General features: G+C 50.3%; 4 protein-coding genes across 6 annotated transcripts; 3 read left to right on the top strand and 1 right to left on the bottom strand.

Moving 5' to 3' along the window:
- The first annotated feature begins 56,770 nt into the window (after positions 1-56,770).
- On the top strand, positions 56,771-205,182 carry KSR1 (kinase suppressor of ras 1). Of its 3 annotated transcripts, none has more exons than XM_090257385.1 (20): positions 56,771-57,200; positions 137,329-137,469; positions 162,198-162,345; positions 166,211-166,670; positions 168,777-168,781; positions 171,281-171,341; positions 174,548-174,631; positions 176,175-176,236; positions 176,333-176,439; positions 179,516-179,684; positions 181,819-181,860; positions 184,311-184,365; positions 185,147-185,195; positions 185,884-186,263; positions 188,843-188,939; positions 192,451-192,584; positions 193,276-193,407; positions 194,588-194,723; positions 199,425-199,558; positions 204,151-205,182. In XM_090257385.1, the coding sequence occupies exons 1-20, from the start codon at positions 56,973-56,975 to the stop codon at positions 204,227-204,229; spliced, it is 2,703 nt and encodes a 900-aa protein (XP_090113511.1). In that variant the 5' UTR covers positions 56,771-56,972; the 3' UTR covers positions 204,230-205,182. The 3 variants fall into 3 exon arrangements, with proteins under 3 accessions (XP_090113511.1, XP_090113510.1, XP_090113508.1); XM_090257384.1 differs by lacking the exon at positions 168,777-168,781 and adding an exon at positions 202,155-202,235 and having other exon boundaries at positions 166,211-166,672; positions 171,260-171,341; XM_090257382.1 differs by lacking the exons at positions 56,771-57,200; positions 137,329-137,469; positions 162,198-162,345; ... (1 more) ...; positions 168,777-168,781; positions 181,819-181,860 and having other exon boundaries at positions 170,969-171,341.
- An 18,656-nt stretch (positions 205,183-223,838) lies between these two features.
- Positions 223,839-224,074, top strand: LOC149997990 (large ribosomal subunit protein eL39-like). The gene has a single exon (XM_090291208.1). It carries the CDS (start codon positions 223,919-223,921, stop codon positions 224,072-224,074), a length of 156 nt encoding a protein of 51 aa, XP_090147334.1. The 5' UTR covers positions 223,839-223,918.
- A 459-nt stretch (positions 224,075-224,533) lies between these two features.
- LGALS9 (galectin 9) lies at positions 224,534-238,190 on the top strand. Its single transcript, XM_090290752.1, has 11 exons — positions 224,534-224,646; positions 227,158-227,249; positions 229,589-229,790; positions 230,559-230,669; positions 231,860-231,955; positions 233,581-233,616; positions 234,170-234,220; positions 234,815-234,856; positions 235,316-235,404; positions 235,540-235,702; positions 237,426-238,190. Exons 1-11 carry the CDS (start codon positions 224,617-224,619, stop codon positions 237,570-237,572), a joined length of 1,059 nt encoding a protein of 352 aa, XP_090146878.1. The 5' UTR covers positions 224,534-224,616; the 3' UTR covers positions 237,573-238,190.
- Positions 238,191-239,541: 1,351 nt separating this feature from the next.
- Positions 239,542-270,330, bottom strand: NOS2 (nitric oxide synthase 2). The gene is made up of 26 exons (XM_090291275.1): positions 270,204-270,330; positions 268,002-268,086; positions 267,096-267,218; positions 265,924-266,072; positions 261,892-262,054; positions 260,961-261,052; positions 259,617-259,758; positions 259,385-259,524; positions 258,838-259,012; positions 258,647-258,748; positions 255,342-255,536; positions 254,226-254,308; positions 253,756-253,900; positions 252,761-252,865; positions 251,740-251,789; positions 251,193-251,367; positions 250,299-250,431; positions 249,347-249,425; positions 248,423-248,604; positions 246,247-246,410; positions 244,915-245,122; positions 243,274-243,361; positions 242,365-242,486; positions 241,906-242,054; positions 240,741-240,935; positions 239,542-240,154 (listed from the first exon to the last, which is right to left on the bottom strand). The coding sequence occupies exons 1-26, from the start codon at positions 270,308-270,310 to the stop codon at positions 240,038-240,040; spliced, it is 3,468 nt and encodes a 1,155-aa protein (XP_090147401.1). The 5' UTR covers positions 270,311-270,330; the 3' UTR covers positions 239,542-240,037.
- Positions 270,331-283,809: the final 13,479 nt, after the last annotated feature.

Here is a 283,809-nt window from a genome sequence, read left to right as displayed (position 1 = left end):
GCCGGTGGTTTTCCCACAGACCCACAGGTGTTGATTGTATTCTCCTCGCCGCCCCACCCCCATCTGAGCATTTCCGGTCCAAAGTCAGCAGACAAGGTGCCGCAGGTTTTGATCCTTGGTGGGCTCTGAAAAGTGGTGACCTCTGGAATCAGCAGGAGCCGAGGGCAGCTCTGGCTCCCCCCTGGGAAGCAAGTGGGGTGTGCAGGGCTTGGGAGGCCCTCCGGTTCCCAGCGCTGCCCCCCTTCCCCAGCCCGGAGCTGACTGGCTGTGTCAGAGGTGCCCTTCACCCCGACCTGCACTCCCTGGCTCCTCTGCATACAGTGCCGGCACCTCTGGACCCAGCCCTCAACTCTTTGCTTCCCTCTAGGTCTCAGGGAGGCAGGAAAACTCACTCCAGTCCAGGCATTTCGGATGTTCCCAAGACCCAGAGCCGTGTAAGGGGGCGTTCCTTTAGACACAGAGGAGGAGTAACGTGAAGGCCACGCTGTGAGCTGGGGCTCAGACCCCCCTGCCCTACCTCGGACCGATTCATTGCTTCCTACACTGCCCACATAATGAAGGCAAGGTGCTCTGCCCAGCGTCTGACATATTGAACGGACTCAATAAATGGTGGTTATTATTATTACTCAGCATGTTACTTAAGCTATGGGTGCCTCAGTTTCCTCATTTGTAGCTTGGGTGTAGTTATAGCATACCTCAGAGAGTTATTGTGAGGCGTAAGTGAGCTCATACATGGAAGATACGGATGATAAACACCCAATAGCCTTCTAGGACCTGGGCTCCATGAAGGCAGGGATCCTGTCCACCGTCTTTCCTTGTGCACTAAGGTATGTCCCGTGCTGAGAACACTGTCTGGTATAAAGTAGGAGCCCAATACATACTTGTTGAAATGAATAAATGGTAGCTATTATTGTCGCCTAGGCTGACTTTACTGTAGAATTTAGGCCTGTCAGAGCAGACCTGGAGGATGAAAGGGAAGATTCCTTTTTAAAAAAAAAAAAATTATTTATTTTTAGAGAGAGGGGAAGGGAGGAAGAGAGAAAGAGAGGGAGAGAAACATCAATGGGTGGTTGCCTCTCACATACCCCCAACTGGGGACCTGGCCTGCACTCTAGGCATGTGCCCTGACTGGGAATTGAACCAGTGATCCCTTTGGTTTGCAGGCTGGTGCTCAATCCACTGAACCACACCAGCCAGGGCTGAAGGGGAAGATTCTTGAGGGTCTATTTGTACAAGTGATAGAGGGCTTCCTGGGAGGGATTTATGGTAAGGAAGGAGAGTTGAAAAACAGGGCGAGGAGAAGAGAGTGGGTCTGCATAGAGTGTCTTTGGTGCTCACACTTGAGTCCCAGGAACACTGCACAAAAGGAGTGGACAATTTCATGAATGTGCCAAGAAGGGGCATTGCAGTTGATCGGTGGTGGCTTTATGGCAATGCAGTGGCTTCACACCTGTTAAGGACACTGCGGATTTGGTGGGGGATGTTTTGATCAGCATTTTTAATGGGAGTGGTTGAGTCCTGGGAAGCACACCCCCGAAGGCAGAGCACCTGCGACATGCCTGCCGGCACTCCATGGAAAGTCTACACACACTGCTGGGACAAAGCCAGAAAAAGCTGGTTGCTGTTATGTGTGGCCCTGTTTCTATCAATGCACTGGTGTGCACCTGAAGGGCTTGGGTGACACAGCTGGGGAGGGTGTCATGGCTGCCTTAGTGGGGAGTGCGTTTGCTGTCCCTGAAAGTACCAAACAGGGGCTGGATTACCAATCTGGGGAAGTACCATAATGGGAGTTCACCAAAGGGTGGGTTAGATGGGTCTCAAGGTTGCTGCTCTGAAGCAGAAATAACAAGACACAGGGCATCTCTGAGACCACCCATTCCTGGCCCTGCTTCCATAATGCCCTGGGAGCAGAGGCTCATGGGAAGTGGAGCTTGTTTCTGAGCATTCTGGAGACTTGTTTCTGGCTTCTCTGCACTTCCTTTTGAGGGGCATGATAGCTTTGATCTAACCCCGCCCTCCCACCTGGTGGCCTAGCTGCCCCTTGATGGTACAGTGAATTGTAGTGGAAGGAACCTCGTAGGTTCTAGAGTCAAGCAGCTGTGGGTTCAAATGCCACCTCCAATACTTCCTCACTCAGCAAATCCTCTTACTCCTCTGAACCTGAACTTCTTCAGCTATAAAATGAGAATGAAAATATCTACTTTTCAGAATTGTTGCAAGAGGACATGTATATTATAGCTGGCACAGAATAGGAGCTTAACATCCATTCTCTCTGACTTGCTTCAGCCCCGGGGGTCAGGCTGAGGAGAGACATGAGCATTCATGAAAGGAATTTGAATGTTGAAATGGTTAGGTGGCATCTTATGCGACTCCCCTAAATTCTCCAGTCCCGGTTAATTCACCTTTAATATAAAGAAAGGGGGGAAGGGATCCTCAAGTACCTGCCTGCAGGTCCTGTAGACTTTCCTAGATGTGGAAGAACTTTATAAACCAGGAATGCCGGAGGTCACATCTTCACATTAGCTCTCCAAACTAATTGAGTCTTTCCATCCCTTGCAGCTTGGCCCCGCCTGGATTTCTAGCATGCCAGCAGCAGTGGGAGGATGCGGGTTATGGAATCTTGTGAAACTCAGAACCCCAGCTCCCTCATGCTTGCTTTGTGTCATTGGGCAAGTCTCTGAGTCACAGTTTGCTAAGCCACTCTGTAGGTCCACTTATATGCAAGGTGTTTGCGTTTACACAGTAGGTGCTTAATAAACGGTCGTTAATATTTTTCAAGTGCTTAGAGGGATGCCTGGCACATAGGAAGTGCTACATAAATGTTTAGTAAGTAACTATAAATGTAGATAGATTAAAACAAACATATGGACATAGATGCATAAATAGATATAGAGAAAGCAGCTAGAGTGAGCTCCTTCCTTCCTACACCTCCCAGCCTTCCCCTGAAAACTCTTTGGCCTGCCTCTGCCTCTCGGTTCTGGTCCTAACTTCCTCTGGCCATGACAGTGAAGTCAAGGTTTGAGGGCTATAAAAGATGGCTCTTATGCACAGAGAAGTTGAAGATATTGAAAGAGATGACCTCTGAATTTTGTTCTAACTCAAACTGCCCACCCAACTATTATCACTGGAGACACCTCCTTTGTGATAACTTCTTTTAAGAGTCTTAGTCACATAAACTCTTATTTGTATTCTGCCAACAGCCCCGGAAGAGGTGGCAGGGATAAAAATTAGCCACTTGATTTCACAAAGGGAACTGGAAGGACAGGGAAAGTGCTGGGCCTTCCCTGTCCGAGCCCCACTCAGCTGGTCTTGAGCCATGAGGTCACATCACAGTAACCACCACTATTTACTGGATTGTCCTTGTGTGCCCCGGGCTCATGCATCTTATCTCGCATCAGTGATCACATTAAGTTAGCACTGAATTCCCATTTTACAGCAGAAAACTGAGGTCAATGACTGGAAGTGAAGTGACTCAAGGCCACATGGCCAGTAACTGCCAAATGGGGATTCCAGATGCAGGTCTGAGGACACCAAAGCCCCTGAGTGCCTTCCCCACCCTTCTGAGCATTAAAAATGCTCAGTTATCTATTTCCGGGTGACAAATTATGCCCAAACCTAGTAGGTTTCATTTATTAGCTCACACAGTTTCTGTGGGTCAGGAATCTGGTAGAGCCTAGCTGGGTGGTCGTGGCTCATGGTCTGTCATGAGGTTGTAGTCAAGGTGTCAGCCAGGCCTGCCATCAATTGAGGGCTTGACAGGCTGGAGGACCTAATTCTAAGATGGGTCACATTCACATGGCTATTGAAAGGAGGCCTCAATTCCTTGCCACGTGAACCTCCCCACTGGGCTGCTTGAGCATCCCCATGGCATGTCAACTGATTTCTCCCAGAGCAAGTGGTTCAAAAGAAGGCAAGGAAGAGGCCATGGTTTGATGATCACAAACCCTATTTCTGCAATCCCTTTTTTGTTACATAGTTCATCTCTGTGTGAATCCCCGGAAGTGAGGATCATTGGGGACATCTGGATGCTGGCTACCATGAGGGATATCAGGTTGCTGCTGGGATTAAGGGGCTCCAGGGAGCTTTATCAGGGTGTCCTGCCTTCCCAACTAGCTGAGAGCTCTTCAGATTCAGGGACAGATTCTCACATCCTGACTTTTTCCCATAGTCCCCAGCTCCATACTGACTCAGCGTCTTCACGGAAATCCAAGAGGCATCTCAAACTAACACGCCCAGCACTGCACTTCTGAATTTCCCCCGGACTTTCTCCTCTCAAACAGTTTTCCATCTCAGAAGTGGCAGCTCCATCCTTCCAGTTCCTCGGCCCCAAACTTTGATACCATCATTGCTCTTCTCTTCATCTCAGCTGCTCTGTCAGATCCATCAGCAAATCCTGGTATGTATCTGAGACCCACCTGCTTCTCACCACCTCTGCTGCTGCACCCTGGTCTGAGCCCCATTTTCTCTGCCTGGGTCCCCATGATTGCGTCCTGCTGGGTCCCCATCCTGCTCCTGCCCTGCAGAGTCTGTTCCCACCTGGCAGCCAGAGAGATTCTGTTAAAAGCCAGAGATATCTTGTTAAAAGCAGGCAACACCTCTGCTTAAACCCTTACAATGGCTCCCACTGACTCCAAGAAAAAGCCAGTCTCCACAGTGGCCTGCGAGGCCCTGTACCATCTGGCCCCCAGCTCCCCCACCCTCATGCCCTCAGTGACCTAATTCTTTCCCTCTGCCCCTCACCCACCAGCCCTCCTCCACACTCCAGGCTCGCTCCACCTATATCACTTCTGCTGTCCCCTCCCTCTGGAGCCTCTTCTCTCAAAAACATCTAGGACTTACTACCTCACATCTTTAGGCTTTATCGCAAACATCACCTTCTCACCTCCTTACTAAACTCGGCAACTCTCACACCTCCTGCACACCCTGGCTTATCTTCTATTGCATTTCCCATTTCCCATCGAGAACATGACTTACTAGTTTATTTGTTCACTGTTTCCCCCTCTGGAATGTAAACTCAACGAGAGCTGGGGTTGTTGACTGTTTTGTTCACTCCTGTGTCCCCAGAGCCTAGAGTGGTGGCTGGCAATACTCAGAAATTCTCCTTGAATGACTAGCAGATCCTCAAAAGCAGTTTTTGAAAGAATAAATAAAGGGTGATGATGGATAATGTATACTTAGCAGCTGTGTGGCATTAAATGAGTCACCTCTCCTCTCTAAGCCTAGGTTCTACATGACTAGGCATCCTCAAGGATACAGTTGTTAGACCAGGCTCGTGCTATTTGTGGTCCTAGCTCGGTGGCTCTGCCACTTGCCATGTGAGGCCTTGGACAGGCCACCAGTCTTCCCAGAGAGGAAAGTGCCTTGTCCTGAATGCTTCAAGTCTTTCTGTCCTGGTCAAGGGACAACTGTGCATCCTAAGCCCTTGGCTTCTGGGATTTTCCGGAACCTGGATCAGGATCTGTTTTGTCTGCTGGTAGTTTTCCACACTGAAAAACCAGTGCCTCTGAGTTCTGCCCCTGAGAGTCAGGGGAAGCTGGGGTCACTCTGTCAAGAGAGGAAGGAACTCGGAGGACCCTTCACCTTGTGTGACTGCAGCCCTTGAGCGACAACCTTGTCACCCACACAGTGAATTACAGAAATCATTCTTTCTATCTAGAGACACCTTGGAGATAAGCTTGTCTGGAGGCTGCAAACTGTCAGCCAAACAGTGGATGGAACTCAGGGACCGGATAGTCCTGTTTGGCCCACAGCACGTTTTGAAAGCCGAATCTGAATGCCTGTGAACAGTTTGGGGAAGTCAAGGCCCACAGAGCCCGCCACTCCCTACTGCCCTGCACCCAGCCAGATTCGAATATCTGCCCTGTTTGCCTGGACCCCTGAGTGGGCCATCTGTGTGCTTCGCAGGTGGTACTCTGGGCGAAGCTGACTCCTTGGGAAGTCATTTGTCTGCTGCTACCAGGATCATTTGGGATTTCCAACTCGCCAGCAGTTAAAAACACAATAGCCTGTGTCATCTAAAAACATGGAGTCATCCCTAGACCCCTTTGCTGTGGTTCTTGATCTATCCCCTTATTTTTTAAATAAGTTTAAATATTTTTTTATTTATTAATTTTAGCAAGAGAGAGAAAGGGAGAGAGAGAGAAAAAGAGAGAGTGAGAGACAAAGAGAGAGAAATATTAATTTGTTGTTCCACTTATTTATGCATTCATTGGTTGATTCTTTTTTTTTTTTAATGGTAACTACTATGCTATATGTATTTTACCACAATTTTTAATCTTTTTTATTTTTTAATCATTTATTTGTTTGTTTGTTTATTCTATTTTTAGAGAGAGGGGAAAGGAGAAAGAGGGAGAGAAACATCACTGTGTAGTTGCCTCTCACTCGTGCCCCCAACTGGGGACCTGACGTGCAACCTAGTCATGTGCCCTGACTGGGAATTGAACCAGTGACACTTGGCTCGCTGGCCGACACTCAATCCACTGAGCCACAGCAGCCAGGGCCTCATTGGTTGATTCTTATATGTGCCCTGACAGGGATTGAATGGCATATTGGAACAATGCTCTAACCAACTGAGCTACCCGGCCAGTGTAGTTCACCCCCTAATCATGTCCTTTTAGCTGTAAGGTGGGGGGGAGCCAGCCTGGCTGTTCCCCCTGTCAAGAACATTCTCTCTCCCCAGCCTGCCTCATCAGCTCCTGCTTAAGGCCCCTGGTCTTGCATCACCTCCCTTGAGAAGCCTGCCCCGACTGCCCTTCCCTGGTCCCCAGTCAGGCTGATTGGCCATGTTGTTGCCTGGACGGATGCCTGTCAAGGCTCCTTGCCCTCTAGATTGCACTGACTGCTTTGTGGATCTGCTTCCCGCACTGGCCTGTGCGCTTCTTGAGGCCGGGGCTGCACATTCCTTAGTTTTGTGTCCCTAGGGCCTGGCTGATGTGGGCACTCCATGAATGAGTCTTGTAAGTGTAATAGAAGCATGAATGAATAAAGGAAAGGAGGAAGGAGAGAAAAAAGGAAGGAAGAGATTCGGTAATTAATTTGCTCTTTGTCTTCCACACATTCGCCTGTCAGGGTCCTGCCATTGTAAGTGCCCACTGCTGTCTGCTGGGAGGGGTCACCCCTCCCAAAGAGGAGCCCTGGGCCTGGACCGGCTGTGTGTGACACTCATCTCACCTGACCCGTGACTGCAGCATCATACCCAGTTGCTGCTGCTGCTGCTGTTGTAAATTTTATGATATAACATACATGGCAAAAAATGCAAATAATCAGTGCACAGTTGGGTGGCTTTTCAACACACCCATGTAAGTACCAGATCAAGAAAGAGAATGTCAACAGTGTCCCTTGTGGTCTCTTCCAGTCACTACTTCCCCCAAGGGTGACCATTATTCTGGCTCCTACTTTGTATAATTATGACAATATACTCTTCTGAGTCTGGCTTCTTTTACTTAATACCATGTTTATGCACCCTCATTGCTGTATAACATTTCATGGTACAAATATGCCACAATTAATATATTCCTTCTGCTATTGATGGACATTTGGGTTGTTTCCAGTTTGGGGCTATTCAGACTAGTGCTTGCTATCACGAGCGTTCTTGCACACATCTTGGGGAGCACGTGTGCACCTTCATGCTGGGTACTACCTGGGTATAAAATAGCTAGGTCATAGGCAAAGTGTATGCTCTGTTTTAGTAAAGACTTGCCTTTTCCCAAAGCGACTGTGATAATTTTCACTCCCATCAGCATGCAGGGTATGAGAATTTCAGTTGCTCCACATTCTCACCAATGCTTAGCGTTATCTTTCTTCATCCAGATATTTTGGTGGGTGGGTTTTTTCGTTTTGATCTTATATTCCACATCATTGGCAGTTTGCTCGAGCTCCCTCCATGCAGGTGTATTCTGGAGAACCAGCTTCTCTGGTCCTCGACTCTTGCTTTGTAGTTTAATCTACAGCTCATTTCTACTCCTGCAGATCTATAAGAGGCCCCTTAGCTGTGGTCAACAACTCCCTTCCATGAGGGGTGCTTCACCATCAGATGAAAGCACCCCACAAATTGTAAACCACTAAGGATGAGGATGGGAAGAAGAGGCCTATGGAAGTTTTCTTTTTTCAAAGATTTTATTTATTTCTAGAGAGAGGGGAAGGGAGACAGAAAGAGAGACAGAAACATTGATGTGAGAAAGGAATGTCAATCATTTGCCTCTCATATGCACCCCAGTCTGGGACCAAACCCACAACCCAGGCATGTGCCCTGACCAGGAATTGAACTCTCAACCCTTCCCTTGGCAGGACGATGCCCAACCAACTAAGCCACTCTGATCGGGGCTGGAAGCTTTTCTTCAAAGCCTGCACAGGCTCGTCCCATGACCGCAGCTTACTTCGTTGGCCCCCTGTGGACCCTTTCCAAGTGTTATCATACTCAAAACAATGAATAAGTATAACAGTTAATTAAATGTAAGAGTTACAACTATAAAACTCTTAGAAGAAAACATGGGATAAATCTTCATGACCTTGGATTTGGCCATTATTAGACATGACACCAAAAACACAAGCAATCAAAGAAAAAAAAATAGATAAACTAGACTTCATCAAAACCAAAAACTTTTGTGCTTCAAAGAATATTATCAAGGGAGTGGAAAGACAACTCACAGAATGGGAGAAAATATCTGTAAATAATTTACTTGATAAGAGTCTTGTATCCATAATATATTTTTTAAAAAGCCCTTAGAACTCAATAATAAAAAGACAAATAGCCCCAAAATGGGAAATAAATCTGCATAGACATTTCTCCAAATAGCCAAAAAGTACATAAAAAGATTCTCAACACCATTAGTCATTAGGGAAATGCAAATCAAAACCACAATGAGCTACCCCTTCACACCCACTAGGATGGCTACAATGGCAAAGACAGATAATCATAAGTGTTGATAAGGACGTGAAGGAATTGGAACACTTGTATACTGCTAATGGGTTGTAAAACGGTGCTACCACTTTGGGAAACAGTTTCTCAAAAAGTTAAACACAGAGTTGCCATTTGATCCAGCAATTCCACACCTAGGTTTAGACTCAAGAGAAATGGAAGCATATGTTCATACAGAAACTTGAACATGAATGTTCCCAGCATCATTATTCAGAAGAGCCAAAAGCTGGAGACATCTCAAATATCCATTGACTGATGAGAAGAAAAGCAAAATGAAGTATATCCATAAATGGAATATTATTTGTCCACATGAAATACTGAAACATGCCTCCCAACTCCCCTGCTCCTTCTATTTTACTCCTTCTTCCTTCCTCCTTACCTTCCAGCACCCTCCATGGAGGCCCAGCTCTCCTGCTTAACCCTAAAACCCATGAGTTATATGGGCCAAGCCAGAGCTTTTATCAGCAGTGAAAGGAGGAGAAGACCACGAGTGGCCATCCTTGCTTTCCCTGTCTACATTATTCTTAGGAAATAGCCACATGGTTCTCCCAGCTGCCCTTAACTCTTCCCTTTTCCTCTTTCCCAACATCCTTCCTATCACAATTTTCCCTATTTTCTTTTTTGTGTTGTTTCCAAGCAACCCTGGAAACAGCCTACCTCTCTCCATCCCTCTGCTTCTTCTTGGGTTCAGGCCACTAGGATCTCTCCTTGGACCACTGCCACACCTTTTGTGTACAGCCCCCCCAACCTATCGGTCTCAGTCCATTAGAGCTGATGTAACAAAAATACCATAGACTGGATGGCTTAAATAACAGACATTTATTTCTCCTAGTTCTATAGCCAAGGAAGTCCAAAATCAAGGTGCTGGCCAATTCAGTGTCTGGTGAGGCCCACTTCCTGGTTCATAGAAGGCACCTTCTTGCTGTGTCCTCACGTGGTGAAAAGGTCCAGGCAGTTTTCTGGAGTTTCTTGTAGAAGGCCACTAATCCCATTCATGAGGGCTGCACCCTCATGGCCTAATCACCTCCTAAAGGCCTCACCTCCTAATACCATCATACCGGAGTTAGGATTTCAACATATGACTTCAGGATGGAACACAAATATTTGATCTATAACGCTGTTCTTTACACTTCTGCCAAGGAGAGTGTTCCAGCAGTGCAAGTCTGCATGCTGTGCCCCAGCTTGCAGCCCTGCGGTGCCTTCCCTCTGCTCGAAACCTGTATCCAGAGTCTTCAGCATGAATTGTGAAAGCCTCGTCCCCCATCCTTCGAGCCAGGCTGGCCTATGTTCCTCAAATATCTCCTTGCTTTGGCCAAGGCTGTTTCCTCCTCCTTGAGCACTCTCCCACCCCAGCCCCCAGCTGACACTTCCTTGGAGAAGCTGTGTCATGTCCCCTAAGTCAGGGTCAGTTGCTCCTGTTCTGTCCCCACAGCTCCCACATTCATCTCATTGGGAACCTTACCATACATGACCTATAATTGCTGAGACTCCAGGAGGGCAGTTTCCATGTGTCACTGTGTTCATCACTAGACTTCTACCGTCCCACACTGGAACATACTAGGCGGTCAATAGATATTGCTAACTTAATTATTTTGTTATTTGGGGGAGCCAGGGAGGGGATTATTGACTCATTGTCTAACTTTAGGAGAAGGGCAATATGGAACAAGAATAGATGATAGGATTAACTTTGCTGGGATAATATGAGCTAACACTTATTGGAACTCTTACAACCTTTAGGGGCATTTAAACACATTCATTCATTCCACAAACCTTCAAGCATCTGCTGTGGGTCGGTTAGTAAGAACACACTTGTGGATAAGACAGTGCTTATCCTCAAAAAGCTCATAATATAAAGATCATATTTTGTTGAGTCCTACAGTAACCTGCTGAAGTAGGTTTACTAATCTGGGTTGATTAGGACATTTTTGTTTCAAATGACACAGGACTCAACTCACACAGGCTTGAGCAAAAAAAGGGCGGAAACGTCAACAGGGTGGATCTGGCTTTAGGCATGACTGGGTTCTAGATTCAACAATGTCTCCCAGACCAGACTGCCCTGCCTCTTGGTTCTTTCTCCTTGGCGTTGGCACTGTGCTGTCTCCCCAGCAGCCCTAGGTCCTCCTCGCCGAGTTCCATGTGGCTGCGGGTTCACATCCTTATAGCGTTGAGGCCAGTGGGAGAGCAAAAACATCTTTTCTGAGAGCTCCTGCAAAAGCCCAGCTGTCTGCCCTGATGACTAGCTCTGGTCACTGAGCTATCCCTGAGCCTCTTACTCTATCAAAGGAGAACAATGTCCCAGTGTTGAAGATCCCACCAAATGATCCATGTTCCATCCAAATATGCCACCTAAGTGGGGTGTGGGGCCTTCCCAGATCTCATGGATTGAGAGTGGGGGAAGGGCGGACCATCTCAGTAAAAATCAAGGGTGTTGTAAGAAGGGGGAGTAGAAGCCAGAGGAGCAGACAACAAAGTTTCCAGTCTGTCTGCTTTAGAGATAGGGACATAAGGCACATAGAGGGAAAGGTTAAGTGACACCCAAGGCCACACTGCTGGCGCCTGGCAGAGCTGACTTGAATCCCAGTCTGCCTGACATCAAGCAGCACTTTTCACAAGACCCTCCTGCCCCGGGGATAGCCTTAGGCCCAGGAAGGAGCCTGGAATCCCCACTCAGAGGCCTTCTTTTAAATGACAAAGTGTTGAGCTGTCCTTTCTGGGAACTGGGGTTTGGTCGGTGGCTCAGGAAAAGGAAAGTGTTGCATTCTCTGCCCTGGGAGTCTTCCTCTATCATTTTTCTTCTAAGAAGAATTTGTCTCTCTGCCAGCCATTCCAGCCCTTGCCAAGGATCCTTCAGCTCCTGACTGAGTCGCTGCGTTACAGATGAGGTCAATAGGGAGGCAGCTGGGATCCAGACTGTCTTGCAGGGCAGTGCTGTGACCCACCCAGGCTTCACTGCAAATGCTCTGAGTAGGCCCCAAAGCTACTGGCCTCTCCGCCTGGGATCCCTTCTCTGCCTGCATTGCCAGCCCTCCTGCCAGCTGGAGGGCAGATGGTACAGCCAGGAAAGCACAAGACTGTCTGGTGACTGAGCATAATCCAGGCTCCTGTCTGGAGCTCTGTCCCTGTGCCTGGGACAGCCAGGCCTTCTCCATGGGGACCTGCCTGGGCCTCCACCATACCCCGAGCATGAACAGTCCATTACCTGTGTACCATACCATTCTTATTCAGTTTCTTCCTGCTGAATTAATTTCTACCACTTTTGATGCTGGTGTGTGTATGTGTGTGTGTGTGTGTGGGGGGGGGGTCGTTAAATTGTATCTCCCAAAGAGATATGTCCAAATCCTAACCCCTGGTACCTGTGAATGTGACTTTATTTGAAAATAAGATATTTACTAATATAATCAAGTTAAGATGAGATTTTGCTGATTAGGTTGGATCTTAAATCCAGAGACTGGTATTCTTGAGAGAAGAAGGAATTTTAGTTGTAGAGACACAGACACATAAGGAGAAGGCCAAATGAAGATGGTGGCAGAGGTTGGAGAGATGCATCCATAAGCCAAGGAATGCAAAGGATTGCCAACAACCACCAGAAACTAAGAAGAGGCAAGGAGGGATCTTCCTCCAGGGCTTTCAGAGAGAGCAGGGCCCTGACAACACCCTCATTTTAGACTTCTAGCCTCTGGGACTCTTAAGAGAATAAATTTCTGTTATTTTAAACCACCCAGTTTCTTGTAATTTGTTATATAGCCTTAGGAAATAATATAAGGGTAGAGAGAGAAAGTTAACAAAGGGGTCTGGTAGAATGGAACCTCAGAAAGACCTAGACAATCACAGGTTCAGATACGTGGTTGTCCACTTTGCTGTGTGAACTTGGGTAGGTTATTAAACCTCTCTGTACCTTGATTTCTTTTTTTTTTTAAGTATATTTTATTGATTATGTTGTTACAGTAGTTCCAACTTTTTTCCCCTTTGCTCCCCTCTGCCCAGCACTTCCCTTCCCCCAGTAATCCCACCCCCTTTAGTTAATGTCCAAGGGTCATGCACATAAGTACTTTGGCTTCAACCTTTCCTATATTATTCTTAACTTCCCCCTGTCTATTTTGTACCAACCAATTATGCTTCTTAATCTCTGCACCATTTCCCCATTTCGCCCCCTTCCCCCTCCCAGCTGATAACCCTCCAAATGATCTCCATACCTATGATTCTGTTCCTATTCTGGTTTGCTTAGTTGGACTTTGTTTTTATGTTTTAGATTCAGTTGTTGATAGTTGTGAGTTTGTTGTCACTTTAATGTTCATAGTTTTGATCTTCTTTTTCTTAAATAAGTCAATTTAACATTTCATATAATAATGGCTTGGTGATGATGAACTCTTTTAGCTTCACCTTGTCTGGGAAGCATTTTATCTGCCCTTCCATTCTAAATGATAGCTTTGCTGGATAGAGTAGTCTTGATTGTAGGTCCTTGCTTTTCATCACTTTGAATACTTCTTGCCAGTCCCTTTTTGCCTACAAAGTTTCTTTTGAGAAATCAACTGATAGTCTTATAGGCACCCTTTTGTAGGTAACTCTCTGCTTTTCTCTTGCTGCTTTTAAGATTCTCTCTTTACCTTGAACCTTTAGCATTTTAATTATGATGCGTCTTGATGTGTTCCTCTTTGGGTCTAGCTTCTTTGGGACTCTCTGTGCTTCCTGGACTTATATGTCTATTTTCTCCCCCAACTTTGGGAAGTTTTCCTTCATTATTTTTTCACATAAGCTTTCAATTTCTTGCTCTTCCTCTTCTCCTTCTGGCACCCCTATGATTCAGATGTTGGCACGTTTAAAGTTGTCCCAGAGGTTCCTAAGCCTCTCCTCATTTTTCTCAATTCTTGTTTCCTCATTCTGTACTGGTTGACTGTTTATTTCTTCTTTATGTTCCAAATCATTGATTTGAACCCCGGTTTCCTTCCCTTCACCATTGGTTTTGTGTAGATTTTCCTTTGTTTCACTTAGCATAGCCTTCACTTCTTCCCTTATGCATCTGCCATACTCAAGCATATCTATCAAGCCTGTGCACATCTTTATCACCAGTGTTTTGAACTCTACATATGTTAGGTTGGCTATCTCCTTGTCGCTTAGTTCTCCAACTGGATCCTTGATCCGTTCCCCCTTTTGGGCCATACTTCTCTGTCTCCTCATCTTGATTGGCTTCTGTGTTTATTTGCTTTTGTGTCTTAGATAGAGCTGTCACTTCTGTTATGTTGTAAGGGGTGGAGGCTTAGGTATTCGTCAATACAGGGCGACCTGTTTCATCACGTTGTGGCGCTGTATGTGGGAGAGGGGTCTGAGAGGTACAATGCTGCTTGCTCAGCACTTGCCTTTTTTTCAGGCACTTCTCCCACTTCCGTATAGGACTGGCACCTCTCTAGCTGTTGCCCTGGCCATTGTTCCCACAGTGTGTGGGTGGGTCTGCGGACGTTCTAGGACCGTGGGGGCCTCTTAAAGAAGCGGACTCTGCTGAGAGACAGGCAGTTTCTTCCTCCACCCCAACCCCCACTGGTTTTCACAGTCAGAAGCAATGAGGCTTTATTTTCCCCGGCACTGGGATCATGAGCTTTGTGGTCTGGTCTGGTGCTGGGAGCGCTCCCCAGGTGTCCCTCCCTACTTTTTAAAACATGTGGCTGGGCTTTCTGCAGGCCTGCTGCTGCCACCACCACACCACGTCCTCTCCACCCTGGCTCTGCCTCTCCTACCTGTCTGGATGAGTATTTCTTCTTTATACCTTTGTTTGCTGAACTTCCATGCAGCTCGATTTTCTGGAACTTCTGGTTGTCTCTAGTTCTGAGGTAGTTGTATTCCTTCTTAGTTGTGGAGGGAGACCCAGCATGTCTGTCTAGGCCTCCATCTTTGCCAAAGTCTGTACCTTGATTTCTATATAATGGTTGTCTGTAAATTTTAGGAAGTGCTAGGGTCCTTGGCCAGAAGAAGAGAAGACTGGGCTGGGGGGTTAGGGCCAGGGAAGAGGAATATCATCTTTAAACACTTGAAGGCTGTTAGAGGACAAAATACTCTATTTTGTGTGACAAGAGCCTCAGGATGAAGTGAAACAGGAAGAACAGGCCTGAATCAGGAAAGAAATTTCTGTCAAGGAGACCTGCCCAGTAGCAGCAGGGGTTGCTGGTAGAGGGAATGAGCTCCCTGCGACTAGAGGAGACCATGAAGAGGCTGAAGAACTGACTGAGAAAGTCACCCATCGCCCAGAGTAACTCATTTCTTCCCCATCTCAAATTTATTTATTATTTAAAATTTTATTTTTAAATTAAATTTATTGGGGTGGCGTTGGTTCATAAAATTAAATAGGTTTCAGGGGTACAGTTCTATAATACATCATATATATATTGTATTGTGTGTTCACCACCCCACATCAAGTCTTTCCATCACCATTTTTTCCCCCTTTAACTTCTCCTACCTCCTCCTGCCCCCTTTCCCTCTGGTGATCACCATGCTGTTGTCTGTCTAATGGTTGTTTGGGGGTTTTTTTGCTTAATTTCTTCACCTTTTTCACTCAGCCCCCTTCTGCCTCCCCTCTGACAGCTGTCAGTCTGTTCTCTGTTTCTGTGATTCTGTTTCTATTTTGTTTGTTAGTTTATTTTGTTCATTAGAGTCCACATGTAGAGTAACCCTTTCTGTGACAGCCAGGATCTAACCCTAAGCTGCTGACTTCGAAGCCCATTCTCTTAACGATGAGTCTCAGCTTTCTTAGCTGTTAAATGGGTGGAGACATAGTGAAAATGCAATGTTTGAGGTACTTTCTAGCTCTGAAGTTTTTTGTTTTTTGTTTTTCTCATGGTTTAGCACCCTCTAGTCTTTTTCCACAGGTCAGGGGAAAGTTAGTTATTTGGAATCCAGACAAAGTTCCCTAAAGAAAAAGTCTGTATCGGGCTTTTCTGGCCTCTCTTGGAAACTCATAGCCCATTAGAGGCTTGAATCAAAGCCCCAGCTGCCCCAGCTCTAAACCCTTGGGGACTCCCTGGGTGGGGGCCATCAGAGTGGCAGAACCACCAATATGCCCCACCTACTCCCCTTCCTGTGTCCTCTGTCATAAGGTTACCAACTATCCCAGTTTGCTAGGGACTGAGGGGTTTACTAGGCTGAAACCAGGAGAGTCCTTGGCACACTGGGCCAAGCTGGTCACCCTACTTGGTGATGAGCCTACTGCAGGGTCCCCAGCTGGGTCTGCAGGCAGAAGCCAAAGGAACCACTTTTCCCACTGACTCTATGAGACACAGGGACCCATAGAGCCTTGCTTTAGGGCCTGGGAGTGAGGACGAGGCTCCGGGACTCTCCAGTTTAGTGCCCTCCTCTCTTAGCACTGCTGTTCTTGTCCCTTGAAGACCTGAGCCTGGTCAGCTAACATGGGGTGGTGTCTAGAGCTGATGTGTGGGAGGGAGGCTGCTTCAGGCTGCCTGGCTGGAAGCACGGAAGGAGACTGAGGACTTGGCTGGTGTTGTATATCAAAACCAACTCCTTGTAAAGAATCTGCCCTTTCTGGGAGGCTGATTAGGCTAAGAGGATGGGGCAGGCTGGAAAAGAGGAAAGGCAGAAGGATCTGAAAGTGAGAAGGGACCTCCTACATTATAGGAAGAGCTAGACTGCACCCCAGACGTCATTTGAATGGATAGAATGTCCTCCATTCTGACTGGCCAATATCAGCCCACTCCCCCTGGACTGAGTGTGAAGCTGCACTGCCTCCTCTTCCACAGCCTTGTTCAAGGGTCCAGCAGCCACCTCAGTATCTCCATCACACTAGAGCTCTCTGGGGCATGGCTGCGTCATCCTCATGTACAGATGAGGAAGCCTCCTTCCCTGCTTTCTTGGAATTTATTCAAATATTTTTTAGAATTCCACTTCTGCTGGAATTTTAGTGGTCTCTCCAGAGATTACAATATATATTTCCTATGGACTGAATGTTTGTGTCCTCCCCGCGCCCCCCAATTTATATGTTGAAACCCTAAGCCCCGAAGGTGAAGGTATTAGGAGATGGGGCCTTTAGGAGGTGATTGGGTCATGAATGGGATTGGTGCCCTTATAAAAGAGCCTCCAGAGGGATCCCTAGTCCCTTCTCCCACATGAGATTGCAGATAGAAGGCACCACCTATGAACCAGAAAGCAGGTCCTCACTGACACTCAACCTGCCAACACCTTGATCTTGGGCTTCCAGCCTCCAGAACTGTGAGAAATCCACTTATGTTGTTTATAAGCTGCCCAGTCTTGTATTTTGTTGCAGCAGCCAAAAAGGACTAAGCCCATATCCTTACTTTTTCACAATTTGCTTAGAGTTAACGCTGCAGCATTTCACACTGGCGGCTATTTACCATCATCATCATTTGCCACCCTCCTGTCCTTCATGCTGGAATTGTCGTGTGTATATATTACATCTGCATATCTATTTAAATAAATAAAGAGGAAAAATTATCTCATACAGTACCCAAGTGTTTACCATTTCTAACATTCTTTGTTCCTTCTGAAGATTCAGATTGTCACCTTGCTGTTTCCCTTCAGCCTGAAGGACTTCCTTTGGCATGTCTTATATACAGGTCTGCAGGTGATGAATTCTTTACGTTTTCTGTTTCTGATAATGTCTTTATTTCACCTTCGTTCTTGAAGGATATTTTCACTGGATATAGAATTCCACACAGAATTTGTTCATCACTTTAAAGATGTGGTTCCATTGTCTTCTGATCGCCCAGTTTTGGATTCAGCAGTCAGTCAAACACTTGGTGCTGTGTGTGTGTAGCGGGTTTTTGTTATATTCTTTTATTATCCTTTTAATGTCCATGTGGTCAGTATCGATGACTCCTTTTTCATTTCTGATATTAGTACTCTTATGAGAACTCTTTTTTTCTTTGTTAGCCTGGCTAGAGTTTTATCACTTTTATTGATGTTTTCAAAGAACAAGCTTTGGGTTTCATTTATTTTTTTCTATTTATTTCCTGGTTTCAGTTTCATCGTTTTTCTGCTCTAATTTCTATTATTTCTTTTCTTCAGCTTACTCTAGGCTTATATTGCTCTTCTTTCCCTAGTTTGCTTAGGTGGAAACTTAAATAACTGATTTTAGATCTTTCTTTTTTGTTAATATAGTCATTCAATACTATAAATTTCCTTCCAAGCATTACTATTGCTGCATCTAACAATTTTTTTTCCATTTTTAAAATGTAATCTTTATTGTATTTTTTCCATTACCAATTAGTCCCCTTATGCCCCCCTCCCCCCAACAAATTTTGATAATTTGTATTTTCATTTTCATATTATTCAAAATATTTTAAATTTTCTCCTGAGATTTCTTTGACCTATGTGTTATTTAGAAGTATGTTGCTTAATCTCCAAATGCTTTGGAATTTTTCATCTCTCTGTTATTGACTTCTACTTTAATTTCAGTGTGGTCTGAAAACATACCTCTAGAGGGACAGGATTATAGCCTGACATTGTGCATTTTATGTTGTGAGGGCGCTGGATTCTGTTAGAGTCTCAAACTGTGTTCATTTTTTTGTTTTATTAGGCAATTATCTTAAACTCTGCTCTTGGATGGCAGCCCAAATCTCAGTTCTGTTTTTTTTTCTGTTGTTGTTTGTTTTATGTGCTTTTAGCTGAAGTCGTTTCCATGCATGTGAGTTCAGGGATCAGTCAGAGATTGGAAAGGAGTCTCCATATAGGGTCTGGGGCTCCCCCTGCCCTGTCTCTCCTTTCTGCCCCCTTGCCACCCTTTCCTGTTGATGTGGTTGATATGAATTTTGTCCTCTGCTTCTTCAGCCAGAAAGACCGCAGCTCTCCTATCTGTGCTGTGCTGACTGTGGCTTGCTCTCAAGATCGAAGCCATAAAAAATAGGTCACTTCCCCCATGCTGTTCCCTTTTTTCCAAGTGCTGCCCCTCATCCAGAGTCTACTTGCCTTCGTTCACTCTCCATTGCCTTAAGGGGTGGGTGTGTGTGTGTGTGTGTGTGTTTTGTCTATGGTAACTTCAGTAGAATCATTTGGTAATACTGGAGGAGAAACCCCCCAAAACAAGGCATAGAGAAGTAACATGCCCAGTGCATGCCCACCCAGCTAGCAAACTGAAGACTTGGTGTTCAAACCCAGGCCTAACCAGCTGCAGCCCCTGCATGTGCTTTTTATTACATTGATCTGTCTTCCACCCCTATTTACTAACCAAGACTCTCAGAACTTCTTATTGTTTAGGTGGGGCCTTCCAGAATCTTCCCTTTGCATAAAACCCGCCCAAATTTACAAAGGGATTTTTTTATTGCCTTTTTTTTTTTTTTTTGGTCTCTACAATTTTTTGTCCTGAGACAGAATGGTATCAAAGTGCATCAGCTTTGAAGTTAGAGATATCTGTGTCCTAATCTTGCCTCTGACATGTTACAACCTCCACAAGTCATTTCAGTTTCCTCATCCATAAAAGGTGGGGAAACAATGGGTATTGATCTCAAAAGGTTTTGGTGAGGTTTAAATGACACACCTCATGTAAAGGTCAAAGCACAGTGCCCGAAGTACAGGAAGCTCTCCTAAATGAGACTGGCTGGGGTTTTTCTTACCCTGAGGTAAGGGTGGCCACTGTGGGATGCTCCACGAGGTATTTCTCCTTAGAAAGATGGTACACAGGGGCCTGAGCCCAGGACACTGCTGATATCCCTGGTTGGGAGGGCTTCTGTCATTTCAGCCTGAATGGTGTAAGAGCCTAGAGTCGGGTGCGTGGGTCCATGTTTGTGGGAAAATACAGAAAGTCCAGAGGGATTCAGCTCCCACCTGAGGTCCACAGCAGAGTTGGGAGATCAGGCCAGCTCCCCAGCTCTGCTTCCTAAATCAGTGGTATTGTGACATCTCTTCCTCCATCCCCAGTCCCCTCACAGGCTGAGCCTGGTGAGCAGGGGTGCAGGTGACGCTCTCAGCCAGTGGGAGTCCAGGGGGCCCACGCAGAGGGGATGTGAGCACTGCCACAAAAGAAAGGGCCGAGAAAGAGGCTTCTGTTTTATTCTTCTCCAGCGGGCTGGAACAGTGACTGGAAGAAACACAAAGAGAGGCAGGGAAGTCACTGAAGAAAGAAGGAGAGGAGTGGAGGGTGGGAATGGAGGCTGGTGAGTGGGAGTGGGGAGGGAGGAAGAAATGAGTGGCTGCTGCCTGGACGGAGGCGGAACGGGTCTGGCTTGGGCCTGGACGCAGGCCAGCAGGCAGCAGCAGCCAGCCCCTCCTGGGGAGCTGGCACTGCATCCCCGCATTCCCGCATTCCCGCATTGCGACAGGAAGAGAAAGCAGAGAAATGTGTGGGCTGGGAGGGTGAGTCCCTGCCCAACCCACCTTACCTTGCCAAGGACATGTCCATGCATACAGCTCTGACCATGTTGTGCCCTTTTACCCATCAAACTTGTTTAACTTTCAGAAAACTGCCTAGGCTGCGTTAGGGTGTCTTTTTTATAGATGGGGAGCAAGAGGCATAAAGAGGTTAAATGAGAAGCCTGCGGCCACCCAGCTTGTAGGTAGCAGCGCTGGGATGCTCCATTCCCTACGCCAACCAGCTGCCTCTAGCATCCCAAGCGGAGGCTTGGCCAGGGGTGAAAATGGATGGGGACGGCAGACCAGGGCCTTCTCACTCATGTTCCTCTGCCCACACCTGGCCGACTCTCCCTGAAGGCCATCCTCTCTCAGCACTGATTCATCTATCCATTCCCTCCTGAGCATTCTAAGCTGTGTGTTAGACCCTAGGGAGACTACACTGAACAAGCTAGACAGAGTCCTTCCCTGCCAGAGCTCACAGGCTAGTGGAGTCACCAAGGAGACTCAGAATGATTTGGAGTAAATTTTAAATCCAGTTCCCCCACCCTCAAGTTTTACACACACACACACACACACACACACACACACACACACACTCCACCTGTCCTTTGATTGTAATGAATAACATAACCTACTTTATTTAGCCCTTAGCCTGGGCCAAGCATCTCTCCCAGACCACCCAGCCACAAGGGGACGGACGCTGTAAGGGGGGGGGGGGCAGGAGTTCTCAGGCTGTCTCTCTAGCCCCACTAGTGATGGCAGTCACCCAGCTCTGTTCAGCAGGACCTTCATGGGTTTCCAGGCTCTCCAACTGAGCTTCATGCTGGCCTCTTGTGTCACCATTTTCTCCCCTCCTACTCCAGCCCTGTGGGAATGACCTATCTGCCACGTCTAAGCCACTTCGAACTCGTGTCTCTCCAAAGCTGGCCCTCAGCTCTCAGTTTTCTCCTCTGAGTCTGCAGAGTTCCTCACATAAATTCACTCTCCCCGGTCCAGCTGCCCTCCCCATGGGCTGAGTTTCTGTGGTCACTCAGGCGCAGACTGGGGCTGCTGGTGCCCGTGCTTAATAGACAAGCTTCAAATGAGACACTTTAGGTTGGGAGTCCCCAGCAAGGCTCTCTTCCTCAAGTTGATCCCATTTTTAATAGCAAATGCTGGAAAAAGCCTGTGGAGCAATGGATTCAGATCTTTGGCTTTGGGTGGTCCGGGGATGGGTGTTTGGGGGAAGGTGAAAGGAATATGGACCTAGCACTTGCGTGTATGCCAGGCACTGTGCTGCGGGAGCTCCTCAAACTCTTTCTCAGTCCTGATAGTGACCCTGGCAGTGGGACTATCTTCCATATGTTATAGGGTACGAAACAGAGGCTCAGAGAGGTTAAGTAACTTGTCCAAGGGCACACAGCCAGGCAGCAGCAGATCTGGGATCCCAGCATCTGTGCTCCTGCCTTTTCACTACATGGCTGTGGTCCTTCCACTCCCCTCTCTGGCACTGCAGACAGCACAGTGCCTGTGTGCCCTTCCTCGCCCTTCCATCACTATATCCCCCCAAGCTATTGGATGTTGCTCCTCCACTTCCCAGCAGGCAGTCAGGGTCACCTCCTCTCTTAATGAAAAGAGAAGCACAGCACCTCAGGGCCACAAACAGGCCAGGATCCCAGAGCCCGCCTGACGCCAAAACAGATTTATTGGGATAAATGAAATGATCTCTCATTGAACCATGTTGTCCAAGCTACGGAGATGCTGGGTGGTGACCAAAGGGAGCCAGGGGAAGAGAAGGAAAGCCAAAGAAGACAGTTTGAAAAATAAAATGCTCTGATGGGCGCCAGGGACCTCTGGGGCTGCTCACGTGATGGGAAGCCAGATTTCGCACTGCCCATTCAGCCCAGCCCTGGCGGCTCTAAGCCTGGGTTATAAATAGCTGGGAATATAAATGCTGGGCAGAAAGAGCAGAGTCCAGCTTGCTCTTGGGCCAAGAAACATGGAGTGGGGTGGAGGGTTGTGAGGGGACAGTGGCTGGTCTGGAATAAGACTTGCGGTTTGAAAGAAAGATCTGTTTCTTCCAGCAGCAGCCATGGGACCAATCTGGGTCCTGAGTTGCCCTAGGGTGGAGGCCTCCACAGGGCCCTGGGATTTATAGGCACCCTGCCCTGGGAACCAAAGGTGTTTAACTCTATCCTACATGACCACGAACACTTCGCTAGGTTCAGGATGCTCTGAGGTCTGTGCTGATGGGGAGAAAACTCATATGCATTGAGCACCTGCATATCATGATGCCATCACTGAAATAAATGCATTAATAGCAACCACTTCTTGAGTAGATGCTACACCAGGAAGCGTGTTAAGCACTTTACGCATTACTGTGTTCTGATTGATGTCAACTAACATGACAACAGTAACTGCAATTTCTTGAGCCCCTTTTATGATCACAGATAACCATCAGCACCAGCCGGCTGTCGCTCTTGACCCCTTCCAGCTGCCGTGTTCAGCATTTGTCCAGTTGAACTCAATCCTTACGTTTACCTTGCGAGGTAAGTATTCTTATTCACATTTTGCGGATGAGGAGACTGAAGCACACAGAGAATAAATGACTTGCCCAAAGTCACATAGTTTGTAACTGCCAGATGGAGATTTGAATTCAGGTCTCTGACTTCAAAGCCTTAGGTCTTCCCACTGCACATTCTTTCCAGATGAGCAGATGCTGAAAAATGCTTCTTGGATGAAAGCATGAATGAATGAATTAGCCAAGGAACATGTGTTTGTAGAAGGTGATGAGTGGGATTTCCAAGCCCTGAGAGGTTAAATAGGTTGTTCAAGGTCACAGAGCCAGACAGCAGCAAAGTAGTAAGGAGTCCTGGTTCTGGTCTCACTGCCAGCTTCCCTCACAAACCTTCTTGCTACTTGGAGCAGAAGCAGCTTCTTTTTGGCCACCGTTTTGCCCTTACTCACACCTAGGATAACAGTGGATTCTGATTTCCAGGCCGCCTCATTTCCTACCCTTCAGGGAGCCTGGCGAGAAGCCCAGGCCTGGGCCCTGCCCCTCCCCCAAGCCAGCAACCAGGGCGACTGGCCAGCCAGTCACGGGAGAGTCATGTTATTATCTCTCCCTTTTCTTGAGGTCTTTCCAGCTGGAGTGCCTGCTGGGTGGGTGGTGTCCCCTGGATTCTGAAAACTGGCTGGGCATCACCTCCCCACCCAAGCCTTCTGGGAAATCTGCCATTGAGGGTCTGTGCTGTGGTGTGGGCACAGCCAGCTTTGTGGCCTTGGGCAAACAAAAGGCCCTTCTCCAGGTTTTGGTTTTAATTCATCCCCAAATGGGGGAACTTGGCAGGGTGGCCTTCTGGGTCTCGCTCTGCTTCCTGGGCTTGTCCTAGATGGTCCTGCTGGGAACCATCTGCAGTTGACCCTCACCACCAACCCCACCTCTTGCTTGGAAGGGGAGGGCCCAGTGAAGGCATTGGGGCCTCCTTCCAGGTTCCCTGAAGTGGGGGAAATGAGTCGGCAAGGAAATGAGGATTTGCTGTTAATCCAAGCATGAGTAAGGGCAAACCAGTTGCCAAAAGAGGTTGCGTCTGCACCGAGTGAAGGGAGCCAGCACTGAGACCAGAGACAGGACTCCTGACCCTCTGCTGCCACTCTTGCTCCTGTCCCACATCTTCATCCTGTGATCTGACTTCCCTCAAGGAACAGACCCCTCTTGCTCTTTTCTTTAACTTTTCCACAGAATGTCTACATGCCCTGCTTTCTCTTCCTCATCATTTACCCCTTCACCTCTTGCAGTAGAGTCTCTGCCCCTGCTCTCCTGTCCCCTTTCTCAGGTTTCCTCCCCTATGCCAGCTCTGTGACGTCACCCTTCTGACCACGCCATTATTGTAAAAGCCCGCCCTCTTGTCTTCCTCTGATCTCACTGGCCACATTCTCTCCATTCCTTCCCCTGAACTCACTCTTATATACAAGTGTTCTCCAAGATCGTGTTGTAAACTTTCCTTCCCTGCTCATCCCACCATCCCCAAGGCTCTCATTCTCTGCCACGTCTTCACTATGACTCCTGAGGCTCTGCATTCGGCCCAGATCTCTCTTCTGAACCCTGGAACAATAAAGACTCCCATTCCCTGCATTTTTTTCAGGGTGGCCCACAGGCCCTCAGACTCAGGATGTCACAGCCTGAACTCATCCTCTTCCCCACCAAACCTGATTGCTTTCTGAAGACATGGCCATCCACCTGCTTGCTAAGGCAGAATCGTGAGATGCATTAGCTCCTTTCTCTGTGCGCCCCTGGCTTCCCAGCCCCCTCATCCACTCCATTCTCATCTGTCTTCCAAGCCTCTTCTACTGCATAAATAGCCCTCTGCTCCAGCTCCTCGTTACCTCCTCAGTTCAGGCCCGTATTTCCTCTCGCCAGATCCTTTCTCCACGCAGCGGCCTGAGTGACTCCTCTCAGCACAAACGGATCATGACACTCCCCTGCTCCAAATCCCCATGGCTCCCCTTGGCTCCCCATGGCTCCCCACGGCTCTCGGGCACGGGCATGGCACCGTGCAAACTCCTCAGCCTGGCTTACTCTTTCCCACCTAGTCTATCTTCAAAGTTTTAAAAAATAGTTTCATGGAGGTATAATTTATATATAATCAAATTCACCCATTTTAGGTATCAGTTTGGCAAGTTTTGGTAATTGCATATGGATCTAGTGCCATTGTCATCATCCTAGATGTTTCCTGGATCCCCTTGGCTGTCACTCTCCCAGCCTCCGGCCACCACTCATTGGAATTGTGTTACTACCACTTTGTCTGTCCCAGAGCTGCATAGAAACAGAATCATACAGTTTGTAGCCTTTCGGGTCTGACTTATTTCACTGAGTATAATGAAATTCGTACATATTGTCGTATATTTGTACAACAGTACATATTCGTACATTTTATTCTTTTCATTGCTGAGTAGGATTCCTTTCTGTGAATATATTACAATTGTTTATTCACTTATTGGTGGACATCTGAGTTGTTTACAGTTTCTGGCTAATATGGATAATGATGCTCTGACCATTACTGTGTTAGTTTTTGTATGACGTATGTTTGAATTTCTCTTGGGTAAATACCTAGGAGTGTAATTGCTGGATCATATGGTGAGTGTGTGTTTAACTTTACAAAATACTGTTGTTACACTGTTTTCCAAAGTGGCTACGGTATTTTGCATTCCCATTAACAACATAGGAATGCTCCAGTTGCTCTACATCCTCTCGAACTTTTAGTATTGTCAGTTGTTTACACTTCAGCCATTCTAATGGGTTGCAGTAGTATTTCATTTCCTGACGACTACTGATGTTACTTAGGTGCCTTTTCATATGCTTATTGGCCATTAATGTATCTTCTTTTGTGAGTGCCTGTTAACATTTTTTGCCCATTTCTTTGAATTCTTCTTGTTCTACTTTTTTTCATTTAAAAAATTCTAACAGTTTTTTTTTAATATGGTGAATACAGCTCTTTGTCAGATATGTCTTGCAAACACTTTTCCCCCAGTCTGTAAGCTTAGTTGTTTTTAAACTTCGGATTATGACTCATTAATGGGTTATGAAATGAGTTTAATGGATCAGTACCAATATATATATATATTTTGAGCAAAGTAGACTAGAAGAATCTGTTATAGGAGACATTGCACACTGTGAAGCTAAGCATTGCTTCACACACTTTCAGTTGTGTGTGTGTAACACTGAGTCATGAATCAAGATGTATTACTTCCCACAGTCATAGTGTTTGAAAGCCTCCGCTCCAGCCTCATAGGTGCTCAAATTATGTGTGTTTAATGACTAAAGAAGCAAATGAATAGACTGGCTGAGGCTTGGCAAGTTCTCCCAATCTGCTAGATTTCTCAGGATTTGCGTCATTTCCAGCTCATCCAACAGTCCCTCCGGGGGCAGCAGGAGGGGGCTGGAACCCCTTTTATAGACCACTTCCTTTCACTTGAGACCCCATGTTGGAAGTTTTTCTTCAACCACAACCCTGTTTTTCTACGTGTGCACCTTGACACACAAATTCCTGGGATTCTCTGTGTGAGGGATTGGGAGGGAATTCTAGATTGAGAAAAGATAAAACACTTGACTTTGTGATAGGACCCCTCAGAGCTTTAATGTGCTAAGGGACATTGTGAATCTCCAAGAGGGAGATAAAGCTGGCAGTGCTTCCTAAATTTATTTGAACACAAAACCTTTCCTTAATTGTAATAGCCAGGAGGTGGATATAACTCAATTGTCCATCAACTGATACACATCAAAATGTGGTATATCCAAATAATGGAATATTATTTGGCCATAAAAAGGAACGAAGTACTGACACATGCTACTGGAGAATACAGTTTGCAAAGTGTAGGCTAAGTGAAAGAAGCCAAACAAGAAGTACCACACATTGTATGATTCCATTTATTCAACATATGACACATCTAGAATAGGCAAATCCATGGGGACAGAAAGTAGAATAGTTGTTGCCTAGGGCTGGGGAGATGGGGCATTAGAGGGTGATAGCTGAAGGGAACAGTTTCTTTTAGAAATGATAAAAATTGTCTAAAATAGGCTGTGATAGTTGCACAATTCTGTGAACATACTAAAAACCATTGAATCATACATGTTAAATGTGTGGATTGTGTGGTATGTGAATTATATCTCAATAAAGCTGTTACAACACACACACACACACACACACACACACACACACATGCCTTTCTTCAAGGCGCTTTTTGAAGGGCAGGTGTTCTGAAGAACTTGGGAAATAAAGATCTAAGCCAGGTCAGCTGGGTCTCCCTGGGGGCCTGGAGGATAAAGGTCACCTGTAGATCCTGAACTTTCCCCAAGTGTGGTCGGTCGGCATGGTTTTCTTTGCTAAGAGAGCGAGAGCCAGAGTCAGTGAACGGCCTGTACACTTACATTTCCTCCTGAGGGCACAGAGACAGAGCCGGAGCTGGGCAGGTGCGTAGCAGGGTTTTCTACCCCTTTATAATCTGGGCAGAGGACAGGCCCCTTGGTGCTCGCACCAGCCTCACCTGGGAGCCAGCAGGCAGTGCCATGCCTGTCCCATAGACGCCCTCTGTACTGGTAAGGGAGCAGGCCCAAAATAGCGCAAGTCGGGACACCAGTTGGGAAAGCAGATGGGAAAGTCTGGGGCTTGGGAAGGAGCAGATGTGGGTTTTGTTCCCAGTTCTGCTGCCTTTCTCTGTAACCTTGGGTGCAGAGTTCTCTCTGGGCCTCGGCTTTCCTACTTTGGAAAAGAAGAAATGAATTTCTGCTCTTCGGTCTCAGTAAGGCTTCTGAAGGAAGCCGTGACAAAGACAGTTAAAGTTGGAAGAGACTTTGTGCCTGAATCTGCTCTCTACTCTCCCCACCAAGCAGAACTGCTTGAAGACTTCTACTGCCAGGGAGCTCACTACCTTACACTTCATTGCTCAACAGCTGTGGGTGTGGCTGTGAGAAGCCCTTCCTTATATTGAATTGACTTCTGCAAGTCTTTCCCTTAGTCTTAGTTCTCTCCTGAGGGCATCATGGAACGTGACTAATGCCTCTACTATGATGCCCAGCAGAGCCCCCCTCATTGGGCCCTCCCTAGGTGCCAGGAGGCCACACCCCACTCAGAGCAAGGTTGCATGTTCCTGCCTTGTTCAGGGCCAAGGTTCTGCACCATTCCTGTGCCTTACCCACCTGGCCTGGGCCATCTGTCCCAGACTCCCTTCACTTCTTAGACCTGCTTCTGTATGATGCCCGGGCTGCTCGCTCTCCCAGCTGCAACTTCTACTTGCTGCTCAGAGGAATACTCTTCCTGACCTTTGCAAGGAACCCCCAGCACCCACCTGGGCTCAGGAGGCCCTGCCCCACCCCACTGAGCTGTGGCTGGCTGTCCTGAGGAATCGGTCCAGCCTTGGCAGAGGGGCTCTGACAAACTGCAGAGCCCACCAACTCTTTGGAGATAATAACTTTGCCCACCTGTCTCAGTGTTCCCCTTCAGGGCAAACCCCAAGTCTATCACCCCCTTCAAATAGCCCACCTCTCCAGGAGTGTGATGCCTTGATATGACCACAGGTTTTCAGCACAGCCTGACCAGGGCCAGGCAGGCAAGAGGGGATTACTTGTCTCTCCTTCTAAGAAGCCACCCTGTGTTAATGCCCAAATGTGTAAGGTCACAGAGAGGGAAAGCCATCTAGGAATGCCACCCTCCTCAGGTGGGTTGGGGTACCCTCGTAGCACCTCTGGCTCCCTCGTTGTGTGCCCTGAGAGTTGTGACCTCACAAGTCCTCCCCCTTGCTCTGCAGTGCCCTGCCCTCTTTCCCAGGCCCTTTTTTTTTTCCTTTTCTGTGCGAAGACAGGTTAGGTCCTGCCACTAACGAGCTTCTCTGGGTCTTTAGGGCAGCCAGACGCCCGGGCCATCCTCACCCTTGCATGGGATGTCTCTGCTGTGTTGGGAGTCTCAGCCCACCACCGTGCCTTGTCTGGCTGGCTAAAGGAGCCACATCCCGCATACGGCTCTGTCGCGGTGAGTCATGGCGCCACGGCATGTTTATTAGGATGGCAGAGCTCATTTTGCCAACTTTGGAACCATGGGAGCTGGCTAAGTTTAGAACAAGCCTTGAGCAGGAGGACGCTGTGTTCCTTTTCTTTCTGGCAAAATATAAGGCTTGAGCTATTCTTTTTATCTTTATTCTCCCAGACAACTCCTAAGCTTCATTTACCACTAGACCTGTCTTCTTCCAACACAAACTTGTCTGTAATTAAGGGAGAAACACCCCCGATCATCTAAAGGTTGGAAAACTTCAGAGAATTTGAATGTTTTAAGGAATATAACAAAGGCTCTGAAAAACAGGGTGCTCGTATTCTTACAGCAAATGTCCTTAACTCAGCTTCTGTGAGTGGGCTTCAAGAAATGCAGGACCCTCCTAAAGTTTTGTGTGAATGTGCTTCTCCTTGGGGAAGAGATCCACAGCTTTTCTCAGGTTGCCAGAGGGGTGTGTGACCCATGCTATAAGTGACAAAGCTCAGATTTAGCGAAAGATGACTACCTTGCACTTGCATGGCAGAGTCCTCCCAGTTTTGGGGTTTCCATGATTAGATATTAGAGGACCTCTCAGGATCTGAACTGGGAATGAAACCCCCCAGAACCTGGATCAGGTCGGACTTGCTGAAACAGCACTTCTGAGAGGATCCTCCCAGATCCAGGGGAGGCGGAGAGAGAGGGGTCTGGAGCATTTGATCCAGAGGGTACTTATCAGAGGCACTTGAGGAGCAGGTCAGATGCCTGAGGGAGAGGGATTCAGTGTGAACCGGGAGTCAGAGGCCAGCTGGCGTGAACTACAAGTTAAATCAGACACAGAGATGGGTCCAGTATTAGTACTCACCTTCTTTTATTCTTCTTGCAGTGATATGCCATCTTCCATCCTGGAAAATTTGTGTGTTAGACTTATATGGCATGTTTGTTCTGTTGGCTGGCTTCAGTCAACTGACTTCCTCCCTGCCCCTAATCTCATTGTGAGATTGGGGGAGGGGAGTCTACCTGGCTGGTATCCATTAGTGGTCAGCAAATTAGTCCCTGTGCTAATACCTCTGCCTTCCATTGTAGTCTGGCATTTAAATGATGGCTGCTGCCTGCAGTAAGGGCCATTTGGGATCAAAAGACCCAGACTCAACATTGAGCTCTGCCACTTGCAGGGTGTGCTTGGGAAAGTTGCTAGACCATTCAAAATTTATTTTCCTAACTTAAAAATGAGCACGCTGCTAAATCCATGCCTACACATCCTAGGGAAAGGTTTGGAAAAAAGAAGAACTCACATTTATTGACTACTGTGTCAGGCCTTTTGTTTATAATCATTATCCTTTTTAGAGTTTACAATCTCTAAAAACCTTCCAGGGTCGCTGTGAGAGCCCACCAAGACCAAATACTCAACAAATGCCTAGTGAACACTTTATTCTGGGTGCTGGAGATACAGTGAACAAAACAAAGTCCCTGCCTTGTGGAGCTAACAGTCTAGTAGAGGAGACAGACAATAAGCAAACACGTGTGTCCAGAGTCAGGGGGTGATGAGGGCAATGAAAAATAAAGCAGAGAGGAGAGAGAGAGAAAGGAGGGACAACTTGTGTGCTATTCTCTGATAGGGTGACATTTAAGTGGAGAACTGAGGACGTGAAGGAGCAGTCAGATTCTGGGAGAAGGGAATTCCAGACAGAGAGAACAGCAGGTTCACAGGCCCTGTGATGGGGACATGTCTGGCTTGTTTAAGGAATAGCGAGTGGTCAGTGGGTCTGGAGCTGAGGGACCCAGGCGAGGAACAGTAGCTAGGAGAGAACTTGGTGAGAAAGTAGACACCCAGCTAAGGACTTTGATTTTAAAAATGTACTGCGAATAGTTAAGTACTATGCACAATAGCTGTGTCTCTCCCTTCATCTGTCTTTCAGAACTTGGGAGTCTAAAATATTTTTTAAATCATATTCTTTTTTCTACAGAGATATACTTTCCATACAGTAAAACACTACAGATATTTAAAGTACCATCCAATGTAACCACCATGCGAATCAAGATACAGAACCTGTCCATCACCCTAGAAAGTTGCCAGAAGCAGCCATTGTACTGATGTCTATCACTAGTGATTAACTTTCTCTGTTCTTGAATGTCCTATCAATGAAGTGGAATCATACAGTGTGTACTCTTGTGTAAGGCTTCTTTCTTGCAGCTAATGGGCTTTGGAGATTCATCCATGTTGTCACATATATCTGTAATTCATTACTTTTTATTGTTGGGTAGTATTCCATCTACCCAACACTTGGATATATAAAGGATATAAAGTTGTAACTCATTGTGATCCTTGGACAAGCTGGGAGGACTGAGATGGTCTCACCAGCAGAAGGAAATGTGGAGACCTATGATTAAGACACCCTGAGGTCCACTGACTGTGCAAATGGCCTCAGTGCTGGTCAGCCATCTGGCCACAGACCAGCCTCCCTCAGGGATCGAGGTGGCTATCAGTATTTCAGTACCCTAGCGAACACTGGAACCAGCCTCTTTGAATATAAAGCTTCCATATTAAGATTAGTTTCTTAAAATAGATTACCAAGAAGTGGAATTACTGAGTCAAAGGTTATATGCTTTCAAATGATTGACTTATTTTCTAAAAGCTAATAATAGAGTGTAACATAAATGCAGTAGACAGCTGTTACTTTTTTTGGTCTGTCTTGAGTCCTCTCCTTAAGGAAACTGCTGTTTTTCAGCCCTTCTGATCCTGGTGGGCTGTCACTCCAGCTGCCTACACAGGCTCTCTGCGCCAGGAGTGGGCCCACCACCCAAACTGGCCAACCAGAGAGCCTCAAGCCTTTGGACGCAGCCATTGGTCTACAGTAGATATGTGATATAAGCTGGGCCTATCGCAATCCTTTTTGGGGTGTATAAAACATTTGGGGTAGAAAGGACTTTAGATTTACAGAAAAGTTGCAATATGAAGAGAAGTGTACAATACAAAGAACTTTTTTCCCCTGAACCGTTTAAGAATAAGTTGACGACATGCTGCCCTATCGCTGTGTATTTCCTACAACTAAGGACTTTCTACTACATCAACTATCAAAATCAGGAAATTATTGCTGATACGTTACTACCATCAAATCCTCAGATCCCATTCAAGTGTCACCGGCTGTCCCAATTATATCCTTTATAGCGAAAGAATCAGCTCAGAATCACACATGGCATTTACTTGTCATGACCCTTTCGTCTCCTTCAGTCTGGAACAGGTCCTCGATCTTTCCTCAGCTATCATGACGTTGACCCCTGTGAAGATTACCAGCCAGTTGTTTTGCAGAATGTCCCTCAGTTTGGGTTTGTCCGATGTTTCCTTATGATTAGATGCGGGTTATGCATCTTTGGCAGGGAGATTGCAGAAGTGCAGCTGTGTGCTTTTCATGCCATCTTATCAGGTAATGCAGCTTTGATGTGTCCCATTACTGGTAATGTTCACTTTGTCACTTGATTGCGATCGTGTTGGCCAGGCTTCTCCACTGTGAGGGTTCTACTTTCTTCCAGTTTGCAATTAACAGGTATTTTGAGGGGATTTACTTTGAGACAATGTAAATATCTCATTTTTCATCAAAAATCAATTTGTGGCCCTGGCTGGTGTGGCTCAGTGGATGGAATGCCAGCCTGCGAACCCAAAGGTTGCTGGTTTGATTCCCAGTCAGGGCACATGCCTGGGTTGTGGGCCAGGTCCCCAGTTGGGAGCATGTGAGAGGCAACCAATCAATGTTTCTCTTCCACTCTCCCTTCCTTCCCATTTCTCTAAAGATAAATAAATAAAATCTTAAAAAAAGAAAAGAAAAGAAATCAATTTGTTTGTTTAGTTCTTTATATCACTGTGGACTAATTGCTTCCTACTTTATGCAGTGGGCTATTATCTTTACTTTCATTATTTATTTTGATGTCCAAATTGCCCCACACTTGGCTAATGGAAGCTCCTCCATGCAGCTCTGTATCTTTTGATCTGTCCCTCTAAATCTTTAAGTGTTTCCTCTCTTCCTTTCTTTTTTTCCCCATCACCATTTATCCCCCTTATCTTCCTAGCATTTTGATTTAATAAGATGTTTTCAGTTCACCTTCTACTTCTCCAGAATCAGCCTTGGAATCAGTCATTTTCCCTATGGAGTTCTATTTACATTTAGTGCAGAGTGAAAAGTCAAGATCCATGCCCAGGTGTGCTCTCTAGGATTGGGGGACACTCTCTATTTCTCTGTATTAAACATCGTGAGTTTACATCTTTTTGGAAGTTTTATCAAACTCTGAAATGGAGGGTCTCTCTCTTGAATTACAGCTTCTAAGTCTACGTAAACCTGGAGCTACTGGAAGCCTGAGTAAATCTTGTTGGGGAATGAAGTCAGGTGGAAGTGAGTGGGTTTGAAAAGTAGAGAGACGTAGGGTCCCATGACACTATTAGATCTAGCCATCCTTGAACTTCTTGAATTTCTTGGGTACATGAGTCAATGTTTCTTTTTTTGTCTAAAGTTAATATGAATCAGATCCCTTGCTATACTAACTAACTTATGAGTGACTAATCTGTGTCTTTATGTTATGGGATCTAGGCTCCAGCTTGTAAACCCTGTTCCCCTCCATTACTGGGGGGAGAGAGATGTTACCTATCCATCAGTGCTGGAGGCTGTTAAGGCGCAATTATCTGGCTCCCTACAGTCTCCTTCTGCTCCACACAGACCTCTCTTACTTCGCTGCTAGTCTCCCCTGAAATGAGGCTGCAGTGGCCTTGAGAAGGAGGCAGTGTGGGGAAGGCCGTCAGCTCCTCTGTGGGCCTGTCCCAAGCATGGGCACCGGTTGCCCTTTACTGTCCCACAGCAAAATTTAGGTTGTAGTGGTGAACACAGTGTTACTGAAGGCTTGACAATAGCAGGAGAGAATTGTGCTGTTGGAGAAACAAACTTAAACTTGGAAGCTAATGATAGCTGCTCCTGGGAAACCTGGCCCAGGTGCCTGCCTAGCCCTACTGTTAGCCTCTTTCACTCTTGGGTATCTGCCCTTTTTCTCTTCCCCAGAGAGAGGTGCAACCTCTAACCTCTCTGCTTTGCATCTTTATTCTCTGCCCGCAGATTTGCCTTTTTCTAGGATGACTGGTTGAGGGACTGGCTGGTTGCTAATGAGGCAGGATAATAAGAGACTAGGAAAATTTCTTGGCAGATGGAATGGGGAACTGAGACAAGATAATTAAACAAGGCCTAACAATTTGACCAATTTATAGCCAGCTAGTGAATTGCAAGACCTTATCTTCCCTAACCAAGGACACTTGAGAGCAAATGGCCTATACCTCTCCTCCCTAACCAGAGAATCTATAAATCATATTGGTCAGAGATAGGTAACAAAGACCCAATTAGTGCCATTTGTGCCAGCCAAAAAACCAAGGACGAATAAAGTCAGGGGGACAAAAAAACCTAAAACCTTTAGATAAAAGTAAAGCAGTGAAGCTGACCAGAGAATGATAAATAAAATATATATTAAAAATAAAAAAGATAAAGGAAGCCAATGTGGGCATGACCTTGCCTTTTCTTGGGCATGAGCTTTTTACTTTTTTTCTTCTAAACTCTAAGGGTCCCCACAAGACTTGCAACCAGAGGAGTAGTGGGCAGCTGCCCCAGGCTGACCCCCTGACCTGTTTCCAAGGCCTCTTTACTCTGACTTTCTAGTGAGCTAACAGCAGCGCCCCCTTGGCTCATTTCTTTCCTATAAGGTTTCTAGGGAGCCAAAGCAGCCCACCTAGGCTCTCCTGTTGCTTCTTCTACCCTAAGACCTTCCTCGTTTCACTGTCCCAGCCTTAATAAACACACTCCCAAAATCACCTGGACTGATGCTGTGAAGACTTTCCTGCACGAAGTCAAAACCCACATACTACCGGTCTGAGGCAGACCCGCTTCAAGGCCAGTCCCTTTCCAGTGACACTTCAAGAAATAAAACTCCACTCCCGAGACAAGCTAGGAGAATTCAGGCGTCTTCAACCATACATGAGCAAGGCCTGAGGATTTCCTTCTCCTTCTAGAATAACACCAGGGGCCTCAGCGCTCCTTCCCTAGTCCCGACGGCTTCCATCACCAACAGGAGATGAAGATGGGCTTCTGCATCTTGCCTGTGAATACGGGGTGATCCCCCGGGGACTCCCCTGGGCAAAAATCACTCCCCTGAACACACACACACACACTCACACTTACACATGCATACACAGTTTTCTCCCAAGAACAAATAATTTTCTAAGCAGTGCAGTCCATATCTATATACCAGACAAGGTGGGGGTTAGGATCTTGTCCCTAAAGATAACACCACTGAGCACAGTTCCCATCTGTGCATGTTCAAGGCAGCCCTTTCTGGCCGTCCTGGGCCACTCCAGAATAAGATCCGGTCTAACCCCTGGTCTGCTAAGGTCTATAAAAGAGGAGCTTGTGCCCCAAAAAGGCTAATTTAAGACTTTTCCTTTCCCTACACAGAGAAAAAGGAAGCTTTGAAGTCAGTATTTATTTCTTCCCTAAAAAAATGTTTCAAAAGTCTCAAATAAATGTTTTCAACACTGCTCAAGGGTAAAGTTACTGGGCTTCAGGCCCCCTTCCCCTCTTTCCCTTCTAGGGATCTCTGCAAGAAGAAAGTTGTCCCCAAGCCCAGCCCCACTTGGGGGGAAGGCAGGGGAGTAGGGGAGACTACCCTCCCCTCCAGATCAAATTCTCTGCGTGCTGTTTTCCTATTATACCCACTTCTGTGCCAGGCTAAATGAAGGACTATGCTGATTCTCGAATGTCAATGGAGGCTCAGAGCGAGGTAACCTAGGGTCGTACAGGGACAGGCTGAGCCAGGACCCAACAGGCAGCTTGCTCACCCCAGAGGCTGGAGCTCTTGCATCGAAACAGCAGCCTTTTCCACACAACTGCTCTCCAGAGTCTGCATGTCAGCTCACTCACCCAGCCCACAGCTCCCTCACTATTGCCCAGAAGAAAGCTTCCCCTTGTCTACCCTTAGTCTCTCTTGCTGTCCCTCTTGCTTTGTTCCCCTTGCCCCAAGCAGACACACACACTCCTCTGGCAATCTCAGGCACTCCTGACCACAGCATCTCTCAGCTCCATTCTCCTTACGCAAGCACCGCATCCCCAAAGGCGGGAGTTTCACATAAAGCCTTTACTCCAAGCCTCCCACTGCTATCACTTTCTGCTTCTCTCTACCTCCATTCTACTCCCACCCCCACCTCAGTCCTCATTGGCCCTGATCTGGTTGCTGCCACACACCCACCCTCTGTGTGGCTTTCTCCATGTCAGCAATTATACATCCTTCACCATCTGATGTTTTCAATCTTATTTATGTAAGTCAGAAAATTCAACCCATTCTATTTGCTCTGTGCTAGGTTCCCAGAGGGCCCGCCGTGAGCGTGTCCTGCAGAGGTGATGGCTTCTGTCGGTCAGGACAATGGCAAGAGTGCAAGTTCTCAGGCCTGAAAATGTGCCCTGAATCCTGCCTTGGCCTCTTCCCAACTCGGTGGCTTGGAGGGAATTTCTGACCCTCTCTGAGTATCAGTTTCCTCATCTCTCACTCCATTCTCACTGGACTTTTGTGATGATTCACTGGGATCAATGTTTCATTCATTCCAAAACTATGTCTTTACTGAGTGAGTGATAAGCACTAAGTACCAAGCGTTGCCACTCTACCTTCAGTTTAGTAACCTACACTCACACAGGTAAGGCACCCGGTGTGACATGTGCTGGGTACTCGGTAAATGTGGGTCCCCCCTTCCTCTCCAGAATGGGAAAGATCTCTTTGTATTGACTTCACTGGAAAATTTCCCATTTCTCTACTGTTTCCCAGGAACAAATAGTCTCTGGTGTGGTTCTGCAAATTAGCACATTCCTCTGCAGATGGCAGGCCTCGTCAGTGAACTACAGCACAGGCACCAAGTCACACGGCAGGGTGGTGGGTGGGTGATGAGCGGATTGCCAAATGGAGTTGGAAGGCTCTGTTTTCCCTCACCTCCCTGTCCCCTTTCATCCTCCTGGACAGTCCCAGGCCCTGCTGAGGTCCCAGGGCACTTCTCGTCTCCATCCTGGTGTGCCTACCTTTCTCTAGCTTACACCTGCTCAGGTAAAAAGGAGAACTGACTAACTTGTGTCTCTGGGGTGCCCCAGGGCTATTCAGGCATGGCTGGATCCGAGGCTCAGTCAAGGATTTTGGGACACTCTTCATCTCGTGTCTCTTTTCTGTTTCTCTTTCTCTGTTGGTCTGAGTCCACAGCTGACCTTCTCCATGTGGCAAGAAAGCTGTCCCATGGCAGCCCCAATTCTGGTTCTTATTCACTTAGCACCGCCATAGGAAATACCGTCCTTCCCTGTAGATTTAGCACAAAAATCCAGGGAAGGCCTCCGATCGGCCCTGCCTGATCACAGGCCTGTTGCAGAACTAGTAGCCGTGGAGGCAGGAATGACTGCTCTCACAGGGCGTGTGTCTACCTTTGGCAGCATGAGCTCACCAGAACCTCGCAAAATGAGTTTTCTGCGAGAAAGAGGGATGTGTTGCCACCAAGGGTAGGGCTGCAAGACAATAAAAAATAAAATAAGAGCAAGTATTGCCCTGCCTTCCAAAGCCAGTACTGTACCCACAGCTCTGACTACAGCGCCCGCACCTCTTGTTCAGAGAAGCTGCAGGGAGAAAAGAAGCATGGTTGTTGGGGTCAACAAGATCTGGGTATAAACTGAAGTTCTGTCCCCAGAGTTATGGGTGCAGAACTGTGTGACACTAATCAAATTTCCTAATCCATCAGAAACTCAGTTTACTCATCTGTAAAATGGGGATAACAGTTCCTTCCTCACAGACTTTCGGATTTAAACAAGCCAACCAGCCAGCCCAATGCCTGACATGGAGGAGATCCTTCATCTATCTCTGATCTCCTTGCCTTTGGTTCCTGACCTCCAGCTTGGCTTCCGGGTCCCACCTCCTGGGCCCAGACCAGGTCTGTGCATACTTGGGGGCCCACCTGCTCCTCCCTCCTGGACAGAATTCACAGACAGGCCCATTCTAATGAAGTGGCAGAAGGTCTCATCAGGAGATGCTGCTTGTGATTTTGTGTTTGTCTGCTGTTTCCACCCTGATAATAAATGTGCAGGTTATACACTGTCACAGAACAAATAGAAGCTTGACATATGGGCCTCTATTTATGTGCCCAGTTCCTTCTCTGCTTCTGTGAAGCCCTGCATCCCAGGAAACAGAGACAGGTATGGCCCAGAAGTTACTGGGGTGCTATTCTAAGGCCTACAGCTGGGGCACCCAGAGATCTGGGGTCCTGGCTCATCTCCTGCCTGCTTCAGTGAGTGAGAGAATAACTAGCCTCCGCCAAGGAGTCAGGCCTCAGCACCTCTCATCTGCAGCACCTCCCAGGGGTGGCTGATCTGCCAATGAGGAAGAATTGAGGGAGCATCCAGAGAACATCTGCTCTCTCAGAGAGCTTCTCATTTCTTTGAAGGCGGTCACTGCTGAGGAAAACAGCCTGTGTGGAAGGTTCTGTTCCTTCCAGTGACTGTTTATGGGCACAGAGTTCACTGCATGCCAGGCCTGTACCAGGTACCTGGGATACCAGATGAATGAGGCTAGGTCCCTGCCCTTAAGGTCGGAGATGACCAAACAGATGCCTACAGTGTCCTATGATCAGTGCTGTGAGGTATATAAGGTTCTGAGAAAAGGTCCAGAAAAGATCGAGGCGGAAGCAGTGTCAACAGCAGCAACAATGGCCATCTGCCTTCACCTGTAACAAGTGTGGCAGGGATTGTCACTCCCGAGTCGGACTGCACAGCCATTCTCGGCGGTGCAGATAGACTCTCAAGAAGCTACGCCATCATCTCTCGAGACGGACGGCTGCCGACGACGACGACGACGAGAGGACAGAGGAGGAGCCTAACTCTGCCTGGGGAAGCAGGGAAGACTCCTAGGAAGAGGCGACTCTGCAGCTAAGTTCCGAAGGATCAGTAGGAGTTAACCAGGCTGAGTCGGGAGGAGAAAAGGGACACAGGCAGATAACTTGGTTGAGCCCCAGAGAGCCTGGTAGAATCGGGGAACTGAAAGGTGTTATGGAAAACTCTAGGGAACGAAAGCAGCTCTGGGGCTTTGCTCTTTGCTTAGCTGGCCAGGGATAGCAAAGTCTTCCTATGGAGGCACCAGGCTTTCCTGAGCCATCACATCCCTCCTCCAGCCTGGGGCCTGCTGATCTCTCACCCTTCTTAAATCTAGGCTGGAAGCGTTTGGTCACTATGCACAATTCAGCACTCGGACAAGGAGGGAGGGGAAGGGAGAGACTTAGAACAATTACTGTCTGACCTGGGTCTGGAGCCCAGGGCTCCTGGCTCACAGCCCAGGAATCTCAAAGAAAATGATAAGTGATTTTTGAAGGCTCATTCTTTAAGAAGCAAGCTACAGTTATGCAGAGTAAAGCATCTGGGTGATGTCAGTAATTGACAAAACTGGGAGGAGGGATTGTAGGTATTCTTCCTTTTCTCACTAAATTTGTACTTTGTGAGTTCTGTGTAATTGGCAGTTACTGCTTTTGTGATTAGAAACAGTAAAAGCATTGGAAAAACTCTGTAGTAAGAAGAGGAAAATCAAACCACATCTATAGTAAAACCCTAGCTTTTAATAAAAATGTGGAGGAAAAAGATGGAAAAGAAATACACTAAAATATTAATAGTAGTTGTCTCTGAGGTCCGGGGTTATTAGGAGACTTGCCTTTCCTGCCTTTCTAATGTATGTATGTTGATATGCAGATCTGAACGTATTATGTGAACCTGTTCATCGAATAGTCTCCTGAGTGGCCTCCTCGCTTCCTCCCCTGCACCGAATTGTGGCTTCCCATGGCACATGCTAGAGATACCTTGTTGCCCCTGGAAAAAGCCCCCATTCCCTGTGCCTAGTTAACTCTTGCTCACCCATCAGTACTCAAAGTCCACCCCCATTCTTTAGAGGCTTCTGGAGTGGTCGCTGCAGAGTCACCCCCAGCAGTGCCCTTCAGGAGCTGCTGGGAGGGCTGGTGGCTGACACTCACAGAGGAGTCTCTCTCCAGGAAACAAGCCTGCGGGCAGCCGACATCCATTGCTGAGTGCTTTGGAGGAGAAGAGGCATGGGCAGTGGGGGCCCAACCCCCCGGCCTTCATTCAGAGCGACTCTTGAGGGTCATCTCCACTCCAGAGCCTGCTGTGGACTTTGGCTGAGACCTGTGCTGCTACTGCAATGCAGGGTTCTCTCTCCGCCCAGTCCTGCCGCCTTCACTCTCCCACAGGTGCTGATCCTGGGAGCGCGTCCCAGGAAACGTCTCTAACCAGTGACGCTGCCCTTGACCTTCCAGGTTAGGGTAGGTGCCTTGATTATGTGCTCTCCAGGAGCACAAGTCTCCTTTATAAGTGTCACCTCCATTTGTGTTATCTGGCTGATGCCTGTCTCCTCTGATCACTGTAAGAGTCCCAAGCATTCCATCCTACTAGCACATGGTTTAGAAATATTTGTTGAGTGGACTACTGTATTAGTCATCAAATCTAAACCCTTAGGAGGCCATCAGCTTTACTGAGGACTGCAGAATGCCTCATTCATTTATTCATTCATTCAATAAATATTTACTAAGAGAAACCGGATCCCTATCTCTTAGCACCAAACGAATTCCAGATGGTCCCAAGATGTTTACATGTAAGAAAATAAAACCAATAATGTTCTAGAAAAAAAGATGAGTGAGTTTTAGAGAATAATTTTGGAATATTGAAGGCCTTTATAAGCACAATACACAAAATTTGAAAAAAAAGAGGTTACTACACACGATCACATAAAATTCTAAACCTTTATAAGACTAACATAAAGATAAAAACAAATCAAAAAGGATGTTTATACCAGCTAGACAAGACAGGAGGCTAATTCTTCTAATACACCAAGAACGTTTACAAATCAAAAGGAAAAAAAGCGCACAGAAAAATGGACAATGAATATAAAGAACGATAAGAAACCTTATTTATATTCTAAGAAATGCAAATTAAAACAATAATACAGTATAATCTTTCTATCAGAATTGACCAAGTTAAATTGACTGACATTATCCAGTCTTGGCAAGAATGTGAGTAAATAGCCTTGGCTGGGTAGCTCAGTTCGTTAGAGCATTGTCCCTATACGCCAAGGTTGTGGGTTTGATCCCCGGTCAGGGCACATACAAGAATCAACTAATCAATGCATAACTAAGTAGAACAACAAATCGAGGTTTCTCTCTAATTCTCTGTCTCTCCCTCTCCCTTCTTCTCTTTCTCCCTAAAATTAATAAATAAAAATTTAAAAAAGGAGTATGGGTAAACAAGAATTTCATTCTCATTTATCAGCAAAAACTGTCATGAGCTCTTTGGAAAGCAGTTTGGCACTATCTAATAAATGAAAAGCATTCCCCTTTTCTGACCTCACAACCCCATTTCTAGAAATACACTAAGTGATCACGGCAAGGCCACAGGTGTTCAGAGCGATTGGTTAGGGGAGCATGTTTGGCTTTCAGTACTTGATCCTAAATTGGAAAAAGGGGCAAACATTAGGGAAGCTGTCAGTCATTGATCAAGTCCTGGCCTGTTTGGGACCAGTTGCTGCAGGGCTTGTGGTTTGGCTGCCTGGGCTGGTTGCTGCAGGTTGTGGGTCAGAGCTCTGTTTTTCTAGGTGGCCTGGCCATGGTCTGTTACTATATTCAGTCTCTGAAAACGACCATCTCCTCCCTCCCGGTACACTTCTGTAGCCTTCCAGCTGCTCCCCTGCTTCTACTCTTGCTCTCGGGGCTCTGCTTTGCCTCTGAATCCACGCTGGCCTCTGTGGGCCGCGCTGTAGGAGAGCTCCTCCAACCTCCCACAGCCCTCCTCCTGTGGCCACCCGCGGCCCTCAGAGTAACAGCCAGTTTCCTGCGTGTCCTGTCTCCTGGCTTCCTGAGAAGTCCCCACATGTCCGGTTCGTCCCTGGCTCAGCGGGTCTGTGTGCTGTGCCTGCACGCTCCTGCCCCTGCATCCCCATGTGGTGGCTCTTCATCATCCAAGGCTCAGATCAGATGCCACCTAAGTCCACCAAATCATTGTGTATTCTCTTCTCCAAAGCACTCCTCACTCTTAGTCCTAAATAATAAAGCCGAGTGCTTTTTATTGTTTCCTTGTTTATTGCCTGCCTTGCCCCCCTGGCATGTCATCTCCACGAGGGCAGGGACAATGTCTGTCCCTTTTTGCAGAGGCCGCAGCCCTCGTGCTGAGATGGGAACCTGCCAAATCTTGTGTGTGTGTTTAAGTCTAGCTAACAGGACTTGCTAATGCCTTGAATGTGGGGAGAAGAAAGAGAAGAATCAAGAATGACTTGAATGTTTTTGGCTGAGCAAGTGACAAGATGATGTTGCCATGGCGTGAGATGGGGGAAAATAGTGGGAGCAGCCAGCTGAGCGTGTGGTATCAGGAGCTCCGTTCTGGACACACGGAGTCTGAGTTTGTCTGTTAGAACTCCACATGGAGCTGTGGAGAGGCAGGAGGGGCCTGAAGCTCAGGGGCAAGGTCAGCTTATAGATGAGCTGGCTGGGTGAACCCAAAGAGAAGTTGGGACTGAGGCCTGCCCCAGGCCTCTGCAGTTAGAGATTGGACAGTGAGGGAGACCCAGCAAGGAAAGCGAGAAGGAGTAGCCAGTGAGGTGCAGTTAATCTTCCTAAAGTTCAGTTTCCCTGTCGTCACCAGCGATTAGGGGTTAACAGCACTTCTCTCATTGGGTGGTTGTGAGGATCCTGGACTATGCATTAAAAGTGCTCAGAACGGTGCCTTGCATAGAGCAAGCGCTCAGTGTCTGTTAGCTAAAGATAAGTGCTTTATCTCTGACCCTTCTAATGAATTGCTAAGCCTTACCTGCTGGTCCTAGCTGGGAGGTGAGAGCTTGTAGGGGAGGGTAGGAGCCCGTCTTGGCCAGGCTGTCCGGGCGCCTTGCACCCAGGGCTGGCTGAGGTGCATCGCCAACCCAGCAGGTTTGTGCAACAGACTTGGCACCCAAAGAGAAGGCCTAGACACCCTTAAGGACAGGGCCTGGCTGAAGACAGTGATTAAAGAGGGTGAGCGTTTCAAGTTCTTGCAATTGTGCTATTAAACAGAAAGGTGACCTCATTTTATATGCGTGAGCCTTGACGCTCTCTTAGATGCCCAGGGCACAGGGAACAGATGTGGGTTTGCTACATTTCAGCCTCCATGAAATGGGGACAATAGTTGCAGATATGTAAATAATTGTAAGAACTAATATCTTCAGTAGCTCCCTCTCCGCCTAAGCCCCTAACCACCCACCTACTACACCCTAGTCCCACCTAGGGGAAGAAGAATGTCAGTAGAAGATGACAATGAACTATTCTCAAATGGTGGCATTTCAGGGACCACACTTATCTGGGTGGGTGGAGGCGGCCAACGGAAAACCTTCCAAGTGTATGTCTTCTGCCCAGGAATAGGTCAGTTCTGTCTCTATTTTCTATAAAACAAGTCCTCCCAGGATACTAAACCCAGCTCGTTTAATTCAACAATGAATCACAAACCTTTTGGAGCACTGTGCTCTGAGTAAAGGTCCCCCGGATTGTACACAGTCCAGTTCCAGAGGCAGAGAGAAAAGAAAGTGTTTTGAGGCAGGGAGGTCCTAAGATCCTGGGGGCAAGCACTGAGGATGATGGCAGCTTGGAAGAAGTGAGCTAGACCAGCCTGGAGGTGAGGGAGGGCTTCCAGGAAGAGGTGGGCCTCTGAGCCCTGAGCGGTGAGTTGGATGTCGTGAGTAAAAGATGAGTGGGTGGTTTCCAGGCAAAGGGTAATTTGGAGGTCATTTGGCTTGTGATTTGATAGGTCCAAGGATTTAAGCTACATTTCTGGTTATTCCCTGAAAGTGGAGCTGACCCTCGACCATCACTTAATTTCTCTGGCTTTAAACCCCTGGAGCTACCAACCACATCTAGAAGATGTGGAGTCTGGGCAAGCTAATAGAGGTAAAAGGGCTTGGGAGTTAAGGTAAATGATGGGACAACAGTAGTGCAATTCATTATCATTAATTATGTTACTTGTATAGGAAGTATCCCTTGGCACTCAGATCCTACGAATTTTTGAACCTGGGATCAGATGTGTTGTGTGCTGAATGACCTAGAGGCAGGCAACACAGCAAAGGCATTGGAAAGTGAAGAATTCGGCTTCAATGAATTAACCTAGAACCATGCAATCAGAAAATCTAGAAAGGAGCTGTTTTCATTTTAGCATACATGCAGATTTTGTGTTTTATTGTTTTTTATTTTGGCTCATATTTGTGGGAGTGGGCACTACAATTTTTTCAATGCTTTGACCTTGGAAAGGTTATTACATATCTTTAATTTCTAGTCACTTCCATCCTTTTCCAAATGACTTGTCAGAAACAGCTTCCAGCCCTCAACTCAACTCCCTAATCCACATTCACCACTCCCTTTTGCAGGCTGTGATCCCTGGCTGGTTTGGCTCAGTGGATTGAGTGTCGGCCTGCGAGCTAAGTGTCGCTGGTTCGATCTTCCAGTCAGGGCACATCAGAGAAGGAAAACTCTGACTCCAAAAAACCTCCGCTGCCTTGCGGCATACCTCTTCAGGGGAAAGGCTAAGGGAGTAAACCCCAACAGAAAATCCGGAGCCGGAGTCCCTAAGGCGGTTTGACGTTGTAGTCAACACCGGCAACTCCTGCGGCGCACCTGAAGCCAAGCTGTATTGACTCCGTCTTTCCCTTGGACCCTTCAGCTGCGAAGAGAGGGGGGGTCTGCTGCATGGGCAACAGCAGACCCTCCATATCACCCTGCCCAGGCTCTGTAGCTTCAGCTTCACTGGAGAGGACACTCCAGCGTCATCGTAAGATGTCGATTCAACGTGGGAGGAGACAGATACCGTGTCACTCCCGAGTCGGACTGCACAGCCATTCTCGGCGGTGCAGATAGACTCTTAAGAAGCTACACCATCGTCTCTCGAGACGGACGGGCATGGGCAATAGCAGACCCTCCATATCACCCTGCCCAGGCTCTGTAGCTTCAGCTTCACTGGAGAGGACACTCCAGCGTCATCACAAGATGTCGATTCAACACAGGAGGAGACAGATACTGTGTCACTCCCGAGTTGGACTGCACAGCCATTCTCGGCGGTGCAGATAGACTCTTAAGAAGCTACACCATCGTCTCTCGAGACGGACGGCTGCCGACGATCATCGGGAAGCTTTGGGAATTGGAAAATTGTATCATAGCCATGGACATGATGTGTGCTGTTACAGTGTGGCTACATGTGCCAGGCTCCTAGGCTGAGGGCTTTATACGCCTTGTTCATGTCATCCCTATGATAGCAATTATACAGGAGAACCTCGAGGCCCAGAGAGATAAAGCGACTTGGTTAAGATTACGCTGTGAACAAGGGCGAGAAATGGAAATGAAACCCAGGTCTGCCTCAGTCCACAGTGCTGGCCCTTGACTATCCCTCAGGCTGTCCTGTGGCTAGAACCAGAGAGGGCAAAGACATGATCTCATTCTGAATCTTCACTTTACAAAATTGTATGATAATAATATGGGACCTCATCTACTTCCAAATTTGTATTGCCAGATTCTCTGCTTAGATTACTTTTACATATACATGTATTATATGTGAGTATAAATTTAATAGGAAAGGCAGTTTGTTTCAAAAGACCCAGTAGAATAGTTAAGTGCTTGTCAGGAAATTCCATCCTGCAAAAGCAAAACAGTGTTCTTAAATTGTTGACTTTATCTTGCAATGTGACATTTGCAAAGTTCCCGACCATGCATTCATCAACTATTTAACACCTACTATGTATCATACTAGGGATTCAGGAATGGGCAAGACTGCTGAAGAACAAATCCCTGGATAAACAAACAAGGAAACAAACCCATAAGCCAATCAGGTTGACAAATCGTGATAAAGAAGCAAATAAGGCAGTGTGACATAATGACAAGGGGCTGCTCTAGAGAGTTTGGCTAGGGAAAGCCCTTTCTGGGGAGGTGGCATTTGAGCTGAGAGCTGAAGGATGAGAAGAAGGCACCATGCATCTGGTCAACCAGAGAGTGGCACAGAGGTGACAGTCCCCATAGGGAAGGGGAAGAGGCTATTAACTGAGCTCTGCAGCAAGCCACTTAGGGGATGAGGGGCCAGCAAGAAAGACCAAGAAATAGCAGTCAGAGAGGAGAAGGAAAAGTAAGGAATTAGGGGCAAGGAAGCCAAGAGAGCTGTTTCAAGAAGGACGGTGTGGCAACTGTTCTCAGATTTGGGAACATGGAGGCCACTGCTGAATTTGAAAATAATTTCAATGGCAAGGTTGTCAAGCTGTATGATGAAGACTAAAGCTAGACTAGCAGAGTGGAGAAAGCATGAGAAGTGAAGAGGTTGAGTACAGACCACTCTTCCAAGACGGTTTGCTATGAAGTTTAGCAGGGAAACGGGGTAGAAGCTGAAAGGGCATTTGGGGCTAAGAGAAAGCATGCTGACCATTCTCCCATCCGAGCTGTGTTCGTGTTCCGCTCGGGGGCCCTGGGAGGGGGAGCCTTTTGTACTGCATCGCCTGGACTCTCCTGCTACAGTGCTCCCAGATGGGTTTAGCCAAAGGGAGGCAACGCTGTGGGCTGGAAGAAAGAGGTCAGGTGTTCTTCCCGCTCCTGCGCCGCTGCTTCCATGCTTTTCTCTAGCAGGAGCTGCGTCCCCTGCGCCTGCGAGTCCTTCTGGGCTGCCCCCTCCTCCGTGGCTCTCAGGACACTCTTCCTTCCCCTGACCCTTTCAGCACTGGGAGTTACTATTCCCACCCAGCACAGCTTGTCTCTGGGTGTTCAACATCCTTGTTTGTTTCCTTAATTTGTAAGTAGCCCCTTCTTTGAGGTCAGCTGAATCATCTGAGTGACCTCTGTTTCCTGCCAGGGCCCTAACTTATTCAGAAACGTGCTTTTCCCTCCTTCCCTTCCTCCCTCCCTCCGTTCCTTCCTGCCTTCCTTCCTTCCTTCCTCCTTCCTCCCCACTCCTTCTTTCTTTCATGGAAATACTAGAACATGTTTGTGTACAAATGAGAATAATAGGGCAGAAAGGAGAAAATAATGATGCAGAGCTGAGTGGAAGCCTCAAGGCTGCTGGAGGGGAGAGTCCAAGCAGAAGGTGGTTGGCCTAAGGCTGAAACAGAATGCCTCTTCTTGGGTTCTAGGAGGAGAGGCAGAAAGCATGGACATACAACAGGAGGGCTGATGGATCTGGTCTAATGACTTCCAGTTTCTCAGTGAAGGGTGAGGAGTGCAGGGTAGTTTGTAGAGATGGAAGAAAGTATAAAATAGCCATCTTTGAGAACAGGAAAATGAGCTTTCTAGGAAAGGCTGGTAGGCTTGCCAGGCATGAGGAGTGCCAATTTGAGGTTTGTGGTCATGAATTTAAAGAACAACCCACCAGCAGGGCTGTGTGCTTTTCTCCAGCATCATTCAGCTGCTAAGACGCAGGCCTGGAGAAGCTGAGGGACTGGGTTTTATGAAGGCCGGGCCTCAGCCTGGTTCCTACGATGGGGAAAGGGGCAGGTTTATTGAGGGGGTTAGCTGTGGAGTAATGGTTGCGGTGCAGTGTGGAATCTACACGGGATAAGGAGCAAGGGAAGGCCCTGAGCTCATGACAGTGGAAAAAGTGGTAATGACAATGGATGGGAGGTTTTTTGTTTTGTTTTGTTTTTTTATTTTGTTTTTCTATTACAGTTGTCCCATCTTTCCCCCATTGCTCTCCCCTGCCATGCCCACAGTCAATCCCCCCTCTCCCATAGTCAATCCCCACCCTGTAGTCCATGCCCATGGGTCATTTATACTAGTTCCTTGACTAGACTCCTTCCTCTTCTTTCCTCCTTCTCCCCTTCCCCACTCCCCTCTGATCACTGTCAGTCTGTTCCTTGTTTCCATGGCTCTGGTTCTATTTTTGCTTGTTTGTTGGTTTTGTCCATTAAGTTCCTGTATTAGTTGAGATCATATGATTAGTTTTTTTTCACCACCTGGCTTATTTCACTAAGCATAATACTCTCCAGTTTCATCCATGTAGTCGCACACGGTAGGAGTTCCTTCTTTCTGCTGTGTAGTATTCCATTTTGTAAATGTACCAGTTTTTTGATCCACTCATCCACTGATGGGCACTTAGGCTGTTTCCAGTGTTTGGCTATTGTAAATAGCGCTGCAACGAACATAGGGTGCATAGTTTCTTCTGAACTGGTGTTTCGGGGTTCTTCAGGTATAATCCTAACAGTGGAATCGCTGGATCAAAAGGCAGTTCCATTTTTAGTTTTTTGAGAAATTTCCATACTGTTTTCCACAGTTAATGATATTAGCTCTTCCCATCCATGAACATGCTATATGCTTCCATTTATTTGTATCTTCCTTAATTTCTTTCTTCAGTGTTCTGTAGTTTTCCAAGTATAGGTCTTTTACCTCCTTGATTCAGTTTATTCCTAAAGTACTTTACTTTTCTTGTTGCTATAAAAAATGGGATATTTTTTCTAGTTTCTATCTCTGATAGTTCATTGTTGGTGTACAGAAATGCCTTCAATATCTGAAGTTGACTTTGTACCCTGCTCTTTTGCCAAATTCACTTATTAGGTCAAGTAGTTTTTTGTGGAATCTATAGGGTTTTCTATGTATGCTATCATGTCAGCTGCAAATAATGACAGTTTTACTTCCTCTTTTCCAATCTGGATGACTTTTATTTCTCTTTCTTGTCTGATCGTGTGGCTAGAACTTCCAAAACTGTGTTGAACGGAAGTGAAGAGAGTGGACATCCTTGTCTTATTCCTGATCTTAGGGGAAAAGCTTTCAGTTTTTTTCCATTGAGTATGATGTTGGCTGTGTATATGGCCTTTATTATGTTGAGGTATGCTCCATCTATTCCCAATTTGCTGAGTATTTTTATCATAAATGGGTGTTGTACTTTATGAAATGCTTTTTCAGCGTCTTGATATGTGAAATGCTTTTTCAGCATCTTGATATGATCATGTGGTTTTTGTCTTTCATTTGCTTATATGCTGTATTACATTTATTGATTTAAATATATTATACCATCCTTGTATCCCTGGGATGAATCCTACTTGATTGTGGTGTATGATCTTTCTAATGTATTTCTGGATCTGGTTTGCCAATATATTTTGTTGAGGATTTTAGCATTTATGTTCATCAGCAATATTGGCCTGTAGTTTTCTTCCTTTGTTGTGTCTTGACCTGATTTTGGAATTAGGATAATACTGGCTTCATAGAAATAACTTGGGGGGTCTTCCCTCTTCTTGGATTTTTTGGAATAGTTTGAGAAGGATAAGAGTTAGCTCTTGCCTAAATGTTCAGTAAAATTTGCCTGTGAAGCCATCTGGTCCAGGGCTTTTGTGTGCCAAGAATTTTTTGATTACTTCTTCAATTTCACTAGTTGTTATCGATTTATTCAGGCTTTCTGCTTCTTCTTGATTCAGTTTGGGAAGATTATGTTTCCAGAAATTTGTCCATTTTACCCAGATTGTCAAATTTCTTGTCATATAGTTGTTCATAATAATTTCTTACAATCCTTTGTATTTCTGTGGTATTGGTTGTGAATTCTCCTCTTTGGTTTCTGATTTTATTTATTTAGGTCCTCTCTCTTTTTATCTTGATGAGTCTGGTTAAAGGTTTGTCGATTTTGTTTATCTTTTCAAAGAACGAGTTCCTGGTTTTGTTTTGAATTTCATGTCTGATAGCCTGCTTGCCTCTATTTCATTTAGCACCCTTTCTGGGGATTCCTCCTTTCTTTTTGATTGGGGGTTATGTCTTTGTCTCCCTGTTTTTTTTGTGTGACTCTTCTTGTTTGTTTCTGCTTCTCAGATTGATCTGCTTTGACTTCCTCTCTTTGTGTTATGAACTTCTGTGGTAGGAGACCTGTGGGATTCAGTGGTGTAGTCTCCTTGGTCTCCTAAACCTGATGCTCTTGGGATGCCCTTTATGCTGTTTATTTGGGCTGTCTGGTTATACTTGGGTTTTGGTGGTGTTGTGTTGCTCTTTGGTGGGTCCTTCCCTCCAGCTAGCTGACTGAGAGTCACTCCTCCCACCATGTCTTGTATACTGTTGTAGATGTACACTTTCTTTACTTCCTGGATCTGCCCCTGGTACCGTCAGATTGTGTCCCAGTCTGGGCCGAGGCAGCCTGTTTGAAACTCCCAGAGATCTGCTGTCTTTGTCTCCTTTAGTTGTTAATCCATTCAATATGTGATCAGCCAAGGGCAGGGCAGATTAATTCCTGCAGGTGGGTCTATTGCTTCTGCTCAGGCTGATGCCACTTGGAGGGGAGTGGTCTGCCTGCAGTATGGGGGATGAGTCAGCACTGGGATCTGGTCAGCTGCTCCCTCAGTTCTCTCCTCAAAGCCACTGCCCCAAACTCTCCTTAAGCGTCTCTAGACCAATCTGCCCTCCCTCTGCTGGAGCCCAGGGTAAATGGGTGCCAATGTATTTTCACATGTGGTCCCTTTAAGAATGCTGTGTGCCTCCAGCTGTCTCAGGCTGGCAAAACACCTTGTGGCTTTTTGCTTTTCACAGCTGGATGCTATTTTACTCTTGGCTCTGTTGCTGTAGGCTGGGAAGCCCAGCTGGGAGTTTAGACCCCACCTTCTCAGGGGGACCCCCAGCTGCTAAGGTGTTTCTCCATCCCTTCAGCTGCCCCCCCCTCCCCGTGGGAGCCCAGCCAGCCCTCCTGTGTCTCTGCACTTCCTACCAGTCACACTGTGATGAAGCAGCCTTTTCTGTCTCTTCGTGGTTATAAGGCTTCTCTCCAGCTAGTGTTCAGTTGGTCATTCAAGATGATTTTTCCATAATGAAGTTGTAATTATAGATTGGTCCTGGGAGAAGGTTAGTGTAGCTTCCACTACTCCATCTTGGATCTCCAGATGAGAGGTTCTGATGAAGATTTTTATACTCCTTTTTACAGGTGAGGAAATATAAGCTCAGAGAGGTGAAAACTTTTCCCTGATCATATAGAGTCTATGTGAGTCCAAGAAGCATAGGGGTGGAGAGGAATATGGAGCCCACAGCGAAAAAGTTGAAGTGATTGGGAGATTGGTACAAGAAACCATAAATGGGGGAGCACAGGGTGTACCCTGATGGCTTCAGAAGGGCAAGGACTTGAAAGTGGGGGATAAATTGTTAGAAGAGGTAACTGGGAGGAGAGAGTACCCATATCACCTCCTGGCCTTCCCTGGATCGATTTCTCCCTGAATCTCCCAGAGAAGTTCTCTCCTACTGGGTTACCTGAAAAATCCCATGACCAGATGGGTGTCTTCAATTTTAGCTCAAGAAGGCCATTTTTCAACTTAGCTCCTTCCTGCAACCTGACCCAGAGCTAGTTCTGACCACACTGCACAGGTGGTGGTGATGTGTCTTCTAGAACAAACAGCTAAGCCACACAAGGGTCAGAATCCTTTGAGAGAGACCCTGGTTTCTTTGCCTGTACAATGCAGTCCATCATTTGTTTATTGAAATATGTGTTAAACTCTGTTGTGTTCAGGCCTGTTTTATTTCCTTCATCCCACTCAGCCACCCTGGAGGGAGAGATTACTATAACGATGAGGAAATTCAATCTCAGAGAGGTGAAAACATTTCCTAGATTTTACAGAGTTTATGTAGGTAGGGAAACAGGCAGGGAGAAAACCACACACCTGTGATGTGTGCCAAGTTCTCTGGGGCTGTGGAAGCTATAAAGACTGATTCTGTTGTGGGTGGGGCATGGGGCCACATGACCCAGATCTATGGGATGAGTAGAAGTGTGTGTGAGGAGACGGAGAGGAAGCAGGGCAGGAGGAAATGACAGCCTGAGCTAAGGTATGGTGACATGATACCCACGGTGCGACCCAAGACAGTTGAGTAAAGGCAGTGGGGACCAACAGTGAGGCAGGCTTCCTAATCTTGTCTATAGTCCTGGGGTTCATGGATACCTATAAGGGGGCCCACAAACCCCCTGAGGTTGTATCACAGTTGTGAGTGTCTATATTCTTCTTTTCTGGAGAGGCACTGTTTGTTTTCATCAGAGTTTTAAACTGGGACATGGACTCATAAAAGCCTTGAGTAGCAAAGGAGCTTGGAGAGGTTGGCGGGGCCCGGGAATGAAGGACCTCGTAGACTTCATTCAGGAATTCACACAGCACTCTGGGGTCAACGGGGAACCCAAGGGGTTTTCTAGCTGGTGAGCAACATGAGAAGGGTCTTAGGAAGATGACACAAGTTACTGTGAGCTCAAATCAAAGTCTTTTGTAAACTATAAAGTGAGGTACCATTTACTGCTCTATTCTCAGTCTAGCACATATTGGGGACCCAGTTAAGCACATAATGGGGGCTCAGTAAATATTTGCTGAATGAATGAGCACAGGTGTATGTAGTAATAATAGAATGCATCTCTCCAGGGCCACTCCCCACATTTCCTGGACAAGTGGACTGAAGGTGAAATCCCAGGAACCAAAGCTTCCCCTGCACTGTCCTAGGTTGTGAGAGAAACCGGCAGAGTCCTGAGATGATGCTGGGGGTGGAGCTGGGAATGCTGGGACAGTGACTGTAGCACCTGAGGGTATTGCCACACCTCATGGCCGGTAGGGCTCCTCCCACAGTGCTCTGCTTTATCTTTGGAGGACCAGAGGCAATAAGGCCAGGATGGCTAAAATCATTTCATCCCTCCTCCCACTTTTCACCCATTGGCTTCTCCTGTTGACTCTGTTTCCATCCCCCTTTTCTCCATTGCCTCCTTGCCCTCCCTACTCCTGCTCCTACTCCTCGCCTTGGCCACATCAGCAGTCTTAAAACCCAGGCCTCTGTTTCTGCCCTATCTCTCTTTACCATCTACTCTCCACATGGTGGCCAGAGGGATCTTTTAAAAACACTTCCCTGGCAAGGAGTGTAGCTTTCTTTCCATGTACTTAGAGAGCTATGCTTCTGAAGCGTTAACATACATTCAAGTCATAAGAGGATCTTGCTAAAATCCAAGATTCAGTTAATCTGGGATGAGGTGAGAGACGCTGCATTTCTAACAAGCTTCCAGGACACGTAGTAATCTTGGACTTAGACAAAAAAATTCAAACTTCTTGCCCATGTCCTACTTTATCTGGCCCTTGCCCAGCAATCCCATGTTATCTCCAACCCCTGTTCTCTCTCATCACACTGAAGCCATGCTGGCTTTGATTTGGTTCCTGGAGTCTGCCAAGTTGTTACTGCCTCAGGGCCCTTGCACGTGGTGTTCCCGTTGCCTAGAATGCCCCTTCTTGGGAGCTCCACATGGCTTGCTCCTTTTCTTTATTTAGATCTTAGTTCAATGATCGGGCAGAGAGTACTTCTCTGACCACTTCATTTAATGAAGTACCTTATCTCCAGGGAATTTGCTGTTACTTTGTGCTTTCCCCACTGCATAGCTCTTACCATTCTCTGAATTTATTTTGGTACGGTATTTGTTGACTTCTTCACTTTGTGTCTCCAGTCTCCTGTGTGTTCCACATGAATAAAGACCTGGTCTCCTTCACTCTGGGCCTGTCCCAGAGTCTGGCACATAGTAGGGATGCTTTTCGTGTTTGAGAAGCATGAAACATGAACACAAACATGCTTCCTTGCATGGCTACTGTGGTGTTGAGATCCATGCAGGAGAGTCCACACTAGGGAAACTTAGAGTGACAACACTGCACGTATCTGAGCCAGAGGCGGGGAAGGAGGGCAGGGAAAAACTTTCTGTACTGAGAGAGCCACAGAAAGCCTCAAGGACCTGGAGCTGAAGTTGAACCTGAGCATCAGCACATAACAGATGAATTCATCTAACTAGAAGAAACTCACTCTGGAAGGGGCGGGAGGAGGACAGTAACTAATATTAGTTAAATGGGTTAAGTAAAGTATTCAGACCAGTGCCTGGCACATGGTAGGTTTTTATCAAATAAATAGAAAGAAATGTGTCGAACTCTTACTTTGTGACTGTCATTTTGCATAATCACCTCCGTTCATCCTCAGACATATAATCTCCATCCTGCAAATGAGGAGAGGGACTATGAGATGAGAAGACTTGCCCAAGGTCAGACAGCAATTCAGGGACAGAGCTGAGAACCCCACTCCCTGAAACAGCTCTGCTGAGGGTTGCAAGCGCTGCACTTCCTGTCCCCCTTCCCCACTTTATGCTCTGCCACAGCACCTGTTACCACCCAATATCCTGTGCCTTCTACTCACTACCTGTCTTCTCGTATGCATTCCTGGTTTTGTTCGCCGCTGCTTTCTCAGAGGCCAGCACACAGAGGCCTACCACATAACTAGACACTTCATAAATACTTACTGAATGTCAGAAGGATGAATGAGGCGGTTATTTAAAAACCTTTGCTTTCTGCATCTCTAAGAGGCAGTTCTGCAAAGGGGTGTGGCTGACAGGACACCCACACCCAGTCAAGAGGGCCTGAGCATCTGAGACGGACCAGGAGGGAAAGCTGCGGCTTACTGAGTGCTTTCAACGACTCAGAAGTAGGACTGCAGGAGAGCAGCCCAGGAGCTGAGGTTTGTCCAGTTTCCAGCATGATACCATTGCCATGGTGGCATGGTAGGTGTGGATGTCACAGGCTGGCAGTTGTCCTCTCAGGATATGGCTTCCCACATCAAGTGGCCCTGGGGGAAAATGTGTTGACCAGGCCCCTACAGCAATTACAAGCTTGATGTAAACGCATAAATAGGCACTTAAGCAGGAACTCTCTCGTGAATTGAGTTAGAATGAGTCAGTCACTCAAGCCTGGCAGCTCTGGCTACTGATCACCGGGCAGGCTGCACTATGGACCTACCTACCTGACCTTCCTCTGTGCCAAGGCTTCTTAAAGTTCAGCCTCTGGACCGGCAGCATCAGCGTCACTTGAGAACTTGGAACACAAATTCACCAGCCTTGTCCTCAATTACTGAATGGGAAGTTCTGTGGTTGGGGTCTGCAGTGTGTGTTAAGGTGTCTTCCAGGAGATTTTGATCCACTGTCAAGGCTGAGAACCACTGTCAAGCAGTTCCTCTTTTAGGGCAGTTGTTACTCTGCTCCATGGGGGTGGGGGATAAGGAAGAGTCAGGGTTGGGGGGCTTAATAGATACAGCACAGAGGGTCCAGTAACAAATTGATGATTGGACTAGTGATTCTTAGTGGGGAGGGTCAGGAAGGAATTGGAGAGGAAGACCCTTGTGTTTCAGAAAAGCTCTAGAGGAGGAGTTAGTTTGCAAAAGCACATTTTAAAGTTATCATGGATTTATTTTTCAGATCTAATATTTATTTTAACATTTCGAATGACATCAAATGAAGGTGTAATAAAAACTGTCTGCCAGTACTGATTATATGTATAGTTTAGGGGGAACTATAATGCTGGAACCCTACCTCCTGTCTGATCCTCATTCTCAGAAAAGAAAAACACACACAAAAAAAAACAAAACAAAAACCTGAGAGACAGAAACTATTAAGCTGGCCCAAGAGAAACAGACATTTGGCATGCCTGAAGAACTTGGGACATGGTTGTACAACTTTATGGAGCCCTGTGCTGTGTGCCATGTACTGTCTTTGGCTCTCTGAGGCGGGTACAAAGATAATTTAGCCAGCCATTTGGGCAGCCAAGGAGCTTACAAGAGAAAATAATTCAGAGAAGAGAGATTTCCTCTGGTTGGCAAATGTTGGAAGTATGGATGTGTGGGAGCGTTGATCAGTGTCTTGGCTTTTCAGTTCAGCCAGATAAATAGAGCACATGTGAATTGGCAGGTGGGAGGGGTGGGGTTAATGATGGGATAGGGTTTGAATGCTGGAGGCAGGAAAGGCTACTAGTCCAGGAGCAGTACTGTGCCCATGCCCACTGCTCAGGTCTGGGGCCATGTTCAGGAGATCTAGGTTGGACAGTAACAATTGCTAACATTTATCCAGTGACTGCCTGTGGCAGCAGTCAACCTAGGTGCTGTGCATATATGAACTCATTCTTTTTTTAAAAAGAAATTTAAAATTTTTTTTATTAATTATTAGAGAGAGGGGAAGGGAGAGAGAAAAGAGAAGGAGAGAAACATCGATAGGTTGCCTTTCCCACGTGCCCCAACGGGGACCAGGCCCGCAACCCAGGCATGTGCCCTGACTGGGAATCCAACCTGCGTCCCCTTGCTTTGCGAGGGAGGCCATGTTCAACCAATGGAACCATGCCAGTCAGGGCTTAACTCATTCTTCATGTGAACCCTATAAAATAAGAACTGTTATCGCCCCAGTTTTACTGATGGGGAAACTCAGACTCTCGGAGATGTGCTCACTTTGCGCATAATCACACAGCTAGGCTCACTAGAGCCTGAATTTGAAACCAGGCATTGGCTCTAGAGTGCTCCCAAGTGCAGGACGAATTAGCGTGCCGCCCCAAGTGTCTGGGCTGGCTGGCTGTTTGGGTGGCAGAGGGATGGGACACTTAACTTAGTGGGTGAAAAGGGTCCAGAAGAAAGCCCTTCCGTCTGTATCCACGCCTGAGCATTTATTTCCTTTGGTACAGACAATCGGGAGTTCAGTGCTTTGCGAACCTGCTACAGCACAAGCACTTTAGGCCCCTTCCCACTAGATGGCGGCCCCTAAAACCCACATAGAAATTCTGGAACGGCCCCTGTCCCCATCTTCGAGGGTCTGGCTGCCACTGAGGAACGGCAGGATGCAAACCCTCCTCTGTTCCAAAGGGGACCCGACCCCTGCTCCGCCCCATCCGGGGGTCGCGGGAAGCCCCTAGGCTGGAGGCGGGCATGGGGGACAGGGATGGGCGGGGAGACGAGGCTCCCAGGCTCTGGGCGCCGGGGGAGGAGTCAGCGTGGAGCAGCCACTCCCGGGACACCGCGGCGGTCACTCCCGCACCGCCTGCATCCACCGAAGCGGAGAAGGCCAGGACTGCCGGGCGCTAGGCGTAGGGAGCGGGCGAGGGCTCCGAAGACAAGGGCCAGGAGGCAGGTGCGCGACTCAGACTACAAGTCCCAGCATGCCCAGCTGCCCTGACCCGGCCCCTGCTGCCACTTAAAGGCTCTGGGAGCCGCAGCCGTCGGGTCGCCGCGGCTTTCGCTTTGCTGCGGCGGCTGGGCGGGCGGGAGCGGCGCGTTCGGTTGCCAGTTCTACTCGCGTCCGCTCTCCAGCAGCACCGAGGGGCGTTCTTCGTGCGGCCCTCCCGGCTTGGGAATTCCCTTCCGAGCCCGTGCTCCCGGGCTCCCCGCCTTGGCCACCCCGCGGCACCGATGCCGAGGCATGGATAGAGCGGCACGGCGTGCGGCGGCGATGGGAGAGAAGGAAGGCAGCGGTGGGGGGGCCGCGGCGGCCGCGGAGGGGGGCGCCGGAGCTGCAGCAAGCCGGGCGTTGCAGCAGTGCGGGCAGCTCCAGAAGCTCATCGATATCTCCATTGGCAGCCTGCGCGGGCTGCGCACGAAGTGCGCGGTGTCCAACGACCTCACCCAGCAGGAGATCCGGACCCTGGAGGTAAAGCGGCATAGCGCGGAGGGTCAGGGAACCCGGCTGGGCCCGAGGGTGCAGGGGTAGGCGGCCTGGGGAGCGGCCTCTGATACCCCCCCTCCATGGTCCTGTCCACTCCTTTCTTAGTTGCATCCTTGAGCCCGGGTCGCCCTGTTTGAAGCTTCCTCTCCCTCCTCGGTTCAGTGATGTGGCAGGTTGAGGACCCGCGACCAGCCCCTCACGTTAGGCGGGCTTTGCGGGGCGGGGAGGAGAGGAAACTGGGATGTAGGCTCCGGGAGCGGTGGGCGGGGTGGGCTGCTCTCCGACATCCCCTGCCTCCTCACCTCCGCCTCCAACCCCGTTTCCAGCTTGTCTGGCCGCAGGACTCATGCTCCCACTGAGTCACACGCTGGACTTTTCCCTGTGTGACTGAGCCGAGCAGCCGTGGGCCGGGGTGACTGGGGCAGGGGGAGGTCCCCTGAAGTGTGAGAAGAGGCCCATCGTTCTCTGCTTTCGCCTCATGCCCCAGACACTGTCTTGTCCCTTCCTTTCCTTTCCTCCAGGTTCTTGCCGCTTTTCAAAGTGATTGCTGAAACTGCATTTTTGCTCTTCAGGCATTTGGTGCTTTCCTTTGGCACCGCCACAGCGTTTCACTGCTCAAAATGTAATTGCCCACCGGCTCCCCTCAAACACTGGATTTTGGTTTAGGAAGGATTATGCTGTGGAACTAGCCTTTGGTGCGAAGATGACACTATTTAAGGGCTTCTGATGGAGACAGCCTCCAGTGTAAAGGAGAAGTAAGATACACCTGCCCTCCTCTCTCAAATTATAGCTGGGAAGTCAGTATTAAAAGGATTTGGAAGAAGCCAAAAGGGCTGGGTTCTCAGAAGTCCGGGGAGTGCCCCCCGCCCCCTACACAATAGAGGGAAACTAGTGTATTCCCACCTTGCTTTTGCCCAGAGGCTGGGAAGGCTGTGGAATCCAGAGACAAGTTAATTGCTATCTCTGACTTGAAGAAGGGGCCCCACCTTGCAGTGCCGCATCTGGCCTTCTGCAGATCTGGAGATGTTTTGTTTTTTATTAGAATCTTAATTTCTCATCCAACCCCTCCCCCTCCTCCTCCCTCCACTTATTGCTTATTGCGTCTGCCAACTGTCACAGGGCCAGCGGTGATTTGTTGTAATTATTACAAGACCCAATCCTCTCTGACACCGTAAACCTGAATCCCTGTTTGATCCAAAATGCTTGGGGGGGACGTCTCTCCTTCAGTTTTATTTTCTTAAAAGCTGTAAAGCCGGGAACATTGGAAGCATCCAATCAGAGTCAGCTATTATTATTTTCGTTACAGTTGCTATAGCAGTACTGACCAGGGCTTTGCTTAAAAACAAGCCAACCAACAATACCCCGCACAACTGCCCCTTCTGCAGACACGCTGCTGTTTCCCAGGTGGCGAGAGGTACTGGTTTCTTGAACACAGCCAGCCAAGTGTGTTTTTGCCCAGCAAAGTTCAGTTTTTAAACCGACACAGTAGGGGGCCTATGTGACTTAGTTCTGGGCGGGGAGGGGTCCTTGTCCAGCAGCGTGTGTCTGGTTGAACTGCCGTGTTGTTGGGCCGAGAGAACACGGTTCTCTGTGTTGGCCTCTTTCAGATTTTCCTCATGTTGCTCTGAAGTGCTCCTGGTTCACAAAGTGGATACAGGAGAATGATCTGCTGTTTGTTCTCTGGAAATGGCACTTTGCCCTCTTGGTACCTTGACTTCCAGAGTCCCCTGGTTAACTTCCAGTTAACCAAGGTGTGGCATCATGACACCACAGAGCGTCTAGCTGTTTGTATCTCTCTGAGCTTCTTTATTGGATGATCAAACTAAGCGGCCAGAAACCCTTCCTAAAGCCTGAAAAGGATTTGCTGGGTAAATGGAACCAGTACCCAGCCCCCTGTCCCCTCCATTGTCTTGTGGATTCAGGTCCACCCTACTTTATGGAAAGGCGGACTTCAGTTGTTTTGGGGGATGGGAATTTAGACCCCAGGAGCTAGTTTGCTTGAATCACTTCACGCCAGAGGCCTCAGCCTCCTCACCTGAAGAGGGAGGCTGGAGTGGGTCTCTGCGGACTTCTGTGGTTTAGTGAAGGGGCCCCAGTTGGGTTGAATCAGTGTTTGTTATACATACCCCTGTTTAAGAACATCCCTGTTTAATAAACAAAAGACCAAACTCATAGATACAGACAACAGAATGGTGGTTACCAGAGAGGAAGGAATGGACAAAGAGGGTAAAGCAGGTCAAATTCAGGGTGACACTCAGGTAGTGAACACATAATAGAATATACAGATATTGTACTATGAAGTTGTACATCTGAAATTTATGGTACTAGCCAATAAATGCTACCCTAATAAATTTAATTTTTAAAAAAGACTAACAAGAAAAAATTAAAAAAAACTATTCCCTGCTTAAGAATGGTTCCAAAGTCCAGATTTACTAAACTGATAAAATAGGGGGGAAGTTTACTATTCTAAGGACCCTGATGAGGAGGCAATGTAGCAAATGGAAAAACCCGTGGCTTTGATTTTGCACCCAGGTTCTGTCTGTGTGACCTTGGGCAATTCCCAAGACTTCTGAATCTCAAGCTTCCCCATCTGCCCAACGGGGATGAGCCTGCTTAACCCTGCCGTGTTGTTGTGAATCTGTAAGTTCACCTTCTCCCTATTAAGAGATTCTGCTTGTAAACTCCCTACTAAGAGATTCTGCTTGTAAACTTTTCCCAGTGTGCGTCCAATGGCATTCGTACCACAGGTCACCTTTAGAGGAGGCTGCTTCTATAGCTGCCTCTTACTTCCGAGAGGTGGGTGACACAGACGAGGAAACCATCCCAGTAGCATGTGGTGAGGTCAGATGGGACAGCGATGGTATCTGCTCTGTTCTGCAGTCTCCTCTCACATTCCAGGGCAGGGCCTCCAGAGACAGGACTTGCAACACTGGATTGCTGGCTTTTGAAGGATTGACCACAGGGCTTGGCTTGTGCAACCACGCCAGACTTCTCCCAGAATCTTAAGGAACCCGAGCTCACTCCGACCCTTATTAGATAAGTGCTCAGCGGGAGAACCAGCATGTGAGGTGTCCCTGGAAGCCCCTGATGCCGTCCCAGCCACTAGAGCCTGAAATTGCAGGTTGTGACAGTGTGTGGGGTCAGCGGGTCTGGCTGACTCTGACGACCTGCTCCACGTAGTGGTCCAGTTTGGATCCAAAAGAGTGGAAGGAGCCAAGGTTTAATTTTTGCCTCCTACCTGCCAGCCCGTGTGCTGGACCCTCCTTAGTCTGATGAGATTTCCCGGAAATGCACCAATGTTTATCACATGCACAGCTTTTCTCTACATGGGAAGGGGAAGGAGATAAAATCTGAACCCAGAGTCTGAATCTGTAAACAGACTGCTTCACCCCAGCATGGTGCCCCATTTCCATCAGAGCCTCCTAGGGCGTCTGAGAAACCCACTGAGGCAGGATAGAATGCTCTCATTCCCCAGAGGCACATGCATGGGACACCGAGCTGGCTCGCAGTGAGGCCTGGAGCCGCACACTCGTTCATGCCCTCACGTACTCATCCTGTTCAGGCTGAGTCTGTTGGGCACTGGGGAGACGGTGGCGCCTCACAAAGATTCGTGGTTTGCAGACACCGCAACTTGGCCCTTTCCTGCCAGCCTGCTAGTACTTCCCAGAGACAGGCCTTGCCACACTGAGTCTCCCCTCCTTGTGCTTTTCTGGAGGAAAATCCCTCCTAAAAAATGCTGACCTGGAGAAAGGGTCCCCGAAGAACTTCTACCATGGGCCTTGCTGGGAAGGGGACATTGGGGAGCTGGCTACTTCCTGGACAAGTGGCCAGGAGGCACCTGAGGGGCCCTGCTGCTACTGGGAATATCAGGGAGGCTTGACCTTCACTCAGCCTCACTGTGGCTGAGGTCCGAACCCTGCTGTGTGGGGACCTGAGCTCTTCCGGTAGCCCCCTCTCCTGCTCCCTGGATCATCTGGGTGGCGGAACTGCTGGGAAGAGAAAGGGGTGCCACCCCTCACAGATCAGGTCGCTGGGGAGGTCATGGAAATGTATTCACGTGACACACCTTCTGTTATAACTGCTGAGCTCCTGGCAACAGCCACCCTGGCAAGGATTCTGAGGTAGGGAGGATGCTCTCTATGTCTTTGGGGACACTTTCAACCTCATGGGGGAGCCAGGTAGGCAAACAGTGGCAACTCTAGTACCCTGGATTGCTAAGAGTGCTTAGGAAGTGGAAAAGTGATGGATGATTGGCCAGTCTGACCTCTTGGTTTTATGGGAAATATTCCCAGTCCTGGTGGTGACTTGTCCCAAGTCACAGGTACCTGGCAGAACTGAGAATGAAACCTGGCTTTCCCCACCCAGCCACTGCCTCCAGTATGGCCTTTCTCTGCTTCTGCTCCATCACCATAGTTCCAACTGCTTACTGGAGGTTTTAGCTCCTGCAGTCCCTGAAGGAATGCAGAACTGGGGTACTGTCCTGCTGGGGTCAGCTTTCGCCTTGACAACACTTTCCTTGATGAAAGTTGCCACTAGTGTACCTTGGAGGTGGCTGGGAGAGGGACCTGCAATTTCCCTGAAACTGGGGAGGGCTGGATGGTACTGGAGCGAGGTGTTATCACGTCTGCATCCCAGGCTAGTGTGAATGCCTCCTTCTCCTCTGGGTTGGCTTAAAATCTGGGAAAGCTGTATTCTCTACCACAAGTATGCTGGCCCTGCCTCCAGGCTGTGGTCTGGAGAAGGACTGCAGAGGCCCTGGTCCTTGGTGGCAGTGTCTGCCATGGCGGGGACGGCCAAGTCTCTGTAAGCAGTGCTTTTTAACAAGGACATCCTTTCAGAATAGGCTGGTTGGAATCTTCTCACATTCAGTTCAGAGGGAAAGCTGCGCAGGTGCCTTTGGGGTTATGGGAATGACGTTTGTGCATAGTAAAGGCAGGTGAGGGACAAGAGACATTCCCGGTCACTAGGCTCTTGGCATATGTTGCCCCATCTGACACTCATAAGAAGACTATGAAGTTTTATCCCCGTTTTGCAGATCAGGATGTTGTGGCTCAGAGGATTTAAGAGACTGAGTTGGTAGGTGGTTGAACCTGGGCTGTTGCCTGGTCTTCAGACCTCATGTCCTAAACTTCCCAATTACCTTCAGAAACGATGGTGGGGGATTTTCGTCAGGGTCATAGCTGCTGAGCCCGAGGATGTGGCCAGTAATGAAGAGAGCCTGCCCAGGAGCACTTGGCTGAATTCCAGATGACAGGACCTACTGGTGGCTGCCCCAGGCTGTGCAGCCTCTGAGCTCAGGCCTGGGGCTGCTTCCCTAAAGTGCAGCCCAGCACTCTCTACAGGACGGGTCTCTGTCAGCAAAGTGATGCAATCACCTCGGTGTCCGGCTCATTCTGAGAAGTGAGAAGCTGCCTGGAGATCAAGTTACTCATAATTTTTTTAATGGATACCTACCTTATTCTTTTTGAATAATTCCTCTAGTTAACAGTATATTCTTTAACTTTCTGCTCTTATTAAACGATTATAAAATACATATAATGATATGTGTTCACTGCGAAAAAGAAAATACAGAGGAATAAAAGAAAATAAAATCACCCATAATGCTACCTCTCTGAGTTAATCTTTTTTTACGATAGCTAATATTTAATATGTTCTTGAGAAATAACTATGTAACATTAAACTAGGTTTGCAAAATATGTATATCATGGGCACATCGTTACTCCAATTTTTATTTTAAATGGGAAGACATATTTATCGACTGATTGACATAATGCAACAGCATAAAGTTCTTCAGTCATTGTAGGTCTGGGAATTTAATCCAGGTGTTCCCATTCTCAATCCATTGTTTAAAAAGCCAAAATAAAGGCTTTTTTCTCTCTCATGTCACAGTCCAGTTTCGGTCAGGCAGCTGTCCTAGTGGCTGTCCCCCAAACAGAGACTCAGAGATGGGGACTCCTATGTGTGGCTCTGCCATCTGGAGTCCTTCATTATCAACTGGTATAACCCTCACGCAGTAAAGATTTTAAACTTGCTCCAAAAAAGGTCTGACCTTTGTCTTAGGTTTCTGGGAGGTAATCTCTACACCTTTGGAAAGTCAGGCCTGAGAGGAATGTCTTTGTTTTTCAGAGTTAATTCTTACTAACATTTTGTATGTATTCTTCCAGTGTTTTTATCCTCTGCATTTGCATACAAATGTGTGTGCTTACCATGTACATTGCCTTACACATGTCTTCTGTCTACATCAATGTGCCTAGATCGCAGCATCACTGTTCATGGCTGCCTTGTGTAGTCACACCACACACTTCTTGGAACCAGTTCTCCATTGTCAGCCATTCAGACTGTCGCGAGTGCTGCAGTGAGTGCATTCCTAGAAGTGGAATTTGCTGGGTCAAAGTGTGTGACCACATTTAACATCAGTCCTATTCTTTAAAATCTTTAGGGCCTACGATGTTCCCACCTCCCCATCGGGAATGTCAGAATTTATAAAATGACAGCCTCTCTGCCTTTACCCTTTTGCCACTGCATCTGTGACCACCCTGGGTCAAGGAGCGTACACAGGAGACAGGACATGGCCCTGTGGCTGAGGTGCTGGGTTATGTATCAAGGACTGTGGGTTCTAGTTTTGTGGCTGCCTGCAGCAAAGGGGGGCCCCTGGGTTGACCAATTAAGAGAAGGTCCTTTCCTTGCTCCAAGATGGTGGGTTAAAGGCGGGTAGATGTCAGGCCGTCTTAGTCCAGGGACTGGTCCCCTCTGGGCAATGCACAGCCAAATGAGGAGGGCTTCATCACTTGAGGCTCAAGAAAGACACCTCACTGAACTGTAGCCTAGGTTTCATCACCAACTGTAAATATTGATCAGAGAGCTGTTTGGGGTGCCTTGGCTTAGGGGTTGATTTAAAAGAGTCCTAGGGTCCTAAGAGGGCTGCAAAGGATATTGGGATTTCCATCTGGTCCAGCCCTCTCTGCTGGTGAGGAAACTAAAAGCCGAAGGGGAAGCGACTTACTCGGAATACATACATATCAGGGAATAGCTTCAACAAAGAGTGGAGAAGAGACCAGTGGTTCATAAGTCAGACCTGCAACAAGCAGCACCCGCTGTTCTGCCCTCCTGTGTTGTGGGGGGAGAACCTTGGCCTCAAGGAGTTCCCTGCAAGAGGAAGCAAAAGGTTTGCTTACCTGGCTCCGTGTCAACGCCTTAGGGACCCTGTGGACTGGAGACCAATGCGGGGTGACTTGCGGGCGGGGTTTTATTGAAAGTCAGTCTGCTCAGTGGGCAGGCTGAGCCTGAATGGACTCTCTGGGTCCTTGAACCAAACCTCGCTTTCAAGGGCTTCTCATCCCAGGGACTTGGGTGGGTGAACTCTTATTCCTTTAGGACCCAGTGTTTTATTTTAAATTTGTACAGGTGTTGCATTCTGTACCACGATGCGTTTTTGTTGGTTTTAATGTGAAGATAATGTTATAAATAGCTCACTATTGCTTCTAGAAGATACAGCCTTTTAAACTGGTGTCTTTGTGTTCATCAGGGCTTTCTTCTCTATTCCAGAGACCAGGTGGAGATGCATGGTGTCCTCTGGGATTAAAAATACCTTGTCATTTATTCCCAGGTGTGACTGTTTCTCATCTGCATTGAAAAAGTCCTAATTCAGACTGCTGCCACTTTGAATTAAAACCTATATTTATTTATCTGTACTTATTGTCCTGGTCTTGGTGGATGGCAGTGTGTTTTAACTGGGTGGATTGCCCTTAAATGTCACGGAGCTGAAGTCATCCTGTTTGTTTGCTGTTTTTCTTCCCTCTTTCATTTTTCCACCTTCAGAATAATGGCAAGAATGAAATAAGACTTGTGTTTAAAACTAAAAAAAGAAAAGGGGAAAGAAAGCATAATGCAGGTTGTGGAATAGCCCAGCTATGGCTAGGAAAAAGAACTTTCCACACAGCATGTATTATAGACTTGAGTCTGCGACATTGATCAGGGGAGTTTTGCTTTATGCAAAGCCGATGAGACAGGCTGCTTATAGGGTGGTGGGGCTTTCTTTGGCAAGGCCCCTGGTGGTTTTGAGCCCCAATGGAGCCACGTAATTTGGGTTTGGTTTTGATGTGGATTAGCAGGACCAACTTCACTCAGGGTGCAGTCTTGCCAGAAAAAAAAAAGTTATGTGTCCTATTTTAAAAAGTAACCTGAGTGTTCTCATGCAGTAGGCACTATCCTGAGGATCCCCTGCCCCCCAAACTGGGACCCTTGAAAGGGCTTAATGCCGCCTTTCCCGTACCATCCTCAGCAAGACGCTGTTGTGAAAGAGGGCTTCGAGGAGCTGAGAAGGTGCTACACCAGCCACCTCCCGCCTGGGGATTCCTGAAGGTGAAGATTGGTGTTTTAAAGGCTCTGAGAAGTCCTGCGCAAGCGTTCCCAGACCCGTTTGTCCAAGGGATCCTTTTCCCACCTGAACACAGTTGGGAAAACATCGCATTAAGCCACGAAGAGGGAAAGAGACGAGACATTGTAAGCTTAGTTTCAGCTACTGTTATTTTGTGGTTCTGAGGTCCCATCTGAGGTTCCAGTTTGAATTGGGTGGGCTGAGAAGAGGCTGGTGGCCCCGTACACTTACCCATCAGTTCAAGGTTTCCTTGAGGGAGGTACTTTACAAAGGGAGGCACAAGTGTGCCCTAGCTGGTAAAGACACATGCCACGTAATCCTTCCAACAAGGTGAGGAGTACGTGCCCGAGACGTCTCTGTGCCCGTGGTCCTTGTGTCCTAGTCAGCCTGGTGCCAAGGGCATGCTCACTCAGGGTCGGCCAGGAACCTCATGACCCTGATGGTGGGTAGAAAACCATCCAAGAGAAATGCAGATATCTATGGGTGTGTTTGAGCCTGGGGCTGCCTAGGGTAGGGGAAGGGCTGGGCTGCAGACAAGGAATGCTTTTTAATACAAAAAAGGAAATGCTGGCTCAGAATGGAAAGGAAAGGAAGCAGCTTCCTGTTACTGGTGCTGGGTTTTTGAAAGGAGGAGCTCTCTCTAGCCCCTGGGCCTGGGGAGGACTGGGCTGCCTGGGGCCACTCTGGGTGCCCTGGATAGATGGATGTGTGCTCCCAGTCACTGCCTGAGGTCTCAGAAATAGGATGCTGGTCCCAATTCTTTTCATTTTCTCCAGATAACTGATCAAATGGACCTGTGGTTTCCAAAATGAATAGTTATGCATATTACAAAATGTATATGTCATAATAACTCACTTTTGCTTTTACTGCAAGCTTACTCCATGCCTGGCCCCCTTGTTAGGAGTTTGTGTGGTGTTTACTCCTCATAACAGCCTTGTGTTAAGGGTCCATTGTTATCCCCACTTTACAGTGAGAGAAACTGAGGAGCAGAGAGGTTAAGTGACTTGCCCAGAGTCACACAGTTAAGGGGAGACTAACTTGTGACTTGAACCTAGGCAGTCCTGCTTGACTTGCATTTGCAAACTCTTCTCCCAGCTGGAAAATCTGTTAGCATCGAATAATTTTTTAAGATTGGTGGCCTTTGTCTGGCTCCAGAAGGCAGACCCTTAGCCTGGGCTGGGCCCTGGTGATTCTTAGGTGAGATGCCTAGGTCTGAGTTTACATTATTATTATTTTTAAATGTAGAAATGTTTCATCATGTACAAAAGCAGAGAGAATGGTTCCATGGAGCCCTTCGTACTGACCCCCTAGCTTCAGCAATGACCAACTCTGGCCCGTCTTGGGTCATCTGTGGCGTTTTTACTCTGAGTAAGCCTGGTTTTGAGAAAGGTTACAGGGAGGCAGAGTGACCTGGGAGGTCTTCTGGTCCCGCCCCCTGCCTCCAGGCGGAACTGTGAGGAACTGTCTACCCCTTTCCCCATGAATGACTGTTGCAGTTTCCCCCTGAAGCTTACTTGGGCTTCTGACAGCCTGTGCATTCTGTAAGCTGAATGTCCTGCTGCACCTGAAACTTGTTCTGGGATGGCAGAGTCAAGGAGTGGTGCATGACCTTCCTTATTCCCACAGCCCGGCCTGAGGCTGATGCACCGTTTTGGTGGAGGCAGGCCAGCAGACCCCACGGAGTCACGCTCTGACAGTCCCGATTTCTAGCCTGTTCTTCTCTGTGGCTCCACCATCTCTTCTACCTTTTCTTGTTGCTTTATTCACATGTCATGAGATGAGTGTAATTCAGCCACCATTTACTGAGCGCCACTGTATGTGCCCCGGGAGAAGAGTCGATGAGTACGGGCAGACCCTGTTCTCCAGGAGCTCCCTGCAGACCCTCGTCTCGGCAGTCCCAGCCTTGAAATGGGACCCAGCACCCGCTAAGGGGCTTCCTTGCCTTTTGTGGTTCTTCTCATGGCTCTGCTCCATCCTTCCCGAAGCCTGGTCTGGCTGACCATTCTGCCTCATTTCTCTGTGGACTCTCACCCCAGCAAAGGTAGTTTTCTTTGTTGTTTTTGTTTGTTTTATTTTGCTTTTTCCTGTGTTCTTCCAAGTCAGTCTCGCGGCTGTGCCACTTTTTGCTAGCTGCATCCAATCTCAGAATTTGGCTTCCCAAACACAATTACGATGTCATTACAGGAAAGGACAGTGTTGGGCTCTGAGTAGGCTGTTGAGGGCTGCAGTGAGGACCACAGGGTGTGCGCAGGCTCTGGGTGGAGAAGGTCGCATTCACGTCTTGAGTCTGTTCCTTGCTAGCTCTGTGACCTTGGGCAAGAGTCTCAGCTTTCTGAACCTCAGTTTCCTTGTTAGTTAAACAGGGATAAGAATGGTTTATTTTAGACTCTTGTGAGGAATTGCTGAGATACACAACATGTGCTCGACAATGCCTGGGAACTCACTGTGTTTTTTAACCTCTAACTGAGCGTTAATTCTAAAAACACTTGTCCATGTTTCTCTGTTACCTTCCTTTGGACCATTTTAATTGCTGCACGGTACTCTGTCCCGTGGTGTGCCGTAATTTGCCAGAGCATTTCCTTGGTACTGGACATTTCGGTTGTTTCCAGATTTCTGCTGTTATAAACAACGTGACTAGAATCATCTTTGCACAGCCGTCTCTTTATTTTTATTCCTATTCTGAATTCATTTCCTTGGGATAATTCCCCAGGATGAAATTACTGGGTCAAAGAGCATGGGTATTTTTTGTGACGGTAGTTGCTGATCTACTCTCCATTTCACACTTTTTGAATGATAGCTGTCTTAAAAATTGTACTCCTGGGTCAATTATCTCATATTTTCTTTGCAATCTATTTTGGCCTCTGTGCCTTTCATCTCTCACCCCCTTTTTTGGCCTTGTTCAATCATTTCCCATCTTTTTTTTTTTTTTAAACAGCTTTATTAAGATATAATTGCCAAATAAAATGATAAGATAGTCAAAGTGTGCAAATTATTCCCCAGCTCGAATTTGCTATTTGCTCATCTCCCCCTTCCATTCCTTCAGTGACTATTTATTGTCTCCTGTGTGCCAGGCACTGTTTTGGGCACTGGAAAAAAAGCAGTGAAGAGGACAGAGTGGTCCCTGTAATGGAAAGAGAAAGATGAAAAACAAACCGACAGACAGAAAAGTGGCCCGAGGAAAAGAAAGCTGCACGTGGGTTAGAGTGAGGGCGTGGGAAGAAGGGTGCTTCGTTAGAGCGGGTGGTGAGGAAACCTCCTTCCCAGAGGAGGTGACATTTGAACTGTCTTAAAGGGAGAGAGGGCAGCAGCCTTGTGCAAACCTAGATGACGAGGATGCTGTGCAGAGGGACCAGCGTGTGTAAGAGCCCTGAGGCAGGAACGAACCTGGTGTGTTCAAGGACCAGAAAGGGGAAAGAGGACGTGGTGGGCCGTGAGGACTGCGGTGGGCCATGGGGTCAGGGACGCTGGTGGGGACTAGGGGCTGTTTCCCTAAAATTGGACCATGTTAAAGAATTAAAGCACAAATTCAACAAGTAGCTGTTGCCCCCCAGTGCTGGGCCAGGCACTGTTCTGGGAGAGAAGGGTGGGTGAGCACGTCAGCTTTGCGGGGGAGTTGGTGGGTGAGGGAGCCGGTAGAAGGTGCCGGTGAGGTGTGAATGAGAGCCCATCGTGGCGCACAGCTGACTCATCTCGACACCCTGAGTTGGGCGAGAACTCGGGAAATGTTTCTTGATTTGCACCGAGTTGTGTTCTATGCTGCCAGCTTTCACCATGTTAACTGCAACTCAGTTCTTTCCTGTAAGGCCTGGCAGTCCACCCTGCCCGGCGAGGGTACCCTGGGCCTCTGCCAGGGAACTGAGGTTGCCAGCTCAGAAGTGGGGCTGCTGATACCAGGTATGAGTGTCTAGGCACCACTTATGGGAAATAAGACTGAGAAATAGATATGGGAAACCCCCTTCTTACTGAGCTGCTCCACCCTGCCCTAATCTTTCCTAAATGGGGACTCTAATCTGTGACTCTTGTTGGGAACGAGACTTGGGGACATTGTGCTTTTCATCAATTTCTTCTCTTAGGATGAGGCAAAGAGGGGGTCTGAGGTGTGAGCATATGCTTCAAGATACTCAACTTTGGGGCAGTCTAGGATATGTTCACCTAGTGAGCTGTGGCCCATGGCAGGCAGTTCCGGAAAAGGGCCGGGAAGGCACTGGCTACCATTTTGCTTGGAGTAGGCTGGGTGACCCATGAGCTCCAGGGTGTCCTGATGCCGTTGAGCTGGGGCAATGACTTCTTAGGCAGGGAAGACCAGATTCTAGGAACTGTAATCACTTGGGCTCCCATGCCCTCCTCCCTCAGTTACGGCTGACCTGAGAGAGACCTGCCCAGTTCTAACATATTGAACCTCTTATAAGAGATTTCTTCATTGTCTCCTCTGTGGAGGAGGGAATAAGTCCCAAAGTCACAGTAATCGGTGGATCTGGGTTTCAAATCCAGAATGATCTAAATTCACATTTTTGTTCATTTCATTGCACCCCTCAGAGATCCGCAAGACCTCGGGTCTTTTATGGGCAGAGAGAGGTCAGGAAAGGATCCGGTAACGCTCGGCATTTTGGCAGAAATAATGCTGTGTGGAAAAGGGTCTGAAAAATCTCCCCCTTTTTACTCCACTTGAATGGGGTTACCTCAAAGATGTAAGCAGGATGAGGTGACCAAAGGATTGGAATCCAGACTAGCAGGTGACCATTTGCAGAAGAAAGGAGGTGAAGTGGGAGGATGGCTCAGTGGACGGCTCATCGCAGAGGAGGAAGACAGGGAGAGAAGCGTCTTTAGTGGGTGGGGGGGAACTGGGGAGGGGGTTGTCAGTTCAGCAAAGGCTTTTATCTGATTCCATCTCAAATAACTTGGCTTCTGTTTCAAAGCGCTCTGGTTAGGAAGGAGACAACTTGTAGGCCAGGTTGTATTTTAAATATTGGTGTTGAATCTTAGGAGAAAGAAGGTGGCAAGTCACTGGGGAGATTCCCCTTGGTGGCTCTGACTCACCCTGCCTGGCCCAGGGGACTGAACAGAGCAAGGAAGAATCAATCCATCAGCGAATGGAAACTTGTCTTTTTGGGGGACAGGAAACTTTATGTGTGGTTGGCCTGGTGGTTTATGAGGAGAGGTGAGCATTTGAAACCAAGTGCTGGGCCAGTCTTGCAAGTGCATTTTGACAATTGTGAGTTTTAGGAAGTAGTTTTAAAAAAAAGAAAAAAGAACAAAAGAAACCAAAGTCGAAGACATCGTTACTCACAATACCTGTGTGCAGACAGCCATGCGGGCTGATTTGCCATGTGACAAATGGAAACTGGCTCATTTGCACCCGTTCATTCTGCACCCTCCCCCACCTCTGGCCCCTAACCAGAGGGGCTTTGGACTATTCTTAGAAAAAGACTTAGGTGGCCTCAAGTGACCAGACCTTCTCTCGCGCATCTGACAGCTTAAACTAAACTTCCTCTCTGGCCCTGTTTGGTTTAAGCCGTTTCCTGGTTTGGCAGGATTTCTTTTGTAGCACCCAGCTTGTCAAAGCCCCAATTCCACTTGTCACAGCAGACTGGCCCGTCACCCTGTGGCTGCCACACTAGGCCGTGCTTGTGTTCTGAAAGTCGAATTTGCTGTTCCCCAGGGGAGGTGGAACAGAAGCGGATTTCCAGGCTTGGTCCACTGCCTAGGCTCCCTGCTCCTGCCTCCTCTTCCCCATTTTGATCGCGGGTTGGACCCCTGGCCTTGTTTTGGAAAGCTCTGTGGGTTCAGGGGCTGCTTCTATATTTTGATGGAAGGCCAAGAGGGTGAGCAGACCTGACCCCGCAGTAGGCAAGAGTGCAGATTCTGGTGCTTGAGGGTGTGCACACTTTCCCCGCTTCCTGGATAAACTGTGTGTCTTTGGGCAGATGGCTTCACCTGTCTGAGTAACAGTTTCCTCATCTGTGAAATGGGGATTTTAATAGGATTGTTCATAGTATATGAGATGAGCCTGGTAAAACACAATGCCTGACATAGAGAAAGAATTGTTTTATATGTTAATACTATTTGTTTTTTTTTTTCACAAGTATTTAATCAGCAGCCACAATGGGTTGGGTATTCTCTATGGGTTGGGCAATCTTTTAACATTGGGGAAATAATAGTGAACAAAATGGGCAAAAACGTCAGTTTTGTGGAACTTAGGTTTTGGTGTTAGGAGGAGACATTCAGACAGTAAACGAAGAGGTGAAGTATTTTGTTTAATAGTGACTGTGCTGTGGGAAAAATAAGAGCAGGGGAGCACCAGCAGTGAGGAGTGGTATAATATTAAATGAGGGGTCAGGACAACTTTGCGGAGAAGGTAATATTTGAGTCAAGACCCTCAAAAGGGTGGAGGCGAGCTTTGGAAGCTGAGGACCAGCAAGTGCAGAGAGAGGCCTAAGGGTGTGAACCTGGGCTGTTGGAAACCCTCTGAGAGGCTGGAGTGCAGGGGCTGAGGGAGGCCAAGAGGTGCTTCAGGCGAAGCCCTTCAGGAGACGCAGCCCGCAGATGCCACCTGCGTGCTCAGGACCCCCCTGAGCCTGAAGCCTTGGAGCGAGGAGGAGAGCGTGATGAGAGCAGAAAGCTGTGAGAAGCAGGAGGGCTGTGGGGGCCCCTCAGCAGTCCCAACCTCCGTCCTATAGAGCCCCAAATGGATTTTGAAACTTAACCCTCATTTGTTATTAAAACATGGAATTTGGGGGGTTGGTACAGCCACTGACCTGCTACTAAAAGCCCCATTGCTGATTTATAGAATGTGCACTTGGGAGTGAGTCCTGTTTCTGACCCCCTGGAGGGGCGGGCGGCGGAGCCTGGCTGGGACAAGCTGGGACTCTCCACCCACTGAGGGCGCCATGTGGGCAAGCTGCTTTCATTCACTGCAGGCGTGTTTCTTGAGCCCCTGCCAGAGTGGGTCCTGCCTGTGCCCTGCTAGTGTTCCTCATCTCTAACACCAGGACAAGAGCTGCTCTTCGACTCTGTCCAGTCTTCCAGGGTGCTTATCCTAAGGCAGGCATTTGGTAGAAAAGTAAAGCAAAATGTATGAGGATATTTGCATTATCTGTAACACAGGAAGAAAACGGAAACACAGTCGACATCCATTGGCGAGAGAATGGGTTGTTAGTATTGTACGTGGTGGGTAGTTATGCACACAGCTGTTCATTGTGAAGATCAGGTAAAAACATGCCCATATTTATGATATTACATAAAGTGAAAATATATTAAGTGCAAATTGCATGTAAATATGTAAAATATGTCTGCAGATGGAAAACACTAGAAGAGAAATGAGCTGTGTGTGTTGGGAATAGTTTTTGGAAAAATTCCTTTATTGTTATTATTTTCATTCATTCATTTATTAAAGTAATGAATACTCAAGTGCCTGACAGACTGGAGGCCCTGAGCCGGTGTGGACCTGACCAGAGACCCCTGTCCCCCGGAGGCCACACTGATTGCTCAGCCCTGGGCCCTTCTCTGCGCTCAAGGATCCAAGGCTCACACTGGGGTCTGTTGCAAAACTCTGCTCTTCTGGAATGAATATGAGACTTGGCCCCGTAGCTTTACCCACAGCTTTCGGGCCTTATTGAGCCAGAGTTATAATTGGCTGAGAAGCAGGGAAGTTTCCAGAGCCGCGACCCCTCCTGAGGGTACTACTATTTCTAGCAAGCAGTCCTGTGGGAGTAGAGCCTGTTTGGCACCCAGAGGGTTCCCCAAATCTTGGCTGCCAGACTTGAGCAACCCTGGGGCTCCCAGTCAGTGCGTCGGGTCCCAGCCAGCCTGCCAAGGGAGTACCCCTGTCCTTCTGGCCTCCAGGTCCTTTGCATGAGGGGCCGTCCCAGAAAGGAGAGCCGCTACTCTGGGCTCCGTCTCCTAGGTGCCAAACACTCACAGGGCAAGCATGGCCCGTGACGCTGCCCCAGGAAGCTGGGGTTGGCTCAGAAACACTCATGGGGAAATGTTGGACAACCGCTTACGACTCTTGCTGCCCGTACTGTGATAAACGTCCTGTGAGTACTGGGCAGTGGTGGCGGTGAGGAGGACATTTATGACTAGAGCAAACATTTCTGTCTTTTTTTAATTTTTAAAAATTGTTATTGAATTTATTAGGGTGACACTGGTTAATAAAATTATATAGGTTTCAGGGGTATAATTCTATAATCCATCATCTGTATATCGTATTGTGTGTTCACCACCCCAAGTCAAGAATCCTTCCATTACCATTTATCCCCCTTTACCCTCTTCTACCTAACCCCAGCCTCCTTGCCCTCTGGTAATCACCATACTGTTTGTTGTCTATGTCTGTGACTTTTTTCTTCTTCTTCTTCTTAATCCCGTCACCTTTTTCACTCAGCCACTTAACCCTCCTCTTCTCTGACAGTTGTCAGTCTGTTCTCTGTATCTATGAGTCTGTTCTATTTATTTGCTAGTTTATTTTATTCATTTGATTCCACATATAAGTGAAATCATATGGTACTTGTCTTTCTCTGACTGGCTTATTTCATTAAGCATAATATTCTCCAGGTCCATCCATGCTGTTGCAAAAAGTAAGATTTTCTTCTTTTTTATAGTCAAGTAGTATTCCATCATGTAAATGTACCACAGCTTTTTTATCCACTCGTCTGCTGATGGGCATTTGGGCTGCTTCCAGATCATGGCTATTGTAACTAATGCTGCAAAGAACCTGACTAGACACTTCTCCAGAGAGGACACACAGATGGCCAGTAGACACATGAAAAGATGCTCAACCTCACTAATTACCAGAGAGATGCAAATTAAAACCACAATGGGATATCACCTCACACCTGTCAGAATGGCCATCATCAATAAATCATCAAACACCAAGTGCTGGCGAGGATGTGGAGAAAAGGGAATCCCCAGTGTACTGTCGGTGGGAATGCAGACTGGTGCAGCCACTATGGAAAACGGTATGGAGGTACCTCAAAAAATTAAAATGGAACCGCCTTATGACCCAGTAATTCCACTTCTGGGAATTACATTTGAAAAAACCCGGAACACTAATTTGAAAGAATATATGCAGCCCGAGAGCAAACATTTCTTGCGTGCTCCCTGTTCCGGGCTCTCGGGTAGCTTGGAGAGTACCGTACCCCACCCATCCTTCCAGCTGCCCTGGGAAGTGGGTATAGTTCTCGCCTCCATTGGGTAGGAGGTAACTGAGGCCCAGAGAGGCGGGTTAGCCTCCCGATGCCACAGTGATGGTGACAGAGCTGAGACTCAGCTTGGGGTCTGGCAGATGACAGAACTCACGCCTTTGCAGTTTCTGAGTGATAGCGTGCTCAGTCACAGGTGCCAGATCTGGCCTCACAGAGCAAAGGGTACCAGTGGCCCCCTCGCTTCCCTCCCAGGATGCCATTGCTTCTCCTCTTGGCAGGCCCTCTACCTGCCACGTCAAATGCCGACTGGAGCCCTTAAGCTCTAAAGGAAGGATTTCCTGTCCCTTTAAGGACAATTACTATGCGTGACCCCTTTACCCAGAAGTTTCAGGGCCTAGTCCAGCGCTTGGCACGTGCGGTAGTTGCTGAGTAATTAATGAGGTCATGTTGTAATCAGGGCTCAATTAACCTCTTGACATTTCTAGAGAAACCATGTGAATGGATGGAAAAGGCCAGGAGTGGAGAAGGTGGCCTCTGGGATCGACAGCCTGGGTTCAAATCGCGCCTCTGCTGTTGACTGTTTCTAACCTTGGTCAGGGTAATTTACTTTCCTGGGCATGTGTCCTCCTCTCTGAAATGGGCATAATCCTGGTACCGCCCCCGTGAGGGCTGCTGTGAGGATTCAGTGAGTAAACATGCAAAGCTGGCGGAACAGAGCTTTGCACTTGACAGAAGTGAGCTGTCGTTTCTGCTGTTGTTATTGTCACATAGAAGGGTAAGTAGAGCTTGACTTCTAGGGATACTCCACAACTCCCAGGTTCGGGGTCTTATCCTGTCCGTGGCTGCAGAGTCCAGATTGAATGCCACCAACACCCCTGACCTTCCTCCACCCTCGTCACGGAGCTCTGTTGGTAGCGCAGAGTGGGGGCTTATCTTCCCAGGAAGAGCAGGTGCATTTGGAAGCTGGACAGTTTGGGGGCAGAGGCAGGCCTGGGACCTAGCTCTGCCGCTCTGTGACCCTGGACACTCCCCTTGCCTTCAGGAGCCCGTTTCCTAACGTGGGCTCTGAGGCCAATCCTAGCTACTTCATGGGGTCATTCCTGGGGAGGATGGGATCGATGCCATAAGACACAGGGCGTCGCAGGCACTCAGCAGATATTCCTCCCGCATCCTAGAAGGCAGGGGCTGCTCTCATGGACAGGCGGCCCCCAGAGCCTGTATCAGGGAGGGACGATGCTTGGGTGGCTGGCTTCCCTTTCTGGCAGCAGCACCTGAAGCTGAGCTGACCTCGCCTCCCGCACCTCCCTCTCTTTGCTCTTCCTTTTGTTCATTCTGAGGCAGGTGCTGCGGGCTAAGGAAGGTGTCTCTCTTGATGCAGGTGACAGAGATGGGCAACTCTGGGCCATGCTGGAGATCTCCAGCTTCGCTTGCTCAGACCCCACCCTCTTGCCCTCAAGCACTTCCAAAGGCTTCTCATTAAAAGCGGTCTCCCTAGATCTCTGCTGGGGGACTTCTTCTGCTGAGTCCCCAGGGGGATGGGGTGGGTTCTGGTTGCAGGGAGGAAGGATGAGAGCAGCAGGTGCGTAGAGAATCGCAACCTTAGCTGGGCATGAGAATCCCTGACCGATAGGTGTGCAGCTGAACTGCATAGGCTCGGACTGATGGTTGGGGTGACTGCTGACATTAGTGGTGACTCGTGCTGCTGGGCTCTGGGGTCAGAGGACATTCTCTGCAGGATGCCAGCCATGCTGGCAGGTGGGGAGATGGGTATCATACCAGCCATGTTGGCAATGTGTGTGTGTGTGCTTGGTTGGGGTGCGGAGGTGGGTGTCCTGGAGAAGAACCCAGAGCATGTGATCCTCTCAGCCTGTGTGTGTTTGTGTGTGCACGCACACGTGTGTGCATGCGTGCATCAACTCTGGATGTTTAGGATGTTGGTGAAGTTCCAGGGAAGATGAAATGATGACAGTTGTTTTACAGATGTAAGTCAGCTCATGCCAGCCCTCTGCTGAGAGCCCTCCAGTGACTCCCAGCCCGCTTGGTGTCAAAGCCAAAGTCAAGGCCATGGTTTCTCCCCTGCTGGTTCTCACACTGCCCTGGCCCCACTGGCCTTCTTCCCGTTCTTTGAACATACCAGGCAGGTCCAATGTTCCCGCCTTGGAGCCTTCTTCCCTCCGAATGCTCTTCCCCCAAGTGTCCCCGGGGCCTGCTCCCACTCCTGCCTGAGTGAGGTCTTCTCTGACTACTGCAGGTGCAAGGGGACCCCCCCCCCCCCCGCTGTCTGTCCCCTGCTCAGCTTCATCCCCCCCCCCCCCCCACTGTCTGCCATTGCCTCGCCCTGTGTGGCTTACTTGTTGATTGCCATCTCCCTTCACTGCAATGCAAGTTCCAGAAGGGGAGGGATTTTTGTCTGTTTTAGTCACTGATGCATCCTCAACATCTAAATAGAATAGATTCTTCAGTAACTTTCAAATGATTGAAAGAGGAAAGTAAGTTATAAAGAAAACTGCCAAAAAATAAAAATAAAAGGAAAGTGTCAACGCCTAGTGTAGTCTGGCTGTCTGATCCCAGTGAGACCCATTGAGTAATTTTCCAAGTGTAGAAAATTAAAGCCATTGTAACACCAGTGCAGACTCCAGTGGATCTGGGCAAGAAACATTTCTTAGTAGTGTGTGTGTGTGTGTGTGTGTGTGTTTTCTTCTTTTGTCTGTCAGGATAATGCTGGGTGTGTCCCAGACTTCTGTGGTTAAGGTTGTAATAACCCTCTGATGTCAATTTACAAAACCCAAACAACCTTGGACTGAAACAGCTTATCACTTCTTTAGCTATTGTTGCTGTCTTTATTTACATCTCTTGACCTTTTTATTTTTTATTTTTTGGAGGCAGGGAGAGGGGGTCAAATGTACCAGAGACATTGAATTGAATGAATCCTTGATCAAAGTCCTTTCGATTAGACACTCAGTTTTTGGTTAAAAAAAACATTTTTTCTTAAACTAGAAATTCCTTTTGGGCCTCTCATGAGTTGTGTGTTAAGCAGACTGCTGTGAGTTGTCTCTTGGACCATTGAGTTGGTGGGCTGGAGACCTGGTTCCATGTGACTGGCTCGGTGACGCAGCGGCCTTGAGCCTCAGTTTCCTTATCTGTGCAGTTGAGGGACCTGGACTGGCTGATTACCTCTTGAGATCCCTTTCAACTCTAATTCTGTCTCTCATGGGCCAAACTAACAGAGCTCATAATTTAAGTTCATAGTACGTATGTACCTTATTTTAGCCAATAAAGGCGTCTACACTTTGTGTGTAAGATACGTTATGTGCTGCGGCCCCGCAAACCTGGACCAGCCTTATGCTTTCCTGTGGGTGTGCTAGGGGCCTGTGGAGCCTTCACCCCGCTGCTGTGCTCCCTGGTTGGACAGTGTGATGTCCCAAGGTCACAGTACTTGCGTAGTGGGTTCCTGTCATCCCACCCTAACTCTTCTATGTGGCTGTTTAGCTTCAGAGTCCTGCCTTCATCAAAACTGTCAATTTTATCCCCAAACTTTGAATCTGATGACTTCTGACTTTGGAGTTGATTGGGTTTGATCCGAGGGCTAGCATGCTAGCTGTGTGCATTGACTGAATCCCTTATGCTGACCCTCAGTTTTCTCACCCAGCAGAAGGAGTCAGGAGTTACTCTCAGAATAGTTTTGAGGGTTAAATGTGACAGTGCATGCAAACTGCTGAGCAAAAAGCATGAATGTTGTTGATGGTGATGATGCTAAGGAATTGTCATGTTGGGGTAAAGATCATTTCCAAAAGCTGACAAGAGATAATGGAAGCTTGGGAAATCTGTAATCTATAAAACAAACCTTTGACTGTAAAAGGTCTGGAATTCACTGTGTTAATGCTAGGTGGCTGTAAAGCAGATCACAAGTCAGATGGGATTCAAAGGAAACCTGGGAAAAGCCAGTGTTCAGTTGGGTAAGTGGTGCCTCGAGGTATATGTGGCTAAGGGGCAGGCAGACACTTGGTACCTCTGGCCCTTCAGCCCGCTGTGGGACTGCAGGAGCAGGTCCTGCTGTCAGACACCAGCAAGGAGAAGGAAGGCCCAGCTCTCAGGCGCTGTGGCCTAGAGTGGGCTGGGCACTTCCTTCTGGGCTGGTCGCTCAATGCTGCAGGCATGAGGAACCCGTTACTTAGGTTCTTAAGCTGCAAGTTTAATAACATTGAGTGTGGGCTCTTGGGTTTTGGATTAAGGACCAAGCAGGGTCTAAAAAGAATTTGGCTCCAAGGATGATAATTGCAACATTATTTATACTGACAAAGAATTGCAAATAACCGAAATATCCAATATCCTAAACTTATAACCTTGGGCTATTGCATAAGGAAGATCACAGCACATTTAGATCTATTGGCCTTTAAAAAACAGCAAAAACGTGCTGTGAGGAATTGCTGCTTAAAGAAGTGTTCACAATGTACCATTAACAGAAAAAATGAGTTAAACAGTATGACTCCAATTAATTATTAAGAGTGAAATACATGGAGGAAAAAGAGGAAGCTATGCATGTGCTTGTTAATCGTAGGTGGCGTATCCCTAAATAGTGGGATAATAACTTATTTTTTTCTTGGTGCTTTTTTTTTTCTTTCTCAATTTTTCTTCAGCAAACATGCATTTCTCATGTATGGGGGAAAATCATGTGATAAATATAAAAATATTTTGGATGGATTTTTATGTACTTTGAAATATAACAAACATTTGTCATGGTTTTGTTTTTGGTTTTTTTTGTTTTGTTTTTTGCTCACTGTAAAGGTTTAACCTCCTGGATACCCAGACTTTGTCCCCAACTTAATGTGAATATCTGCCCATATGATGTGGCTGGAGTCTACAGATCAAAAAATAGATTTTTTAAAATGTGTGAACTAGAAGCTTGAGAATGATAAGGGATAACTCACAGAGTAACTCATTGACGGGTTCTTTGAAGTGAAATTATGTGTTCTTAAAAATAATCTAAAACCAGGAAAGAGAACGTTAGATCCTATCAGCTCAGTTATGAGTGCTTTTCCTCTGCGACATTTTTGTCTGTTCTCTACAGAACTCTTCTTGAAAAGGCTGAGATGCACTGAAAGGGCTGTGATGAGCTGCCCAAACCCCTACAGAGGTCTGTCTCCCATGGCCTGAGTGATGGCTGCTGTCACAAATCCTATCCCTCAAGGGCTTGTGGGTCTGGACCTAAAGGTGGGTTCCTGGGGATTCTGTGCATCTGTCCAAGCACTGAGCTTTACTGCTACAAAGCTCTTTAAAATGTTACCAAATTAAGCCATGGCGAGGTGGCTCAGTTGGTTGGAGCATAGTCCTGTATCTCAAAAGGTGTGGGCTCCATTGTGATCAGGGCACTTACGTAAGTTGCAGGTTCAATCCCCAGTTGGGGAGTGTACAGAAGACAACTGATTGATGTTTCTCTCTCTCCCCCTTCCTCTCTCTAAAAATCAACAAATATATTCTTGGGTGAGGATTAAAAAAATTGTTACCAAATCAAGTAGCCTTTCGTTGACAAATAGACGGACACTTGCTCCTTAGCATTTGGTGGGGGGCCACCCCTCATGCCTGTGGGACAGGAGGGCCACCTTTTCAGTTGGCGCTGTGCCTGCCTCTCTAGCCTGCTGTCCAGCTATCTGTCCCCACCCCTTGAACCTTCGTGCACAGCCACACTGAACTGTCTCCCTGTGGCCTCGCTGTTCATGCCTTCAAGCCTCCTCCCTCTGGCGTGCATGGAATTCCTCCCGTCTCACCGGATGGCCCCCTCATCTGTTTCCGTTCTCTTTCCTGCCCTATCTTTCCCCAGCAGGAATGTGCTGGGCCCCGACCCTGAGCATCTCATTTTTTGAGACTTCCCCTGCTTGTGTTCCTTTGTGGCCCCCTGTCCTGTGACTGCTGGAAACTTCTCTCCTGCCTTCCCTCGCTGCATGGGCAGCCAGACCTCTGGGGTCCAGACTCGGGCTTGCAAGCCTGTCAGGAAAGAAATTCTGATCATATGTTTCCAACATGGGTATTTTCACTTCTGAGTTATCTCCACGTACTGCTGTGCTGTTACAGCATGTCCATTATCATAATACATCTACAAAAATAGGCACTTGAAGGGATGAGATAAGGAAAGTTCTCCTTCTCTTCACACAGCATCCCTGAGGGCCTCTGGACCGCAATTCCTAGGCTGAGAACTCCTTGAGGGGTGTTGGGGGTTGTGTGTCCCTTGCATCCTCAGTGCCTGGTACCCATGAGGCGACTTTGCTTTCTGGAGGGAAGTTAGTCTTTGGGTGAGAAGCCTTTGCTGGGAAGCAGACAGTGCAAGGGGTGTGGGCATTCTAATGGCCTTGGTCAGGCCCAGAGTTGGAGGTCCCTGTAGGGAGCCACACCTGAGGAGGGTTCTGTCCTATTTACAAATTCCAGAGGGTGATAATAACAATCCTCGTGCTTTTCACTTACTTGGTAGATGTTTATTGTAGCACCTAATGTACGCCAGACACCGCAGCAGGTGTTGGGGGTACAGAGGACATCACCCCGCGGAGCCCTGCCCCCAGAAGAAATTGACCAGTAGATGTACAATTCCTGTCCAGCACGATGGGGAGGTACCTGAGGAGCGTGGGGGATCTGTGAGTGAGGGGTGGGGATCAGGGACACCTTACAGAGGAGACGGTGCTCCCTCTGACCCTTGAACCTTGCCAGCTGGAAGAGCATGGAAGACATTCCAGGCAGAGGGCGGGCTCTGGGAGCTGCCTGCTGTTGACGGCCTCAGCGGTGTACCGGAGTGGTGTCTCTCCTCTATAAACATGTTCCGCCTTCTCAAGATCTTTGAAGAAGTTGATGTGACTTGAGTTCCTTTAACAATACTCCCCTACCGGTGGGGTTAGGGATTGACCCCCACCTTTAGAGATGTTGAGACATCCCAGGGAGGTGTAGGTGGTTTCCCAAAGAGGGTTGGTTAGAGCCTAGGTTGGAACCCCCTCCCTATCCCTTGGGCCCACCCTGCCTGCCTGCTGGAGGGGTTGGCTTGTCCTTCCCAAAAGGGTGCATGGGGAGAGGGATCACCACTGGCTTGGGCCGTTGCAGAGCTGGCTCTCTGTCAGTGGAGGGGCGTGTGCCTGGTCCCCTCTCACAGGAATCCTGCTCACCCAGGCTGTCACCTGGACTTGGTGTCAGCATGTGGGGCACCAGGCCCTCGGTCTGGAGCTGAGGCACCAAGGGCAATGTCATGGATGGGTCCTGGGCTCTTGATTTCTTTGGAACTCCTAGGGAAGTGCTCCCTCTTTGGAGTCTGGGAGGGAGCGGGAAGCAACAGGCCTGGCTGGCCCCTTTCAGGCAGAGTAGACTTAGAGGAAGCCCTGCCTCCTGCTAGAGGAAGAGCTCCTGTGGATGGACTGTGTCCCACGCAGTGGGTGGGAATGGGCTTTGGAGCCAGACATACCTCAGTTTGCCACTCGCTAGCTCTCTTACTGTGGCCAAATTACTTACCTCGATGCCTTGACTTGCTCCTCTCTAAAATGGGGTAACAACAGACTCCCCACAGGACTGCTGCGAGGGCTAAATGAGGAACTGTGTGCAAAGAGCTTAGCAGCGTGTCTGGTACATATTATGCTATACAGTAAGCGTTCTTCAAATGTTAGCTGTTCTAATTACCTTCCATGCTCCCAGTGTGCCTGGCTCTCAGTGGTGTGCTGTTTGTTGGAAACACTGTATGAACTCAGATTTGTTAGCATTTGTTAAATAAGGAAGTATTAAAATTTGGATTGAGTTGTTTCTGGCCTCCAGTAAATGAAGCAGGCATGGTAGATTTTTACTGCAGGGAAAAACATCCAGTTTTCTTAACTCCCCCTGGCTCTGAGGTTTTATGATTCTTCTGCACAACCCATAAGGATTTCTTCAAGGTAAACACACTGACAAGGGTGGTATTTTACAGCCAGAGTCTGGTTTGGCTCCTGGTGCCCACCCGCTGGCATGTGTCTGGGATCTATGGCTGTTGAGCTGGTAGGTCTGGCACTTGGAAGCTGGCATGAAGACATCAGGGTCAGTGCTTGTCCCCCCAGAGGTGGTTATGACTGAGAAGTGGTCAGAATGTGGAACTCCTCCAGCAGTTCTCCGCGTGGTGGTTTTTCGGGAAGATGCCTGCTGAGGACCCAGGAGTGGCCCCGGGGCTGACAGTGCCTGGAGTGTTGGGATGGGAGATGGGAGCCCTGAGGCCTGCCCGCCTGCCCGTCTTTGTGCCCATAGCCTGGAGGCAGCAGCCCAGGGGCAATAGGGGTAGGGAAGCTCCGGAACTGGGGGCTCCAATGTCGACTGTGCCCTCTAGCTCTTACTGTGGGACTTGTGGGCCCTTGCCCGGATTCTCTCTGCTTTGTCTGTGACTGAGGTGGCGTAGAGGCTGCAGGAAGGGTTGGCCAGGCCAGGTAGGTGGTCCTTGTGTTTGAGCAGCCTGGGTGCCCCTGGTGGGGATATTGGGGGTGAGAGGCCACTGGCCAGCTCCTGGAGACTTAGTTTCTCTTTCTGAGGCTGCCACTCATTCTCTGTGTGACAGTGGACAGGACACTTAGATGCTCTGAGCTGAAGCTTCTTCAGCTGTAAAATGGGGAAACTGGCCCCCGGGTACTTTCCCGACCTCTGATGCTGAAACACCCTGGAGAATTGCCAGTGACTGTGTTTTTTCTTTTTCTTTTTTTTTTGATAGGCAATTCATACATGTGGTAAAATATATTGAAAGGTTATAAAAGGATATACATAGAGTCAAAGTAAACCTACTTCATACCTCACCCCACTGCCCCTAGTTTCCCTTCTCAGAGGCATTCACTTTGAAGTTTCTAGAGATTTTTCCGTGCACATGCACTCATAAGTGTATACACACGTCCCCACTTTTACAAATTTTAAATTGTCATGTATCACACATCCACAAGCATGTACGAAATGTATGTATAGTGTAAAGAATGATAAACTGAACACCTGTGTACCCTCTATTCAGATTGAGAAAGAATATTCTCAGTGTCTTCGGTGGAAATCATCCCATTCACTCAAATGACCATGCACTTATGCTTTTCTATACTTTAGGAAAAAACTTACTGTATCTGGGAATTTGGCTCACATCAGTACGTATAACGCTGTCTTGTTCTTTTTAATGGCGGTGTCCTGTTTCCTCTGTGGATGTGTCATTATTTTATTCTACCAATCTCCTCTTGCTGGATATTTAGGGTGTTTCCAGTCTTTGGCCATTAGCAACAATGCTGCAGTAATTTTTCTGGCTGCCAGGAACTGACATTAATCAAAATATGCTGTAAGAGGTTCTAATGCATCAGTCTCCCTGACCTGTCCGTCAGTTCCTGACCACCATGGAAACACAGCAGGGAAGCTCTGTATGGCTCTGGTCTGCTGACACAGGAATGTCCATGCCATTGTCCTTGCACCTTCTTGGAGCCAGCATTGTCTGTCTGATGCCACTCTTGCCCGGAAGCCCCCCAGGGCCGGGTCTCTGGGAGAGTGTGGGGTCCCCTGTTGGGCATCCGCCATGGGTGCAGGAGAAGTGCGCTGGTGGGAACTCAGGTGCAGGCTTCATTCCAAGTAGAAAAGTTCCTTTTCTTTTGATTATGCAATGTCCCTGTGAGGGGCCTGGGTCTGCTCTTCTGCTTTACTTGGTCTTCTGCAGATAGGAGTGAGGCAGGGGGGCTGGTTTGGGGGTTGAAGCCCAGGCCATTTGTGTTTTTGAGACAGTCCTCCTCACTTTCTCTTCATCTGCCTCTTCCTGGTTTCCTCTCTCTCCCTATTTGTTCTTTTTTTGTTTTCTCTTTCTTCATCCCCACACCCACCCTTTTGGATTAAAATTCCTGGAAAGCTGGCTGGTTCCTTCATCCACACGTGCTAAAGTCATAGCTGTTCTTTCCTTCCTCTCCCATTTCTGAATGGGGACAATTCCCAGCATAAAAACTGCGGGTGGTAGGCACAGAGGTCAGAAGTCAGTGAATTGGGGCCTTTTGCTTCTTCTTTATTCTGTTGAGCATATCTTTAGGCTCTGGTCTCTTTACTTCCTCCTCCTGCAGGGTGTGAAATGGTGAGGGCAGACCTGTCCAGGAGGCGGTCGTGAAGGGTCAGCAATAGGGGTCATGGCCATTGGGTATGGGAGGCGAGGGACTGGGAGTTGGCAGGGTCTTCAAGAAGCAGAGGTGCCTTCTCAAAGCGATAGTGTTCTCTTGGTTTGTTGATCTGAGAGGTGATGACCCAAAAGCTTGCCTAATAAGGTTAGTTGGTTCAAAGAGGCCGATAGGCCTAGATCTGGAGACATTTTTACCTCTGTGGGTCTGTGTGGGTCTCTGTGCTCAGTCTGCTCACTCACTGGAAGGTACTAAAGTGCAGAGCAAGTGTGTGGATCCAGAATTGGGTCAGTTACGTCTCTCCAGGTTCCACGTCTTCAGCATTGGAGAGACCTTACAAAATCACTTTTCTGAGCCTCAGTTCCCGCATCTGTAAAAGGGGGCTGTTGAAGCATTAAATGCGGTTATCCTTATAAAGTATTAATTAAGCACATAGCAAATGCCACATAAAATGTTAGCAGTTATTAATATCTTTAGGTGATTCTCAAACATTGCAGGCAAAGCAAGCCTCCTCTCCTTCCCTGGTACAATCTTCCATGGAAAGCCAGGATATAGAGGAGCTGAAATTGAAGCAGTGCTGGCTGGAGGGGGGATGGGATGGGGTGGGGTGGGTGTGGGAGAACATGAGTGGCAGAGGCCCAGGGGTCTTTCGGCTGAGTCCCTGAGCCTCTTTCCTATAGTCCAGCAGTTGACAACTCTTAGACACAATTGAGTTGTCCACATTGGTACTGCCTTTTTGGATGTTACTTTGATAGGACGTATTAAAACTGAAAGTATATATTTCTTAGGATTCAGCAACCCAACTCCTGGGACTCTGACACCTATAGAAACCATAGCCTATATAAATATAGGTGTATGCTCAAGGTTGTTCCTCGTAGCGTTGTGTATAGAAGTGTTCACTGGTGAGGGAAAGAGAATCAAGTATGAAATACTATATGACTGTAAAATACTATATGACAAGGTATATTAAGTGTAAAAAAGTCAGATGCAGAGTGAATGATATATATGGTATACTCCTACTTTTAAAGAGCGTGTGTGTATATACCTCCATGTATAGACACAGATGCACAGAGCACCCCATTGCTTGCTAGTTTGTCAGGTATGGACCAAACTGTTCACGGGACACAACTTTTGGGGGATGGATGGGAAGCCGGCCTTTCTTAGTTTACGGAGTTCTTCCCTGGCCGAAAAAGAGGAGCACTTTGGGTAAGTTTGCTTCCTAGTTGGTGTTTTCCCCCAAATTAAAAAGAGGGAGATCATCTTAAAGGTAAGAAAACAGCTCCACAGCAGGTGGTGGACTTGCCCAGGGTCCCACCAGGTTCTTGCGGGAGCCGGCTCTGGGTGCAGCTCTGATGTTCCTAAAGCCAGCCTGCTAAACGGAGGCCCCCTGCTCTGCCTTGCTTTTCCCCTCTGCAGGCTGGCTCTGTGGGCTGCGTTCCTGATCCACTCTGCTCGCCATCTGTTGAGGAAGCAGTTGGTAGGCTCTTAGTGGTGCCTCCCCCCATATCCAATTTAACAGGCCACGCTTCTCTTAATAGGCCTCACTTATTGCTACGGGATCACCCTTTAATTATTTACAAGGGTCAGCCACCTGATGAAACTCTGCTGCTGGAGACAGCCGGTACTGACAAGCAGATTAGCTGTACGTGGGGAGGAGAGAAGGGACCAGGAGGGTGCCTGCAACAGTTAAGAGTGGGTGGCCTTGAAACAGAAAAGCATGGAGCATCTAGGAAGGTAATTTTAAACACTGATAATAATTTCGAGGCTGTGGTTCCTGGCCGAACCAAGCTGAAGATAGACAGTCTGCCTGGCACATGTAGGCAGGCTTTTCTTCCCTGTCAGTCTGGGGAGAGTGGGGTCTGCTTAGCTCACCCTTGCATCACTTTGAAATCTGTTCAGAATACATCTGCTTCCGCCCGCCAGTGGCTTCTTCTTCTGGGAACTGCTGGGCAACTGACCATTGGTTCTTCAGTCAGTAGACCTGACCCAGATGCCAGCTCTGTCTCTGACCCCTCATGTGACCTTGGACAAGCCACTTTCTTTTCCTGGGGCTAACACTCCTAAATCTGGGGATCAGATGAGGCCAGTCCTGTGGTCTGTCATAGTTCTAGAACATTCTGTGGTAATATGCCCATATGTGCTGTTAGGAGGGAGAGGATCATGAGCTAGACAGAATCTCAGATGTAGAGGCTCCATTCCTTCGTGCTTGCTGGCTGGCGGACCTGGATGTGCCTCCTGACCTGTCGTCTGCATGAAGACTGGCCTGGAATTGGGAGGAGGTGGGATGCATTTTGAGCCTGGGTTCCCCAGCTGTAAAAGGGGCTAAAGGTACTTGCCTTGCAGGATGATGTGGATTTGTGGAAATCTAGTTAAATTCCTGGGACATTGTAGGTGCTTATTAAAGGGTATCACACTTAATACTTGACATTTTCAACCATGCTCTTTGTCTTGGCTGGAAAATATATTCCATGTAGAAAGGGAAATGGGCAGTATCTTGCTTTGTAGATGCCACTTCATAAAAGGTGTGGGCCCGGGGACTCGCTGGCCTTTCCCAAAGCAGGTGTGTTCCTTCCTCATTGTGATTATGGGTAACATTCATGGGGTATTTACTATATGTGATGCACATGATGACTCTGATCTGAATCTTTGTAAAACCCCATAAAGTAATAGGGACTCTTGCCCCCATTTTATAAATTAAGGAATTGAGGCTCTGGGAAGTCATGTGACATGCCCAAGGGCACATAGTCAATGATGAAAATGGGATGGAGCTACATCTTTGAGGTCTTAGCGTCCTTGTCCTTAGCCATTATGTGTGCTTTCAGAATGGGGAGGGAGAGAGAGTGGGTCATTAGGGGACCAAAACAGCTCCTGGACAGTCGACAGGAAATCATGCCCTTGAATTCCTGACTATGGTAGATTTTCTAAGTCACAGACATTAACAATGAGCTCCATACAGAGTTTAGGGTTTGTTAGGCCCTGTGAGTGGTGGAGCCCCACGGCCCACATGGGCCAGATGATTCAGTTTTGTCTTGTTTATTGCAAGTGACCTTGAATTACCTAAAACCCAGGGAAATGTGTTCTTAATTTGCCTTGTTAACAACGCTAATTTCCCCCCTCTAACTCAGATTTAAATAACCCTTCCTTCTGCGTTGTCATGTGCTTGAAAAGAAGCATCATAAAAAATCCCAACCCTAAACTCCCTGTAATTACGGGGTATAGTAGAGAGGGAGGAGCACTGAATAGGAAATAATGGGACCATCAGAGCATTCTAAGTGGCACTGGTTATATTCAGTAGCAGGGTTGAAGACTCTGGCTGTTGCTGAGAAAGTTAAAAGCAAAACAGCCTCTGCTTCAGCCAAGAAGGTTGGCTGCTGAGTTTATTCCCTTTAATTTGGGGCACCTGAGGTTTCCATTCTGTGGTCAGATTGGCTCGATCCTCACCACCTCTTCCTCTGCCTGGCCAGAGAGAAACTGGGGGCCCCTGAGGGGGTTTGGTGGCAAGGCAGCTGCCACCAGTGTTGGCCTTTGATGTCTGCCAGGGTTTGGAACAGAGGCCCGGAAACACTTGTGGGTCACTGTGAACTGGAAACAGGCCTCCTTCTCCCCCTCCCCTTCTGACAGCAGGGAGAAAAGTACAAAGAGCTTCCCGGAACAAGAGAGGGATGTTTTTCAAGGTTCTTTAAAAAAGATGTGAACTTCAAGAGTGAAATTGCCATGGGGTTTTGCGCAGGAAGTATGTGGGATAATTCCCGGGGAGGCGGGTATGTGTGGGGATGAGAAACGTAGGAAGTGCATCTTGCCTAGCAGGTGAGCATGTTGGGCCTTCAGAAGGGAAGGAGGAAAGGCAACAGCAGGTGGCAGTAACTGGGAGGCTCACCTCTGAGGGAGGCTCCCTAGAGTGCATTTATCCCAGATGGTAAAGCAAGTGAAAGGGATGCATTCACCTGCCTGGGGTCACCTGCCTGTGCAGTGCCTTCACTGGACCTGAGAATGGAGTCCCTACCCTGCCACCAGTCCAGCCTGCCTCGACTCTACAGGGTTAATGTTCTTGGGAGACTGACATTTTGGATTCCAGAGACAGGAATGAACAGATCTTTTCATTTACATTTAAAAGCAGTAAAGAGCAGGAAGGAGACTTCTGGCATTTGCACCATTTAAAAACCAACCTGATAAAAAATCTTGAGGGAGCTGTTTCCCGATTGGGCAGGCAGCCCTCTCTGAGTCGATGTCCTCATAATAGAGGCTGTTTCTCTGAGAATGCCATTGGGCAGCGCCCATTCCAAGTCTTCCAGGAAGCTGATTTTGGACCCTGGCCGCTGACTCAGTGTGGCCTGCTGGGTGCCTCCCACCCCTGGGAGGCGGCCCTGGCAGTGTCTCTGGGCCCAGCCCATGAGCAGGTGCCCAGGTGATCCTGCTCTATTCCACAGCCTGCTGGAGAGACAGAGGGAAGGGGCTCCGGGCAGCACAGGTATGAGATAGGGCAGCTGGTAAGTGGGGTGGCTGGGTGGGGGGAGCCAGGGAGGGCTTCCTGGGGCGGTGGCCTCAGGTGTTCGTAGTGGGTGTGGTGAGTTCTGCTCGGAGTGGGAGGCCAGCTGGGGTTGCTTTCTGGCTGTTGCCTTTATTTATTGGGCAGAGAAAGAAGTTGGAAAAGTTGAGCTTGGTTTTGGAGACAGTGTCTGTTGGAAGCTTAGTCTTTGCAAGGCAGAAGCATGTAGGCTTTTGAGAAGAACGTGTACCTTAGAGGCCAAGGGGGTGGGGGTGAGGGCGTATTCAGGAGCCTCTGGCTCTGAGCAGAACTCACACCCTTCCCTTCCCTTCCTCCCAGATCTCTCAGGCCCCTGACCTTGTTCAGTGTCTTGGTTGGTAGAAAAGCAGTTTATATGTGGTTAATGATGAAAGTTAATGATTAAGTCTTTGCGTGACTGTGTGCTTCTATACCTTAAGAAGGGACCAAGGAACGCCTCACAGAGCGGGCAGGGCACAGTGGACAGCCTGGACCAGGAGTTGGAGAATGTGGGGTCTGGTGTCGGCCTGATAATGACTTAGGCCTAGTTCCTCCATCTCCCTGGGACACAGCCCCGCATCTGTCCGCAAGGGTGGAGATGGGCAATGAGAGGGGAGGCTTGGCGATCATTTCTAATGTCCTTTCCAGCTCTGAAATCTTATTAACAATGTTGTCCAGTATGACTGTCTTCACCAGGTAACACATGACTGCCAAGTGGGTATTTTAGTCACTGTGATTTCAGCATAACAGGGCCAGTTCTCACAGAGGGTTCACTGCTTCATCAATCATGCAGTCCTGGCGGAATCTGAGTTGATAGCAGTCTACAGGTGGTTCGGTTTTCTTAGCACTGTCTGTCACTGATCAGGCACAGACATTTTCTTCAAAGTCTACAACGCCCCCCCCCCCCTTTTTTAGGTGGGATCATATTTGCCCATGATGGTTGGAAACTTTTGTTTCCCAGTGTTGTCCCGAAGAGCACAGAGGGAACAGTTTGGAAAATGCATCCTTTTTTGGGATGGGATATCGTCGTCGGCGGCAGCCGTCCATCTCGAGAGACGATGGTGTAGCTTCTTAAGAGTCTATCTGCACCGCCGAGAATGGCTGTGCAGTCCGACTCGGGAGTGACACGGTATCTGTCTCCTCCCGTGTTGAATCGACATCTTACGATGACGCTGGAGTGTCCTCTCCAGTGAAGCTGAAGCTACAGAGCCTGGGCAGGGTGATATGGAGGGTCTGCTGTTGCCCATGCAGCAGACCCCCCCTCTCTTCGCAGCTGAAGGGTCCAAGGGAAAGACGGAGTCAATACAGCTTGGCTTCAGGTGCGCCGCAGGAGTTGCCGGTGTTGACTACAACGTCAAACCGCCTTAGGGACTCCGCCTTAGGGATGGGATAACATTGCCTGTAAGCCTAATTTGTGGCTGGGTCTTATGTGGGCAGATCGTAAATGTTTCTGGAAACTTCTGGGCTCTTCGCACTGCTCTGTGAGGAGCTCCAGGCTCTGGCTTGTTGAGACCTCATGGGTCAGAGGTCAGGCTTGGCATTTCAAATCCACACTTAGCCAAGCTCCTAGGCTAGGCCTGCCGCTCCCTCTGTCAGGGCGATGGAAGCAATATGGTTCCTGGTAAGAGACTGAGGCTCAGGACTGTGTTTTATGTTTGCCTGAGGGGATGCCTCTTCTCCAACCACCTAACTATGACCAGAAAGAGCCAAGATGCTCTTTTGTTTGTCTTCAGTTTTGTGTAATAAATAACATGGGGAGAAGGATGCATATGAGAGATCATTCTAGTTCATGAAACCAATTCCTCCCGCAATTGGAAGCCCTGAAACCCATCAGTCAGTTAGAAAAACCCGGATAATTTGCTGCCTTTTTTCTCTCTTTCTTCTGGCCTTGCGACTGATTCTGCCTGAGTTTAAGTCTTTGAAGTCTGTCCTAGCCACATTCCTGGTCCTCTTTCCTCACCTCCCTGGACACAGGGGAGGCCATGACGTGGCGCAGGTGCTGCGCAGCTGGGCCTTTTGGCTGAAAGGGCCCAAGAACCAAAATCTGGGCTGGGCACCTCATGGGTGCCATGGTAACCAGCAAGCGAGGCCTGGGAGACCTCAGGTTAATGATTAAGCCCTTCATGTCGTTTTGAATGAGTCAGTGGCCCTTAGGACTCAACCCACAGCTGAACTTGGATGCCTTTTACCTCTGTTAGTCTTTGGGACAGAGTGAAGATGGAAAATGTCCTCGAGGGTTACAGCAGGGCTAGCCGTGTGCAGGCTGGGAACCTGGCTGGCAGTGCAGCTGGTGGATTTGCTTGTAGCTGCAGATGCCCTGTCATCTCGGCAAGCGGGCGAGGACACGGGACCAGGCCACCCAGGCTGCTCTGAAGTCCAGCTTTTGTTTTAGATACTTTTAAAAGCCCATTTTTGTCTTTCATTTTTATGTAAACAGGAAGCATCAGATCCTAAATGATCACTATTTTGGAGGGGGACAGCAGTAAGTGGTCTTTTCTTCCCTCCCATAAGGTCAGCAGATGAGCAGATACTGATTTGGTCTTCGGTTCTTGCAGCCGCACCTTCATTTTTGTATGGGGACAGCAGACATTCATCCGTGACTTGCCGTGTGCATTATTAATAATCCCATTTACCCCTTAACATCTCTATGAGGAGGAAGGACCATCAGTCCCCCCCCCCCCCCCGCAAAGACGCTGAAGCAGGGTCAGGGGCGGTGGTTGTGTAAGTAAGGTTGGGCATTGTGCTGCTCTGGCTGGTGGGGGTGATATGTCCTCTTACCACCTCGGGCCCAGCAATTTTAGTGTCTTTCATGTCTCAGCATTGCTGTCTTTTCTAGTAAACTCAGCTAAGGATGAAGTGCCAGGTAGGTGCCCCAGACGATTTCAGGTGACCAAGTGTGGCATTAATGATCTTAAAGCCCATAATGAAGAACTGTCTCCTTACAACCCCCTTCCAGTCCTTCAGTGGCCTCTAGGAGAGGGTCTGAATCCCATCTCCTTTTTAGAAAGCAAGGAGCAGGGTCAGGAGGAAACCGGCCTCGGGATCCCAGGCTTCCATAGGCAGCAGGGTCTGCTAGAGTTAATAACGCTTTGTTTCAATTATGCTTGTTTTTATGGAAATCTTTTTTCTTTGGCACAGATAATGATGTCCTCTTAATGGCACTAATATTAAGTTACTTTTTTAAAAAGTGAGTAAGTTTTAAGAAAAATATTAAATAATAGCACTGGTGGCATATACCAAAAGTGAACAACCACTGTTTGAGAAACTGTGCCTGGCGATAGCCACATGTACGCCCCAGGGACGCTCAGCAAGTGACCGGAGGGAAATGCCTCTTTCTGGAAGGTCTGGCAGAGTCGACATGTGCATATGCATGTAAGACTGTCACGGTGGCAGTTTCTTTCCAGGACAGGCAGACGTGTTCATACAGGTTCTGCTGCAAAGATGGGGAGTATGCCTATGTGTGTGTGCACGTGTGTGTGCACGTGTGTATGTGCACGTGTGTGTGCTGTTTTCTCCTCAGCGGTGCAGTAGCTCCCCCCTTATCTGTGGGGCTATGTTCTAAGACCCCCGGCAGATGCCGAAGCCATGGACCGTGCCAAACCCCCTATATCATGCTTTTTCCTGTACATTCATATCAAAATGATGAAGTTTAACACATAGATTAGACACAGTAAGAGATTAACAACAATTATAATAATATACAGGTGGGGCAAAAGTAGGTTTACTGTTGTGAGTATGCGAAACACAGTTTATTCCTATGTTATTATTTATTAATGATTCTCTTGTTTTCCACATGAACAACTATAAACCTACTTTTGCCCCACCCTGTATTGTCATAAACGTTAGGTGAATGTAGTCTTTCTCAAAATATCTTATTGTTACTGTACTGACCCTTCTGGCGGTGCTGTGAGCTGGTGCAGGGTCTACGCGAGGAGATGAGAGGAGCTGAGTGATGTAAGGGATGGTTGGAGGTTTCATCACGTTGCTCCGAGTAGCCTGCCTTTTATTTATGAGTTATTTATTTAATATTTCTGGACTGAGGTTGACTGGGGGTAACAAACTACAGCTAAGGGAGGGCTTCCGGGGTAGCACGTTGCCCTTGTGGACACCTGGCTCTGCTGACACCCAGCGTGGTGTGACAGTTCTGTTTGGGCCATTTCAACCACAGAGAAGCAGCCCAGCTGATGGGCCAAATCCCTTTTTTAAATTGTGCCTGATGTCCTGCTTTCCAGACAAGCCAGTGGCTCTCAGACTTTAGTCATTACCTTAATCATCAGGAGACAAAAGGTTCAGGACAGGTCCTACCCCACGCCGTGGGGCCTCTGTGTGCCCCAGCTGGTCCCGATAGATACCAGTGCCTGAGCTCATGATCTAGCTAACCGGTCCCAGAGTCACCTGGAGACCTAGTGTAGATTCTGAGGCCTGGACCTCACTCAGGGAAGCTGAACCAGAGTCTGTGTGGGTGGGGCCTGCTACTGGGATCTTTATTTCTATTTTTAACTTTAATTTAATTTTTAAATAAATTTAAAAATATATTTATTGGTTTTAGAGAGAGAGGAAGAGAGGCAGAGAGAAATATCACTGTGAGAGCGAAATATCGATAGTTGCCTCTCATATACGCCCCTACCAGGGGTTAAACCTGCAACCTAAGTGTGTGCCCTGACTGGGGATTGAATCCCCAATGCTTTGGTGTACTGGCCATTGCTCCAACCAACTGAGCCACACTAGCCAGGGCTCTCATTGGGATTTTTAAAATGCTTCCCAGATGCGTCTATTGCGCAGGCTGGTGGTGACCCACTGAATAAATAAGCAAAGGGACAGATAAGCAAAGGGACTCATGAGGCATTGAAAGAAGTTAATGTGGCATCAGAGGAAGCCCACAGACCTGAGTTTAGGTTTTAGAGAACATCTACGGAAAAAAAAAAAAAAGAGGCAAGTGACTTGGGGTGAGTGGGAGAGCGGCACCAACTTGTTAGAACCAGGTCGGTAGGTTAACAGCTTCCAAAAATGCTAAGGGCGTCAGGAGGGCTCTTGAGGATTTGTTCGGAGCTATAAGAACAGGGGTGATAAACATGGTTCTGCCCAGGCCATGTAGTGGGAGCCGCGGCAGGAGGAAGGAAGCAGGATGACAGCTCACATGGCCTCTGTTTCTGTTAGGACCTTGAGCAGCAAGGATAACCCAACCAGGAGCACAGTAAGTGGGGCTGAGGTGGCCAGAGGGCACCCAGTGCCTTAAGTGAGGCTCCCCCGTCGCGCCCACAGCACTGACTTCCTGGGCACCGGTCACTCCGTCGTTGCTGGTCAGTTTGTGGAGCTGCAAAGGGAAAGAGAGCCAGGCTCCTGAACACTAGAAGGGGCAGAGGCTGTCTCTGCTTTTAAGAAGTTACGAAAAAGTGAGTTCCAGAAACCATAGTCTGGTGAGCTTGGGCTCCATTTCCAGGAAGCTTCTAGAAACATTCCTAAGCCCCTGTTTTGTGAGCAGGTTTGGAGCCCAGTCCGGGTCAAGGCGATGCACACTGTCTTTTTACAGAATGAGGCGCACCGAGCTGGGCTTTCCTGTTCAGGTGGGCAGCTGACTGCCAAATCAGGGAGCACCTGAGGCCTTGCGGCGAAGCGCTCGCCACGTCTTCTCCAGGCACTGCAGGGTGCAGCCGGGTCTGGCTCCCGTGGACACTCAGTGCGGCTGTGAAAATCCTCATGGGAAGATACAGAGACAGGGACTGGGTGGGATACAGCCAGGTGGCTTCAGAGTGACTTCATTAGATATCCTTAAAGCAGAGGGAGCCCTGAAATGGGATGCAGAAGGGGGTCTGGCGAGCCTTCCTACTTGGAAGTGGGGCAAAGAGGATTTGATGGTGTGGCAAGTACACCGTTCATTAAGTGACCTGTTAATTGAGGGTAGTCTGGAGGATTGGCAGAGATCGAGGGGCTAAAGGCGATTGCCATGCCTGTACCACATGGACCCCGACCCTCATCCTGTTCATGGGTTTGTGTCAGTCAGGAGAAGTGCACGTTTGGCCTTTCCCATTCTGCACCTTTGCAGTTCTTAGATAAAGACATGTTTCCTGAAGGCCCAACGCAGGGAGCACTGGACCAGGATGGGCGCCCATCGATCTTATGGAGTGTGGGGTCAGTGGGCTGACTGCACTAGGGAGATTTCCAGTAACACCAGGGATGTAAAGCTTTGCACTTGGACAGAAGACTCCTAGAAGTGACACCCTCGAAGCCCACACTTTAAGTATTAGAGTCAGAAGTGGCCCTGATGATCTTAGAGATGATGCACGTTGCGACTGGAGAGGTGAAGTGACACTCCCAAGCCCACCCAGCCAGTAAGTGGCAGCTGTGTAAGTACACATGGATGGAACAGGCTAGGTCTGACCATGTGCAGAAGACTCGGATGTCACTTGTAGTTGGTGACGGTGTGGCCGCCAGCAAAGCAAAGGCATGGGGCCACGTCAGTGGAGGTTTGGTGTCAGACATCATGTGGGCTCCTTCCACCCGGATCAGCCAGGCCTCCCCTGGATGTTCATGTTCTGTTCTGGGTACCATATTTTATTTTTAACTTATTTGGTTAAATTAGAAACTGATATGTTAAAAAGAATATTTTAAAGTTCTAAAAGAAGCATAAAAACAAATGAAAGTTGAGGAAAAATTGGCGGCTAGACTTTGGAAGGGACGTTGACAAACTTGGGGGTGATTCTGGTACAGAGGTGTAACAAACGGGAAGGGAAGGCCTGTGGAGGGCAGGTGGCTATCTCTGTTTTCAGGCATCTAGAGGTCTTGGAGAAAAAGCCTCCTCAAAAGAGGCTGCCAAGTCCTGGCTCTAACCCTGCCAGGGCTGGCACAGCTCCTTCACATATGTTAACCCCTAGTCCTTGGCTCATCATTACTGGGATATGGACGTCCAGTATGAAAAATTCAAGCCAAGGGGTGGCAAGTTATGTAATAAAAGTAGCTGACATTTTTTTTAACACTTCCTACATGTCAGGCATTATGCTAAGTTTACACTTGTCTGAGCTCCACTGTGCAGAACTCAAACCAAAGTCTGTGTAAGTCTTTGACAGTAACAGTTGCTGACATTTATCGAGCCCTTTCTATTATGTTAAGCTTCTCTTGTGCATTATCTCATTTAATCCTCATTGCAGCCCCACAAGGCATCATTTAGGTTTGTTCTGGCTGCTTTGGAGGCAGGACATTGACTAAGCCTATAAATTAAGTCATTATCATCAGGAGTTATCGTAATTTTCATCACAACGATCACTGAGCACTTCCTCCGTGCCAGGCATTTATAAACACTTTGCTTGCATTGTCATTAATTTTCATAATAACTCGATGGAGATATAGGGATTATTATCCCTATTGCAAGGTAGAGGAATTGAGGATCTAGAGGGCACATTTTATGCAAATTACTAACAGGTGTCCCAGGGTGCCAGGTTCGGGTTCGGTGAGGCTCGTGTGGGCTGGACTCCTGCCACCACACTGCCTCCTGAACTGAGGCCTCAGTGCAAGGCTCAGACTGCATGGTTGTGGGTGTTGGCCCCTGAGATACGCGAGGCCAAGGAACTTGTCAGAGCCACTCAGTGAGGAAATGGCAGAGCTGCATTCCAAGCTAGCTCTGCTGATTCTGGAGCTGGTCTCCTAACCAGCACTGGGCAGAGAGAACTGTGCACTCCTCAGAGCCTTCCAGTGTGGACTGGACCGTCCTGGGGTTGTCCTTGGAAGTATCCCTTGGGACATGGTGGCTGTCTGTCAGGGCCTGTGATCCAAGTGAGGTATCTTTTAAAAACTTAACATCTTAATATCTGACATTTTCTTCTCCACGTTCCCTTCCTTTCCTTTGGCTAATTTAAAATCAAGTCTCTTGCCCCTTCTGTCTCCCTCTGGTCCTGGGTGAAAAGGCACTTCATTCTCAGGAGTCTGGGGTGTGGCTCCTGGGAGGGGTGCAGCCGGCCTCAGCTTTCCACAGCCTCACAGATGGTCCTCGTAGCGAGCAGGTGACCGTGTCACTGGTCAGGAGCCTTTCTCTGGCCAGACACTTATTTGTCATCTTGCTGTGCTTGCCCGCACTTGAGCATCACCACATTCTACCTCTACCGTCTGGCGAAATAGTGACACAGATGTTGTTTGACTTTAGGGGCTGGAGTGCAATGGCAGAAATTCTGCAGCAGCCTCCTAGCCTTGGACTCCTGCAGGGGGGCGGGGCAGGGATGACCTTGGGCCCAGTGAATGGCTCTGCTGGTCTTTCAGGAAGGGATCTGTGCTGTGTCCATGTCCTTTCCCACGCAGCTCTGAGAGCGATAGTAACAGAGCGAGTCTTTACTACTCATAGGCAACCTCATTTCAGGCTACCTGTGCCAGGCCCCATGCTGAGCTTTATGAGCATTGGCTGGTTTAATCTTTACAACAACCCTTTGAAGTGGGTACAGTGATTATTTCTATATTGCAACCGAGAAAACTGTCTCTTAAAGTAGTTCTGAGTAGGATAGCTTGAGGGAGGAGGATGCTGTTATTTTCTCTTTAATATATATTATGCTCCTTAAGTCTAAAGTAGAGGTTCTCAGCTGGGGCCCATTTTGTCTTCCAGGCAAAATTTGGCAATGTCTGGAGACTTTTTAAAATATTTTATTTATTTATTTTTACAGAGAAGGGAAGGGAGGGAGAAAGAGGAGGAGAGAGACATCCACGTGCAAGAGAAATACCAGTTGTTTGCCTCTCGCACACCCCCAACTGGGGACCTGGCCTGCAGCCCATGCACGTGCCCTGACTGGGAATCAAACCAGCAATCTTTTGTTCGCAGGCCGGCACTCAATCCACTGAGCCACACCAGCCAGGACACTAGAGACATTTTTGGTTGTCAATTTGGGGAAGGATTCACTACATCTTGTGGGTAGAGGCTAAGTATCCTACAAGGCACAGGACAGCCCCTCGCAACAAAGAATTATCCATCCCAAGTGCCAGTAGTGAGAGGTTGAAAAACTCTGATCTGAAGAGAATAAGAAAAAATACTGAACTTTTCACCCAATTTGATACTACTAATTTCTGCTCAAACCCTGCTTGGGGTCTTTGGTCTAGTTCATCATCTATTTCTGGTTCTACTACTGAACACATGGTAGGATTGCACTTTCCTACCTTCTTCAGGTTAGGTGGACATGTGACTTTTGCTGGCCAGTGAACTGTGAGCAGGACATAACGTGACACCTGGAGGTAAAAATCTCCAGGGGTTCAGGTGCAATTTTCCACATTCTTTCCGCCTCCCTGTGATCATCACCATCAGTGCTTCTGGATGATCCCGTGTGAGGGAGTCCAGGGTAGAGCTCCTGGTCAACTCACAGGGCCTGCAGTGTGAATAAGAAATAACCTTTGTTATATAAACCACTGAGATTTCAGGCTGCTTGTTACCATGGCATAGCCTATCTGATCTTCATGGATGTATTCTAAAGAGAACAAAAACGACAAGTTAGGATTTGGATTAGGCACGTGGTACGTGTTCTTGTATCCATCTGAATACTTCCAATAAAAGCTCAAGCATCCAATGTTTATGTGTAGATTGCTTACTCTAGAGAAGCTTTTGTGCTCAGCCTTGTGGGAGGTTTAAAGGTGCTTGCAGATTGCTTCATAGAAGAAAAGGAACGGAGTTTAGAAGGTCTGTCAGGCTCATCTAGACCTTTCTGAGATCTGAAGAAATGAAGTGACTTACCCAGCCATCTGCGAGTCCCCCATGAGGATCCAGAAACCCCACTCAGACAGCAGCTCTGGGAGATCCTGCTTACCCAGCCCTGAGAATGGGTTTAAGTCAGTTACTGGTCTGTGAATGTTTCAAGAGCAAAGTCCACCTTTACCTGCCTAGGGCCCCATGCAGCATCTGGCACAATGATGTTTGTTGAGTGAATTGGAGCCAGCAGACAGGCTAGATAGTGAGCAGTGCTGCTATAATGGGGTGCAGCTGGAGGGCCTTGAGGGAAAAGGTGACCTGAGGTGGCCTGCAGGAACACCAGACAGAGCCTGCTTTCAGGGTGGAGGCCAAGCAGATTGGGGCTTAGGCATGGAGGAGGGAGTGACTGGGCATTTCTCTCTCTCCTCTGGGTTTCAGATGTGCAGGAAGCACCCCAATCTCAGGGTCTCCATGAAGAAGCAGTGTTGTAAGGTGGGGTGTCCTCCTTTAGCCAACCCTGGAGAGGGCCTCTGGTCTCCCAGGTCTGTCTGAACGGGCACTGCCTCACCGGGGCAGCACGTGCCCTGGGAGGGGGTGTCACTGCACAGGAATCACTCTGAAGGCTCATTAACTGATGCCCATCTCCTTGGAGGCCTGAAGAAGGATCATTTAGTGCCAGGAGCAGGCTTGCCTGTGGGCTTGTCCATCAGACTCCTCTGGTCGCTGGCCAGAGGAGTCAGTCCTTCTGCCTCCTGCAGCCCCGGCTTGCTTGTTCTAGGTGCTCCTACTTTCAGTGGCTGATCCTGAGTTGTGTGGGCTCCACAGTGCAGTCCACTCACCCCACAACATTGCCTTTCCCACAGTGTGTGCCAGTCTGCAGGTGCACAGGTGAGCTTCCTGTAAGCCTGCCCCTCCCCCTTCTACTGCCCTCATTAATCCAGGAGGGATTGTTTCTTAATCCAAGAAGGTGCCAACAGCTTTCCACCTCAGCTGGGTGATTCACACCGATTCAGGCAGCACAGGTTTTGTTGTTATTAGTGTGAGAAGACAGGCTCAGCTCTGCTTTGGAGCCAGACTGCCCAGTTTGAATCTCAGCCTCTCCATTCCCTAGCTGTGTGATCTTGAGCAAATTATTAATATGCCCGTGACTCAGTTGCCTTATTAGTAAAATGGGAGGGATTATATTGCCTACCTCAAAAGGGTTGTTGTGTGGTTTAAATGAACCAGTATTTTAGTATTAGCAAAATGCTTTCCACAGTGCCAGGACATCATAAACATATTAGTTGTTAATCTTTTTGATGCTGTCTGTCCCACTTTGTGCCAAGTATTGGTGTCACCAAAGGGTTGCCATCAGCCATGCCTCCACCCAGTTCTTTGATGTGTTTTCAGTCTCACTGGAAGCACCATGCAAGCATAGTTCAAGTCTCAGCCCCACCTGCTGTGTGGGATGTGGGACTCTGGGGGTGACCAGGACAGCTCTGTACATGCCTGGTGTTCTTAGTATGTCATCTCTCATTTTCTCTCTTCCCAGAAGATAGCTCCCTTTAAAAAGTGATGCCTTGTGCCCTGGCTGGTGTGACTCAGTGGACGGAGCAGCAGCCTGTGAACCAAAAGGTTGTCGGTTCAGTTCCCAGTCAGGGCACATGCCTGGGTTGAGGGCCAGGTCCCTGGTTGTGGGTATTCGAGAGGCAACCAATTGATGTTTCTCTCGCACATCAATGTTTTTCTCCCTCTCTTTCTCCCTCCCTTCCCCTCTCTGTAAAAATAAATAAATAAAATCTTTAAAAAAAACCTGATGCGTTGCATAAACAGTATAATAATGTTTAAAAAAGAGTTGGCTTACTGCCACGACCTAACCCAAACTGTATTTTCAAATCTCCATGCTTCTTCCTTGTCCCTATCTACAGGCAGATAGGTATCTAATAATACATATTGTGATTAAAGAGCAAAGGCACTTTTTGACAATGTTAATACACACCAGAAGGCTGTAGAATAGTAATAATTTGGTGTCTGGTGGGCTTTTACTCAGTGTGGCTTTGACCCTTCCTGGCTGGGCCATCTTAGGCAAGTTAATTTGATTAGGGGAGCCTTGCTTTCTCCCTCTGGTAAGGGACTAATACTGTTCTAACTCACGACTCTGCAATAATGAAAACTAGTAGTACAGGTAAAAATTCTCTTTGTGTGGTTGTTTAACAATCATACCTTTTATGAGAAAAGCCATGCATGTTCATTGTAGAGTTTTTTTGGTTTGTTTTAAGATTTTATTTATTTCTGGATAGAGGGGAAGGGAGGGGGAAACACAGGGAGAGAAACATCCATGTGTGGTTGCCTATTGCACACCCCCAACTGGGGACCTGACCTGCAGCCCAGGCACCTGCCCTGACTGGGAATTGAACGGGTGGCCCTTTGGTTCACAGGCTGGCGCTCAGTCCACTGAGCGACACCAGTCAGGGCCATTGTAGAGTTTTTAATGGCTCCCTGATACTCAGTTGTATGGCTGTGGCCAGATTTATCCAACCTGTCTGCGGGGCTGGACGTTTTGGTTATTTTTCCCTCTTGATCATCTCTGGAGGGAGTGGCCCTGGGAACTGGCAGCTGGGAGCCCCAGTAGGCAAACCTTCCCTTCGCAGTTGGTAACTTGGTGTTCTTAGGGGCTTATCCTGCCAAGACGCTGCCTGGAGCCCTGCTGAGGGTCCGCCTTTATCTTCTGTCTGACCCCGCCCCCCACGCTGCAACCACAGACCCCAAGCTGGGTTCTTCTCTTCCTGGGTCTGAGTGTTGGTTCAGCTCCCTGGGGGACAGTGCTTGGGGTTCTGCAGGTGTTGTGGAAAGCCCCCAGCCCTGCCCAAGCCTGAGGAAGAAGGAGGGGAAAACTTCTTCATAGCCAGACAAACAGGTATTTCCTGTCAAATCCCCAGCTGTCAGAGAAATCAGCCCCCTTGGTAATTCAGAAGAAGGAGCCCCACCCATGCCATTCCCCACTTTCCAGGGCCAGAAGTTCCCGGGATTTAATGAAAAGAGGGCAGCTGCACTGTGCCTGAGAACTTTCTACCTTAATGGAGACCCTCATTCAGCTCTTTCCCATATGGTAGCCGCGTAGGGCTGCTGACCCCTAAAGACGTGGCTAGTTCCAACTGGGATGTGTTCTAACTAAAAACAGGCAGCAGACTTGGGAGCCAACATGAACAAAACCATGTACAATATCTCAATAGTTTTTAATATTGGCTTTGTATATTTTATAACATGCTGAAGGGATATTTTGGATATGTTTAGTTAAATAAAATATATCACTGAAATTGGTAGCATCTGTCTCTATTAATGTGGCTACTAGGAAATATAGAATTTCCTAAGGGGCTTGCATTGTACTTTTGTTGGACAGGACTGTTCTAGAATGTGGACTGGCTGCTGCTCTCTTGCCCCCATGAGGGCTGACTTGGCTGGGAGAGGAGAGAAGTGAAACGCGCTTGGGCACTGGTCCTCCCCCCATGTGCCCCAGTGCCTCCTGCTCCCCTGCCTGCCGACTGAGTGAAGAAGGAGCAGGTGCCCCGGGCGGAGTGGCCACTGTGGCAGGTACATGGTAATACCTCTGGGGTCTTGGGGACAGGAAGTCAGGTCCTGTCTCGTGGAGCGGAGTGACTGGCTTTGGGTGGGCTTTGGCGGGGATGAGGTACATGGCTCAAGGCTCTCATGCTGTCATGAGCCCTGACTGGAATCCTGGCTCTGGGCAGTGAGAACAGTGGCTGCCATTGGTTGGGTGCCTGTGACGTGCCGAGCCTTGTGCTGGGCATTTCATCATCCCACTGAGTCCTCCCCCTGGCCGGGAGGTGCCATGATGCCCATTTTGCAGATGAGGAGCTCTGAGAGCCAAAGTAGTAACATACTTGCCAGGAGTCCTGCCCTTTGGTAAGTGCCAGAGCTTACAGTGAGCCCCCTCCCCCCACCTGACTCCACATCACACTCTTTGCCCCACCCCACTCCTCTGGACCCAGTCCCTCTTTTCCCTCTGACCCTCAGTTTCCTGATGTAAACAATGGAGGTGAAGGAGGAGCAGGGGTAGGAGGCAGGCTTGAGGGTCAGGGCGACTGTCCTGGGGAGAGGGCACATGTGCTTGTCTCCACTGGACACTTCTTTCCTGTGTTAACTAAGTTTTGGCCTGAATTTTGAAATGATCCATCACAGAACCCAGGTGCTCAGAGGGTGGCCCGCCCATGCTCACACCCCAGCAGGTTTCCTGCAGAGCGAGGGAGAGCCCAGGTTTCTGCATTTCGGACATAACCCTGCTCTCTAGGCCTACTGCCTTTTAAACGCTGAATAAATATTGGTTAGAGGCCAGAATCTCTGTTAGGTGTGTGTTGGGGGAGGAGGGGTGAAACCCAGACTTGGCCTCAATCCCTTTTTCCAGGGCCCAATGGTGGGCAGATTTGGCTCTCAGGTAATGGGGTCCCCACATAACCCTAGCATGGGGCCTGCAAAGGCCAGCACCCCCTGCCCCCTTCCTCTTGGCACGCAAGGAATAGGGTAGCCTCTGTCCACACCAGTCCACCCGGGACACTTCCTTTCTGCTTGTTACACCCCGACCTGACATAACCTTTGGGGTTTCCCTTTTTCCACGGGCTTCCGATCCTCTCTCCTGAGCTCCGGGAGTCGTGGCGGAACCGACAGTCTGGGAGAACCATTCCTGACTAGCCTGCGAAGGCGGCACGGTTGCCCCGCGCCACTGCGCTCCTTGGCTCAGTGACCTCGTGTGTCCTACTTCACTCTGGGCCTCAGTGTCCTCATCTGTGAGAGGGGAATGTTGGTAACACTAAAGCACACCTTAGAGAGTTGTAAGGATCCAATGAGAAGAACTTTGGTAAAACACAGGGCACCAGTGTGGGGTCATTTTGTGTAGTTTTGTGGAATCTTTCAGACAAGATGGAATTGGAAGGAATCTAAGAGCTGGAGAACTCTTGAGTTGAATGGCCTTAGCTCAAGGTAATTATGCAGCGTAACCTCCCAAGCCTCAGTGCCCTTGTCTGAAAAATGGGCTTGTTGAGAAGATTTGAACAGGCTGCGTGTGTCTGGCGTGTGCACAGTAGGTGCTCAGTTGCCTCTTTTTCTGATCACTCGGGCAGTGGTACAATCTGCTTGGCGAAGGCTGTCAAGAGAATGCTTGTCTGACTTCTTTTTAATGTGTACAAATACCATTTCCTGGCTCAATTCTTTGCAGCGAATGAGTTTTCATTCTCCTTCGAGCATCCCATCGTCACCCGCCCCCACCCCTGCACACTTCTGGACCAGTGTTATCTCAGTATTGACAGCTGGTCTGCCCCAGTAATAACTCGCGGCACTTCATGTCCCTGCAACTCACGTCTGTCCTGAGAGCAGGTAGGACAGCCATCATCCCCATCTTGGATATTAGAAGGTGGGGGGTGAGCAGACCTTGGGAAAACAATTTAGAAACTCTGAAAAGCCTTGCCAACAGCTTCTTTGCTGGTCACTTCTTTCTTAGAGGAAAAGAGACAAAGGTGCAACAGATATTTTAGTTAATTTTGCTCGTGCAGAACGGTTGGTTCTGAAGAGGTGGACCTAAAGCATGGGGTGGGGACAGCTGGCTGTGGCTGGAAACCGGCCATTGGTAAACCCCTGGCTGCCTACGGGGAGCTGCCTGTTGTGTGCCAATACCATTGTGATGACTCAGAGCCAGGAACGGGCTCTGTTCTTCTTTCTCTCCCAGTCCGAGGGCTTGAGGATTCTGGGGAGGTGGCAGGTGAGCACCTGGGGACAGCTTTGCTGCTGGTAGGAATTCAGGGGTGCCAGGGACTGCAAACTGCCTATGTAGCCATCAGTGGGCGGGGGGCAGCAGTGGGCACTTGGGGACTGCACTCAGAAAGGAAGGGCAGCAGCCTGCCCTCTGGAGCTGGCCAACTCCTTTCATGAGGGGCCTGTGGAGGGTAGGGCACAGTTTCCTGCAGGACCCCTGAGGCTCCTGGGCCAGCAGGCTTTGGCTGTGCTCAAAGTATCTCTGTAGGCAGACGTTGCAATTTAAAAACAGCTTGGTCAGCCATGGAAGCTTAGGAGAAGGAAGGGGTCCTGAGTCAAATTTTGGCCATGCCCAACCAAGCAAGGTCGCCCAGGGGAGGGGGCAGACACCTAGCCATTAGACTCCTGTGCCTTCCATCACTGTGGTTAGCTGCAAGCATCCCGTTTTTTGTTTTTTGTTTTTTGTTTTACTTGATGCCACCAAACATGGCAATTCTCAAACTAGGTGCTAGATAAGGATAAGCTCACCTGAGACATCTGTGGAAGTGTAAGCCTGCTTACCAGGGGAGAATACACCGATAAATGCAAACTTCCTAGGCTAGTAGAACTGGAGATGGCAATTGCTCACCGTAAAATAATAAGGCGGCTTTGTTCAGTGTTAGCCGTCTCGTGTGCGTTCAGTTCGCTTGGGCCCACGCTCAGGGCTGGGAGGGGGCCAGACTCAACCCCTGCCTCCTTCCTGAGGTCCTGGCCACTGACTGGGCTCTAGCCTTTGCTCTGATGATGCAGCAAAATGTCTGTCTCCTTCTCTAGTGCTTCCTCAGCTTCTCTCTTGGGTATCCATCACTAATCTATGGAATAAATATGTATGTCCAGAACAGTTTCCTTCCTTCGAGGATCTTACAGTTATGGTTTGGGGAGATAGAGAGGAATATACTTGAGACATCCAGGCGGAGAGTTTCTGACCACAGGCGTGAGCACCCCTCCCCCTCTGAGGCCTGAGGGCTGGGTCCTACAGACAGCATTCCTTTTTCCTTTTTTATTTTTAACTGTTTGTAGCACTGCAAAAATGTAACAGAGGTTCAGAAAAGTACTCAAAATATCAATGTAAAGCTTGATGAATTTTCACGAAGTGAACACCCTTGTAACCACTTGCTAAATCTAGAAATGGCCCCTGGCAACACCCAGAAGCTGCCCTGGCCATAACTCCTTCCCTTCCTACCAAAAGTAACTCTGGCCTGACTCACGGTAGTCACCTCCTTGCTTCTTAAAACAATGATCGCACCGCAACTGCTCATGCTTAAGCGCTGCAATTTATTTTGCCTGTTTTTTGAACTTTCTGTAAGGAGAATCATACTTCATGTTTTCTTAGGTGTCTGGCTTCTTTTGCTCAACATTGGGAAACCCATGCATCTTTGTTGCACAGAGTTGCTGTTTATTCACCTCCATTGCTGTGCGTTAACTCCATCGAATGATTAGCACCCAGTTTTGTGTCCATTCTCCTGTTGATGGCCATTTGGTTTGTTTACAGTTTGGGCATGTTAAGAATGCTGCTGTGATTACCATTAGACATGTGTCTTGGTAAGCCTGCGTGTGTGCGTGTGCACGTGACCCTATGCTTTCTGTTGGGGAACATGGCGGTGGAATCACGGCATCTCGTTCTGTCTTCACGGGGGCCTTGTTAGCATGCAGGGCGGGTTGACTTAGCTCAGCAGCTGTGGGAAGCTTGCTCAGCGTCCTGCCTCTGTATCCTTTGGGTCGTCTCTGAGCGTCCACTGGGACCACATCCCCTTTCCAGGAGTGGGAATTAGAGCCCTAAAGCTTGCGCATGGGTGAGCCTGGAGGGGGCGTATGTGAGTGCTTCATAGCGGGCTGGTCAGGAGGGCGTCCGGGCCCTGTGGACGCACAGCCTGCTCGTCACAGCCCTCCAGGTGGACCTGACTGCTCAGCCCCTTTAACCTTTGGTGTCTGCCGGCAACATTTTCTCCTGAGCAGCTTGGTCTCCCTTTGAGCATATTGAGTAGACGATGGTCAGCAAGGCTGAGGCTTCAGTCAAGTCTCCTGGCCGCTGTGCTGTTTGCGGTGCAGCTAAGCTCTTAATGTGTTTTCATAATCAAAGCAGAAAGGTCCCATTGTGGCACTAATGCCCTTGCCATAAAGCGCTTTTTGTTTCTTCACAAAATTCCAAGTTGCAAAAGCAAGTCAGCTTAGCAAAGACACAATACCAATTAATGGCCATTTGCCACTGGCAGCAGCTAGGCAGCCTCCTCTTAAATAATGGTTGGCCAGTCTGTGTTTTACTGCAGCACCCCAAAGCACGGAAACACTATTTAGGGTAACACTAAGATATTGGGAGTCATTTTCATCACCCAGGAATTATAATCTGATATTAATGTGTCAGAACTCATTTGGCTCCACGTTTAGAAAATCCAAATGACACTGGGTTAAACAAATAAGGCACTTATTTCTGCATAAAAGAAGAAATCCCAAGGCGGGCAGCCCTGGGACTGTGTGCTGACTCCTGTAGTTTTGCTCCGTCATCCTCAGTGAATGACCGTTTTCCCTCATACTCTCAAAATGGCTGCTGTATCTTTAGCCCTCACATCTGCATTCCAGGCAGGAAGAAGGCAAGGGAAGCTGGCTTTTCCCAACTGACTCTTGTCCATTTTAATGAGGGAAACTAACTTCTTAGAAACTATGTTAGTTTTCCCCTTCCATTTCATTGGCTAGACTAGGTCACGTGGCAACCACTGGTTATTGTTGCAAAGGAGCCTTGGAGTTGATCACGTTACTGAGAACAAAATTAGGAACAGCCCAAGTTCAGGAAGAAGGGGAGAATGGACAGGGGAGGCGGCTAACAGCGGGCACCAGAACTTACTAGACAGCGTAGGGAACAAGTCATTTCACATAAAGTGAATTTCCTTGGTAGCAAACTTACTTCTGAGAGCATGAAAATGTGTTTTAATCATTTTAAATGGTTCAGGAAGGCACATGCGTTTTCTTTGAAACGATGTAATGAGACCATTTTTTTCCACTGTGGAAAAGTACACTTTTTGAATCTTGGGTCTGCTTTGTAGTTTTTTCCAATTCTTCCATTATTGCTGTCACATCTTGTGGACTAGCTGAAGCTGGTTCTCAAATAACATTCAATTCAAAGTTGTTTTGTTACAACGTTGACGGATGCCATAGGAACTTAACTCTTTCTGTTAAATTTATTGGAATGATCTAATTCTTGTTGTATCACTTAGCCTGTGGTAAAATCAGTGTAGTTACACATCCTTTTGCTTAAAGTTGCAGAACCTGTCAACGGTAGTGAGGGCTTCTGTACTATGGTTCTTCTCACTTCAGGTTTCCTGCTTTCTCTCTTCTATGAGTGGGAGGCACCAGGTAACCAGATGTCATAGTGCACCTGGGTGGAGGGAGGAGGTGCGGGGCAAGAGCGTGATGGACTGAGGTTAGTTAGAGCCTTTATAAGTAGGCTGTGGAGTCTGTTTTATCAGCTTAGAAGCATTTGATTTCTTCTGGCCTACTAGATAAGAGAATTAATTATTACACTTAAAAAAAAAAAAAAAACAACCCCACAAGAGTAGTTTCCAATCATACCCTTCAATCAAGGTGATATTGGACAATTTTTTTTTTTAATTACAATTTATATTCACTATTATTCTGTATCCGTTTCAGGTGCACCAGAGTGTTTAGACAATCATGTACTTTACAGAGTGTTCCCCCCACATTTCAAGAACTCACCTGGCCCCATACATAGTCACCACGACCCCATTGACTGTGTCCCCTATGCTGTAATTTACATCCCTGTGACTCTTGTGTGACTACCAATTTGTACTGCTTAATCCCATCACCTTTTCCACCCAGTCCCCCAGTGACCAGTTGGTTTTAGGTAGCTGACTTAAGGCTTATTTTCCTATCACCACTCAAAATAACTCCCTCCTTGCCTCACCTGTCCCTGAGAATGTAAAGCCCTATTTTAAAAATACAACAGCTATAAAACCTGGCTTTGTCTAATTAAGATCAATCACATCTAGGCAGTAACCAAAGTAGAAAATCAGGAAAAGGTAGCTGTGTGACTTTGGGATAGTTACCTAATCTCTCTGTGTCTATTTCCTCATCCGTAAAAGGGAGATAATAATAATTGCCTTGGAGTCATTATAAGAAATAAATGAGCATGAGTTATAAAATGGAATAGTGCCTTCCACATGGTAAATGCTCAATAAAACTATTATTATTAATGTTATCATTATTATCATAGATGGCAATGTGTTCATTATAGAGTTGGGAAACCCTGGGAAAGTGTTTGGAAAGACACCTGAGTTATATTTACCTGATGACGGAGATAAATCTATTGTTGGGACAATACTGAAGAACCAAGAACAAATGTCTTAATGCATCTTTGCCCTTGTTCCCTTCCTTACGACAGAGCAGAGTGGAATTCCTCCCTCCCTCCCTCCCTCCCTTCCCTCCTCCCTTCCTGCCTTCCTTCCTTCTAATAATAATTTTTACATCTGATTGTAAAACTAACATATGTTTACTGTAGAAAATTTGAGAAACAAAAGCATAAAATAAAATTTTAAATCACTCTTAAAAACATAGACATATATGTGTATATATATGTACACAGGGAGGGAGAGGTGGGGGGAGAACAAACTTTAAAAAGGTGGGTCCATCCTGTGCGTCCTGCGCTATAAACTGCTTCCCCTTCATGGCACAGTAAGTCACGAGTGGCCTCACTTGTTAAGTACAGCTATATAGTGTTCCATGCAGTGGATTTGTACCTGGGGTTGTAAGAGACCTTGGAGAATTGAAGACTGACTGTCTTTCCTAGGTCATCATCGGGAAAACTCCCCTGGTCACTTCCATATTGTAAAACCTGCTTTTGCCCAGCTGACGGACTGACTGCCTTGCAGTTGGGTCCCTGTGTTCCATAATTGTGGGTGTTGTAAGCTAGGATCATGAGCAGATTTGGGGGCCTGGAATGATTTCAAATACAGGCGGAGTGCAATTAAGGAAGAAGAACCACTGTAAGCTAAAACAGTCAAATAGTTCAAGCTATTTATTCTTTGAGTCATTATTAAGGGCCTACTATGTGCCGCCACATCAGGCTGGATGTTCTTGATATAGAAGCAAATAAGACAGGACCTGGGACCTAAAGGAGCTTCTGTTCTTAGACACAGTCACAGTCTCTGGGTAAAGACTTAGAAAAGTAGTTGGCGAGCAAGTCATTAGGGATGCTCTCCCCAAAGGGAGCCCCAAGGAGGGGGGTGTCAGTCTCCCCTAGGGAGCAGGAAGGTGGAGGGTGGGGGCTTGTCTAGAAGCCAAAGGCTTTGCCAGGGGAAGGTGTTCCTGGCGCAGGAGGCTGGTGAGCAGGGCGCTGGAGCTGTGAACCAGCTCGCGTGGGTTACGTTAGCAGAGCAGCTAGATGAAGCAATAGCTACACCTTTTCATCTCTCAAAGCATTTAATACCGGGCGGGGAAGCTGCACTTGTGAAATTTGGCATGAACTTCACTATTCTCCAAGCGAAAAGAAAAGGCCGAAGGTACTTAGTTTGAAAGCACCTGAATGTTTTCTTTCTGTACTTTCTCTGGGAAGTGTAGGTCTCCCCCGAGAACAACAGAAAAGTAGTTTCTAGTAAGTCTGGTGTTCACAGTCTGCTCGTCCATCCACCTATCCCTCATCTGAGTGCCTGCGGTACTAGGTTGGGGCCCCAGCTCTGGTGGGGCCCTCAACGATGTGTCGAGGAGGTGGACATTACGTTAGTAAACGATGTTCTGTGGGCAAGTGCAGGCCGGATCAAGAATTCTGTCAGCAAGAGTGGGGGAAGCTTAAGACTGTGATGCTCAAAGGGAAGAAGTGTATGAGGACCCCCTTCTCTCCCCTCCACCCCCAGGCGGTCATAGTAGAGCTGGGAAAGGTCCACCCAGTTGTGCTGCAGTGGCAGGAAGACTGGAAAGAGCCTTCAAGGGAACAGACATTCCCTGGGGCCTGCACTGCGGGACACTGTGCACAACACGGGTGTCACGCACCCCGTGCCGTGTGTGAGAGCAGGAAGCTATTGCACAGGTGTTGGCGGATTTGTCCGGGTCACATTGTCTGGAAGTAGCTGAGCCATACTTACCTGATGACAGAAGTAAAGCTGCTGTTGGCATTTACTCCAGGCTTACTTGACCCTGAATCCTGGGGCTGCAGAACTCACTTCTGGGCCTTGAAAGCTGCTGGGGAGTAGGGGGCGGGGGGAGGGGAGTGATGCCTGACTAGAAGCCTCCCCGGATGATGGCTTGTGGTCAGCAAATGGAAACCCTTCCTGTCTGTGGTTCCTGTGCAGAGGGGCAGCCCTGATGACTTGGAAAGAGGTTTTTGTTTAATCAAAGCAGTAAATTACCCAGATAGACCCCCGCCCCATAATAATCCCCAATAGCTCCACACCCCTCAGGTGCGGGAGTCTGGGAGCTGCGGCCCTTTTCTGTGCCCTGGTTTCCCACTGTCCAAGTGCAGGTCCCGGCCTGCCCTAGGGCTCAAGTGCTGGGCAGTGCTGGGGTTAAATCAGTTACTCTCACAGGGCTTCTAGAGGCAGGAGGGCAGGAAATCCCTTCAACGTTTAGTCCAGCAGCACTGTGCCCCACTCCCATTTTACAGTTGAGGAAACTGAGGCTCACTGAACCCCAGGCATTGGGCTGTTGTGGTGTGAGCACGATTTCCCCTCTGACTTCCTGGTGGAGGCAGGTTTGACGCGAGAGCATGTACCGGGGATGATGACGTTTAGTCTGTGCCACACTGAAAATCACAGGGCTGCAGCTGTCCCCGGAGCGAGACCTCCTTCTGCACGGCCTTGCCTGAGACACCTGGCTATGGTGAGAACCGAGGTTCCTGCCCTGTGGTGCTAAACTGAACTCATTAAACACAGAAGCAGGAGGGCTACTGAGCTTTCTGATTGTTTCACCCGTAGACTGGGTGAGGCCTGGGGCAGCGGTGAGGGACTCAGAATCGGGACCAAGGGGACTTCTGTGGCACAGGCTTTGAGGCAGGGCTCCACCACCTTGGGAGAAGCTTTTCCCCATCCGGAAATGGGATAGAAACACTGAATCTCTCTGGGCTGCTGGGAGGTAGAAGGCAGAGTGAGGTCTCTGTCATGGCAGCGATGGTGCTTTGCTGATGGGAGAAGGGAATGAATGAGCCCAACAGCTGACGTCAGGCCCATGGCCCAACTCTTTTTTTCTAATTATTTCATTTCACCCCTCACACCTCCTCCGAGGCAGGGGGCTCTCTTCCCATTTACAGGCGTGCAGATCAGGTTCTAGAAGCCACCGGACATGCTCAAGTTCACAAAGCAAGTTTGACTCCCAAGTTCTTCCCACCTCACCAGGGCAAAATTTCCATTTTTACCAAAGGTGGCCTTCCATAAGCTGCAGCGAAGGGATTTATGTCACCCCCTGGGAAGCATTCCTAGATCCAGGTGGTGTCTGTACCCGGTTCCAGGGCAGGCAGCAGCCGAATGCAGTAGGTACATACCATCCTTTAATGGTTCCTGTGCCTACGGATGGGGGAGAATTAAGTTTTCGTCATCCCTGAACATTAACTTTGGAAAGCTTAAACCTCTGAATGTGTGGCCAACAGTGTGATCAGAAACTCAATGAGTTCATTTTTGGAAGGGCTTTGGACTGTGCCTGGCACATACCAAGTGCTGTGCCCACTAAGAGTTCGATAAAATGAATGTAAATAAATAAATAAGTAAAATGCTAATAGCACCTCCACTGGCCCTAAAGTCGCCTTGTCTCAGCCGGCTTTTCCATGCAGAGCGTGGACAATGGAGCTTTGTTCCTCGCCCCTTTGTCCGAAAGGGGCCTCTCCATGGCTGACTCACAGGCAGGAGGCCAGGCTGTGCCACCCAAGTTTCCCAGGCCCCGGCTCTCTCCCACTCCTGCTGTTTTGCACCCAGGATCCTCTGGGGGGAAGGTGACCTGTGCCCCCCTGTTAGTGACGGGAGGGAGTGCTACCTTCACCCTGTAGGTACCCATTTCTCCTAATGGAGAAAGGAGAGGGAGCCTCCCCTGGGAGGGGGCACCCAGCTGGCTGAGACAGGTAGAGAGGGAGAGCTTTGGATACGGTGTGATTCCCCGCTTGCCTGTCGTCTTCACTGGGCTCTCAGAGGATTCGGCCTTAAATCATTCCATCCCCCTGAAAGGAGGACCGGCACTTAGGGGCTGTGTGGCCTCTGCTTCCTGACTTGGGCACGTTCCGGGTCAGTCTGTGAAATGGACGCCTGGCCGTCAAGCCCTGGGAATATTGTTTACAACAGTGGCTCTTAACTCACTGTGCACATTTGAATCGCCTGTAGTGCTTGTAAAACACACTGCTGTTGGGGGCATAGCCTCCCGCAGGTATCTCCAGTGGGGGGGGTCTTAGCCTGGGCACCTCGCCCCCTTCCTGTGTTCCCTCCCAGTGACTGACACACAGTGAGGGTCGAGAACGTCGGTTAGAAAGCTGGAGCTGGGAGGACTGTTCCGTGGTGCTCGTCCCACCCTTCCCTTTGCCCACGAGAGGGATGACGGGTTTCAGCAGATGATACTCCGGTAGGGACAGATCAGATTAAACCAGATCCCTCTTGTGGAACTCAGGGGTTTCCCCCTTAACACCAGCTGCTGCCTTGTTATTCCTCATGCTCCTGGCTGAGGGAAAGGAAGGCATGCGTTTGGGTTATGATGTTGGTAACAAAATGTCTACTCCTCACCCATGCTGGTAGGGAGACCAGGCTTAGCGACCCTTCATCTGGGAGGACTTGCCGGAAGCTCCCAGTTAGTGTTTAAACTTTCTGTTCCCCGTGTTCCCTTTATCTTGCACATTATTTACCATTACATCTTTTCATGCAGCATCACAATTATTTATTTTCTAGGTTGAGTTCCCTGGGGCAGGTTCTGGGTTATAGCCATTGTTATGAATTAGTGCCTGGACAGAGCAGGCGTTCAGTAAACATTCGTGTGTGGGGAGTGGGGGTGTGGTAGGGGGGTAGATACCTGTCCAAGAGCATTCTGTTGCCCTTCTGAGCCGCTGGGTTAAGTGGGTTAAGGCAGCCACCCTCTGCCTTTGAGGCAAGTCCAGATGAAAAGTTCATGGCCAGGCAGAATCAGAGTATCAGGGAAAACAGGACTGGCAAGGGGCTATGTACTCGATTTTGAGAGGACTTGCTTACCTAAAAATAAACAACCACAACTCCTCCTGTGCAACCCAACCCCCCCTTCTACACCCCCCCCCCCCCCGCCAGCTCCTTTCCAGTGTGCATGTCACAGCTGGAATCTGGCTTGTGTTTGGAAATAAACAAGTTGGCCCCTCTCTCTGCCTGGGACTTTCCTTTATCAGGAGACATTCACAAGCCACCACCCAAGATGAGATGTTTCTTTCCAGTAGCCAGTGGACTCTGGGGAAAAGAGAGAGGGCTTGTGGTGGGACAGACACTGATTAATTGTCCCCTGCTGTCTTCATGGTAGTATTTGGGGAGGACTTGATATGAAGGATTAGAATGTGGATGCAGAGGACTTTTTTTCCTCAAAAACTGTGGGAGAGAAAGGAGTTCGTGTCCGTCTTCATGGAGATGTGATATGGGGAGGACCAACTGTGAATGTTGGTGGCCCAGCTAGATTGCTTTCTGCAGCATGGCCCATCCTCACGTGGTAGCCAGGCAGCCCTCTGGGGAGAGAAGCGCAGGCTGGAGGTCTTCCTCTGTTTCTGCTGTAGCTCATTCAGAGTAAGATGGGAGAGATAATATGAAAGAATGTATGAGAGGATGCCCTGCCATCATCACGTCAGGTAGGAACAGTGGTTCAGAGACAAGCAGGGCCTGGCTGGGGGAAGGGCCCCTCCCCCACACAGGGCCCGGGGCAGTGTGAACTGGTAGGGCTACTCTCCTGACAAGTTGACCATATCTGGTAAAGTTAGGGATGTACATGCCCTGTAGCCAGAAATTTCATTTCTGTTATCTATACTAGGAAACTTCCCAACAGGCGCGGAGGGAGCAGATAGGAATGTGCATTCATTGTCACATTTTTTATTATGAAAAGCTGCGAGCAACCTAAATGCCTATCGGCAGGGAAATATATCAATAAGTGATGGTATATTTACGTAATGTAGAACTAGTCAGAGGTTAAATCTAATGTACGTGAATTAGCCTGGCTACATTTAAGAAAAAGATTGGTAGAAAGTCAAGTTGCAGAATATGTCTAAGTAATGATAACCGTTTCTGTAAGTTAAAACAATCAAACCAGTGTAGCAAAAGTACAAGATCCTAGACGGGAAAGTTGCCCACCAGCTAGCTCACCGTAGTGGCTGCCCGTGGCGGGGGGGGGCAGTAAAAGGCTCTGGGAGGATTATTAGGTTATTTTAACCTTATTTATAATGTTTCAATTTTTAAAAATTAAAAATGTCTGAAGCAAATGTTATAAAATGTTATTTGATAATTGGTGGATGTTTGATCATTTTATTTTAAAAATGAGAGACATGTTCCTGTTATTTAGTTGCTTATAATGGGGAAAATTGGCAAATAAACAACCAGGGGGCCCCAGATATAATGTTATATATTGACCAAGACAAGGAATGTAAGAGGAGATTGTTTTAGATGAAATATTAATTAAAATTAAGTTGGGCTTCATTTACAACATCAACAAAGTAAAATAACAGTGACTCAAACAAGTTTCTTTTTCTTACACATGAAAGAAGTCTGGAGGTAAGTAGCCCAGGGTTGGTGCAGTGGGTTCACAGATTCCCATGGAAGATTTCTTCCAGTTTAATCCCTCTGCCATGCCTGGGCCTCATGTTCTAAGATAGCTGCTATAGCTCCAGCTATCACATCAATCCAGGCAGTAGAGGATGAAAGGCTGAAGGAAGGATGTGTTCTTTAAATATTCTTTCTGAAGTTACCACGTGACACTTCCACTTCCATGTCATTGGCCAGATGTCAGGCATACAGCTACGCCTAGCTGCAAGGGAGGATGGAAGTGGGTCGACTCTGAAACATCAGCATTCTGTTAGGAAGAACGGAGATTGGGGAGTGGGAAACAACCAGACAATGAGAGCTGAGAGAGAATAAGGATGGCTCGGACCGTCTGGGTGTGCGGTACCTCTGGGCCAGGCAGGCAGGCCATTCATCTGGGGTTTAGGTAGGTGGGTCGGGAGCTTGTGAGAGGGGTGGGGTTCAGCGTTTGTGGTTTAGGAGGCATCCATGTACAGGTGGCAGTGGGGGTGCTGGGGAGAAGGCAGCTGAGGACCGCTGGGAAGCCAGGGGCAGGCACGTGTGGCAGGAGGAGAGACTCCTGTGTTGTTGCCCACAGGGGGTCAAGCAGGGTGAGTAGAGACAGGAAGACTGAGTCTCAGGACTTCTGCAAGAGCAGTTTCAGTGACATGGAGAGACAGAGACAGATGGAGGGGTAAGTAAAGAATTGAGCAGCTGAGAGAATGTTTCAGACCTTTGGGCCTGAAGGGAATGAGAAACGAGGTGGCAGGAAAGTGTTTTCTTAAGGCCGGAAAGACTTGAATGAGAATTTGGAGGCTGAAGGACAGTTAAACCTCGTGCCCTAACCCCCAGCTGCCTTCAGAGGGAGGGAGGTGAACATGGGAGGTGATGAGTTCCCAGTGGGAGGGAGGAGAGGCAAGTGGAGGGAGTTCAGGTTGGTGGTCAGTGGAACATGAAGTCAGGGAGACCCAGGAACTGGGAAAGAGCAAGCAGTCAGGTAGGAGCAAGGAAAAACTGCTAAGCCATAGGAAGGTTAAGATCCAAAACTTTTAATGGCCTCAAACCAGCTCACGTTCTGTTTTCTCCAGTAGCCATTACAGAAGCTGAGAAAGATCAGTTACCCAGGATCAGGAGGCACCTGCTGGGTGTCAGGAATAGGCAAGGGGCTGGTGTCCCTGGGTGCGGGGCAGGGGTGATGGTGTGGAGTTCAGGCAAGGTTACATTATATTTGGCGCACACTGTCCTAAATGGCAGAGAAAGATGGAACACATTTTAGGCATAAGGTGTACCTCATCTTATTGCACTTCACAGATGTCGCGTTTGTTACAAATTGAAGGCAAGAGCCTCCACCAGCGAAAGAGATGAGGATTCACTTTGTTGCAGTGGTGTGGAATCGAACCCTCGGTATCTCTGAGGCATGCTTGTATTCCCATTAAAAATAATGAAAATGCTAAAAAGCCTTGATCCATGCAGTTTAAATGTCAGAGCACGTTCCCACCATTGCTGAAGATCTCAGCGTCCTAGACACACAACTGGTGCTCTCAGTCAGCCAAGCCAGTGCCTCTGCACCTTGGCTTGCATTAATTTGCAGGCCACTTACTGAATATTAAACTATACTCACTTGTTACTTGGGAGCCAGGTGGGCGGGGTTCCAATCTCAGCTCTGCCTCTTATTAGCTGCGTGGTTTTGGATGGGACAGCGGACAGTCATGCAGGCTGTGCACTGCACGGGGGCTGAGAGGATGCTGAAAGCCAGACTGTCCCCCTTTGCCAGGCATGTGCCCTGTGTGTGACAGTGCTGTGCTCCCCAGAGGAAGGGGCACCCTCTTCCAAGAACTTGCACGAAGGCAGGCGTGGACTAGTTCTGGCCCTGACCTCGGGCAAGTTACTTAACCTCTCTGTGCACGTTTCTTCTGTTGCAAGGACAAGTGAGTTACCACATGTAAAGTTCTCGGAACTGTGCCTGGCACATGGTAAGCACCATAAATAAGGATTAGCTGTGGAGATTATATATATATTTGTGGAGTGAGCGGAATCTCTTTATCTGAAGGCTTATCTTGGCTGGGTTTACCAAAGCCTGGCATTTGAGAAGGTTTGGGGCTCTCGACGGCTTACAGTTTGGTCACGGAGCTTACACTTCTTTCCAAAGGATTCTTTCCAAATATTAAGCTTTTCCAGGTTACAGCTGCTTATTTTTAAGGCAGCTAACTCAGGCATTTCTGGTGCTTTCTTCATCTGAAAGAGGTGATTGGGGTGACTGGGGCCAAGGACACCCCAGGTAGGCTGGTAAGACTTGTTCAGAGTTGTGCGTAAATTCTCTGTACATGTCAGGCTGGAGAAGTGTGAGTGGGTCCCAGGGAGAATGAGAGCAGCACTCTTCAACCCAGGACTGTTTCCGTGGGAGGTGGGGCCTCATTCCTACGGCCCAGCACGCAGGTCTGCTTAGGCCCTGGAACCCGACTCGTAACCACTTCCTCATTTCAGACACAAATCAGACGGCCTGAGAAGCATGAGAACCACATTAACATTTTGGGCCATGACCAAATGCTTCATCTGGTCAGCATCATCTTTAGAAAAGAAATTTTTGTATTTTCTTGATTTTAGGACAGATATCTTTTCACAGTTTAATTATTTCTGATATCGAGATGCATCCATCCATACATTGACTTTAATATAATACTTGTTTTTTCCCCCAAAATGCTCTTTTTATATTATTTACATTATACTATTATTATCTTTTAAATGAGTATGTCTGCCTCGCTCATGTACATTCAGAATGGATTTGGTTTTCTTATTCAGAGAAAGGGCTCTAACTTTATTAAACTTGACAGAGAGAGAGGGAGAGGGGGAGGGGAAGAGAGAGAGATTGAGATTGAAGAGTCGAAGAGAGAACAAATGGGGACTCCAGGCCATTGTCTAAGGCAGCAGTTCTCAACCTGTGGTTGCAACCCCTTTGGGGGTCGAATGACCCTTTCATAGGGGTCGCCTAAGACCATCGGAAAACACACATATAATTACATATTGTTTTTGTGATTAATCACTATGCTTTAATTATGTTCAATTTGTAACAATGAAAATACATCCTGCATATCAGATATTTACATTACAATTCATAACAGTAGCAAAATTACAGTTATGAAGTAGCAACAAAAATAATTTTATTGTTGGGGGTCACCACAACATGAGGAACTGTATTAAAGAGTTGCAGCATTAGGAAGGTTGAGAACCACTGGTCTAAGTTAACACAGTCTTTGAAGGAACTGGAAGCTCCAGAATGGTTCAGTAATTTGTTAAAGGTCCCACAGCTAGAAAATAATGGACCTAGGATTTGAACCCAGCTCTGTCTGATTCTAATTGGCTCTTTCTGCTCCACAGACAGTCCTGTACTTCTTTACTTCTAACTTCTGCTGTTTTCTAAGTTAGTGATGACCCTTTCTCCTCCCATTGAAATCCCACCTATTATTCTTTCATTTTAATAACATTTTGTGATTTAATAAAGGACACATGTCTTTTGTAGAAGATACAAAAAAGTAAAAACATCAAAATAAGAACCTATATTTTCAGTGTTTAAATTTTGATTATTTATTTTCTATAAAATATAAATTGACCTCAGTAAAGCTGAAAAAAGAAAAATACTGCTTTTATAAAGAAGGATACATTGGGCTTATACTGTAAACGTAGTTACCTTGAGTTGTTAACTTGCCATACTCTTATAGCCATTGCTCATGTCATTAAATATTCTGTGAAGATGGGATTTCTTTTTTTACTGGCTGCATAGTCTTCTGCTACATAAACACACCAGCGTTTAGTTACCCACTTCCCCATGGATGGCTATTTTAAGTTACACTTTCGAGAATAGCCTTATTATGCTCACGCTTGTTTCTTTAGGAAATATTCCTAGAAGTGGAATCTTTGGCTCAAAGGGGCGCCACTTTGTAAAGCTGCGGGCCCCGGTGTCGCAGTTCCCCACTGGCCTCCAAGAGGCTGTACCGCCCACACACACCCCTGCAGCCACAGCAGAGACCACTTGGAATGGCTTTACCAGCATCGCCAAAGCCCCATTTGTTTTTGTTTTGCATTTCCTTGCTCATTATTAAGGGGAGGTTTGTTATGATTGCTTACATCTGTCGCTTTCCTTTGATATAAGTGTGTGTACTTCCTCGGCCTGTTTTCCTGATCCTTTTATGGACACTTACTCATTCTTCACGACCCAATTCAAAGTTCCTCTTCGCTATGAGCCCTTTCTTGCTACCTGTTGTTTCTCTGAAGCTGGAAGTTATTTTTATTTTCACCTCTGAATTCTTAAAGCAGCTTGTCAGATACCCCTTTGCCTTGGAACTTGATAGCCTCTACTATAATCTAGTCTTTAGGGTGGGAAACAGGACTTACTCATTTCTGTATTCACTGTAGGGCATGGCACAAGGCTGGGTGACTAGTATGTCCTTACTCTTCGTATATGGATGAATGGATGGATACAGACAGTTGTAAAAAAAAAAAATCATCGGCAAAATGAATCTAATGCCATCTTATCAAATAGTTTTCTTTCTTGCCTCCTCTTCCTTTCTGAATCAGGGAGGATTTGCTCCGCCCAGGATCCAGTGGGGCAGGTCGGGTTGCCAGCCACACCAGGCTTTGTGGGAAGGCTGGGCATGGTGGCCCCAGCAGGGCTCCACGTCACATGGGACTTCCATATTGGCCACCCACCCAGACTTTTCTCCCCTTGCTGGAAGAGAATCCCCTCCACGCTCCCTTTCCCTCTTGACAACTTAAAATGTATTATTATTACTAATCGCCTTATAAAATCAGTACATGGTAGTTATGGAGCATTTGGAAAACAGAAACATAGGAGGAAGACCATGATGACCTATAGCTTTCCCACTCCCACTCAGCTCACTGTGGCTGACATTTCTGCCATATTTTCCTTTAGTTGTATTTTCTAGGCAAAAATATTTCAAGTTTTCTCCTCCACAGAGTAGCATGCAGTGCTTTTGTCCTGCCTTTGTCCCACAATAGAATAACACAGAAAATTTCTCCATGTTTTTGTAAACTCGTTCAATGGATTTATAATATTTTATGTGGTTTCACCATAACCTAGGCAGTCCTGATTTTATTGTCGTGTCTTGGGCCTGTTTTCACTGTGTCCCTCCTACGAACTGGGATGGACCCGACTGTGCACAGTGTTTCCTTGTCATTTCTTCAGCAGCAGCCCTGGGCCAACTGACCCGTATCAGCCCTTCCCCCACCCCCATTCCCCAGCCTCTCAGGCTGGTGCCCCAGTTGTCTTTGGTTTGTGTTTCTCAGTATCTGTGTGTAGCAACATATTGAGTAATGGCTTCCTTTTTCAGGAAGAAAACTCAAGTGCTGGAGCCTCAAGGAGGCCACACAAAGAGTGCATTATCATACCCCTGGGGTTTGGGGGGCCCTGGGTCTGCAGGGCCTGCCTCTCCTTTTACGCCCAGGGTTGCAGAGAATGCAGGGGAGAGGAGGCCACAAGTCCTGGGACCTGGCAAAGCTGCCCTCCTCGACCGTAAGCTCTGTTCACGCTCTCCAAGTCCCCATAGGAGTTTATAGTGAACACCTGGGCCCATTTTCTAGCTGGCCCTAGGCTTGGACCTGGCAAGGCAGATCTGCTCCCTGCGTGCCCTGGGCATCCTATGGGGGCTGCTGGGTGGGGAACAGTCCTGGCTTCGACTTCAGCCCCGCTCCTCTAAGGAGCTGGTCGGGGCATGCTGCTGAGCTCCTCCAGCTAACTGTCCCCACTGAAGAACTGCAGTTACGAAGGCAGCGTGGCCCAACAGTCCAGGGCTTGTGCTGTGGAGCAACACTGCCTGGGTTCACATCCTGCCTCTGACAGTTACTTTATCTCTGTCTCACTTTCATCCCCACGTGGGGACAATAATAACACCTACCTCTTCTGATGAGCAAGTGAGCATTTCTAAACTTCAAGTAGTTCCTGATTCGCTAAATAAAAAAAATGGAATCAGAGGCTCAGCTAAGTTTCTTGCTCATGTAGCAGGTTGAACCCAGGCCTCCTGCCATCCGGCATGAGAGGAAGAGCCCCGGGCAGGAGCTAGGAGTCTGTCCTGACACTGCCTTCTGACTCTGTGACTTTGACTAAGGCACTGCCCCGCCCTGGGCCTTAGCTTCCTCCGTTGTTTCTGCAGGTTATTCATTGTATGTGTGAGATGACCTTGAAGGCCTTCCTCATTTAGAACATTCTGGGATTTTGTGACTTAAAGGTATTTCTGATATCTCAAGAAGGGTCCAGTTTTGCCAGTAGCCCCGCCTGGTTGGCATGGTCCTCAGTCAGGCTGACTGCAAAGACTGGCAGCCAGCAGTCCAGAGCCCTTCCGGGTTTGCAGGATTGCCTCTGCGCAGGTGAGCCCTCCTCCACCTGGGGGCTGAATTAGAGTATCTGGGTCACCTAGGTTCGAGGGAGAGCCAGCGCCTTGGGAATGTGAGACGTGTGCTCTCCTGTTTGCGGAGCGGGGCCGAGGTGCGGGCAGCCAGCGCCTCTGCTCCATGGGCCACAGTGCGCCCTGGCCCGCAGAACTCGCCGCTTGCCCTGAGGTCTCTCTGGGTCTTATGCAAGCGCCTACACGTACCTCTGCTTGGAGCTGTTATATCAGAAATCTAAGTACTTGGAGCTCATGCGATCAGGGAACCAGCAGTAGGCTCTTGCTCTGGTTCTTTCTGCAAACAGGTAGGATGGAGTAGAGTGTGGCCAGCAGCCCCTGCTGAGGAGAGCACTGTGTGCCGAGGAAGGAGGCTGAGGCTGGTGGGTTCCCTCTGGGTTCGTTCCTCTGGTCCCTCAGGTCTTCCGGCAGATGGCAGAGCCTCGCACGGGTTTACGTGCTGTGTCAGCGATGTTTTCATTCGCACAGTGGGACGGGTCCTTGTCTGAATGGTGGGTTTGGGGTGGGGTGTCGGTCAAGCCTAGTGCCTTGTGTGGGGAGGTGCCGTGTGGGTCGGACCGTCCTGGGCTGAAGTTGGCTCTGGCATGTACCAGCCAGGTAGGTGACCTTGTGCTGTCTGCTGAAAGCATCTTGGCCCTCCTTTGTAAATAAGGGTCCCCATACCAAGATTCCCAGCACTGGCCTGGATCACAGTGGGTGTCCCAACCGTCTCAGTCACACAGGGAGGCAATATAGCCCGTGGTTGGAGCATGAATTCAGCAGGTGAACCACCTGCATTCAGTCCTCACGCTGCCACTAAGTAGCTGGGGGATGTGGAACTACTGCTTGTCCTCAGTTTACCTCTCTGTAAAATGGAAATAGTATTAGGGCCTTTCTCACAGATTTGTTACGAGGATTAAGTGATTTCATATATGTAAAACACTTAACGCAGTGCCTGACACTCAGTGAATACCTTGTCAGTGTGAGCTGTTATCTGCTTCCCTCAGTAAGTTGCGACGAGTTCATTCCTTGGGAGGTTAGAAGCGCACCTGTTCTGTTTATTTTGAAATGGTGCCCCTCTCTGTTCAGCCAGAACTTGTCCAGGGTGGCAGGTGTGTGCTCATTCTTGCATGTTTGTTGGGTGTCTGTCTGCCTGTCTGTCTGTCTTTCCGCTGTGTCACTCCTGTCACAGGCCTAGGGAACAGCTCCCGTGACAGCCTGTGTGCCGGGCCTGGAGCCCAACCCTGCAGACTCCTGAGCCTGCTTCCTCAGGTTGCATGCATCTTAATAGCTGTCTTGTTTGCCTCTTTTGCTCAGTCCACTGGCAGGGGTTCCTGCTGCACAGTCTGGCTTTGTGTGTTGACCTGCTCTTGACCTCCCAGGCATAAAACAAGGTTTAAAAAGGCCATTCTCTGAGGTGAGTGTGTTCTTGCCTGGCCTCATCTACATTTGCCCCTTTTCAGGGAACACAGCATGGGATTTGCCATGTACATGGTCTCATTCAGAAAGAATCTGAAAGCAATAAACAAGTCAGAATTTTAACTGCTTTCAAAGATGGCAAGATAACCGGAATTTTCATGACAAAGATGGCTAATGCTGTGATTGCCAATCAGTGCTAAACACTTTACATCTCCCTCCCATGAAGGTAGTACTCGCCCCACCCCCACAACCCCATATACAGATAAGAACACTGAGGCATATAAAGGTTAACTTAATCCAAAAGGCAACTTGGACAGCAGTAGAGCTGGGATTTGAACCCAAGTCTTTTGGGCTCTAGGCCCATCTCTTCCCCTACCGCCTCTGGCTGGCATTCCTAGAATAGTTCAACAGTGACATTCTGTTATCTGAGCCTCTCTCATTCTCCATAATTATAGTTTTGATGATGTGAGCCCAATATAGCTGTATAAACTGAGGCGCCCCAGACTTAGGGGGAGAAATTCCAGTCTTTTGGCCTTTGCATGTTGGAGAGGGTGGTCCTGCTTTTCTCTCCCAGAGCTGACGTCCCCTCAAACTCAGTGCGACTTCATTCCTAACCCCATATTTCCTTCCCTTCCTCTGCCCAGCTAAAATGGTCCCTTAAAAAGAGAGCTTTCGCCTTGGCTGGTGTGGCTCAGTGGATTGAGCGCCAGCCTGTGAACAGAAAGGTCACTCACTGGTACAATTCCCAGTCAGGGCACACGCCTGGGTTGCATCCCAGGTTGGAGACATGTGAAAGGCAACTGATCGATGTATCTCTTGCACATTGTTGCTTCTTTCCCCCTCTTTCTACCTCCCTTCCCCTCTCTCTAAAAGTAAAGAAATAAAGAAATCTTAAAAAAAAAAAAAAAAGCTTTCAAGATTTTATAATGAAGCAGGTCATGGGTCGTAAAGAGGCATGGCTGTCCTGTGCAGCTGCCCCCCAGTGGGGTCCCCAGCTGGGCATGACCCCAGTGGGACTCAGTGTTTCAAGAATGCTGGGTTTTAATCTAGTGACTTAGAATTATGCTGTCCACTCCTGGGGCTGGGGTACCAGGAGGACCGCGCACACCCAGAGTTGCTTGTTTCTCTAAGCTGGTTGTCGTCCTCGTTCCACGGGGAGCCTGCAGACATGTCAACAGATCAATAAGCAGCATCTGCATTCGGACACGCACCTTTTGGTGTCTCCCTGTCAGCTGTCAGCGCCCTGGCCTTTCCCACGATTAAGGCCACAGAGAAGGGAGGTGGCTGCAAAGATTTGCTGGGCGCCTAGCACGCCAGCTGCTGGACATGTGTTATATCATTCTGTGTTCACAGTGATCTTCTGAGGCTGATCTTTCCCCCTCATTTACAACAGAGGAAATAAAGGCTCAGAGACATCCTGTCAGTTGCCCACAGTTCCTTAGCTTGTAGGAAATTGGGGTGAGATTTAAACTTGGATCTTTCTGACTCTTAATTCCCATGATCTTCCTGATTGAGATATAGGGAGTGCTAGCGCTCTCTCTCTCTCTCTCTCTCTCTCTCTCTCTCTCTCTCTCTCTCTCTCTCTTTCTCTCTCTGCCTGGGCCTGGGGTAGCATGTTTCCTGTACATATGGGTGGGAGAGGGCTGGACAGAACTGCAGCCCACACTGACTGACGAAGGCTCACTTGGGTCTGACCACTCTGGCAAATGCTGTCTTTCTCCAGCCCTCACCTCTGGGGGCTGCTAGGAAGAGCTGACGATGGAACTACTGGAACCGTGGCTTTTGCTTTGGCAGGTGCAGGATTCCCCTTTGCCTGGGGAAGAAAAGGGGTGGAGCTCAGCAGTGGGGAGACACCTGAGCTAGTTAGTTGCCTGTGGGCTGAGGTGCCTTTGCCCAGTTGGACCTTCAGCTGAGGGCTTTTGTCAGCAGACCCTCTCTGCCATGAAGCATCAAGTTTTAGTAAAGACAAATGGTCTCTGCCCTGTTGGCTCATTTGCAGGAGAAACCCAGCTCTTAGCTTCCTGCATTCCAGGGTGCTGGTATGTCAGAAATTCCCTGGACAAGCAAGCAGGGAAGTCTTGTCTTTATAGTAAAAATGCTAATAAAACATCTCTAGAATCTGCTCCTTCCTTTCCACCCACACTGCCACTAAGTAAATTACCTTTTGTTCTCATCATTTGCTGAATTGCAGCAGCTTCTTAATTGATTTTCCTGTCCCTGGATTCTCTACACCCACTTCAATCTGTCCTCCACATGGTTTCCAGAATGATGATTGTTCAAAAATGCAAATCTGATCATGTTTCTTCCTTTGCTTCCCTCCTTATTCTTGTAAGATTGAGCGCAGATGCCATAGTGTGGCCTCCCAAAGCCTTCTAGAACTTCCCAGGACCTGCATGAGCTGGCCCTCCCCCCTGACTGACTGCTCTATCTTCCCTGTTCCCTCTAGCTCCCATCTCGTTCTTATACCCTGGGAAAAAAGGTTCTTTTGTGACTGATCATTAATCACTCTGTGTCCCCCACCTGGAGCCTCTCACCCTCTGTCTGTGTGCCACACCCCATACCTCACCCCAACCCACCAAACCCCTTTCAGGGATTACCTCATCTTTGCTGCCTTCCTAGGATCTCAGCCACCGCACCCCACAGTTAGACCCAGTCCCCTTGGATCCCACAGCGAGTTACACAAACCCCTGTTGAGGCTCTGAGGTGGCAGGCTCCACGTGGCATCACCATTCTGGGCCGGAGGGTGGAGGAGCCCCATTCCCAGGTCTGACGCCTGGCTGGGACGGCAGGCAGCGAGGCTGCTCTTCCTCTCCGTGGTCTGTCCATCAGCGCAGTCAGGGCTCCGTGAGAATCTTCCACTGCCCTGTGGTCAAAGCAGCCACAGTCCAGCCCAGACTTAAAGTGAGAGGAACTAGGCCTTACACTGAGGAGTATGAAATTCTTGGTGGCCGTTTTATTTTTTCCTAAGATTTTATTTTTAGAGGGAAAGTGGGGGAAGAAAGAGAGGGAGAGAAACCTTGGTGTGCAAGAGAAACATCAATTGGCTGCCTCTTGCATGCCCCCAGGTGGGGGCCTGGCCCACAACCCAGGCATGTGCCCTGACTGGGAATTGAACCAGCAACCTTGCAGTTCTCAGGATGACGTCCAACCCACTGAGCCACACCAGTCAGGGCTTGCTGGCCATCTTTAATCACTGTGTGGACCTACACTTGTGTCACAGCCTCAAATGATCCTGTTACTGGCACCTAGGGAAGAGCAGCCCTCACCACCCACTGCCAGGAACAGGGCTCTGCACCCGTTCTTCTTCTCTAGGAATGTGAGATGCTACACATCCCGCTTCCCCCTACCCCCACTGTGTGCCGCCCTGGGGACTGGCCATTGTGTGTCTTCTTAGGAGTAGGGTTGCAGCTGGGGTTGGATTCCCAAGCACTCAGTATCAGCTACATCAGGTAGGTGTAAGAACAACAAGGATCCCATTCTGTCCACCTCCCTAGTCAGGTTCAATGTCCAGCTGTGCTTTAGGTCCTGTATAATGGATGTGAAGAGGCCATTGGGTATTACCCATGTAGCAGAGTACACTAGGTTCCTTTTTCAGGTGTATGTGTCTCTAAGCCTCAGTCTCCTCATTTGTACAGTGAGATTAGTAATAGTACCTATCAGAGAATGTATTACATGAGACAGTGCACATAAAATACACAGCACGGTGCCTGGCACATAGGAATATCCAATTAAAAAACAAACAGTACACAGTTATGGTACACACAGTCCTGGAATACAAAAATTACTTCAAAGTGGGTCATAGGCCTAAACAAAAAAAGATAAAACTATAGAACTTCTAGAACATAGGAGAACATCTTTGTGAATGTGGGCCTGGCAAAGATTTCTTAGCTAGGAAATAAAAAGCACAAAGCAAAAAAAGAAAAAAATGGATAAATTGAACTTCACACAAAAGTAGCTGCTCTCAGGCATTTGGAAGGACACTTGAAGGAATGCTTTTGGATGGCGCATGGCCCCAAGAACAATCTTTTTCTTTTTGAAGGTTCTTTGGAGGCCCTTGGCCTTGGAAACATTAGCCTTCGAAAGTTTAGAAGGTTTGAAACAGTGCCGGCTTAATCAATGTTAGCAGAGAGGACTGCTGTCCGCTGCAGGTAACAGAAAATGTAACTTCAACAACTAAGCCATTGTGTTTCTCCTGCAATGGGATGTTTGGAGTTAAGCAACTCACATGTTGCTTTAGCAGCCGAACAGGGCTGGCGTCTCTGCGGGTCTCTCTGGACAGCTCTTGGCAATTCTAATCTTCGAAGCTGGAGGGGGCCAGTGGGCTTCGAAGAGAAGAGACTGTCTGTCTTGTGGGGAAAGCAAACTCTTTCCCAGCTCTTCCAGTGGACACATCCTTGTGCTCTGTTGGCCTGGTGAACATAAGATGGGCATGTGGAGTTAAGTGTTTGACTTCGGACAGAGGCTTTGTCATTTAAGGATCTGATTTGGGGGTGACACCACACACGTGGCTCCTGACACCCGCTGTCCCTCAGTTTCCCAGCAGGAGCACTGAGCATGGGGCTGTTGGCGATGCTTGGAGGGTGGCCATACCTGCTCCCTGTCTTTGCCTCCCATAGTCCTCTGGTCAAGTCTCTCTGCAAACACATCTGTCCCCCACTTGTGTGAGTTCCCTAAGCTTATGCACCAGGTTGCTTGTGGCCATTTGGCAGTGCCCAGCATGGTTTGAAGTTTACCAACCAGCTGTTAAATAAATGATTATTATTATTTATTAATAGAGGTTCTCCTTCCTTTCCCTGCGCAATCCCTTCAGACCCAGGGCCGACGGAGATGAGAGGGTGTCTTGCTTTCTCATGATGTAGTCCACTTTGTCCCCGCAGCCCCAATGACTGCTAGTTCTAAAAAAATCACATGGGGTATCAGGGGCTTAAGTATTGAATCGAGGCAAGAAACACAACTGGAAAGGCAGCCCTGAGTTAGTTCATTCACCGACTTTTCAAGGTCAAGATGGCTTTCTGAAGAGCACTTTTATTTCACTCAACCTTGGTTCTCGAGGTGTAGCTGTCTAAGGATATTTCAGTCAGGGAAATGCCTTCCTCTTGAAACCTTTCCTGTTGAGCCTCACGAACTCAGTGGAGCCTGAGATAGGATCCAGGTGAGGCTGAAAAAACTTGATTCCTTGGCTGTCCACCCTGGCCCAGCTCAAGCTCCATCTGTCCCGGGAAGCCTCGTGCGTGCTTCTAAGGCCCGTCGGTCTCTCCTGGCCCTGCCTTCTCGTGCTCAGCACCAGAGCAGTGAGGACGGGTGCAGGTAACTGATCGGCGTGCTGGCTGCGTGGAGGAAGCTAACTGACTGGGCAGTGCTTTGGGCAGGCTCTCCTGCACCCACTGCTCTGCTGGCCCCGACAGGCCCTGACTGACCCTCTTTTGTCTCCACCTGGGTTTGAACCTCTCATCTGCAGCGGCCTGTGGTCAGGCTCAGAGTCGGCAGCCCCCATGGAGCCAGGGGAGGGCGGGAAGGCTGAGTTCCCAGCTGTGGCCCTCCCACCCCAGCCTCCTTGGGCACGGCTCCACTTGTGGTCTGGGGCAGACTTGTTTGTTTGTGTTTGAAGTTTCCCGACTCCAAGTTTGACGTCAGGGCAGGGTTGCTGAGGGGAGGCTTGGCGGGGAGATCGCCTCTGCACAAATGCACATGTCTGGCAGCTTCCCCAGGAGAGCCCGGACGCAGGACGGAGACAGACGGGAGAAGGGTGGTTGGTTGCAAAATGCCCAGCTTGGGGATTGAGGTCACTTTCTCCTCTCCTTGCCCCACATTCCTGGGTGCCCTTACTTGCTCTGCCCCTTTCCCTCTGATGGCAGCCCCACTGGCACCCTCCTCTGCAGGGCTTGGCAGTGCCAGGGGCAGAGGGCTGGGCATGGTTTGGGCCTGTGTGTGGCGCTGTTGGCTACATCATGCCCTCCAGATGCCTCCTAGCTGTCTCAGAAGTCATTTTGCAGTGGGTTGGCTGTGGCAGCCACACCAGGCTGCCTAGCTGCCTAGCTTTGCGGAGGACGTAGGAGAAGTAGGGGACAGTCCTGAGGCTAGGGTAGCTTCAGGGACATCGAGGGAAGGTTGGGGTAAGTCATGAGAGCGTTGGGGACTTCCAAAAGTTTGGGACGGGGTAGACAGGGACCTGACACTAGCAAAGACTGCTGTGCACATCATTGTAAGAGTCCACTGCTGCCCACCTGAGAGGAGGGAGTCAGGGTCTCCTAGGTGTTGGTTACCTGGAGACCGCTCCAAAAATTGCACCTGCTGGCTGGAGGACTGAGTAAACCAAGGGGAAGGGGATGGAAGTGGGGAGGGGCCATCTAGCTGCCTCACGTCATTGCAAGCATGGTGGGACCTCCTTGAAAGGGGCCGCCCCAGGTACCAGGCAGGATGGTGGCTAGTTTTAGTGAATTTAGAGCTGGTTTGGAGCCAGGGATCGGGTATAGCCCAGAGGGTAGGTTTTTGCAAATAAGGACCAGAGGCATTGGCCCCCGAAGTGACCGGACATTTTTGGAGGGTGTAGGGCAGTCTGCAGCCTTCATGCAGAGGATTCACTGCCTGGAATAGTCTGGGTGTTGCTGGATTTGGGGCTTTGGGCCACAAGAGGGGTAGCCCCTGCCCACTGCCATCCTGCCTGTGCTGGTCAGGACAGGTTAGAGGAGGAACTCAGGGGTGAATAGCAGGAGTCATCCGGGGGAGATGGTATGGTCCACAGCACAGGGCATTGGGTTGAGTCATGAGTCCCTTCATGACGTGAGAAACTTACAGCTCGCGGTGCCTCGGTTTCCTCACCTGTAAGATGGGACAATAAGACACACCTGTAAGCGTCACGGGCTCAGCACGTGCGGTTTGCCTGTTTGTGAGTGACCTTAAGTGACGAGCTGTACTTGCTGTTGTGCTGAGGCTGTACTCAGAACTGTGTGTTACTGTCAGCCGCGTGGACGGGCATCTGTTAGCCGGGGAGCGAGCCAGACAGGCTGCCCAGCACTTACATCTCAGCGTAGCTCTGTTCCCTCCACTGGATGCTGAGTGCGCAGGACTTCCCATCAAGAGTCTGGAAGGGTCTATGATGTTTTCAGTTCCATGTAACTGTTTTGTGGGGAGAAAGACACACTCAGGGATATGGCCAGCTTTTGTGGGGGTGTGAAGTTGGGATGTTACTCTTGTGCTGTCAGGGATCTACTGTAATTTCCACCTCCTGGAATCTCCATTGAGAATCCAGGAAAAGATGAGAAGGTGCTGCTTAAGTGGACGAGGCCATCATGACTGTTAGGGTTGATCAGTGAGTGTGGACCTGGTTTTCATAATTGAAAGGTCCTGCTGCTGTACATGAGAATCTAGTATGCATCTCTGCCTGTGCCTGGGTTGCCCATCTTCATTTCAATATCTGTCATAACTGTCCCCGTAGACTGAACTGCCCGCCCTGCTTGAGACATCAAGACTTGGGATACTGAGAAGAGGAACGATCTGCTTAGGGTCCTGCAGCAGCCAACATCTGAGTCAGGGTTAAGGTGATAGACGTCATGGCATCTGGCCACTGCCAGAGCCCGGATCATGGATTTGGGGGTCACCCCCACAAAGAGCCTCCTTATCCCGGGCACTGCAGTTATAGAGTGCAGCAGGCTTTGTTTGCAGTCAGTTGTCTGGAAAGACCTGTTCTCTGCAAAGGCGTAGAAACCTGGAAGAGACACAATGATGCCAACAGCACTGGCTGCAAGTCCTCTCCCTGCATCAGGGCCATGCTTGTGGGCTGAGCAGGACCAATGCTAAGAAAATCCAGTTTAGTGAGCACTTCATGTATTCTGGACATTGGATGAAGTGCTTTACGTATATGAATCTCACAGGAAACTTTCAGCTATGGAGTGTAGGTTATTTTCTTCACTTTACAGACAAGGAAACTAAGATAAAGTATACTGGTCACTGCCACTCAGCTGGTAAGTGATAGCACCAGGGGAAGAGCTCAGGTCAGCTGGCTGCCAAGCCTGTGTCTCCACTCGAGGTGGTAGAACAGTTAACTAATGGTAGGCACAGCCCCCAGCCAGTCAGAACAGGTGCTGATGGCAAATAGGAGGCATGGGCACACCTGTGCACCAGGTGGAATGTCTGCCTGGTTGTTACCACTGCACCGCCTGGCCACTCTGGCACAATGACTGGCTCCTGTCCAGCCACCCTGGGGAGCCTGCGAGAGGCTTCTGCTAGGATGACCATTTCAGCCAGTGTCGCCCTCTCCCCCCTGGGGGTAGGGCAGCTACCACTCCAGCACACTGGCTGCCTCCAAGGCCTTCAGTTCTGGGGCTGCAGAGGAGCCTCGTGTCCCAGATCTGCCAGGCTTGTGGGTCTCCTGTGGCAGCTGTGATGCGCTCTGAAGAGTGAATCTGGGATCTGGAGGTGCCAGCTACAGGCCGGTGGGCTCAGTCCCCAGGTAAAGGAAGGACGGTGAGGGGAGAGCCTTCCCCAGGAGAGGCTGCGGCCCCTGCACTTGGCAGCTTTAAGCAGAGCAGACGTGAAAGGCCTCTCGTGTTTCCGCGTTCTTTGCAGTTTAGGGAGCTGCTTCCTTTTCCTGCGGAAGCTTCTCTCTTTCTGTGGTGTGTGCTTTGGAAAATCTGGCAGGTGTCTGCTCTTCAGGGATGTCCGAGTGGCCTCACCTCCTGTTTGGGAGGCCTGTTCGGGAGTCACGCTGGAGTAACTCAAGGTGGCAGAGTGCATCTGAGGTTGATCAGGATGCCAGATGAGGGGTGCGGGTGCTCATCCTGGCAGGTGGCCTTCTTGGAGTCGATGCAGCTCCCCCACTCCTGCCATGGCCTCTGGTGCTGAGGTGGAGGTGTGGGCACATTGAGAAGAGGGAGGACTCAGGTTCCCTGGAGTCAACCAGTGATTGGGCCTTGGCTTTCATGACTTTAAAATTAATGCACCTAACCTGTGAGTTCTACCAGCCTCGTCCTAAAGGCCAACACTGGCTTTTGGGGTTGTCTTTAGCTCCGCCTCTGAAATGGGCATGACTCCACCCACATTTTCCCTATTGCCCAAGGAGGATGTCACCCACTGCAGCTACCACTGAGTGGGTGCACATCTTATATCCATATTACCTCATTGTAAATCTCCACAACAGCCCTTTGAAGCAGATCACCCCCTTTTAAAGATGGGGAAACTGAGGCCAAGGTTAAGTGTCCTGCTGAGGTGGTGTGGTGGCGAGGGGCTTTGAGGCCAGATTCGTCTGTCTCGAGAGCCAGAGTTCTTTCTCACAGATTTGTGCTTCCTCTTGGACATGGCTGGGTAACCAACAGTAACGTAGTAGGACCTGTATGTATTTTTTTTTTTCTTGTTCCAAGCATTTTATATTAGTTACTTTGGCCCCAACTTCTATAAAATGATACCCTTTTTTTATAGGTGGTGAAATTGAAGCTGAACTAAGGGGGATTTCCCCAAGATCCTTGATCTAAATGTCAGAGCTGGGACCAGAGCCTAGATCTTTTAGCCTGGGAGACTCAGTGTGCACCTGCTGCGCCCTGTGTAGCACACGCCGTGGTTTGTGGGCTGACTAGACGCCCCTCTGTTCTTTCTGTGGACCAGGCTGAGTGTCAGGGTGGGGGTGGGGCACACACTCATGAAGCAAAAGAATTTTGGGATGGGGTGACACTCCTTAGTTCCAGTCCAGAGTCCTCCTCTGTGGCCAGAGTGCTAATGACTGTTTCCTCTCCTGCTGCTGGTTCCATCGCTGAAACCCCAGGTGCTTTTCTATTCCGGAAAATTTATAGCTTGCGGTTTTGTGGTTAAGAGAAAATGACTGTACCCATGAAAGGCCCCCTTGCAGGCCCCTGGGCTGAGCTGGCAGGCCCCACTGTGGTTTCTCTGGGAAAGTAGCCCCTGGGTGCTTCTGTGACAGTGACTAACTTTCCAAAAAGTGAGCGCAGCCTTATTTTGCTCAGATGTGACCTGTACCCCTGGCGCCCCCATCCTTTGTGAACGAGAACAACTCTGCTCCTTTAGCAGAACCCACATCTGCAGGTGTTGTTTCTTCTTCATGAGCTCTGGGACAGAGTAGCCAGCAGGACCCCGACCTGCCAGCCAGTGGGTCACAGCACTCTGCCCGCCAGGCTTATAGGTTAACTGGGGGCAGTGAGGAATCATTTCAAGTTCTACACAGTCCTACCCACAGGCCCGCTCTAGCATCCTAGCAGGGGACCTCACAGCCTTTCAACAAAGAAACTGCTTGCTCCTCTTCTGGGGTACTTGCTCTGGTTTTTGAGACTCTCAGGCTCCTGAGTCATCACTTGCCCCCTTGGCATTTGTTTTCCATTATCATTTTGGTCAATGTGTGTGCCTGTCCGGGCTACAAAAATGTATTGTGTGTTCATTTATTTATTCAGCAAAGGTTTTACAATAGCAAACCAGGTGCTAGCCTGGTTTCTGGCGACCCAGGAGCGAGAACACAGACCAGGCACCTGGCCTCATGGAGTTGGTGGTCTAAAGAAGGAAGCAGACTAGTAAATATTAGACCTGTAGCTGATGCAGGAGAGGGCAGGGGGTGCAGGAACAGGGTTGAAATGTCTGGGAAGGCCTCCTGGAGGAATGGATATCCAAGCTGAGCTGCGGAGACTGAGGGGTCACTGGGAGGAAGCTTCCTGGCAGAGGGCCTTGTGGCTGAAAAGGGCTGGACGTGCTGGAGGGGACTGAACTAACAAAAGCCCCCATGCTGGCTCATTGCTGAGGCTGATGGACTGATCTTGATCTTGACCTTTGATCGCCAGAGTCTTCTGTAGAATCGATGTTATTCATCATCTCCCAGGGGTATGGCCCTGGAAACTCTCATGCAAGTGACGATGGCCTTTACTGCTGCTGCTGTTAGTGCCAGCAGCCTGACCTCTTCAGTTCATGTGGAAAAGAAAGGCTTTGACTTGGCACAGTTATGTGATTTATTGCCCTGCCTTTGGTCAGCTCTTTGAAGCTGTAGTGTGAGAGCAGCTTGGAGTGGAGGGAAGGACTGGCTGGGAGACACACTTTAACGTGGGGATAAGGCCAAAGTGTTTCCTTGCCTCCTCCCGCCCTTAGGATTTTTGAGCATGTGTTATGTAGTAGTAGGCATGTGGGGACAGCCACAACGAGGTAGACATGGTCCCTGCCCTGTTGTATCATTGTAGAGATACTAATCTAGTCATTGGAGGGATTTCATATTACAGTTCAATCCCCCCAGTAGACCATGAATGAACTGGACATTATCATTCCTGTTGTACAGGTGAGAGAAGCGAGGCTCAGAAATTAATGAACTTCCCTGAAGTCACACAACTTGTCAATGGCAGAACCTAGATCTGAACACAGATTCTGTTAAACTACAAAGCCTGCTCTGTGTCTGCTGCCCTGGGAGCTCATGTCTTTTGGGGGAAACCATGTCAGAAGCTCGGCTGTGATGGGGCTGCCATGGAGACTCAGACAGCACACTTGGAAGGGAAGACAGGAGCTCTGATCAGGCCTGGGAAGTCTTGCCCAGGCCTAGGACACTGGCTGGAGGATGGAGGGACTTCTGGCTAGAGCAGACAGTGTGAGCAGAGGCCCAGGGGGTAGGAGAGCGTAGGAAATATTGACTGTCTGGTGAATATTTCCTAGGTGAGTGTGCACCTGGAGGGCCCAGAGTGGAGAGGATCCTGGGAAAGAAGGATGGGGCTCTGATGTTGGAATTGGCCTCTGGTCATTCTGGGAGGGATGGACCAGAGTGACCTGAGCTTGGATGAAGGGCAGGAGTGCCTCTGCTTAGCCCTTTAGGATACAAGAGGCATCTGTGTCTTCGTGTTTGTGAGCTTCATGCTCTGAAGACGTTCCCAGGGTCTTAGGTTCCGTAACAGGCCAGCAAATACAGTTCTCATGAGGCACCCTGGGAGGTACTAGCCTCAGCAGGGAGCGTTCCGTTAGCGATGTCTGCTCCAAGGTGTCGGGCCTCCATAGGGAATGCCTGATTAGTAATGTCTGTGCTGGGTACCCGAGGGGCATGTCATGTAGGCGCGCTGTGGGCTTGCCTCTGTCTGGGTTTCACTAAACACAGAAACTGTACAACTCAGTGGAATTATTTTTGTTCTGACTCAGTGTTCCCTCTCTAGCAATTGTCCTCACTTGCCACCAAGACCTCTGAAGATAGCAGGACTTTGCAGAGCTCAGGGCCACATGAGGGGGCCAGTGTCCCTAGTCTAGCAGATCGTGAGCCTGGGCCCAGACAAGTTTCTGGGGAAGATTTCAGAGAGGCTACTACTGCAGAGCAGTGGTTTTGCTTTGCTCTTCACATCCCTCAGCCACAGAGTTCTTGACCTGGAATGTCGAGAGGATTTCGGGGTTCATAAATTTGGAAAGGAAAATTGCTACCCTTATTTTCATTAACCTTGCCTGAAATTTAGTATGTTGTTCAGTTTGAATGTAGGCAACAAGTGACAGTTGTCTCAGCAAATATGTGTGACTCGGCCCCTGGTAGAAATCACAGCTGTTTTCCCATCACGTTTCAGCGGTGGAGCCGCCTGAGAAAGCTCAACCCGAGAGTTAGGATGGCTCCGAGACCCACGGCTGGACACCTTTTACTACTTTAATACAGAAGCTTTAGTACCCTACCACAATTTAAAGTAATATTTTGATGAATGTATTTATGTGCAATTGACTTCCTTTATTATCCTAAGCATTTTGTTTTATGCACTTAATAGCATTATTCTTAGAGATACGGACCTCCCCAGACTGCCAAAGGGGTCCATGGTTCAAAAATGGGCAAGAACTCCTCTTTGGAAATTGGGGGCCTTCCTAGGTACTTGAAATTTTAAATTATGATTATCATTAATTATTTTTTCAGTATTGTGACTGTGCTGTTTAGAGAAATCCGCTGAGCTAGGTACAGATGAAAGATACAGGAAGGTATTAACAATGGCAAACCGCTTTGAGGGGTAGAGGGCCTGGGAGGTGGCTCAAATGGCAGGTTTCTGCACAAGACTTTGAAGGTGCTGCTTGTCTTCTGGGGAAGCTTGAAAGTCACCCACATGAGGCCATTAGAATCTGGTCAGCATCTCGTAGCTCTCACAGGGTCCCAGGGTCACTTGACCGCAGCTGAGCAGGACTCTGGCCCCCTTCGATTGTGCGCTCATGTCCATCTATTGGAGTTCTTGCCCCTTCTTTTAAATCAGCCCTGGGCTGTGCCCCCTGCCTCCCTCAGTACAGTGTGGGCCACCCAGATGGAGCCTGGTGTTTGTCAAAGAGACCGTCCTCAGGCTGGGATTATTTAAATTTATTTTATTTGAAATTTTAGCCTCTGGAAAGCTGTGGGCACTCTTCCCCTGGAAAATGCACAGACTTACATGTCTGAAATATGCATACCTTTCAGGGTGAGAGTCCTGAAAGCCTGTGTATAGACCCAAGTTGCAGCCCCTTGCTAATACTGCCACAGCCCACAGGCATGGCCAGCACGCGTGGGCCAGGCACGCACTGAGTGTGTTATTTTTTCTCAACTTCCCTGAGATGGAGGTTCTATTATTACCCTCATTTTCTGGAGGAAGAAACTGAGGCTTTTCTGGGGGAATGGCCGTTAAGTAAATTGTCTAAGGTCACAGGGCTAGGGTGTGCCTGAGTCCCCAGACCCCAAACCAGGCCATCTGCCTCTAGACTGGATGCACCCTCAGTGGAAGGTTACTCATTGTCCTCAAACCCCAATGTCTTCCATATCATTAACTACTGACCCGCTCCCCCAGTCCAACCTCCCCCACTCCAGTGGGAAGTCCACCTCTGGTCTGACCAGCGCTACCCATTACTCCCTGAGGATCATGGTCCCTGGGGCTGAGGCAGTGTCAGCCATCCTTGGGGGGGGGGAGTAGGGGGTTATGGGTGGTTCTCCAGGTTTCCTGCTGGCTTTCCCAGACTCCTCTCCTCTCTTCCCTCCCCTCCTTTCTGCTGCAGCAAAGGGGAGTGCAGCAGGCTCCTGTTTGCCAGAGCTTCCTTACAGCGTGCTCCAGGTGGCCACATGATTGTGCCCTGAATGAACCAACTTTTCTTTTCTGGGCTTCTCGTAGGCGAAGCTGGTCCGGTACATTTGCAAGCAACTGCAGTGCAAGCTGAGCGTGGCTCCTGGTGAGAGGACTTCAGAGCTCAACAGCTACCCTCGCTTCAGTGACTGGCTGTACACCTTCAATGTGAGGCCAGAGGTGGTGCAGGTACGCGGCCGTGGGGGCTGGGGTTGGGCTGGTGTATGGGGCGGGTCAAACAAAGGGACCACACACAAATCCAAGGACAGCTCCACGGTGGCTACAACAGAGAGGCAATGCTGTCTACTCTCAGGAAGGGGATGTGGGGGGTCAGCAGCAGCAGGAGGGGCCCAGCGTAAATGTGGCTCCAGTACGGGTCCCAGAGCCAGACAGCCTGACCACACTGGTGGCTTATTGGTTCACCATAGGGACAGCAGCCAGCATTTCGGGAAACACTGACCACGCGACAGACATTGTATTAAACGCTTTGTAGAGATAACCTCAATTAATCTTCACAACACCCTGTGAAGGAGTTACTAACATGATTGCCATTTTATACAGTATTCCCTCACTTATCGCAGGTATTACGTTCTAGGGCCCCCCCCCCATAGGTGAAAATCCGCGAAGTAGGAACCTTACATTTGTTTTAGTATTTATATATATTTTAAGGCTTTATAAACCCTTCCCACACACTTATAAACCGTTACCAGTCCCTTATTAATCTTTCCCACTTCCTTATTAACCTTTTCCACACTTTTATAAACACTACTTATGTTCTTAAACATATTCTACACTCTTAAACCTACGTAACTTTAACAACATACGTATATAATACCGCAAAATCCCATGATATAGCGAAAAATCTGCAATAAATAAATATAATATTTTTAAAAATCCTGCGATACAGCGAGGCTGTGATAAGTGAACCGTGATATAGAGAGGGACTTTGTACCTGAAAAAATTAAGGCACAGAATGGTTAAATTACTTGTTTAAACTTATACCGCTATTAAGTGATAGCTTGGGATTTGGAAATAACAAGGGTCTGAATTTAACTTTCTCTTATAACTGCTGTAGTAGAGACTGTTCTCCCTCCTTTGTTCCTTCTTCCCGTCCATCCAGCCAAGCCACCCACCCCGCCACTAACCAACCAGTCAGCCGGTATGCATGGGGGGCGTGCCCTGTGCCAGGTGTTGGGTACAGACAGCTCTTGTGGGGGGTAATAAATCAGTGCTTGGCAGGTGCAGTTCACCCAGTCAAGTCTTAAATCTCTTACTTCTAAAATTAAAAAGATTGACTCTTGTTATTGTTTTAAAAGTAATATGAATTCATTGTATATAGACAACTTTAGAAAACAGAAAGAGGAAGGAAAAATCCTGTTCATATTTTCACCTCTCAGATAAAGTCTATGATTATTAAGATCTTGATATTTCTTTCTACTTTTTTTTTTCTGTTATTTAAATCTTTAAAAAATTTCTAATGGCTTAGACCTGTGCAGTCTAGTGAAGTAGTTACTAGCCAGTATGGCTGTTATAACTGGCATGGAGCAAGCCCACACTGAGATGTGCTATGATTTAAAGGTGTGCTGAGTTCTTAAGACTTCGTACAGAAAAAAGAAAGTAAAAGATTTAATAACTTTTTATATTTAGTATATGTTGATGACACTGTTTTGGATATATGAAGTTAAAATGTTCTTAAAATTAATTTTTACTTTTTAAAATGCAGCTATGCAAAAATTAGAATTTAAGTACATGGCTTGAATTATATTTCTATTGGGCAGCCATCCTGGAGAACTATTTTTATGTTTTGCTCTTATTTGATTTGCTAATCAGGATGTTTTCCCTGTATTTTCATACTTTGCTGCTCCCTCTTTTTTTAAGTGGCTGTATAGCATTTGATTGAGTGTATGTGATATAGTTTACCAGGTAGGGGTTAATTCTAGTTGTTGGTTATTATATATAACACAGTGGTTAATATTATTTATGAGACTATTTGTATATTTAGGAATTTTACCTAGGAGAGATTCCAGGACAGGAAGTGACGTGAATGTGAATGGCTCCTGTCACAGGGCAGGGTCGGGGGGGAGAGGGTGAGGATGAGTGGGGGTCCACAGGGAACCTCTCAGCACTTATAGGCTCCTGGCCCTGGCCCTAGCGGCCCTCACATTTGTGGTATACGCCGGCCTTTAAGAAGCCGGCAGAAAGGAGTTGGCTGATATGAAGGTTGAGGGAAACTGTTTTGTGAGGTAGAGTTTCCGTGAGCATCATTAAGCTCCGTGCACACAGGCACATAATATGTATGCAGTAGTCCCGCTCTATATCGCGGTTCCCTTATTGCGGACTCATTGTATCGTGGGATTTTAAAAAATATTATATTTGATTATTTATCGCAGATTTTTCGCTATATTGCGGGATTTTGCGGTATTGTATGCGTATGTTGTTAAAGTTACGTAGGTTTAAGAGTGTAGAATAAATGTAAGGTTCCTGCTTCATGGGGAGGTCTGGAACGTAATACCCAGGAGAAGTGAGGGAATACTGTAATGAGCCTCATCTCTCCATGTCCTCACCCACCGGCCTGCCTAATAGTTTTCTGCCATATGGGAAGGAGATCTGAACATGTAGTGGTTCATCCATGATGGCAGATTTTAAATCATGGACTTGGAGACTATGAAGAATTCGAATGGTCCCTTTAGCCCCCAGTGTAACCTCAGCATCTACCCCTCCCCTCCTTAAGAGTCCAGAAGTAGCTTCTCTCACTCACATCTGTCACTTACTGTTGAGGAGACTGGGGCCCGACAGGGACAGTGACTTCACCAGCATCTCATCAGCATCAACCCTGCTTGACGGATGAGGACCACTGTGTTCAGAGACGTCACGGGGCTCTACATGGGTCCCAGAGCTAGTAGCAGGGACAGTTCAGACCTGGCCCTGCTGGACTCCAGACCGTGCCTTCTAACTTCCTTTCCTGGGCCTAAGACATCTTTGGCAGATGACGCAGCTCTTTGAAAGATTTCCCTTGGAGCTCCAGAGATATGAAGTGTGCAGGAGACTCAGGTGTGCTCAGGGTAGAAGCTGATACCATGGAGGACAGCCGCAGGGGCAGCCGGGACAGGGTCTTCCAGCCAGTCTCAGAGGCGTAGCAGATACTGAGCCAGGTGATGTGTCAGAACTGGGTGGTAAATGGGGGACAAGCTCATTTGTATGCAGGGGTCAGGCAGGCAGCAGAGCCCAAAAGCCGACGTGGTTTGAGTGCTAGGATGCTACCTGACATGGAGGAAGGGGGCAGGGTCTGAGCAGAGAGCTCTGTGGGGATGGGGAGGAGTTGGGGTGAGACAGCAGGCATGTCTCCGGCTGTCCAGTGGCCTCTCCAGTGACTTGGAGTTCATGAGGCAGCTCTGAAACTACCATGTTTCCCACAGAGCTCTTGTTTTTCCCCTTCCATACATGCAGGCACGTTTTCTTCCCGCCGGTCTTCCCATCTCAGAAAATGGTGTGTTATCTACCCAGTTGCCACAAGGCCAGGAGGCCACCCCTGCTCCCTCCCTTGCCCTTACTCACACATGTGGTCCCGCGGTGAGCCCCATGGGCTGTGCCCAAGGCCTGTCCAGCTCTCTGTCTCTAGCGCTGTGGTCCAGGTCACCAGCCCCTTTGGCCCCAGGCTCCTGCTGCAGCCCCTTAGCTGTCTCCCTGCTTTATCGTGTACCCCCTTCATTCCATTCCCCATAAAGCAATCAGAGTGCCCACTAAGAAACATAAACTGGGTTACACCATTTTCCAGTGCTCCCATTTCTTTCCAAGTAAATGCCAGATGCCTCACATGCTTTGGCCTCTGCTCATCTCTCTCTGCCCTCTCATCTCGCTCACCATCCCGTTAGCTCTCTCTGGTCCGACCTTTGCACTTGCTCTTCGTCTCCCTGGAGTCCATTTCCTTGGCTGAGACTATGGACCTCATTCTAGTGTCACCTCCTCCGTGCAGTCTTCCCTGATGATCTGATCTAAGGCTCACTCCCACCCTTTGTTCTCCGCCAGTGCACCTTGGCTGATTTTCTTAATGACACTGAACACTTTGTGGAGTTTATCTAACTTATCTGTTCCATTTGGTCTGCCTACCCTCCCACTGGAATACAAGCTCCGTGAGACAGGGATCTACCTTCTCTGGATTGTTTGCCACAAAACCCCCATTAATAACTTGGCCTGATATGGCCATTGCTTGTTTGAGATGGAGGAAGGGCGGGGAGAGGAAGGATGACTCTCATTATGACATGGTGGATGTTCCCAGGAGTCAAGGGTTTGGGCCTGAGTGGGTGATGACGCAGGTAACTCTAAGGCCCAGCTTTTGAAGTCCTGTAAGAAAGGCCACTGGAGGGACCATAGCCCCGAAGATCCACCTTCCCTCCTGTGCCCGGCTGCTCCTGAGCCAGCCTCTGGCCGGGGCTTCAGGCAGTCTGGGGCGGGCCAGTGCCACAAGGAGTCCTGGGGCCTCTCTGACCTTATCGATGTCCCTTTTTCATTGAGGGGTCTTGTTTCCAGGAGTCCAGCCAGGCCTCGCTGGGAGGCCTCTGTCGTCTGGTCATTGGCAGCCCCGTGACTGCAGTGGGCTTCTGGCACCCCAGGAGCCTCTGTGTGCCTGCCAGGCAACCTGTAGGAGCACATCCTGTGTGTTGTGCTATATCCATGACATGCATGGTTCCACCCAGTTGTCCCCACACCACTGGGAGCAAGTCCCACAGCCGAGGAAGCCAGGGCCCCGCGGGGTGTACTGACTGGCCCGGGACCTCAGAGCTGGGAGGAGCAGAGCTGGGCTTCCTCCGTACCTGGTTCTTCACGTCCTGCCCTGCAGCCCTTCTCTCTCCTTCCTCGGGAATGCCTGGTGCTTGTCCTGGCCCTGGGAACCGGGCCAAACTCTTTAATCTCCCTGAGCCTCAGTTCCCTTATCTGTAAGATGGGAGAAGGGTATGTGCTGCTTGCTGGCTTGCCGAGGCAGTTGTTGGGTCAAGTGCTTAGCACCGTGGCGTTTGCTAGGGTGCAGGAGGGAAAATTAAGGCAATTTCCCCTCCTCTCTTCCTCAGCTGCTGTTACTCCCTGGTGAGAGCACTGGAGGCTTACACATGGGGCAGTTCTGCATAGGCACTGGGGGCGTGGGCAGAGAGGGAGTGATCAGAAGGCTGGGAACAGAGCTGGCCAGCGGCAACCACCTGAAGCAAGAGGCAGAGGGAGCTGGCCCAGGCTTACGACAGGGTGGCGCATAGGACTGGCTGGAGCTGGGCCCAGCGCCTGCCTCCCACCCCCTGTGGTCCCCAAGGGCCACATTAGGGCCTCCTCACCATCCTTACCAGTAGGGGGCGGTGGCTGTCTTAGGGTGCCAGGGTGGTGGGCAACAAGCGGCTTTCCGCCTGGATTTTAAGAACCACAAGGAATCATTTCCTGGACATCACACCATTTTTCCCAGGCAGACTCTGCGGACACTTTCTAAACACTGCTCTCCGTCTTTCCCTCATATCTCACCTTGGTTCTTGCCTGGGCCAGGTATTCTGAAGGGCGGAAGAAGGGCAGTTTCCTTTAGCGATCCCAGCCCCTGCGAACCAGGGAGTGGGGATGGGCTGCCTTTGCTCCGTTCTGCTCCTCGTTTGTGTTTCTCCTTGCACACGTCCGGGAGCACAGCCATGGGTCCAGAGTTAGGGGGCTCCCTAGCCACAGGCCTCAAGGTCCCTCAGGGTGTGGCTCTGTTCTGTTCTCTTTTCTAAATCAGCTGGTTGTTTGGACTGACTGGCAATCACCCCACCCCAGTCACCCTACACCCCGATGGGTCCTGAGTGCTTTCCGTAGAAATCGGTTCCGGCCGTCAAAGGCAGGTACAAATTTCAGAAAGCAAAGTTCTAAACAGCATAAAAACCCATGCCCTTCCAAAGTTGACCTCAGAGGTAGACTCCTTGGACTTATAAACAGCAGTCAAAACCATTATTTCTTAAATAATGAGTTTGTTTCGGGAAAATTTTAGGTTTATAGAAAGTTTGCAGAGATAGTACAGAGTTCCCCTTATAAACCCTTCCCCTACACCCACTTTCCCCATCATTAACATCTTACATTACCAGGGTACATTTGTCAAAACTGAGAATACAACTGAGATTTTAGGGTTTAGTTAATAGTAACTAAACCCTAAAATCTATTTGTGGGGGGATTTTCCAGTTTCTCCATGAATGTCCTCTTTCTGTTCTAGGATCCAATCTAGGTTGCTACACTGTTTTTACTTAAATGTAAATTTGTTTTCCTTTTTTGTTACAGTTGCTAAAATGGGATCATAGAACATAAAGCATTCTGTAGGTTTTAGTCTTAGTCTCATCTCTGTGTTAGTCCATACAAATCCATCTCATTCTTCTTCAACAGTAGCCTAGTAAGAGGTAAGATTTCTTCACACTCTTCTAGGGAGGACTTGGTCTGAGGAGTGCCCACCTGCACATGTAGAGACATGTATACAAGGCATTGGCCTGTGCCCAGCTCACAGCTCCTGGCCTGTGGGGAGCCTTCAGCAAGTATTTGCTGGGTGAAGGAGTGACCGAAAGTCTGCATGGAATGGAGCCTGGAGGTGCCAGACTTTAAAACAGGGTCTCTTATCCATCCGTCCTTCTTCTGACTTTGTGTTTGGGGGAAGGTGTCCAAATCCATGAAGTCTGACCATTTTCCTTTGCTGAGAGCAGTCAGTGCTGCAGGGCCAAGAACTGGTACAGTGAATACCTGATGATTTACCCCAGGGCTGCTCCCCAAGGCCTCTGGGGATGGTCTTTGTAAGGTGAGATTTGTCCCCTCAGCCCAGATCTGTGTTACATTCTCTGCTGATCTCAACCCCTCGTGACTTCCTGATTGGGGCCCTGGTTTTTCTCTCTGGAAAATACACACACATGTGTGTGTAGCCAGACGCATGTGTAGAATCTCCTTCTTCCTTTTCAATATTGCTTTCTTGGGGTCCGTTTCTCTAGGGTTATCTAAATATTATTTCAGCTTTTGGCTTTAGATTATGGTTATAAAGTTTCCAGGAAATAATGCCTTTCTGCAGAATGAAGAGAGAGGACAGACGTGGAAGTGGCCACAGGGTGGTGGTTGTACTTCCTGGTCTCTGGGGCGGATGCAGGGACTCTGCACTGGATTCCCTTCCCACCTGGGTCTGATCTCCGCCCTCTGCGGTTCCAGGGCCGCTTCAGTGCTTCTGATGCGTGTGACTTTGCTTCCTCCTTCATCCGCTCTTCCGGGGATGTTGGAGACAGATAGCTTGGGAGATGCCGCAGATGTTGACCCAGCTGTCAGACCTCGATCTAGAGTGACATTGTCCAACAGAACTTCCTGTGTTGATAGAAACGTTCTACACTGTTTTGTCCACCACGGTAGCCACCAGCCACGTATGGCCACAGAGCACTTGACATATGCGTAATGTGACTGAGAAACCAAAATTTGAATTTTATCCTAGTGAATTTTAATTTAAACAAACACGTGGCTATTGCTGTACTGAGCAGTGCAGGTCCGGAGCCTGCCCTGGTGGGGCCCTGTGCTGAGACCGAGGATGCTAAAGACACTCCCCAGGTCCAGGAGCTCACAGGCTGGGGTGAAACACACGTGTTGAGAGCTGGCACCCAGCAGGGTCTGTGGGAGCAAGAGGGCAACTCGGCCTGGGAAGGTCAGAGAAGGACCTTTACCAGAGAGGCCTTCCCTGAGAGCCGGGCGGGAAGGGGAAGAGCATGCCGACGGAGGGACCAGGACCTGCAAAGCTCCCGAGGGTTTGAGAGGGTCTGGTCTGGGAAGAAACTGGTGCGGTCACAGGGCGGGTTCATAGTAAGCACAGGGGTTGGGGTTTTGTCTGGGGTATCCCTGAAGTGTGTGTGAGAGAGGGAGAGAGAATGAATTGTTTTAAGGAAAATCAGACTCCTGTGAGTGAGAAGGCTACACTCACCATGGGGACGGGCGTGGGGCTGGGGAGCGCCCGGTGGGGGGCTTGGATGGAGGGCCTCAGGGACTACTGAATGCGCAGGAGACACCCAAAGTCCCACACTGACTATTTCCAGCATCATCACCCCCTTCCATGGGTTAAGAACTAAAAAATCACAGCTTCATGTTCTGGCTGCAACTGGGGAAATGATTTCAGAGCCTACTGGCATGGAGCCATTTTTTTTCTTTAGCAATTTCCCCACTGGAAGTTATAAAAGGAAGTGGCAAGCGCTGGCTGGGATCAGTTCAAGCAGGCAGAGGTGGGTGCCAGAGCCACGGGTGCAGGGTCCCCTCAGTCAAGTCTCACTGGTGGCCTTTTTTGGAACAGAAGATGGAGGTAGGTCCGGTAAGAGATTTTTGTTGTGGGCCTGACCAGGCAAGTTTCTCTTTCCCCTTTTTTCTGTCCTTGCATTCCCATGTTTAAAATCAGGCCTCCGCTTGAGAGTGGGGGAGAATGCTACCTGACTTCTGCCACCACCTTGAGTTCCTGTTGTCTGGGTGTGGTCTTCGCTCTGTGTGGGTCCTGAATGTCAGCTGCACGAAGCAGGAGGCTTGTAGGATTCAACCAGATAAGTGAGCTGGTGTTGGACTCCTGGGTGCAGCTTGAATCAGCGTGTCCTCTGCTGCTTAGCTCCGAGCCTCTGCTCCTCATCCCTCTTCCTCTTGTCCCACCCTTTCCCTTTGGGAGCCAGAGGCCGAGCTTGTGACAGCCTCGCCCTTTGGCAGCTGGGAGCCTCCTCGGAATGTGGCACACACCCCGGAGATCTGCGCTTGGGGCCGCCTCGGTATTGAGGAATTGCGATCTCAGTACCAGCCCAGTGGGGGTGGGCCACAGAGCTCTACCCCCTTAGGATGGGGAGACGGGGGCCTGGGCAGTGGACTGGCATGTTGGTGAAACCCAGCCAGCCAGAAGCAGAGCTGAGGTTGGGATATGGAGGGAAGGGGCAAACTGCAAGGTGGTGTATATCATCCTGTATAATCCTTACACCTGGGGTGGGGGTGGGGGTGGGGGCCCATGATCCCCATTTTATAGCTAAGCAAACTGAGGCTTGGAGATGGTGAGTGACGTGTGAGCGTCACAGCTAACTGATAGCTGGGCTGAGACTCATGTCCTGGTGACTCCTAAGCCAGCCTGTCTTATCTTTCTGTGTGATTCTGTCATCTGACGTCTCACCCAGAATAGCCCAGCCTGGGGCTACCGTATGTAGTTGTATGATTGGATTGAGCTTTCTCTCGCTCTCCCTTTCCCCTCCCCATTTCCCTCCCCTTCTCCCTCCCGCCCTCCCCACTCTCCCCCTTTCTTTCTTCCTCTCTCTAACTCCCTCCCTCTGTCCTTCTTCCTTTCCTCACTCCACTCCTTCCTTCCCTCCTTTAAATCTGTTTATTCTACACTCATTGATCACTCACCTTGTACCAGATTAGTCATCACGGGATTTATTATGAACAGAACACAGTCTGCCCTGGGGCACTCACAGGGAGGTGGGATGCACACATCTGCAAATCACCACAATGCAAGCAGACTGACCAGCCCGAGGGAGGAACGGAGGAGGTGTCCCGAGGCACAGAGCTGAGGGCCTGTTCCTGCTCTTTCCTGTTGGTTCTGTCCTGCCCTCACTCAGTCCGTGTGTTTGCCGCCTGTCGTGTGCCAGATACTGTTCTAGGCATCGCACCTGCATTCCTGTCCTTACGGAACTTGAATACATCACTCTCTCCAATTAATGAGGTGACTTATTTTTCTGATCTTGAGCCAAAACGCCATTATTTTATGCTCTGAGTGTAGGGGTGCCCCTGGTCTCTAGAAATCTGAAAACGCATGAGCATAACTGTTCTGCTTAGCCCTTTGCTGCCTGGTGCTTTTGAAATGGGGGCCCATCTCCTCGGTCCTTGCAGTTCTGAGTTGCCTGGTCCAGAGAAACTTTACGAGACCGGAAGCGCCACACAGGCAGGGACCTGCTTTGGCATAGAGTAGGTGTTCTTGCTGAATGACCTAGTTCAAATAAGATCATCCAGAGAGTTTGGTGTCTTGGGCTGAGGTATCTCGGGGACTCCCACCTGGAATCGTGGAGGCTGGATCACAAGGATCTCTTGGGGGAAGTGTTCAGGCTGCCGATGACCTGCCGATGACCTCAGGCTCCTGAACTGCCTCTGGTTCTTGTTGGGCCAGGCTTGAGCGAGACCGTGTGCCTGCAGCCCTGCTGTGAGGCGGCTTTGGCTTAGCGCGTACCCAAACCTCCTCTGGGTTCCCTAGTTCCTGGGCTGCAACCTGCGTTCTGTCCCTCCTCCATGGACCGCCTGCTTCGAAGGCAAGATTGCCCTAGAACAGCTCCGATGAGCCAGATATTGGGAAGTTGGTGTGTCAGCACCATGCTGTTTTAATTATTATAAAGCTGAAGTCTCTTTTCTCACTACTCTTCTTTTAAAAAAAAAAAAAATCGGCATATACATTTCACTGGCCCTTGCTTCCAGCTGTAGACCTTTGGGCAGGCAGCAAGATTAGAAAACAAGATTGCTTAGAGCGTGAGCTCTGGAATTAGATAGCCCAGAACCTGGCGTTCGGAGGCAGACAGAATCTTACCTTGGCTGCTTGCACTGGCGTGATCTTGGACAGGTCCCTTGCCTCTCTGACTGAGCCTGTTCACTGGTCTGTCTGATGCTCTAGCAAGAAACTGAGGAGCCATTTCTGATTCCTACTGCTTCCTCAACTTCCACAATCAATTGACTGGCAAATCCTGTGAGATTTATTTCCAAATATATATCCCCAGTCTGTGCCCTGTTTTGTTTTGTTTTTACCACTGTCACCTCCGTAACCCTAGAACTGCATGAACTTGTGCAGCAGCACCTACACCACAATCTGTGTCCACTCTCACCCTGTCCCCCTATTTCATTTTTCATGAACTGACAGTGATTCTTGTTAAAACCCCAATCTGACCATTATCACACTTTTCTGAGCACAGTCCTTCTTGTTGCACTCAGCATGAACTCCAGCCCCTGCCCCTGCCGTCCTGACAGTCCGGGCTCTGGCGTAGCTGGTGTCTGCTCCTTCCACGTTGTCCCCTGCCCCTCCTCTCTCTTCCCCTCATGTGAGAACACATCAGCTTGTTTCCTGTAATAGCGCAGGGCCTTTGTATGTTCTTTTTCCTCTGCCTGGAAATTTCTATACCCTCATGCCAGCACCTTCGTCCTCTGACAGGAGCTTAGAAGTCAGCTCTCCAGAGAGGCCACCCTGTCTAAAATTAGATGCCACCCATAGCCCGGCTTTATCTAAGCATGCTGTTTCCTTTTTCACACTTACTCACAACTTTCAAGTACATATTTTACTTCTGAATTTTTTTTTTATTCTGTGTTTCCTATTAGAACATCAGCTCCCTAAGGAAAAAGACTACATATTCTGTTCACTGTTGTAGCTCAGTACTAAGTAGAGTTCCTGGCACACTGCTGTTATTTAGTAACTGTTGATTGGCTAGATGGATAAACAGATAGGAGATGACATGTATGACTTACTAAGTGTGACTTGACTTTACATAGTATGACTTACTAAGTAAACGCTATTATATTCTCCTACTACTTAGAACTTTTCCATAACAAGTTCTAATACCTACTGGCCTGAGCAGACCAAGACTTCTATCAGTTCAGGTAATAGACATCCAGGGAAGTCTGGATACATGGGCTCAGATGGCGCTTTTAGGGTATACTTCTCGGATAGACCCCTTCCACATGACAGGCATGAAGGGCAGTAGCCGCTGGGTCTCACTTCCTTCCAGCATAGTAGTAGTAGTAGTAGTAGTAGTAGTAGTAGTAGTAGCAGTAGCACTTGCTTATGAAGAGCTTTGCCTAGGACGGAAGCTGAAAAATGTCAGGGAAGGCTCTGACTGGCTTGACTTTGGTCATGTGCTCATATGAGAACCAATCATAGAGCCAGGAAGATGTAGAGCTCCAGTTGGCCCAAACTGGGTCATGGGCTCTGTGGAGTGCAGTAGAGGGTCTGAAGGGTCAGAGCCACCTGCATGCAGGAAATGAGTTCCTGGAGGAAGAAGAGCCCTGCTGACAGAAGAAGAGGCATGCGCAAATGCTCCCTCTGTCTCAGAGAGCAATGACAGTTGCTGCTGCAGCACCCCACCCACGCGCTCACCGTGGGCTCTCCATGGGGGTGGGCCGCCTGGCTTTCTCCTGGGCTCAGAAGTGACCATTGCACTCCATTCCCATTCATGACCAGAACTCGGTGCGTCTGTGCGGGAGGTGAAGTGCCTCCGGCTCAGAGGTGGTGCGTCAAAGGCCTGGACCCTGGGGGTGGTAAGCAGAGATTATGTTTCTAGAATATAACAGGGGAGCTTATCCCTCAGTTTTTGTTTTTAATACTTTTTCATTTTCTTTAATAGGAAAGTAATAAGTATTGAATTTAAAAAGTATAGAAAAGCAAAGAAAATAAGTAATCTATAATCCTGTATAGAGATAATCATCGCTTTTTGATCTTTTAGTTTTTTTCTTAATATCCAGTAAATTACACATATGTCCATTTTCAAAATGTGAAAAGTACAGAAATTAAAGAAAACAATAATATTACCATTTACCGATGGTCTATCTCATAATCTTACCACTCAGAGGAAACGCTGCAAACATCTTGATGCATTTCCTGCCAGTGAGCCTTCTTTGTTTGTTGGTTTGAGTTTGTTTCCTTCATTTTCTTTTCTTTTTTATTTTTTTAATGTAGTTTATTCATGAATTTTTGCTATATTTCTTTAGTGGGTGTTCTCCAAATGCCTGGGACTGCACTGTGAGCTTTATATGGAGTATCTTGTTCAGTCCAACCAGTAACCCTGTGAGGAGGTGTCTTAGTCCCTTCAAGCTGCTATAACAAAAATACCGCAGCCTGGATTGCTTATAGACAATGGAAATTTATTTCTCCCAGTTCTGAAGGCTGAGAAGTTCAAGATCAAGGTGCCAGCACATTTGGTGTCTGGTGATGACCTCCTCCCTGTCCCCCTGCTGTGTTTTCACATGGTGGAAGGGGTCCTGCGAGAGTGTCTTCCCAGAGCCCTAATCCCCCTCAGGAGGACTCCACCCGCATGACCTAATCACCTCCCAGAGGCCCGCCTTCAAGCCCTATCACAGTGAGGTTAGGTTTCAACACATGAATTTTGGAGACACAAATGTTCAGTCTGCAGCAGGAGGCAATACCTTTATCCCCCATATACAATAGAGATGGGGACAATGTCACTTACCTGAGGTCCCCTAGATGCGGAAGAGCCAGGATTCGTATCCAGAAAGTATGGCTCCAAAGCTGGGGTTATGAAACACACACACTTTAAATTCTCATAAATAGGACCATGTTACACATTCCCTCTTGATGCCTGAGCATCTTTCCTTCTTTAAAATTTTATTTTAAAGTGACATTTTGGAATTCTAATTACAAATGTTCCCTATAGGAGAATTTGAAAATATAGAAAAGTTAAAAAAAAAAAATCCCCCCACAACCCCACCAGCCCACTGGTAGCCGGCCCCTGAACTTTTTACATTGTTTTTTGCTTTTACATGTAGTAAAATTCACTCTTTGGTGTACAGTTCTGTGAGTTTTGATTGACAGCAGTTTGTACGGCTCTTCCGGTGGGTGTCCACGCCACCCAGTCCCAAATGTGAGAGCTGCAAGTGAATTGGGGGCAGTTGGAGTTCATGTGGGGGTGGGGGTTCCCCGGATGATTCACTGGGAGAAGGGAGATGATGGTGCTCCTTGTGGACTCAGGGGGCGGCGAGGCAGGGAAAACCCTCTCTGTTTGTGGCCTGGTATCCTGGGCACCCGGGTCCCTGGCTCCCTGCAGGGAGGCCCGCTGGAGCCTGCACGTCTCACACCCAGCACCTGCTCTGGGAGGTATGTGCTGACTCCCCAGCTCCCAGGCACAGACTATTTTTGGCTGCAGTGACTGTTCATACAATCATGAAAACAAAAACTCTCCCTGCCTCGTCCTTCCCTGGGACACCGCACAAGGGGCCGGGGCTGCCGGGACCCTGGGCTCAGGCCCCTCACCATGCATTGCCTATGGAGCTGGGTGACAACCAGGGCTGCCAGGGGCACAGAGGCCCCACCGCCCGTGGTGCTGCGGAAGACACAAGGCCTGGACCAGCCTGGGCTGGAGGGCTGCAAGGTAGGCGCTGGGGTCCGGCACCAGGCAGCCTTCCCATGAATCTCTGGAATGGGGATGTCTGTCTGCATTTTGAGTCCTTGGCTTTGCTGACTGGAGAAGTCTGCATGTTGGGGTAGAATGTGACTTCATTTCATTATTTCACTCCCTTTCTTGTGGTCAAGTAGTTGGGGAACTGGCAGAATCTTTCTGAACTAGATCTTCCCTATCCTTCCAGTGACTGGCTGAATGGTTTTTGGCCTGTTGGTGCTGTTGGTGTGAACAGGGCCCATGCACATTTGTTCTGAGCCTACTCCTTTCGCAGGGAACTTAGGAACCTGAGGTTGTATAGGCAGACCCAGCCCTGCCTCTCAGTACTTCTCGTCAGCCAGGCCAGGGAGACCAAACCGTGTAGAGGCGTGAGTGGTAACTTCGGAGTTACATGAACCAGGGTCCAATCCAGGCACCATTGCTCACTTGCCATGGCCCAAGTGAGTAACTTAGTGTCTCTGAACCTCAGTTTCTTTAGCTCTCACTTTCTTTAGTTACCAGGCAATTGCTCCCAGGCCTCTTCATGGGTTGCAGTAGTACCAGTAGTTGCTATTTTTATGATTAGGCTGCCTGTGGAAAGAGGAAGCATGTTGAGAAGCTGAGTAAGAATCAATGTGCCACAGCCCTGGTGGGCCTAGGCCCTGTCTCAGAACTTGGGTGTTTGGGTGTAGCTAGTAGTGTAAGATTTGCTTCTTCTTTTCAAAAAGAAGAAAAGTGTGTGCTGTCACCCACTTGGGCGTGGGTAGGGGTAGGCAAGAACTTGGCATTGAGGATTTCTGCCCACCTGCCGTCTTTTGAGCCACCCAGACATTAGGGACTTGCCAGGCTCTGGGTGAGGCTCTGAGCCCAGAACCCCATCTCTGCTGGATTTCGCAGGGCTCTAGGCCCACGAGCCAAGCACATGGCTTGGCATCCCTTGGGCCAATGCCCGTGGAGGTGATTCTCAGGGCAGGCCTCAGGGAGGTCTTCCCCTTGGCTCACCTCTTAGAGCAGCTCAGGAAACAGGGCAGGAGTAAAACCTTTACATCTGGGTAAGGAATATCCACTCAGGAAAACATGAGCTCTGCAGGGGTAGGATGTGTCCTGGTATGGGTTACCGGCAGGGCCCTGGTGCGGGCACTATTGTTTTGGGTGGCCAGGCAGGTCCCCTCCCTCTCTGGACCTTGGTTTCCTCCTCTGTACGTGAGTGTTGGACTAGATTGTCTCTGAGGTTCCTTCAGACTCTGCCTTTGACTCTGGCAGAAGAAGGGCTTCTTTCCTGTTAGCTCATGAATATCCACTGGCCCCTTTCGTGACCCCAGACCCTGGTGGCTCTGGCAACGGCCTCCTTGACTGGCGTCCTGGCATCTACTCAGGGCTCCATTGACTCCCATTGCTGCTGTGGGGCAGGAGCTGTTTGTAGTGTGTCTGAAAAACTCCAGAGAGGGGCTTCCTACCTACAGGAGCTCCCAAGAGGTCGCGGTCGCCTAGTTAGACACCTCTGAAATAGCTATGACATAATGGGGTTCCTGCCTCAGGTGGAGCAGCTTGGGTTTCAGGTCTTCAGCTCTGGGCTTACATCCTGCTGCCTGCTGCATCCCCCACCTGGACAGACCAGCAACTCAAAAGGACAGACCACATGCTGAGCACTGGGACATGCCCCTCTGGTAGATGGGTCTTTGATTTGGTTCCTGGCTCTGAGGTGGGCCCTCCAGACCCCAATGCTGGGGCCAGACATGTGCCCGGCCCTAGTGAAGTCACTGTGCCTGAGGCCCATCGGCCAGCCTGCGCACTCTGGAGGATGGGCCTCGCAGGCTGAACTTGAAGCACTTGCTCTGCAGATGTGGAGCAGGCAGGAGAGGGAGATGGCATCGACTTGTCTGGGAATCCTCTCTTTAACAGTGTCGGAACAGGGGAAACTGGAAAGGGGAGAAGTTGGGACCAGCAAGCCACAAAGATGGCTGCAGATGTGGCCGCCCTCAAGGGCCCCTGCTTATTTCTGCCAGTGCCTTCACCCTCAGGAGAGCTGAGGGTCCCCACAGTGACGTGCATTTCAAGACAAAACCCATTCCCTCCCCGCTCTGCACAGGGTCGTCAGACCTCCCAGCTTGCCAGAAACAGCCCCAGTTTAGAGCTGCTGTTGCAGGGCAGTCACGCACGGCTCTTCCTTTCCCTCTCAGAAGTGTCCCTGTCGTGATGGCATGCCATACCCTCACCGCCACCCCCGGAGCCCCCTCTTCACCCACCCGCTTACCTGGCCTGTGTGCCCACTGCCACCCTGCTTGTCCTCCTCTCACCTTCTGGTCAATCAGGAACACTGGGCGGGGCGGGGTGGGGGGGGCTTGGGATCAGGTATGGGGAGGCACTGCCCTGGAGCAGGGCCAGAGGGTGAAGGTCCTCTGGGACCCTCTCCCAGCTCACTGAGCTCCGATCCCTGCACACCACCGCCCTGGGCAGGGGGGGCTTTCCCATTTGCCGGTTTCCTAGAAGGCAGGTGCCACCGAGGGTTAGTGTTGCTCTTCGGCAGCTGGTAAGCCCTCCCCGTGTCCTACCCTGACCCCAATCTTTTTTGTTTATTTTAGAGTAACCCATTTTTGACTTGAGTTTTGCTGTGGAGCCTGGTGCACAAATAGTGGGTATTTTTCCCCCAATCAGCAAACATCCTGCGTGTAGGGACCCCCCTGTAGGAGCCCACTCATCTATCTCCGTTTGGGGAGGAGCATGTATTGGGGAGAATCATGCAGCCCCCAAGCTGGTGTGTGTATCTGTGGGTGTGTGTTTCTCTAATGCTGGGTACGCCTGGCCATTTTCAAACAGCAGTCAGGAGGAGCAGTTTTGGAAATGTGTGTTGATGTCACAGAGAAAGGTAACAAAATGTAGGCTGCCCCAAAGCTTCTTCCTCTGTGTCCCTCTTCTGCTGATAGTGTGCTGGGGGTTGGATGTGGTGAAGACGTGTCAGCACAGCAGGACGCCAGGAAGGAAGGGGCCATGAGGCCCAGAGCCACCAGGAGGTGGAACCCAACCTGGGTGATGTGTGTTTGCTGAGTGACTGAATGAATGACCCTCTAGAGAGGGGTTGCCAAGCTCTGGCCCCTGGGCCAGGTCCAGCCCACCACTGTTTTTTTGTACAGCCTGTGAAGTAAGAATGGTTCTCACATGTTTTAACTCGTACGGGAAAAAAAGAGAAGAATTTCATGACATGTGAAAATTAAATGAAATTCAAGTTTCAGTGTCCGTACTGAAGTTTTATTGGAGCACAGCCACACCCCAGTCTGTTTGCATACTCTCTGTGCCTGTGTGGTGCTCCACCGGCAGAGCTGAGTTGTGACAGAGACCATATGGCCCGCAAAGCTGAATATATTCCCTCTCTGGCCTGTTCAGAAAAACCACTCCTGCCAATTCCTGCACTAGGTACTCCAGGGTTTAGAGGAGAAAGAGTGGGGCCGTGGAGGCTGCTGCAACACAGCCTCCCCAAGAGAGCAGGGCCAGGCCCTGGGGTGATGGTGGTGGCTGAAGTGACAGCAGATGCTGCCAGAAGCTGGAGAGCTGGTCTCAGGCAGAGGTAGAAAGCACCCATCGCCTCCAGAGGGCAGGAGGGGAACTGAGAGGGTGCCCAGCAGGCTGGCCAAGGGGATTGAGGACTGTGGAGAGAAGAGCCCCTGAGAGGCCTGCAGCTGCTTATAACCCAACAGCTGGAGCTCACCCCAGCTGTATGGGGGTATGGCAGGGTGTGGAGCCAGGAAAGCCAGATGTGACCTGTGATACCAGGTAAGACCTGCCCTGGGGAAAATAGAGCAAAGATGTGGGCATCAGCGCAGGGAAGGCTGGCTGGCTGCGACTAGGTAGGTAAAGATGGCCATGCTTCTGCCTCACCAGTTCTGCTGTGTGACCTTGAGCAAGTTACCTACCCTCTCTGAGCTTTAGCCCCTAGCAGGATATTATAAAGATTGCATGTGCTGACCTCTTATATTCATCTGGCTTAGTGCCAGGCACCCAGGAAATGCATAATATATGTTCATCACTCACCTTTTCTTGGCCCCCAGCTCCTCCCCTTTAACCTGCATCCCTCAAGCTCCACACCCCATCTCACACCTGCACCATCTTCCTGAGGCTCTCAAACCCAGACATAACAATATAGGCCAAAGACAGCTACTCCCTGAAGATTCCAGCTAGACACCCCACTTTGTGAGTGCCCCCCCCCTTATGGGAGGGAGGGAGGCCCTGGTGCCCAGGAGAAGACATCTCCTGGGACGTCTGTGCACCTGGACTAGGCTAGGGTTGAGTTGAAGGAGCTTGGGCCTCTTGAGAGGGCAGGCAGATCAAGCTCCAGAGTGCGGCCCTGGTCTGGCCAGATCCACCTTCTGAACTGGGCATTCTAAGACCCTTTCTGCCCTGGATTATTTGGCCAGACTTAAGACCCAGCAGCCTATCTGCCCTCATGGTCCCCACCCCCAGAAGTTCTGATTGGATTGGTTTGAGGGTGGGACTCGGTCATCAGGATTTTTTAAAGCCCCCTCCTCAACCCCCCTGGGTAATTCCAGGGTGCCACCAGGTTGAGAGCCATAGATCTGATCTAGCAAAAACCACTTATTATATAAATGATCAAATTAAAGCCCAGAGAGGAACAGGGACTGGCCCAGGGTCAAGCAGGTTCCAAGGACCAAACCTGACCCTTCCTTCGCTGTGCTGGCCAGCTGGCACGGGGTGGAGAGAAGGCTGACTTCTTCCAGGAGGGGCTTCTTCTTGTTTCCCAGGGCTGGGATAGTCAAGGGGCTGGGCGCAGACCCTGCCCACAGCAAAGCCAGTGTCCCCAAGCTGTCTGCTGATCTCCATGGAAACCCCAGGAGGCTGCCTGACCCAGGCACTCAGCCCCTCCTGTGCCACCCAGAATGCCCAACTATTACCCAAGTCTCAGCCCTCGCTCTCCCTCAGCCCCAGCTGTGGGAGCAGGCAGGAGGGAACATCTGTCAGGTGCTCCCTTGCCAACAGGAGGCATGTGGGCTCCCACTGGGCTGTCACGGAAGGCCCCCTGCTCTTCTCTCTGTCCTTTCCCACACACACCACCCCCCACCCCCACCCCTGGGCCCTGGCCTCACAGAGGCGAATTGGTCCTACACCACCATCCCCAGGCTTCTGGGAGTCCACCTCTGGCCTCTGGTGTGACCAGTTCCCAGGGAAGTATCTATGGTGAAGGATCCTGGCCCTTTAGTGAACGCCCAGCCATGGAAGCTGGCGGAGGCCTCTGCCCACACACGGCAGAAGTCCAGGCTCTGCAAATGGACCTTGAGTGCCAGCAGCACTGATGGGAGCAGTTATTAACTTGACTGATCCATCCTCTGCTCTGGGACTAGAAAGTTACAAAGATACACTAAGTTTGGGTTTGCTTCTTGGTCTTTCTTCAGCCTGGCCTTCACCTGAATGCTGGCGTGAGCTGCCATGTGGCTCGTACACAGACTTTGAAGTACCCCTGGCATTGCCACTGTCCAGCTGACTTACCATGGCGAGTGTGGATGGCTCTCGACGTGAGCCGGCACAGTTTCTAAGTATAGACCCCAGGCAGCCCCGTGGCTGCTGGTAAGTCCCAGGACACCATTTGATACCCTGTCTGGCTTGGGACACCAGCCACTGCCAGCTGATGAGGGGATGGGGCAGCTGGGTTTGGGCCAGCCCACCCTACCTTCTTTTATGGAAAACAGAACCGGCAGTTTAATTAACACAGCCTGGGAGTGACCTCAGTGCCCAGCTGACCCTGCTCTTTAATTATTATCAAAAGAACAACTTAATGTCACCCCCTGGTACATTGTGTCTTGAGGGGCCAGGCAGAGGCAGGAGCCAGTGCTCCCAGGAGCTCCTGCTCTGCCCCATGTTCTCACTGTCCTGCTCCTGTGCTCCCTGCTCCCCCGAGGCTCCTGGGAGCTAGGGCACCTCCCAAAGTGGGCCGGGCAGCCCTCTCTTCTTGGTTTCTAGTCCATATTTTCGTCTTTACGCAGAAGTTGGGGTGGGATGGGCAACGATTCTCTTCAGAGCCTATAGACTTTCTGCCTTCCTCCCTTCCCCAGACTCCAGGGACTGTGCCCTTGGCTCTGAGACAGGGGGCGTGTTCCCTGTGCCTGCAGGCAGGTGGGAGGCTCTTCGGGGCCTCTCAGACCTAAGAGAGCGTCGGAGCACCTGCCCGGCTGTCCGCAGGCCTGTGAGCGCGCCTTTGGCAGGTGGTTACGCTGATTGCCTAATTTGCTTTCGGTTGAGAGAGGATCCAGAAAATTTGTATGTGGATTACTCTGGTCAGAAATAACTTCCGGACTCAGACTTGGCTGTGCCTGGCACCATGGGTGGGCAAGTTGCATCTGGTTGTGAGGTTTGGGGGTGCAGAGCAGCTGAGGGGGCGTTGCCTGAGTCACTGTAGGAGGAGACAGCAGGGACAATCCGGGGCCTGCACAGCCACTAGCCCAGCCTGACGCCTGTCTGGCTGGAGGCCCAGGCGAAAGCTGGCGGCTGGTTCCAGCACACCTGCCTCGGGCCCTCTCCCCTCCTGATTGAAATGACTTCAGATCCAAAGCTACTTGTGGGATTTGGAAGGCTGGGCGCTTTGTTCTATGATGGGGTCCCAGAGCCGGGTTGGGCACCTCACCAAGAAGGCCTGGCTGCTCTTGATGTGTTTGCCAGGGGCACTTGCTGCTGGGCCACCACCCCTCCCCATTGGCCTACAGAAATAAAACTTTAGAAGTCACTGATCAGACGTTTGGAAGGCGTGAGATTCTTCACACAGGGTCTCCATGGGGGTCTGGGGGGCTCTGTGTAACCATGGATACGATTGTTTGGTTTGCATAGATTTGCACCAGTTGCCACCATGTAAAATTTTTATTTTAAAAATAAAAATTCAGCCCTGGCTGGGTTGCTTAGTCAGTTGGAGCATCATCCCGTACACCAAAAGGTTGCAGGTTCGATTCCTAGTCAGGGCACATACCTAGGCTGCGGGTTTGATCCCCTGTTGGGGTGCATACAGAAGGCAACCGATCTATGTTTCTCTCTCACATCAATATTTCTCTCTCTCTCTCTCTTTCTCTCTCCCCCTTCCCCTCTCTCTCAAACCAATAAACATATCCTCAGGTGAAGATTAAAAAATAATAAAATAAAAATTATATTTCTTTAAAACCAGAAAATGTGGTGCCCCTCCCATAGTCTCCCCTCTCGCCCCAGCGCTGAGGGTGGGTTTCTGATTAGCATCACCCTTGCTGCTGCTGGATTTCTTGTTGACCAGTAAAGGCACAATGAGTGTTTCTAGTACACATGTCTCCATCAAAAGAGGTTCCAGGAGGCCTCATCCCCTCTGATCTCATTTTTTCCAGAGGTCTGGCCCCGAGGCTGTGTGTTTGAGACCCATATTGTACCAGGTAGCCTGCTGGTCGGTGGATAGTTTCACTAACTGCGGCTTTTAAGTAGAATGGGGTGGTCCCTCTCCCAGCTCAGTGATCCAGCCCCGCTGGGAGGAGGGATTAGAGGATGGAAGGACCAGGCAGAAATCATGGCGACAGTGGTGTGCTGAGCATCTCATTTCACTGATGGACTTGCAGAGGTCACACTCCAGGGAGTTTGCTTGTCCCGGGAGAGGCTGGGGCCACTCCAGTTTAAGTGGGACCGTGGACGGAGGTGATCAAAGGAGGTTCGGGAGCAGCATACTTGGGTTTCAGTTCCGGTCCTGCCACTCAGTCAGTAGGCTTGCATGAGGTTCTCTGAGCCTCAATAAAATGGGCCTAACAGCCTCTCCTTGCCGAATTGTTTTGACTGGAAGTAGTATATGAAGTATTGGGCATATTGTACTGGCAAATGGTTTGTAATAACAAATGTAGTTATTTATTGAGAAACTGAAACTTGGTGTGGATGGGGAGGAGAGGAATATAAAGAAAGAAAAACAATCCCTTGTGTTTTAGTTAGATTGCGGACTGGAGTTCCAGGCTGTGGGTGTCCCATGTCGTTGTCTCTCCCCCTCCTCCCAAATCAGGCAGAGACTGGACTCTCCTCTTGGAAACCCGCTGAGTCATCACAGCCTCTCGGAACCACAGGAGCATCGGTGAGAACCGAGGGCACTCCAGGGAGAGGTGGAGGGTTGTTTCTGCACTTGTGTGAAGGCCAACATCACTTGCATTTGTTTGTCCCCTGACAATACTGCTAACTTGCTTTTCATAGTAAAATGAGGAGAAAAGATGTCACAGGTGCATTTTTGTGAAGAATGTTAGCAAGGTCAATAAAGGAAAATACACAGATGAACCGCAGTTTCTGCCCTGGACCGTTTTCTAATCAGCTCCCTCTCCTGCTGTTCTTACCATCACCCTCTCTCTGACGCTCTAGTTTTACTGTCTAGAAGGATTTCTGACCATCACGGGTTTGTACAACCAAGGGTGAGCTTCTTGGTGCTTTTTACTTGTGTGTTTATTTCTAATTGTTGGTTTCAGTCATTCTCAACAGCTATGAGATTCTTGACGACAACCCTAGAGACTGAGGAATATACAGACAAGACACAAAGGTGGGGAGGGGGGGACATGGCCAGACTCCAGGGGTCAACACCAGGCCTCAGCTGTGGCTCCCACCCCCAGGCATCACAGAGCCCCCAAACTATTGCCCCAGTGACTCCCAACCAGTAGTTTCATCAGGTTCTATTTTGACACCTGCATCTAGACGCACAGCAGGTTGGATAGACTAACAATAACATTACTTTTCTAAAATAAAATTAGACACAGCTTGCTAAAAATCAATGAAAACCAGCTTAGGTTCTCAAGAAGTGTGAGCTTTATATGAATCACTTGATGTGGGATGTCTGGCCTTCTCTGTTATAGAAAAGCTGGAAAATATAGAAAGGTGCCAAAGAAGAAAATAAGCACAGATCTTACCCCTGGTCCCATAACTCTGTGAGCTTTCTCTGTGCTGGGTCATATCTTATTGCGGGGCTATGTCTCGTTTTCACGGCAGTCACTCTGCAAGCCACTTGAGGCCAGGGACACGTCCCATTGTTCTGTGTGTCTGCTCCAGGTATTGCCAGTGGAAATTCAGGTCGCGAGAAGAGCATTTTGGGAGACTCGCGCATGGGGGAGTGTGGTCTGGTGGCAAGGTGTATCTGGGTAGAACTAGAAGGCTGCCCTGGGCGCCACTGTCTTATCTTCATTTAGCCCACCATGGAAAAAGCTCAGGTTTGTCTTCATCAGGGCCAGAAATAGGGCCTGTATCCAGAGCTTCTGTGCCATATGAAAGCTTAGTCCTTTGAAGCCCCCGTGGTCTGCCGAGGGCCCCAGATGACAGCTAGACCTGCGTGACTGCTACAGAATGCCCGAGCGCATGGGGCTAGCATGTGTTAGAGAAAAGGAGGGAGGGAGAGGGTGAGAAAATGGGGGAGGGAAAGAGAAAGAGAAGGGGCTTCTTTGTTAAGTTCATTATATTGATTTGGGTTTGGGACATACTAGGTGCTTTTTCAAAATAACCAATCAAACTTCCCAAGTTTTTGCAGGCTTCTGATGGGTCCACCTCCTAACCAATCTATTCTTTTCCCAGGCTAGACTGACAGGCCTCTAGGTTGCCATTTTGGCTCCTACTGTGCATGTGCTCACCTCTTCCTTTCTTGTTCTATCCCTCCCCACAGGGATCTGCGGGGAAGGGACCCGTGTTTCCTGGGGAGTGTATGGAGCTGTAGCTTTCTGCTGAAGCAAGTGTGCTTATGCTCCCTAGTTGATTATGCTTAATAATGTCTGATCCCCATTACTTGCCCTCCCCTTTATTAATAACTAGCTAACTACCTAGGCAAACACAGGCTTGGTATCACATGTACCTCAGAGTAATCAGAACCAGAGGGGTTTCTTCCCTCCTTGATGAGGGAGAAGAGTACAAGCTTTGAAGTCAGCTAGGCCTTGATTCAAATAATCACTCTGTATTGGTTTTCTGTGTAACAGATCACCACAAACTCAGTGGCTTAAAACCCCATTTATTAGCTTACAGTTCTGTCGGAGGGAGACCGGATGGAGGGGTCTAGGTGGGCTCAGCTAGCTTCCTGCTTAGGATCTCACCAGACTGAAGCCAGGTGTCAGCCAGGCGGGCCCCTTACCTGGGAGCTTTGGGAAGAAGCCATGTCTAAGGGCATCCAGGTTATTGGCAGAGTCTGTTTCCTGTGGCCATAGGTGTGGGGCTCCCCTTCCCTTGCCGGTCACTGGGGGGCCGCTCTTTCCTAGAGGCCACCCACATTCCTTTCCTCGTGGCCCCTGCATCCTCCAAGTCTGGTGGTATCCTTGTCATGCTCCTGGTGTCTTCCCTTTTGCTGCCTTGAGCCCTTGAAAGGTTTTGAGGGAGAATTAAATAAAGTGAGGCAGTCAGTGCCTAGGCAGTGCCTGTTGAGGGTTAATTCTTTTAAATCTTTTACTAAACCAGTTTTATTTGAAATCTTGTCTGAATCAGATACAGTACAGCAGAATTGTAAAGGGCCGTCTTTATCTCAAGTACTTATCATTCTAAAAAGTGGTCATGATTCATCCTATTTCTGGGCAGAGGAGTAAAAAGAAACTAGAGGGGCAACATGCCCTGATCAAAACTTTAAGGATCCCCCCACCCCCAAGCTTAGGCCTCTCTACTTCAGCTGCTGTCTCAGGGAGTGCGAGGGGGTGGGGGTGGGGGAAGGCTCGCTGGCTGCCGGAGTCCTCAGACCAGCAGCTGGCCCCTGCCACTCAGCGGGGAGGCCAGCCCTGGCCAGGGGGAGCAGGAAGAGGGTGTCGGGCCGCCTGAGTGCTCACTGGCTCTCTGCGTGTGTGTCCCTCTGTGCTTCCTCAGGAGACCCTCCGAGAGCTCACACTGGACGCCCTGCTGGACATGAACGAGGCCAAGGTGAAGGAGACGCTGCGGCGCTGTGGAGCAAGTGCGGAGGAGTGTGGCCGCCTGCAGTACGCCCTCACCTGCCTGCGGAAGGTGACGGGCCTCGGTAGGTAGGGCCTGCCTCCCCGGCACCGAGGCCAGCCCCATCGGCCTCCTCTCCCTGCACCTCAGCCTAGACACCCGCCTTCTCTCCCCAGCCTAGCCTGGGGGCCCTGGTCTTTGCTGAGGTGGATGATGGGTGGGGCACGTGGGGCCCAGGGTCCCTGGGGTGGCTTTAAAGGCCAGGGTAGACGTTCAGAGAGTGTGTGCCAGACCTGACCCGAGACGGAGGCTCTCCCCAAGTCAGAGGACTCAGATCTGGACTGGTCTGCTAGTACTAATACAGGGATGCTTCAGCCGTTGTTAGGAACCCCGGGCTGGTCTGCTGGGCAGGCCCTGTACAATTTCCCCTCTTTGGAGCACGCTTGTTAGGTCTGTGAACCCTCCAGCAGCTTTCTGCATTCCAGCCCCACTCCCCAGCCCTGGTCAGCCCCAGTCCTCCCCCCACCTTCTCCTGTCCTCATCGGCTGGCTGGGCTGTGTGCTCACAAGGCACAAGCAGAGGTTGGCTCAGCCTGAGCCAAGCAGGATCCGAGAAGCTCCGGCGTTTCAGCCCTGAGTGGGTGCGTGGCCGCCCCAGGTGAAGGGTGTGGTCCCAGCGTCAGATGAGTTCTGGGGGATTTTTCGCTGGCTTCCTAAATCTTGCCTTGGAAACGGCTTCAAATGTCCCGACTTAATACTCCCACTACCAACCACACAGATGAGGCTTTGAAATGAGCTGAACGAGTGGAATTAGAGTGGAATTAGCCCGGTTTTCTAATGATCTGAGCCACCTGTCTTACCTCTGGCTGCTGGAAGCTTAAGAAAGGCACTGACCTTTATATTCTGCTCGATTTTTTTCCTCAGGGAAGATTGGGCTTAATTTCTTCCCTGGCCCCATTGTACCAAGTCCTCCTCTGGACGCAGAGCCCCTGTGGAGAGCTTCACTCAGTTCAGAAACCTCGACACACCAGGCCTCCCAACAGGTGCCAGAAAATAAATATGGCAGAGACATGGTCAACGTTCTGGTCCCTAAACTTTACAGAGGAGGAGACTGAGTCCAGAGAGGGGAGGCCAAGGACACACAGCAGTGGGGGCAGAGAGGGGATTTAAGCCTGGGTCTCGGATGGCGGTTGGTATGTTCCCACATTGTGGAAACTTAAAAGTACTTGCCGCCCAAGCAGAAATCTTGGGGTAGCTTGTCACCCGCCTCCGTATGCCTGAGCTGTAAAGGATTGTGGAGGAGGCAGCTGTCGAGCGGCAGTGACCCACTGGTGTCAGGAAGGCTGCTGCCCGCCCTTCGCGGATGCCACGATAGGGAGATCACGAAGTTATTAAGCACTAATTTATTAAGACAGACACTTGACACTCATGTGGCAACACCCTTTTAAGAGGTGGCGGTAAGCTCCTTTAGTAGCTAGCACATTGGACACATTGGGCAAGCTGTCTGGGCTCCCACACGGGCACGGAGCAGAGCGGGGCTTGGAACTCAGGTTTCCTCCCCAGAGGATGCTTTTTCCACTCTGCCCTGGAGGAGGCCTCCCCCTCCCCCAGGAGAGGGTCTTTTCCAGGTCTTCTCTCTCACTTGGTCTCAGCTTGCGGTGCCTCTATATCCCCAAAAGGGTCCTGGTTACACCCCACCCAAATGGGACTGCCACACTTGTGGGGCACCTGCTGGACTGGGTGGGCCCCGGTGATGGCCCTGTCTCTCGGACCGTGCAGGCAGTCTCCACTGCACCCACCTGGACTTGGCGGGGCAGCCTCCTTGTAGCCCAGCTCAGCCATTTACCGCCCGAAGGAGCTGGGTCAGTGATTTAACCCCACTGTGCCTCCGTTTCCTCATCTGTGAAATGGAGGCAATAACAACACCTCTCTTAAGATTGTTGTGAGGGTGAAATGAGTTATGGTGAAGGTCTTAGAACATGTTAGGTGCCCTTTTCAGTATTAGGCTGTCGTATGATAGAAAATGTTGAAGTTACTTCCCTTGTGGTCTCTGGTATTAAGAAAGGGGAGTGAAGGATGGTTCTCTGTGCCGGTGGCTGGTAGACCGGGGAACACCATGCCTGCCAATACTGTACTCCCCGCTCTTCACCCACAACACAGGTCACTAATCAGTCCCCAGGCTCTTCCTACTGAGTGACTCTAGGCCATTGTCACGAGCCACTGCCAAATGACAGGTGCTCACATGCACGGCAAGACCCACATGCCCTACTTAAGCTGGCTCAAAGCAGGGCTCATAGCCAATAGGCAATTTGGAGAACTTGGGGCGTGTTTCCTTTGGTGGCAGACTTACCCATGGATCCATGGAGCTCATTCTCTCATGCCCTGACCCAGAAGCATGTCAGTGCCACCTGTAGATTAGTGTAAGTCATGGCTGGCCTTCCAAAGGAGCAAGCACAAGAAACACAGACTGAGTAACTCATTCTGCCGAGTGGATTCGTGGATAGAGTCACTGTGCAGGGAAGTGGGAGGAAGGGCACTTGAGGAAGGGGTGGCATGCACAAAGAGACCCTAAGAACTGTGAAGCCTAGTCTCTCTCCACCGCACCTGACCCTCTGATGACAGAGCTCGCTGCCTCCCAAGGCTGTGCCATCATAGGTTACTCAGAACTGATTCCCTCGTGGGAGCGGGCCAGTGCTGTGGCTGGGACAGCGGGCTCAGTCCCCATCCCGCCACTGCTGTCTGACCTCTGCAGTGTGTGTGGCCCCCCTGAGCCTCCACGACCTCTCGTGCTGTGAGGATGGTGGGAGACGGGGTACAAAGCACGAAGGAGAGGGATTCCGGGGTAGAAGTTCATTTTGTCTTGAGTCACAATCTACCTTCCTGTACTTTCTACTCATTGATAAATATGAAGAGGGAGGTGACTTCTTCCCCAGATGGGGTCCTTGCTCCTTGCCCCTACCCCATCTCCTATAAGGTTAAACCTAAAGTCCTTAGCAAGACATCCAATGTTCCTCCTGAGCTGGCCCCAGGCAGACTGACCCTCCAACTTCATTATGTCTCCCTGGCTTGTCCTGACTGCTCAAGGCACATGGAGCTCTTTAGTGGTTACCAGAGGTGCTGTGTGCTCCCTACCTTTGCACATGCTGTTCCCTCTGCCCAGGACACCCCAGGTGCCACCTCTGGGAAGCCCCCTGGTCCCCAGGCTATTTAAGGTCCTCCTCCTGTGCCCCCTCAGTCCCCATCCGTCCCTGTGTCAGCGTACAGCTCACTGTGCTGAGTCTCACCCTCACTAGACTCTCCCAGCGCATGGGCGTGTCCCTTTTAGGCCTTGATGCCGGTGTCCAGCGTGTGCTTGAATGAATGGACAGGTTGTGACAATGAGTTGGACCCCACAGAGCCGTGAGGTCTCAGGGGCCTTAGGTGAGGGTCACTGGGGGGGCAGCCGGAATTCCTTTGCCGGTTCCTCTCAGAAGTGGCTGTTGATCCCTTTCTAGCTGGGTCTCTTTTCTAGCAAATTTCCAGGGCAACGTGCTGTTGGAAGGTTGGTGCAGCCCCTTTCCCTGAATGTTCTCAAAGTGGAGTTACCCCTCCACACACCCCAGCTTCTCTGCTCTAACTCTCCAAAGATCGGTCACCACTTCTGCTTCTGAAGTCGCCCACTTTGGGGCTGGCTTTACTGGCTTGCTCCCCACAGACCTGCCAGCAAGAGGCCGCACAGGCCAGTCCCTCTCTGGACTTATATTTCCCTCCATAAAACAGGGACAGTAATATCCACGCTGGTGGAAGAAAATGCACGAGAGGCCTTTATACACCAGGTAAAGGCCGGTGGATGACGCCTTCCATTACGGGACAGTGCGCCTTGGATATGGCGTTTGCCCTCCCTGGGCCCTGGCCCCTCACCTGTGATTCCTCTAGCCCCAGCCTTCTGTGACTCCGCTTCTTGGCCCACAGGAGGGGAGCACAAAGAGGACGCGGGTTGGAGTTCGTTGGACACCCGGCGGGAAAGCAGTTCAGGGCCTTCCACGGACACCCTCTCACCAGCCTGCCTGCCCTGGCCCCCGGGGAGCTCCCAGCTGGGCAGGATGGGCAGCAGTGCCCAGGGCCCACGCTCCATCTCCGTGTCAGCTCTGCCCACGTCGGACTTCCCAACCCCTGGCCCCAGCGAGGGCCTCACGGACACCTGCATCCCCCTGCATGCCAGTGGCCGGCTGACGCCCCGTGCCCTGCACAGCTTCATCACCCCCCCAACCACGCCCCAGCTGCGACGGCACACCAAGCTGAAGCCACCAAGGACGCCACCCCCACCCAGCCGCAAGGTCTTCCAGCTGCTGCCCAGCTTCCCCATGCTCACCCGGAGCAAGTCCCACGAGTCTCAGCTGGGGAACCGCATTGACGAGGTCTCCCCAATGAGGTAAGCAAGTGTTCCTGCCAGACAGGTGTTGCGTTTGTCATCCACTGAAAGTTTTGACTACAGTTTTCTCCTTATAAAGGTAATATAGACTCAATTTAAAAAGGACATAAAATAATATATAAGTATGCACAGTAAAAAGTGAGAGGTGCCCCCACCCCTCAGTGCAGTGCCCAGACTACCTTGACAGTTGGGGCTGAATTCTACTAGATTTCCTCCGAAGTGCGCACATGCACAGACACACACACACAAATGAAACGATGCCGGGTACCCATCAGGATAGACTGGGTTACGCTGCAGTGACAAATGACCCCCAGATCCCTGGGTCTTAAAACAAAGATTTATTTCTTTCTCACGCTTCCTGTTCATCGTGGGTCAGCCTCGTTCCAGGCCCCAGGCCAGTAGACAGCCACTGTCTGGGACATTCCACTGTAGGAGAAGAAAAAGATTTTTATACGTGACACACGAGCAATTAAACGCTCTTTCCTGAAAGTTCCACTCACCATTCATGATCCCACCCAAACAAAGGAACTGAGAAATGTAATTCTCCGCGTGTCTGGAAGAGGACTGGAATATCGAGCTGCACCCTCTAATGATCATCAAAAAAAACCACGTACTCTGTTGTATAATCTATTTTTTCAACTTCCCCTGATATCTCTGGGAACTTCATGTCAGTATATCTGGAAATGCCTTACTCCTTTATTTTTTAAATTTTTTTATCTATATATTTTAAATAGGTGGTAACAGTCACATAGTCCAAAATGCGGAAGCTTCGTAGCTCAGCTTTGTAGGGGTGTGGAGTATAAAGTGACCCCTCCTGTTTTCCTCAGTCACCCAGTTCAGTTCCCCTTTCCAGAGCAACCACGTTATTAGTTTTGTATATATTTATAATTACTCATCTTTTTCACACTTTTATATCATTCCATTGTATAGTTTAACTCCTCCCCTCTTGATGGACATTGAGTTCATTGTCACTTTTGTTACTACAATTGCCTTTGTCCATATACCCTCGTGAGCAGGGCAGCGGAGAAAGGGGGAGCTTTCTTTGGGTACCTGTTACCTTCTTGTACCTCTGGGCTACCTCTGTCCTGACTTGGGTACCCGTTTTCTGGTCTTGGTTGGGCCTACTCCCCTGTCCAGTGCAGGCTGCCTTGGGTCCCTTGTGGGATGGATCCTGAACATCCTTGATGGTTTTGAGTATGTCACCCAAGGAGAGAAATCCCAATCAGGCTGTCCTGCTGGGGCCTGGATGCTGTCCCGTCCGCCACCCCGCTCCTCTAGAGGGACCTGCAGCCATCCTGCCCTGGGTCCTCTCGTCTCAGAGAGCACAGGGTTACCTGCTGTGTGCGCAACACAGATACCTGTGAGCAGAGGGGACTTCAGTGAGCAAAACCCAGGATGTCTGCTTCTTATTTTCTCCTGCAAAGGGCACTCGGGGGTCTGGTCTCTGCCTGGCTTCCCGCAGAGAACAACCTCAGGCAGGTGACCCTGCCCCAGACCCCACAGCTGGTGGCTGGGCTTAGACCCAGGGCTTCTGGGGCACATCTCCACAGAGCCACCAGAGCTAGCACTCACTGGCATGGATGCTCAGGCCACTGGCTGCCCCCTGTGAGCCCTAAGGGCAGACAGAACGGCCTGGGTTTCCCAGCTCTCTCCATCCTGTGATGGTATTGCTCAGGGCATGTCCCCACCTGGCCTGCTTGGGGGTTACCTTCTGCTCTCACTGCCCTCCTTCCTGCCCTCCTGCGCCAGCCATTTGCTGTCTGACAGACCAACCCTTTCTCCTGGCTGGACCCTGAGCACTCTTCCTCCCAGGGCTCTGGGCAGCCTTCAGCTGTGCAATGGAGGCAGGCGGGGCTCAGAGAAGCTGATGTATCAGAGTGTACAGCTGGGGGAGGGGCGGGAGGAGTGGGAGGGCACTTCTAGCCCTTCCCACTCAGGAAACATCCCCACATTCCCTCAGCCACCCTAGCCCTCACCCTTGGGGCTCATAGTTCTCATCTGAGCACCTTACCCGCCCCTTTCCAAAGGATGACATTCTGGGGATGCACCGAGCCAGGATGGTGACCTAATCCTGCTCTCTCTTTCCTCTTTTTTTGTCTTCTTCAGGTTTGGTAAGAGCGATTCATTTTCACCTCTTCTGCCACCGGAGCTGTGTGTGTTGCTGTCCCTGTCAGCAGTGGATTTCTTTGACCCTCTCTTAGTGCACTTGGCCTTTCTGTAGTCGTGGAACGAAGGTGCCAGGAACTGCCTCAGGAAGTAACTTTAGGACAGGTGGCCTTCACCTGGTGAGGTGACCTCAGCCTAGCCAGCAGCTTCTCTCTGTGAAGCAGAGACCTAGAGTGTCACTGGGCAGTCCCCCGCAGCAGGCCCTCTTGGCACCTTGCCCTCCCCAAAGGTGACCTCTGGCAGGGAGCGTTTACCTGCTGGGCCGCTGTGGGAACCCCCACTCCTGAGAGGGAGGTACTGCCTGTCTGGTGTAGGTGGACGTTAGCTACCCGCAGACTCTAGCTGACTTCTCAGGAGAGAGGTGTCCTTCAAGGCAGGAATGCGGCTTGCCTCTAAATGAGGCCCTGAGAGATTCGCCCCTTGGGAGGAGTGGTGGCAGCCTAGCCTTGTCCTCCTTCCCACCCCTCCACCTCCAGGTGGGTTCTCGGGTGGCTGCTTCTCCCTCCTGGGTCAGCGCGGAGGGAAGCAGCGAGCCTCTGGAGCCCACTTTCAGTTGTCCCAGTGGAGGCACAGGGATCTCTGGGTTTTGCCTGAGCAAAGAGCAGTTTCTGCCCTGTCCCAAGCTGGCTAAGCAGAGGGATGAGGGGAGATCAGGCGCTGCCGCTGCCAAAGTGGGGCTGGCTGCAGGACCACCAGGGGGCATAGGGTGGGGAGGGGGAGGCTGCACTCCCCTCTCCCCAGGACACAGGCGGAAACTCCAGGGGCTCCCAGAACCTCAGAGGAGAATCTAGCACCTGCGTGCCTAGGCCAGTCTGGCCCTGTCACTCTCCCGGTGGCTGTGGTAATGCAGGGTCTGTACCAGCGAGGCTGCTTCTCCGGCTACCTGGAGGGCAGGATGAGGCCTTCAGGCCAGTGTTCCGTCTAGTGAGGGACAGTCAGTGCCTGTCACAAATGCCCCTCACCTCCCTTGTATCCCATGCCTGTGGCATGTGCACAGAAATCACAGGCTGTGCTCAGAGAGAGATGGTTGAAATCGACTTTCCTGTGGTCTGTTTCTCTTAGGCTGGCAGCCTGACCCCTTTTAGACCCATGTGCTTTGGTGGCCTTGGCTGCTGACTGGGGTGAGTCCCCAGGAGGGACTGGGGAAGAGTCTGCCCCATGGCAGATGAGCTGGGAAGGGCTGCAGGTGGTACAGTTGTGGGTTCCTGGTCCTCAGCAGGGCAGCAGACGGCCTTTTGGTCCTGATGAAACTCCCCTTGGTGTGAGAGGAGTCAGCACCTCCACGTGCCCTTCTTGTGGCTGGGTGTGCGGTACTTGGCCTTACCTGAACCAGCACTGGAAGAGCCCCAGCTGCGTGCCAGGCCAGGACTCAGGGATCCGGGAGAGTGCAGTGGCCTTCTAGGGGTGGTGGTGGCAGGGCTGTTGACTCACAGGACATGAGGTGACCACAGATCCCTCAAGCACTGTGTTCTTGGTCTTTCTGAGTCATAGGTTTCTGATGATTGGATGAAAGTTTAGATCCTCTTTCCAAGGAACAGTCTACAGCTTTTTGCCTGCCGGTTCAGAGAGTTCGCAGACCTACCCATGGGCTCAGCTGAGAACCCTGGCTCGTGGAGGAGACGGGCCTCACTGAGCATGGGGAGGAGGGGCACACCAGGGGTGCGGGAGCTGGACGTGCGGGCTGCTGGTAGATGGAGGGAGGGCTTTCGGCTGTTCCTCTACTGCTAGCCTGCGCTGCTGTAAACACTGGGGGTGCCTGTTCTTATGGGGAAGCCAGGATGAGGAGGAGAGCCTGGGGTGCCCTCTAAGAAGGCAGACAGCAGGGACATGGCCTGAGATTTCCCTGAAGGCTCAGACTGAGTGCCAGGTGGGGCTGGGCCCATGTGAGCGTGTTAAAGCTTCACCTTGTCCTTGCCCAGCCTGCCGAGGTCTGCAGCGGTTGCCCTCAGCAACACGGTCAACGCTGGAGAGGCACCGGATGTGCGACATGGCTAACCAGCCTCAAATCCTCTGCCAGGAGTCAGACTGCTTCCACCCACTTAACACAAGTGACCAGAATCAAGCCCTCGAACGCTAGAGACCTATGTGTGCGCCCACGAGAGTGCCAGGGGTGGGGCCTCTGCCCTCCCACACTTTGATTTCTGCCTCTCAAGCCGGCCTTCCACTGAAGCCAGAAACCGCACAGAGAAGGTTTCCAAATGGTGTGCGGAGGCCAGGCAGTAATGCTCATTAGAGAGGCAGCCCAGGTGTGAGGGTAGCCATGCTCCCGCCTCGGTCTGGCCTGGCCTGTCCCTGCTTTGATAGATGCGGGTTCAGGGACGTTTCTCTGCCATTCAGCACATTTTCGCGCCCAACTAGCCTGTGATCCCTGACAGAGAAGGTCATAGGCGCAGCTGTGCCTGCAGGGCTCCCTCAGCCTGCCGACTTGGCCTCTTTCCCTGCAGATCTCCCACATGGATCCCCACAGATGGTACGGAGGGACATCGGACTCTCGGTGACACACAGGTAGGCCCAACCAGGAGGGGACCCACTTGTGCTGGGGCCACGTGTCATTGTAGTGGGATCTATCCTGATTCCTGTTCCTCGGGACTCCTTGCCTCTGTTCTGTCTCCATCACCTCTGTGGACACAGCCTGCTCCCAGCGGGAACCCCTGCCTGGACCTGCGGCCACGTGGACTTGTTGGGCCCTCTCCTGCACTTCCTGGGCTCTCTTCCTCAGTCTGCTGAGAAAGACATAGGTCCCAGGAAAAACAGGGTCACAGTCTCGAGGAGGAGAAGCCAACAGCTTCTTCTGAGTTCAGCTTGATATGTGGATCTTTCAGTGGTCCACACATCAGCACGCCGTTGAGCTTGTTGGAACCGCATACTCCTGGGCCCAGCGTGTGCACTTCTGTTACTCGTGTGTGTTGGAGAGGGCTGATGTGGGCCCAACGACCAGCCCCGGGACAGGGCCTTGGGTGCCTCTGAAAGGCTCTTGTGAACACAACAGGGCATGCTTGTTAAAAGCTTTGCAACTCGCCCGGGCTTTCCACTCCTCCCTGGACTGTGAGCTGCGCTCCAGCCTCTGCAGGAGCTGGCCTGCCATGCTCAGCCAGTGAGGAGTCCCTGAGGGGTGGAGTCATTTGACTGAGGTCACGCAGCCGGTCAGACAGTCCTTGAGCTCTCTGGCGGGCACCCAGAGAACCCTGTTTGCAGCCCTGGGGACCCAAGCACCACAGGCACTGAGGCGGGTGCTGTGAGAGGAGGTTTGAGTGCCTCCCTTGGCCCTGCCCAAGGTGCCCGTGGGGTCTTCCCAGGGCCGAGGCTGCTGAGAGCAGGTGAAGTCAGGAGCCCTCCGCCACCAGCTGCACACCTGTGGTCAGTAACCCCTCCAAGCCTCAGCTACCCCCTCTGCAAATGGGACTCCCTGCGCGTCTCGTCACCAGGATAAAATGGGGCGATGTGCATCTGGGCATCACGTGTCCAGCGGTGGGGAACACTTGGTGTCTCACCTCTGGCTGCAGCCTCAGAGAAGCCAACCTTACCTGAGGGACACCAGCCAAGGTCAGCAGGTGCCCTTGTTTCTGCTTTGTCTTGGCTGCTTCTGGTTTCACAGGGGGCTGAGGCTGCGACAGTCTGGCCCCCTGGGCCCATCCCAGACTGCCGCTTCCTTTCACCCGTGGCTGCCACGCCCCCCCACCCCCAGCAGGGCAGCAGCACCCCTGATGCCTGGCCTCACCGCCTGCCCCGTCCCGCCCCTCCCAGTTTCTAGTCTCGGGTAGGTGCCTTCCCAGTCATACCCTGCTGGTTTTCAAACCCTGACCCAGGCCCCTTTCAATAAGCAGGTCTAAAGGTCTGGTTTAATCCTAGGGGAACGAACTGTCCCATGACCCTTCCCCCACCTCCACCCACCTCCCTAGTACCTGCCGTTCTCAGGTCCAGACCCAGGCCATCTCAGATACCACTGAGCTGCTCCTCATGCCCTGGTGCTGACGTGAGAGGAGAGCAAAACCCAGAGGGAGAGAGTGGGTCCCGGGGAGGCGGGATTGGGGCTCCTTAAAAGGCACTGACTCCAAGGAGGGGGGTGCCTTTGTCCCAGCCCCCAGGAGCTCCGCCTCGCTGGTGGAGACAGTGACATTACACGCTTCCTCCCGAGTCCAGACACTGCACCTCCACCCGGCACTCACGGGGCCCTCCCCGAGGCGCTGTGAGGTGAGGGCGTGGGCCCGTCTGCAAAGGCTCCGCGGCACCCCCAGCCAGCAGCCATGGGGTCCAAACCTGGTGCCTTGTGATCCTGGAGCCGCGCGCTCTCCAACACTGCCCCGTGGTCTCGCGTGCTGCGAAGCCGTGCAGCTCTGAGTTCGGAAACCGGGGGCCTGGCACCCGCTGCTCAGCACCCCAGCTCTGTGACCTCAGAAAAGTCACCCAACCACTGTAAGCGGGTGTCTTTCCCTATGTGCTAAGACTCCTGGAGCTGCCTGACTCGCAGGGAGGTTGTAAGAACTGAGTGAGCTAGTGCTACGGATGCATTGCAAATGGCTCCTGCAACACTCCTGCAATCTGTCAGTTCTGCAGTTAGGGTGCTACACTCTGCTTTTAAAAAGCCGTTCCTCCAAACCGAGCTCTCCTACCCTTAGGCCTCACCGCCCTCTAAACTGGCTTTGGGCTTTTTCTCTGGAGAATACTACCCACTCAACTGCCATCCTTCCTCTCAGTGTATCTCCTGTGCTGCTTAATTTTTTAAATTTTGATTTTGTTTGGATTGAAATAGATTTCTACGTTCAAAACTCAGTAGGTTTAAAAAGGCACGGATACAGAAAAGTCCCCTCTTGCTCGTGTCCCCAGCCCCCCAGCGCCCCCGCAGGCAGATTGGGCAGTTCCTTGTGTCCTCTGGACATACTTTTACACGAGCAAGTGCACATGTAGATTCTTCTGCCTCCTTTTTCATTTTCACACAAATACTACGTGTATTATACACACATCCTGTACGTTGCCTTAGTGTCCTTTTTAAATTGAGGCGTAATTTATACAGAGCTAAGTACACAAACGGATCTTTGCAGACGCACACACCCACGTACAGCACCCGGATAGAGACTCAGAGCATTCCAGCCCCCGGGAACTGATCCCAGGCAACAGGGCTCCCACCCGGAGGTCACTGCTCACATCTCTCCTCACAGATCAGTGTGTCGTGTACTTAAGTGTCATCTAAATGGAATCATACAGTATTGCACCTTTTTCCCTGACAACGCAATTGGGAGGTCATTCCGTATCTGCGCAAAAAGAGCATCCTTGTTTTATTTTCTGTCTCTCTGGTGCCAGTGGCGTGGATGGACTGTACTTTCGGCCATCCGTCACTGGTGCGCCTCCCGTCACTGCAAACGTGCTGTGCCCAGGAACCTGGCCACACACCATTTGACATCAATGGGAGCATCTGTGGGACCGGCTCCTGGGTCAGAGGGCCTGCACACTGTCCTTCTGGTTGCTGGAGCCACGTTGCCTGCCAAAGAGCTGGCATCTGTGACCATGCCAACTTGGGGGTTTTGACAATGCTGAGTTTGTAACTGAGAATTTTGAGTCTGGGGTGGGAGGCAGTGGCCCTGGGGTGTCCCTGCCCTGGGGCACTGGGCTGGAACAAAGTCTTCTGGTTTCCCTGGGCTGTTCAGGGACCTTTCTCTGTCCAGGCCCTGGTCTCCAGGCCCGTGTGAGCCTTTCTGTGTGTCCACCCCCTGCAGGTTCTCCACCAAGTCCTGGCTGTCGCAGGTCTGCCACGTGTGCCAGAAGAGCATGATGTTCGGGGTGAAGTGCAAACACTGCCGGTGAGGGGCGAGGGGGGAGGTGCGGGCTTCCTCCCTGTGGTTCAGCAACAGTTCTGCCCCTTGATTACTGGCCTTAGGCCAAGTCAGAGTTCCTGGGGTTCTCCTAAACCCACTATGTGTAATCCCAGTCAGCACACCAAGCAGAGGTCAGCCTTCTCTAGGGAGATGAAGGAAGCCTAGGTGCTCTCAGAAGAAGGGACTATTTGAGGTGAGCTTTGAAGGATGAACAGAAGTTTGCTGGGTAGACCGAGGAGGAAAGTGAATCCTAAGCCAAGAGAGCGTCTTGTACAAAGGCAGGGGGACGGGAGGGCTGTCGGGAAACTGTAAGGAGTTCTGAAATCAGCCTTACATTTTAGCACACAAGGGATAGGAAACAGGGAGAGGCCGTGGTAAAAAACAGGGATGGCTCGTGGTATTCACAGGAGAGAATGCAGATTCTGTACAAATCCAGCTTGCTTTTTTCATACCACTGTGGTTTCTGGAAGGAGAGAAGGACAAGGATAGGGAACAGGTGGTGTGAGCAGAGTCTGTCCCCTGCTTTCTAGCTGCCTTCACCTTACAGAGGGTAGACCTGGACTCTCTGCTTCTGCCCACTTTGCCCCCCTCATTGCTGTGTGACTTGGTAGGTAAGGTGCTTGCCCTTTCTGGGCCCCCTCTTTGTCATTTATACATCCCGGAGGATGATTCCAGGTTTATGTCCATCAGACTCGCTCCAGGAATCTGAGCCAGTATGTGTAAGAGCATTTGGGTTCCCATGAGGCCGTAGGCGGTGGGTCTCGTCCATGTCTGTTGGATCAACTGTTCCCCGATGACTCCTGATCACCTAGGCGATCGATGCCAGAGCTCACTCTCCAGTCTCGGTCTGCTGTGGCTCCTGGCCATTTAGCTTGGAACTGGGACCTCCAGCTCCCTTTCAGTAATGCCTTTCATGTGTGGTGGGTGACTCCTGAGCCCAGCACCACAGTCGCAGCGTGAGGTGGGCAGGGCCCCACCTGTGGGCCCATTTGCTTGGTGGGAACCCCGAGACACAGTGCAGCAGGTAGGCCCAAAACGGGAACCGGCCCTGCCCCCGCTGGCGAGCCCCCTTACCCTCCGGCCATGTGGCCGTGCTGGAGCGTATGGGAGGGGCTGCCCTGCCTCCCCGGACGTCTTTGGGTGGTGCAGACATTCTCTTAATAATTCACATTATTTTGTAAGTTCAGGTTCGTCCGGAGCTTTCTGAACAAGGGTGCAGGGTCTTCTTTCCGCTAGAAAAGAGAAATGTGTGTGACCCACACATGACAGGTTAGAATGGGTGTAATCAAACCCGCTGTGCTCTGAGGATCGGACGGACAGCCGCCGAACCTCATAATGCCCAGCAGGTCGTGGCTGCTAGTACTGTTGACATCAGCTCCACATTTCTGAGCTAATGTTTGCTGAGAAGCTGGTGGAAGTTGGGGCAGCCAATGGTGCGCTGCCAGGGCTGCCAGGCAGCACTGCCGGGCCCTGTCCACATGCCAGGACCGCCCACTGCCCGTGCCCTGACCCCCGTCTTCTTCACCAGATTCAAGTGTCACAACAAGTGTACGAAAGAAGCCCCCGCCTGCAGAATATCCTTCCTCCCAAGTGAGTGTTCTGCCCTTTCTCTCCCCTGCCTTCTGGGTTTGGGGTGAGTCTCTCTTCAGCTCAATCTGGTCCCTGCTGATGGTCCCCCCTCTTCAGTAGCTAGGATTCGCAGGACAGAATCTGTCCCTTCGGACATCAACAACCCGGTGGACAGAGCAGCCGAACCCCATTTTGGAACACTCCCCAAAGCGCTGACAAAGAAGGTACGTTGGACGATGGCCCAGGGGTCCGTTGCTTCTGTCAGGAGAGCCCCACCCTGGGACTCCTGTCTGTAAAGCCCCCCGCATGCGGAGGGCCCATGTGACAACGGATCCCCGGTCTGTGGCTAGAGGGTCATCGGGGAGCCTATCTTTAGCCATTTAGCGGATTTCACATTTATAGTTACATGCCCGTAACATGGCCCCCCTCCCCCGCTTTCTTTTTCCTGCTAATATTTCACTGACTGTGAGTCAGGAACTCCTTCCAGTGGTGTTTCCTCTCGGAGTAGTTCTGAAAGGCTCACACTGATGTTACCTCCAGTTCACAGATGAGGAAACGGAGCATGGGGCCCCCCGCCGAGAGTGAGGCAGGCTCAGCCCCTGTGCCTGTGCCTTCGCCACAGGGGCGTCCCAGCCTTCAAAAGTAACATTCTAGTGCATTTCCTTTTGCAGCCCGGTCAGGCTTCCCCACAGGTGCAAACAGATGTCCTCTGCAGCTAGGCAGGTCCTCAATGGCCCGAGTCCCCCACAGAGGGAGGGTCTGCAGCCCTGTCACGGACCCCCGTGCATAGCCACCCACCCTGTCCCCGTGACTGCTGAGTTGGCGGCCGGCCCCAGGCTGCTGTGGGCACGGCTCTGTGTTTCATGCGTGTTCTGTCCCAGCCCTAGGCCAGGGCTTAGCGTGTACTTGCCTCCCAACTCAGGGGCCAGCTGACTGGCTGCTCCGCGGCTGGGCTAGCTCAGTTGGGGGCTTGGGCAGACAGAAGGAGGACCCTGAAGGTGCAGCTCGGAGGGCTGCTCCAGGGCCTTCCAGGGCTCCCTGTTACTATCAAGCAAAGGCAGCCGGCTGCTCCGGACCTGGTGTCTCTTCTGGGCCCGCTCAGGTCTTTTCTCCTGCCTCTCAGCCAGCATCTCGTTTTCCCTCTGATGTGGCATTCCTGCCAGGAGTGCAGAGGGGAGCAGGAAGATGAAAGGATCCATGGTCCTGGGTTCGAGTCCTGGCTTGCCCCCTTTATTCTGTGACTTGGCGTGGATTCCATTCCCTCTCTGAGCCTCAGTTTTCCTATTTTGTAAAGTGGGGATAATCTCCCTTCACAGGGTGTTGTAAGAGTAACGAGGTAACACTCGTGAACTTGTCAGGAGCAGTGCCGTCGGTCACCTGGGCCGGCCTTCCACCCGTCATGGCTAGGCGCAGTTCCTCGGCGGGATGCCCGGCCCCCTGATCTGCCACTCCCCATCTTGCCAACCTTGTTTCTGCACCTGCTCTCCCCTCTTCAGCTCCACCAAGAGTGCCCCCTCCTCACCTCATCCTCACACACTCACTCGCCACAGGTCCATTCACACCCTGGCACGTGCACGTCTGCATTTCTAACCACCCGGACACCCACCCTCACTCTCCAGTCAGTTCTCAAAACCCACTCAGGGTCCCTCCTCCTCCAGGAGCCCCTCCTGCCTGCACCTGCTCGGCCCTTAACCAACGTAGAACTGGGACTCATCCCACTAAGAGGAGTGACTGGGCATCGGCCTTCCCATATTGCCTACTTATGGTCATTCCCGTAACCTGATAGCAGTTACTGAGCCCTCGCTAGGTGCCAGGCATTGTACCCAGGGCCACGTGTTCATACCGTTTACCTCCTGAGCACCGGCCTGTCTCTGACCGCTTCTCTAGCCACCCGACCCCCGTTCTTGCTCAGACAGGCTCTGCATGTTCACACTTCAGGGCTTGCATGCCCACTGTTCCCTCTGCTTGGCACACTATTCCCAGCACTTAACACCATTCAGATCCTCAGGGAAGCCTTGTCTAGACATGGCCGAGGGCATAGGGCCCCAACTGCACCACTGTTTCCCCGCATTCCTGGGACCTGATGTGGCAGGCGCAGTCACCTCTTTGCTGTCTGTCTCTCTGGTGTGGGTGCTCTGGGGTCAGGGCCACATTGTCTTACTCCTGCTGGGTCCCCAACACCTGCTTTGGTGCCTGTCACACAATGGGCAGTAAGGTTTAAGTGTTTTTATTGAATGTTGAGCACATGAGCACCCGCTGACAGCCCCATTTTATAGATGACACACTGGCTCAGAAAGGTGGGCTGGTTAGTACAGGTCATGCAGGTGCCTTGTGGAGGAGCTGGGTTGCAACCTGCCTCGTAGCCACTGCCCCTGCCCTGGCTCCCTGGCTCACATGAGGCTGGAGGGCCTGGGCCTTGGAGTGGGATCGGGGGTAGTGGATCCAGCTCCCTCCCGTCTTTGGCTCCAGGTGGTGTTGGCTGTCCCTCGGCTTGAAGCCCACTGCATAGCTTGGCGGGCTTCAGAGTCCGCTGTACCTCCCAGAGCTTTCAGTGCCTGCAGAAGAGAAACCTATTTAGTTTAGCATTTAACCCAACTTAGTCCCAACTGTTTTGACTTTAATAATTCTCCCCGCTCCTGCCCGCTGATGTTTGGGTCTGGGAAACAATGGCCACCTAACAGATTCAGTCCCCCTGTGGCCCTCTCTCAGGTGGTCCTTTGGCTTTGCTAGGGCCCAAGCCACCAGGTAGGCCTAGCTAGCAGGTCTGCAAAAGAGAGGATGGAGCGCTGTTAGGCACCTGCTGTGTACTACACCCTCAACAAATACTTGTCAGAGGCTGAGTTTAATTCATTAAAAAACCCAACTATGTACAGGCTCAGAGTCGGGCGTTGGGTGTCCAATGCGCAGGCACGGTCCCTGCCCTGCCCTCCCAGGACTCAGTGGTGGGAGAGACATTCTTCAGAAAACCACCCGACACCTGCAGTTGACAAACCGTAGCGCTGGGAGCTGAGGGAGGACAGAGGAGGGGAGGTCCCAGCCAGGGCTCAGGAGAGGCTTCTGAGGGGAAAATGTGTTTGCGCTGAAAGAAGATGAGCGGGGTCCTCTGGGGTTGGGCACTGAGGTGAGGGTCTCCCCATGCCGTTCTTCCCCTCAAATGGTAGACTGGTAATGTGTCGGGGTGCCCTGAGCTGACCTCTTCGTTTCCACACGGGGCAGGGAGGGTCCCAGCGAGGGGCATGGGGTGCAGGCTGGGCAGGGCAGTGACAGGCCCTGCCATGTCCCATGTCTCTGGTCCTGCAGGAGCACCCGCCGGCCATGAGCCACCTGGACTCCAGCAGCAACCCATCCTCCACCACATCCTCCACGCCCTCCTCGCCGGCTCCCTTCCCAACATCATCCAACCCATGCAGCGCCACCACGCCCCCCAACCCCTCACCCGGCCAGCGGGACAGCAGGTTCAACTTCCCAGGTACCGCACCTCTGGGCTTTGTGGGTTCTTAGGGAAGGGGTCGCATGCACCTGCTCAGCACCCCTCAGGAGGCTCAAGATCAAGCACGGCAGCCGCTAAGAGCACTCGCAGGGAGCCAGGCGCTGTGCCGAGCTCAATCGCATTACCATGTTTAACTTGATAACACCCCTGAGGTAGGTGCTGTTATTGTTCCCCTTTGACAGAGGGGGACACTGAGGTTCAGGGAGAGGAGGTGGCTTGCCCCGAGCTGTGCAGCACACAAGCGGTGGAGCCAGGATCAAAGCCAGTCCGTCTGACGTGAAGCCTGTGTTCTCGGCACAATTCCCATGCTGCCCGCCTGCACGTGCCTGGCTCCCACCGGGCATCACTCACTCACGGCGCTCACTCGGGGCTTATGATCTCCCAGCAGCCAGGGCAGACCCAGAAACCTGAGGGAGGGGATCCTGGCTTCTGTCTCTTACCTGCTCTGAGATCTGGACAAGCTACTTAAATGGAAGTGTTCGTTTTCCTGTCCATAAATCAAGAGACTCGGTGAAGTTGGAATTAGCTTATCCCCATGTGTAGACAAGGACACTTGAGTCCCACAGGGGTGTGCGTGCTGGGGCAGACCTGACCAGGGCTGACCTCTGACCCTACCACAGCCGAGGCTGCCCTGGGGTCTGGAGGGCCAGGACCCCTTCCTCTCGGCCAGGCCTGGAGTGTTCCGGCTCCACAGGGAGAGGAGTGAAGCCCACTTGTCCATTTGAGGACTGAGCCTCGGCCTTGGCCTTCAGTGTGTTTCAGTTGGCGTTGCAGAGGAAGGGGGGGCGGCTGGGGTGCTCAGTTCACTCCCAGCCCAGACACGGGCCCAGTGCCAGCTTCAGCCCACAGAGTCCAGGTCAGGCCCCACCTGTCGCTGGCCCCTGAGACTCCAGGCCCCGGAGGACAGAAGCACAGCTCTTCTGTGCCAAGGGACCCCCAGCTGGGGCTGCTGCAGCCGGTGGGAGGCCTGGCAACCTCTCTGAGCCGTCTCAGCAGGGTTCCAGGGACTTCTTTGGGGATGATGAGAGACTGAGATTTTCGTAGCAACCTTTTTTCTCTCAGTCTCCCTTCACTTTAAAGCGCATGTGGCTGGGTGTCTCCTTGACATTAACTCACCGACCTGATCATACCCCTCCCCTCCCTGCGATTCAGCGATGGCCTATTTGATTAACCTCCTCTCCCTTTCTGCTTTGTCATTAATATGCTCTGAAACTGGGCCTTTGGCTAAACCTCCTAGTTTGAGTTTTTCTAAAAGGAAGGGCCTGTTTAAAAAACAACAGCCTCTGAAAAAGTCTTTTTTGTGATGTCAGCCTGAGCTTCTCAGGTTTCCCTGATGTCCCGGCTGGGCCCTCATTGTCCCCTGCACAGAGCCCTCACTCTCTCCAGGACCTGTTGTCTCTCTGGTCCTGGCCCTCAGAGTCGGGGCTGGACTTCTTAGGGGGTTAATCTGGGAAAGAAGCTCCTGCTGTTCCCCCATTCTGCTGTGCAGGAGCATTTCAGCTTATCTTCAAGGATAAGCCTGGGAAAGGTTATTTCTACCCCATTTTACAATACGACTGGAGAGTTCAACCAACTTCTCAAGGTTCCAGAGCCTCGCAAGTGGCAGAACTGGGGTTAGAATCATGATGTACCAGAGTTCAGGACTCCAGCGCATTCCCTTCAGTTATCCTTAGGAGAGGATTCCCCCCCTACCCCCCGGGATGGTGAGGTCAATTCGCTGAAGCCTCAGTACCACTGCTAAATGTTTTCAGAATCACTGGTTTTCTGCCCGTTGTATTTTACCCTCCTGGGCACCTGCACATTTCACAGAGAAGCAGGCCTGAGAGGTGGCAGAATTGGCCAGAGCTCTGCAGCAGGGGGCCATGGAGCCTGGGCATCTGAACCCCAATCCTCCTGTGCAAGCCCCTCACTCCTGGGGGCTCCTGCCAGCACCCATTTTCTCCCAGCTTTTTTCCCTCCTCCCTGCATGGATCACCAGTCCCGGCCAGGCCCACCTGGGGCATCCCTGCCCAGCCCCATAACCAGCCGCCCCCAACCCCAGCCCATGCCTGTGGCCCCACCCCTCGCTTCATTTGCTGTTCTGTGTGTGACTCACCTCCTCTTCTGTTTAAAGCTGCCTACTTCATTCATCATAGACAGCAGTTTATCTTTCCAGGTGAGTCCTTTGTATGGTTCCACTAACTGCTCTATGCTGTGACCCCTCTGTCCAGCCCACCTGGGCACCTGGCCCTGGGCACCTTGGAGGTGCTTGAGTCTCACACCCACCTGTTTGGAGAGCTGCCTATCTGTTGAGGCTGAAAAGGGGGGCAGGATGAGTCAGAACCTTCACAGGGGCAATGCCTTGCTGGAAGGGACCTTGACATCCATCCTGTCCAGCCTCTTGCACAGAGAGTACAGGCAACTTATACAGGGTCACGCAGCCAGAAGGTGGCAAAAACTCAGTTTGCATAATGGGGGAGAGGATTTTCTTCTGGTGCCTTGTGATCATCTGCCGTATTTTCCTTTGTATGATATCAAGGAAACTAACTGCTACTCTATCTTAAAAAGGGAAGGCCACTTTGGGAACGTCTGCAGGCTTCACTCACTCAGCGAGCGGGTTTCACCTTCCAGAATCTTGCCACATGGCGCCATCTGCTGGCCATTCATTGGAAACACTGCCTTAGTGCAGAAAGTTTAAGAAAAACTTCCAATTCAATAATTTCATTAATTTCCTGCTACAAAAATTGTTTTGTGTACCTACTATGAGCCAATCTTTGCATTTAACCATATTCCTGCCCCTGAGTCATTTATATGGTTAGTCCTTATGTCCCTAGCTGAAGGTGGGAAGCATTATTATTAGTAATCTGCAACTGTAATTCTTATTTTAGCGATATGAATGCTCTGTGTGTTTTAGACAAACACTGTAGCTATTTTTTTTCCTAGGTTAAACAGGTCTGTCCTGAAGTCATGGCATTTTGGTTATTCCAGGCTTTTCTATGCCGAGACTCAGTTCTATTAGGGGTGACTTGGAGCATTTGTCAGTTCTTACAGGGTCACCCATGGGGTGATGCAGGCATGTGCAGGATGGCTGGGTCGGGGCAGGCTCCCGAGCTGCCTCTGTGATTTCATACAGTGTTTGCTGTGGCTTTGCTGCAGGAGTCTCCCTGTGCTCGCTCCAGGGTGGTGTACAGGGGAGTACTGAAAGCACTGGGAAAGCATGTCTCTTCTTCCAGAAGGGTCCATCTTCCTCTGAAAATACGTTGTGAAGAGGGGAGGAAAATATATTTCTATTAAAGCAAACATGAGCACATTTTGGAGCAGAATGCAAAGTATACTCTTAACGTTTAAGGAAAAATGCAAGGCTTCAGAGGCGCTTGTCCTCCCACCGGGAGTGCTGTTTCTCCCTGAACACCCCGCCCCCACCCCCACACGTGTTTCTCCTCTGTGAACTCATTTGAGCAACACTGATGGGTGGAGACATCAGGCTACCCTGAAAGTCTGTGGACGAGATATAGTGGTGTCGGGAGGAGGCCTCAGCAGAGGCTTCCAGGGTCCAGGATCTCCCAGAAACCATGCATAGGATGGGGTGTACATGTGTGTGTCTCCTTGATAAGAAGGCCCACGGCCTCTGTCAGATTCCTTAAGTCTGTGAGGTTCCAGGGACGTTGAGAACTGAGGTTCAGAGGGCCTTCAGGGCTAGCCTTGGAGAAAGCCCAAAGGGGAGGTTCAGGGACCGGGGTGGCTGATGGGGAGGCTCTTTGTCCTAGGAGGCAGGGAGAGGCCACTGGTTAGCAGGAGCCACTGCTAACTCCAGTGCATCTCCTTTTGCTGATATATGACAGAGATGAGAGCAAGGGGCCCGCCCAGCCCTGGGGCTGCCAGCTTCCCTGAGAGCTGTTTGAGGGGCTGAGAGAACAGAAAGAGGCCGGCAGCAGAGGCAGCTATGAAGGGTTTGGCTTGTAACGCATCTATCTGTTTTACCCTGGGGTGCCTGTCTGTCTGGTGTTCCCGGTGCAACTTTCAGTCCTAAACCTGGAAAGGCCCCAGGCTCAGGGTTCATCTGGCTGATGGGTGTGCTGCGCGTTTCTTCCTCTCCCCTGAGAGCTGTCCCCCAGCGGACCCAGCCTGGAAGCCACCGGGGCAGGGGCTCTAGCTCCCACCAGAAATTCCCAGCAAGTGTGACAGGCACCAGGTGTCACTAACGAGCCACCTGCGAGTCCTGCCTTCCGCCTCTGCTGGCCTCAGTGAAGGAGTCTCATTATTTTCCAGGGTTCTTGCCACCAGCTCCAGCCTCCAAGCAGAGCAGGAGGGTCGGGCCCACACATCCAGTGAAACATAGCCCAGTTTGTTTTTGCCACTTGCTTGTATGAGGCAGTTTGACCACAGGGGAGTGATGTTAACTAATGAGTCTCGACCTCCTCGCACACCTGGGGCCCCTTCCTGGGACAACGCAAGTGCTTTTAGAGGCTGCGTTCACGTTCAGTCTTAGGAAAAGCACACATTAGCCCTAATGGGAAGGGCCTGGGGAGCACGTGGCTGCCCACTTCCCTGCGTGTAAGCGCTGTGTCTTTTGGGGGGAGTGGGAAGGTGGTCTCGTGCTCCACATTTGCTTTCTGTTTCCTTCAGACATTTCGACGTTTCCACCGGCAGCCCCATTTCCCGAGGCAGCAGATGGAACCCGGTAGGCATTCCTGTGCTGTACCCCCTTCCTCCTCCATGGGGACTTGTGAAAGCTGGATCCACATCCCTGATCGCCCCCCGCCTCCAAACCTCTGACCAGCCCCTCTGCACATTGCCTTTTACCTGGGCCAGCCAGATAGCAAACTCCTTGGGCTCATTCAACCAGACAGATTTGATTAGCCTCTTATCAGTGCAGTCAACATTGGAAGAGGCTGTAAACCTGACCCAGAAGGAGCGGGCAAAGGACACTCGGAGTTATAGAAACCTACTCATGCTTATGGAGCCAGTCCTCAGTGCGAGGCCATGCTGAGCACTTGACTCGCATTCCCACCCAAGTGGGTACTGAAGTAGTTGTGATCCTCAGTGTGCAGATGGGAAAGCCAGCTCAGAGAGGTTAAGAAATTGCACGAAGACACACAGCTAGGATGGGAAAGAACCAATTCTCAAGTAGAATTTTGAGTTCTGTACTTGGGCTTGGAACCCCCATACTGATTGTCAGATGTGAAGGGGCCTGCATGGTTGCTGCCCACCCCCTCACCCCCACCACCCTCAGGGGAGTCTGGAGAAAGACGAGGTTGCAGGAGGGGGTCGGGGCCTGGGCCTCAGCCTCCTGGCTCTTTCCACAACATCCAGACTGCCTTTCCCACAGCCAGGTGGGTCACAAAGCGGGGATACAGGCCCGGGAACCTTTTCTCAGACCTCACATGAGGAGTCCCCTGCCCAGCTGAGAGCAGAGTGGCCCACCCTCAGGGTCTCCTTGACAAACCCTGTTTCACTCTTAGGCTCGATGACCAGCCAAAAGCAGACATGTTGGAGGATCATGAAGTGGAGGTGAGCCATGGGCCATGCCTCCTCTCTCTTCCCTCTCCTCTTTGCCCTCCATCTCAGCACGTGTAGGAGGTTAGGCAGTGCGTGAGCGTGAGGTCCTGGCAGGGGCCACCTCAGGCACCTGCCGTAGCAGGTGTGGGCAGGTGTGCATGGTAAGGAAGAAGGATGAGGAATGCAGAAGGCTAAAGTAAGCTCTTAATTCCCAAGGCTTCCCACCCCCAGCCCTGGAGGCTGCTTCATTCTGTCTGGGGTGAGGCCAGGCACCTATTGTCAAAGCTCCCCTGGAGGTTCTGATTGTAGCCACAGCCAAGACCACCACCTTGACCCTTGAACTATAGTGTCAGCTGAGCCTGGCTCCCTGTAGCACTTGCAGCAGAATGTTAACGGAAACTCTGTTTAAACAAAAGAATACCCAGAGGAATGAATGCAGTTAAATTCTAGGAGTATCTGGAGGAAGAAGGGCCTCAGGGCCCACCTGGGCCAAGGGCCATATTTTGTGGATGAGGACACTGAGGTTTCACAGTGCTAAGTGTCCTGCCTCTTGTCCACAGCAAGCCAGTGCAGAGCGGGAACTAGAACCCAGGCCTTCTGACCACATGCCCATCCTGCTCCCTTACCTAGTTTGGTCTCTGGGGAAGGGAGTCAGCTCAGCCTGGTCTGCCTCTCTCTGTTCCTTCTCCGCTCCATGCAGGCTGAGGAGCCGGAGGCGGGCAAGTCAGAGGCGGAAGATGATGAGGATGAGGTGGACGAGCTGCCGAGCTCCCGACGGCCCTGGCGGGGCCCCATCTCGCGCAAGGCCAGCCAGACCAGCGTGTACCTGCAGGAGTGGGACATCCCCTTTGAGCAGGTGGAACTGGGCGAGCCCATCGGACAGGGGCGCTGGGGCCGCGTGCACCGTGGCCGCTGGCATGGCGAGGTGGCCATCCGCCTGCTGGAGATGGACGGCCACAATCAGGACCACCTGAAGCTGTTCAAGAAGGAGGTGATGAACTACCGGCAGACCCGGCATGAGAACGTGGTACTCTTCATGGGGGCCTGCATGAACCCACCCCACCTGGCCATCATCACCAGGTAACCAAGCCCCAGCCTCGCTGGGCTGGCCACCCCAGCCACTCCTTCCCGGGGCCTCTTATCTGTGTGGACATCCTGGAGGGTGTGGAAGTGTTTGGTTTTTAAATTTCGTTTTCAGTTATAGTTGACAGCCAGTATTACGTTAGTTTCAGGTGTACCACATAGTGATTAGACATGTATACACCTTACGGAGTGATCGCGACAAGCCCACCTGGCCCCATCCAGAGTTATTACAGACTGTCTTTCCCATGCTGTCTGTACATTACATTCCCGTGACTATTTTTATAACCGGCAAAAAAGTTTATTTTTTTTTTTTGGAGGGCACGGAAGTTTCAATGCAGACAAGTTCAAAAAATGGGATATATCCCTATCATATAACACCCTGACATTAAAAATTAAATAAGTAAAAGATAACTAAGGAGAAAAAAAATTCAAATGCCCCAGTAAGATACAAAGTAAAAACCAGTCTGCTCCTGCCCCAATGGGGTGCTTTACCCCACATGTGGACACTGTGAACAGTTCCTAACATGCCTTCCATTAGAATAAAGAATTTGCATATACTTACGTGTTTACACTATTTATTCCTTTATAAAAATGCACAGCCAAGATTCTATGGGCTCACACCTTGCTTTCTTCACTTGAGAGCAGGTCTGAGGTCATCTAACCCCTACACAGCGTTCCCATGATGTGGTGCACCCCGCGGTGAGCTGGTGTGTTCAACAGCCAGTTCCTGGGTGGTGGGGCGGGAAGCCCCGGTGCGTGGCATCTGCCAATTCCTGTGGTGTAAACGCTCCCACCACAGCTGATTTCAAGCTGCTGACATGATGTCACTGAAAGTGGAATGGGGTTGGGAAGAGTCACACACCTGGGTTCTGGGTTCTCGCTCGAGCTCATCACTGGTTGCCCCTAATCATCTAACCAGTCCTCTTTGTCTTAATATCAGCGTGTCCATATCTTGGTGACCTGCTGTGAGGACATGTGCTGGGCAGAGTCAGAGGATGTAGTTTGGTGTGCTGCCCATGTCTAGTCCAGCAAAGGCTCACCAGTCTCCTCTCCCACCTGCCCTGTATGGGCGTCCCTTCCCCCCAGCACCCAGGGGCGTGAAACTGAAACATTTTTGCTCACGGCTTTGAAAAAGTTGTTGGGTGTTTACTTCTAAAATCAGGAAAAAGCACCCTGATCTGTATGGCTCAGTGGGATGGGTGTCGTCCCTCAAAGCAAAAGGTTGCCGGTTCAATTTCCAGTAAGGGCACATGCCTAGGTTGTGGGGTCAACCAGGGTGCACACAGGAGGCAACCAATTGATGTTTATCTCCCTCATTCCCTCCCTCCCTCCTCTCTAAAAATAAATAAATAAAATATTTTAAAAAATAAAATCAGGAAAAAGCAATATGAGGTTAGTCAAGAAATTTTGGAACATACATGAGCCAAGACAACCCTCATTAATATTCTGATGACATTCCCTGCAGCTATACCCAATGCTTTAAAAAAACTTTCTCCTCAAACAAGCTGTATTTACTAAGTAGACATTAATTTCCATTTTGCCACCACCCACCAGAACTCCTGAGCAGTGTGAGACCATCGGGCCTCCACACCGAGGGATGAAATTCCAGCCCACTGCCCAACAGCGGGGTTTTTTAGGGAACCTTGCCTACTGTGGCTACGCCAGCTCCACAGCCCCCGCATCCCAGCTCCCAGCGCTGTCCATCTGTCTGTCCATCCTTCCATCCATCCTGCCATATTTGACCCACCCAGTTCCATAAAATAGCAGAGTCTGCTTAAAGGGAATACATATAATAACAAAGCATTCATGAACAAAATTTAGCGCATTTTAGCATGTCCTGAGGGGGCTGGAACACAGATGAGGAACCGTCAGCCACTACTCCGGGCCCCTCGTCCGGTTCTCAGTTTCTGAGGCTCCCAGAATCTTACCTCCTTGGAGACTTCTAAAATCTAGCCCCTTGGCTTAAGTCACCTTCTCCTTGGAGCAGGAGAATGAGCTGCACATTCTCTCTGGGTCCTTCCTCCTCCAGTTTTAGGGCTCAATGTAGGTGGAGACCCCCAAGTGCAGGCCCTTATCCAGTAATCACTCTGGCACCCATGAAAGGCCCTCCCACCCTTCTCCCCTCCTTGCACCTCCTTTATTACAATCAGACCTCTATGATCAGAAACGCTCATGAGCATTAGTACAGCGTGCCCAGCACTGCCTGTGACAGCCCTGAAAGGCCAGGTTCCGCCCCATGGGAGTTTGACTGGGCGTGTTCTTGCTGTGAACCCTGAGGGTGGGCTGCTGTGCATCACCAGAAGCCGGAGGGGACCGAGTTTCCTGCTCTGGGGTGGGCAGGCCCTGGGCCTCAGGAATGGGGTTCCTGTGGGTATGTTTTTGTACATCCAGGTCAGGCCGCGGGAGGAGTGGGTGGCAGGCTTGATTAAGAACAGGGCTTCTGGTGCCCACAGTCCAGGGGTTGGAGAAGAGCCTTCCAGAGGCTGGCGGGCTCAGCTCTCCCCAGGTTCCACAAGGGCTAGGGTCAGGCTGCGTTGGCCCTAGACCTCTGCCTGACTCCACCACTCTCAACACAGCTTCTGCAAAGGGCGGACATTACACTCATTTGTGAGGGACCCCAAGACCTCTCTGGACATCAACAAGACCAGGCAGATTGCTCAGGAGATCATCAAGGTAAAGGGCGTCGACCTGCTCTGCCTGCCTGTGTCAGGGTGGTGGTAACAGCCTTGTCTCCCTCCTGAGCTGGGGCGCCTCAGGGGTGGGACCCCATCTCCTCCCCTCCATCCGCGTCTTGTCCAGTTGGAGCCGTGACCTGGAAACTAGGTTAGCAGTGATGGACTTGATTGGTCGAGGAGGAACGCAGCAAGCTTGAAAGACAGGCGGCCCGAGTTTGAGTCCTGGTCACACCAGCTGTGCGACTTTGGGCGGGTTGTTCAGCCTCTCTGACCCTTGGTTGCCTCCTCTATGAAATGGGGATACCAGCATAACCACCCTCGGTGGGTTGGCGCAGGGGTCACATAGGATCATCTGCAGAGAGAGCGTGGGGCACCGGGCCAGCTGAGAGTCTGTTAGCGTTGCTGTGGGCTGTTGGGGGAAGCACCACTCTTTCTGCCGTAAAGTTTCCAAGTCCAAGTTTCAAGAAGGCAGGCCGTCTGGCTCAGCTCAGGCAGCCTTTTTGCTTTCTTTCATCCTTTTAGAGTAGTGAAATAAAAATGACAGGAAAACGGGCCTGGCTGGTAGGTCAGTTGGTTAGAGCATTATCCCAGTACGCCTAGGTTGCGAGATTGATCCCTGGTCAGGGCACATACAAGAATCAACCCATGAATGCATAAGTAAGTGGAACAACAAAGAGATGTTTCTCTCTACAGTATTCCCTCACTTATCACGGGTATTACATTCTAGACGCCCCCGCAATAGGTGAAAATCTGTGAAGTAGGAACCTTACATTTATTTTAGTATTTATATATATTTTAAGGCTTTATAAACCCTTCCCACACACTTATTAACCTTTCCCACTCCCTTATTAACCTTTTCCACACTTTTATAAACACTACTTATGTTCTTAAACATATTCTACACTCTTAAACCTACATAACTAACGACATATGTATACAGTACTGCAAAATCCTGCGATATAGCGAAAAATCCGCAATAAATAATTAAATATAATATTTTTTAAAATCCCGCGATACAGTGAGGCCGCAATAAGTGAACTGCAATATAGAGAGAGACTACTGTATATATATCTCCCCCTTCTTCTCTCTCTCAAATTAATTTTTAAAAAGAGGAGGAGGAAGAAAGAAACTTTTTAAAATGAAAGAAAAACTTGTTTGTTGCTTATTTAGCAACAGGCGCAGATAGAAGCTAAAGTACTGTGGAGCAGAGGTTCCTCTTGTCCTGTTTTCCATTGAGAAGCTTTCTCAGCAGCTCCCCACACATTTGGGTTCCTTTCCTGTCTTTCCATTCTCGTCTGCCTTCATTCTGCCGCCTTTCCTTTCTGCTCTCTTTTCCTCCTGTCTATTTGTGTGTATGACTTTTAAAAGGAAAAAATAAAAATTGCGGTGACCCTTATGGACAAACCAAGATTTCCACGTGACATTTCTGTGTGGCTGAGCTAATGAATTAAACTTTTAAAGCCCCCAAAACCCAAATACCGCATTTGTGCCTCGATTGAGTCTCTCATTTCAGAGATGTTGGAGAGACCTGCAGAGCGTCACAACTGCCTCTTGTTGTCCCCAGACTTGCTAGGCCCTGCTCCTCTCTCCCCCCCAAACTGTTATCTCTCCACACTGTCAGAACACTGAGCTATCTGGAAGATTCCAGGGCAGAAGAGAAAAGTTAGTCAAAGGGCCCTGGCTGGTGGCTCAGTTGGTTGGAGCATCATTCCATACACCGAAAGGTTGTGGGTTCGATCCCAGTGGGGTGCATATGAGAGGCAACTGATTGATATTTTCCTATCACGTGGATGTTTCTCTCTCTTAAAAAAAAAAAAAAAAAAAAGTTACTCAAAGGTTTTGTAATTGCAGGGCCAAGAAGCTGCTTCTACTGGCTTTCTTGATTTTTCACTCTGCTGAAAAACTGTGCCCTGCCCTTTGGCCTTCTGCGGGGAACCTCTAAGCCACTTCTTTCTGTGCTTGTCTCTGATATCTTGAGACTCTAACTACAGTAACAGGGGCCTGACTTTGGTTAGAGGGTTTTCAGTTTGGAAGCCACTCTGGAAACACTGTGAAATGATGGGAAGAAAGAGTGTGTGTCCTGACCCAGGAGCTTTCTATCTGGTCTCTTTAAGCTGGTCTTTTGAGGTAGTGGCACCTGTTTTATAAACAAGGCTCAGAGAGGTGCAGCAACTTGTCCTCTGACACACAGCTGGTTCCTGTTCAATACAAGGTGAGGTCTTTGGCTCTCAGGCCACTGAGGAAGGTGCATACTATTGCTTTGGTTTGGGGAATGGGCAGATATTTTAAGAAGGATTGTCTTGCAGTCAGGTCAAAGTTTGTGGGAGGAGCAAGTCACTCTTTTCTGGAACTCTCTGCTTTTGTGGCAGCATGACAGCTCTCAGCAGGCCTGAGGGAAGTGGTCATGCAGACCCCACGCCCGCTTGTCTCACACAGGAGAGCATCTGACTGTGTCAATTCATCTCTGACCTTCTCCAGACCCACTTGGACTGAGCTCTGACCTCAGCTAAGTTCTGTCTGTTCTGCCTCACACTCCTTCTTTCTGCTTCCTGAACATGACTGTTTACCCTCTGCCCCTGGGCCTGAATAACTTGAATGCCAGAGAGATTTCGTGTCATGCGTGGTGCTCCCTAGAGTGGGAGCTAGGTGGTGGGTTCACATGGGCCTCTTTCTGAGCAGGCAGGGATGGTCATTTCAGTTATGGCATCTTTCCCCGATTCCCAAGGGTGTCAGGGTACACATGAGCCCGGGGTTTGGCGTTAAAAGACAGCTTGAACCTTGGATGAGACCATGCCTATGTCAGGTCACCCACATGCCATACACCTAGCCAGTCAGGGTTCAGTCCAAATAGATCATTGGTTAGATATCACCCACCTCTGCCCTTTGCTTGACAGGTGAGGAAACTGAGGCTCAGAGAAATTGCATGTCCAAGGCCATACAGCAAATTAGAATGTAAGCTGAGATGGAACTTAGACCCTGGATTTCCGCCCTCAGTCCAGGACTCTTATGGCAGCACAGATATTGGGACTTCCTGAACTCAGGGACTGCCTCTGGGAATTCCTCTCTGTTCCCTGCCTGAACCCTTGCCCAGCTTGGGGGGAGAAGCGGCTGGTTAAGGCCTGAAAGACCCATATCACACGGGTCCTTTATGACAGTACAGATGGTCCGGTGACGCTTTACATGCTTCCTGACCCCCCAGCCCCCAGCACGTGCCCCTCTCTACACGTCACGGGTTATCTGAGTCTAAGTTGGAAGCTGGGCAGCACAAAGGCCCACAAAGGGCAAGGACTGGCCAAAACCAGATCTCTACCGTGTGGCCTGGAGCAGGTGACCTCCTCTCTCTGAGCATGGTTTCCTCATCTGTAAAATGAAGACTATTGCCCCGCATGACATTGTGAAGATTAAGGGAGGGGCTTTGGGTCAGGCATCCAGTTCAGTGCATGGCCCAGGCAGGCGCCGCGTCACTGCCCACCTGCCCTCCCCATGATGTGCGGCACACTGTCTTCCAGGGCATGGGGTACCTGCATGCCAAGGGCATTGTGCACAAAGATCTCAAATCCAAGAATGTCTTCTACGACAATGGCAAAGTGGTCATCACGGACTTCGGGCTGTTTGGGATGTCGGGCGTGGTCCGAGAGGGACGGTGAGTAGGCCTCGGGCGTCCGGACAGGACGGGGAGGCTCGGGCGGCGCTGCTGGGCCTGAGCGCAGCTGCAGCCTGGCCCCTCTGGCTCTGCTGCTGGGGAGCAGCCCTCCTGCAGGAAAGGCCAGGTGTGCTTTGGTCCTGCCCTTGTGGTTCTGGTTCAGAATCAGGTTCAGGTGACGTGTGGTTTCCTGATACACTTGATTCTCAGGCTGACCCCCATGGGAGCTGGTTCCCCTCACTCACATTTACCAATCTGGGCAGAGGACCAGGGTTCAAGTCCCCGATATGAGGAAGAACATCAGGTTTTATGTCCCCAAATCTTGAAGGGGTGGGGGTGGGGAGAAGGGCTCCTGCCCAAGCACCTGGGGGACCCCCAGGAGGATGAGTAGTGTCCGTGAGAAGCATAGGCAGATCTGGTTTCCTGCGCAGAGATGTATTCCAGTGTCCCAGGGTAGAGAATCGGGCACTTTCAGGCGCAGCTCCCTGCCAGTACCCCTTGTTGGCCTGCTTTCCCAGAAGAACCTGGCTATCGCTCTTCTGTAACAGCCCCTGAAAGCGCTGGTGCAGCCCCAGCCGCCTCTCTGGGCTGTGCGTGGGTGGTATGTGGCCCTGGGGCTCACGTGCACTGGGCCAGCCTCTCTGCTGACACTGAAAGGCCTGTGTGCTTGCCCTGGCGTCTTGGCCTCTAGGCGTGAGAACCAACTGAAGCTGTCACACGACTGGCTGTGCTACTTGGCTCCCGAGATCGTTCGCGAGATGACCCCTGGGAAGGACGAGGATCAGCTGCCGTTCTCCAAAGCTGCTGACATCTACGCGTTTGGGTGAGGAGGCCCTCTTCCTGGGGCTCTGAGGGCCCGCTGGCCATCGGGGGCAGGGGGCCATGCCATGAGCCCTGGCTCTGCTGCTTGTTGGGTGGGAGAGAACACTGCTGACTTTCCCTTCCCCGCTTGTAAAATGTGAGGGGAATGGAGGTGCCTCCCGGCCAGGCCGCTCCCCAAGGACTAAGTTAGGTAACTTCTGGTCTCACGCGGTGCCCTGTGAAGACACCTGAGCTAAGAACTGTTCCCTCTGGGAGAAGTGGGATGTCGTGCCAGCCAGCTCCTCGTGGCCCATGAAGCTGACCAAAAGAAAACTAGAGAATACAGGGTGGGGCAAAAGTGGGTTTACAGTTGTGAATATGTGAAACACAGTTTATTCTTGTATTATTATTTATAAATCGTATTATTTTCCATCGAAACAACTGTAAGCCTACTCTTGCCTCACCCTGTGTAATGCGAGCCGGATATATAAAGTTTCCACTTAGACACATTAGGAAAAAAAACACATGAAATCAGTTTCAGGAATATATTTTATTTAACTCAGTATATCCAAAAACGAAGATTTCAACATGTAATCAAAATTAACATTTCAGGTGTCTTAACCCTACAAAGTGCTCAGACTCCGGTGTGTATTTCACACCCAACAGCATTCCTCAGTCCACCCTCCACAAGTCAGTTGCTCAGTGGCCCCCTCCTTGGACAGAATGGGTCTGAGAAAGTCCCTGTCCAGATAAGTCAGGCGAGGCTCCGGGACTCAGAGAGCTGAGGGCGGCCTCACCCTGTAATCTCCTGGGTGTCCTTCCCTCAGTGGGGTCTCTCCCTCCCCTGACCTTATCATTTCTGGAGCCCCAATGTGAGCCAGGCACTGGGCTTGGCACTTTCGTTGCTCCTCTGACAACCTTGGGCGTAGGCACCAGCCCCACTGAGGTTAGCAGTTGCAGCAGGATCTCTGTTCAGAGCCCATACTGCCTCAGACTTCTTCACACAATGGCCGCGTAGGGCCACACATCCTCCAGTTCCTGGGCGGGGCCCCCGGGACCCTCACAGCATTCCCTGAAGCCGGCCGAGGGGAGAAGTCTGGGGAAGGGTCCTGGCAGCTCTCACTGGGCTCCGGCATAGTGGCAGCAGGAGCCCCTGGGTGGGAGCTGGGCCAAGAGCTCACCTGCATGGGTGGTCTCCACAGGACTGTTTGGTATGAGCTGCAAGCAAGAGACTGGCCCTTTAAGAACCAAGCTGCAGAGGCCTTGATCTGGCAGATAGGCAGTGGAGAGGGAATGAAGCGTGTCCTGGCCTCCCTCAGCCTGGGGAAGGAAGTCACTGTGAGTAGCCACCTGTTTGTCCTCGGAGAGGGGAGAGGGGCCAGAGGGCAGGGCATGGGCACGTGGTCTGGCCTTGCTTCGTGCACTCACCTGAGAGGTGGGGCCTGGAGGCAGGGGCGGCCAGGCGGGCCTCCTTGCTGCTGGCAAAAAGGACTGTGTCTTTATTACCCAGGTTCACCTTTTTCTTTAACAGAACAAAATGAAACAAAATTATCCTTAAAAAAAAAAGACTGGGAAGAAATAGATAATGGTTTTAATTGAATTAGAAGTCAAAGAGATAGTAAAGCTCTGTGTGTTACAAGGAAAAAAGACTTTTTTTAAATCACTGCACAAAATACAAATAGGAGGGTTATGCTTCCGTATCAAATCTCCCTCCATAATGTTTTCATCTGCTGTTCAAAAACCAATTGAAGTTTCCGCAGTAAATTCATTTTTGAAATATCGAGTTGTAATCCAGTTGCTGACCTCACATTTCTGCGTACCTTTAATGGTTTCTCTGCAGTATAGTTTCTAAGTTTCTTTGCCCTGACACCGTGGTGTGAGGGCACCCAGAGGTCGGTTTTTCAGCGCAGTCAGTGAGGACCACAGATGACAGGGGCACACAGGTGCCAGCCTACATGGGATGAGTGACTGCAGTGGGTCTCTGGGCAGAATAACCCATGGAAGCGCCTGGAGGGAAACACCTGGTGTCTGTTCAGGTTAAGAGTTTCTTGTTGAAGTTGTGAACGCGGGCAGGGTCACCGCCTGCAAATTCTGGGACAGGCAGAGCAATTGATTTGTTTTCCTCCCAGATCTTAGTAGATCTTAATATTTTCCTCCTTGGACGGACAGCCAGAAGCCAGGGCTCATTCTTGACGTTGTATTGGGTGTACTTTAGTCTGCAGTAGTACATGTCCTCTGGGTGAAGTGCAAACTACTTGTGCAGGTGTTCGCCTCCAAGAATGCCTCCAAATGCTGGTCTATAGCACCAACGCCAGGCTTGTCTTTGGCTAACCGATAGCACTCCATCCGGGACCTGGGACAAGGGGGCAGTGATGAGGCCCCCTCAGTGCTTTTGGCTTCATGGGTAGAGCCACCGTCACCATGGCACAACCTTGGGCACCTCAGGATGCAATGATGGGCCCAAAGTGTGGGGTTTGGGCTCCTGCCAGTTAGGCAGCTCAGAGAGCAGCTGAGGTAGCTACTTCTGTTTTTTGTTTTTGTTTTTTTAAATTTAAAACATATATATCTTTAACAAAATCACAATAATAACATATAGCTAATTCTTTTAAGAGTGGCTTTTTTTTTTCAAGTAGCATTTTATTATGCTCATTGTCGTAAATCATGAACAGGTCATTTTTTCAAAGCCTGTCCACCGTTCTGTCCTGTGGCTACACCGTAATGTAATGACTTCTCTATAGTTGGGTGTGTAGGTTATTTCCAATTTTACCTTTTGCAATAGAGTTATGAAGGACATCTTTTTATAAACCAAAGTACACGTATATGTTTATTTCATCCTGGCAACAACCTCAGCTGTCTCTGAACACTTAAGTGTTGTAGCAGAGAGCCTGAGTGCTGTCTTCAAGGACCTGGGGGCCTGCCCGTGATGGCCTGAAGCAGAGCACAGAGCCCTTGAGGGCTGCCAGGGAGTCAGCACTCAGCGCTGGCCACAAGCAAGTCTGTGCTAGGAGCTTTTAAAAACAGCCAGGGCCTCCACCACAGATAACCAGGTTATTGGCCTGGGTTGTAATTTTTTGTTTGTTTCATTTCTAAATAAAGTTCCTAAAGTAATTCTAGTATGTACACCTTCAGTGTTCTAAACTGATTGAAAGGGTTTCTTATGATGTGGAACTTTGGGTCCTTTGAAGGCTTTTAGTAATGAAGTAGGGGCAGGAGTAGGCAAGTGGGGATCAGAAAATGGTCCTGCAGCCGGCTTCTGGCTCACGAGAGAGTCGTCTTTGCTGTCGGGTCTTTTCTCTTTTTAACACCTTGCTGTTGGAGTGTGACGTAGCTGTTGGTCAGTGGCAATAAAAAATTATTTCAAATCATAATGAAAAGCAGTGAGTACCCGCCAAGAGGCACCTTTCTCTGTCTCTCCAGCCACACTGCTGTAAGTTCACCACAGGAAACTGCTTCACGTACAGAGGCAGCCACAGTGAGTTTGTGTGGACAGGAAGACATCAAAAGGCCAGAAGGGTCGCTCATGAAAACCATCAGTCCTTTACCCAGGTCACTCTCCAAAAGACCAACTTCTTGTTCCATCAGCTCTTCATTCCCTATCCCTCTGCCCCTCCCAGTGCTCAATTTCCATCAACGTTTCCTTTCTGTTTTTATTGTATAGATTGATTTAATGTGGCCATGATTAAATCTTCCATACTGTGTCTACAGATTGAGGCTAAGAATGAGAAGACAATAAACAGTGTGCGTACTACATATACTAATAAATTGTAATTGCCATTAGCTGCTGATTAGGTAGTTCACTGGGATTACATTTTCGTTTTTGTGGGGGTCCATCTCTTCCATTCCATCAGTTACTCAGAGGCTCACCACAGTTTTGCTGGCTTCACATTGGGACCATGGTTTTCTTGGGTAGTTTTAGGTTTTTTCTATAGTTGCTGATTGCCTTTGCTTTTTCTCGTTGAGGAAAGAAACAACACCTTTAACGTATTCCTGAGCTCTCGCAGCTCCTCCATTCTGCCTGTTGAATGGAACTTGCTCTCTTATCATTTGAATCCGTGGACTTCTAAGCCTGCTGAGGAGCTGTCATGCCGTCTCTTTTCATTCATTCCTGGCCCAGTTGCACAATTTCTTGTATCTTATGTCTTTCTGTTTCTTTATTTGCACTCCAGCAAAATGATTGTGAAACCTAGAGAAACTACCTCCCAGTCAGTGCATAGGCGATACTCTTGGAATCCGTGCTTTTCTAAGGCGGTCCTTATTTTGTCCTCACACCAGAAACAGAATTCTAAGTTCACAGCAATTTTCCCTCAGAACATAAAGATTTCTCTCTGCTGTGTGCAGGTGTCCAGCGCGTTTTTTAGAAATCTAGTATATGTCTAATTCTCACCCTTTTGTAGATGCCCTGTTTTATTCTCTCTGGAAACACCTCGGATCTTTTCTTTATCCTTGTTAGTGAAATTTTATGAAAATATGCTTGAGAATAGGTTTATTACAGTTGACTTTGAACAACTCAGGAGTTAGGAGCTCCAACCTCCTGCACAGTCAGAACTCATTGTATAACTGCAGTCAGTCCTCTGCATACACAGATTCCCAGCCATGGAATCGACCCTTGAACAATGTGTGTTTGAACTGCGTGGGTCAATTGAACCATGGTCAATTGAAAAATGAAATCCATGTACATTAGTCCCTCTCTGTATCACGGTTCACTTATCACAGCCTCACTGTATCGCGGGCTTTTAAAAAATATTATAGTTAATTATTTATCGCGATTTTTCGCTCTGTCGCAGGATTTTTCGGTACTGTATACATATGTTGTTAAAGTTACATAGGTTTAAGAGTGTGGAATAAATGTAAGGTTCCTATTTCGCGGGGGGGTCTAGAACATGGTACCCGCAATAAGTGAGGGAATACTGTATAACTGGGCTCATGCAGTTCAAACCCGCTTTGTTCAAGGGTCAGCTGTAGTTTTTTATCTTTTTTCAGTGATCTGTGGTTTCTTTGTTTTCTCTGGAAACTTCCTTTAGCAGAATTGGGTCCTTTTGAGTGTGTTTCCACATCTTTTACCTTCTTTCATATTTCCCATTCCTTCCTCAAATTGGGTCCACAATCTGGGGCGTTTCCTTGATTTTATTTTCTAGCACTGCTCCCTAATGTTTTATTTCGGAAGCTACATTGTTAATTGCAAGCACGTTTTCACTTTGTTGATGCCTTTTTTTATTTCACGCTGGTCTGGTTTCATGGATGGAGTAGCTTCTTCGCACACACGCATGCACGCACACACGCACGCACCATTCCCTCCAGTCGTGTTTGGTCCATTTATCTTTAGTCTCCTATTCTGCGATGGCAGGCAACCCCATGAGGTCCAGTCATACTTAAGAACAGAAACCTGAGTTACCGAGTCTTAAGTGGAGGCGCCCTTCCTGCTGTCACACCGCCGCCTGATTGTGTGCACAGTCCTGTTCGCTCACAGGCGGTTCTCCTGACGCAAAAGGCTGAAGGGCCGTGCCGCATCCATGCGTGGGTCCTGCGAGTAGGCAGCAAATTGCCAGAGTGAGACAGGCTCTGCTCTGGGGACACTTGGGGCTGCTGTCCTGTAGTCGGGCCTGTCACTGCCGGCCGCCATTCCTGCATGGCTGAGGCTCCCACCTGCTGCAGCCCCATCCTGCACCCATGCAGAGCGTCTTGCATTTCATCTGCCCACATGCTGCCTTCCACTTCCCATGGCAAAAAATTGGTGGCTTCATTTCTGATGTCTTTTCTATCACCTGTTATTCAGCTTTATCACTGTTAGTCCAGGGAGGTCTCAGAAGGAAGAAGGGGAGATATGCTCATGCGCCTCATTCTGAACCAGAAGCATGAGAGTCCTTTTGAAATTCAGTTATTTCTCAGCCCTGCTCCAGCAATGGCCAGTCAGCAGGATGTTCAGGGGGTCACCCGCAGGGGTCCTTAAGATCAGGAAAGGGCCCCTGTGCAGAGGCCCCCTCTGTGCCTTCCTCCATCTCGGCCAGCTCCCGCACCCACTAATGCCGGCTCTGCTCCCAGGAGATCCTGTCTGCCTGCTGGGCTTTCGAGCTGCAGGAGCGGCCCAGCTTCACTCTGCTGATGGACATGCTGGAGAAACTGCCCAAGCTGAACCGGCGGCTCTCCCACCCTGGGCACTTCTGGAAGTCTGCTGAGTAAGTACCCTCCAGTGACCAAACCTGTGAGCCAGGCCTTGGTGGCCTCATTCAGGGTCTCAGAGGGCACTGTCCACCCTGTGTGCCCCAAACCATGGGGGGTGTTCAAAGCAGATTAGCCAGAGGTGACTCATCCCTCCCCAATGATGTTAGGATCTCATTCACCACGTTCATTTCAGAGACTCCTTTGGATGGGTGAACGTCTCTCGTTCTCCTCTGTGCGAATTTGCATATCACTGTTCTCAGCTCAGTGCTGAGGCTGAGCCCAGGCCAGGCCCACATGAGAAGATTCTGCCTAGGACGGGACAGGCCAGGGCCAGCTGGAAGCCAGAGCACCAAAACCAGCACAGTGGTTGTGGCTTAAAATATTGCAGACTCAAGATAGAACTTTCTAGTCCCAGAGTCAGCCACCTGTGTGGGGACCCCATGGCCTGAGTGTATGTGGTACCTCAGTGCTAGCAGCCTGTCCCTGCTTCTGTGTAATGACACAGCCCTCTGCACCCCATGGCACAGGGGTGGCGTCCGCTGGGCCGTGGAGGCTGCGTCACCTCTTCTGAGCTCTCTCTCACTCCCTCTCTCCTTTGCCCCTCTGCCCTCTCTGCCCGAGCACGTGGCAGCAGACCTCTGCCGTGCCACAGGCGCTCTGTGAGCGTCTCAGGAAGGCCTTCCTGGTTGCAGGCCTCAGTTTCCAGAGCTTTACAAAGTGGGGGTTGGGCAAGATTGGGGGTACCCAGATTTGTAAAAGGCCACGTGGGCAACATTTTAGGCTAGCAGGGAAATTAGAATCAGAGCTGCTGTCGCTGGGACAGTGTGGAGCAGTGACGGCAGCACAGTGTCTGTCCGCATGACTCAGCTCTGCCGCCTGACTGCACGCCCGCCAGGCTAGGCTTACAGACACTGAAAGGCGAAGTTCTTGGGACTCTGACATGTCATGAAGTCTACCTTTGATCCTCCCCGCTCCCATCAAATCATTTAGAAAGGTAGACACCGTTCTTAGCTCGTGGATGGTCCAGAAACAGGGGACGCGCCATATGTGGCTGGACCCCGGGGCAAGATAAACTCTTTCAAACTTTTTAAAAGGCAAAGGGCACTTTCTGAAAGTGAAATCTCATACGGTCCCAGCACATAGATAAAGAGCCGGCCAGTGCCCGACCCGAGGTCGCCCACCCCGGCAGCCCCAGTCGCCACGCACGTGTGCGGTAGCCGCGGCCCCATCGCCGAGCCCCTGGAGCTGTGCCCAGACCGCGAACCTGCTGCCCAGCTGTGTGGCTTCAGCAGACACCTCTTACTCTAGAAAGGGCCGCATACTAAATACATGAGGCTTGTGGGTCTCTGTCACATGTGCTTAGTTCTTTTTTTTCTTTTTTTCTTTTTTAACAGCTCCTTAAAATAGTCAAAACCTTTCTGTGGTCGGGTGTGGCCTACACATAGTTTGGTAGCCCCTGTCTTGAAAACAAACCAAACCAGCTTTAAGTTGCAGGTGAGGTTAGGCCCAGAATAGGTCGCAAAACCAGACTGTACAAGTAGGAGAAGCTGAAGAAAGGCAGTGAACTCGGTTAGGCCAGTTGCAGAGCAGGGGTGGTCTGGAGGAACGACACTTTGCAGTTAGGGAATGCTGTGTCTCATGATGCGAAATTAGATTTACCATTTTGTTCTCATGATACACACGGGGGTAACAGAATGTTGTCATCTGAAGTGTGGGCTTTACCCAGCCATCGCCAAGTACCTGCTACACACCCAGGGGAGCAGCAGGCCAAGGCCAGGTGTCGGCCAGCAGGGAGTTTACCATCTAACTGGTGATAAAGACAAGCAGACATGGCTGCAAGTCTACACATCAGGACCCGGTCTTGTCACCTCTGTATTCCTAGCTCCTAGCACCGTCCCAGGGACATAGTAGCTTCTCAGTAAACATTTGATGGATGAGTGAGTGAACAGGGGAATGAGTACAGCATGCCTCTCTGCCCACCCAGGCAGCTTAAGGAAGGGTCTCTGGAAGAGGAGTCATGGGAGCTGGGTTTTGAGCAGGACTGTCCTAGCAGAGACCAGGAGCCGGGGCTACTCCTGGACTTGCAAGAAGTTCAAGGATCTGGCTTGTCAGACTGTGGGCAACTCATTTAACAATCTGGGCCCTGGTTTTCTCATCTTTGGAAGAGAAGTCTGTGCTAGGTGACTGCTGGCATGCAGGTGCCAGATCCCCTAAACCATAGAGCTCCACCTTCTCATTTCACGGATGGAAACTGAGTCACAGAGGAGGGCTGTTTCTGGCCCAACACCATCCGTTTTAGCCTCTTAAAGGAAAGAATGCTGGCGTACCTGCATGAGTCTGTGTCAGAGCTTCCTGCTCATGATTTTGACTTCTACACACTCAGCCTCTAATTCTCACTTTCTTTTTCTTTTCCACCGGTCTTGTTGCTTTTTTATTTTGGGGGGGGGGGGGTGATGGATGATGCAATGGCCTGTCCTGTCACTTCCCCTTCTCCCCGCAATCCTGATTCCTGTGGCTCTGCCTGCACCTGTCCACTCTGGGGCCCGACTCCATCACCTGCTGGACTTCGCTCTTCCCACACCTGGTGAAATGATCACGGGCCACTCCCAGTCGTTGGCGGAGCCGATACTACGGGAAAGGACGTTACGGCCACCCTGACTTTAAGAACTCCTGTCCAGTTCTGGAGGAATAGTGTGTCTCGTGTTCTTTTCTTCCTTCTCTGCCTGTTTGCTGTTGCCCCCGGCATACCCTGCTTCCTGTTCCTCCCGCATCCAGCTACCTCATCTTTGTGTGTTTCTTCCTCATAAACCAAAGTGATGCTTTTGCAGCTGAAATGGCCACCAACAAGGGCTCTGCAGGCTCTTGTTTCTCTGGCTGAGCTGAGAGAAGACCCAGAGCACATGTCAGGGCCTCTGTCCATGCACTGTGGCGGGCGATGGCTTGTGCCCGGGCGGGAGAGAACTGGGATCATCGTCTGAGTCCCCAGGCGACCCCCTGGCCAGAGCTCAAAGAAGGGAACACAGGGAGCAGAAATAGTGAGCTCCAGGAATCTATTTGAAAGTCAAGGACTGAGGGGCAGGGGTTCACTGGCCAACTTCTGTATAAGGCCTGTGACTGGGCCCTGGGGAACTTGGGGAAGGTTGCTCGTGCCAGGCCCCCTGCCATGCGTGCTCTGCTGCCCAGCCTAGAATGGAGCAGGAGTGTCCCTTTCTCTCTCTGCAGGGAAAGTGGGTCCCTGCCTTCTGTCCTGGCCGGGCTTTGGCCGCTGCCCCTGCCCCCATGGGGCTCAGTTCTTACGCTGCTCTCCCCTTCTCTTTCCTCCCGTAGGTTGTAGGCCTGGCTGCCTCGCATGTGCCTGGGCCTTTCTTCCTCCTAATCGGCACTCGGCACCGCGACTTCTGCTCAAACGCACACTGAGATGCAGGCACTAACCAGGGGACGCCATCTCTGCTGCTCCAATCTTCTCTCCTGAGACTTCTTTTGCTTTGTTTGTTTTTAAAACTGGCCCCCTCCCTCTCCATGGCCTGTGTGTGCCTGAATAACTGATCTCCACAGAAGATTCCCTAACAAATCCCCCCACAACTGCCTCCGTGGACGTGACTTCATTCTCTCTAGCTGGTCCTCTATGGGGTGGTATCGTTTTTGTTTGGGTGGTCCCTTCTCCCTACTAACAGCTCAGTGAGATCTATCCCCTCCTCCCACCCTGCCAACTGGCAAGTTGGCCTCCCAGTGGCTGAGTTCAAAGTACAGGGGGAGGGGTTTTGCTTGGCTGTTAACCTGTGGGGATCTTGTCCAGCAAGGAGTGGGATGACTTCAGAGCTGTGCAGGGCCAGGCCCCTCTGCAGGGCTGGCGGTGTGGACGCGTAAGTTCTGTCCCCAAAAATGACAGCAGCGTGGAAGGACTGTGCGCTTAGCAGCACACTCGGGAATGTGGTCCTAAAGCCAGGGCGCCTGTCTCCAAACAATTTCACTAGTAAAGCTTCTGCCCCTTCCTACCCCCAACATTACCTCCTTTACATCTGCCCAGTGCAGACGGAAAGTACCAGACCCTGAGTCAGCATTCCTCAAGAGTGTGGCTGACAGGCATGCACAGAGTTACGGCGGTGGTTGCCAAATGCAGATTCCTGGGGCTCCAAGACCTGACTCCGGGTCTCTGGAGACAGGCCCTGACAACCCACACTTCAGCCTGCTTCCCCAGTGGCCCTGATGCACTCTGGTGTTTGAGGACCTTGTCCAAAAGGGACACGCGATGGCCCCGTCAGTACTGGGGGTCAGGGTTCTCTTCCCTCCCAGTTCCCCTTAGAGCAAGAGCTTTCCTGGGCTGCAAGTGAGACCACAGTTCAGATGAGCCCACTGCAGTCCCTGGACATGCTGGGTGCTGGGGACCCCGTGATAAACCAGCCCCACCCTCCAGGAGGAGGCTGGCTGCGGCCCAGCTCCCCGGCCAGGCATGACCAGGAGCAGCGCGGCCGCGTAACCGTTCTCACTTCTTGGTGGACTGGGTCCTCTGCTGAGCTCTGGAAGTGGCCCACTCCTTAGCTGACGTCACCCCCATTCTGATCAAGACCAGAGGGGCTATAACCCTTGTTTCTGTTCCTCCTTGCAGCATGAACAGCAGCAAAGTGGTACCCCGGTTTGAAAGGTTTGGCCTGGGCGTCCTGGAGTCCAGTAATCCAAAGATGTAGCCAGCTGTGCAGTTTCTCCACTGGTTTCTTTTTCCATAAATATGTTTCTAAAACATCCAAACCACCACCACCACCAAAGGCAGCAGCACCCTGCGAAACAGCAGCCACTGTCTGAAGCACCGCGAGGCAGGAGCGCGAGTCCTCGATTCAGACTGTTCACTCACAGGAAACACTTGGGTCCTGGAGATGGAGCTGTACCTGCTGTTCCTTAAAATGACATCACCAACAACCAAACCTGTCCCGACAGGCAGCAAATGTTTACATGTATGTTTCCGTGGAGAGAACTCCCATGTTTTACAATAGGTAATAATAAAGACGGGCTGTGCAGAGGTGCGCTGGCACTGTCGGCGGGGCCAGCGGAGGTGGCCGTCCCCTCTGGAGAGCCCTGCAGGCCGTGAGCCCATGCTGGGCCAGAAGGAAGAAGCGCATCATGATTGTGGGTGTTCCTGGGGTGGGACGGGGGGACCACAGCCTTCGCCGGGCCTCCGCTTTGGCCGTAAACCCTGTTAGTGGTGCACCTCCCTCTGTGGGGGTCTCCCCTCGTCCCAACAGAAGGGCACTGTCCCCTCCTTCTCTGGCCCAGGAGGCCCTAGCTTGGAGCCGAGCTGGATCGTGAGGCTCGCCAGTTCCCAGAGAGCTGGGGTTCACCTCTGCCCCCTCCAATTTAGCCCATACAAGCTGCATACGTAGAGACAGATAAAACCCAAGTGGCATCGGCACTGGCCCCGTGCTTCCTCACCGGGGTTTCCACTGTCTGTGATGATGTTTTCTTCATGAAGCCCCAGGGAGGCACCAAGGAAATGCCTCCACTTTTTAGACACATCCCAGTCCCTGACTGCCGCGTGACCCCAGAGCTGAGGCTGTGTGAGCCCTGGAGGTCTGCGAGAACAAGGCGGTGCGGGAGGGAGTGGCAGCAGTGGGTCCCTGAAGCCACCTCCCAGCCCCGGGGGGCCTGGCTGCAGGCCTGCCCATCTCGCCCACTCCCCCGGTCCCGCTGAACCCCTGAGCCCACTCTGGGCTCCCCGTCCACGTCCAGAGTTAAGATGGGAGCCTGTGTTCCCCCTTTCCATTTAGAGCCCCCCAGGCTTCAGAGCCTTCCCAAGGCCTACTTGTCAGGCCTCCGCTTGAACCAGAAGGAAGGGCTTGGTTTGGGACAACCCATGACATGAGAGCATCCTGCCTGTCTTCATTAGAAGCTGTCGCCTAAAGAGAAGAGTTGCAAGTGGCAAAGAAGCCCTTCCGTGGGCATTATGCCATGTTAGCCTCCAAAACCAGAACTGACCAAGGGTGATGAACGCGGCCAGGTGGTTGGAGTCAGGCCCAGAACGGGTGTCTGTGCTCCGAGCCCAGATGGGGAGGCACATGGTCCCTTTCACTGAGACGCACCCAGCAAAGCTGATCTTCAGGGCCCTCCCTGGAGCCTGGCCAGAACACCATGAAATGGAGCCCTGCCAGGATCTGTGGGCTGTGTTCCCCGCTCTAGGCCAGCTCCCCTTGGCTGTGACAGCACAGCTGTGAGGCAGCATGAGGTCCCCAGGCTCCGCTGCCCATCAGCGCTCCAGACGTGAGCGCCTTACCCCTTCTCGGGGTGCGGGGAGCTAGACAAGAGCTGGAAACCAGTGGGGCTCGATTCCATGTGAGTCTGTTCTCTGAGGGACTGACTGTTGCTCCCCATCATGGCTTTGGCCTCCCGGCAGCCCTCTACATGATCATCCCCGCCCAAAGCCACCGAGGGTGTGACTGCCGCCTTGCCACCTTTCCCCTCGGAACCTGCGGCCACACTGCTGAGCCCAGGGGTTGGACGGCAGCTGAGCGAGTCCAGCTCAACACCTCCCCTGCCCCGACCCTCAGCCCACAGGAAGTCAACCTGAGTTGTGTTTCCCTCTTGAGCGTCACACTTGTGGATCAGTTCAAGACGCTTTCGTTGAGCACCTGCTGTATCTTGTGCAAGTGCCGGGGCCTGGTGACAGAAGCAGTCACGGTCCCCACTATTACAGAAATGGCGATATGCCAGGAACCCCGAGAGTGTAGCTGAGGGCCTGGGGGACACCCCCTTCCTCTCCAAGGCCCTGGGCAGCCTCTTAGCCTGAACCTCTCACTTCCTGTCATTTAATAGAAGCACCTGAGGAAGCCCCAACATGGACCCTTTCTCCCTCCCTCTAGTTAAGCAACTGTGAATGAGGTTAGGAAGACATGCTAGCCCTTCCGTGTGCTCTCCCCGTCTGCCTTGGAAACACATGAAGGACGGCAGATACTGTGAATTCAGCCCTCATGGCCAACTGTGAAAGGAAAGCTGGGAGCATCTCCTTGGTGAGGGCTCCAGGGGCTGCAGAGGGCCCCGCGGGGGCCTCAGAGTGGAGCCTACGCTCTGACTCTTCCGGGCCCCCCAGTTCCCAGCCTCATCTCCAAAACCCTGGGGTCTGCCCCTGCTGCCTTTAGCCACCAGAGTCGTAGCCATTGGGTCTCCATCCAGCGTAAGGTCGTGAATCCTAGTGAGGTCCCTGTGGTGTGTGGTCTGTAGCAACACTGACCTCTCCATGTCGCCAAATCAAAGGTGTGTGCAGGGCCCTGGGGTCTCTGCCCCCTCCTGGCATTTCTTGTGATCTCGGAGTGGGGTGGGGCGCCCTGTAAGCCTCTGTTCTGTATTGATTTGGGGGCCAAGTGGAGACATAAATGTGAAGTCGAATAGGGAGTTGGTAGGATTCTGCACCGTTAGCCAGGATGTTGTCAGTGTGTGCAAACCCAGCATCTCCTGTGGCCACAAGGCACACACTTGCTTTTCTGAATGTGATGTAAAATTTGTACAGTAAAAGTTTTTATATTTTCTATCAACTGCATTTGTCTTCCAGAAATGCTATTAATTTAAATTAAAATTATTAGTATTAACGGACATGCTGTATCACTTTGTGCCACTGGCAAGAACACACTCTCTGCCAGGCCAAGCCTGGGGCTCTGGAGTTTGAATAAAATTATACTAAGGTGTCCAGGGCTTGTGTCTGCTTGGGTCAGCCGGATGAGTGTGGGGACTGCTCAGATGGGTAGTGTGGGAGAACAGGAATGGAAGGAGCGCCTTCCAGAGAAAGAAGTTAGGCACAGACCTTAAAGGTAAATAGTTCTAAACAGGTGGAGGAGTGGAGAAGGAACAGCATCAAAGGCCCATGGTGCACAGAGGAAGGTCATCCAGCCCCCAACATAACAGCGGGTGGTCAGTGTGTCCTCGGCTGGAGGTGCTTTTGCCTCGTGGAATCCTTGGTTGGTGGGGCGCCTGATCATTTATCTAAATCTAGTATCTAGGAGCCCCTCCTTGGCAGTAACAGAGGTGCTTTGGAGATTGGGGTAAGCAAAACAGATGGAGGAGATGGGGAGCCAACATTTGTGGGACCCCCTCCTCTGAGCCAGGGAGGTGCTTTCTCTATAGCATCCAACCTTCATCTAGTCCTCATGGCACCACGAGCTGGGAATTGTGGTGGAGTTTCAGGTGAGGAAAGTGAGGTGTGGAGATGACACAGCTGCTGGGTGGCCAGTGCAGGACTCAGACTGCAGACTCTCTCTCTCATCCGAAGTCAGGGGACTTACAGATCAGACAGTTACTGAGCATCTACTTACTATGTTTAAAAGATGGTGCTAAGTGCTGGGACATGGATAAAAAGGTAGTGCCCCTGCCTTAGCGATGAGCCAGCGAGTGGCCCAAGGAAGGGTCCCCGCAGTCTGCCTGGCAGGCTTCATGGAGGAGGTGGCCTTGGAGCTGACTTGAAGGGTGAGTAACATGCCTGGTGCATATGAGCAGAAGGAGCATTCTGCCCTGCAGGAATGGCATATGCAAAGGCTCAGAGTCTGGGAATATATGGTATGCTTGGGAAGCATGAGTATTTCGGCTATTGTAAAATGGAACCTGCGTGTGGGATGAATCTGGAGAGGAACCTGTAGGTGCCAAGCTATTGAGTTTAGGCTTTAACAAGACAGCCCTGGGGAGCCATTGAAAATTCTTGAGCAGGGGAGGACCATAGTCTCACTTAAGTTTTAGCTATGTCAGATGGCTTGGGGTGGAACTAGAGGCAGGAGAGGTCATGAACAGCTCTTTGATTGGCTAAGAGGGAGAAGTGAGCATTGAGGATAATTCCCCAAATGTCGGCCTTTGTGGCTGATCGACTCATTCATTGAGAAGGTGACCCTGTGAATTGGGGTCAGGTCAGGGGTCATGCTCAGGAGGGATCCAGGTGAGATCTGGGCAAAGGGACACCACCAGGAGGTGGAGCCAGGGAGACAGGGCTGGGTGGTGCTAAGGCCCTACCTGGAGCCAGCATGGGCCCCCACTCTCCCAGCCCCGTCTCCTTGTTTTTAAAGAAAGTGGGCTCTTGCTGCCTGGCCTAGTTGCTGTGAGGATGGGATAGATAAATGAAGTGTGTGAAGCACTTAGCACGTGGTGGACACTCAAAGCCTGGTGGCTGCCCCCGGCCAGCCAGGTTCTGCACCCCTCCCTTCCCAGAACACCAGGCTTGTTCCCTGGAAGAGGAGCTGCGCAGTAACTGCAATGACCCCCTTCTCTCCAGCCCAGGTGGACTCCAGCAGCAGATCGCCTTCAATGTTCGTATCACGTGGTGGCCCATGATGTTCTCTAGATCCCAATGTGGGTACAGGTTTCCACCTCTTACCCAAACCCCCCACTTTATATTTAAAAAAAATAAAAGTTGCCCTGGCCAAGTAGCTCAGTTTGTTGGTGCATCATCCTGAGTTTGATCCCCGGTCAGAGCACATAGAAGAAACAAGCAATGAATTCATCAGTAAGTGGAATAACAGCAAATAGATGTGTCTGTCTGTCTCTCGCCCTCTGTCTCTCTCAAATCAATAGGTTAAACAGTTTTTGATTGTCAGTCATTTCAGTAAGTTTCTAGACTGGGCAGCCGAGTAGCATTGGAGAATATCCACATGTAGGCTCATCCATGTCACCTAGTAGGACTGAGTGTCTATTTCCCTTTGAGCACATGACCAGACTGACACCCTATGAGATTAGAGGCGGTTGGGAAAGAGGGTACAGAGGGCCTGGGTTCTTAATCTTCATCTTAGGTTGCATTACTAGGAGTGTCTAGAAACAAAGGAGGTGAAAACCCCACACTGTTAGGTGTTGGTCAGATTCCTTGGGTACATGGTCTAGTTCTGGGCACACCAGGAGGCCAGAGCAAAGCAAGAGAACATCACTGAGTGCCCACTAAGTGGCAGAGCCATGCAAGGTGCTTTACATATATTCTCTCATTTTGTATCAGGCAAATTACATGAGACAAGTATTACCCCCATTTACAGAGTGAGAAACTTGGGGTCATGAGGTGAAGTAATCTACTCAGGGTCATCCATCTGACCAGGGAAGGAGCGGCGTGGACTTGAAGCCACATCTGGCTGACTCAGTGTTTTGGCTTCGACACCTGGGCTCCCTCAGATAATGGGCCACTCCATGGAAAATATCATTTCATTCCACACTGCACTCTTAGGAGATCCCCAGATACAAAAGAGAATGGACTCATTGTTCCTTCCTGTCCAGCAGAGCAGCCTCCAGCTCCCACTCCCCACCACCCCTCTGGAATGGGCCTGGATGAGTCAGTGTTGACAGGACCCAGAGCTGAGCCTGACGCTCTGGGCTTTCCACTCTTCAGGCGCAGAAGATATTGCTCAAAAATGAAACCAGGAGTCTGGTTCTGGCAGAGCCTACCTCACCTCTGGGTGGGCACAGAGCGCAGAGTCACATTCCCTGCAACAAATGTCGCGTCCCATGAAAAGGCATCTGATAATGGAGGCAGGGTGCTGCAGTGGTTAGCAGCACAGGCTGTTCTATTGCCCCCGACAAACAGAATGTAGTGGAAATGGCTCTGCCTGGCTTCTGAGACTTGGTTATAGTTATAGAGTGGCTCCACTCCCTTGAGCAGAGATGAACACTCCCCACCTAGTTCTGCCCAAGTTCAGATTTATGAGCCAGATAAATGTCATTGTTTGAAGCTACTAAGTTTTTGTATAATTTTATGCAGCAATAGATAACCAGAACACAAACTAGATGAATCAGTCCTGGTGGGGTCACCTGATTGCTCAGCTGTTCTCTTCAACTAGCATCAAAATAGAGGGAGGGGCTGCCGGATGTGTGGGACCATGAAGACCTAGGAGCCAGGCTGACCTGGTGTTTTCCTGGTTCTGCTGCTTTTTGTATGTGTGGCCCTGGGCACTTCATTGCTTCTTAGATTCATCAAGTATTCAGCCTGGGAAGGGCTGCCAGGATCTTGACCTAAGATGATAGATGTCAAACCCCCAGCCCAGAGCCAGACAGAGAGCAATCTGGTAAACCCTGGTTGCTTTCCTGGGGAGTGTTTACAGAGACCCAAGAGGGACTTTGCTCCCTGAAACCACAGAGTAGGGAAGGAAGGAAGGAAGGAAGGAAGGAAGGAAGGAAGAAAGGAAGGAAGGGAGGGAAGGAGGGAGGGAGGGAGGGAGGAAGGAAGGAGAGGAGCAGTCAAGAGAGAGGTCATGGACGAGGGTCCAGGGCTGCAGCGTAACCAGATCTCATCTGCATGTGGCGAACACCGCCGGCTGTAAGCCCTGCTGTCGCCCAGTTTCCCAGCTGGTTTAGGAACTGGACCCAGAGATGGGCTCACCAAGAAGTTCGAACTGTAAGGCCCTTCACTGCATGGGCCCTGCTAAGGACAGTTTAGCTGGAGGGAGGGTGAGAAGAGCCTGGGGGCCCAACCAGGGAGAAGCCTACAGCCCTGCCTACACAGTCCCTTCTCTGCGTCCAGGAAGGGTCCTCATCTCCTTCTCCTTCCAGGCCAAGCCTCTGCCCTCCTCCAGCATATTTTCCAAAGAAGTGTTCGGTTTTGATTCCTGCTGGCAGAAAGGTGTGGCTGGGGCAGCAGGCCCTGGGGGAAGGAGTCCATGTGGGGCTCCTTGCTGGGTTTCCTCATCCCTCTCTGGAAGCCTGGGTGCCTGCTGATTTGCTTCGAACAAAACTCTGGGGCCTGAGCCATGTGATCCTTTGCTGAGAAGATGTAACAAAACCCACGGGCTGCTCTGATTGAAACAGAACCCACAGGCTGTTCAGTTATTAGGGGCCCAATTGCCCGCTGCCAGAAGCATAACTCTCAATACCAGAGTTTGGTGAAAAGAAAAAGAATTGTTTATTTAAAGGTTATATAGATTTAGATTATTTGCATATTTCTGCCATTAAGTCTTATTTTCTTTAAAACACCCACAAACACATAGTTCTGCCTCCCCCTACCAAACCAGGCTAGTTTTAGAAAAGTCAAAGATACAGTTTTTCTACTTCCCAGACACAGTTCAGCTTTACCGGCAGCTGCCAATCATTCAATTCTGATTGGGGAGATTTTGCCTGGGTTGTGGTGCCCCCCAGCTTTTAGTGCAGAAGCGTGTGGAGTTCCCAGCCTCCTTGTAAACTGCATGGAGTTCTCCCTTTCCTTTCAAAGCCGCATGGTGTTCTCTCCCTAAAATGTCTCCTGCTTATTTTTAAATCCCTGACTGCGTCCTGTGACGCAGTGGGCATGGTAACCAGTTCTGACCATTCACAGAACCTTACACACACAGGCTCTGGGTGCTCTCTGTACCATTCCATGGTCCAAAACCCCTCCCATCTTCTTTGGGCCTTGGAAGAACCAAAGCCATTTGCGTAACAAAGAAACTAGCCACTAGCCACTAGCCACTAGCCACAGGCATGTGATGGCATCTCAAAAGCTGTTTCCTTCCTCCATCCCCCAACCCGCAGGCTCTGGGGATTTTTGGACACCCTCATTCTGTAACAAAGAGACTAAGAGAAAGAGTGTTAGCGCTAGAGAAGGGACTTCACTGAGGCAGTGGAAACTTTTGCCTGCTGGAGGGTGATCATCACAGAGCATGTTGATGCTCCCCCTTGAAATTCCTAGGGCAGTGGGAGAGTCAGCCTGGGTTTGGAGGTGGCCCGTCCAGGCCGGAAGGTAATTCAGGGACCTCATGATGTGTGGTTTCTTCTCAGTGATATGTGGCATCAAGAGCGATTATTTTGCGATACAGTGTTTCCTATAAGTCAGTCTCCAACCCACCCCAACCCGGCCCTGCTTGACTAGTCTGGATACAGAGAGATCTGATTAAGACCACTGGGCAGAAGGAGGAGGGATCATAGGAGAAATTTGCTGAGGCGGTGGACAGCAGTCTAGAACGGGACTGGCTGAGAAGCTGGATGCCCAATGGAAATAAAAAGAGAGCTGGATCTTTGGCTCATGGGCTTTTCTGGCTTCTGAGCTGGCTCTCTCTCAAGCTCTGGCTTAGGCTCTGGTTCTCAGTCTCTTTTTCCTCAAGGATGCCTGGATGATCGTGCTACAGCTGCCCGCATTTCCCAACGGATGGTATTTGAATGGGAAGGAACTCTGGGCACAGCCTAAGGTCGGGCTGGCCTGGCAGAGGGTGGCAGGGTTATTCTTTGGGTGCTCTAGAGGGGACAGGCTCTGAGGCAGAAGCCTGCCAGTCTTCCAAAACTGTGTAACTTCTGTATCTTATGTTGTTTTAGTTTGTAAACTAACCCTATAGATATAAGATAACAAAGAACTAACAGAGGGAAATTATAAGAGAAACCAGGTGCTAGTTTAGTCTTAATTGATAAGCTTAAGTCATTAAAGTTATAACTAAAGAGATAAAGAATTTAGCCTTAATTGATAGGCCTAAGTGACTAATCCTCATGGAAAGGTGTTACTCCAAAATCATGAGGTTTTTGAATAAAGACTCCTTTCCTGTATCACCAAACTTTTGCCTCTGGAATTTTTCCCAGAGGGTGGCAGCAGGCAGCACAACCCCAATTGCCATTCGGTGGTAGTGTGACCCAGGCCTTAGGAATCTAAAGCTCTGGGCTACCTATATGGTCACCAGCCCTAGAGGTAACACCGGCACCAAGGAGTTAACAGTGAGTCAACACAGGTAACTATGCTATTCTCTCACCTTTTATTAATGCAAATTCAGTCCAAATCTATAATAACCTAATGACACTAATAGTCACTCAGAAACAATCAGCAATAACATCACACAAGAGAACGGGGGGATAAGGAACCTAAGTCCCAAGAGTCCAGATCAGAGTCTGGGTCCAGAAGGGAGCCGGTCAGCGTCTTGCAAGGCAAAGTCTGCGGCCGCTTCAGAGGCAGCCAGAGCAGGGCCAATCAGAGCAAAAACATGCCGTTCCCTCCCTCTCAGCTCTCTCAGCTGTCTGTTCGAAGATCTTTGCTTCCATATTCTTGCACGATGTAACGCTGCATAGGCCTTTGATGAATACATGTTGTCTTGCGCCACCTCAATAAGCACATGCTGATTATGTCACTCTATTGCACATGCTCTGGGAGAGCAATGTTACCCTTCAGTTATACTGCACGTGCTCCGGGGGTTGCACTATCCCTCTGCAGGACTGCTGCTATGAGCATGCTCTAAACATGGCTTCTCGGTTGACAAGACCAATGCCATCATAGTTCTGTCCTGCTGTCCACACAGGGTGTCTCTCAGTCTTCACCGTCCCTCTTGCTGATACATGGCAGGGCCTGGTTCTTGCTTTTTTTGTTTTTTTAAAATTTGAAATACACAGGGAGTGAGTCCCTTGGACCTATCTCAACATAAACACTTCCACATATATACTGTGGGATGATAGGTACTCTGATGTAAAACTTTGAACAATTGCGATTTGTTTGAAAGTAGGGAGAGAATGAATTTAGCTATCTAGGGACAAATAGGTAAACCTATCTTCCTATGAAAAATATTTTGTGTCCCATTTGAATAATGTAATTCTTCATAGATTCCTTTTAAATCTGTGGAGAAATGGAAACCTAATTATTTGTAATGACGTATTTAGATAGATACTTAGTTCTAAGCCCCATCTTCTGGGATTTATCAATTTTAAAGAGAACTTTTGTGCAATTTAAAATAAAGTTTTTTTAAGTAATTGAAAGGGACAATTCAATATCACTTTCTGTATAAAAGTATACATTTATGTATTTCTACTAAATGAAGTGCACTGCTGCCTCACGGTAAAGATTCTTGTACCCAAAGCCTTTAAGTGACTAAGGAACAACCTGAAAAGCAATCTTAGGCCCCCACCTCCACTCCTCACAGTTTATTTGATCACTTCAATTGTGCCTCTCAATTTTTGTAATGCAAGAAAATCAGTAACCAGATGGTTTTAAGTGTATTCTATGAAAATTATTTCATGTAAAGTGAATGTTACTGAATTGTGAATTTTTTTTAAGGATTAATTCCATATGTATATACATTTTACTTATCTACTCATCCAGTGATGGGCATTTGGGTTGTTTCAATTTCTTAGCTATTGTGAATAATGCTACTATAAACAAGAGTACACAAATGTATCTTCAAGTCCCTGCTTTCAATTATTTAGGGTATATATCCAGGAGCGCTGGATCATATGGTGGTAATTCTGTGCTTACTTTTTTAAGGAACTACCATGCTGTTTTGTTGAGTAGATCTCAGCATACTTGCGTACACTAGAAATGGCCTGGGGCACTCACCTGGCCCATCCTACCTGTGGTGAGCCCCCAACAGACATTTCCCCAAACTGGAGCCAATGTTGTAACTGAACTGGCCCTTGTGCTTCTTATCGTGGCAGCAAGATGCTCCTCAGCAACAATCATCAGGGAACTTTGAAACCACAAGGTTTATTACTAACAAGTCCTGCAGGCTATACAAGGTTACAGGAAGAGAGAGAAACAGAGAGACAGATCAGGGTCCTGGGGTTCTGCCTTCATGGTCATCCAAGGGAGGGGTGCCTAGGTGGGAATTAGGGTGCAGGAAGGTGAAAATAGGGTCATTCATGTGGTCAATTATCTAGGTTACCCAAGGCTTTCTAAAAGGAGAGCTTAAGGGGTGGGAGCGTCCTCGGTGCTCATTTAACTGTTTAGCTAGAAGCTGTTACATGGCTGGCAATGTGCTTATTAGAGATAGATATCTGTGAAATGAGTGTCTTAATGTCAGGCACTTACATTACAATAAAAAGAGCCAGCATCAGGCACTTACACTACATGTTCCCTATTTCTTTGTGTGTGTGTGTGTGTGTGTGTTACCAAGAAACGTTCTATTCTGTTTGCAGTAGCTTTTTGTTAATTGCACAATATCATGTTTGTTTGTTTGTTTTTGCCATTTAAACATCACACAATCGTTTTCTGAAAGACATATTCATGAAAAACAAAGCAAAAATAAAAACTTACAACCTTATTTACCAGATTTGTCACTTAAAGGGGAAAAAGGGTGGAGAAGGAAGAGATTTTATACAAGTTTTTTCACAAGTATCACATTTTCTTCTGAAAAGGAAGGACTTCAAAACAAAGGCGAAGTAACTTAAACAGAAATATTCATAAAACAGAACTTTACGGAATTGTCAACAATATTAAGATGACGTGGACTAACCAGCTGCACTGCAGTATCTTCCCCCACCCACTCCCAGTGCTCAGCCAGGACTGTAACAGGCTGCATGCTCAGGCAGAATTCAAACTCCCAGTGAAATCAGCTGTGCCAAAAACCCACAGGCGTCTCCCCTGCCCTCCCCCCGCCCCTGCCCCCGTGTCTTCTGAGGTCCCATAACCTGGGTTTGGATCAGGGGAAAAGGGCCAAGGCAGTGAGGGGGAGGGACCCACACCAGTGTGGCCACCTCATTATATATATAATTCTATATTCACTCTAAATGCTGACCTTCTGCAAAGGGTGACTTTGGAAAGAACAACGCAGGCAGTGGGAAACAACACTGACGTCCTCCAGGTGATCTCTCGGTGTTCTTTTGCCACATTCCAAGCCCCTCTAGTTCCCTATCCGAGGAGAAATACAGGGTCTTCAAGGATGTCTTGGATCCACCTCTGAGGGTCCATTAGATCAGGTTCGGTGAGGCCCAGTGCTCCTTTTCCCTCCTGCCAGACCCCGGGACCCTGGAAGTAGCCAAGACTGAGCTTCTGGCTGAAGTGAAGACACTCATTCCATTTCAAGAGCCAAGCCTAAGAAACGGTCATCGTTGGTCAGGCTGGGTTCAGGCCCAAGGGGCAGACAGATAGGAAGAAATACTGTGCGCATGGGAGGAAAACAGGAAAAGGGGGGAGAATGGAGAGAGGTGGGCAGGCAGAGGGCTTGGGCAGAGCAGGCTGGAGAAGGAGGGACCACACTTGAGGGGACCTAGGTTGGAGGGGCTCTTCAGAACCAAGAGTCTGTGGCACCATGGAGACAGGAAGGAGCCCATCCCCCGCCCCCTTCACTCCTCACTGGAGGCTTTCAGGACCCCGTTCCCAAGGGCTGGAATGCAAATCTAAACACTAGAACAGCCTGTTGAGGAGGGAGCTCTCCCTGTACCAAAACAAGGAAGTCCGACCCCAGCTCAGGGCTCCATTACACTACGTTCTCCATAGCAGCCCCCGCCCCCGCCCCCCATCCTCCACTGTCTTACGTGCCCTGTAACAGTGTACAAGGGCTCTTCCTCCACATCCTCGTCAACACTTTTCATTTTCTGGCTTTCTGAGAGAGGCTATCCTAAAGGGTGAGAAGCAGCAGACGCACATGTTGAACAGCTCTTTTTATTTACTTTGTACAGAACCAAGAAGCTCCCATCAGGGTCGGTTTTGAATATCGTCGGCAGCCGTCCGTCTCGAGAGACGATGGTGTAGCTTCTTAAGAGTCTATCTGCACCGCCGAGAATGGTTGTGCAGTCCGACTCGGGAGTGACACGGTATCTGTCTCCTCCCGTGTTGAATTGACATCTTGCGATGACGCTGGAGTGTCCTCTCCAGTGAAGCTGAAGCTACAGAGCCTGGGCAGGGTGATATGGAGGTTCTGCTGTTGTCCATGCAGCAGACCCCCCCTCTCTTCGCAGCTGAAGGGTTCAAGGGAAAGACGGAGTCAATACAGCTTGGTTTCAGGTGCGCCGCAGGAGTTGCCGGTGTTGACTACAACGTCAAACCGCCTTAGGGACTCCGGCTCCGGATTTTCTGTCAGGGTTTACTCCCTTAGCCTCTCCCCTGAAGAGGTATGCCGCAAGGCAGCGGAGGTTTTTTGGAGTCAGAGTTTTCCTTCTCTGTATGCACATATATAATGCATTAATATCTCTATATTGAGATCTACAGGCTCAAGTTTTTGGCTGATGTAGGTATATAATCGAAAAAGCATGGTGATCCCTACAGCAGAATGTAGAACCTTTGGAGGTGACCTGTATTCTCCTCACTGATGTTTTCTGGTGACTTACACAGGACACATGAAAATGATGCTCAGCTCCGTAGGCTGATTGGCTGACTGATGGACTGAATGAAGACACCTAATGGTCAAAGTGTTCTGTCTTAGAAACAACATAAATACCAACTCAGGGGAAGAAGACTGAATAAATGACTAGGCTTTTGGCAGAGCAACAAAGAAAGGGTCCTTGGTTTTCTTATCTGATTGCTTGTCTGACTAACACTAATAGCAGCTACAGGTACTGTGTCGACTCTGCCCCACGGTGCTCTGCGCTTTCCGCCCAGGTCCTCCCCGCATTCTCACAACAGCCTCCTGGGAAATAAACCAACATCTGCACTGCTTTCACAGTCCCTGCGCCTCCTTCTAGAAGGAGGGTGGCCCTGGGACAGTTCTGGCAACTGCTTAGGTTTTCTCACATCCCCAGGGGGTGTCAGACCCAAAGAGATCCTGACCATGTCCCCTGCTGGGAAAAAGGAGTTAGAAAAGGAGTTACAAAAATAGAAGCGGAAAAGGTCGAAATTGAACCTCCACATATAATGACTTTATCATCGATCTGCTGGTCACAGGAGAGACACTCTGAACTATTATTTTTCCAGTAAGTGGAAAAAACCAAGCTGCCCTGTAGGCCTCCCTCTGGGCAGGGCCTGTCGGCTCTGCAATAGGGCCAGGGTGCTTTCCCTCTGGGGGACTGAGCCCCTTGACCACCTCCCTTCTGCTCCCCTTAGACAGGGACGTGGGTTGGGTCACTCTGGCTCTTGAGAGTGCAGAGCACTAAGTGGTCTAGGTAGGCCAGCTTCATGGGTGTGTGACCTGGAGGGGCTCAGAAGGGCCCTGCACTTGGTTTAATGCTCTGCTGTCACTGTCTTAAAATTCTTAACGATTGTTCAACACAGGATCGTGTATTTTAATTTTTCACTGGGCCCCACACACAGAAGGGCCAGTCCTTCATTTAGGCCAGGATGGGGTGGTCCCGGGAAGGGTTGGCTTGGGGAACTTGTTCCAGCTACAACTGTGGACCCCAGGCCTATTTCAACTTTTGACATCAAGTTTAAAAGTAAACTTAACCTAAAACCAGACTTTTGTCTATTACAGTCCCCTGGCAGAGTGGGCAGAGAAAGCAGCTGCCTCCCAGCTGATTTGGGGGTTAGGTGGTGAGAGCCTGTCCCCCCCTTGTGCCCTGGAGCCTTAAGTGTTTTCCATGTTTAGGGCCCACCCAAGATGAGAGCACTTGAAAGGGGGCTGCACCATCTCCTCTTTCATAGGCCCTTTTGAGATAGCAGTAAAGACAGACAATTCAACATTGAATTTAATAATGCTCAGAAGGGAACAGTCAGGGACATGTCCTGTCACCACCTTGGTCACCACTGAGTGTGGGACCCAGGGCTGCTGCCTCAGTTGTTCCGCCCAAGAGAGGGGCCTCCTCTTATGTACCAGCACTGGGCTGAGCCTTTGCTAGAAGGCCAAGAATCTTATTGCAGGCTCAGGCTGAGAATGCATGGAGCACCAGAGCGGGCAATGCACTGCCAAGGGTAGGCGGGGATAGCAGGACTGACTCATGGCCACATTCTCAGCCCGGGTGCACACGGGGGACATGAGTCATCATTGCAGCTCCCGAGTACCAAGCACCTCTTCTACCAGACCCCATTCAAACATTTTCCCATCTAACCCACTAACAACCTTTTAAGGTAGACATTATCCCTGTCTCATTCCAGTTGAAGAAATAGGGTCATTCCTAATAATGCAAGACTAGAATCATTTTTCACTCCTTTCTGATCCCCAGCCCCCACCTCCCTGGTCAGTGTGGACTCTCCAATCACTGAGCCTGACGGTGCTTGAGATTTTAATTGCTCTCAAAGAGTGAAATTCAAATGACTGAACACTGTCCGTATGGAATACATTTAGGCAAGCCTCCGTTTCCTCTCCTCCTCGCTCCCTTTCCTGCTCCCCAGCACTGTGTGACAGACAGCGTCCTGATGGCAGGTGCTTGCTGCTGGATGCTGCAGCCAGGGCCAATAGGGAAGAACTCTGGTTCTCTCTGAACACACATTCCCTTGACTCTCGTTCTGTCACTGTGCCAGCTGCCAGGACAGTGGCAAGAGCTTAAAGTGACAAGTCTGAACATCACACAGAGACACAGGGGCTGCATATGTCAGTGGCCTTCTTTTGCTGAAGCTCAGAGTGCTTGGCTGGGCCTAAGTTAGCCTACTTTTAGGTGGCTGGGTCTGGGGCCTGCCCTGGAGTGTGGGCCTCTGTTTTTTGGCCCACATCAACTATGACTTGTACTTACTTCACTTTGGGGGCTTTGTAGTGAACACCTACCAAAGTTTTGCATGTGGCCCTTGAGAATAGCTTCTCTACCATGACCAGGGAAGTAGAGATTTTCCTGGGCTCAGAGCCTTGGAGAGCCTCCCTGCAGCTGGTTCCTCAATAAATAAGCTTGGTTCTTGTATAAAACATCCTCCTCCTTCATTGTTTTACCTTAAAACATATGATGAAATATACATACAGAAAAAGCCTGAAATATATATACATCAACTTAAAGAAAAGTTATCAAGTAAGACCTTGTGAAACCACCACCCTTATTAGAAACAGCAACTCTAGTATCTTAGAAGCCCTCCACAGGCCCGACCTCAAACACAATCCCCTCCTTCTCTCAAAGGTAACAATGTTACTGATTTTTATAGCTGTTAACATTGATTTCCTATACTACTTTCACTACTTATCTCCTTATTTAAATGGAATCATGAATTCTTTGTAAAACTTTCTTCTTTCAACATGATATGTAAGACTCTCCCAAGTTGATAAATGCAACTGTAGTGATTCACTTTTCACTGATGCAGAAATGCTCCCTTGTATTAGTGTACCATAAGGTATCTTCTCAATCCAATCCACTCTTGATGAACATGGATCTCACCATTTCCAGTTTTATTGATTTTATGAACAACACTGCCATGAATATGCTTGCACCCATCTCCCTAGAGAGATATAGTTGCGAATATTTCTTTAAGACTTATTACCTAGGGATAGAATTACTGGGTGGTTGGTTCCTATTTGTTCAATTTTGCTAGGTTTTAAATATATATATATCCTTAGGTTTTACATATTTTCTTAAAAAAAAACTTTTCTTATTTTAAAAATTCTTTTATGTTTTTTAAACATATAATTGACAGTTTGTTTTTAGAAATATTTTATTTATTTTTAGAGAGGAAGGGAGGGAGAAAGAGAGGGAGGAAAACATCAATGTGTGGTTGCCTCTTATGTGTCACAACTGGGGACCGGCACACAACCCAGGCACGTGCCCTGACTGGGAATCAAATCAGTGACCCTTTGGTTCACAGAGTAGCACTCAGTCCACTGAACCACACCAGCCAGGGCTTCATTTTTTATTTTTAAAAAGTTAAAAGCATGATTCTCATATAATATAGGATGAACACATGTCAGAGACTTTAACTCAGTCAAATCCACTAGTCACATAACTTCATAGTGTGTGGGCTCTAGATGAACTGTAAATAGCAAAGTATAACAGTGTAGTCTGGATAACTGAGTCCCTCTCAGATGAGCTTGTGAAACAATGACATTGGAAGGACAAGTCGTCACTCGATCTGCCTTCTTCCCAAGTTCGGGAGGCCGGTTCCTTTGTGTTCACATTTGTGGTGAGGATCAAATGAGAATATATTAAAATGCTTTGTAAACTGTAAGGTGCCGAATATATTTTCATTATTGTATTTATTTTACAAAGCCCCTTGAATAATCTATTGGAACTAACACTGATGTGGACAGGAAGTTAATTATTGAATACCTGTCTTTTACATTGTAGGTTTTATCTCATTTAATTCTTACAAAAAGATTGAAAAGACACAGCATCTGCCTTAGTTTCCCTGTCTGTGAGACTGAGGCAAGAGAAGTGTGTACCTCACAGGGCGGTTGTGGGGGTTGATGAGTGATACAGAGCTACCACTCACAGCAATGCCTACTGTACAGTACGTGCACAGGAAATGTTGGCTCACTCAGTATTTAATCTGTTATAGCTCTAGAAGTTTAATTCCCTTTAATACCACTATAGTTGCTCTCTAGAAGTTCTATTTGAGTCTTCGTTCTTTCATAAATCTGCCTTTATTTTTAAAAATGCTTCATTCTCATCTCACATTTAAATTCATCTGCTCTTTAATCTTCCTAAACAAACTTACAGTCTGTCTTCAATACTGTTAGAAGACTGTTATGGAAAATGTGGGTCTAATCCTGCCTTTTGTTGTGTTTGCCGATTCTCACAGATGCAACAGAGGATTTGTCTGCTGCTAAAATTCCGCATATACTCCTAGTAAAATAAATCGTAGTCCCTTTCGGTAATTTTAAAAAAAATCATAGCTCATGAACAAGAGATGGCTGAGTTCTCGAGACCTATTAGAAGCAGAGGAACTTATGGCGCCAGCGTAGCCTTACGAAGACAACATCCTCCTTTTCTAGATTTTTATTTTATACCATGTTTATCTGCCATTTGGCCTAATTCACTCTAGGAATCATCTGTTTTATGTTCTGGGGTTTCCCCCTTATCTTGGACACTAGTACTCATTTCAATAAATGTCCCGTTATGTAATGAAAGTAGCACTCTGGGCCGGTTACCTCTTCTCTGGGTCTTGGTTTCTGTAAAAAGGGGATGATACCAGGGACGAAGAAGTTTTAATTATTATGCCCCACAGTGTCCGTCCTAGTGTAAGCCTTCTGTCAACTCTTCTTGGTATTATTTTTCTTTCCCAATAACATTCGCAGTCCCAAGTCAAATGCAGTCTGATATTATAACCATTGTAACAACATAATCACTAGTAAATCCTGGTCTTTCCCACAGCGTCCCACTAATGCACGTGCATCCGGCTCATGCACCCATCCATCCACATGGTCCCTGGCTTTCTTGTTGTCCTCTGTACACACCAGGCTCATTCATCTTCCCACTTAATGGAGTTTTCTGTCTCCACAACCCCTTTCTTTTTGGCCTCTAACTAAATCATCTCTCCATCCTTCAGAGCACAGTTGAAGTTCAATGTCCTTTTGAATAACAGCTCTGAAAAGGAACGTTGCCTTGGCTGCCCCTTTCCTCCCAAAGATTGGGGCTGAGTACTGGGAACGGCTCATCGTGACTACGCGGTGATGATGCCAAGCTGCTGAGGTCAACCGTACCCTGGCACCGTGTCTGGAGGGTGCCTCCCTGCTGTCTTAACCAGGCTGAGGATGGCTCACCCTGCAGAGCACGGCAGAGGGCCCCGGGGTGCTCCTATTTGGGTTGGACTCACTGTGACTCACCTCCAAAGCACCATGTGCTTGTTTGCTAGAACTCTAGCTGTCCCTGTGTCTCCCTGGGACACCTGGACTCCAGGAGGTTTGGGGTTTTTTCCCACAGAACTTCACTGAGTTAGTGTTTGCACAGAGTAAAGGGCACAGACCCTAGTGTGCTGGATCAGTTTCTACACAGGCGAAAAACTGTGTGACCCCCATCCAGGTCACATTCCAGAGCATTCCTAGCACCCAGAAGACGTCTCCGCTTACTCCCAGCCTGTGCCCCCCCCCCCCAAGGCTCACTGTTCATCACTGAGGGTCACTGATGTTTCCTGTATCACACGTCCTCCTCATTGCAGGGGACCCTTCCATTGTACGAACACCCTCTCTTCTTCCTCCTTGCGGCGCTCATTTGTGTGGTTTCCAGTTTGGTGGTACACTGAGTGAAGCTGTCATAGACATACGCGTGTGTTTCCACCTCTCTTGAGTTGTTTTTCCGAGCTGTATTATTTAACACTCCAATCTATAAGGAATGAGAGTTCTACTTGTTCCACATCCCGACCAATGATGGATTTGTCCCTAGGGTCCCTGGTGTTGGAGAGGATTGCAAAGAATTTCTCTTCCTTTCCCTCCTTGTGCTCCAGCGGTGCTGTCTGCCCCTTAAATTGGTTCAATTCTAGTTGATCCAGGAACATAATGGGAGTGGAGGTTAGACCCAGGGGACACGTGGCCGCAGTCTACCAGAGCATCTCAAAGAAGTCAGTCTTTGTAAATTCTGGTGCATCTAGACAAGGTTCAAGAAAGAAGAGAGGTACAGATATATATGTGACGCTGGGGCACCTTGTACCCACTTGGCACCTATATGACCTTTAACTGCTCATTCAGGCTTGGCTGGTAGCACATTGGTTTTCTGCCCAGCACATTGCAGGGACCTGCTTGACTTCAGGTGAGCACACTGCCGCTGTTCCTCTCCCTTCCTCCCCAACCCTGCTAGTCTCTGTTCAACCATTTTCCTGAACTAGTACTGAAGCCAGTCAAAGGCACTTTATTTAATATGTCACCCTGACCTCCATGTCACCTGGAATGTTCCATTGTGTCCAAGACTTCTCGTCTCCCTATTCAAAAGCCCAGAAAGAAGAGGGAGAGAGGAATCGCTCTTTCTCTGCGATTGCGGTCCATGCAGTTGACTGATTCTTCTTCACCATGTCTTCTCACAAGACTTTCAGGATCAAGGGTTTTCTGGCCAAGAACCAAGAGCTGAACTGGTCCATTCGCCAGTGGATTCAGATGAAAACTGGTAAGGAAATCAGGTACAACTCTGATAGGAGACACGGGAGAAGAACTGGACTGGGGTTATAAGGAATGGCACATGACATTGGAGAAGAACCAAACTGGGTCTATAAGGAATGGCACATAAGAGATGGCTCACATGTTTGTGTTCACCACCACCACCACCACTCCCCAACCTGTGCGGCCCCATCAAGCAGCCCCATTATTCTCTGGACACTGGGACTGAGCATGCTCAGGAGACACAGACACACACTTATGGGCAGCAGTGTCTAGAAACTCGCTGTCCTGTCAGGGTGGCCAGGCTCTGTGAACTGTATATTAAACCAAAAGGGACTCAGTCTGGGGTGGAGCACAGGAGGAGAGAGGAAGCAAATGTCTCTAGGGTGGGAGTATTTACTTTCTTGACCCTGAGTCCCCCCGCCCCCACCCCTGCCCCCCACCCTCCACTCTACCTTTCATTTTCTCTAGACCCACTTCCTCTTGAACCTGGCGCCTCCCCATTGAATAACTGCCAATTTGCTTTGCTTTCTATTTCTTTGTTGACTCCTCCCCAGGGCAGAGGACTGCTGGCTGGTGTGAGGAGCAGCGGTGTCCACAGAGGTGGTGGAGAGATGAACGTTCAGCTTCCCTTCATAAACCCAGTGAGTTTCCAGGCTGCGGGCATGGGCGGTGCTGCCAGGCAAACTTCTGCTTTTCCCAGAGAGCAGCTCTGGGTTTCTGAGGAAACCGCACTTGGGTGGCAGGGGAGGGGGTGCGGGGGGTGGGGGCTCCTGAAGACAACACAGAAGGGCAGAGGGGTCAGTCTGGATTGGCACATTGGACACATGCTGACTGTGCTCCCTCTGGGTGCCCGTCCTGTCCTCAATGCTGAGGGGGAGGAATGAAAGGGAGACTAAGCCGCGTTTCTGGGCAGGATGACAGCCCAGCATGGGCACTGACTCTGGAGATGGCTTCCCTGGGTTCAGCCATCTACTAGCTAGTGGAAAGGTGACCACAGGCAAGCTGCTTTTTTCTCTTTGGGCCTCAGTTTCCACGTCTGTAAATAAGGATGATCCTTGAGCCATGTCCCCGAATCGGGGTAGGGATTAAGTGAGGTAGCATTCTAGGGTGCTTGAACAGTGCCTGGCACACTGTGGGTGCTTTCGATGTGTTTAGTATTAGGAGTCTGGGGGCATCGGAGTGCTGGGGCCGCCTCGGCAGGCCCCCTGGCATGGCCCGCGCCCTCCAGCAGTCTCTGGGCCCTGGGTTCACCTTGAGGAAGGACTCTCAGTGGGGCTGGAGAAAGCTGAGCCAGGCCGTGTTGGTGCCTTCAGGGGGCCTCAGGGTCAGAACTTGTCGCTTTGAGCTCCTTTCCTGTCAGATGGGGGATCCCAGAGCTCCTTCCAGGCCCTGACATTTTCTTATCCTAGTGACTGGTTTTTACTTTTTAATCCTTGGATTCAAAATTTTTTAGAGCAGAAGGAAAATCCCACATGAGCAATTAAAACAGGGCCTTGGAGTCCAGACAGGACAGAGGATGGGTGTCGCCCAACAGGCACCAGGAATACCCCCCCACCACGGTCACCCCCTCCCAGTAGCTCATTGACTTTCAGCAGTCAGCAGTCACCTTCCTCTTCCTCCAAAGTTTGCTGGGAGATCACGTGGCCTGGCTTTTCTGCTGAAGAGCTGAACATCATGAGCGCCTGTCTGGGGGGCCTTGTCCCCCATTCCTTCCCCGCCCCCCTCAACTAGCCTCATCTGGCCCAGCTGCCTCAGCGGCTAGGATGGAAGCTGGAACTATAGGCAGGACAGGACTCGATGTTTGGTCTGGGGAAGCACTCAGCGAACCAGCGTTCTGTGCTTCATCGTGAGAAGCAGCCTGTACGGTGGTTAAAAGCACAGGCCCTGGCTGGTGTGGCTCAGTGGGTTGGAGCATCGTCCCATGCACCAAAAGTTTGCAGGTTTGATCCCCAGTCAGGGCACATATGGGAGGCAATCAATCGATGCTTCTCTCTCACATTGATGTTCCTCTCTCTCCCTTCCTCTGTCTCTAAAAAGCAATGAAAAAACGTCCTCGGGGGAGGGGGAAAACAAAAGAAAGAAAAATATGAAAATTGACTAGGACTTGGAAGTTCTCTCCTAGGTTAATGCCCGTTATAGGCCACCTTGGATAAAAGGCATTCTGGAGGTTAGCTTAAAAGTCTAGAAGTAACCAATTAGGGAATTTTGCTCAGAGACCAAGAGGAGAGGGTGTGGTACAGACACCTACAATGTGCCATTTTCTCCCCCAAACTTTTTCTCACTATAAAACAGGGATACAGCTTACCTTCTGTGTAAGATGTATCCCTGTTTCACAGATGAAGAAGTTGAGGCAAAGAGAGGTTAAATAAGCTTCCCGAGGCTCCTCATGTAATGACAGCAGAATGAGGCTCCAAACCGGCTTATGCCTGGCTCTAAAATGATGCACGCCTCACCATAACCTTTGCTCATTTCAAGTGGCCTAGGGAAGAAAATTGCCAAAAATGGACAAAGTCAGTGCCAATATCACATTAGGGCATTGGAGGTTGCCCAGGGCCTGGGGGAGGAGGTGGGGAGCCCAGGAGCAGGAGTAGAGGAGGAGGCTGCCCAGGGCTGCAGATAGCATCCAGGAAGAGGTACTACCTGAGGTGGCTGGGAGGGCAAAGGGCACGGTCCCCACTATTCTATGGTGGGGTGGGCAGGAGGTGAGGAAGATGCCTTCTTCTTGACCTTATCAGGTGAGCCGGAGGGTTATCCTTTAGAATAGGCTGGTGGCCTCTTTAGTTTCTTGGGTTTCCGAATCTTCAGCCAGGGCCCTGGGGCCTTTGCTAGGAACTTGGCCTGGGGTCCAGCAGCCCCTCTCATCACCCTGGTTCCTCCCCATCTCGGGGTCACATACATGCTACTTCCTCCTCTTGGAAGCTGTCACTTCCTCATAAGGGAGGTCAGCTCCCTGTCACATTGTCCCAGAGCCTGGCGGTCTCCCCATCTGTCTCAGAATGTCTGTGCAACTCCCTGGTGGGGGCCATTTCCTCAGTTCCCGGCTGCACCCGGCCCCGAGCATGGGGCCTGACACCCCAGGCTGGCCACTCACAAGTGTGGGAGGGGACGGCCAGAAGGAGGCTGGCCTACTGACTGCTGCCTTCTCCCTGCAGACTGTCCCCTTCTCCGGGATCATCCAGGGAGGCCTCCAGGATGGACTTCAGATCACTGTCACTGGGATGGTTTATCCCTCCAGTGGAACCAGGTACCTGGAACTGCCTTGCCCTTAGCAAACCATGACGCCTGCCAGCTCGGGCTGGCTCACCTGACACTCTCCAGGCTGCCTGTGCCTGGCTCAGGGGACGCTGTGTGAGGAGGGTCCAGCCCCTGCTCACACGGCATGGTACCCCTGCCATCTGCCAATAGCATGTGGACACCATTAACACAGACCCCCATAGACACAGAGGTGGCAGGAGCTCCCAGTCTAATGATCAGCCCGGAGGCAGATCATTATGGTCTAGGATTGAACTTTGCACACTAAGACCCAGAGTTACAAAAATAACACTTCCTTTATTTCCCGAAGCTGCCCTCATTTACTTCAGAGCCATTTAGCTGACGTGGAAATATTTAAATTTGTCATGAAATGTACTTTGGTCACTCTCTGTTTCAAGTTCTTTCCTGGAAAAGACTGAGTCGGTTCAAAATACAAATACCCTCTCCACACTGCTTTCCGCCCAAGAGGGGACTCTGGGGAACAGGGAAGGGCCTGTGCGTCTTCTCAGAGGCACAGAGTGCGGGGATGCTCACGCATCCTGGCTGCCCTCTGTTGAGGTCCAGGCAATGGGCAGCTGTGGGCTCCTGCCAGATTTGGGTGGGGTCTGCGGCATGGTGGCTGCCTGCGGAAGCCCTTCTGGACATGTAGCCCTCTCTCAGAAGCCTCTCTGTTTCAATCCCAGGTGTCGTTTGCCCCCAGTGGCCCTTTCATCACCTTGCTTGGGGCCTGGATCCCTTCACAGCACTCCCAGGCCCAGCCCTGCCTCATCTCAGCATGTAGATTGACTTTCCTGCCAGGTGGTGATAGTCACACTCACCCAGGCACATGTCCGAGAGCCTTGGGTGCCCCCAGGAGACTGCAAGGGAAGTGAGGCACCCGGATCCCCCTAAGCCCTGCCGAAGGGGAATGTGGGACCTCACCCCTGGACCTCCGCCCCCTTCTCTCTACTTCTCCCTCTGCCTACCCCTCCTCCCACCGCCCGAGGGCTTTCTACTCCCACCCGGTTGTCCCTAGTCTTCCGGTGGGCGCTTCTGCTCTCTCTTCTCTGGGGCAAGAGTTTTCAAAGGACCACAGGAATGGAGCTGGAGGACCACAAAGGGGAAAATACACCCAGAGATACTTCAGAAACAATAGTCTCCATTTAAAGAGGAACGCAGACTTCAGTTTTCTGGTTCCAGAGTCACCGAGAGCTTCCCTTCCTTTCAGCGTTCCCAGAGGGAGGGCTCTGGGCAACGCACTGCAGTTCCCCATGGGCCCTGCGGGCCGAGAGGCCACAGAGCAACTTGGTGTTGAGGACAGCACCATGGAAGACTCAAAAGCGGGGGCCTTCCTGAGTACTGTGCGTTAGGTGGCGACACCAGAGTGCTGAGTTCAGGAAAGGCGGGGGTAGACAGTGACCCCTTGGTGGAGAACCTCAGATTGGACCTGGTTTCAGGACCTGTGTCTGGGGGAAAGCAGCACACACATTTTTTGTGCCCCTTTTGTGAGTCAGGGTGCTTGGGAGGTTATTTTGTTTTAATTCCTCACTGAGAACCGTAGCTTTACCCAAAGGAGGTTGTGGTGGTGAGGGCTTCCTTCCAAGGACAGAGACAGAAACGAAAGTTTACCGGCTTCCCGAACACCGCCTCGTGAATCATTCCCAAAGGCACGGACTCACCCCCTTTCCTGGGCATGGTGAGGGTGGTGTGGGCCAGGGTCTCACCGCAAATGAGAAATGCTACAGAGCTGGGGTCTGGGCCCCGGCCTGGGGACTTCAGGGGTGTCGCTCCAACCCCCTCCTGTGTGGGACACACGCCATCCTCTGAGGCAGGACACGCACACGGCCTGAAAGTTCTCCTGCCTGGAGAGCTAATTCTTATTCTGTGCTTCCCTGTTAGTCACTGTCTTCGTAGGTATATTCCATGAATTTCACTTGGTCTTTCAGTTTGTTCTCTTCTTTCCCAAATGCACGTGCGTGGGCTGGCCTCTACCTAGCGCCCAGTTTTCACGAAAGTCTCTTGCTTTTGGGCATAGTCCCTGATTTGCATCTTCAATACAAATATGTAATCAGTTTTATGCTTCCTGTTGATAATGTCAACATTTTTCTTTACCCATTTTCTACTTATTTTTAGAAAGTCACACTGGAAAGAGCAAAATGCAATAATTACACAAAAACACACTATGTGCAAACTAGGTAAACAAAAAGGAAGGCAACCAAGGAGTCGTGGGTGCAAAGCTGCCACACGGGTTGTGTACAACTTCCCAGATGCACACACGTAAGCCAAGGCCTGAGGCCCTCCCGCTCCTACGATGGACAATAAACCAGAACGCTCTGATTTCCCTCCGCCCAGGTTTGCTGTGAACTTTCATTCTGGCTACAGTGACCAGGACATTGCCTTCCACTTCAACCCTCGGTTTGAAGAGGGCGGGTATGTGGTCTGTAACACGAAGCAGAAAGGATCCTGGGGGATAGAGGAGAGGAAGATGCATTTGCCCCTCCAGATGGGGAATCCCTTTGAGCTCCGCTTCCTCGTGCAGAGCAAAGAGTTCCAGGTGAGCACTAACTCTCCTCCCCCCTCCCGCTGCCTGGCCCTCTGCCCCATCAGGCATAGTGAAAAAAAGCCTTGAAACAGTTGCCCAAGCAATGCTCCTGTACAGGCAACAGGACCTTACATACCTCCACTCGCATCTGCAGGGGCACCTGCTGCTTCTGTTGCTAGGAAATAAGAAGTACATAAGTCACCACGTCTTCTTTGGCCTTGGGTAACAAGTTAGTTCCATTCCTCTGCTGTGGCCATTTGACCTCTCCAGGTCCTTGGGATGATCTGGGGGGAGTGACCTTGTTGCAGCCCTTATCCAGGCTCTAGGAATGGCTTAGTTTTGTACCGTGCTGTGAATTGCTTTTGCGAGTAGAGCGGCACTGCTGGGCTCAGAGAGATGGACGGCTGTGTCTGTGCATCCCCGCAGTGTGCAACCTGGGGACCCCTCTCCTCTGCTCCACATGAGCATTTTATGCATATTTAAGTAACACCCAAGGTGAGCAGCTAAGATGGGAAAGACAAACCTACTGCAATAAACGAACAACCATAAGAACTAAGAAGCCAACAGCTAGTGCCAAGGGGTGGCTGGGTTTGGATGTGCTTTGGATCACACGCATGTGTCCGGAACTGGTGCAGCCCTGGAGGCTGGTGCCCTGACCTGGAGGCCATGGAGGTGAAAACCACAGATCTTAACTTCTAGAAACAGGGGTCCTGGAGGCTCAGGTGTGCTCCCCACCCTGGTCTGAGACACCACTTCTGGATAACGCACTCTGGTTGACAGGTGGTGGTGAACGGAAACTTCTTCACACAGTACACACATCGCGTGCCTTTCCACTGCGTGAACACCATCTCCGTCACCGGCGCTGTGGGGCTGACCCAAATCAGCTTTCAGGTCAGACTGTCCAACTGGCCCCTGTCCCAGGGCTGGGTGCAGGGTCCAGTCTAGGGCCCTATTGGGTGAGCCCAAAGGTACCAGCCAATGTCCAACCCAGGTGACTCTGGGGACATACCTCTGGCTCCCCCATCCTGTCCTTCTTATGTCACCGTCTCTGTCCAGAACACCTGCTTCAGCCTCCCACCTCTTACCACTCTCCTCTGTGACTCTCTATTTCCACCCTGGTTAAGAGGCCATGTGGTTCCAGAAAGAACCCTAGCTCAGATTCCAGTGCTGCCATTGTCATCAGCTGTGGGATCTTAGACAGGTGACCTTGCCTCTCCTGGCCTCGGTTCCCTCGTCTGTGGGAGGGGCAGAGTCACTGCTGCTCCAGGTGTTATCATGTGAGCTCAGTGAGGTGATACATGTCAGAGGTCAGAAAACGGCCCACATGGGCCCCGATTGGTGCAGCTCTGTGGGCTGGGCCTTGTCCATAAGGTGAGGGGTCAGGGGTTCGATTTCCTGTCAGGGCACATGCCTGGGTTGTGGGTTCTTTTCCATCAGGGTACATATAACAGGTGACTGATCAATGTTTCTCTTTCATGTCTATTTTTCTTTCCCTTTCTTTCTCCCTCCCTCCCCCTCTCTCTAAAAATAAATGAATAAAATCTTTAAAAAGGAATGGCCCATAAGGGCTTGCACCAGGGTCTATTTGACCTTCTCTGTGTTTCAAAATTTTTGAATGTGTTGCCAACACCTACAAGGTCAGAAGTTTTATGCTCTGGAGTTGAGTGGCGGTGATGGTTGCCCAACAACATGGATGTATTTGATGCCACTCAACTGTGCACTTAACAATGGTTGGGATGGTAAATTTTAGTGTATTTTACCAAAACATTTTTAATGGCCTGATGGATAGCCCATGGAATATGCTGCTGGGCCCGCATATTCCCACAGGGCCCCAGGCAGCTGGATTGGAGCTGTTGTTACTATTTTTGGTCTTTGAGTGCACTTCTTGAGATGAGAAAAGCACACAGTAGGCCCTCAACAAACATGAGCTTCTTTCTCTTTGGTCCTCCTCTCTCATATTCCCTCCCTACCCAACTCCTGCCCCCACTGGCTTCCCGCCTGCCTCGCTTTCCCCTCCTGCCCTGGCCCCTGCCTTTCCACTCTTCCTTCACTTCACCCTGTGGCTCCTTCTCTTTTAACAGAACACCTATGCAATCCCTGTCCAGCCTGCCTTCTCCGGAATGCACTTCTCCCAGACTGCCTGCTTCCCACCCAAGCCCAAGGGGCGCAAACCAAAAGTGAGTTAAACGCGAGGACCTGGGAGACGGATCAGTCAGCAGGCAGGACAGAGGGTCTGAGAGAGAGGCTAGTTCCAGCCAGCAGGCCGGCCAGGACCTGCAGACCCCTCCACGCCTGCCCACCCAAGGTTCCCTGTCTCCGTCCACCGGGCACCCAGGGCTGGGGCCTGGGAGCCGGCCGGGGCTCTTCCCTCCCTTCCATAGTATCTCTCCAGTGCACCAACGCCCTTCCTTCTCAAAGCCAGTGCTCTGGTCCCTCCCACCTGGCTCCTCAAACCCCTCCCACCCACCCACTGCCGCAGTGACCTTCCTACAAGCAAATCTGATCTCATCCTCTCCCTGCTTAAAAATCCTAAAGGCCCCAAGCCCTTCTAAAGAGAGCTCCAGCGCCACAGCGCATGTGCAGTACCCTCCCCAGGCACGCCCAGCCCCCCTCCCAGCCTTGCACCCCGTCCTCGAAACTCACACAGCCTTCCCTGCTCACCCCAGGCTGACTCCAGGCTGTCTCCGGCCACCACGCTTTTGCACATGCTGTCCTGATGCCAAAAGCCCCCGTTGCCACCTCACCCCCAGACGACCACTAACTGCCCTTTAATGCTCTGCCTAAATGTCGCCTCAGGGACATCTTCCCTGCCTGACAGATTGCTGGATGCCCCGCCACCTCCCATCCCCATAGACTTTTTACAGCTCTGTGCCATGCCAGTTACCATGTCCTGTTGTAACTGTATTTACATGTCTGTGCTCGTCACTCCACCCCTTCCTTCCCTGCACCCATGAGCTTGGAATTGTGACTTGTCCCTTTGTGCATCCCCAGCACTGTGCACAGTGCCTAGAATGCAGTAGGGACTCAATAAATCAGTGAGGGATGTGGTTTGCACAGCCAGTTGAAGGGAGACCACTCAGGGCCGGGAGAGCCTGCTATGTGGGGGAGACGGTCCAGGACAGGACGAGCGAGCAGGGCCTGGCTCTTCCTTTGGCCACTTGAGCAGTGGAGGCAAAGGGCTAGCGGTGTCTCTCCCTGGCCTTCCTGTGGCCCATCATGATGCAGGTAGCACACTGACCTTAGGGCTGATGGAGCTCCGGGAGGCCTTCACAGGGCAACCTGACTTTGGTCCTGGCCTGGGAGGACCGGGTATGCTGGATACAGTCAGACACAACTGAGTACCATTTTGTGTTTTATTGCTGGCAATCTGGACAGACCTAGCCAAGTTGCTTAGCCTCTCTGAGCCTGGCTGTGTCACTTAGCAAAGCAGAGGCAGAGGCTGCCTCCCTCATAAAACACTGACGCAGCAGCTTGGCACACAGGCGTCTTCAGGAAATGCTAGTTGTCACCTTCTGGGTGAAATATGGCCCTGGAAGGAATTCACGGCTTTGCCTCTGGGAGCGAAGGTAAGCTCCACGTTCTACACGTACATCAGACACATAGGTCCTCTCTCTGGAGGAGCCGATGGGGACGCTCCCTGTCCTCCAACCCTGACCTGACCTCAGGCTCAGGAAGGCCTGCTTGGGAGCAGGAAGGAAGCAAGCGTGAGTCCTGGGAGGCATTTCTTACCAGTTTCTGCTGGCGTTGCACCCACGTGTGGCACCAATGTTAACCTGCATTTTGATTTTCTTGTCCCCATCAGCCTCCAGGTTTTTGGCAGGCCAGCGCAGCTCCCATAGTAAGTGCCTCACTCTCTCTTCAGATCCTCTTCATTGGGTTCTTCTGTGGGTTTGAAGGAGGAGGCAGGGCCAGACATTAGGCCTCTGCCAAAGGTCAAGGGGTAGCTAGGCCACCCCCTTGACCATCTGCCTGACTGTGGTGGTGGCGGTGGCAGCGGGAGGATCTCAGGGGCAGGGGTGGTTGGCTGGCCTGATGAATTCAGAGACAAGCTGAATTGCCCAAGTCCCCGCCATTCTGTACACAGGAGACTGACACCCCACATTTACTCCTTTCTCCTACAAGCAGAAGCCATTCTAGAGAGACCCCCCTGAGAAGAGAAACAGGCCACAAATGAATCCACACTTCTTCTCCAGAAGAAGCTTTTGCCCCTACCTCATCCCCTTGGGAGGAGAATCACTTCTATCCTCCAATTCTGGGAGTCTTGTCAGGACGGCTGAGCTGGTTACCAGCTCAGAGCCCACTCTGAGGGTGTGTGGGAAATGGTGGCCTCTGGTGGCAGGTGGTGGTCTTCACGCTGGTGAGAGCGGGTTGAACCCAGTTCTTTCTTCCAGACTCAGACAATCATCCACACGGTGCAGAGCGCCCCTGGACAAATGTTCCTGGTAAGTCTGAAGGCTCTGGTCAGCTCACAGCCCCCATCACATCCCCCTTTACCAAGGACTGAATTCTTTGGTCCCAGAGAAGGGACGCAAGCAGTTTAGCAAGGAGGATGGGGACACCTGGGGCTGGGCCCTCTGCAAGTCAAACTCCCCTTGGAAAGCAGACATTCTGGATCAGGCTGGCCTTACCCAGAGGCCTAAGAGGCAGGACCCTGGGCACCAGCAGGAAAGCTGGTCCTTCCGTTACTATGAGGGGTGTGCAGTGGCCCCAGCACCTGCATCTCTGGCCCTGTGTCCTCATGTGCCCGGGAGGTCACTGCTGGCCACAGGCTGAAGCCGCTGCTTCTCTTCCTCCTGCCGGTACAAGTCAGACGGGAGCCCTGGAGGGAGCGGGGCTGCCCATGGAGGGGCCAAGGGAAGGTGACCGTGAGGGGTCTGGGACTGTGGCAGGAGATTCCACCACGGCTGCCATGAGAGGGAAGGTGAACGGGAGAATCCAGGGGCCAGCCCCTCGTACTGGAGTGGCCCCTCTCCAGTGTGTGGGGGCCTGGGTATGGGCGCAGTCCCACACTGAATTGCATGGTCTCTTTTCAACAGAACCCTGTAATCCCACCTACGATGTACTCCAACTCCACCTACGTAAGTGATTTCTCAGGGGGGGTGGATGTTTGCTTTGTGGTGGGTGGCATGGGAGGGGCCGGGTGGCTCACAAAATTAAAAGCAGTTCTTTGATAAGCTGGAGTCCAACGTCCAGGTAAATCAAAGACTGTTGACAGGAGCTTTCACCTTTAGGAGTTGCCCTTCATCACGAGCCTATTCTGTGGCCTTCCCATCTCAGCCCCAGTATCTTATATGTCCGGCCAAAGTTCTTTTCATGACACTTAGAGCTCATCAATTCGAGGAACACTGGAAAGTTTTCCTTTGGCATTTACTAACCAAGTAAAGACATCACAGGTTTTTCTTAAAAAGATGTGACTCACAGGCACAGTTGTCAAACTCAGTTGACAGTCCGAAGTCATGGAAACGGGCAGGAAGTTCTCCCTCCAGCGGCTGCTACCCTGGCTGCTGCTGGCTGACCTGCCCCTCTCCCCACAACAGCCGATCCCTTACTTCACCGCCATCCCTGGGGGGCTGCGCCCCTCCAAGAGCATCACCGTGTCAGGCACCGTCCTGCCCAGCGCCCAGAGGTAAGCCTGGGCTCTTGGGGGGAGAGATACCCCAAAGTCATTCTGGCCTCCCACAGGCCCTGGGCAGGCTGGGGCGGGCAGGGGCCCAGAGCGCAGTGGGGAGAGGAGACCCATGTGAGCTCCCCACCCCCCCAGGTTCCACATCAACCTGCTCTCCGGGAGTGACATTGCCTTCCACCTGAACCCCCGTTTCAATGAGAACGCCGTGGTCCGCAACACACAGGTCAACGGCTCGTGGGGGCCTGAGGAGCGCGGCCTGTCCCAAAAAATGCCCTTCACCAGAGGCCAGGACTTCTTGGTACGGTGCCACAGCCTGAGGCTCTAAGGGGCTCCGAGGGGCAGGTGAAGCGGGGGGTGGAGGCGAACAAGGTAGGGGCTGAGGCCTCCGGGGTGAGGACTGGGCCCAGAAGAAGAGAATGTGTTCAACAAATATTTGTTACTGTGGTTTTACTATTCCAGTCCCACATAAAATAGGTGGTGGTATCTGTTTACAGATAGGAGAAAAACTCTCAAGTGCGGGTTCCTTGCCTGGGGTCACACAGCCAATAAGTGCCAGATCAAACCCAAGAGTGAGGTGTTATTCATTTCTTCGTTCACTCACTCATTCATTCAACAGTCACTCATCAGCTCTATTATCAAGGCCCATTCCATGCAGGAAGCAGTTCAGGTGTTGGGGGTGGGGGAAGACAGACATGGAGCAGACAGAGAGGTCCTGCCCCCGAAGTTCACAATGTAGGTTGGGAAGAATTGTTGCTTATCACAACAGGTGCTGTGCTGAGAGCAAAAGGGAATAATGGGGTAGAATGAGGCCTGGGCAGGGTCCACGCTGCCTGAGATGGGGACAGCACTCAGAAGCCACAGCGCAGTGGAGACCTCAGGGATAGAAGAGCAGCCACACAAAGATCTGAGGGGTGCATTTCCAGAGGCATTGGAGGGAGAGGCTGGTACAGCAAAAGTGAGGGTCATGGGCATGGCTTGTCCAGGAACGGGGAGGACAGGGAGGCTGGAGGCCTGATCACAGAGCAGGTGTCCTCAACCCTGATTACAGGTTCGAATCACGCAGAGAGCTTTAAAAAAAAAAAAATCAATGCCTGGCCCCGCCCCAGGCCAATTAGGGGGTGAGCCTGGGCATCCATATTTTTAAATAGGCCCATATCCTCCTCACCCAGGCTTGAAAATGACCGCTGTAAGGCCTTGAGGGCCATGGAAAGGAGTTTGGATTTTAATATGGTAGGTTGGTGTGTTTCAAGCCAGAGAGCAATATACTTTGATTTCTAGATAGCTGTGTGACTTTGAGCAAGTGACTTAACTGCTCTGAGCCTCAAGGTTTCCATACGAAAAATGGGGCTAATAACAATATTGATCTCACAGAGATGTAAGAATAAAATGATGTCGTGTTTGTGACGTGCTTAGGCACACAGTAAGTGTGCTGGGAGTGTCAGGTATTGTGATAGGGATGGTGACATTTTAACAGATGTGCTCTGACTGCCTTGCAGAGGATATCTGGGGTGAAGAAGTCCAGTCAGGAGGTGGCCATTGCAGGAGAGTACATGTAGAGCACTCCTGGGGGCCGGGCACTAGGAACATGGGTGGCACAAGCCAGAGCTCCTGCCCCTGGAGGCTCAGGGTCCGGTTGGAGAGTGAGGATGGGGGAGGGCAACAAGACCTGAGGGGGCACCTGACTTGAGTAGGAAGGGCTCAGGAGGTGGCAAAAGGCAGGGAAGCCTTGCTGGAGAGGGGAGAATCCTGAAGTGGGATTAGCTGTTACCCACATGGAAAGGTGTGCAGTGGGGAGCCTGAGGGAGGGGCATTCTATGCCAGGGAACAGAATATGTAAAAGGACGGGAAGGAGAGCATGTTTCTGAAGAGCGAGTCCTTCCGTGTGACTGGGATGTGGGCGTGGGGCGTGCTTAACTAGTGTTAGAGGAAGGCAGGAGGGAGGGGGGGAGACACCGGACTGCATTTAGGTTCAAGGACTTTCCAAGTGGAGTGCAAATGACATGGCCTGTCTGTCTCTCCAGGTGTGGATCATGTGTGAAAGTCACTGCCTCAAGGTGGCCGTGAACGGTCAGCACCTGTTTGACTACTACCACCGCCTGAAGAGCCTGCCCACCATCAACAACCTGGAAGTGGCAGGCGACATCCGGCTGACCCACGTGCAGACATAGGCAGGATTCCTGGCCGTGGGGACTCAGGCTGGAGCATGTCACCGTCCAGATCTGCTCATCACCTCCACCTTCTCTGTCCCTGCCCCAGCCCTTCCCAGCCCACCTAGGATCTGGGGCTTTTCTGGAGAGACCAGGCCCTTGTCTGGCCCTGCTTCTGGCTGTGCCGCCCTGGAGTGGAGAAGGCAGCTGGCTGGGACTGCTCCTCAGTCGGGGCAGTGCCTGGCGCTCCAGGTGCCCAAGTCCTACCAGCCGAAGAGAGGGGTGGTCTGTGCAGGCTGAAGTCCCATGTTCAGTCCCCTCGGCAGAAAGGAAGGGTCCTGGGCCTTCCCAAGCCCCAGCCCGGGCCTACCCCTCGTCTACCTTTGACCCCATTCCCACCCTCCATGTACTCCATCTCAGGCTCAAGCCACTCACATGGGGGGTGGTCTCCTCAGCTCCTCCTCTTTCTCCAACCTTTAACCTTTCCCGTACCCTGACCAACCCTTCCCCCACTCCAAGAAAGTGACCCTGATTGACACCTGCTGGTCTTCACCCACAGACAGGATCTTCTTCAGCTGGAGGCTTCCCCCTTTCCCAGTGTCCTTTAAGTAAAGAAGGAAATGTCCATGTTGGCACATATGCACGGGATAATTGTGGTTTACTAAATATGTTTGGAGACATTTGGGTTTCTGGAATTGGGGAGGTCCTGGCCAAGGAGGGAGCATAGGCACATTTTGATGTGGGGGTCCTGATCCACTTCTGCTCTCAGTGGGTCCTCACAAGTCCCACAGGGTATGGGAGAAAACAGCCAGGCTCAGGTCTTTTGGACAGGAACCTCTGACAGGAAGGCTGGTAACAGAGGTGAACCCAGGAACCAGCCCCGTGCTTCTAAAATGGGCCAAGGGTTGGGCTGGAGCCTGTGAGGGCCATGGCAGGGCCAGGAGCCAAATGGCAGGGCCAGCTTATCAGAATCCTGTGTCCCAGTGGGAGGAGGTGGCAGGAGGAGCTGACTCAGAAGAGAGCTTTTTTGTGTTGTTCCACTGTGGGTCCTCTGATGTTAGGGGTTAGGGTGTAGGGGGGAAAGGGGCTCAGGGTGTAGGGTCTGCCAGCCATTGGGCCAGTGCAGGGGACCCAGGTCTGTGCCCACATGATGCCAACGCACCCTGCTAACTCCACCAGGAATCCAGGGACTCAAGAACCAGGGTGTGGGCTCAAAGCGCAGACCTCAAGCGGGCAGTATCTACAGCACCTGGGAGTGTGTTTAAAATGCAGAATCTCAGGCCCTACCAAAGACCTGAGTCAGAGTCTGCACTGGAGTGAGATCCCAGGTGGTTAGTGCATATGTGAGTGTGTGAGAGGCACTGGGCCCGGTGACCGTGTTCTTGACCACCATTGTTCCAATGCACCACCATGACACCCCAGGTTGGCCTGCCCCCCCCATCTGAGTAGGGGGGCCAGAGAGCCAATGAAACAGGGGCCAGAGAGTCAGTTAAACAGAGGCCAAACCCAAGCTGAGAGCCAGATTTTACCGGATCCTCACTCAGCCCCTGGCTGAGTTCCTTCCTTGTTCCCACTCGGAGAAGGAAATGTGGCTCAGTCCCTTAAGAAGCCTTCCCCGTGGAAGATATGTGGCCTTCACTCCCCACCTAGTCCTTGACACGTAGCCTGACCTCACCTGCTATGTCATTCAGGTGCCTAATCATTATTGGCCAAACTCTCAGGAAGCAGCGGGGGACTGTGTAAGGCAGGCTGTGGTCAGCGTATTCGCAGCGGCGCCCCTGCCCTCCCCCACGTGAGGTTCCTCCTGCGTTGAGACTCGACTGAGGTCTGTGCTTTCTCGCCCATCACGGGCTTCCTTCCGGGCGTGCACCCCGTGTGCAGCCCTCGTACCCATCTCAGAGAAGCAGCATGGCCACGCTGGTCCACCCCCCGGTCCCCAGCTCTGTGTAACCTGGGGCTGCTTTCCTTAGAAACACACGCACACATACAATGCGATTAAAATAAAATGCATTTCATATAAATATCTCCATCAAGGAGTCATACAGGGAAGGTCTAAATGGCCCTCAGGGGATGACAAGGGTTTTGTTTTGTTTTTTGTTTTTTTAAATACAAAAGCATAAATAACTGTACACGGTAGAAGGGCGGGGCTCAATACAGAAGTGTGAGACAGCACCTCCTGGTGGTCCCTCGGGGTCATGCAAACAGAAGAAGGATCCATCCTTCTCACCCACTGGCCAGGCCTGGCATTGCAGATTTACTCTCCAAGAATAAGGGATGCCCCAATTTTCCATGATCCAGGGAAGGGTGGGCCCAAAAGAGACAAGAGGTTCCACTCAGTCCAGGCTGCTACTTGGTAGCAAGTCAAGAAAAGGGGGAAGGCGATGAAGAAACAAGATGTGAGGCTTGGGGATATAATTTCCCACCATCTGCTTGTGACCTCAGGTCATCGAGAAATGGGTCCATCATGAAATTTGGTGGCAGCAGCTTTAATTTCCAAGGGCAGTTAGTGCTCTGGGATCGCTAGGCTTCCTCGCTGCCCCATGCCTTTTCACCTTGTAGGGAAACACAGCACTAAAGATATCTTCATGATAGCGCTTCTGGTTCTTTAAGAGAAAACAGAAATCAACATGTCAGCTCTGCTGGTTCAGCCACCTCATGCATCAGGTCCAGGCTGGGATGAGCTCTTGGGGTTCCCCCAGCTTCCCTATCACTTGTACACTCCTGAGCCCCTTGCCTTCCCAACTGTCATGCTTATATTACACTTGAATCTGACTTAGACTCTTTAATGCCCACCACTGCCTGCTCTGCTGTGGCCCGCCTAAACATCTTTCCAGGCTTTATAACAGACAGCATAGCCTTCCCAGTACTTATCACACAAGATGCTCCTAGAAATGTGGGCTCTGAGATAAATGCGACCTACTTTCTCTCAGTTTTGAAGCATCACAGTGCACAGGAGCATGTGAGAGGCTTTGAAAGTCTTAGCGTAGAGCAATGTGTTTGCCTTTGCTTAACAGAGCAGCCAGATCAGGATGTATAGTCAAGCCTCTTACAGCCCACCCAGCTCTGACCCCCAGCCACCTCAAGGATTCCCTTGACATCCAGGGCTGTCCTACTCCTGACTCCCCTCGTCCTGGATCTCTGGCCCATGCCCTTGACCTGCATCCCTAGCCCACAGCCAGCTTGCCATACCTTAAGATGGAAGAAATAGTCCTCAACCTGCTCCTCACTCAGGCTCAGCTTGGTGGCCACCAACTGCTTCAGTGTGTGTGCCACATCCCGGGCCATGTGCACATCCCCACAGACATAGATGTGGCCCTGCTCCTTGTGGAGCATGTGGAGCACCTCGCCAGCCAGCTGCTGCTGAAGGATGTCTTGAACATAGACCTGAAACCAGAGGAGATGGTGAGTCCAGGCCCCTGCTGCTGGGGGGAGGGGCCGAGCTTGCAGTCAGGCCTGCTGGCCATGGGCAGGCAGAGAGGGGGTGCAATGGGCTGCAGGGTGAGCACCCTCCCCACCAGGGCTCTCCACAGGGACCAGGCTCTGCGTGAGGACGTGCACTGGCACCCTGCCCGGCCCAGGCCTAGGCTGGAGAGATGAATGCTGGCCACAGCCCTGCCCTTGAGGAGCTGACGGTCCAGTGGGGCTCCTGGGTGTACTCTGAATCCACCAAGCATCCAACGGGCATCAGTCAAGCCACTTGCCCTGCCCAGGGCTCTGAGGCCCACCTGCCTCTACCCCAGGAGAGAGGTTCTCTCAGTGCAGACTGCCTGTAGGATCTCCACTGTACTGCAGAGCAGGGCCCAGAGGCCTGGGCTCCCCAGTGACACAGAAGTCTAGGAGTCAACTGGGGCTCCCAGGGACCCCAGCCCTGGGCGTGGAGCCCTGGCTCTGGGAGGAGCTCTGACAGGACAAGTTCATAAGGGAGGAGCCAAGAGTCTGTCCTGACTTCCCAGGCTCATGGGGCAGTGTCCTGGGGCAGCAGAGCCCGTCTGTGGGCTCGTGGTGGGAGAGCTCCTGCCCTCCTGCCCTGCTGTGGTTGAGCGTAAAGCCATCCTGGACAGCCTCTCCCTGGGCAGTTGTGTATCCCAGGGGAGGGCCTTCAGCAGGCTGGGCCCTGGAGAGTCACCCGCCATGTGGCCCTGCCTTGGTCCTGCACCACTCAGGGCCTTTCTCTTCTCCTGAAGAGTGAACTGAATAGCTTCACAGCATCGCTCTGACAGTATAACTGCCTACATTTTAGAGCTGAGGAGATGAAGGTTCAGAATTGAGGGGCGTGTGAGGTGCCAGGGCACCCATCATAGTCTAGTCTCTGCTTCTAATGCTCCTTCCACCACACGGGTGCTGGCCGCATTACCTTAGGCTGGCCAGGCAGGCGAGAGTAGGCTGTGTGCACCTCATGCAGCACCCCCTTCCGGGCCATCTCCAACATCTCCTCCCGATAGAGGTGGTCCTCGTCTGGGCGCCGGCACCCGAACACCAGGGTCATGCGGCCGCTCTGGAGCCCTGCCGAGACCCAGCAGGCTGCCGTTACCAGAGTGGCCACGAGAGGGCGTACGTCAAGGCCTGACAAGCTGGGCACCCAACTTGAGTTTTCATCTCCACAAGAATCCTATCTAGTACTTCATCACTTTACAGAGGACGATGCTGGGCCCAGGGCATTCAGATCACTTGCCCACACAGGCTGAGGAAAACTTGGGACATGGGGCCAGGAAACGTGTGGGGCAGTGGCACAACCCTCCTGCAGCTCAGTTCTATTCTCAGGCAGGTGCTGGCCACCTGGTGCCCCCCACCCCCAGGGGCCCCTCAGCAGTACCTTTGTGTTCAATGTCATGGAGCCGCTGCTGCCAGAAACTGCGGAAGGGGGCAATGCCCGTGCCAGGCCCAATGAGGATGCAAGGATGGGAGGGGTCCTCAGGGAGCTGGAAGCCACTGGCACTGAGGAGGACAGAAAGAGAGGCCTTAGTCCTCAGATGCCATGGGCTGGATGCACACGCAGGACAGGGGCTGAGAAGCAGGTATGTGATTGGGGGTGGTAGTTTTGGGGGGTTGTGGAAAAGACAGTGAGCTCAAATTTGTTTCCTAAGCCTGGCAAGTTGCTTCACTTCCTCTGACCAGACATACCAGCACCTTATGCTGGGGTCCTTTTGAAAGAGCCCTCGTTGGAAGAGGCAACATTTGGGGCACATTATGCTTTATCATTTCAAGAAAGGTAAAAAAGCAACTGAAATACAAAAAAAAAAAAAAAAAGACTTGTGCAGTGTATGGAGAAGGAGCTGTGACTGATCGAACATGTCAAAAGTGGTTTGCAAAGCTTCTTGGTACTACTGACATGTTGGCCAAGTAATTCTTTGCTGGGGGGCTGTCTTATGCATTGAAAGATGTTTAGCAGCACCCCAGGCCTGGCTATGTAATTCTTCACTTATCCCCACTGTGATCATCTGCCATCTGTTGCCAGAATCCTCTCTCAATCACAGGGGAATTTAACACCTGACTAAATGTAACCACTTTACTGCTGTATTAAATGCCTGTCTAGCCGCTCTGGCCCCATCACCACGGTCAGCTCCGTCCCTGCTGTCGACTTGGCCGTGTTCTACAGGGAGGAGGTAGAATGGACAGACCCAGTGTGACCCCAATGCCTTCTTTATGGGCCAGGTCCCTCCATTTCAACCCCAAACTCCCAGAGCCAGGGGTCCCACAACAGACAGAGTGGAGGGGTGCTTACCTTTGTACAAAACAGGGCACTGGGTCTTGGGGCTTCAGGCTGCTAAGCCATGTGCTGCAGACACCATGGTGCAGGGGACCCTGGCCATCTGCAAGGACAGCACAGACCTGACCAACCCCACCCCCCACCCCATTCATGGGTGAACCGCCCCAGTGGCTCCTCCCATACTCATGTGCCTCCTCCTCGAACTGCCACTCAGACACTCTTTGGGGCCTAACGTGGGAACTGCTTTCTCTCAGTTCTGAGGTCTACCCTCTAAATATCCAGAACCGGTAAAAGGTGAAAGGGACTTAGAGAGTATGCAAGCCTCTTTTTTTGCCACGGCAGAAACTGAGTCCCAGAGGGACAGTGATTTGTACAAGGTCACTCAGATAGCATGAGAATCAGACCACACCTCAGCTTCTGACTCCAGGGACCCTCCCAGCCCCGCACTTGGCTCCGATGACAGTTGCACAAAGTCACCCTGATGGTGGCCAAAGTCATTGTCACAGAGTCTCTTCACAAATATACCCTTACTGGTAGGACCCCTGGGCGATGGACAACCTGCTGAACATTCCAGTCTGTTCTGACATCTGTGTGCGGCCCCTCCTGGGCTTGTGGAAACCCCAGCCTTCTCTGGGGGACATTCCCTTCCCAATGGCCCAGAGTTTAAAAGGACCTCCAACCAACGTGAGAAGTCCCTTTGGTTTTCCTCTGGATGGAATCTTGCTCTCGGAGGACATGCCCGCCACCTCTCCCCTGGTCTGAGAACTGTGACTGGGCCTGGGCGGTATTGTCTAGCACAGCAAGTAGCCTCTGCCCAGCTTTTAGAACTGCGTGCCTGTGCTTCTCAGAGCACCGAGGGCTCCGAGCTGTGGGATGGTCCCCAGCTTTGCCATACCAGGCAGTGCTCAGTTACCAAGGCCTAGGCAGGGGCCCAGTCCATCCACTGGAGGAGCCACGCCCACCTGGACAAGGATTGGGACCTTCCTATCTGTGTCAGCCCATCCCCCCTCTGTCCTCACAGCACCCTGTGCGTGCCTTCCCAGCACCTACACAATGACAACTGTCTATGTCTGTGTGTCTCTCTTCATCGCACCCTCCAGGTGGGAAGCTCCACAAGGGCAGGGGCCAAGTGTAGAGACGTATGAAACAAATCGTTGTCGAATGAGTGAGTGAAGGAATGAACAATCAAGGCAGAACCACCCCTGTATTCAGGCTGGACTAAGACTCACTGGGCTCCCACTAAGTACTGGGCGCTTTCCCCATTCAATCTCACTCAATTGTCTCAACAGCAGTAGGACTGCAAAGTGGGGTAGGAGGGCTAAGAATTTGGACTCAGCAGACTTCCTGGGTTCGAATCTCAGTTCTCTGCTTGCTAATGGTGTGACTTTGAACAAGTGGCTTAACCTCTCTGTGCCTCAGTTTCCTCTCCTGTAATATGTACACGGTACGCATCTCACATGGTTATTGATAATACTCACACAACAGGGGCTAGCTCAGGGCCTGGTTCATAGTAAGCCCTCCCACACACTCCTATTGTTGTAACAACTCTGGAAGGCAGGTGTTTAACTGATGGGGAGACCGAAGCTTGCATGCTGAGCAGCTGCCCAGTAGTAAATGGCAGAGCTGGGGCACCCCAAAGCCTCCGCCTGGCCTTACCTTGGGTGCGGTAGGTAAGCACGGCAACGGTGAGGTGGACCTCTGAGGGCGTGCGGTCCCGGCAGGAGCTGATGGAGTAGTACCGGGGTTTCAGAACAGGGAGCTGGGAGAGCAGGAAGCTGGCAGACACCCTCAGGGACGGGAACTCCTCCAGCACCTCCAGGAAGGTGGGACTATTGGTGAACTTCCACTTGTTGTACTCAGAGGGCTGAAAGGCAAAGGCAGTGTGAGCAAGCCAGGGCACCTGCCCCCCATCGAAGGGAGAGGCTGTGACAATCCAGGACTCATTCATTCCCTCCCTCCACAAACACTGACGTGCCAGGCACTGGGCAGGGTGCTGCCAAGCTGGAGAGAAAATACCGGATATTGCCTGTCCTGGAAGAACTCAGGCCAGTGAGTAGCATTTATCTAACTCATGTGCTTGGAACCACGCTGTCAGCAACCTGTGGGTAGGAGTCAAATCCCCACTGTAAGTGATCTCATCTGGGGCAGGGCTTTGGAATTGTGCAGACCTGGGTTCAGATCTTAACTGGACGCTGGGACGCAACGCTTGTTTCAGAGCTGTGGGATCTTGTCCCACTTACTAGCCTTTGTGAACCGAGGACAGCGTCACCTCCTTGGTGGGGATGTTGTGAGAATTGAGTGAGAAACCAGGATCCCTCACAAGTTAGTGCAGCACAGCCACAGGGGAGTGGCCGTGGAGATGGCTGGGGTCAAGATAATTAGCAATAATGGTGATGGAAGAATGACCCCCAGTGTCTTTTGCCAAGACTTGGGCCTAGAAAGTTTCAGGTGAGTTCACTCATTCTCTTATTAACTTATGAATCCACCTGCCCGTCTGTGACAATGTCCATTTATCCGCTCATCCACCAGGTTTTAGGAATTCAAAGACAGACGAGACACAATGATGCTCTCCTTCTGGCTAATGTCTCAGCGTGTGTACAATAGTCTCTCTCCGTATCACGATTCATTTATCGTGGCCTCACTGTATCGCGAGATTTTTAAAAATATTATATTTCATTATTTATTGCGGATTTTTCGCTATACCGTGGGATTTTGTGGTACTGTACACGTATGTTGTTAAAGTTACGTGGGTTTAAGAGTGCTTTGGTTGCACCTTGCAGACACTCAGAAAAATCCGGTTTACTCAACCCAGCTGTGTCCCGGAGGCAGGACGGGAGAGGGTGCCTGGCTCCCCACCAGACCTTGCCGCGTCTCACTTTGGGCAGCAGAGGTGGATCCCTGTTGGAGGTTATAAGATCAGCTCTGGGCTCTGGCTTCCCCTGACTTGAGGACCCGGCAACTGCCTCCCACACCAGCCCCGAACTTCACCTGGCACAGGGTCTCGAGCCTCTGCCTCTCGGCCTCTTCTGTGGCCAGCTGGGCCAGCTTCCGGAGCAGCAGCTGCGTTGGGGGGGTGGTGATGTCCAGGAAGTAGGTGAGGGCCTCGCTGAGTGAGCAGGGGGGCAGCCGCCTGTCCCTGACCCAGTAGCTGCCTGGATAGCGAAAGGAGTCAGGATGGAACCCAGGCCCCACTTAGGTTTCCCAAAGGGTGCTGAGGCCTCCGGGGTAGACACCCTCTGCCCTCCAGCTACAGGGGAGAGAAGACACCAACGTTCTGGCTCCAGGAACAGCAACAGGCTCCTGTGTCCAATTCACATGCAAGCTGGTGCTCAGAGGTGGGGCTGCAGGGAAGCTTGATCAACAGCCCTCCACCGGGCACCCACGGTGACACAGTGCCGGTCCCGCCCCTCCCTCACCCGGACCTAGACTTCAGCAGGATATCCGAGGGGAATTACAGACTCACAGTGACTAAACCCATCAGAGGCCCACATACACCCTAGAGGCCAGCTGCTCTTTTAGAGAAAAGCCCAGACTGCTGTCAACTGGATCCTACACCACGAGGTGCTAGGAGAGCCACCAGTCACCCCCAAGTGAGGAAGTGAGTCTCAAGGAGTCCCAAGGGCCAGTATACAGGGCAGTCACAGCATGGACCCTGGGTTCAAACTCTGTCTCCGCACTTACTAGCTGGGTGACTGAACTCTCTGAGCCTTGGGTTCCACTGGGTTCCCCACTTGTCTCGCTGGGTTTGTATGAACTCTGAATGAAATAGTGCCATGGAATAGTTGGTACAGTGTCTGGGACACAGGTGCTCAATAATTGTTAAGTAAAAATATTAATGTTGCATCGTTTCACCGAGATCCAAGGCGTGATGAACCACATCTGTCTCCCTGCAGTCCCTAAGTTTCAGGCTCTCACACATTCTCCTGGACAGGGGGTACTCTGTTTCTCTGACCCCTGCTTTCCTATCTTGGCCACTCTATTTAGGGGGACACACACTGCAAAATGTCATTATCACTGAGGGAGCTAAGGCCAGGGAGCAAGTCCTACGGCTGGGAGGCCTGTGATGGCAGATTTCATTAGTTTACCTTTCCCAGTGCCTGTCACCCTGTGCTGGACTCACCACACAGACCAAGAGCATCACCTGAGTACAGGAAGGGGGCGCCCTGCACCCTCCCTGGGACAGTGTCTCCTCCCTGGTGAGGATGGCCAGGGGAGCCACACTGTCCTGGCCGCCTATGGCCTGCCCCTGCTCACTGCCCAGAGACAGTGGGAATAAAGCAGACACTTGGGTGGTAGTGGTATGAAATTAGAATGCCCTGAGAATGTGACAAGGTTATGTATTTTGGGACCCAAGGAGACCATTAGGGTGTGTCATCTGACCTGGACAAATGTTCACTAGCCTGTGGGAAACGGACATTCGTCCATTCCTGCATTTATATGGTGCCAGGAGCTGTGAAGGCTGCATTTGTATGTACTCATTTGTTCTTCAAAACAGGCCTACAAGGAAGGCTCTATTATCTCTATTTCAGAGACAAAGAAATAAAGCCTAGAGTTGATGAACTCCTATGCCCAAGGCCACATAGCTGGTAAGTGATGGATCTGGACTTGAACCTTCAAACTCTCCATCTGCACACTGTGTCCACATTTCTCTATTATGTCACCAGGTAAGCTGCACACATGTGCCTGTTGTGGGGACTAAAGAGACAATGCAAATAAAATGCTGGCATAGTGTAACTACCCAATAAATGCTAGCTGCTCCTATTAGTAATATAATAATTATTACTATGAATATTCTTGTGTATCTGCCTCCTGTACTAGGTAGTGAGCTCTCTGAGGGCAGACACTGAGTCTCATTCATTTTTTAGCCCAGGGCATATAGAGACGTGACCAGTTAAAATTTAGATGGGAAAGTAAATGAATCGGTCAATCAATAAAAGAGTGGCCAGATATGAAAAAGAATAAAGGGAAAAAGACTTTCCAGCCTCTGGTGTAGGGTGTATCGTCCCAAAGAAGCACCTCTTTTTGCTGGTCGAGAACTATTGGCAAGGCTGCTTTAGCGCCCGGCTTGGGGGGCTCACCCACCCAGCAGGAAGGACAGGGTTAGCTTCCCTTCAGCTGGTTGGAGGGTTGGGTGGGGGGGATGCTGTGTGTGTGGAGGGCTCACCAGTCTCGCTGAGGGTCTCCAGGCACATGGGTTGGTGGGGTGCGGGGCCATCCACCGCTCGCTCCAAAATGCCTTGGACCAGGGCCGGCTGGTTGCTTGGGAAAACCCCCAGGTGCTCCCCTGGCAGGTAGCTGAGACCTCGGCCGCCCTCGCAGGACAACTCCACCAGGAGGGTGGTGCGGCTGGAGAGGGAAAAAAGAAGGGTCTGGTGACGCCACCAGGATTTCCTCCAGAGATCCCTGACGGGTGGGCCGGTTTCCCCAGGAAACATGCCCTCCTCTGTCTTCCTGCTTGGTTCCGGGAACGTGGCTCACTCAAGAGAACCCGGTGCTGACCAGGCCTGAGGCTCCTCCATGGGGAGGGGGCACGCTGCCCGCTCGCCATGCCCACGCGGCCCTCCCGAGCCCATGAGGGCTGGACCACAGACCCTGCCTGCGGAAAGCACCCTGCTTGGAGGCATCGGGACAAACCTTTCCTTGTCCCTAGCTCTAATCCCATTTTTATTAGAACAAAGCCCAGTTGCCCTAATGATGGGGAAGGACGGCACAGGGAAGCAAAACCCTCAGAGAACCCACCATACTGGTGGGGAGTTGTCCTCTCCTGCTCAACTTTTCCTGAAACTTCTTAAGAAAGAGCCAAATGGTTTGAGTTTCTCCTGCGCTCCCTTTTTGGTGAGCGAGTTAAGGACAGGAAGTGAAGCAGGCACCTAGTTCCCAAGCTGGAAAAGTGGCCCACGCTTCATGGAGACCAGACGCAAAGGTGCAGGTGGCCACAGGGTCACCGTCAAGCTGGGCCTCACCCACTGCCTCATCACTGATGCCTGCGGACACTTCTCTCTTTCCAAAGACTGACTTACTCTGGGCTTCCCTTCATTAAAATACAGTCTATGGACTGTTACCCAAGAAGCCCTGTGCTCCACCCTACCTGGATTTCGGACTCTGCAGATTCTGCCATGACTTTAGCTTCATGGTGAACACATTCTTGGCATGCATACTGCTGAGGGCTGTGGGGGACAGAGAGACAGACAGTGAAATGACCAAGTGGCTCTTAAGTATTGGTGGGGCAGCCTCCATGTGTCTGAGTCAATGACATCTGGATGCTGCCTTTGGGATGTCCCATTGTAGTCACGGCAGGATTTTCTTTCTTTTTCCCCACTGTGTCTCAAATAAAGACAGAGGGCGGTTGTGTGGCTGCTACGTGCTGGGAAGTGCAACTTAAAGGCCCAAATACGGGGATCTGTAGGACATGTCATGGCTCGGGATCTGCAGGAGAGCATCGCTGAAGTTGGGGCTATCCTAACCCGGCAGAAACCTGCAGGACCACCAGACTCATGGTACAAGAAAAGAGGAAGCACAGGGGCACAGCCTCTGGAGGGCGCTGTTGAGAGGTCACACATTTCAGAATGTTCTGGAATTGCCTCTGCAGAACATTCTTTACATTAATTAGCTGCCATTGGAGCTAGAAGGGTGGGGCTCAGATCTCAATTTGACCACATGCTAGCAACTGCTTCACCTCCCTGAACATCGGTTCCTCGGTCTTTATGGAAGGATGAGTGTCAGGGCATGCTCACAGCTGGGCAAAGACCCCAGCACAGTGCCTGGCACACAGGAGGCCCTCAGCTGGCTCGGCTCCCTTCTCTATCTCCCTCCCAGGGCTTCCTCATGAAGTGGCCTCCCTGATAGACAAAGCAAGGCCTCGATTCTGGCACCCCAACTGGCTCCTGCAGGTGACAACAGAGAGATGCCTGGCAGCCCCAGGCCAGCTGCCCCAGTTCAGAGAGTCCTAGTGCTCTTTCCAACCACAGGCTCTTAGCTCAAAGACGCCCACCCTGGCAGGCAGGGCAAACAAGCCCCGTGTGGTGCAGGAAAGCTGGTACCTTTGTTGAGGTCCAAAGGCTGCGGGTCCTGCACAAGCCTGCAGTGGCGCGGGTCCCAGGTCACACTGGTGGTGTAGAGCTTGGGGATCTGAATGCGGTCTTTGTCTTGGACGTTGAACGTCTCACAGGCTGCCTGGAGGGAGACAGAGCGAAGCAGTGTTAATGAGCAGCATCGCCCCCATTGGGGCTCCCATTATTTAGGTCCTTGCAACAAGCTAAGTGCTTTGTTAAGTTACTAAGCACACTTAACTGATTGGGCTGCAGTGAAGACACAAGGAAGTGCCAGGGTGTGGCCCATGCTAGCTATTATTATTATGATGAATATTAATATTGACAGTATCTCATTTTATTCAAGCACCGACACCGTGAGGTAGGTTTGATTGCTCCCATTTGCTGATGTGGAGTCATTGGAGGAGGCCTGGGCTTGAAAATCATGCCAGCCCTGACTGCAGCCAGTGCTCTTAGGCACACCTGGGCAAAACGCTTCGCTTAAATGAGGAGTTCACTAAATCAGAGGAGTCAAACTTGGGCAACAAAGACCTATTGACATAGGTTCAAAGAACGCAACGGTGTGGTCCCTGCCCCCAAGCTCTCTGTGGCTGGGAGACTTGAAATAGGCTGTCAAGAGAAGGGTTGGATAGTCAGAGGGGGAAAGATCTTAAACTAAGGCTCCCAGAAGGCAGGGAGGTGTCCAAGCCTCTTCTCCTGCCTGGGGACACATGTTACAGTGGAGCTCTCCTGGGTGGCTAAGGAGAGCAGCAGTGGCCTGAGCCCTCAGGCCTGCAGGACCAGGCAGGGGTCACGCCACCCAGATGCCCAGCACAGATGTCCTGGGCACGAATGCCCCACAGTACCCTGTTCATGCTGTGGGGGCAGCTCCAGCCAGGAACTGACCTTAAAAGTTTGCACTGCCCAGCTGCGGAATGCCTCTTCCTGCCCACTGAGCTCATCCCCTTCCCCGGTCGGGGTGAGCTGAGATGCTCCCAAGTGGCACAACTTCTGGTCGACATCATGAGCAAAGGCGCAGAACTGAGGGTACATGCTGGAACCGAGGCCAAACACAGCATACCTGCCCGAGGAGGACACGCATAGAGACTGGCATGAGCCAGCCCATGCACACAGCACCCAGCCATACCCACAGCCCATAAGGCCAGCCTCAGACACTCCCGCCCCAGCCGGACCCAGGGCTCAACAGTGTATGCTCCCTTCTGGTCCTCCCTGGCTCCCGAGCCTTGTCTCCAACTCTGAAGAACACCCCTATGTTTGGCCTGCAGACCTGTAAGGGGGACTTGAATTCCCTGGCTTGATCCTGGACACATGCTGAGGACAGACTCTCTCTGTGCCTGGACATCCCAAAGAAGACCCCCTTATGTACATCCATTTCCAGACTCTGGGCCCATAGGGCAGGACTCGGACAAGTGGTGGTGTGGAACAGCCTTACCTGAACTTGTTGGTGAGCCCTTTCAGCATGAAGAGGGATTTCTTCAGTTTCTAGAAAGAAAGAACCACAAAGTTCTCAGGACAAGATTCATAAAAGTACTGCTTTTTCTTTTCTTCCAGTGGCCCAGTTAAGAACTGGCCTCATCTGGCTGGAGAAGATTCAGGACCCACAAATTCAAACTGGTTTATGTGTACCTGGCTGGGGCTCAGGGGCAAATTCAGCCTTAGCCACTCATGTGGCCTTGACACTCAGTAGGGGGCCCAGGACAGCCCAACCTCCAACCCAACCTAGTAGAGAGGGGCCTGCCTTCCAGCAGGGCATTTCAGGAGGGTTTCCTAATGGGGTATGAGTGAGCCCCTCTTCTTGTTTGGAACCTGGTGAGAGCAACAAGTGTTGCCATATTTTCTAAAATAATCCCGATTTCCTAGGAACTCAAGATAATTTTAGGTGGTATATGACCTAGCAGATATAGTGTCAAATCTCATGGTAAGAAAGTATTCTTTTTTCTGTAATTTTTTTTTGTTAATTAATTAATTAATTTTGTTCTTCTAAACACCAGGAAGAAAGTCTCAGATAAGCATTAATGGAGCCTTAACACCTCTCTAATTGTTGCTTACTGGTCTTTAAAACAAAAAACAAAAAACTAAGCCAGCCACGGTTAAGTAACAGTTTCTAGCTAAAATTCGGTAGCTTTGTGTGTTTTTCATTGGATTGACTTTTTGCTGGCTTTCCATTGGGAGACGGATATAGAATTTCCTTTAAACCCGAATTGCTGCATTGTGAAAGCCAGGTCACTTGACCGGCTATACTGAGTATGTCTAAGTGTGTCACAGGGAAGATGGCACAGGCACCCAGTGATAGTTATGAAGGACACAAGCAAATGGCTGACGTTAGGGCAACCCAGAGCGAGCTGAGCACGCACTCCCAAATGTCCTCCTTAGGAAGGGCTGATCCCCTAGATCCTTTCCTTGGTCCTCTTAGGCCCCGCCGCCCCCCAGACACTGGGACCTGGGCCACCCACCTCTCCGTTGCCGGGGGAGCCTCCGTTCCCAAACGTGCTGGTCACCACCAGCAGCAGCTGCTCCTCCTCCAGGCTGCTCAGCCTGTACTGGTCCATGCAGAGAACCTGCACGGCACCAAGGGCGGACATTATCCCTCGGGTCCCAGGCTGGGGCCCTCTGCTCCCTCCCCAGACACCATGCACCGCCCTCCCCCAACCCAGCCGTTAGTCCCTTTCATCACCCTGACCCGATGCTGCCCACCCCCAGCACAGGCGTGGCACAGGGACGGTGAGTGCTTAACAAATCCCTGCGAAGTGCACCTCCTTGAACTCATGTCCTGAAGTCTCCCACCTCAAACCCCCCAGTCAGCAAGCCCTGGAGGGTTTGCCCCCGAAATACTGCACATCCGAGATCAAAACACTTTCGCCACCCCCATGGCTATCTTGGATTCTGAGTGTGTGGACATATTTTCCATAAAAATGGGATGGGCGGGTTACAAAAGTGACAACTCCTTTTGCCCCGCAGGGACCTAAATACTTTGCCTGATACTAACACAGGGTCACTGCTGCCTATCCTCCTGGGTCTGCCTGACTCGGCAGGCCTCCAGGGATGAAGAATAAAATGTGGTCCTGATGCAGTAACTGACTCACCCTTGGGGTCTGTTTTATTTGTCTGCATTTTACTCATCCTTTGCCCCCTGCATGTTTACCAAGCACCCCGTGTGGAAGGTGTTCAGAAAATGGGAATTAAATTTGTCTAGAGCAGCTCATGTATATGGAGACTTAGATTCATTAGGGACATGTTTCTCAACCTGCGTTCCCTGGAACACTGAAAAACGTATTTACTGTGTCCGTTTGGGAAGCCTGGGACACACGTCTCTTCTCCTATCACCGATTTACCACAAATGGCAGCACATCCAAGGCTCTGAGCGGCCCAGGAGCAACCATGTGAACTTTTTGCAGGTCTCCCAGAGCACAGGCAGAGAAAACAGCAGGCGTCCAGCCGCGGCGGGTACCTTGGGGTTGAAGGCACAGCTGAACAAGGCGCCGAGGTCCTGGGCCAGCGTCTCTGCTCTTCCTGTCTCCGTCGCAAAGAGGATCGTGGCTCTGACTCGGGACGCCTTGGTCTTGCGCATCAGCATAGAGGCGAAGAGCACGGCTCTGTGGGGACCAACAGACAAAGGGGCAGTGTTTAAAGGGGGGCAGGTTGAGTTAAAAGAACCCATGTTTCCCACCAGCTATGTATGCAACATGACTCCCGTCCTTCTTCTTCCCTCACCCACTCAACCTGCTGCTCAGCCCCTTCGGGAAGACGGAGGAGAGAGGAGGCTGGGGCAATGGCAGCAGGTGGACCTTGGAACTGGTGTGGGGGCCTCTGGGAGCCAAACTCCACTGATATCATCTTTTCTCCACATTCCCTGCCCTTCAAGGCCTAGGAGGGCAGGCTGACTAGAAGGAAGATGTCAACCTGGGCTCTCCCACTTACTTCACCAAGACTGGGAATCGAATCTCTCTTCTCCGGGGTCTCCGCTTCTCATCCTGCCAGACGTGGGTTTTCCAGGCCTCCACCTTCAGGAAAGAGGGCAGATGTGAGCGCAAGGCAGGCCGGGCTCAGCCTGGGCTGGGGGATGCTGCAGAGATGGAAGACCCTTCGTGCACTTCATGCGTTGTTGGGGAAGCAGGCCCTGTCCCCACACCCTGCCTCCCTGAGAGCCCCACAGGGAGGGCCGTGCCTGTCTGTGTCCCTCAGAGCGGCAGCTCCAGGGTCCAGCACAGAGCCTGCAAGTACCAGGTGGTCAGCTGGTTTTATGGTCATTAGGGTCCCCCTGGAAGGGAGAGGCCCCGCTTCTCTCTCATTTTTAGTATCTCATCACCAAGAAGACTAAGTAATTTATAGGCACCTTTAAAAGCAAACAGAAGTGCTATGAACACAGGTACAAACTATCTGGGGCAATACATCACCCTATTGATTACCTTTAGAGTAAGGAAGTTCGTCCCAAATCTAATCAAAATCCTTTTTGACAAAAACAATGAACTTGTTTCGGTACATAATGGTTACTGAGTGCCCTCTGTTGGGCACTGGGCCGAGCTGTTGCATATACCAGCTCATGGGAACCTTACAGCCTCCTACTATGAAATTAAGGCCAATCCCTTTAGAGATGGGAAAATCTGGACTGAGATGAGTAAAATGGCACCCCCTAGGGTGTGCCTGACGTGGGAGCCAAGCTCTGCACGATGATGCCATGTGACTGTTTAGAGCCCTCCCATGGAGGCAGGGGCCATGGTGGCTGCCCTCAGGAGCTTAAACCCTGTCAGAGCAACGGGCCACCAGAGGTACAATAAAAGTTATTTCCTTCAGTCCCATGCTCTGTGGAAATAAACATCCTTGAGTGAAGTCTAAAAAGCATTAAATATATGTCTATGTCCCTGATCCTTCTCCATATGTCCTGCACAGGTGAACATACACATGCACACAGTTACACACAAATGCACAAGTACACACATGCATGCACGTGTACATATGCGAGTGCACATGCAGACACACACACTATCTCTACCCTGAGCTCCCAAGACAAAGAGGAGAGGAAGCCCCCTCTGTTACCTGGTAGTAGTAGAAAGGGGACAGAATGTAGTTTAACATCTCCTGGTGGAACACCGGGGTGATGCTTCCAGAAATGGGGGGGACCAGCCAAATCCAGTCGGCAGGGCAACCCCCTCGGGACCGGTACTCATTCTGCATGTACTTCATGAAGGACTCTGCTGCTGAGTGGTGGTCCATGATGGTCACATTCTGCTTCTAAATCAGAGGGAGGCAAGAAGGGGAGTTGAGGCAAGGGATGGGGGAATCAGGAGAACGGTCTTTTAACTTCAGGGCCCCCAGATAAACCACGAGAAGGCCTGGAAATCTGTAAAATGGGACAGCAACTCCCCCTGGCCCCCTCCTCACTGCTCAAGACAAATACCCAAATGGAAGTCACTTTCAGAGCCTCTGAGAGAGCCAAAAATATCTATACCACCATGGCCAGCCCACAGATCAGATGGTGCCTCCTGTTGGCCCCCTGGGGACAGTGTCCAGCTTCTTAAGCCATGCCCATAAGTCTCCCCAAATTCCCAACAAATGCCTCTCTCTGGATGCTGATAAATCAAGCCACAGTGTGTTTTGTTGGTAGAGAGTTCCAGGAGTCACTTCCCCAAGGATGTGGCCCTCTTGGCCAAGAAGGAACAAGACCCCTCGGAAGAACAGGGAAGTGTATGGAAGACAGTGACCACAATCCTAAAGTTAAAAGCCAGGGGGTCTGAGTCTTCCCAGAGTGACCCAACAAGGGCAGCCACACCCCTCAACGTTAGAGGCAACTTATTCAATCAGGAGATATTTGTTTAATGTAATGGTTCAAACCTTGGCCTCTTATGAGCCACGTAAACTTAAGTAATTAGTTCCTGAACCTCACTAGGGCTCAGTTTCCCTACCTGTAAAGTGGGGATGGTAACAGTTCCTACATCATGAGGTCATTGAAAGGATGCAGTAAGTTATTACAGGTAAAGCATAGGACACGCTCAATAAATGTTAGCTGCTGTTATTATTTCTGTCTGCCAGGCATTGCATAAGGCACTGGCATTAGAGAAATGAAAGACTGGGCCCCTTCTCTGCATCAGATTATATTCTAACTGGCAGGGGTGGGGGGAGGCAGAGGGAAGCCAGCTGTTTCACACAGTCTGATAGAAGCTACAGGTGCAGGCGCTGCTGGTGGGCAGAGGAGAAGGCTTGGCTCAGACAGCGGCCTGGGGGAGGGATGGGGGCTTTTCAGGGACAGCTTTGAAGAGGAGGTGAGGGTACAAGTTAGGCCAGAGACAGGCATTCCTGGAGGAGGACACAGCAGGAGCCAAGGCCGAGGGGAGGAGAGGAGCCAGCTGGTGAAGTCCCCAGGAGGTGCAGTCCCACCTTCTAAAAGGTATACACACATATACAGCAACTCCTGGGCGCCAGGCCAGTTTTAAGCTCAGGAGCTGATGATGATCGTTGTGATAAAAATGGCAACAATAATGAATAATAACAACAACAAAGCGAGTGTTTATTAAGTGTTCACTATGGGCCAGGCAGTTCGGCTAAATGTTTTGCATACATTTCATTTCATTCTTCCAGTGACCTATTGAGGGAGGTACTATGATTACCTCTGTCCTACAGAGTAGGAAACAGAGCAAGTCTTACCATGAAGGAGGGTGACAAGGAAGTCCTGGAGACTCAAAAATAGTGGTGGGACATGGTCAGCAATGGTTAAGAGACAGAGAAGGATCGGGGGATTTTGGGGACATAGTCACATCCTGCCAGTGTCAGGGCTGATGCTGGGAGCCCCCAGGAGTCAGGATGTGTGGTCCACAGCCAGTGGGGCCTTCCGGAGCAGGACCAACCCCGGGGGGGGGGCTCTTCCTGTTCTATCTCAGAGCCACCCCCCACCCCCAATCAAACACAAGCTTGACCTGTGTTTGAGGTGACCAGCCCTGGGGAAGTGTGTGATCGTAAATATTTACTGGGTGATTGTTTAGTGTCAGCCACTATACTGCGCAAGGACAGAACTTTTGTCTGTTTTGTTCACCACTCACAACCTTGGCCCAGCCTAGTGCCCGGCACAAGGAAAATGTTCAGTAAAACTGCTGAATGAATGAATGACCCTCTGCCCAATGGTCTGGCCTCCAGGACACCTGCCAGCTTCGTGGAGATGGTCCCAACTTCTAAAGTAATCTCTTCACATACCCATCTCTCCTTCCCAAAAGAAAGGGGTGTGTTTACACGAGTAAGAACAGCAGATGGTCCAGTGGGCTCAGTCCCACACAGGAACCCAGCTGCTGTGTGTGGGTCCAAGGGGTGGACACTGTCGCTCAGTACAGGGAAACAGGAGCACCAGGGCTCACGTGGATGTGGGCTCTCATTCATTCATTCAGTACATTTTTTAGAATCTACCATGTGCCAGACACTTTTCTGGACTCTAGAGGTAGAGCAGCGAATAAGAGAGACAAGACCCTGCCCTGTGGAGCTTGCATTCTAGTGGGGGTGACAACGCAACCAAGAAAGAAAGGAGTGGGTGTACTATATATTGTTGGGAGCTAATACGTATTGTGAAGAAAAATAAAGACAGAGTTAAAGGAATAAGAGAGAGAGAGGGCAGCAGTGGGGTGAGGGTGCCATTTTATAGGGCATAGTCAGGGAGGGCTGCTCTGAGGAGGTGACAGTTGGGACCTGGATGAAGGGAAGGGGCTGGCCATAGGATGATTGTGGGATGAATATTCTAGGCAGAAGGAAAAGCAAGCGCAAAGGCCCTGAGGTGGGAACTATATTGGTGAGTTTGAAAAACAGAAGAATTTCAGTGTGACTGGGAGAGTGGACAAAGGCCTGGCTGGAGTGGCTGGGGGATGAGGACATGTCCTTGGCTTTGCTGTAAAGGGGAGCAGAAAACAAGTGGTCACTGGGGGAGTTAGTGGATTAGCTAACCATTTATTTCTTTGCAATGGGAATCATTACAGCCGATTGCTATGGATGGGAATGGTCCAGTGGAGAAGGAGATACTGATGATAAGGGGGCGGGGGGGTGGTCAGGATTCAAGTCCTTGAGAAATTGAGAGGATAGGATTCGGTGCTTGATCGCAGGGACTGACCAGTCTTGGGAGGAAAGTAGTTGCCTATTGCTAGAAGCACACAAGTTATGCCAGAAGATGCAGAGTTAGCGAGAGGGCTTATCTGCCTCTGTATCCCCGGCACCTAGCACAGTGTGTGGCACAGACTGGCCGTTCAGTGTTTGTGTGATGCATGAACACAAGAGCATGCTGTAGGGGGACGACCAAGCATGGCATATGCCGCTGGCCCGGACAACCCTCTTCCCAGAAAGGCTTCAGACCCGCAGAACACCAGACATACCTGGAAACTGTGGAGCACAGCAACATTGATCTCAATGACAGCCTGGTCTTTCCAGAGTGAGGCCAACTTGTGCGTTTCCAGGCCCATCCTTCGGCCCACCTCCTGTAGAGGCAGAGAATGGGGTGCATCAGTCCTTGGCACCAAGCCACAGGCCCGCACCCCCGGCTGGCGCGGCTCACGGCCCTTATTACCTCCAGGATGTTGTAGCGCTGGGCGTCACAGAAGTCTCGGACCCCGATCTCTGTGCCCATGTACCAGCCGTTGAAGGGGCACCCTGGGAACTCGAGGCCACCCACCTCAAGCAGCATGTTGGACACCGCGGGCAGGGCATACCACTTCAGCTCCAGCTCCCGGAACCACTCGTACCTGGCAGGGAGACAGAGCCGGTGGCACCGGGGGCCTTCACTTCAGCCTACCCTCACCCCCCCAAAGAAGCTCAGGACAAGAATCACCCAAGATAACTCCTTCCCAAGTGTTGGTCTCTAAGTTCATCCCACCTGGAGGGGCGAATGGGTGCACTAAGTGTCCTTCATTAATTATGCATTCGTTCACTCATTCATTCACTCATTCCTTCACTCATGACAAGGTGGGGGCCTTAAAAGCCAGCCCTTTTGGGCACATGCTGCTGCCTGGGCTTTGGGGGTGATGCAAGGAGGGGCCTGAGGGTTGAGGTCTCACTCGGGAAAGGAGGGGGACATGCACGTTAACTCACGCCCCCAGAACCCTCAGCCTGCTTACTTGGGATGTTCCATAGGCACCTCAAGCACAAGGTCAGGTGGGATCTCAAAGAGCTCAGGGTCACGGCCATCGGCCTGCAGGACCAGAGGCACCACATCGAAGCGGCCGTACTTGGGTTTCCAGCCCAAGCTGATGCACAGCTGGGGACAAGACAGGCCTGGTGAGTCTGCAGACCCAGGCGCCTTGACCCCTGCAGGCTCCACTGTGTCAACACCAAGGCTGGGGCTGCTACCTGGGTGAACTCCACGCAGGCAGGGTCCCCTCTGATGGTGCCATCAGGCATCTGGTAGCCGGCGTATCGGATGAGCTGAGAGTTCCAGACCCGGAAGTCACGCTTGCCATCGCTCCGCTGGGGGAACACCGTGATGGCCGACCTTCCCCAAGACCAGACAGTGCTGTTTACCACCCGGCTTGGGTGGAGGTCCCCAGCCATCCTCCATTGGCTCCCCTTCCTTTTCTGTCTTCCCACTCCCCAGGCCTCTGCACCCAAGCTAACTGAACCCAACTCCCACAGCTCCCCAATATGCCAAGCTCTTCCTGGCCTCTGTGCAACCTGCCCTGCTCCCTGATATGCCCTCTCCCTCCCTCTTCTCCCTCCAGCACTGGGACTGGCCCCTCTAGGAAGCCCGCCCCATTCTCAGGCAGGATTAGCTGCCCCACCCCTTCCCCCTGCTGCTCCGTATTTCTCCCCTTCATTCATCTGTCCCTTCATTCACTCATCCATTCATCCACCCATCCATCTGTCCATTCATTCATTCTTTCATCCATCCATGCATCCATCCATTCATTCATGCTGAGGGAAGAGCCTCAGCCTGTCCCCATGAGGCCACATGTCCCCAGAACAGCCTATGCAGCCCTGGCTGCTAATGTCCCATCCTCTTCAAGGAGGGAAGCCCTGCCCCCACTCTCAGGTGAGAGGGCCAGGGCTCCGGGAGATTAGATGGCTCAGGTCACAGGGCAGGTCCTAGTTCTCCCCTTGCAGTGGAGGTAGTTAGTACATGCATGGATTGACAGCAGTTGGAACAGTGTCTTAGGGTCTCAATCACCTCAGCATCCCTGCCACCCCAGCCCACCCCCGTGCCTCGCCCTTTGTTGGATGGCCATTAGTCGGTCACTGAGTATTTGCTGAACAGAAGAATAGATGAATGATCGACTGAACGAGCTGTTCAGTCCCATCAGCCTGGACCTCTCGGGCTGAGGGCAGGGGAAGTAAGGTAGAGATGGGCACTGATGAGCAGTGGTGCACCCACCTCGAAGAAAAACAGCACCCTGGAGCCATGTGCTGCAAAACTAGCCTCTCATCTCCTCTAAAAATCAGAGCCCTAATCCTGCCTCTTAAAGACCCCCCATCCCCTCCAAATGGCTCCAAGTCAGAAGCAAACCTAGGAAATAGGCTGCAGGCGGGGGTGGGTGGGCGTGGGGCGCGGTAAGCTCTCGTAGCCTCAGTCGCAGGTCTCCTCCCCAGTTTCTCCTGGAGCTAGAAATGCCACCCCCCCACCCCCCAGCCCACTTGTATCTTTTGGCTGATTCTGGAGGACGGTGGACCCCAGTCACAGCCTCGGGAAAGGTGCCCCACCTGATGTTGCCATTGTTGGAGGCGTAGCGCAGGTGTCTGCAGAGGTGCTCGAACATTTCCTGGGCAGTGGAACAGCTCCGGGCGTCGAAGACCTGCACACAGCACCCCCAGCCCACGACATCAAGGACTGTGAGGACACAGGCCTCGGCGATGAGCAGAAGCTCAGTCCCAAGGGACCGAGGGTGTGTCCACAACCCCCACTGTCGAACAACCCAGCGGAGAAGTGCGTTCTCCTCTGCACCTACAGCTCCTGCCTCAGAGCTGCCCTGCCCACCCTTTCTCCTGCTCTCCTCGGGGACCCCACGCAACTCCACTTGGAAGGCCCTATCAAAACCCAAATCCCAGGAAAGCCTGATTCCAAGCACCAAGAATGAGGACCCTCACAGCTCAGCCTAGTTTCTTTACAGCACGAGTCCCCTGCACACCAGGCCTCCACACGTTTTGTTACGGCCGGAGCTGCTTTCGCTGCCATTGTGCATCGATTTCTATGTCCCAGTGCTTTCCCGATTACCCCGCAATAGCTGATCCCCAATGTAAAGCTGTCCCAGGAAGCTAAGATAAAGAAAATGTTTCCTAAGAGCCAAGAATCCAACAAGCTAGGAAAACAACCTCTCTTGTGGCACCAGGGCTTCAACCATAATAACAAGGTCATTTGGTTTGATGTTGGCATTTAGTCTCCCAAATTTTTTAACATAAGAGAGAAAGGTCAGCTAGAAATCCTGGGACTGATATCGGATTCTAGACTTCTCTTAGGGTCCCATCTCAGGCTCAGGAATATGAAGAGAGAACCAGAGTCCCTGGTCTCAGTCTGGGAGCCCTGGGCACAGCTCTGCTTGGCTGTTCGGGCGCATCTTCCCAGGGCCTGCATGCCGCTCCCACTGCCTCCTCCCGTCCCCAACTTCCTCTCCCGCTAAGGGCTAAGGAAGGCCACCTGCAGGTTGGACCATTGGATCCTCCCGATGCAGCGCGGGGCATTGCGCCAGGCCTGCTTGGTGGCGTAGATGAGCTCATCCCCCGTCAGCTGGTAGGTTCCTGTTGTTTCTATCTCCTTTGTTACAGCTTCCACCCTGGCCAGATGTTCCTCTATTTTTGCCCTGGAGGACAGGAAGACATCAGGAAGATCAACAATGAGATGGCCTTAAACGGGGATTAATTCAGGAACTGAACCAGGACACCAGGAGGGCAAGATGTCTGTCATGGAGACCGTCCCCTCCAGGGTCAACATCATGGGTCAGCCTCACGGGCCCTGAGCTTAGAAGGGTCTCGCGCTTGGTTTCATGCTCTGCTGTCACTGTCTTGAAATTCATAATCACTTTTGAACAGGGAGTCCACATGTTGATGTTTATACTGGGTCCTGCAAGTTACGTAGCTGGTCTGAATCCCGCCGGCACCCTTGTTTCCAGGCGCTTTTTCTCTATGGTGTACATCTCAGCCTGGCGAGCATGAGTGAGTGCGTGCATTCCCCAGGCACGTGCCAGACCCGGAGGGGCATTCATCAAGCCACAGTCACGTCCTGCCTCGTCCCGGGGAACAGCTGTCCACTGTCCCATGGTTCAGGGACCAGCCAGTCCCTCCCACAGCATCTCCCAGGTACTGGGGTGAAGTCCCTCCCTCTCGAGGTCTCACTGGGTCTACAAGGGAGGCATTTTTGTGTCTACTTTATATTCCAGTGTATCAAGGCTCTAAGAGGCTAAGTAACCGCATAGAACGTAAGTGTGATAAAGAGCAGTCAGGACTCAGATTCAGGTTTCCCCGATGCCAAGCCCAGGCTCTTAACCTTCCACTTTCCACCGTAGGGAAGACAGCAAGCCCAGAGATGTTGAGGGCCTTCCCACGCTTTCCCAGTCAGGCCCGGACAGGGCCCAGCTCCCAGGGCTCAGCCTGCTGGGCCCCAGCAAGGCCCAACATCCTGGTGCTGTTTCCCAACCTCTGCACCCCTCAGCCAGCAATCCCAGAAGATGTTTCTACACTGGGTTCTCCCCTCCCCTCCCAGCCTTCAGAAATATTCCCCAGGGAGGAGGCATTCGGTCAGAAAGGCTCTGAAACACGCGCGCGCGCGCACACACACACAACAACCTTGAGATTTCCAATCAGTACCCAAGATGTTTGAAATGGCAACAAACAGAACTATTTAAGGAAGGAACTCCTGATTAAGGAAATTGGACAACTCAGAACAAAATGGCTCTTTTGTGGATGAAGAGTGTCTCGACAACTGTTCCTGGATTAAAGAGAAAAGCCCCAAGACAAAACACTTGACACGGCTTATCTTCAAGGATACTCCTGGCTGAAGGACCTACTGGGTGAAGGTTGAGTTTGCCCCACCACGGGAAGCCCTTTCTCCCCCAAACAAAGCTCCTCGCCACACTCCCTCACTGCATCCACACAGGAAAATACCAGCAATCACCAGAGCATACTTGGTAGCGTTACCATGTGACAACATGAGGAAAGATTCTTTTTCACATTTTTACCCAGTTCCTTTAGAATTTTGTATTTTGCCACTGTTTTCATGTAGTCACATTTCTGAGGCACTAAAAATGCTATGATGCCAATTAGTTCTGAAAAAAGAGAGTGGCTTTTGGCATCGGCGAACTGGATTTGAACAGAACAGTCAACACGTTATAATTTCTAGCCATGCAATCTTTCCTTCGGGAAAGGCTGACCCGAACGGCCCAGCTGTTTTTGCCCTGGCTCCTGGTGCAGTTGTGGAGATGGACTGCCAGTGGTCTCTCATGCTTCCCAGGTCCTCTTGGGGTGTCAGGTATGGACTTGGGACTGTAAGAATGACTCCTCCCTCACTGAGAAGCCAATGGGTTTCAACAGCCCCCAGGAGCAGCCCTGGAGGCTCCCCAGGCTAACACCCACCCAGCTGCCTTCCAAACACCAGCCGCACCTCCCAGGTCTAGCACAGAGTCAGAACCTTCAAGGTCAAAGAGCTGAACACTAGAACACTGAGGTTAAAAGCAAAGGGGCTCTAGCATCAAGCTTTTGGGACTCAAATCCTAGCCCTGGGACTTTAGAATGTAGTCACATTTTAAGTAGTCACATCTCCATGGCTTCAGTTTCCATGTCTGAGAAATGGGGAGGATGATAATGGTGCCAATCCCATGGAGTCGTGGTGAGCATCCTTAGAAGGCCCTCATGCAGGGCCCAGAATATACTTCATGCTCAGTAAATGTTGGCATCAATCCAGTGGCCCAAGGAAGCCTGTGGAAACAATTCCCGCCCCCTGAAAGGCTCACTGGTCAACAACGTAGCTGAAAGCCCAGGGATCCTGAGCCTCCCCATCACAAAGCACTTCTGCAGAGGTTCTGGGCTCACAGCACACAGCAGGCAATGCCCTGCTGTGAACGGGGCTCTAGTCGGTGCGCACATTAGAATTGTCTGGGGAGCTTGTAAAGAACATGGGTGTCTGCTGCCTCTCCGCTTCCCGGGGTCCCAACACTGTTGGCCCAGAGGACCCCGACATCAGTATTTTGCAAAGTCCTCAGGTGACTCAATGGCACAGCGAGGGGTGAGGATCACTGGCCCTGGGAGATAAGGGCCCGTTTCATAGACTCAAGGACCCTCCCAGCTCAGACATTGTAGGGTCATAGGAGAGGGGATGCGGTATCACCGAGAACTGCTCTTTCTGCCGTGGGGGCCCTGGGTGCACTTCCATGGCTCCCTTCATGCAGTGGAGCCCCAAGGGAGCAGGGCGGCACCATGAAAGCCACAGTCCCCTCCCAGCCCACAAAACACCAAATCCGTGCCCTTGGCCATTCTGTCTTAGTCCCTTTGTGCATTATTATTGTAAAGTTTTTAGAGGAGCCTACATTAATTTCCGGCCAAGATGGAGGCCTAGACAGACACGTTGGGTCTCCCTCCACAACTAAGAAGGAATACAACTACCTCAAAACTAGAGACAACCAGAAGTTCCAGAAAATCAAGCTGCATGGAAGTCCAACAAAGATATAAAGAAGAAATACTCATCCAGACAGGTCAAGGGTAGAGCAAATCTCAGAGAGGGAACAGATGTCATTTCAGGATTTCTTCTAGCAAGGAGGAGTGTTACAGACATGAAGAAAGAAAATGGGAGATCTTTATGCTGAGCCACTGAATTCACTGGAAGCTGAAAATTACAAAAGACCCCCAGAGGCCTTGAAAACACTGTGAAGAGAACCAGACTCTCTACAAAGGGTCAAGCGTTCTTGTAAGAAGACATCTGGGAAGCAGAAAATTCATTTAAAAGTGCAAACTACATAGTCCTATAAGTAATTAATTGGGGAACATAAGTTGCATTTGAACTAAAACAGAACCTTTGATTACAAAAAAGGGGGGGGGCTACATTAAAAGTCATATAATTAATGAAGCCCAGGAATGTAGAACCCCACAAAGTTCAGTGCAAAGAGTACAGCCTGCCTTCTCCAAGTTGGGTGGCCTGAATTCTAGCTGCGACTGGGTGACCCCAGGTGTGTCACTGGGCTCCCTTGTTCACACCTGTAGGAGAAGAGCTTGCCTAGGTGGTCCCAAGGGTCCTATCTATTGCAAATATTTAATAATAAAAGGGTGCATATCAAGTCATAGTCAAGGTGACTTTGTGCCAGGACACTGCTCTAAATGTATTGAATCTTCACAACAATCGTATGAGCAAGATTCTATCATCACCCCCCACCTTTTACAGATGAGGAAGCTGAGGCACAGAGAAAGGAAACAGATTTCCCAAGAATATAGGACTGCTTGCTGGGAGAGCCAGGATTCAAACTCAGTTACATTCGTGACCCACACTTTTAACCACTATTGCTCTGCCTCTTTGTCTTACGATTGTGAAAACCTACCCCGGGATCTTTTTTCCTTAGGAAACTATGCTTTAATTTTCACTGCACATCTGGGGAGATAGGCGACCTGGGGTCAGAGGGGAATGGCTGGAGACAGGAGAGCCCCCAGGAAGGGGGAGGCAGCAGTTCCTGCTAGAAGCGAGCCTTACTCTTTGAAGGAGCAGTAATACTGGTTGACAAATTCGATAGCTTGAGGTAGAAGCTCATCTGCGGAGGGAGGCTTGTCCCTGGGTCCTCTGGTCAAACTTTTGGAGTTCATGATGGCTCCCAAGCAACACTTGGACTTGCAAGCGAGATCCTGAGAAGAGAGAGGCAGGTGGTGAGGTGGCAGTTTTAATGGCCATCCTTTTCAGGACTAGCTCTCCTGGGCCCCTCCTTCCACTCTGGCTGCTCCAGCTCCCTACCACCCCTCTGCACCCTTTGTGGCACCTCCTCCTTGGGGTTCACCAGGCTTTCTCCCCACCAAGGTCTCTTTTCCTCTACTGGCTGGACCCCAGGGGGTGTGAGCTGGGGGTGCTACCCCTTGCTTGGGCTCAGCCTCTTGGTCCCATTCCCAGCCATGCAGAGCAAAGTCAACGGTTCTATCCCTGGAAACATCTCGACTACCTTTTCATTTAAAGAGGCTGATGTGGCTCCTGGGAACACATTATTGGAGTTCAGCCAGAATTAATTGAAATGAGAGGGTACAAATCCCAAATTTAGAGGATGGCACAAAAAAAGTACCAGAAGGAAGTACACCCAAATGTTAACTGTGGTGATTTCTGGAAGGTGTGGGAAATCATTCTGTTTTCATGGTGTTGAAATGTTCCATTCTTTCCCACTTAGACAGAATGCATTCTAAAGTTAGAATGAGAAACACAGAATATAGGAAGGAGCCCTAAAGGACACTTAGGACAACTGCTCACTGGATGTTTGAACCCCTCTCTAATATCCCTACCAAATAGCACTTGAATCCTTCTCATGACAGTGAGCTCACTACCCCTTGATGTACTTCAGTTCAGCTTTGACAGGTCTGTTAGAAAACTCTCCCTGATACTATGCTGAAATCTGTGTCTCTCTTGAGAAGAATTAATTTGTTCCTGTAACCATTTCTCTCACCTCTGGATTATTCATTATCCATGAGGGGGTTTCACGGGAAGTCGCGATCGTTTACATCCTACTGTGATTTATGAGGAGCACGAGTCTCTGTTCCCAGCACCCTTTACCCAAGTGATGACCACTGGCTTTGGCCAGGGGCACATCTGTTTGATCCTCTAAGGGCCCTAATGGCTTCCCTGACTTGGCACAGAGGTGGTTCTCCCTGAAGCCCCAGACGCCTCACCCCTTTGGCCTTGTGGTGAAGTGTATCTTGGAAGATCATCCCACTGCCCCAGTTTTTGATCCTCACGTGCTGTGGGCAGGCCGATGGGGGTGCATCCAGCTTGACCAGGGATTCTGGAGACTTCTAAGAAGGAGAAGAAGACAGGGATTTCCAAATGCCTCCTACTCCAGGACCCCATGGGTCTCTCCCTGGCCCCTGGCCCCTGCTTTGGCTTTGGGTGAGGTGGGGAGACTGGGTGGGTACACAGGCCGTGGTGTCGGTCCATGGTCCTCCTCCTTTCCCAGCAGCCTGGCCACCTGGGCCAGTGCCTGCTAAGAGCTCCAGGTGCCCGGGCCACTGGCCAGGCTTCTCTCCTCACCTAAGACCCTGCCAAATGCTCCTTCAGAGGAATTGCAACAATAGGGGAGACTAGATGCAAAGGAGAATACTGTCACTGCGGTGTCACAGCCAGTGCCTCCAAGGACAGAAATCAGGATGATGAAGAATGGACCACAGAGGCATTTAAAAAACTGTAAGCCACCTTCTCTCCCAGTTCCCTCCCCCCTTTCTCTGCCCATCTCTCTGGAACACTGAGGTCCAAAGTGCTTAGGGAAGATGGAGCCAGTGGGACAGAGGCCAGGGGCTGGCACCGAAGGCTCAGCTGCTGAGTCTGACTCCATGAATGGTCTCCTCTCACCCAGGCCCACTAGCTCACACGGGCAAGTCATCCAGATGCCAGTGCACCTTGGGGGCCAGCACTCCTGATCACCCTAAATCATCCTGCCCTGCCAAAGCCCTTCCTCATCCCTGCCTGTGTCCCGTGAGTCTCCACTCACTGCCCAGACCCCAGCTTCCACCAGGCTGCTGAGCCTGCATCTGCCTGGGCCAGGGAAGAAGGGGCTTCCTACACCCGTGTGACTCACTGACCTGTACTGTCCCCATGAAGGGCTGGGGGGACTCATTCCGATGCTTGCTGAGGCTGTGACATTTGGGGTCATCCTGTGTTACTGGACTGTGAAAGGAAACAACTCTCATGAGATTGAGTATCTGAGGGTAGAGAGGGGTCTTGGAGTCCCCTCTGCCAGCCTTCACTTGATGGATGAGGGAACTGAGGTCCAGAGAGTGGGAGTGATTTGCTCATGGTTTCCAAACAAGGACAGTGAGTGTATGTGGCAGGGGAAGTGGTCAGTCAGACCCAATCTCCTCGCCACCACTGCCCTCCCTCCTCCCTCCTTCTCCTGCATTCTCTCCTCAAAGCCAAAAAGACACGAAAGGAGCTGAACCAAAGCTGGTGGCCCAGGGATGACCCACAGAAGCCCTGTACACATGCAGGTGGGCAGCGGACGGCTTCCCCCAGGCCAGCAGTGCTGCCCACTGCCCACTCATTCTGGAGGACTTAAGCTTTTTTATTTAAAACACTTGATTTGTCCTGGTTTATTTATTTATTCTAAATTCTTATTATGAAAAATGTTAAACATACACAGTAGAGATCATAGAGTAATAAACCCCTGTGGACCCTTCACCCAATCAATAATTATCAACCCATGGCCAGTCCTGTCTCAGCTCCACTCTTCCAGCCCCCATCGTCAGCCTACAGCAAGTCTGAGATGCCCGGGCATCCATAAATCTCTCCATAATACCTCTGGAAGGTAAGAACTCTTTTAAAATATATATTGGCTACATTTATTTTAAAACAGCAGAGTAAAGAATTTAGCTTGTCCATTGGAAAAAGCCCTAGCAGTCTGAAATCATTCAGCAACCATTGCTTCTGGTTTGGGATTTCAGGTTCGCTCTCCTGGCCGATGCTACAGAGAACGTAACTCTTCCGGCTGCATACTCGTGAGCACCCCTCCAAAAGCCACACATGCCCCCTTCTGAGGTGGATCACACTGCAGGGGCACATTAGTGGGAAAGCGTGTTGTGTTCCGTGTTCTTCGCAGCATTTTCTGGAGTGTGTATGTGTGTGCACGCACATCAGAGGGGAAGGAGATTAGGGTCTTCCAAGGGACTCTCATGTTCCACTTGGTACACATCTCTGATGTTGGAATAAGACATATGAGCGTGTATTGCTCTAATTATTGGAAAAAGTAATATGTAGGTTGTGCCCAGTTTCTCCACCATTATAAACAATGCCCCAAACTGTGTACATAGTCTGATGCTGTGTGTGTGTGTATGTGTAAAAGCATAGAAAAACATAGGTGAGTGTTAATAGTGACTAGCATTAAGTGATAAGAGTATGGACGATTTATATTTTTCTTTATACTTCTCTGTATTTTCCAACTTTTTACAGTGACCATGAATTCCTTTCATTATTGGGAAACTTTTTAAAAATTTTTAAATGAATAAACAAAGCTATGCACAATCCCCTTTCTCCCTCAGCAGATTTCTTTAGGCCAGCAGTTGGGAGATGGAGTGGCCAGAAGCCAGAGGAGCATATTAAAGTTCTGGGTACTTATTGACAAATTATTGCATTGCCCACGCAGGCACTCAGTGCAATTTGGCTGAACCCACAGTTGTGCTTGGTCCTGCTTGGTCCTTTGTGGGAAAGGAAGACCCTTAAGGACCTGCCAGCAAAAGGAGGGCTGGAGTGTGGCACTTGCTTAGACCCAGGACCAGGGATGTTAGACTGACCTAGAGCTGCAGTCTGTGGCTCGTTTGGGGGCTGAGCTGGGGCCTTTCCCACGCCTCCCCACTGCCCACCTCTCCGCGCACCAAGGGTCAGGGAGGGGCCCTGGAAAATGGATCTGATTTGTAGAACAGGAACCCTTTTGCTCTCATAACTGTCCTAAAGGGTATATAGCAGCCCCAGTGCTGAAAAAAACCTAGAAAACTCCCAAGTGCTGAAACACCCACAATTCCTACTCTGGACCTTACAGACGTGGCTCACGGAAGCATGCGGGGCCTCTCTGGGTCTTCATGGCTACAGAACTGCAGCCTCTTAGGCTTCTAACGGAGGAAAACACTTTAAGTAAATCCTCATCGGAATCCTGCAGAGCGAATATTACAAGCCTCAAATTCTCATGGAAAGCCGAGGCTCAGAGAGGGTCAGTGCCACGTCGGGTGGGAGCTCGTTCCCCGCGCGGAGCCGCCCACCTCCCTCCCAGGGCGGACCCTGCCGGGCGGCAGTACCTGGCTCGGCGGGAGCCGCAGGCGGGCTGCGGCCGCAGGATCCTGCGGAGGAGCCCACAGAGCCGGGGCCGGGCTGCCTCGCACGCTGCACCCAAGCCCTCGCGCATGGTCCCGGCCAGGGCGCAGCTCAGAGGGCGCCCCTGTCTGCTCCCCGCCCGCCGCTTTATAGCCGCCGGATTCCGCAGCCCCCGCCCCAGGGCGGAGCAAGCCGGAGACAGTGCTTGGACTCAGCTTCGCGCACCCCGAGTGGCCCTGGGCCAGAGTGTCCTTCGGGGGGGGGGGAGGGGGGGGCGGACCCCGTGGCCCAGTGGCCCAGAGCAGGCGTCCGCAGGGAAGTCTGTCTTTTGGATGCCACTGGACTTTCTCTGGGCTAAGACCCCTGGGCAAGTATGCCAGCTTTGTGCTGTAGTGCTCTACAGTTTACAAAGCAAACTTTACTCTGTTACTTCATCTACCCCTTACCAAATCCAGTCAAGGAGGCAAGTCTATATTGCTATCCCCATTTATTGGGGAGGGGCAGGACAGAGAGGTTAAGGATCTTGCCCCGGGTCACACAGCAGCCTAGAGCCACAGGCCAAGCTCTCTCCCCTCACAGAGCTGCCTGGGAAGCGTTCTTCCTTTTCTGCGTGTTCAGTGTGATTCCAGGAAGGAAGCCAAAGACAGAGCAGGGCTGGGGGTGACGTTCAATGGGAGACATGGGGGCTGGCAAGTTGGACCAAGAGCTCCATCAGGTCCCTCCCAGGCTCCTGGTCCTGGCAATTTGGAAGGCACAGGGCCTTCTGCCGTTGCCCCATCTGCACATCCTTCCTGCTGTGGAAGCAGGATAACTCCTGGGGTCTAGAGAGAGGTCAGACAGCAGCCCCGGACCTCAGAGTGCACAGAGCCCTCTGGGACACAGTCAGTGTGTTTAATCCCAACCCAGGTTAAAGCGGAATAAAAGAAGGTACACATTTATTTGAGACAACTGCAACCCAGCTCAGTTTTGTTCCAGATTACATATATCTTCACCTAGATGTTCCCCATATTTGCCTTTGTCCCTAAAATACACACACTTCCTAATCATTTGTTTACATAAAATACAGAATCATTAGTTGCATACACTAGGTTCTGGGTCTTATTACACCTGAATGAATTTGAAAATTACCTTTTAAAATCAAAATATATTAATTGATTCCCATTTCTTTCATTATAAAATCCCCTTTGCACAGCTGCTTCCTCTTCCAGTTACATCCCCGCCCCCAGCTGTAGGTTTCAGTCCAGCTGGGCCCCTCAGAAGTGCTCCTAGTGCCTCCCACCCCTACCACTCTCCTGTAAACTCCTACGTCTCTTTCCCACCCCAGTCCAATTTATAGAGCTCTTTAACTTCCCATTCTGCATGCACTCCTCCCCAAACCAGTGAGGAAGGCACCCTTTCCCCCATCCCTCCCTGACAGCAGCAACTGGGTCTCTTCTCTGTCCCTTTCCTAACCCAGCACATAGTAGGCCCTCAAGGAGAGCCCATATAGTATAGAGGTTACAAGTTTGAACTTGGTTCAAACCTCAGTTCCACCACTTCCCAGAAACTGACCTTGAGTTAAGTTATTCAACCTTGTAAAATAAGGATAATAAGAGTTTCTGTCTCATTACTGCTACTTAATAGCCCTGTGATCTTTGGCAAGTCCCCTAGCCTCTGAGCCTCAGTAATAAGGACTTTACAAATGTTATCTGCTATTTTTAGCTGCTGTGCATGCAATTAATAAGTGGCTCAATTTACTGTTTAATTAATAAACAGAAGGGCCTCCTAGACATCTCCATGACACACACACACCCATACCTGGACTGGAGCATGCCCAGAACCAAAAGTGTGGCAGCCTACTTTAGTGGTTACAAGCCAGATTGCTGAGTTTGACCCCTGGCTCTGTCATTTGCTAACAGTGAGATCTTAAAAATCACTTAAACTTTCCAGGCTTGAATGTTCTCATCCTTGCAGTTGGAGGATAACAAAAGTCCCTTGCTCATGGATTGTTAACAGGGAGGGGTAAATAAATCAATGTACGATCTTTTCTTTCCATCACCTCTAGTATCTGATTCTAGCATTTCCAGCAGCCCACCCAAGCTTTTAAAAGTGCATCAAGTCAACTTGTTTGCTTCTGATAAACCTACAGCTAAGGGTCCCTCCTGGGGTCTGAGCTCAGGTCTCCTGAATTGTCCAAAACACAAGCCAGGAATAACTGCCAGTGCTATTAGAGGGTGTGGGATTCAGAGCTAAAAGCTGTAGGCTGCACTGTAGGAAGTAGGGGAGGATCTCAGAAGGTAGGAGATGGATTGGGTCTGGATGAGTCAAAGGAGGAATCTGCTGCGTACAGGCACTGGGAATCTGAGGAAGGCTGGGCCGGCCATGTGTGATGGGCCCTCTGGGAAGAGTAATCATGCAGAACCCTGCAGTCAAGCCTCTGTGTGGTCACAGGCAGTAGGGAGCCACAGCAGACTCCAGAGCAAGAGCATGGTTTGCTAGAAGTCAAGTTCAAGTGAGAGAGGTCAGAGCCGGTGTGGGGGCTGCAGCTGGGCAGGAAAGGCTGCTGGCAGGGGCTGCAGCCATGAGGTGAAGAGAAAGAAGGAAGGAATGTGTTACTCAGTGACTGAGAAGAGTCCAAGCAGATCCCTGGGAGGAGTCATGAAGCCTCTGTTAGTCTGCAGCATTTGAGCCGGAAAGCCAGGAGGACGTCTAGAGGCTGTCCAGCCCTGCGTTCTCATCCCCCGGTCTCTTGGCCGCCTCAGCCACCGTAGCCCAGACGGCCTGGTTTCAAACGTTCTCTCCTCTAGTTCAACCCACACACCGTACCTGGACTGTCTTGCTCAAGAATCTACAAGGGCTCCCCACTGCCAAGCTGAGCAAGTCCAAATCCCCTACTTTGGACTCAAGCCCTCTGGGCTCTGGCCTCACCTCTCCTAGCCCAGCCCCCACCCCCACTCCAGGCCCAAGCACAGTCATGGGTACTTCTGTCTCTGAGTCTTTGCCCACCCTGTCTCCCTTCCTGGAATGTCTTTGCTATTTCTCTTGATCTCCCCACATTCTACCCACTCTTCCAAGTCCACCCCAAGCCCACTCACTTCCCTGGGCCCTTTGAGGGGACTCTGCTTAATGCTGCTCAATGTCATCCTATGCCAACAGCAAAAACAGTGATGACGACAGCAACACGTGCCATTTATTGAGCACTTACTCTCTGCCAGGCACAGTGCTACGTTGTTGACAGGTGGAAATTCATTTAATTCTTACCACCACCCCAGAAAATAGGCATTACTACCCCTTTCTCACAGATGAGGAAACTGAGACTCAGAGGTAGGGGACTTATCAAAGGTCACAGGGATATTAAGTGACCAAGCCACCTGCTTATCCCCAAGCCCTAGCTCATAACCCTGCAGCTTTTCTGTCACCTGTCAGGTGCGCTCAGAGTTGCCATGGTGTCTGCCTCCAGAGGGCACCCTGCCCGCTGAGCTCCATGGGAAAAGCTCCACTGGGGACTGAGGCTTTGGTTTGATTCCTGCTCGCATGATATTGCAGATTTACTTGTCTTTCATTGAGCAAGCCTCAGCCTCTAGTTCAAGGCATGCTGGATGAACTCTCCTAGCGCACTCTGGAAGCCTGCCCACTGACTGACTGGTTGGTTGACATTCTCTCAATTCTGCCTCAAGCTTGCTTCTCCTGCATGCAAGTGGTGTGTGTGTGTATGTGCGTGTGTGTTCAAATCCCAACTTCGTAAACGCCACTTAGGTGACCTAGGGGAAGTCACTCCGCTCTTAGAGCTTCTGTCTCCTCATTTGTAAAATGCATCAAGAACGTACTTCACAGAGCCGCCCTCGAGATGAGCTGAGATGCAATGATACGAAGTGCCCCAAAGAGCCCTGGCACAGAGCGGGTGCTCAGTCAACTGTAGTAAGACCCTCATGTTTACTGAGTGCCATACGTATGAGCACACCGCTCAATGATTTACCAGCACACTCTCATTTCATTTTCAACATGATACGAGGTGGGTTCGTTGGTGTCCCCATACTGCAGGTGAGAACATCTGAGGCTCAGTGGCTAACTGCCCAAGGTCACAAAGCCGGGGAGAGACAGCACATGACCAGCTAGTGCGGCACAGCGCAGGGCTGGGATACAGTTTGTCTAACGTCCTCGTACTCTTCCCCAGGTTGATATGCAAAATATCTAACAACTGGTAAGGCATACACACTGGCAAATCAGAGCAGATGGGGGCCAGGGGGCCACCCCAGGACTAGCCACTGGACTCCACTGCCTCCCATTGTCAAGTCAAGGACTCCACATTCACTTTCCATATTCTTCCCCCAGAGAAGCCAAGCTCCTTCAGAGCCAGTACTGTGCCATGTTCCTTCCTTTTTTCACACCATGTCAGGCACAGTGAGGTACACAGTCAACAGAGTCCAGCAGGGACATCCAAGAAGCAGCTAGTGAGATTAGACCCCCAGCGAGAGGCCGGGATGAGAGAGAAATTCTGAGTTAGCAGTGCCGGAGGAAAAGCAAAGCAAAGAGGAGATCGGAGCAGAGGCAGAGGTGGCCAGGCAAAACGTACCTGTAGGGAGCCCGGATGGTTTTTCCCACATTGTTGTTGATGTCTGGTTCCTTTGTCAAGTGTGATTTAGTTTTGAACAGAAACTTCCAGAGATAAGCCATCTCTGTGGCTTTGCAAAGCACGTCACTTCTCTGAACTTAAACTCAGAGGCTCCTCACCACTGGGCTGAGGAAGGGGAAGAAGATGGGGACAGAAGGGTGACAAAGAGTTTACAGGACTGAGCCTTCCCGGTATGGTTGGTTTACTAAAGAATCATACAAAAGCTAACATAAATCTAGAACAGCCGCTTCATCAATGCTTCACAGCCTCTGTTCCTATTTGGGAGCTGGCTTTGGGGGTCCTATGGATATAGACTTTAATTCTAAAAAGCTGCATAACTCCCTGGCTGGTGTGGCTCAGTGGATTGAGCGCTGGCCTGCGAGCCAAAGGGTCGCTGGTTTGATGCCTGGTCAGGGCACATGCCGGGGTTGTGGGCCGGGTCCCCAGTTGTGGGTGTGTGAGAGGCACCCACACATTGATGTTTCTCTCCCTCTCTCCCTCCCTTTCCCTCTCTCTAAAAATAAATAAAATCTTTAAAAAATAAAAATAAAAAGCTGCATAACAATTTAAAGGAAAAACACTGGACCACAGCTCAACAAGGACATGGCACCTGACCTGGGAGCTCTCCTCTCAGGACCGGCCAGCCCGCCCGACTCGAGCAAGCCCGAGGCAGTGTGCGAAGGATCCGGCTGGCAGGCGCCTTTGCCCGGCCCGTAAGAACCTTCCCCAGCAGCTCTAACACTGCACTCAAGTTGTAGCTGCCTTTCTTTTAAGATTTTCAATTGCTGTTGATGCTACATTTAAAAAAATCATTTGGGAGAGAAATAATTATTTGTGAAAAATGCACTCAAACTGTCAATATTTGAAATCAATCATTTCCTTTAAAAAAGACCCAAAAAGGAGACCTAACTGGAGGCGCAGGCCTGGGCTGGGCTTGCAGCCAGCGTACCTCCTCGTATAAAAAAACCCCTTACACTGGGCGGCAGTGTGGTGATGCCCCATTTAAGCACCGCAGAGCTCCTGCTAGTTACATGACCTTAACTGAGACTTATTTCTTCATCCATAAAACCGGCTTAATAATATCCATCTTAAAAGAATTCGTTAGAAAGGAGAGAGGTGCATGATATAAAAATTGGATAGGATAATCTATGTAAAAAAATTTTTAGCAGGTTACTTTTCACTTTCCAGTCTGAATTTTCCAAAAAGTTTTTTTCTTTTGAAATGTAGCAACCACAGCAAATATTTTCAGGAAAAAAAATATCTGAATAAGATGCCCTATTCAAATGGCCAGACCTCACATTGGCATTTCTCAGGCTTTTCACCAGTTTATCTCTGTAGGCAGAAAATTCCCAAAGTTTTCTGAGCCTTCCCAAACAGGGAGATGTAAAACCCTCTCTAAGCAGCAGATTCCCCAGAAAGGAAGATAACTCACCTTGCAGCTGGCTGTGCTGCCTTGACAGGGTGCGAAAAAGCAAACCGGGAGGGGAGAGCGGAGCCTTAAGAACTTCAGAGTCGCCTATAACTGCCCGGGCCCCTTACCAAGATTGGCTGAGAGGTTTCAAACCAGTGATGCTGAGTTTTCTGGGGCCAGAGAGCCTCAGTCTTCAACTCGTTGCAAAGTTATGATCACACTGGCAGCTAAGAAGTATTTATACCCATCCTGTGCCATCCAGGGAGGCATTTTTTGCATAAATGTCTATTTTTGTGTCCAAAGGGAGTGTCCCCAGCTGCATGTACCATTAGCTAATTCATGACTAGGACTCCTGTCCTGTGGGTGACTTGATCTGCTGTGTGTGACATCAACCTGTTGGTCCATTCTCAGTAAACTCACCTCTTCCTGGTCCCAGATCCAAGGCAGCAGCTCCCTAGCAGGGTGGCAAGTCCAATAAAGGAGTCATCATGGTCCCAGGTGTTATTTAGCTAAGCTGCATTGCTTCACTTTCAGCATCTGGGGATTTCATTTTTACCTCTTCAGGGAGCTCTCTGGAGAATTCCGGTCCAGCCTTTCAGTTTTGCAGTTTGTGGCAGGAGTCCAGGAAGCTGGGGAATATTGACTGTATGGAACAAACCGGGAGATGCCCGATTACAGAAGGTCAGTGATGCTGGATGATGCCAGTGTTCCTAACAGTTCCCTGAAATATTAAGCTTGAGGTTTTGGGGACAGGAGCCACTGGCACTGGGAGACGGCTCAGATGTGGGTGTCACAGGTGTCTCCACCTGCAGCTCTACATTAGCTCTGGCAGAATGGCAGGTAGAATTATTTCCTAAAGGGAAAAAATTCCTTTGTTATAAAAGAAATTATGTTATAGCTTCTTATATGGAAAAAAATTTAGTTTCTTTTTTAATAATGGAAAATTATAATTATTTAATAATTTTACTTATTCTAGTGCTTCGAATACAGTATTCCTATATGGTAGAAAAGTAAAATAACACTACATTAGGGAAGAGTCAGAAAGTGGAAGGAAAAAAACACCCTCGATCTCACCATCCTAACACATCGCTGCCACCACCCACTCATTTCCTCCCTATCTTTCCCAGATTAAATGAAGCACTATAATGAATAGACTTTGTCTAAAACAAACTAAGTTACAAAAAAGATCTGAATAGAAACTCAAAGATCTTTGTTAATCCCATGAATGAATGAATGAATGAATGAATAAATAAAAATAGTAGTAGATTGCAATGAGTTTCAACATACCAGAGGTATCCTTCTTTTAGGCTTCAGCCACTTTGTTCAAGGAAACTGATATTGCTTGAAGAAAGCTGCGCAGTCCCTGCGCCTAAGGAGTGCAAAGCCTAAAGAAAGGAATGAATAATTGTAGTACAGAGTGGTACATGCAGCGATAGAGGGATGGAACAGCACCAAAGTGGTGGAATATGCATTGCAATTTACCTGTGTTCCTCCTAGAAGCCTCTAATTTCCAATGAAGCTAAGTTTCCCATTCGTTTAGTTTGAGTGTTAGAGCAGCTTTTTCTAATTTTAGATGCAAAAATTAACTTAGGCATCAAAAAGCAACACTTTGACCATCTTATATTGATACCAATTCTAGTTAAATCTTTTCATTCCTTTTTGAAATTAATTAATTTACTTTTATTGTATATTTTCCCCATTACCATTTAGTCCCCTTATACCCATTCTGGCCACCCTCACAGTCACCACACTGTTATCCATGTCCGTGAGTCCTTTTCCTTTTTTGTTCAATCTTCTCATCTTTGTAAGTACTTGCAAGTAAAGGCTTCCTAATAATTGTATATCCACAGACGTATTCATGGGGCTGGGGGCTGGGAGCTTCTGGCCTTGGAGGTCAAATTTTCCATGTTGATTTTACTTTTATTTTGGAATCTATAGAGTCCGAAAAAAATTTCTAGGGATATGATGGGGTGGGTTGAAGGGTGCTGCTTGTGGGTGGAGCTCCAAGGGGCTGTCACCACCCAAGTCATCTCAAACCCTCTTACGTGTCTTGGTTTTTCTCCCAGGCTGTCAACTACAATCATGAGGACTTTGAGCGCTAGGTAACCAACCTCTAGTGTGCGTCCCTAAACAAGTCAATTATTTAATTAGATTGAGTTGGAATTCCTTCTGGGGGATGCCCCCTGACACCTCCACAGAGATTCTTAGTCACCTACAAATACCCTCGATCTGAGCTGGAGGGAGGAAGTGCCCCTCATCTTTGAAGCCGAATGACCTCAGGCTCTCATTTATTCAGCAAAAGGTTTTATTCAAACTCCCAGAGAGCAATTCCAATTGAAAAGCCAAAGTTAATAATCAGACACTCATTTTTTCTCCTGTCTTTAGTTATCTCGACCCTTATTTATAGCCTCGATTCTCTTAACCCTTAACCTTTAGCTCCACCTCAAGGATTTAAAAAAGACACTTAACAAAGTCAGCCTCTTACCTTAAAATAGGTAGGTCTGGAATTCCAAGGAAAACTCTCCCAAGTCCACTGGATGCAAAACGAGGAGTTGATGGGGTACAATGGGCCCCTGCTGGTACCTAGCACTGGTCCAGGTTTGCAAGGTGGTCTTGGGTGGGCTTCTCTGGAATCCCTCCACACTAGGCCTGATAAGACAGTCCCAGTCACCGTCTGAGTCATGGCGACACGATCCGAGTCATGGCACCATAATGGTGGTGGCAAGAACAGCACCAGGTGTTAGACCGGTGAGGTCAGACCAGACCTCCGTTCAGCAACCTCGGTACTTGAACTCTGGCTAGGAAAGCATTCAGGGCCAAGACTCAAAATATAAGAGAAAGTTTATTTAGAAAGTCACAGAGGTAATAGAAGTGAGCGGCAGAAGAAAAGGGCTCAGGAGGTAACACAGCAAGGGGGCGGGATAAGGAGGGGGAGGGGACGGGGGAGGGGAATAGCACTTTTAAGGGTGGAGGTTTTAGAGGAAGTCCTAGGGGAGGACCTCAGCAGAATATTCATCAGCTTTCTGGATGTGTCCTTTCAGGGTCATGGTCTCTGCTGATTGGCCAGCACCTGGGCAGGGGGTCATTCGTCAATGCAGGTTTTTCTGCTTTTCTGGACCTGTCGCTGAAATACAGCTGAGACCTAGCTGTAATCTCTGAGGAGAAAAGGTCGGGGGTCTAACCTGACCAGCAATATGCTAGGGGAGAAAAGGTTTCCCTGGGGGCGAGATCCTTGTTTTTCCCAGGCTTTCTGCCCTGGTGACAGCCTGCACTTGACCTTTTGTCCTTGCTCTGCCTGTGTCTGTCTGACTGCCTGCCACGTATGAGGTGGCTGCTGTTACTTGCCTTTCATGGAATCCTCTAGAATCCCATCTACTTGGTATCAGACTACTGAATTGGTTTTGTTTCAGAAAATGCAGTTATTCTGTCATTTGATCTGTCAAACAGGTGACAGTTGGGCTTTGGGTGCATGGACAGTGAAATCCCAGGACCTGAGGCCGGTGCCCTGGCTTGCTCTCCTAGATGCTCCCACTCTCGGTGGAGAGGGGACGTCTCCCAAGGCAGTCCCTGGGGTGTGTCTCCATGTCCTCACGATCTTGTTGTCAGCCTGCCTCTCACGGGGCCTCCCTGGCATGGCCCCCTGAAGAGTTTGGTGCTTACAAACACCCAACTGCCTGTGTGTTCATCTGGTTCTTTGATTCCTCATCGCCTGGACAGGTGTGGAAATCAAGGCACCTGGAGTCTCAGGTGAATCTGTGGTAGAGCCAGGCAGAAACCCAAACCTCCTGACTGTCTCCCCTACCCTTAGATGTAGGGACTGTGTTGTCCTTACCGCTCAATATTCCCAGCACCTGCTGACTGGCACAGAGTGGGCACTCAGGAAAGGACCCACGGAATATATCATAACGGGCTGATAAATGAATGATGAGTGGTGCTAATCAAAGGGCCTCTGGAATGCCTGGTTCAGGGTAGGAGCTCAGTAATTATTTACTTCTCCTGTTCCTTCACATCCTAGGAATGTTATCATCCTGAGTTTCAAGGCGGTCACATCCCCTCAGGCCTGGCTCTAACTCGTCATCTGTCAACCGCAGCATGCTTGACCCATGGCAGGGTCTGGGCCGGCAGTTATTGTCAGATCCAGACACCAGGCTTTGAGGACATGGATGGAATGAGCTTGAAAGGTCCTGGATTCTCGTAACAGACCACTGAGCTGCTGTGTGACCTCAGAGAAGCTACCTGTCATCTCCAGCCAAACTTTTTACATGACAAATGGCGGCCAAGATAAAGTGAGTAATGAGACACAAGAAAATGCTTTGGCCCTAGTCAGGTGGCTCCGTTGGTTGGGGCATCATCTCATACACCAAAAGGTCACAGGTTTGATTCTCAGTCAGGGCACATGCCTAGGTTGTGGGTTCAATCCCTGGTCGCAACATGTGTAGGAGGCCACCATCAATGCTTCTCTTTCACATCAATGTCTCTCTCTCTCTCTCTGCCCCTTCCTCTCTCTGAGATCAATGAAAATATCCTTTCTTGAATGAGGAAGAAAAGGGAAGGAAGGAAGGAAGGAAGGAAGAAAGGAAGGAAGGAAGGAAGGAAGGAAGGAAGGAAGGAAGAAAGGAAGGGGAGGAAGAAAGAAAGAGAAAAAAATGCTTTGAGCTGTGGTGCAAAAGAGGCAGCCAAGCAGGAATTTTTGGTCCTGCTGTGGATCAGAAAATAATAATTTACATTTTGACAAAAATCAAGTGCCTTCCAAACTACCCTTTGACAGAGAGGTTAGGGCTCCAGCACCACATTTCCTTTTAAATTTCCAATTCTCTTTCTCTCTCTGTACCAGTGCATTCCTATATTTCTTTTTAATTGAGATAAAACTCACATAACATAAAATTCATCATTTTAGCAATTTTAAAGTGTACATTTCAGTGGTTTTTAATATACTCACAATATTGTGTGTGATCACGACCACTATCCCAATTCTCTTAATTGATGAACAACAAGGAAGGAAGTACAAGTAGCAGTAAGAGCCCTGACCGGCATAGCTCAGCTGGTAGGATATCATCCAGCAAAGCTAAAGGTCACCAGTTCTATTCCCAGTCAGGGCACATGCCCGGGTTGCAGGTCCATTCCCTGGTTGGGCGTGTACAAGAGGCAACCAATTGGTATTTCTCTCTGACATCAATGTTTCTCTCCCTCTCTTTCTCCCCCACCCCTGCTTCCCCTCTCTCTAAATAAAAGTAAAATCTTTTTAAAAATAGCAATAAGGATTGTGACACACAGAGAGGTTAAGAGATTCACCATGGACACACAGCAGGCAGTCTCTGAGCCAGGACAGACGGTGAGCCCCGCTGCCCAGCCGAGAGCTCTAGTCTGCGGGGCCGGGCTGGGGCTGGCCCTCCTGGAGGTTGTCCTGGATGTCCCTCTCTGTATACCCTGTGGCTTTCTGGGCTGCCCTTGGCCCAGCTCACCCAACAGGTCGCATTCCTGGGCTGCTTCTGATGATGGATGCAGCAGATGAATGCTGCCAAGCACCTTGAAGGCACCTTGAAGGGCAGGCCAGGAACAGGGGGGCCGCTGGGAGAATGGGGACGGAGTTTCTGAGGCTGCTGTGGAGCAACACTCTCCCCTCTTCGTCACCAGCACATCATGGGCACCACACCCAGACATACCAGCGCTGGAATTTCTCAGCCTCGTCATTCTTGGACTGACTTTCTTTTTCTTTTCTTTTCTTTCCTTTTCTTTTCTTTTTTTGGATTTAATCTTTATTGTATTTTTTTTCCCATTACCGCTTCCTGGGACTTATTTTCCATCAAACCTGCACCAGGTCGTGGAGCTTGGGAGTTAGCAACTTTGAAGCTCTTTCTACCAAAACAAAGATCAGAGAGAACACTCACTAAACAAGGCATTTATATGTATCAACTGTTTGATCCACACAACAGCCTGTGAGGGGAGGGCTATCAGCAGTCCCATTTTATAGATGGGGACATTGAGGCTCAGTGAAGTTAAATGGCTTGTCCAGGATCACACAGCCAGGCGGTGGCAAGGCTAAAGCCCTGGAGTCCCCTTCCTTCTTCCCTCACCCCGTCATTCCCTGCAAAGGGCAGAGCCAAGATACAGCCCCAGGGCAGCTGGGCTCCTGCCCCGCACTCACCGCCTCTCTTCGCCCACCCTCCTGTAATAATGATTCTTCTTGGAAACAAGAATCATTATAGCTCAATCCCTAGGCCAGGCCCCGAGCTCCTCTCAGCTCAGTCGGCCCTCCAGCAGCCTCCTGCGGAGGTACAGGTATCCTGCCCATTTCACAAGTAAGGAAACTGAGACACAAAAATGTTAAGACACCAGCCCCATGTCACTCAGCTCATAGGGAGCAGAGCTGAGGCTTGGCTCAGGTCTGAGACCAAGGTCCTTGCTGGGCTGCACATGGCTCCCCACCTCATGTGCCCCGCGTGCGTGCCCATTTCTGCATGTGAGCACGCCCCAGGGGCAAGACAGGGCTGAGGAACCGAGGCCATGGTAAGAGCCGAGTGTGACTTGCGGTTGAATGTTCTCCCCCAGGTACCGGAGTCTGGTGCCAGCTCTGTGCAGTACAAGGCACATGCGGGGTGGGGGTGGGGGTGGGGGTGCAGGAAGGAGGAGAGGAGACCCTGCTGTGTGCCCCTGATTCACAGAAGCCCCTGTGGAATCCTCTCATCAGCTCTTCAAGGGAGCTACTGTCATGTCTAATGCATGCAGGAGGAATCCAAAGTCCAGAGAGGGAAAGTGACTTGCCTGAGTCACCCAGGGAATAAGGGGCAGAGCTGGGATTGAACCCAGAATGTTCAGACTCTACAGGCAGGTTCTTTCTATGCCATGTGTTTATGGGATGCCTGTCATACTTATCGCTGAATTCCCATGATTCACAGTAAGCAGGCAGTCAAACATTGATTGTGTGGAGGGTTGTGCACCTACTATGTGCATGGCACTTTACCCAACCCCGTGACAACCTTGCAATGAAAGTGTCATTGTTCCCACTTTACAAATGGGACACTGAGGCTCGGAGAGGTGACCCACTGGCTCGAGGACCCATGGATCAAAACTGGACAGCCAGAGATGCCAACCTGTGCCCTCCCAGCTCCGAAGACAGGGAACTGTCCCCAAGAGGCCCTGCACTGACTCTCGCACTGTACAAAGTGCTTGGGGGTGCTGCCCAACACTGCGGGCACCAGGCCTTCAGGCGCTGGGGGGAGGGGTTGCTCAAGAAGGCTGAAATCCTTCCAGCAAAATCGGCACTTGAAGGATGGAAGGACTTAGATGAGGTGAGGGGACAGAGGAGGGTGGCCCAGGCCAGAGGCATCAATGTCCCTTCTCCACGGTGGAGATGCCATATATCTCTGGAGCCAGGGAATGCCCACTCTCACTCAGAATGCTCCAGCCCAGCAGCCCAGGCACCTGGTGTCCCAACAGGAGTGAAAATGTGTGGTTTTCATGGTGAGCCACAGGGCTCTTGAGGAAGTCAGGAAGCCTGGGGAGGTCATGCCACCTGCCCTCAAGGTCATCACACCTAAGGTGATCCAGAGGGGATTTGGGGTGACAACTGGAATGACATTTTTTCCCT

This window comes from Furipterus horrens, unplaced genomic scaffold (genome assembly GCF_987537825.1).
Source record: "Furipterus horrens unplaced genomic scaffold, mFurHor1.1.pri manual_scaffold_11, whole genome shotgun sequence".
Classification (NCBI taxonomy): Eukaryota; Metazoa; Chordata; class Mammalia; order Chiroptera; family Furipteridae; genus Furipterus; species Furipterus horrens.
This window is presented reverse-complemented; position numbering and strand designations above follow the sequence as displayed.

What these genes read in the sequence shown, in the direction of transcription:
- KSR1 (XM_090257384.1), top strand. Translation starts at nt 56,973, where the DNA reads ATGGATAGAGCGGCACGGCGTGCGGCGGCGATGGGAGAGAAGGAAGGC. An exon ending in TGAGGCCAGAGGTGGTGCAG is followed by an intron (nt 137,470 to 162,197) that starts GTACGCGGCCGT and finishes GTGCTTCCTCAG; the next exon opens with GAGACCCTCCGAGAGCTCAC. An exon ending in CAGAATATCCTTCCTCCCAA is followed by an intron (nt 176,237 to 176,332) that starts GTGAGTGTTCTG and finishes CCCCCTCTTCAG; the next exon opens with TAGCTAGGATTCGCAGGACA.
- LOC149997990 (XM_090291208.1), top strand. Translation starts at nt 223,919, where the DNA reads ATGTCTTCTCACAAGACTTTCAGGATCAAGGGTTTTCTGGCCAAGAAC.
- LGALS9 (XM_090290752.1), top strand. Translation starts at nt 224,617, where the DNA reads ATGAACGTTCAGCTTCCCTTCATAAACCCA. An exon ending in TGCAGAGCAAAGAGTTCCAG is followed by an intron (nt 229,791 to 230,558) that starts GTGAGCACTAAC and finishes TCTGGTTGACAG; the next exon opens with GTGGTGGTGAACGGAAACTT. An exon ending in GTCCTGCCCAGCGCCCAGAG is followed by an intron (nt 235,405 to 235,539) that starts GTAAGCCTGGGC and finishes CCACCCCCCCAG; the next exon opens with GTTCCACATCAACCTGCTCT.
- NOS2 (XM_090291275.1), bottom strand. Translation starts at nt 270,310, where the DNA reads ATGCGCGAGGGCTTGGGTGCAGCGTGCGAGGCAGCCCGGCCCCGGCTC. An exon ending in GGGCTCACCAACAAGTTCAG is followed by an intron (nt 251,368 to 251,739) that starts GTAAGGCTGTTC and finishes CTCCTCGGGCAG; the next exon opens with GTATGCTGTGTTTGGCCTCG. An exon ending in GCCTTTGGACCTCAACAAAG is followed by an intron (nt 249,426 to 250,298) that starts GTACCAGCTTTC and finishes TGTCCCCCACAG; the next exon opens with CCCTCAGCAGTATGCATGCC.